Source organism: Eulemur rufifrons, chromosome 30 (assembly GCF_041146395.1).
Source record: "Eulemur rufifrons isolate Redbay chromosome 30, OSU_ERuf_1, whole genome shotgun sequence".
Classification (NCBI taxonomy): Eukaryota; Metazoa; Chordata; class Mammalia; order Primates; family Lemuridae; genus Eulemur; species Eulemur rufifrons.
The window spans coordinates 82,112,713-82,401,070 of record NC_091012.1 but is presented as its reverse complement, the minus strand read 5'-3'; the positions used below and the strand labels follow the sequence as shown (position 1 = coordinate 82,401,070).

General features: G+C 37.1%; 1 protein-coding gene and 1 non-coding gene across 2 annotated transcripts; both read left to right on the top strand.

Moving 5' to 3' along the window:
* Positions 1-163,460: 163,460 nt before the first annotated feature.
* On the top strand, positions 163,461-264,672 carry CYLC1 (cylicin 1). The gene is made up of 8 exons (XM_069464242.1): positions 163,461-163,515; positions 165,766-165,899; positions 172,963-173,069; positions 202,296-202,349; positions 209,622-209,662; positions 211,385-211,499; positions 212,908-214,534; positions 264,553-264,672. The coding sequence occupies exons 1-8, from the start codon at positions 163,461-163,463 to the stop codon at positions 264,670-264,672; spliced, it is 2,253 nt and encodes a 750-aa protein (XP_069320343.1).
* A 17,080-nt stretch (positions 264,673-281,752) lies between these two features.
* Positions 281,753-281,859, top strand: LOC138379287 (U6 spliceosomal RNA). The gene has a single exon (XR_011232064.1). It is a non-coding gene; the product is annotated as a U6 spliceosomal RNA (small nuclear RNA).
* The last annotated feature ends 6,499 nt before the right edge of the window (positions 281,860-288,358 follow it).

Genomic DNA, 288,358 nt, shown 5'->3' with positions numbered 1-288,358 from the left:
CACATGTACTCACCAGCAAATTGGTTTCCCTGATCATCACCTAAGTGCACATTTGGGAATAACACCAATTGGGTATCGGACTGAGGTGGGGGGGGAGAGGGGATGGATGCATAACTACATGATGAGTGCGTTGCGCACCATCTGGGGAATGGTCACGCTTGAATGTTCTGAGTCGGGGGGATGGGGGGTGGGGGGAGGGGATGGGGGCATAACTACATGATGAGTGCAATGTGCACTGTCTGGGGAATGGACATGCTTGAAGTTCTGACTCGGGGGGATGGGTGGGACATGGGCAGTGTATGTGGCCTGAACTTTTGTACCCCCCATGATGATAAGCTGAAATAAAAAAAATAAAAAATTAAAAATTAAAAAAAATTAAAAAAAAGAATAAGCATCTCAGTATTCTCAGGGACTCTCATCTTCTTTGAAGCAACATGTTTTAAAATCATTGATAGTATGGCATACTTTGGTTAAAATGAAATTATGTGATGGAAGCAAACCAATATGTACAGTCCCCTCCCTTTTTTTTCTTCCGAAGTTATAAATCTAGCTGGTCAAGGTTTTTTCTCATATCAGATGGCTGGTCATGGGAAGGTAGTATAGAATGGTGATGAAGAGTTCAGGTGGGCTCTGAAGTCAGATTGCCTGGTTTGAAATCCCAGCTCTGTCACTTCACTGTTATGTGACCTTGGGCAAGTTATGTTGTTTTAAATTGCTTTACATGAATATCCGGAAACATAGGAACTTGGGGAAAACAGAGACTAGTAAAGGCTGGGGTGGTCAGGGAAGGCTTCTCAGAGAAGGTGAGGCTAAAGTATAACCAGTGTTCAGACATATACATCTCTGGGACAAATTAATCAAAACACATCTAGTTTTTTATTTGTTTCATTCTTTTTCTTTCAGTTCCACTAATGGATACACTGCTAAAACTATCATGACAGGTCCTTTGTGATCATTTGCAAAGAGACACTTTTCTGAAATCAATAGATCATATGTATGTCCATATAAAAATGGATGAAAAGTGTACATATGGAAAGACTTTAAGACACCTTTTAATATTTAAGCAAAATATTTTTTCTCAAAGCAAAAGATCTCGTGAGAGATTGGCAGCTGCAACCATGGTATTCAAAACTGCATCAAGGAAAAGGATGTATTACACATGCCTCTGAAAACTAAGCCATCTGATAGCCAAGGGAGAAATAAATAGCAGAGAGGGAAACCCAGTTTCCTTCCTTGGTTTTTCATCATTACAATGGAAATAAAATCAACATAGAGAGGAAAAAGGAAATAGGGAAACAGGTATCAAGAAAAGAAGCTAGAATGTCTTTTTAAAATGATACATCACAGTCACAAAAATCTCTGAATCCTTCTACCTGCCTAGTGAAAGGGTCAGTTACAATGTATCTTTCCCCCACATTGGAAACCTGAACATGTTTTCAGCATCAGGTTTCATCCTCTGCTTGTCCCTAATGAGAAACACCAAGTGCTTGCTGCACTGTGCTAGGTATTTGACCATATATTGTAGGGGACAATTTTATATAAAGAAAAATATCAAAATAAAAAAATAGAAGAAAGTATTAGGAATGGTGATCTTATAGAAAAACAGGATATCATGTTTGAGAGGAATTCTCCTAATGTGAAGCCACTTTCCATTTTCCTTTGTGACTGCCGTGTGGTGATGGCACATAGAAGTGCCTCCAGGAGAGAGAGAGAGAGAGAGAGAGAGAGAGAGAACGTGTGCACATGTGTGCGCTCGAGAAGAGAAACTGTATTTCTTCCTCAGTGCCCTAATCACTGCACTTTATAATAAAACCAATTTCTCCTGACTCTCAGACAGTATTGCAAGATAAAAATATCACTCCCAACTTGTCACTCAAGAAATATTTTAAAATTTCCAAGGCTTTACAACACAGATGGACTTAAAATGAATCTGGCAGGAAGGATAAAGTAGCTAAATGATCAAATATTGGTAAGAGTTTAGAGTAATGCCAGGCCCCAGTAAATTAGGTCCCACCTCCTTTCCTTTCCTGTATCCAGGATATTGGTATGGGGGAATGAGGAGTAATGGGAGTGAAGACATATCTGAAACTAACATTAACACTATTCTTTCCCCACCCTCGCATATGAGATATAAATATACTATGACTTTTCAGAACTGTCAGACCCTCATCTTCAAATCTTTAAAATTCATAAAGAAAAACTTGCATCCATGTTACTTCTGAATGTTTTAAAGTCTTTCATGTATCTAAACCTCTAAATCTTTAAAAAAAAAAGCAACAATAAAAATTTCAGAGAACCAAAAACTCTTTTTAATAGCTGCATTGATGCAAAATCTTTTAAAATATCTATTTGGCATAATTAGCTTTTAAATTTGCTTTGAAGGGAATATTCCTTAATCTGAGACCCTTCCCACCAATTTATAAAACAGGGCATTTTTCTTGGTTCCTTTAAAATAGAGCCTCAGAATTACAAATTTGCACAAGAATTAGCTTCAGTGATTCTGAGTTATTTTCTTAAGTGTGTTACCATAATGACTTACTCTCATGCAACCTTTTAAATTAGAGGGTTTATAAATACATTATGAGAGAGAAAATATATGATTAAAATGTTGTTGATATAAAATAAGACATACAGACAAGGCAATATCCAAATGGTGTCTCCGTTTTCTATATTTTCCCAGCCCATGTGGTGTTTGGGACAGAAGCATATCAGGAAAATATACAGTACATCATCTCATTGAACTTCCACACAGGTAGTGTGCAGTCACACAACAAAACCATGGATTTCTACTTGTTTGAGATGCTGATCCATTGATTTGTGAGCTTCTCTTTTCCACCCACCATGGGAGTGTAGCTGCAGGAGAGATGAAACAGCTGGGAAACCAACAGAGCAGCATGCAGAGCAGGACAAATTGGCAAAATTCTTCAATACTGAAACCCAACCTCACTAACCTCCTGGCAATATTTACAATTAGAAACTATGGAATAAATATTAATTAACAATAATGAACTGTTTGAGACCATAATAATGAAGGTAGAAATATTAGAGAACAGGAACAGGCACAGTTAGGTGTTCCATGTGATCTTGTGATGTATAATTATTGCAGCAATCACATCTGGGTAGTAGTAAGCCGTGGAAGGAGCACTAACCGGGCACTCAAAGGTTTCCCATTGCAAGGGCCTTGCTGAAATTGCAATGGTACATTCCCACTTCACTTTTTGTGCCCCTTTCTCACCTCAGTTTTCCTCAGGTTGTTCTCTGGCTGTCTGAATCCCCTCCCTTTCTGCCCCTCCAACTTACCCTGGTACTTTCTCTCCCTACACACAACTCATTTCTGCTTCAAAAGTCATCTCATGTCCTTCCTCCACTTTCCAAAGCCTCCTCTGCTCCTTGTAAGGCTGGATTTTCCAGGAGAATAGAAATTTGATTAATTCTTTTTAAGGAATATTTTATTAATTTAAAGGGTAACTGACAGATCCAAATGGATTATGCACCACTAGTCTCCAATTGCCTATACAAATTGGTCTTCTGTATTTTATGCCTATTCCACAGTAATCCATCAACCTCATATACCAGAAGAATAGGGCCAAATATATTAGCAACTATTTTTGGAAGGATGTCTTCCTTAGGTCACATATCCACATTCATCTTTTCTTTTTGTAGTTCTGTGTACCAGAACTCTGTTGTATGTATTACTTGCTACCACAGGAAAATTCTATAACCTTACAATAAGATCATTTTTTTTTTGTATTTGGATAAAGTCAGGAAAGACTTGCTTCTTCCTGTAAGACATGCTATTGAGGATCGTGTTATAGCAAAAAAAATTCATCTCTGTTAACGGAAAAAAGAACTTCATTCTAAGGCAAATACACAGCAAGGATGTGAGGAGATTATATACTTCATACATACTTCATAGAATTATGAGCTCTTAGAATAAGAAGGCAAATTAAAAATTATCCAATCCATGCCATCCTAAATACCAGTATGCAGATCAGCTACATCTGAGTCACCTGGAGAATTGATTATAGAGTCTGACTCCTAGGCCCACACACTGGACCTACTGAATCAGAATCTCTGAGGGTGGGGCATGGCAGAATGATTTAAATAGGGTAGGTAACTTGCTCAAGATAAATTAGCAAATAAGGAGTGAAGTCAGAATTCACAACCAGATCTGGTTGATTACAAACTTTATTCTATTAACCTCATTACACATCTGTAGGAATGATTGCTACAGGCTAACTCAAATGGGGTAGCCCTGAATTGAAATGACAGGTAAAAAAATCTGACCTAGCTTCAAATATCACTTCACCACTGGAGGGAGCTGGAAGATATACTGGCAGAAATAAATAATTGGGCTTTTACTTTTTGAGAAAAAAATATGAGTAGCTTATAAATATATGAGGCAGGTTAACCAAATAGAAATTTCATCCATATTGCCACAAAACAAAGGACACTTTATCTGGCTATACTAATTTACAGGGCCCAGTGCAAAATGAAAATGTGAAGCTCCTTGTTCAAAATCCAGGGAAAACAGTGCCATTAAAATAACTAAATATGAAACTTTTCCTTTCTTCTGTGATCTCTCTCTCGATGTGTCATGGTGTTTTTTATTTGCTTTTTATTGTTATAGGTAAAGAAAAATTAAAATTTAATTTACTAACATGAATTTTACCATTCATCTCTGTATTGTGCAATGCCAGTTTTAAATGCAAGTATAAGCATTTAAGTGCAAATATAACTCATGTGAAATCACCTATATTACACAATTCTTATTTTATAGCTTGTATATGCATATGTATTTTGTTTTTACAAGACAAGTGGAAACGCTGCAAAAACCTAATTCAGCTGTTTTTATTACACTGCATGATAGGCACACATTCTACCAACACTCTCTCAGCTCCCTGATGAGTAAGGAAGAAATGAAAGGGAAAGAAATTATGTGTTACCCTATCTTTTCCTTTCCTTTTATGTCATCATTTTTAGGGAAAGCGGTTGGCTAAAAAGAAGAAGTAACATGAGTAAGAAACAATATGACAGGGTTCCTTGGTTGTTCCTGTTTCTTAGAACATCACTGCCTTCTTTTTGCATCTGAAGCAAGTTCTGGAGGGAAAGGAAAGTATGGACCCTAAGCCCTCTCAGTGGCCAGGTTTACGCAGTCATAGTGACTTTGAAGGAGATGCCTTGTATTTGGTTTGAGTCTTACTGACCTCCCATGCATTGTGTGCCCACCAGAATTCTGTGCTCATGAGACATCACGAATGCTGTATGAAAATTGGGTGGCAAGAAATGGTAGACATTAATATTGTGCACATTTCCTCTGCTCACATATATGTTCCATTGTCCAATCAGTCTTCACTTACAAAACTTTGAACATAGTTCAAAGATAAAATTATTAAGAATTTCAAGATACTGACAGCAGAACTTTAAACCAACCATAGGGCCGTTCTGTGCATGCAGCCCTGTGCACATGCACGGGTTGCACACTCATGACACTGACCTCGTGTGTGTATATACAATCATGAAAAGAGCTTTTCCTTAGAAAAGGATCAGGGTTTAGAGCGCTTTGGGGCTATGTCATTGAGAATCACAACTTCTATGGTGGACAAAAGAGACAAGTGTAAACAAAACACACAGTCTAATCACCTTGATACTCAAATTCAGGAAATAAAGTATTTAGCCAATTCTACAAACATTTATACCTACTTTTGTAAGTATTCTCCATGCTAAAAATCACAGGGAGACACAGGGATAAAACATTGTGCCCTCAAGGTATTCATACTTTAATGGGGCTGACAGACTTCTTTAAAGCATCTTAGCTATAAAACAGAATAAATTTAGTGTTATTCTAGAAATACAAACCACTAAAGGGATTACAAGAATAAAGGAATTAATTCCGATTTTGAAGATTGGAAAAGCTTCATAGAGGAGGTGGTAATATTTGAGGTAGGATTAAAGAATGTTACTATGGTTTGAATGCCTGCTCCAAAACTCACTTTGAAATTTAATCACCATTGTGATGGTGTTAAGAGGTGGTACTGTTAAGAGGTGATTAGGCCATGAGGGCTCTGCCCTCATCAATGGATTAATGTCATAATATGGAAGTGGGTTATTATAAAAGGGAGTTCAGTATTTTTTTCTCTCTCTCTACCCGCTCATCAACCTCCCTTGACATCTGCCTTCTGCCGTGGGATAATGCAGCAAGGAGGCCCTTGCTGGATTCTGGTACCTTGATCTTGGACTTTCCAGCCTCCAGAACTGTGAGCCAATAAATCCCTACTCTCTATAAATTACCCAGTCTGTGATATTTTGTTATAGCAGCACAAAACCGTCTAAGACAAATGTATATGATTTGGATAAACTGAGTCAGAGTAGGTCATTTGAGGCTGACCAAAGAGCATGAATAAAGGAACAGCATGTGTTCCTTTTTTTTTTTTGTCTTTTTTTTTTTTTTGAGACAGAGTCTCACTCTGTTGCTCAGGCTAGAGTGCTGTGGAGTCTGCTTAGCTCACAGAAACCTCAAACTCCTGGGCTCAAGCAATCCTCCTGCCTCAGCCTCCCGAGTAGCTGGGACTACAGGCATGCGCCACCATGCCCAGCTAATTTTTTCTCTATATATTTTTAGCTGTCCATATAATTCCTTTCTATTTTTAGTAGAGATGGGGTCTCGCTGTTGCTCAGGCTGGTCTCGAACTCCTGAGCTCAAACAATCTGCCTGCCTCGGCCTCCCAGAGTGCTAGGATTACAGGCGTGAGCCACCACACCTGGTGGGAACAGCATGTGTTAAAGGATGGGACATCAACCCATGTGATTAGAGGTATATGGTGTAAGGGAGTAATTTGGGGAGTGTATTAGATCAGCTGCCACAACAAAATGCCATAGACTAGATGGTTTAAATGGCGGAAATCATTTTCTCACAGTTCTGGAGGCTGGGGAGTTTATGATCAAGGTGCCAGCTGATTCAGTTCCTAGTGGATGCTGTCTTCTTGGCCTGTAGATCTCCGTCTTCTGTGTCCTCACATGGTGGTGGCAGGGGAGAGGCAGGGGGGACAGAGAGAGAGAGAGAGAGAGAGGGAGAGGGAAAGAGGGAGAGTGCACGCGCCAGTGCTCTAGTGACTTTTCTTATAAGGGCACTAATTCCATCACGAAAGCACCATCCTCATGTCCTTATCTAAATCTGGTTACCTCCCAAAGGCCCCATCTCCAAATATCATCACATTAGGGGTTAGGGGTTAACATATGAATTTGTTGAGGGGGTGGCGCAAATATTTGGTTCATAACAGGGAAATACCATGAGAGAAATAAACTGGGTCCAGATTGATGAGAGTTTTGCTTACCCATGCTAAGCATTTGGGTAACTGTTGCTAAATTTTGAGCAGCAGAGCAACATGTTTATATGATTAATTTAGGAAGACAATTCTGATTTCAGTGGGAAGGGTGGATTGTAAGGAGAGGAACAGGGAGCTATTGTGATAGTCTAGGGAAGAGGTAATGAAGATCTGAACCAAGTATAATGGCAGTTGGAATTGAATGCAAAGGGCTGATATAAGAAAATCTAAAGGGACAATTGGCAAGACTACTGGCCTAATTCAATGAGTGAATTGAGAGAAAGAGATGGAAGATATCTTTGAGATTAATTGAAATTGCAGGTAATAGGCTTAACAGAAAGACCATTTGTCTTAATACTTGTTGAAAATCTTTCCAGAATGTATGAGCCCCCTTTACAGCTTCAGTGAATAAAGTCTAATGAATATAATTGACTCTATTTTTGTAATTGAAGATTTACAGGTTTTGGGGGAAGGCATTATTCTGAAAGATTAGTTCATATAGTAGAAGACTATACATGTAAATATGGACAGACAAGATTTGAATATTGTTTGAGCATATACTGAACCCCAAATATACTCAAGGTTTGCATTTCATTTTTTCTACTTATTACTATTAGCTTGTTTTGTTGCTATTTACCTTCCTCCAAAATTTAGTATAGCAAAAATTCACATTTTATTGATAGTACTAGGTCAGTAATTTTTCTGCATCTTGTGCTGTACTTTCACTTTTATTAATTTAATTTTGTAACAGATCATTGCACATTAAAGGTATTTATTTTAATTTTAAATATATTTTGATATAAATTTATCATTTCCCTTAAAGAGAGGAATTTCATTAGATTCTTTGCTGTATCTTAAGAATGATTTTATAAAATCATATATAACCAAAATACATATATATATGATTTTACATACTAGCCTAACTACAAATATCTTCACAATGTAAAATTTATCTAATTTGATATTTAAAGTGAAATGGAAAAGTCCTCACTTTGCAGAATTCCAATATGTAGAAAATTATATTAACACATTTTTCAATTATGTGATTGATCCTATAACTATGATTTTTATTGATTGCTTAAAACTAAATAATAACAACTGGGTACAATGCATTTTTTATAAGTTTTTTGTGGTAAAACGTACATAACATAAAATTGGCCATTTTAACCATATGATTTGGTGGCATTAATTACATTCACAATGTTGTGCAGTCATCATCCATCACTATGTATTTCCAAAGTTTCTCATCACCCCAAATAGAAACACTGTGTCATTAAGCAGTGGCTCCTTATTTACTGCTGCCCCTAGTCACTGGTAACCTCTAATCTAGTTTTTTACTCTATAAATTTGCCTATTCTTGATATTTTATGTAAATTAAATCATAAAATATTTTCCCTTTTGTGTCTGGCTTATTTCACTTAGCATAATGTTGTCAAGGTTCATCAATGTCAGAACGTGTATCATAATTTCATTCCTTTTTATGGCTGAATAATATTCCATTAAAATGCAAATATATTTGTTTATCTACTAATTTGTTAATGAATACTTGGGCTATTTCTGCCTTTTGGCTACTGTGAATAAGGCTACAATGGGCATTGACACACAAGTACCTGTTTGAGTTCCTGTTTTCACTTCCTTTGGGTATATACCTCAGAGAGGAATTGCTGGTTCATACAATAATTCTATGTTTAACTTTTTGAGGAGCTATCAATTGTTTCCATAGCAGTTGCACCATTTTACATTTCCACCAGCAATGTACAAGGGTCCCAATTTCAGCACATCCTCAACAACACTTGTTGTTTTCCTTTTTTTATTATACCCAAATTAATTGATATAAAGTGATTTTTATTTGTATTTTGCTAATTACTACTGATATTGAACATCTTTTTATGTGCTTATTATCCATTTGCATATCTTCCTTGAGGAAATGTATATTTAAGTCCTTTGCACATTTGTTACTTGGGTTATTTGTTTTTATGCTGTTGTTGAATGTAGGAATTCTTTATATATTCTGTATATTAATCCCTTATCAGATATGTAATTTGCAAATATTGTCTCCCACTTTGTAAGTTGTCCTTTCACTTTCTTGATAATGTCCTTTGATAAAGTTTTTTTTAAATTTTGATGAAGTTTAATTTATCTTTTTGCTTTTGTTGCTCACTCTTTTAATGCCATATCTGAGAATCCATTAACATATTTAAGGCCATTGCAATTTACTCCTATGTTTTCTTGTAAGAGATTTTAGGTTTTAGTTCTTATCTTCAGGTCATCCATTGTGAGTTTAGTTTTGTATAGAGTCTAGAGTAGGGGTCCAGCTTCATTCTTTTGCATGTGGAAATTTAGTTGTCCCTGAACCATTCATTGAAGAAATTCTTCTTTACCAATTTGAATGGAATTGGCATCCTTGTCAAAAATTAATTGATTATACCAGGCACAAAAAGACAAATATCACATGTTTTCACTGATATGTCAGAGCCAAAATACTTATCTCAAGGAGACAAAATGGTGGTTACCAGAGGTTAGGAAGGGCAGTGGGGAGGTGAGGATAGAGAAAGGTTGGTTAATGGGTACAAAAATACAGTGAGAAGGAGTAACTTCTAGTATTCAATAGTACAATAGTGCAACTACAATTAACAGTAATTCATTGTATATTTCAAAATTGCTAGAATATTTAGAATGTTCCCAACATAAAGAAATGATAAATGATTGAGGTGATGAATATCATAATTACCTAGGTTTGATCATTACGCATTTGTGCTTATATCAAAATATCTCATGTATCTCATAAATAGGCCCAATTATTATGTATCTACATAATTAAAAACAAAAGAAATCAATTGGCTATAGAAGTACAGGTTGATTTCTGGACTGTTAATTATATTCCCTTTGTCTATATGACTATCCATACTCTTTTGATTCCTGTAGCTTTGTAGTAAGTTTTAAAATTGAGAGGAGTGAGTCCTCCAACTTTATTGTCCTGTATCAAGATGATTTTGGCTATTCAGGTTCCCTTTAAATTCCATATAAATCTGATAATAAGCTTTTTGATTTCTGATAAAAAAGCTATTAAAATTTTGATGGGATTGTATTTAATCTATAGATTGCTTTGAGTAGTATTGACATCTTAAAAATATTAAGTCTTCCAATCCATAAAAATGAGACAGATTTATTTATTTAGGTATTTTTTCAGAAATATTTTATAGTTTTCCAGGTACAAGTCTTTCACCTTCTTGGTAAATTTATTCCTAGGTATTCTATTTTTTTAGATGTTATTGTCAATGGAATTACCCTTTCATTTTATTTTGATTGTTCATTGCTGGTAAATAAAACACAACAGATTGTTGTGTATTGATTCTATAACCTGCAACTTTGCTGAATTTTTTATTAACTCTTGTAGCTTTTTCGTGGATCCTTTGGTACTTTCTCTCTATAGGATTGTTTCATCTGTGAATATAGTTTTACATTTTCTCTTCTAATCTGGAGACATTTTATTTCTTTTTCTTGCCTAATTGTGTTGGTTAAGAGTTTTAGTGTACTATTGGATAGTAATAGTAAAAGTGGGCATTCTCGTCTTGTTCCTGATCTTAGGGGGGAAGTTTTCAGTCTTTCACCATCAAGTATGTTTTTAACCATGAGTTTTTATAAATATCTTTTATCATATTGTAGAAATTTCCTTTTATTTTTAGTTTTCTAGGTGTTTTCATCATGAAAGTGTGTTCGATTTTGTCGAATGCCTTTTCTGCATCAATTGAGATGATCATGTGGATTTTTTTCAATTCTACTAATGTGGTTCATTATATTGATTGATTTTATTATGTTGAACAACCCTTGCATTCTTGGGACAAATCCCACTTGGTAATGGTGTGTAATCCTTTCACTATGCTATTGGATTTGGTTTGCTAGCATTATGTTGAGGAATTTTGTATGTGTGTTCATAAGGAATATCGGTCTGTAAATTTCTTCTCTTGCAATATATTTCCTGACTGTGATATCAGGATAATACAGGCCTTATAGGACGATTTAGGAAGTATTTTCTCCCCTCAGTTTTTTTGGAGATTTTCAGAAGAATTGATGTTAATTCTTCTTTACATGTTTGGTGGAATTCATTAGTGAAGCCCTCTGGCCTTGTACTTTTCTTTTGTTTGGATGTTTTTGATTACTGATTCAATCTCATTCCATGTTATAACTTCATTCAGATTTTCTATTTCTTCTTGGTAATTTGTGTGTTTCTAGAAATTTGTTTATTTTATCTAGGTTATCTGATTTGTCAGTATACAATTTTTTCTAGCATTTTCTCATAATTGTTTTTACTTCTATAAGTTTGCGGGTATTAATGCCCCCAATTTCATTTCTGATTTTAGTTTTTCATGTCTCCTCTCTTTTTTTCTTTGTCAGACTATCTAAAAATTTGTTAATTTTGTCCATCATTCCAAAAGACAAATTTTTGGTTTTGTTGATTCTATTTATCTCTATTCTCTATTTTGAAAAATCTCTGTTCTAATCTTAATTATTCCCTTACTTTTGCTAGTTTTAAGTTTACCTGGCTCTTCTTTTTCTAGTTCTTTCAAGTGTAAAGTTCGGTTACAATTTGAGATTGTTTTTCCCTTTTTTTGGTGTGGGATTTACTGCTATAAATTTGTCTCTATGCATTGCCTTTGCTGCATCTCATAAGTTTTGGTATGTTGTATTTTCATTTTTATTCATCTCAATCTATTTTATAATTTCTCTAGTGATTTTTTTACTTGATTCATTAGTTGTTTAAGTGTCTGTGCTGTTTAATTTCAAAAATTTATTTTTGAATTTTACAGTTTTCTCTCTGTTATTTTCTTCTAGCTTCATTCCATTGTGGTCACAGATGACATTTGTGTGGTATCAATCTTTTAAAAAAGTATCAAGAATTGTTCTGTGTTCTAACATATGGTAAGTCCAGGAGAAAATCCCCTGTGCACTTGAGAAGAGTATGTATTCTGGTATTGCTCATATATATTTAGATATGTTAGGGCTACTTGTTTTATAGTGTTATTCAAGTATTCTGTATCCTGTTTATCTATCTAAATGTTCTACCCATTATTTAAATTATTGTTTTGAAAATCCAGTTGTTTCTGTGGAATTGTCTGCTTCTCCCTTCAATTTTGTCAATGTTTGTTTCAGGTATTTTGGGGGATTCATTGTTTGGTGTATAAATGTTTATAATTGTTTTATCTTATTGATGTGTTTAACATTTACCTTATTGATGATTTTAACATTGTATGTAAATAATGTTCTTCCTTGTCTTTTGAAATAGTTTTTTACTTAAAATCTATTTTTTTTGCTATTTAACATAGCTACCATAACTCTCTTTTGATTACTATTTGTATGTTTCATTCTTTTACTTTATTGTTTTATCCTTTCACTTAGCTAGTTGCATCTTCAGACCTAAATTGGGTCTTGTGTAAGACAGCATATAGCTGGATAATTTTTTTTACAAACTATTAATATTTTTATCAAAATCTGCCCTTTGATTGCAGACATTAATCCATTTGCATTTAAGCTGATTGCTGATAAAGACTTATCTCTGCCATTTCTTTATTTGTTTTTTTAATTTTTAATTTAATTTCAGAATATTATGGGGGTACAAACACTTTAGTTACACACATTGCCTTTGCACTACCCAACTCAGAGCTACAAGTGTGCCCATCCCCCCAAAAATGCACACTGCCCTCAATAGGTGTGAAATTACCCATCCCATTCTCCCCCTTCCCAACTACCTGACACCTGATAAATGTTACTTACATATGTGCACATAAGTTTTCATCAGTTAGTGGCAATTTAATGGTGAGTACATGTGGTGCTTGTTTTTCTATTCTTGTGATACTTCACTTCGAAGGATGGGCTCCAGGTCTATCCAGGCTAATATATGAGGTGCTAGTTCACCATTGTTTTTTGTAGTAGAGTAGTACTCCATTGTATACATAAACCATATTTTATTAATCCACTTATGTATTGATGGACACTTGGGTTGTTTCCACATCTTCACAATTGTGAATTGTGTTGCTATAAACATTTCAGTGCAGTTGTGTTTACTGTAGAATGTCTTTTGTTCTTTTGGGTAGATGCTCAATAATGGGATTGCTGGATCAAATGGTAGGTCTACTTGTATCTGTTTAAGCTATCTCCATATTGCTTTCCACAGAGGTTGCACTACTTTGCAGTCATACCAGCAGTGTATGAGTGTTCCTATCTCTCCACATCCATGCCAACATTTGTTATTTTGTGACTTTTTGACAAAAGCTATTCTCACTGGAGTTAAGTGATATCTCATTGTGGTTTTCATTCACATTTCCTTGATTACTAGGGATGTTGAGCATTTTTCATATGTTTGTTGGCCATTAGTCTGTTGTCTTTTGAAAAGTTTCTCTTCATGTCTTCTGCCAACTTTTTAATGGGGTTTTTTATAAATTTCTTCTTGCTAATTTTCCTCAGTTCTATACAGATTTTAGTTATCAGCCCTTTATCAGATATGTAACATGCAAATATTTTCTCCCATTCTGTAGGTTGTCTGTTTGATCTAGTGACAGTGTCCTTGAATTCAACTGCACACCAAAAAAATAATTCATCATGACCAGGTGGGCTTCATCCCAGAGATGCAAGGATGGTTCAAAATATGCAAAATCTATAAATGTAATTCACCACATAAATAAAAGCAAGAACAAAGACCTTATTATCCTCTCAATAAAGGCAAAAAAAGCATTTGACAAAATTCAGTGCACTTTTATAATAAAAACTCTTAACAAAATAGGCATAGATGGGTCATACCTTCAAATTATTAAAGTTATATATGACAAACCCATGGCCAACATCATACTGAATTGGGAAAAATTGAAACTATTCCTGCTTAAAAATGGAACCAGACAAGGTTGCACACTATCTCCACTTCTATTCAACATACTATTGGAAGTCCTTTCCAGAGCAGTCAGACAGGACAAATAAATCAAGGATATCCAAATCGGGGCCGAAAATGTCAAACTATCACTCTTTGCTGATGATATGATGTTATTTCTAGAAAATCCCAAAGGTTCAACAAAGAGATTCCTGGAATTGATAAATGAATTCAGCAAATGCTTAAGATACAAAATCTTAAGATACGAAATCAATGCACACAATTTAGTAACTTTCATATATGCCAATAACAGTCAAGCTGAGAATCAAATTAAAGGTGTAATACCTTTCACAATAGAATCAAAGAAAATTAAATATTTAGGAATATATTTAACTAAGGAGGTGAGAGAGCTATATAAGGAGAACTATGTAACACTGAGAAAAGAAATTGCAGAGGATGTAAACAGATGGAAAACCAGACCATGCTCATGGATCAGCAGAATCAATATTGTTATAAGCCTGTACTACCCAAAGTGTTCTACAGATTCAATGTAATCCCTATTTAAATACCAATATCATTTTTTTGCAGATCTAGAAAAAATAATCCTACATTTCATATGGAACCAGAAAAGACCTTGTATAGCCAAAGCAACCTTAAGCAACAAGAACATATTAGGAGGCATCAATCTACCAGACTTCAAGCTATACTACAAGGGTATAGTAACCAAAACGGCATGGTACTGGCACAAGAACAAAGACATATACCACTGGAACAGGACTGATAATCCAGTTATAAAACCATCCTCATATTATTATTTGATCTTTAACTAAGCCAACAAAAACATACACTGGGGTAAAGAATCTCTATTCAGTAAGTGGTGCTGGGAAAATTGGATAGTCACATGGAGAAGTCTGAAACAGGATTCGCATCTCTCACCTCTCACAAAAAAATCGACTCATGATGGATAAATGACTTCAACCTAAGGCATGATATCATAAGAATTTTAGAAGAAAATGTTGTTGGAAAAACTCTTATAGACATTGGCCTCAGCAAAGAATTTATGAAGAAGACCCCAAAAGTAATCACAGCAATAATAAAAATAAATAAATGGGACATTTTGCTATTTGTTTTCTCTAAGTATTGTATATTTTTTGTTCTTCATTTTCTTTATTATGATCTTCTTTTGTATTTACTTGAATTTTTGTGTTGAATGATTTTGATTCCTTTCTCATTTCCTTTTATAAAATTTATAAAATTATATAAAATTTTTAGACATTTTCTTTGTGGCTACCCTAGGGATTACATTTAACATCCTAAATTTATAACAACCAAGTTTGATTAGTATTAACTTCAATAGCATTCAAAATCTCTGCTCCCATATAGCTCTATCCTCACTTTGTTATGTTGTTTTGTCACCAAATATGACTTTATACATGATACAGTGCAATTAAGTAGAATAGAATTTCAATGCATAGGAATTCAGGGAGCCATTAACAATATTCCAAGGACATTCATTTTGCTGAGACATGAATGCTATTACTGAGAAGGTAGAAAAAGTCATTACAACATTACTTCGGCCCAGAGTTCATTTGCTCTCTACATACTCCTAGAAAGTTAATAATAATAAGGGTAATATTAATAATGGCAACATAAGACATTATTTAAGACAGTCTAAAATACAAACTGAGATTGGCCAAGATGAAACAGTATAGTACAGTGCTTAGGAAAGATGATTACAGACTCAGACTAAATTTAGCTTCATCATTAGTCACATGATTTCGATGATGTTGTTTAATCTATTTATGCTTCCTTTTCCTCATCTGTAAAATGGGGATAATAGTACCTGCTTCAAGGCTTGTCAGGATACATTATATAAATTAAGTAAACTGCTTACAACATTGCCTGGTCCATTTTTAGAGCCCAATAAAACTAATTATTCTCATTACTAACATACAAACCCTTAATACAGTGAGTACATAACAGCTTTTTTTTGCATAGAACATTTGTTTCTAAATTGCTATTTTATATCAAGTTTTACCTTGGAAGAAGTTGACCTCAGTGAGGATCTGAGTTAATTTACTTCAGATATAAGAAGATTGTGCAAAGCAGTATTTATCAAACTGAGTCTTGAGATCACAGGTGTGCTTTACATTTTTAAGAAATTTTGATATTTTGTTTCAATGACTAGTTAAATAAAACTTTTCTTTTGGAGTGGTGCCTCACTACTGAGGGACAGTTTTGTAAAATATGACTTTCAGAATTTTTAGTTATTAGTAAAATAAGACTTGGATTGGGGGGGCATGGGCAATATATATAACCTGAACTTTTGTACCCCCATAATGAGCTGAAATAAAAAAAAAAATGCCAGGAAAAGTTTTGAGCTACTCGAGTAATAACTAATTGTGGGAGGTAATGAGATTAAGAACAAAGAGGTTTTAACAAATAAATGATGTATTCCCACAAAGTGAGTGTCAATGACCATATGGCAAATGAAGGCTTTAATGTAGTTCAGTTTAAAAAGGTTACAGGATGGCTGAGTAATCTCACAGCATATAGTAATACAGTAATGTCAAACCTAAATTTAGGCAGTTGCATTCACTAACATATACAAATTATATAGTCATCTTTGTATATACAAACCTGCAATTCTTCATTAGCAGTAAGTATTAAGTAACAATTACTCAGTGAATATTTTTTTGTTAAATTATATTTTTATAGTTCTGAGTATTGTATATTAAGATGCTAACAAATTGATTCATCAAATGATGAATTGATTGTAAAAAACAACTTTAGCATTCAGTTTAAGCATATAGCATAATCCATCACAATAAATTAATATTTATCTAATTTATTTTGTAGTTTTATTTTTAAATTTGTTTTGCATTTTTGCAGTAGTTGCATAAAAGTTATAAAAGTAAAGAGTTTACATCTTGTTTATATTTGTATTTAATTAACCACTAATATAAAGATCATTGAAATAAACATTAGGAATAAGTAATATTGGTTTTTGAAGGGAACCATTTCCCAAGTTTCAAAATTTTGGAACAACAGTTAAGACGTAGGGTTCTAGAGTCATATAGGGTTGGGTTCTAATCCTTGTTTTACCACAAGTTAGTTTTGTGCCCTTGAACAAGTTACCCTATCTAACCCTCAGTTTCCTCATCTGTGACCTACGAGGTCAGTAGGGCTGTTGTGAGAATTAGATATCATAATTATGTAAACACTTATCACAGTCATTGGCACATTGTGAACACTCAAAAATGTTATCTATTGATAGTTGTTATTCTGAAAAATAGCAATATTTTCCTCAGTGAACTTCTATTTAGCTTTAAAATCCTCATTAAAATAGTGCTCTGGTTGCCACTGCAAATTTATTTGCCATCCCTACATTAGTTGTCATATCTATGCCATTGAATAAATGATATTAAGAGTCAGTGATTAATGGAGAAAGTCCTACTATGATTCTGGGAGTTATATATTGTAACCTTTATGTTTGCTCTACAGTAATGTGACACTTCCTTGGATTAACATACCAGTACAATGTTGTTATAAACTCTGTTTTGCATTTGGCAAACTTGTTTACTTTTAAATAATAAGCCTATGATTAAGTACACTAAATTTCAGGTAGGCAGGAGGAATAAGTTCAAGACATCTATTGTACAATGCAGTGACTATAATTAATAACAATGTGTTGTATACTTGAAAATTACTAAGAGTAGATTTTAAGTTTTCTCACCACACCAAAAAATATGTGAGGTAATACATATGTTAATTGGCTTCACATAGCTATTCCACAATGTATACATATTTCAAAACATCATGTCATACACCATAAATATATATAACTTTTTATTTGCCAATTCAAAAAATATAAACCTGTTTCCATTTCCAGCAATATAGCAAACTCAACCTGAAAACCTTCCCTCTATCATACATTTAAAAATGTGACCATAATATAAAAATTTACACACAACAGATCATAATAGAATTTTTTATAACTCTACAAGCCCCAAATAGAAAGAAAACTCAAAACCAATGCAACAAATATGAATTAAGCTTCAGCTGCCCTGGGGGGACTTGGCTGGTTTCAGTAATCATAGGAGCAAGAGTTTAACATTATAGGGTTCATACAAAGTGGGTAATTAGAATGAAGATCCTCACCTAAAGTCAGGAATCATTATGGGGTTTCAACCTCAGTGAAAGCATATACTATAAAAACTTCACTTATCAGTATAAGAAAAAAGAAAACAAGGATTTTTGTTTGTTTGTTTCAGCTTCTGCCTTAAGTCACAAATAAAAAGTGTTCTGTAAAAATTGATAACAATAGGTCTGTCTGCACCTGGTTTGGGGATCTGAATTTAGATTATCTGCAAGGTACAATAAATTAATACAAAAGTGTATTTTGTCTGGTAATAGCCCTGTACTGCTTTGCAAAAACAATGTAAACCTCAATGAAGCAACAAACTCCCAGCTAGGGAAGAGGAATCCCTAAAGCTCAATGCTTCTCAATATGTGTTCAGGGGCCAGAAACATGAGCATCACCTGGAACTTGTTACAAGTACACATTCTTGAGCCTCAACCAAGACCTACTGAATCAGAAACTGTGGGTTGGCTTTCAACAATCTGTGTTTCAACAAATCCTCCAGATGATTCTGATATATGCTGAAGTTTGAGAACCACTGCTCTAGATAAAGCCATACAGAAGATGAACCTACAGTTCCAGGTCATAAAATTTTTCAGAAAACAACATATAATAAGCAACTCAACCCCATTAGACCTACAACAGGGTTTGGGACAAGCTTCACAATGTCACACTGTATGGGTTAAGGAATAGGCTTTATTTTATGTATAGGTGAGCCTCCCTAATTCAGACTGAGGGGTGAGACAACTGTTTGAATTAATGAAATTCTGTATTATAAAGCTCTTTAAATGTAATTGCTGTTTTAAAACACCTCGGACTTAGCTTATGAAAGCACAGGATCATTTAAAATGTCCACACTCATCATATGCCAATTAAATTGTTAATCACTTAAGAGTTTAGTCTCTCAAATAAACTGAATATCTACCAAAAGAAAAAAGAAAACTTATATAAACCAAAGAGACTTGCATATACAAGAGAAGAAAAGACACAAGTCCCCTTTTTCCTAGCATTACCTTGAAGGCTTTGCCAGGACCTAGAGCATGTTATCCCATAGAGTTGATCTATGATCCAGTAAAGAGTCTCTTGTAAGTCTATTTATAGGACCAGTGCCAGAAAAGAGTCTTGTCAGTGGATTACTACATATACTGCTAGAACCAGGACATATAGATTTCATAGGCCAAATATATATAAGAATTATTTTGTGATGCTAGCTTCCAAGAATCTTGATAGCTTGGTGTCCATAGGGTCCCTGTTTGGTGGATGGAAACACAGGTCCATGGAAAAGCTAGGCATGGATGCAAACTCCTTTGCTGGGAAATAGGAGAGCCCCTAGTTCCAGTGAGCTCTTTGTCAACTCAGGGTGAACTCCCAGGGTCATTTACAGACAATCCTGTTCCTTGCACCACAATTGCTAAAGAGAAAGTTAGTAATTTGTGAGACAAATGAAAATTATCCATAGTTCAGCACAGAGAAATAAAAGAGCAAATATAAAAGAGAGATTCAGTTACATAGAAAATTGCATCAGAAAGTTCAACATACATGGACTCTGAGTTATAGAGCAGGGAATAGAGGAAAGGCAATATTCAAAGAAAAGAAGGGCTTATAATTTTCCAGAACTAATGAAAGTCACAAATGCTCAGAAACAAAAATTAGAGTTAAGACTGAGAAGGATGAATAAAACTAAATCCAAACCTATCATACTTAAACTGCATACAACAATATCTTAAAAGCAGGTATAGATGAAAGACATTACCTGCAAATAAAATAATGAATAGCAGACACCTCAAAATTAGTAATAGAAATCAAAAGTCAGCAAAATGTCTTCAGTTTTGAAAGAAAATAACTCTACCTAGAATTTTATACCAAGCAAAAATATTATTCAAGAGTAAGGACACAAATTGACTATATTATATATTTTTTAAAAAAAAAAACTGATTATATAACTGATTATATGGTATGAAAACAAGACAAAACTAAATTACTGGAAAATATGGTAAAATGGTAAAGGGTGATTCTAAGGTCTGTATATTATTATTCAGACGCAGAATAAATAATAGAGACATTGATTAACTTTACATACTATTAAATCAAGTAGGTATGCCAATTTTTAAGGGTGATCACAAAAATAATAGAAATAGTCTATATTTCTGAGAAATAAAGACTTTTTCAAATAAGCAAACACTAAGAGAATTTGTCACTACTACACTTGCCCTATAGGAAATGCTCAAAAGTGCATTATTAATGGAAAAGTACAATAGATCACAACCAGTGTAAAAACACCAAGAAGTTAAAGCTCACAACTATTATAAAAAAATAGCACAAGAGGAAAATGAAACAATAAGGTATTATCCAACAAGATGAACACCACAGCATCCCATATATTAATACTAACATTCAATGTGAGTGGCCTGAATGCCACACTTAAAAGACACAGACTAGCTGAATGGATGGAAAAACACAAGCCAAGTATTTGCAGTCATCAGGAAACCCATCTAACCCACAAGGATTCACACAGACTCAGAGTGAAGGGATGGAAAAAAATATTCCACACTAACAGAAACCAAAAAAGAGCAGGTGTAGCTATTTTCATATCAGATAAAATAGATTTTAAATCAACAACGGAAAAAAAGACAAAGATGGTCATTATATAATGGGAAAGGGAACAATTGAACAAGAAGACATAACACCCTAAATATATTCACATAACACAGGAGCTTCCAGATTCATAAAGCAAATCCTACTAGATTTAAGCAAAGAAATAAACAGTAGCAAACAGTAGCATCATATTTGTTGGGAACTATAACCCCCCAGTTATAGAGCTGGACAGATCATCAAAGTAGAAAATCAATAAAGAAACACTGGATTTAAGTGAGGCTCTAGAACAAATGGACCTAATTGACTTTTACATAACATTGTACATCAAAACTACTGAATATACATTCTTCTCATCAGCACATGGGACATTCTCCAAGAGTGACAACATCTTAGGTCACAAAACATATCTCAGTAAATTGAAAAAAATCAAAATCATACCATGCATCTTTCCAGAACATAGTAGAATAAAACTAAAAATTACTTTCAAGAGAAACACTCAAATCTACATAAATTCATGTAAATTAAACAGCCTGCTGCTGATTAATTCTTGGGTCAATGATGAATGTAAGATGAAAAAGAAAAGATTCCTCAAGTTGAATGACAAAAGGGACATATGCTGTCAAAATCTTTGGCATACAACAAAATCAGACCTAAGCAGAAAATTCATAGCCTTAAATGCCTACATCAAAAAGAAAAATCACAAATTAGCCACCTAATGTCACATTTCAAGGAACTACAAAAGGAAGAGCTAACCAAACCCAAAACCAGCAGAAGAAAAGAAATAAAGCACAAAGCAGAATTAAATAAAATGAAAACAAAAAATACAAAGAATCAAAAAAGTTGATTATATGAAAAGATAAATGAAATAGATAGACCTCTAACTAGATTAACCAGAAATAGAAGAGAAAGGACCCAAACAAGCTCCATCAGAAATGAAAAAGGAGACATGATAACTGCTACTACAGAAATACAAAATATCATCTGTGAATACAACAAAAATCTCTGTACACATAACCTATAAAACAGAGGAAATAGATAAATTCCTGGAAACCTCCCAAATATCAACCAAGAAGAAAAAGAAATCCTAAACAGGCAAATAATGAGCAACAAGATTGAAGCAGTAATAATAAAAAAAAAAATTCTCCCAACGACAACAACAAAAAAAAAGCCCTGGCCCAGATGGATTCACAGCCAAATTCCACCAGACCTACAGGAAACAAGATCCTTATTTCTCACCATATACAAAAATTAATTCATGATGTATAAAAGATTTAAATGTAAGGCATGAAACTATAAAAATTCTATAAGAAAACGTAGGATAAATACTTCTAGATATCAGCCTAGGCAAAGAATTTATGACTAAGACCCCAAAGGCAACTACGGCAACAACAAAAATAAATAAATGGGACTTGATTAAATTAAAAAAGCTTTGGCACAGCAAAGAAAATAATCAACAGATTGAACAGATAACCTACAGAATGAGAGAAAATGTTCACAAACTATACATCCAATAAAGGGCTAATATCCAGAATCTATAAAGAACTCAAACAAATCAGCAAGAAAAAAAAATCCCACAAACGTGGGCAAAAGCATGAACAGAAATTTTTCAAAAAGAAATAGACAAATGGCCAAAAAACATATGAAGAAATGCTCAACGTCACTAATCATCGGGGAAATGCAAATTAAAACCACAATGAGATACCATCTTACCCTTGTCAGAATGGCCATTATTAAAAAGTCCAAATACAATAGATTCTGGCATGGATGCAGAGAGAAAGGAATGCTTATGCACTGTTTGTGAGTCTGTAAATTAGTACAACCTCTATGGAAAACAGTGTGGAGATTCCTCAAAGAAATAAATGTAGACTTAACATTCAATCTGGCAATCCCACTACTGGGTATCTATCCAAAGGAAAAGATGTCATTTTATCAAATGGGCACCTACACTCAAATGTTTATTGCAGCACAATTCAGAATTGCAAAGATATGGAATCAACCTAAGTGCCCATCAATTCATGAGTGGATTATGAAAATGTGGTATATGTATACCAGGGAATACTACTCAGCCACAAAAAGGAATGAAATAATGTCTTTTGCGGAAACTTGGATGAAAGCGGAAACCATTATCCTATGTAAAGTATCTCAGGAATGGAATAACTAACACCACGTGTACTCTCTAGTATTTTGGAGCTACACGATGGGCACGTGGGCACAAAGACTTGGAAAGACCATTGGAAATCAAGAAGTGGGGGGAGAGGTAAAAACTTACCTATCTGGTACAATGCACACTATACAAATAATATTCTTATTGTTACAATTAATATTGACAAAATAATTCTTAAAATGTGGATTAAATGAAGTCAATACATTTAATTTTTCATTAAATTTTTCATTAATCAGCAAAGATTATTTTGTTTTCCAAGTTTTTGTTCTATTTTTATAATAAAACACTTTTTCCCCAAGGAAATTATTTTTTTCAAGTGTGGCAGTAAATATGTTAATATTGCCTCCCCTCTCCTCACTCTCAACTGATTAAATGACATCTTATTTTACTGAGAAAATGGAAGTTATCTTAAGAGACCTATCACAAACTCCTGCTAGCACAGTTATCCATCTAATTGTAGCTGCATGAATGTAATTTAATTTACTCCAATTATGATTTTTGTTCCTGCAAATAACTTATTTCTCTCCTATACCATCAATTTATCACTATATACTAGATATTTAACCCACAAACGCATTGAAATAGCTCGCATCTTAAACAATAGCAATATCAACACCACCCAAAACTGTCCTAAACCCCAAATCCCTTATCAGTTACCATTTCTTCACTTCTTGTCTCTGATAACCTTTGTAGAAAACCTCCCTTCTAAAGTGTTATCTACACTTAACTCTCTTTACTTTTCTGTATCTCATTGTTTTCCAAATGCACTTTAATTAGATTTTGTTTTCATGACTTCATTGAAACTTCAGATTGTGCTATCCAGTGACCTCCACATTTTTCAAATCCAGGGTCAATTCTCATTCTCATTTGCTCTTTCAGCAGAAATTGACACAGTTGATCACTTTTCCTGAAGCATTTTATTCATTTGGTTTAATATGGATTGGAACTTTCAGGTGCCTTATATCTGGGGAGCATAGGAAGAATGGATATTGAGTTTAACCATGTGGCCAGTTATTTAGTCAATCATACTTACTTAATGAAATCCTATGTAAAATTCTGGACAATGAAACTCAGGGGAGATTCTTTGTTGAGGAACATATCAATGTAATGGGAAGGTGGCAAACTCTGATTCCATAGGGACAGAAACTTCTGTACTTATAACCCTCCCATATCTTGCCCTATGTGCCTATTTATGTAGTTATTCATTTGTAGTCTTTATAGCACAATGGTCAGCATAAACATAGTGCTTTCTGAGTCCTGTAAATTATTCTAGTGAATTTACAAACTTGAGGGGGTATAGGAAGCCCCAAATTTGTAGTCAGATAGGCAGAAATGAGGGTAACTTGGCAATTCTGCTTATGGCTGGCATCTGAAGTAAAGGCAGTCTTGTTGAGGACCTTGCCCTTTAACTTGTGGGATCTCATGCTAACTTCATGTAGGTAGTGTTGGAAAAATTGAATTGTAGGACATTCAGTTGGAGTCTCAGAATTGGTGTCAGAATGTAATCAACTACCCACAAAATATTTGCTACACAAGCTGGCATCTATTTATTGTAACATAAAAATTGTTGACACCAATTGATTTTGGATATGTGAAGTCCAATTTGCTGTGTTTTTTATTTCATTTCCAATGAATTAACTTAAATTTGATGCTGTGTGGATTCCAATTTGTATAGAAGCAGGCACCATATTAATGTTAAATTAATATTAAATAGCAGCAACATTAAAACCACATAAACCCTGTAAGTAATTTACAAAGCGTTGAGTTACCACCCCTTGATTTAAATGAACTTTAAACATTTTATGTGTTTAAAGGTTTGAGGATTTTTACTATTAACACTTATGGGAATAAGTACTAAGCTTTTAGTTAAAAGATAGTGTTAAATCCCAAGCGGGGAAGAAGAATGAATAGCGTAATACACAAAGAAGGGAATATATTTTAAAATTGTTTTCAATTTTCTCAAGAATTTAAATCTCAAGAGGAAATCAGCATGAAATACCCACTACGTGTTGTTTCAATTAGAATCAACTAAAGACAGATTAGTTGTCTTCATCAGGCATCAAACATTGTATACAAAACTAGTATTTTAATTATAAAATGTTTATTAGTTATATGGTCTTCCATTTAAAGTTGTATATGAAGATCATGCCATATTAGATGCTGCTATTACTCAGAATTAACTGTACAAAAGCAAATTATGTTACAAAAATGTTTGTACCCCCATAATATTCTGAAATTAAAAAAAAGAAGAGAAAAATAAAGTTTGAGTAAATGTGCTTTATTTCAGCAAGGACATTGGCACTCAACAGGCAGGTACTTCTTATATATGCATTAAGCTACCCTTAAATCAAATGCCATGCCCAAAAGAGCTCACTATAATCACAACATGTTTCCTTTATCATGTTTATGCCATATGCTCTATCTTCTGCCCTGCCGTATTTGCCCTTTAGGAGCATAGATTGCTTCTGGACTTAACTTGATGATTTGGCTATATTTCATTTAATTATAAAAGAAGTACATATTCTTTGAGATAAACTAGATCCAGAAAGCACTCTATTGCTGCCATCCAGAAATGGGGTGTTGATATTTATTATATATAAATGAAAGAGGGCACTAGACCTGACGCACGGATGCTCCAGCACTATGCTGTAGTGTGTTCATTTTCTAGGGCTGCTGTAACAAACTGAGTGGCTTAAATAACAGATATTTTTTGTTACACAGTTCTGGAGGCTAGCTGTCTGAGATGAAGGAGTTGGCAGGGCCATGCTTCCTTTGAAGGCACTAGGGAAAGAGTTGTTTTAGTTCTGTCTTCTAGCTTCTTGTAGTTCTTTGGCTTTTGGTAGCATAACTCCAATCTTCACATTTGCATTTTCCCTATATGTGTCCAAATTTTCCCTTCTTATAAGGACAACAGTTATAATGGATAAAGGTCCCAGCCTACCTCAGTATTAACCTTATAATAACTTAACTAATTATATCTGTAATGGTGATATTTCTAAATAAGGCCATATTCTGAGATATTGGGGGTTAGGACTTCAACATATGAATTTTAGGTGACACAATTCAACCAGTGACAGGTACAAATTAATAATGATAGCTACCACTTTGAACATGTACTATGTTCCAGGTCCTACGTTTAGATATGTCTGTGGAGTATCTCATTTAATTCCTACAACCACAACATGATTTACTTATTATTAATTCCCACATCTTATAAATGAGGAACCGAGGCTCAAAGAACCTGAGCCCAAGTTAGCAAGTGACTGAGCCAGGATTGAAACCCAAGTAATCTGTTACTAGAGCATTCACTATTAACCATTATAGATTTCTGAAAGCATACTGGTGTATATTTCATTTGGATTCTGATGCAACACACAGCCCATTCCTTCCCTGAAAAATCCATGCTACTTGGTGCACAACCAGACAATACCTGCACCATCCAAAGATTAAGGATTTTACAGCACATACTCTAAAGAGTGGTAATATTTTGCTTTGTGGCATTTTCTTTTGCATCCTGGGATTATCTAATTTTCCCAACCAGGGTATACACTCCTCTAGGTCAGGGATTATGCCTTCTACTTCTTTTTTTTTTCTATTACACAGAGACTAGCACAGTGTTGACTCTCAATAACTAGTCGTTGGGAGAAAAATATACCAGAAAACAAGCTGTCCTGATAATTTTCACTTTAATGGGTGAAGACTTATTTTTAAAATCTCCATAGAAAAGTAAATCTGTAGCAGCAATGATACTTAATATTTTTTTTCAACAATGGTGCCCTGATGTCAGGCTTTACAATTTATTGAATCTTTGGCCTTAAGCCATGATTTCCCCACTGACCAGTCATGGGGAAATCTACACCGATTAGATTAAAATATTTATCAATAACTCTTTGATTTGATTTTTTTAGAAGGTACATTTCTTCAGGCAAAAAGTCATCATTTTTTTGCAGAATATCAGGTAAATTTCAGAATATCAGGTAAAATTGCTAATTATTATTGTAGCACAATATTACTATAGTATTTATACATATATAATCACACATTATACATAATTATGTATTATATAATGTAATATAATATAATATATATTAATATTATATAATATTACTATAATTAGCAATTTTATCTTTATTTTTATTATTTTTTATTGATACATAATAATTGTACATATTCATGGAGTACATGTTATATTTTTATACAAGCATATAACATATAATGATCAAATCAGGGTAATTGGGACATGATTCACATGAAACATTTATCATTGCTTTATGTTGGGAGCATTTGAAAACTTCTAGCTATTCTGAAATATAATAAATTATTGTTAACTATAGTTGCCCTATTGTACTATTGAACACTAGAACTTTTCCCTTCTATTTAACAGAATTACTCCTTCACCAACATCTCTTCATTACCCTGTCCCACGACCCTTACCAATCTCTAGTAGCCACCATTCTATTCACTACCTCCTTGAGATCCATTTTTTTTAGGTCCCATATATGAGTGTGAAAATGCAATATTTGTCTTTCTGTGCCTGGTTTATTTCACTTAAATTAATGTCCTCCAGATCTATCCATGTTTCTGCAAATGACAAAATTATCTTCTTTTTCATGGCTAAATAATATTCCATTGTGTACATATACCACATCTTCTTCCTCCCTTGATAAACCCTTAAGCTGATTCCACATTTTAGCCATTGTGAATAATGCTGCAATAAACACTGAAGTGCAAATATCTTCTGGTTACATTTTATGTCTTTGCCTCACCCAAGTGAGGTTTAGAGGCATGTCCTTCCCCTCTACAATGCTCACCGTGTCTGTGACCATTAGTTGTGAGTTTGCCCCCCACCAACCCCCTAATCCATGGAGAATATTACTACTGTGTGAGCACCATAGTGTTGATCAGTTAGTATCAATTTGACGGTAAGTATATGTGTAGACTATTCCTCCGACCTTGTGATACCTCACTGAGGATAATGGGCTCAAGCTCAATCCAGGAAAATATAAGGGGTGCTAGATCACTGTCATTTCTTATAATTGAGTAATATTCCATCGTATACATATACCAAATTTTAGTAATCCACTCATGAGTTGATGGGCACTTGGGTTGTTTCCACATCTTTGCAATAGTGAGTTGTGCTGCCATAAACATTCGGGTGCAGATGTCTTTATTATAGAATGTCTTTTGCTCTTTAGGGTAGATGCCCAACAGTGCTATTGCTGGATCGAACAGTATTTCCACTCCAAGCTCTTTGGGGTATCTCCAGATTCTTGTTCACATAGGTTGCAAAAATCTGTAGTCCCACCAGCAGTGTAAGAGTGTTCCCGTCTCTCAACATCCTTGCCAGCATTTGTTGTTTTGGGATCTTTTGATAGAAGCCAATCTAACTGAGGTTAGGAGGGTTAGGTGATATCTCCTTGTGGTTTTGTTTTGCATTTCTCTAATGATTAGAGATGTTGAGGATTTTTTATACGTTTGCTGGCAATTTTACCTTTAAATGAGTGTTATTTACCTCACTACATTTCCATGAAAGTAAAGTTTACCTGAATCAGGTAAAATAAAGGAAAGGCATTACAAATACATTAAATCTCAGCTGGGTTTTAGTGCTGCTGATTAATTTGTCCATTAATTCATTCTGGGTCTACGTAGGTCTTCCTCACATTTTTAGAGCCTCATCTTCTCCACCTGTAAAGAGAGAATGTTACCAATTGCCATGCTTAACTCAAAGGGCTCTGTAAATGATGAAGCATAATGAAGTACACACAGAAGAGATTAACATTATTGCTTCATTGAAACCCATCTCTAATATTTCAAGTCTTTTGAGGAATAATCTTATTTTTAAATTTCAGATATCAGATAAAGAATACTTATGTTTGGAAGAAAAACACTTCAGCCTTGCAAAAAAAAAAAAACAGCAAAATAAAAAGAAATCACACAGAGGCACCTACACAGATTCTTAAAATGTATTTGGGTCACGAAGAGGGAGATGCATACTCTGACTGACTCCATCAAGTTGGAGGCCAGACTCACCTATAATTTGAAGTAAAGGAAAGGGTGTTCAAACAGGTTATGCTTATCATACCATGCAGGGAGACAGAATAAAAGAAAAACAGCAGCTACCACAGATATGAAGTTAAGGACATAGCTCTAAGGTTATTCCTAAACTCAGGAAAATTAATGTCAATACAAAATGAATATATATGTATATTTTAAAATTACATTTTTCCAGTATTACTAAAGCCACTCTGTTGTTTGCTTTTCCCAGAATTTCTACTGGCAGCATACAGATTATTATCCTACATAAAAAATGAGGTAGCTGAAGCGCATATTGAGGAAATTACTTGCAAAAATCAACACTGATAGCTGCTAATGAAAGAACAGATCTAGAACTCTATTCAACTTAGAAGCAGATTTATCTCAATCTCTATTTATAAAGGAGATTTCTAGGGGAATTATAGAGTTGTGGCATTGGGAAAGACTGCAAGGCCTGAACAAGCCCATAAGCCCATACCCCTACTACAATGGCCCCTCAAAGTGTTGGTAGTCTTCTGTTTTTAATTTCTGGAGTCCTCAGGAGGGTTTCAAAAATGTTAAGTATTTTTCTTCTCCTCCACACAGAGCTAGGAGACTAAAAAAAACCCACGAATTTTGTGGTACTTTTGCCAAAGAGGGACCATGTATGTGTACTCTCCTTTATTTCTGCCTCAGTACTCTTTTTCTTACCACAGTCCCTGACTTTCTCTTTATGGTGCTATTATTTTCCCCTAAATTCCTCTCAACAGAGAGGTATTAATAATTTAAATCTTCTTTTGGTTCAGCAGAATAGCCCTTTGTCTCTCATTCCTTTATTCAGCCATTTTAAAATTGAATACAGGAAAAAATAGCAAAGTACTTGTTTTTGGAATATTACTTGCCTGAATGGTTAAATTGAAGATTTTGAATAAATTCCACATTTTAGAAACTTCTCAGGACCTAAAAGAGACCATATTCCTATAGCATATTAATGGAGTAACCACATAGTTCTTAACTAAACTAAAAGGCATTAGAGAATGAAAGAGGGCACAAACCAAACAGGATGCTAAGGCATAAATTAGGACTGTCACCTACATGTAAATGAGTATAAAACTTAAGAAGAACATATTCAGACAGAGTCCCTATAATACATGTTCATCATTGTACTTGAGAATCTGGACCCCTTTAAAGAATTTGAAGAAAACTATGGACCTTCTTCTCAGAAGACTGCAGACAGGCTTATACAGATAGCATTTTAGCATAGGGATCAATAGATTTGGCCCATGGACCAAATCCAGCTCACTGCCTATTTTGGTAAATGAAAGTTTATTGGACATAGTCACACCACTGATTTATGAATTGTTTATGGTTCACTTACACTACAGTGGCAGAGTTGAGTAGTTGCAACAGAGATACAATAGGTGGCAAAGCTGAAAATATTTATTATCTGGCCTTATACAGAAAAAGTTTGCTGACTCTTAGAGAATTATTTATATTATTTATAATAAATACTGGGATAACACTAAAAATATGAAGCCTAATTAAGTGGAAAGTCATACATTTAGGTTAAAAATAATTTCATGAGAACACAATTTAGGAGACTTGTCCTAAAAGCATGCACTGGGGAGTTTAGTTGACAAGATCAATACAAACCAAATAGCATATCATGACTTCCCACAAAGTCCATGCTATCTTTGGCTACACAAACAGACATATAGAGTTAAGATCAAATCTGGAATGTTGAGGCAAACAGAGATAGGAGGCTAGGTTGATAAAATATCTGTCCCTATATTGCACGAGGAACTATGAAAATTGTCTCCCAATATTTGAAAGGGCTGGCATACACATAAATAATTGGAATGGGAATATAAACTAGACTAGATGATGAAAAGCATGTGCCACCAATTTTTCAGTCTGTCTTCTGACTCAAAGAATCTATCATCCCCCATGTTAAGCAAATAGATGATGGGACTGTCTGACATGATGTTTCCTCTTGGAGTTTAGCATATCCAATGAAACAAAGCTATCTTTGTAAATATCCTAAAACAATCCACTTAGTTCTGTGAAATGTAAAATTATTTTCAGTTAAAAGAGTGCAAATGAGAGAAGAGGAGAAGAAAAGAGAGCAATACTTTTATTTTTATTTTTTATGTATGAACCTACTGTCATTCAACAAATGTATAGTACAAGGTGCAGTGGATACAGCAGGATCCCAGATATGGTTCTTGTCCTCTGTGGTGAACAGACTGATGGGAAATATACATATTGAATGAGAAATGACAGAAGTGATGGGAACTACAAATGAGAAATGACAAAAGTGATGGGAAAATAGCATGTGATGGGCCATGTAAGAGGGCCTTAGAAGTGGATGGTGGTGACTGAGGAGACTTATTGAAGAAATGGTACAGCAGAGATCTGAGTTGAGAATGAGAAGGATGAGTATGGGGACAGAGAAGTGTTTCTGGGGAAGACCAAGAAGAGAGATAGCTTGACTTGTCTTGTTCCCAAATGACAGTAGGCTAGTCAATAAACATTAAATCCAATAATACCAACCCAGACTATACCAGTGAAGGGTTTATCGATATTCAGGTAAGAAACACTCATGTTACATAAACATTCAAACAATTCTTTGGAATCACTACTTTAGGGCCGGATATAAACTCCTTTATTTAATTTATTTTTTCCCTGATGATCACTTTGAGTTTTTTTTTTTTCTTTTTCAATCTTTTTTCCCCAAAGTATTACAGGGTACAAAATGGTTTTGGTATTCTGGTTACATGAATCACTTTTATAATGCTTGAGTCATGGTTATAAGAGTACCCATTACCCACATATTATTCATTGTACCCGTTAGATATGTTTTTTCCCATCCCTTCACCCCCCCCCAGGTTAATTTCCGTTGAGTTTTACTTCCCTCTATGTACACATATGCTCATTGGTTAGTTCCAATTTAGTACTGAGTACACGTGGTATTTCTTTTTCCATTCTATTTTAAATATATTAGAGAAATAAAGGGGCTTTAGACTACATCTTTCAACAGATTTCTACGCAGCAATTGAAAAATTGATGGAACATGCTTTTCATCATTATGAACCTATGTTTCATTCAAATCAACTGGATAGGACATCCCCTACCATTTTTTATGTAAGATATATAATAATGAGCTTAGATTAAATTCTATATATGATATTTCAACACAGTCACCATTAACAGAAGAACTGCTAAGGGACTAACGAAAAAAAGCCTGGAAATGTTATTTAGGATCTTATACACAAAAATCCTAATCTAAGAGGAATATATCCATACTGTTTGAAATTAAAAATATTGCAGTTACTTGAAAATTCCAGAGTAAAAATATCTTGCATCGAAAGATCTTGACAGCACCCACTATGGTTGTCTTTTGGTGTCCATGGGAGATTGGTTCCAGAACCTCTCTCAGATACCAAAATCCACAGATGCTCAAGCCTCTGATATAAAATGGCATAGTATTTGCATATCACCTGTGCACATCCTCCTGTGTACTTTAAATCATCTCTAGATTATTTAAAATACCTAATAACATGTAAATGCTATGTAATAAGTTGCTATACTGTATTGTTTAGGGAATAATGGCAAGAAAAATGTCTGTAAATTTTCAGTACAGAGGCATTTTTTTGTAATATATCCAATGAGTGGTTGGTTGAATCCATGATGTGGAAACCATGGATATAGAAGCCTGGCTGTATTTCTTATTGTCCCAAATAGACAGATGAGTAAGAGTATGATTTTGAGTCATGTGTATGTGGATGCAAATCTTAATGTGCTCATATATGCCCTATTGCTTGGAAAAAAATTCCATTTGGTATCAATCATAGTTCAAGCCTCAGAATGTCATGCTCTATCCGGCATGAGGAAAATGAGTCACCCACTACCATCTTTGTGAAGGTGTTTGGCCTGGCCTAGCTCTGCACTTTTAAACTACCACGTTTGTCATGTGTTCAGTACTAAACAGTTCAGTGGTCTCACTTCCTGCCTAGTAGAAGGAAAATTCTAGTGTAGAGAAGGAAAATTTTCTAGTAGAGAATTTCATATTTAAATGACTAGGAAATAAAACAACTCTTCCAAACATAAAGCTATAAAATCCGCAAAGTCAAACAGTATGCATATATTATCTGTTGAAATGTGAATATTTTAAAAAATCAATGTAGATTTTTCACTCCTTCTTACCTCCCACTACAGATTGTGAGCACTGCTGCTTTGTTCATTATTACTGTCTGAACCCTTTTTTACTTTCTCTCTCTCTTTTATTTTTGCTTTTGTTTTCAACCCATTCCTGAATTCAGGGAGTCTTCTGTCCCTAGTACTTTCTCCTTATTTCTGATCTTGACATTGTTCTTCTGAGACTCACCTTGACTCTTTTCCTTGGCTTGGAGTTGAAATATCTCACCAACTATGATTTTAGCTCCTAGGAGTTGCCACTGGTGTCCTACCCTAACAGCAGTTCATGTGGTAAAATGGGGTGTCTCAATAAGCGAATATTAAAAAGAATATATCATGGCTTTGGATTTTGGTTGGTTGACTTGGAGGAGTATCTAAGGTAACAAGGGTTTTCTTTATACTAGATGCTGGTAGAAAGCAGGAGTGAAGGGAAGCTAAGGCTGTTTATCTCAGTAAATCTTTTCTGTAGTGAAGGGAGAAACCAATACAAAGATAAAGCTGTAATTGGTAAAGAAGCAATAGTCACTTATCTTGGCTGAGAAAGAGAGTGCTTGGTTATTTTGTGGATGGCACAGTGAACTTGATTTTGTCTCTGCTTAGACAAAATTATGAAGTGGCCTTACTTTGTCTTATTTAATTGCAGTCTCAAAATAACCTTGTCTGAGTTTGAAATTCTGTTGAAACTGTTTTTATGTCTAATAAAAAATATCCCAGAAAAATATAAACAGTGTGTGATAGGATCAAAGATTATTTTTGCTTTCTTCATTATACCTTAGTACCTTTTCTAATTTTGATTCTTAAAAGTGAGAATGTATTACTTTTATAGTCAGAATGATCATTTTTAAGAACAAAACAAATGTAAAAGTAAAGCAATTGTGAACACAGGGTGATACCATGTAATGAGACATTTTGGATAATTCCCCAACATACTTCATTTAATTTCTTGAGCAGCAAAACTGTGTGAGGTAGAATGAGGTCAGAGCAAGTATAGGCCATGTTTCACAAAATGTTCCTTTGGAGCAAATAGAGCATAATTCCTTATAAATAAAATAATTTTATAATATGTTTTTTTCCTAATAAAAGAAGAGATCATACCAAGGACAGGGATCATGAGGGAAAATGATCATCTATTTCTCTAGTTAGTGATACCAAAGAAACTAGTTATTTTAAAAGGTCAAGACAAAAAGTGACTTACTTATCAAAAATATTTAATTATACAGTAATCATTTACAATTATGTTTCAGTAATAATCATTATTCTCACAAGTGTACCATCCCTATCCCAAAAGCTAAATGTATAAATGAAAAATATTATTAATACCACCTATACCTTTTAATTTTTATGGAACAACATGTCTTAATATTGGAAATTAGAAAAAGAGGAGTGATCTATTTTATTGAAATATTAACATTGAGGGTTCACAAGATGAATAGCTGAAGAGAAAATAGACAACAAGCAACTGTTAGGGTCTGCTGGTTTTCTTACAAGCCATGTGTATAAATGAAGAGGAAAATGAAAAAAATATGGTGGTCACATGCTGGAACTCTAGAGCCTCACTGCACCACACTTCACAAGGTGTCAAAGTATTAAATCTAATTCTGCTTTTATTCATGGAAGCCTTAAAACAGAAGCCTCGATAAATTTAGATTAAAGATATATTCATAGCCACTCCAGAGGCCCCTGAGCTATAACACTATTTCACATTATAACATTTTACAGTTTACAAAGCCACATCCACATATATTCTTCTACACTTTCTGCATATCAACTCTGTAGAGAGGGGGAAAAAGTATTATTCTAATTTCTCAGTAAAGAAACTAATCCTGAAAAAGTCCTTATGGACTTCCCAAGGTGACCCAATTGTTAAGTGCTAGAAAGAAAATTCAGATTCAGGCTTTCTGATAACATGCCTTGGGCTCAATTTACTTCTCTGTAGAATAGGGTGAGTTGCATCTAAGAATCTGCAGATAGATAGTCATAAAATTCATCAAAAGGGGCAGTGTCTACCACCTGGAGATTAAATCCATCTTGAAACAACTTTGATGTTAACTTTTGCTGAGTCAATCTGTTGTGTTTAACCTATTTAGTGGACTTTTCATTAGAATCTAGAATATACTGGTCCTTTTAATTATGATACTTTCCTAGAAAGATTTGGCATAAAGCTATCATGTGTAAGCAAATCTTATGGATGTGGAAAAAAGGAAAAAGTGATCAAATATTTATGCAACATTTACTATTGATACATATCTGGTGAAATACCAGATATGTATTAATAGTATAAATATGTACATTGTACGTATATGTATAATATATTAATCCTCACAAACAGCGATAGGAAATGAGTATTTTTATTATCCCCTTTAATGCAGATGAAGAAATTTAAACCTACAAAAGTTAGGTAATTTTCCCTAGATTATAATGCTAGTAAATGCTAGAGTTAGGATTCAAACATGGATCTTTGTGGCTCCAAAGACCATGCTTTTTCCACTATACAATTCTATATAAACGTAAGAACTTGTGTTTGCAAAGTACTGTTTTATTTTTCAAACTACTTGTATAAAAACAGTGTAATACACACTACTCCTCCAATATTTCTAACAATTTCTTCCTAAACATAGGTTCATAAGGCATTATCCTCATTGACAGACTTGGAACTTAAGAGACAGAGTAGTGACCCACACAAGAACTCACAGACATACACTTGATAGGGCCAAGACTCCATAGGCCCTATTCTGTTCTTTTGGTGTTCTGTTCTTTTGGTATTTAAATCATGCTATGCAAGAGAGAAAGATAATAAATAAAAGAAAATAAGTCAAATGATATAAAATGCCAAAAAGAAAAAAGCAATTTTAAAGATAGAAACACTATGCATGAAATCATCAACAGAAATTAATGAGGGCAATAATTTTTTAAATGATAACATTCAATAAAATATTTAGAAAGAGAAAGAATATATTAATCACATTTTTTATTTCAAAATATTGAGGGGGTACAAATGTTTTTGGTTATATAGATTGCTTTTGTAATGCTTGAGACCCTGTGATGGGTATGCCTGTCACTCAAATAGTGTTCATAGTACCCATTAGATAGGTTCTTGCCCCTCCACTCCTCCCTCCCCAATCTGCTTGATTTCCATTGTGTTTTACTTCCCTTTGTGTACATGTGTGCTCATCAGTTAGTTCCAATTTAATAGTAAGTACATGTGGTGTTTGTTTTGCCATTCTTTAGATACCTCACTTAGTATAATGGTCTCCAGTTTCATTCAAATTGTTGCAAAAGGTATTCATTCATATTTTTTTTTATTTCAGCTTACTATGGGGGTACAAAAGTTCAGGTTATATATATTGCCCATGCCCCCCCCTTCCCCCTGAGTCTGAGCTTCAAGCGTGTCCATTCCCCAGACAGTGCGTACTTGTAGTTCTTTGAGGAATACCCATACTGTTTTCCATAGAGGTTTTAGTAATTTCAATCACACCAACAGTGTGCAACCATTCCTTTTTATATTCGTCCACATCAGCATTTATTGATTTTGGATGTTTTAATAAAAGCTATTCTAACTTGGGTAAGGTGATATCTCATTGTAGCTTTAATTTGCATTTACTTGATGATTACTGATGTTCAGCAGTTTTTCATGTGTCTTGGCCATTTGTCTTTCTTCTTTTGAGAAGCTTCCTTTCATATCTTTTGTATATCTTTTAATAGAGTTGTTTGGTTTTTTCTTGCCGATTTGCTTGAGTGCTTTATAAATTCTGGTTATAAGCCCTTTATTGAATATGTACCTTGAAAATACTTTCTCCTATTCTAGAGGTTGTCTACTTGCTCTGTTGATTGTTTCCTTAGCTGTGCAGGACCTTTTTAGTTTAATCAAATGCAATTTATTATTTTTTTGTTTTTGCCATTATTACCATTGGGGTTTTATTCACAAATTCTTTGCCTAGGCTGATATCTAGAAGAGTTTTTCCTACATTTTCCTCTGGAATTCTTATGGTTTCATGCCTTAGATCTAAGTCTTTTATCCATCTTGAATTAATGTTTATGATAAGTGAGAGGTAGTGGTCCTGTTTCAGTCTTTCACATGTCCAGTATTCCAATTTTCCACACATCCAATTTTCCCAGCACCATTTATTGAATAGGGCTTCTTTTTTCCTGGTATGTGTTGTTGTCTGCTTTGTCAAATGTCAGTTGGCTGGAGGTAGGTGATTTTATATCTGGGTTCTCTATTCTGTTCCATTGGTCTATGTCTCTATTTTTGTACCAAAGCCATGATGTTTTGGTTACTTTAGCAGTGCAGTATTGCTTGAAGTCTGGTAATGTGATGCCTCCAGATTTGTTCTTTTTGCTTAAGAATTCTTTGGCTATTTGTTCTCTTTTCTGGTTCCAAACAAAGCACAGAATTATTTTATCTAGATCTGTGAAGTATGATATTGGTAATTTGATGAGGATTGTATTGAATCTGTAAATCACTTTGGGTATCATGGACAATTTAACTATGTTGATTCTGCCTATCCATGAGCATGATATGTTCTTTCTTTTGTTTGTATCCTTTATAATTTCTTTCTTCAGAGTTTTGTACTTCTTTTGAAGATATCTTTCACCTCCTTAATTAAGTATATTCCTAGGTATTTTATTTTATTTGTAGCTATTGTGAATATTATTGAGTCTTTGATTTGACTCTTGGCTTGAATTCTATTAGTATATAGAAATGCTACTGATTTATGTACATTGATTTTGTATACTGATACTTTGATGAATTTATTTATCAATTACAGGAGACTCTTGGTGGAATCTTTGGGGTTTTCTATAATAGATACAAGATAATATCACTACCAGAGAGTGGTAGTTTGGCCTCCACTTTCCCAATTTGGATACCTTAATATTCTTCTCTTGCCTGATTACTCTGGCTAGGAATTCCAGAACTATGTTGAATAGAAGTGGGGACAGTGAGAATGATTGCCTAGTTCCAATTCTTAGGGCAATGCTTTTTAACTTTTCCCATTCAGTATGATTTTTGGGTGTGGGTTTGTCATATATGGCTATTATAATTTTGAGATATGTTCCTTCCATGCCTAGTTTGTTGAAGGTTTTATCATGAAAGCATGCTGATTTTATCCAATGTTTTTCTGCATCTATTGAGATGATCATATGGACTTTGTTGTGGCTTTCGTTTATGTGCTGAATCATATTTATTGATTTACATATGTTGAACCATCCTTGCATTCCTGGCATGATGCCCTCTTGGTCATGGTGTATTATTTTTTGATGTACTGTTGAATTTGGTTTGCTAGTATTTTGTTGAAGACTTTTGCATGTATGTTCATTAGGGATATTGGTCGCTCATTCTTTTTTTGTTTGTTTAGTTTTTGGTTTGTTTATTTCCTTTCCTGGCTTTGGTATGAAGGTGATATAGCTTTGTAGAATGAGTTGGATGAATGAGTTGGGAATATTGGCTCTTTCTCAATATTGTGGAATAATTTCTGCATTAGGGTTATGAGGTCTTCTTGGTATGTCTAATAGAATTTGACTGTGAATCTATCTTGTCCAGGGCTTTTATTTTTTGGGAGTTGTTACATTACTGTTTCAATCTCACTGTTCATTATTAGTCTATTCAGGACTTCTATTTTTTTCTGAGTGAAGCTGGGGAGGTTGTGTGTATACAAGAACATGTCCATTTACTTTATGTTCTCTAGTTTATGTACATAGAGATTACATAATATTTATGGATGACGTTTTGCATTTCTGTGGTATCAGATGGAATGCCAACTGTTTCTTTTCTCATTGAGCTTATTTGGGTCCTATCTCTTCTCTTCTTGGTTAATCTAGCAAGAGGTCTGTCAATTTTCTTATCTTTTCAAAAAATCAACTTTTTTGTTATGTTAATTCTTTGTACTATTTTTTGTTTTCAAATTCATTTAGTTCTGCACTGACCTTCATATTTCCTTTCTTCTGCTGGCTTTGGGATTGCTTTGTTCTTCCCATTTTTTTCTTAGAATATTATAGGGGCACAAATGATTTGATTACATATATTGCCTTTGCATTGCTTGAGGCAGGGCTGAAAGTATTCCCATCCCCCAGAGAGTGCACGCCACAACCATTAGGTGAGAGTTTATCCATCACCTTCACCTCCCTCCCACCTGCCCAACACCCAATGAACTTTACTTCCATATGTACACATAAGTGTTGATCAATTACTACCAATATAATGGTAAGCACATGTGGCGCATCTTTTTCCATTCTTGTGATGCTTCACTTAGAAAGAGAGGATCCAGCTCTATCCAGGATAATAGAAGAGGTAGGTCACCATTTTATTTTTATGGCTGAGTAGTATGACATGCTTATATATTTTATTAACCCACTCATGTAATGATGGGCATTTGGGTTGTTTCCACATCTTTGCAATTGTGAATTGTGCTGCTATAAACATTCCAGGGAAGATGTCTTTTTTACAGAATGTCTTTTGTTCTTTTGGGTAGATACCCAGTAATGGGATTGCTGGATCAAATGGTAGTTCTACTTGTATCTCTTTGAGGTATCTCCGTGTTGCTTTCCACAGAGGTTGCACTAGTTTGCAGTCCCACTAGCAGTGTATGAGTGTTCCTGTCTCTCCGTATCCATGCCAACATTTGTTGTTATGGAACTTTTTGATAAAGGCCATTCTCACTGGAGTTAAGTGATATCTCAGTGTGGGTTTGATTTGCATTTCCTTGATTATTAGAGATGTTAAGCATTTTTTCAAATGTTTGTTTGGCCATTATTCTGTCTTCTTTCGAAAAGTTTCTGTTCATGTCCTTTGCCCACTTTTTAATGGGGTTGTTTGATTTTTTTCTTGTTGATTTTCCAGAGTTCTATATAGAGTCTAGTTATCAGCACTTTATGGGATGTGTAACATACAAATATTTTCTCCCATTCTGTAGGTTGTCTGCGTGCTCTCATGATAGTTTCCTTGGCTGTGCAGAAGCTTTTTAATTTGATCAGGTCCCATTTATTTTTGTTGTTGCTGTGATTCCTTTTGGGGTATTCTTCTTAAATTCTTTGCCTAGGTCAGTACCTATAACAGTTTTTCTAACATTTTCATCTAGAATGCTTATGATTTCATGTCTTAGGTTTAAGTGTGTTATCCATTGTGAGTTGATTTTTGTGAGAGGTGAAAGGTGCATATCTTGTTTCAGTCTTCTACATGTGGCTATCCTATTTTCCCAACACTATTTATTGAATAGGAATTCTTTCCCCAGTGTATGTTTTTGTCTGCTTTGTCAAATATCAGATGGCTATATGAGGATGGTTTTCTATCTGGGTTCTCAGTTCTGTTTCATTAATCTATGTGTCCGTTCTTGTGCCAGTACTACGCTAACTTGTTTACGATAGCTTTGCAGCATAATTTGAAATCTGGTGGTGCATTCATGCCTCCCAATTTATTCTTTTTGCTAAAGGTTGCATTGGCTATATGGAGTCTTTTCTGGTTCCATATGAGGCATAGAATTATTTTATCTAGATCTTTGAAAATGGTGTTGATATTTTAATAGGGATTGCATTGATTCTGTAGACCACTTTGGGTAGTATAGCCTTATTAACAACATTGATTCTGCTGATCCATGAGCATGTCATGGTTTTCTACCCATTTACATAATTTGCAATTACTTTCTCAGTGTTTAATAGTTCTCTCTATATAGTTCTTCTTAGTTAAATATATTCCTAAGTATTTTGTTTTCTCTAGTGTTATTGTGAAAGGTATTGTGTCTTCAAATTGATTCGCAGCTTGACTGTTTTTGGTGTACAGGAAAAGGACCAACTTGTGTGCATCGATTTTGTAACCTGAGACTGCTGAGTTCATTTATAAATTCCAAGACTTTCTTACCATAATCTTTGGGATTTTCTAGATATAATATTATATCATCAGCAATGAAAGATAGTTTGATCACTTCTTTTCCCATTTGTATACCCTTGATTTTCTTCTCTTGTCTGATTGATCTGGTGAGGACTGCCACCACCTTGTTGGATTGAAGTGATGATAGTGGACAACCTTGTCTGGTTCCAGTTGTAAGTAGAGATGCTTTAAATTTTTCCCTGTTCAACATAATGTTGGCTGTAGATTTGTCATATATGGCCTTAATAATTTTGAGGTGTGTCCAATCTATGCCTATTTTTTTAAGAGTTCTTATTATAAAAGGCTGTTAATTTTGTCAAATGCCTTTTCTGTGTATATTGAGAGGATCATATGGTCTTTGTTTTTGGTTTTATTTATATGGTGAATTACTTCTATAGATTTGCATATGTTGAACCATCCTTGCATGTCTGGGTGAAGCTTATCTGATAATTATGAATTATTTTTTTGATGTGTGTAGAATTTAGCTTGCTAAGTTTTATTGGGAATTTTTTCATGTATATTCATAAGGGATATTGGTCTGTAGTTTTGTTTGTGTGCGTGTGTGCATGTGTGTCCTCTACTGGGTTTCACATAAAGTTCATATTGGCTTTGTAAAATGAGATGAGGAGGATTCCATCCTTCTCAGTGTGTGTAATAATTTCTGCAGTATAGGCACAAGTTCTTCCTTGTGCATTTGGTACCATTTGGGGGTGAACCCATCTGGTCTAGGATTTTTTTTGATAGAAGATATTTTATTGCTGCTTCAATTATGGTGCTTGATATTGGTCTGGTCAGGAAATCTATTTCTTCCTGGTTGACCCTAGAGAGGTTGTGTGTTTCTAAGAATTTGTTCATTTCCTTCATGTTATCAAGTTTTGGGGCATAGAGATTTTTATAGTATTCAAAGATAGATATTTTGTATTTCTCTGATATTGGTTGTGACTTCTTTTTCATTTCTAATTGAGCTTATGAATGTCCTTTGCTTTCTGCTTCTGGTCATTCTGTCAAGAGGTCTGTCAATTTTGTTTATCTTCTCAAAGAACCAACTCTTTGTTTCATTAATCATCTGTAGAGTTCTTTTATTCTTGATTTCATTTAGCTCTGCTCTGATATTGGTTATTTCTTTTCCTCTCTTGGCTTTAGGATTGGTTTGCTCTTCCTTTTCCAGTTCCTTCAGAGTATACATTGGATTGTTGATTTTTGGTCTTTCTGTCTTTTGGATGTGGGCATTTAAGGCTATGAGTTTTCCTCTCAGGACTGCCTTTGCTGTGTGCCACAGATTTTGTTAACTTGTTTTCCCATTATCATTTAGCTTAATAAATCTTTTGATTTCCATCTGAATCTCCTCCTTGACCCAATAATCATACAGCAATAAGTTGTTTAACTTCTATAACTTTTTCTAGAGACGAGTGTTTCTGCTGTAATTGAATTCTAATTTTATTCCACTGTGGTTTGAGAAGATACATGGTATAATTTCTTTTTTTTTTAATTTGTGCCTCAGTATGCGATCAATTTTAGAGAAAGTTCCATGAGCTGAAGAGAACATATATTCAGCATTAGTTGGGTGGAATGTTCTGTAGATGTCTGTTAGACCCAATTTTTCTTGAGTTCTGTATAAGTCCATTATTTCTTTGCTTATTTTGTGTTTGGAGCATCAGTCCATGTCTGTCAGTGGGGTGTTGAAGTCCTCGGATATTATGGCATTGCTGTTTATCATTTTGTTAGATCAAGCAGGATTTGCTTTATGTATCTGGGCACTTCTGTGTTGGGTGCATAAATATTTGGATTGTTAAGTCTTCTTGTTCAATTTTTCCCTCCACTACTATACAGTGGCTATCTTTGTCTTTCTTTACTTATGTTGCTTTAAAGGTTATGTAATCTGATATTAGAATAGCTATACCAGCTTTTTTGGGGTTTCAATTTGCCTGTAATATTGTTTTCCATCTTTTCACCTTGAGTCCGAATGAGTCCTTTTGTGTTAGGTGCATTTCCTGGAGACAACACATAGTTTGCTTTTATTTTTTTTTTTCTTTTATCCATTCAGCTAGCATATATCTCTTCAGTGGGCAGTTCAAGCTATTCACATTTGTTGAGAGAATTGATATTTGTGGTAGATTTGTACTCATACTATTGGGTAAACCTTATTGTTTTGTTTTACCTCTTGTGCCACTGTGGCATCTGGGATCTGCAATTTAACATTTGGGTGATTTTACACTGGTGGGTGTCCATTGTGCTGGTCAGTGTATAATGAAGTTTGAGTACTTCCTGCAGGGTAGGTCTGGTCTTCCAAAATTCCCTCAGTGATTATTTATCTGGAAAAGTCTTTATTTCTCCCTCATATAAGAAGCTTAGCTTTGCAGAGTATAGAATTCTAGGCTGGCCATTATTATGTTTTAGAAGACTGAGTATGGGGCCCCATTCCTTCTGGCTTGTAAGGTTCCAGTTGAGAAGTCTGCAGTTAGTCTGATAGGTTTGCCTTAGTAGGTTACCTATTGTTTTCACCTTACTGCTCAAAGGAGGGCCTCTTTCATGTTCACTTTGGGAGCCTAATAACTATGTTATGTGGTGATTGTCTTTTCATGGTGAATCTCCCAGGATTCCTGTGTGCTTCTTGTACTGGATATTTAGATTTCTATGTAGGCCAAGGAAATTTTCTTCAATTATTCCCTTATTATTGAACTCTTGTGTATTTTCTTCTTCAACCTCAGGGATGCCTATGATTTTTATGACTGGCCTCTTTACATAATGCCACATTTCTTGTATCATTTGTTCATGCCTCTTATTTCTGTGTTCTTTCTCTTCAAGTTATTTGTTTACCTCATTGGTGTTATCTTCAAGCTCTGACATTCTTTCTTCTGCATGATCCAGCCTATTCTTAAGGCTTTCCACTGTGTTTTATAATCCCTTGCGTGCATTTTTTCATTTCTAGAATTTCTGTTTGTTTTTTCCTTAATACTTTGATTACTTTAGATATTTTTCATTCATTTCCTGCATTGCTTTTATGACTTCTTTGTGTTGGATTTCTATTTTCGCTTGCATTCCATTGAGCTTTTTTACAATCCATATTTGAAATTCTTCATCTGTCATTTTAACCATTTTGTTTAACTTGGTATCCATTCCTGAGGAGCTATTTATTTATTTAGGGGGCATCTTTTTGCTCTGATTTTCATGTTTCTAGAGTTCTTTCAATGATTCTTTCTCATCTTGCCTCTTATTCAAGAGCTGGTTGTGCTAGGGCTGGTTTATGGCCCTGTCTGCAAGTTCCAAAAGATTATTGCCTGACCCTGCTGGGGATAGGAGAACTGGTCCTAAATTGCCTGGGGTGTTTTAGAGTGTTTTAGAAGGTTTGATGAACCTTTTGGGTTACCTATGACCTGTTGTCTTCACCTCTTCCCAATTGAGTGTAGTGAGTTTGGTTCCCCAGCTTATGCTCTGAGCTAGTGGACTGTACTTGTGGGTTCGAATCTGTGGCTCCCTAGTAGCCTGAGATAGAAAGCACTATGTTTAGCTATGGGGTTGTTCCTGCTGCCGTTGATTGCAGTTTGCATGGAGGAGCCATTTACTGAAGGAATCTATTGTGTACACTTGGTAGGCTCTGGTCCCCTAGTTGGCACATATGAATGCCCCAATCTTTAGGAGGGGCCTTGTAGCTCCCAGAGGTTTCTTGGACCCTGGTCCCCCTGAGGTGGTGGGAGGAACAAGATCATAGTGGGGGTGCAAGAGCCTGGGTTTGTGAACCCCTATGGGGATTAGAAGAAGTTTATGCAGCTGCAAGGGGAAGCCGCTGATATGGAATTTAGGGCTATCTATCCAAGCCTGGAGGGCTTCTCCTGATGGGAGAGGCCTACTCATGCAATTGGTGAGGCCCCTAGCCAGGCTTTTTCCATCCATGTCCACAAACCCAAGCACTTTCCCCTCTGATAGGTCCACTTGTGTTCCCTCTCCACCCAGGATGGGCTCTTGAGCTTCCCCATGGTTTGTGTGTCTGGCCCACTTGTGTGCATCTCTGTGTGACAATGGTGAATGGGAAAACTCCATTTTTGCACCCATTTTCTACCACTAGACCCCAGGGTGAGGGGGGTGGGTCTCTCTATCTGCAGAAGTCTCCACTAGGGGGACTTCCCCCCCTACCCTCCGGGGACTAGTGGCAGCTCAAGGAACTCTTGGATCAAGTTGAACTCCCTATGGAAGTGTGTGGTGGTGGGGAAGCTGCTCCAATTCAGCTTGGGGCACCCAAGGTATTCAGTTGTCATGGGAAGCAGTACTTATGTATATTCAGTATCCATGTCACAGCCTACTCCAATATGGTGGTTCTTGGGGATGTGGGGTACACTTACAGCCCCCTGCTCTCCTGTACTCCTCCACATCCTCCCAATGGGCAAGGGTCCTCTCTTTTTGCTTGACCCTGTAACTGGTATCTCTCCCTTATGCCTCCCTGCCAAGCCATCTGTGATGTCAGTAGGTGAACATGCCAAATGCCTGTGGGCAAGAAGATCACAAACCATGGCTGCCCCACCAGGTTGGGTTGGAAATGTGCCCCCAGTGCTGAATGTGGGTCACTCAGCACAGAGAACTCTAGTGGCTGCTATGGTGGGAGGAAGGTGTTACAGTCTCCCTGCACCACTCTCAATTTTGGGGTCACTGGGTCCCACCCTCTTCTCTGAGCCAAGACCTCAGCACCAGGACTGCATTCCTCTCTGATCTGTCACCGTGGCACAGGGACCACCCTCCTCTCCAAGCTGCTGCTATGGCTAAACTCTCCAAGTCAGACTTGGCTGGAAAAATGTCCCCATTGGGGGGAGCCAGAGAATCTCAGAGACAACTGCTTTGATAGTTTCTATGGGGCAGGTGCAGCCACATGGCTATGAGTGGCTTGAGCCAAAAGTACTTTCTGGTATGCTAGGAGTAGAGGAGGTGAAGAGCAGGAGGTATCCAGATGTAGGGATGCTGGTTCCCTTGTCCCTCATGGCACTCCCCCACGGGATGAGAGTCCTGTGTCCCACTGCTGGCCTGAGGCACCCAGGTTGGGGAGGTGGAAGACCCCTTACCCTTTCCTTGGGCTCCAGAACTACCTGGATTTGGTTCATTCACAACACCTATTTCTCCCTTCTATCCCCCTCTCTTTCAGCTGGACAGTTCCTTCTGGTGGTGTTCCTGGACTCCACTGCCATCTGTCCCTGTTGTCCAATTCCAAGCAGTAATTACTCTCTGCTCTCCTCAGTCCAACCCTCAACTCTTCTACTAGAATGGTCTGACCACCTGTGTCTCTAGTTGGCCATCTTGGCTGCCTCTATTCTTCTTTCTGCAGGTCCTTGAAATGTGACATAAGTTTATTAATTTGTGATCTTTCTGTCTTTTGATGTAGCCATTTAAGGCTGTGAGTTTTTCCCTGAGCAATGCTTTTGCCATGTCCCATAGATAACGATAGCTTGTGTCTCCTTTGTCATCCAGTTCAAATTATTTTTTGATTTCTATCTTAATTTCATTCTTTACCCAATAATCATTCAACATCTCATTGTTTAATTTCCATAACATTGTGTAGGTTTGAGTGTTTCTCTTGTGATTGATTTCTAGTTTCATTCCACTGTGGTCCTGTTGCAAATGGGCATGCCTGAATATGCTACCCTCAGTTGCTATTATACCACAGGTTGGGATCTTCCCCACTGGAGGACCCACCCTAGTCCAACAGCTTTCCTGTGGAAGGTATGGGTGCTTCCCCAGATCACCCTGCCTCAGACTCCCACAGTATTCTTCTGTCAGTTCTGCCCACGTGGGCTCCATTTCCTCCCAAGTTCAACTACCAAATTTCCCCTTGTGTCCCTTAGCAACCCTCTAGAGTCCAGGAGGCACAGGATCTGACCTGGGTATCTGAAAGGCAGGTGTGCATCTTCAAGAAACTCCAGCAGCCTGGGAGCTCCCAGGTCAGGCATCCCGGATTCACTGCAGGTCCACAAGAGGAAAGATGTGGGCTCCACTCTCTGTGGAACCTCAGACTGAAGGACACACCAGCTGGGGAGGGACAGCCAGTTGCCAAAGTCTCAGCTTAAATTGCTCTCCCAGTTGCAGTGGGTGGGGGAGGGGCAGGAAAGGACAATAGTCTGAATGGAGGAAAGCCAGTTCCCCGGCCTCTTTTGTCACTGTCTTTGGAAGGGACACCACATGCAATGTATAAACTCTGGGATCACACATGTTCTCCCTACAATTCTGTGGTTGCCACAGTGCTTGGGCTCGTGGGAGTGGAAAATCTTCCAAGTAACTTGGTAGCCTGCTGATCACTGAAGGAGTATGGGAGGGGAAAAGGGATTCCCCCTTACCCCTTCACTGGGCTCCCAGCCTTTCTGAGTTTGATCCTCACCAACATCTTTTTTCTGTTATCCTCTTATTTCTCTGCTTCACAATTTTCCTCTGCAAGGTCCCCAGCAGGCTCTGGCACTTTTCTCTCTGACCTACCCCTGAGCTGTGTCCTCTCTCTCCTCTTAATCACAATTTTTTAAAAAATCATAAGGTATTAAAAAACACCAAATTGCAGTACACTTTTGTATTGTAAGAAAGATGGAGAAAAATGGAGATGGGCTGGAAATAGACAGGAGAGGAACAAAAGGTAACAGAGATACAAGGTAAGGATAGAATAAAATGGTTCAATATTTGCCCGTGGACAAAAAAACCAGGGCCAGTTCGTTTAAGTTACTGGCAGAAAGATTGGTTTTCTTCAAGAACTGTATAATTAGTGTTTTAACAATAAAGGAGAAACTCCTAATTGCTTAATTCAATGGCTTCTTTTGCGTCTTCATAGCGCCAAATTTCTCTTCAGTTTTGCTCAATATCCTTGCAATTAAATTTCTACTCTCTAGTTTCTGTGATATAGGACTTTCCTTGTTCTTCTTTTTCTTCAGTGGATCAGAGCTCTAGCTTCAGGTTTAGCAATAACTTATGCCATGACCTTGGACAAGCCATTTCTCTCTGGATTGAATTTCCTCAAAATGAGAATGCTGGGATGCATTATCTTTAAGGTCTTATTCTCTCCTAGAGACCATGATTCTATAATCATTTCCTTTAATGGTGTTTTTCCCCAACCTTAAATTGGCTTTTATTTTAAGCTTTCTTATCTCACACTTCAAGTTCTCATTTGGTAATGAGGAATGACTTTCAAATCTCTTTCACCTTAACTTTTCTCCCAAGTACCAGACTGCCTCATGCAAATGTATCTAACTAATGGCCCACAGACACCTCAATAAACTCAACTTTTCTGTAAACTTACTCTTCTTCCTACATCTCCTCGAGTCATTAGTAATATCAAAATTTTCCACAGGCCAATCCTCTTAAGATCAGTGCCTCAGAGGCATCTTCCACTCTTCCTTCACATTAAGTCCATTAACAATCCTATCACATCTAACAATGAAAGTCTCTTGTATTCACACTGTTACTGTTTTGCCAGTGCCCTGGTGTAGGTACTCATGTTTCTCAGTGTTCAAAACTACTGCAACAGTTATCTAATCTGCTCCCCACCCCTATTTCTAGCACTTTTGTCCAAGTCATGCCTTGTTGATACCAGAGCTAACTTCTTAATGATAGTCAATGAATTACTACTCATGAAATATTTAGAATGGTGCCTGTAGCATACAGAGTGCTACACAAATATTGGATATTATTATTTTGACTCCAATTCACAAAAAAACCCCAGAAAATGTCCCTTTATACACAGAGAAAAGTATATGATTCTTAGGTAAATATTTAAGGACCATTACAATTTATTATCAACCCACTTCTCCAGTTACATTCACCACTATATTTCACTTGACAGGCTAAATCTTCATTTGCCTGATTTTCACACATATCACTTTTAAGGGAGCTTTTCCAGCTCATTAGCCACTGCTTTATTTTGTGCCAAGTGACCCCACCTTCCTCTTCCCTTTCCCACCCTACCATGGCTATGTATACAGGGGTAGGCATCGTGTGATGAGACATCCATTTTGGCCATCAATATATGCCATATGGCCAGTCAGAAAAAGATAAACTTGTCCAAAATCTGATGTTCCTGTTAGCAGTAATAAAGGGAAAAGCCATAATGGAGGAAGAAGTACACAAGAATGAGCATGATGAGCCACATGCAAGATGAAGTTAAGTGTGGGAAGGAAGTAAATGAAAGAAGACTTAGTTGATTGGAATGGAAAACAAAGAAGAGAGCAGTTATGAGAATAAATATCCCATAAAACAGCAGGACCAACTGGCTCCATAGAGAATATGAACAAGTAGCTAGATGTTTAGGGCTGCTTCTGTTCTTATGACTTCTCTATTTGAGTCCTCATGCAAACATCATCCTCTTATTTTATGTTAATTCAAACAAGTCTTTGGTTTTTTTTTTTTTTGTAACAAACACCACACTACATCAATCCTACCCCCTAGAAAAAACTCACCCATATTTCCTTGGTCAGATTTGAACTTCTCCTTTTACAGTGGCTCCACAAAGCACTTTGTTTGTGTTCAAAATATCATTAATTGACTTTTGGATAGTTTGTCTAAGGTAGAGCCCAAAGAATCATCAGAGAGGAGGTGTGAGTGAAATGAATCAGAGACAAGTGGGATGAACTGTTCAGCAGGACTGGGGGTATTTGGGGGAGGCACCCACATATGGGGAAGGGACAGAGAACACCAAGCTTTATGCTTCACCCAAGGACATAGCAACTGGAGTGACAGGAAGGTCCCTCCATTGTAGCAGGTCTCTGGACTGATACAGAGTCCTGACTGGATGTTGTACAGCTGCATTGCTCTGGAGAGAAGGCCCATCTAGCTTGTGAGCCCTGGGTGCTGTAACTGGCACAATTGTGAAAACCCAGCACCAGAGTGATACTTCTACCCAAAGATCAGATCTGTAACTGCTACCTCCCCCTTGCCTCTGAAGGGCAGGGAGGGAACAGGGAGTCCTGGTGATTACGTGTGCCCCATGGGCAGATGATATGCACCCCCACCACTGCCACCAGGGGACATGGGCAGACCAGGAAACCTGGGCCTGTTACTGTGGCCTGAGTGATCCCACTAGACCACACCTCCCATGGGACCCACGCAGAGCATGCACCTGAAGCCCTCAGCACCCACCACCCACTGTTTGGATGTATGGACCAGCACTGCCACTACCTGGGAAGCATTAAGTGTGGCCAAGCAAGTGCAATTGCCAAATTTAGACATGGGTGGACCATCTGCCACAGACCAATGCAGTCCTGTGCAGGTGCCCCATGTGCTGTACTCCACAAACACCCCACCCGATCTCCTTGCCTGGTACCATGGCCACCCTAGCCTTCACATGAGTGTGCCATGGCCCACGTGACTGCTCTGTCCTGTGCAGGTACCCTAGCACATAGGCTGGCTCAACACTGAGGGCCCACTTTGGCCCAAAGGCCCACTCCAATATGTATATGTGCTGTGCCCCACTCATGCCCTACCCTGCCCATACTTCTAGCACCATGCCCACTGCAGCCCACGTATATTTGTGTCACACCCAGTGGGACTGCTCCATCCTATGCACATGCCCCATCCTACAGGACAGACCCTCCACATATGTGAGCCATGCACCATGGGCCAACCCCGCCACAATGGCCTTGTGACTACCATAGGGGAATGGGGAAGATGCAGCAGAACAGCAGTGTTAAAGACTCACAGTGCATCCACCTCTTTCCTGCTCAGTAAAGTTTCCCAAGTAAGACTCAAGTATGCCAACCAGGGACCGTCTCTATCTTTGCTGAACAACAGAAGTCCCAGCAAGGGAGAACAGGTATAATGTATCTGCTATCTGTTTTGAACTGAGAGAAAATGTCCCAGATGAGAAGGAACCAGAATAAACACTCTGCAAATATGAAAAAACAGGCTGTCTTGACACGCCCAAAGGGTCATAATAGCTCTCCAGTAGTGAATTTTAACAAAAAGAAAATAGTTGAAATGACAGATATGGAATATAGATTATGGATGGCAAGTAAGATCAATGATATTTAGAAGGTAGAAAACCATCACAAGGAAACCAAAAATATAATTGAGGACATAAACAAAAATTTCAGTAAAGAGATAGATACTATAAGAAAAGAGATAACAGAAATTAAATAAATGAAAGAATCATTTAAGGAATTTCAAAATACGTGAGAAAGTTTTAAAAAAAGACTAGATCAAGCAGAAGAAAGCATTTCAGAGACTGAATACAAGGCTTTAGAATTAACCCAGTCAGTAAAAAGTTTCAAAAAAAGAATTAAAGAGCTAACAATCACTGCAAGAATTATGTTATTGTGCAAACTGATCTAATATAAGAATCATAAATAGTCCTGAGGAAGGAGGGGAAAAAAAGAAAAAAGTATAGAAAACTTATCTAAGGGAATAATTGAGGAAAACTTCTCGGGTATCACTAGAGATTTATATATTCAGAGAGAAGATGGTCATTGAACAATTAAAAAATTCATAGAAAATAGGACATCACAAAGACACATAGTCATCCACTTTGCCAAAGTCAAAGTGAAGGAGAAAATCCTACAAGCTGCAACATGAAGGAAACAAATAACTTACAAAAGAAAACCCATGAGAATAATAGCAGACTTCTCAGGAGAGACCTTATAAGCCAGAGGGATTGGGTTTCCATTTTTAGCCTTCTTAAATGGAATAACAGCCAGCCAAGAATTATGTATCCTGCAAAACTAAGTTTCATAAATCAAGAAGAAATAAATTATTTCCCAGACGAGAAAACACTAAAGGAATTGTCACCACTAGACTACAGGAAATACTTAAAGGTGCTTTGCACATAAGAGAGAATAATCAATAACCACCAGTATAAAAACACCCAAAAGTTAAACCCACAACTCTTATAAAACAATAATACAAGAGAGAAAACAAGACAATTAGATATCATTAAACATGATGAATAGAACAGTATCTCACATAACAATACTAATGTTGAATGTAAATGGTCTTAGTGCTCCACTTAAAACATATAGACTGGCTAAATTGATGAAAAACACAACCCAACTATATGCTGTCTCCAAGAAATCCATCTAACTCATAAGATTCTCATACACTCAAGGTAAAAAGATGAAAAATTATTCCATGCAAATAGAAATCAAAAGCAAACAAGAGTAGCTATTGTCATATCAGACAAAATAGACTTTAAATCAACAATGGTAAAAATAAAGACAAAGATGGTCATTATACAATGATAATGGGAACAATTCAGCAAGATGATATAACAATCCTATGTATATGTACCTAGCACAGCAGCTCCTAGATTCATATAAGAAATTCTATCAGATTCAGCAAAAAAAAAAAAAAAGAAAAAAAAATCAACAGCAGGATCATAATTGCTAGTGACTTCAACATTCCATTGATAGAACTGGACAGATCATTGAGGAAAAAGATCAACTAAGAAACACTGGACTTAAAGGGAAATCTGGAACAAATGGATCTAACTGATATTTATAGAACATTCTACACAAACTTCAGAATATACATTTTTCTCAGCAGCACATGAGACAATTTACAAGATAGTTTATATGTTGGTCCACAAAAAAGCCTCAACAAATTCAGAAAAATCTAAATTATATCATGTATCTTCTCAGACCACAGTGAAATAAAACTAGAAATCAATTCCAGGAGGAACTTTCAAATCTACACAAAGTCATGGAAATTAAATAAACTCTTGCTGAATGATTTTTGGGTCAGTGATGAAATTAAGGCAGAAATCCAAAGATTTTTCAAACTGAACAACATGTCAAAGGCAACCAAAATATTTGGGATACAGTAACAGCAATGTTAAGGGGGAAATTTATAGCCTTAAATATTTACATGAAAAAGACAGAAAGATCACAATTTAACAACCTAGTGTCACATCTCAAGGAACTAGAAAAAGAAGAACAAGCCAAACCCAAAGCTAGCAGAAGAAAAGACATAACAAAGCTCAGAGCAGGACTAAATAAAATGAAAACAACAACAAGAAATAATAAAAAGGATCAATGAATTAAAGAGCTGATTCTGTGAAAAGATAACCAAAAGCAATAGAACATTAGCTAGGTTAAGCAGAAACAGAAGAGAAAGGATTGATATAAGCTCAACTAGAAATGGAAAAGGAGACATTACAACTAATACCACATAAATACAAAATATCATCCTTGACTACTATGAAAATCTCTTTGCATAAAATCCAGAAAGTCTAGAGGAAATAGGTAAATATTTGGAAACACATGACCACCCAAGTCTGAATCAGGAAGAAATAGAAATCCTAAAAAGACCAATAATTAGAAGTGATATTGAAAGAGTAATAAAAAAATCTCCCAATAAAATAAAGCCCCTGAACAAACAGATTCACAGATGAATTCTACTTGACCTACAAAGAAGAATTTGCACCTACTCTTGAAACTGTTCCATAACACTGAGAAGGAGGGAATCCCCCCAACTCATTCTACAAAGCTAATATCACCCTGATACCAAAGCCAGGAAAGGACACAAAAGGAGAAAGTTACAGGTCAATATCCCTTTTGAATATAGCACAAAAATCCTCAACAATGTACTAGGAAACCTATTTCAACAGCACATCCACAGGGTAATTCACCATAATAAATTGGATCTCCTCACAGGGATGCAAGGATCATTCATTATATGCAAATCAATAAATGTGATTCACCATATAAACACAATTAACAAAAAAATACAATAATCTCAATAGATACAAGTAAAGCATTTGATAAAATCCAGCAACAAACTAGGCATAGAAGGACCATATTCAAAAAAATAAAAGCCATATATGAAAAATCCATAACCTACATAATACTGAATGGGGAAAAGCTGAAAGTATTCCCCTTAAGAAACAGAACAATACAAGTATGTCTACTGTGACCACTTCTATTCAACCTAACACTGGAAGTCCTAGCCAGAGAAGTCATGTAAGATAAAGAAATAAAGGGCATCAAAATCAGGAAAGAGTAGGTCACACTATGTCTGTTTGCTGACAATATAATCCTGAACCTAGAAAATTCTAAAAACTCAACAAAAAGACTCCTAGAATTGATACATAAATTCAGAAAGCCTTAGGTTACAAAACAAATGTTTGTAAAACATTTCTATATGCTAATAACAGTCAAGCTGAGAGTCAAATCAAGAACTCAATACCATTTACAGTAAATACAAGTTCAGTAAACTACCTAGGATTATACTTACTCAAAGAAGTGAAAGATCTCTATGAGAAGAACTACAAAACACTGGTAAAAGAAATCACAGATGACACAAACAAATGGAAAAATATCCCATCCTCATGGATTGGAAGAATTAACATTGTTAAAATGTCCATAGTGCCCAAAGTGATTTACAGATTCAACCCTATTCCCATCAAAATTCCAAGGTCATATTTCATGGATATAGAAAAAAACATCCTAAACTTCATATGGAACCAAAAACTACCCCAAATACCCAAAGCAATCCTAAGGAAAAAGAACAAAACAGGATGTATCACATTACCTGACTTCAAATTATACTACTAAATACAAGGCTATAGTAACCAAAACAACATGGTACTTATATAAAAGTAGACACATAGACCAAAGGAATAGAATAGAGATCCAAGAAATAAAACCACATAACTAAAACCAACTAATTTTCAACAATGAAGACAAAATCATACACTGTGGAAAAGAGTTCAATAAATGGTGGTAGGAAAATGGGATAGCCACAGGCAGAAGAATGAAACAGGATCCATATATCTTGTCATATACAAAAATTTTCTCTAAATGGATTAAAGAATTAAATATAAGACACGAAACCATAAAACTTCTAGAAGAAAATTCAGGAAAAACTCTTCTGAACATTTGCCTAGGAAAAGAATTTATCAGTAACACCCCAAGGCAAATACAGCAATAACAAAAATAAATGGTATTTAACTAAAGTAGAAAAGGTTTCTGTACAACAAAGGAAATAATCAATAGAGAAAATAGACAACCTACAGAATGGGAGAAAATATTCACAAACTATACATCTAACAAAGGGCTAATATCCAGAGTCTACAAAGAACTCAAATAAATCAGCAAAAATACCAAACAACTCCATCAAAATGTGGGCAAAATAGATGAACATATTTTTCTCATAAGATAGACACATGGACAAAAATACGAAAAAATGCTCAACATCACTAAATATCAGGGAAATGTAAATTAAAACCACAATGAGATACCACCCTACCCCTGTCAGAATTCCCATTACCACAAACTCAAAAAACAATAGATGTTGGTGTGGATGCGATGAAATGGGAACATTTATATACTTTTGGTGGGAATGTAAATTAGTACAAACACTATGGAAAGCAGTATGGAGATTCCTCAAAGAACTAAAAGTAGACCTACCATTGAATGTAGCGATTCCACTACTGAGTATGTACCCAAAGAAAAATAAGTCATTATATCAAAAAGAGACCTACACCTGAATGTTTATGACAGCACAACTCACAATTACAAAGATATGGAACCAACCTAAGTGCCCATTAACTGATGAGTGGATAAAGAAAACATTCATGTGTGTGGAGTACTACTCATCCATAAAAATGAATGAAATAATGTCTTTTGTAACAACTTGGGTGGAACTGGAGATCATTATCATAAGTGAAGTATCTCAGGAATGTAAAAACAAATACCACATAATCTCACTCATAAATAGAAGCTAATCAAGGGATATATTTGGTCACAGAGAGGTATAATGTACCTTCATAACTAAGAAGGGGGAAACGTGGGAAGGGTGTGAGTGACAAAAAAATCTACCTATTGGGTATAACATACACTATTTTGGTGAGGGAAACACTGAGAGCCCTGACTTCAGCATGATACAATTCATCCATGTAACAAAAACGCTTTGTGCCTCCTACATTTTTTGAAATAAAAAACCCAAAATATCATTAATGATACTCACCTTTGCATGGAAGTGGCATGTGTGTCAGTCTCCCTGATTAGATTGGGATAGCCTTTTACACACATGGTGCTCTTCAAAGAGCTGACACTCAGTAAATACAGTTAGCCCTCTGTATCCCTATGTCCAGCATTGATGGATTCATCCAATGTCTGATCAAAAATATTCCCAAAAATATTGCATCTGTACTGAACATATACAGACATTTTTCTTGTCATTATTCCCTAAACATTATAGCACATCACCTATTTACATAGCATTTACTTTCTATCAGGTATTATAAGTAACCTAGAGTTGATTTAAAAGTACACAGGAGGAGGTGCATAGGTTATATGAAAATATCACAGCATTTTATATAAGGGACTTGAGCATCCATGAATTTTGGTATTTGAGAAAGATCCTGGAACCAATGGGGGCATGGGTATCCAGGGATGACTTACTTAATTGACTGAAAGTCTTCAATGGACTGAGTTAGGTAACTATGCCTCACTGAGATGCTCAAGCACAGGCCAGAGAGTCTGTAGAGGGTATTTCTGCCTTGGGAGAAAGCATAGACATTGAGACTTATGAATCTTTTTCCACTTAAAAATGTTAGGATTCTATGTCCACTGAAGTAGACTTGTCAGTGTAAGAGCAATTATCACAATGCTTTATGAGGGGACAAGGACTGATAACTACAGTAAGAATCAAATAATATTTATTAAGTTTATGTTTGCACTGGGATAATCAGAGATGAAATATCTTGGGCCATAGATTGATTTATTAGTCAAGGAACCACATCCACAACTTATAATAAATGGAAAACAGCCATTGGCCTTTTCCATATGAAGGGGGAGGGAAAATTTAGGGAAAATATTAAAATCAGAGATTTTTGAAATGTTTAGGCAACATTCTTTATTGTATAATTATGAATAAAACTTGTGTGCAGGGGTGAGAGGAATCATTGAATATTGTTGCATTAGCTATTATCAAACAAAGATCATCCTATAAGCAATAGCCTCCTTTAATTAAAAAAAAAAGCTTAAAGCCTAATACTTTCTGAATACAAAGCAAAGTCACATTCTTTTCTAAGTGGGCAAAAACAAATAGCTCTTGGTTTTCTTCTTTCTTTTCTTTTTCTTTCTTTCTTTTTTTTTTTTAGACAGAGTCTTACTCTGTCACCCTGGGTAGAGCACAGTGGTGTGATTGTAGCTCAATGCAACCTCAAACTCCTTGGCTCAAGCTATTCTATTGCCTCAGCTTCTCAAGTATCTGGGACTACAGTTGTCCCGTGATGCCTGGCTAATTTTTCTGTTTTTAGTAGAGATGGGGTCTTTCTCTTGCTCAGGCTGGTTTCTAACTCCTGAGCTCAAGCAATCCTCCCACGTCGGCCTCCCACAGTGCTAGGGGTACAGGTGTGAGCCACTGTGCCTGGCTAATGGTAGTTTTCTTGTTAATTGTTTTCATTGCAATTTTATTTTTAGTTTTTCTTTATTTACCCAAATGGAACAGGAGTGTTCTATCACCTATGGAACTGGGAAATTTCCCTATAACCTGTGGAAACCATTGCTATAGGAAATTGTTTCTTTCTTCTCAGTGAAAAGCCATAAGGCAGTATCTAGTAGGACACACACACTGTCCAGAGGTGACAATGCCCACATCAGAATGCCAGATGCAGTTGAAGAGGCCATCTGGTGGCAGCTAGAGCCTGTGTCTTGAGGATGCTGGAGCAGGGGAGAAGGTAGCCTGGTGGAGTCGGCCCAAGCCAGGAAGGTGTCAGAGCAGGACAGCAGCCTGGCAAGGGAAGGAGAGAAGCTACATACGGGGGAGTCGAATGAGGACAGCAAAAAATGTACAATGGGAATCACACACATGAACTCTTATGTGTATATATAAACATATACAAATGTATATGTCCTTATATACATGTGCATGATATACACATATACACAGGTATACATAAAGCTACATATATAGTATTAATTGGAAATAAATTTAGCCTGTATGTCATAATATTTGGACCCCTTTTCCTCTTTTTCCTTCCTTCTCCCCTCCTTCTTTCCTTCCTTCTTCCTTCTTTCCTTCCATCATTATGTTTGTTTAGCTTCTCTACTTAGTTCCTTCTATCCTTCCAACATAAAAAAATAAAAAATAAATAAATAAAAAAAGCGTGTTAGATATATGCAAATTAGAATGTGTTCTGCAGGCACACTGGCTAGGATAAAATTACAAGGACTATTAATATTAATCCTCATGTTTTTGGGCATATGCTGATCACCAGCTGAGGTCAGGAAGACATTTTCATTCTTATTATAGTATTTCAGGATTAGTTTCATTGGGGGTGTGGTGAGGTATGATTTTCAGTGAAGTGTCTGATTTTAGCTTCTGTTGGACATAAAGCGAGACTTGATGTCACATTGATTGGATCTTTTCTATTTAGACTAATTAGACTGTACAAATGATATTTTCAAAGAGGTAGAGGTTAAAACTGACAACCAGATTACCATAATTTACTAATAAATCATTGTCTTGCAGTATATAATTATAGAAAGAATGCATAACAATGTGTGGTTAATATTAAAATGGCTGTATAACTATTTGATGTCATTTTTTCACAAGTTCCTTAACAAGATTGCTGTACATCAATTGCCACAGGAAGGTGGTACATGGGCAACGTATGTAACCTGCAATTCTGTATCCCCCATAACAATAAGATGAAATAAAAAAAAATAAAAAAAATAAAAAATACATATTTTTTCTAACTGTCAAGTAAAATAAATAAAATAAGTAAAATGAAAGGCATCTATAATAAAAGTCAAATAAAATATATAAAGTGAAAAAATATGTTTTAAAAAATGAAAGTCAATTAAAAAAATTTGTAGCTGTGAATTGTCACCATCAACTGTCTCTGAATTTAAGACTTCAGTGTTATTTTGATTTACAATTCAGCCCCTAAACTATTCCTACAGAAGTCTGGAAAGCTTGGAGTATATGAATCCTTATTTACAATGAACATATTGAAAAATAATTTTGAATAAAATCAGTAAAGCTGATAATCAGTATGGTTTTGCCCTTCTGTAATTATGTTGCCTTACTCAAACACTTAATATTTTCAAACTTTATTCTCATTTATTTTTCATCACTGTGATGGAAAGATCATTGAATTTGGAGCCAATCAGTAGAGTTTCTTATGTCAATCTCACTGCCAATAAATTTAGGCAAATAATTAACATAATTGGACCTTAATTCTTGGTTTGTGAAATGAAATAATTGGTCTAATATTATAAGAATAAGATTCAGCTCTTTACCTGAAGTACTGTTTGTGTTTTGGCAATGGAAAATAGTTATCAGATAGATGTCCTTCTACCAACCTGAATTTGAGTTCTAACAGCATTTACTAGTTTTCAAATAATAGTTCATCAGAATTATCAGTTATACTTGTTTAATTTTGAGGTTTGTGGACCCAAATCTAGAGATTTTGACTTCTTAAGTCCAGGGTGGGGTCAGGAAGATGCATTATAAACAAGCATTCCAGGTAATGTTTATAGCAGCACAATTCACAATTGCGAAGATGTGGAAACAACCCAAGTGCCCATCAATACATGAGTGGATTAATAAAATGTGGTATATGTATACCATGGAGTACTACTCAGCTATGAGAAACAATGGTGATATAGCACCTCTTGTATTTTCCTGGAAAGAATTGGAACCCCTTCTACTAAGTGAAGTATCCCAAGAATGGAAAAATAAGCACCACATGTACTCATCATCAAATTGGTTTCACTGGTCATCACCTAAGAGCACATTTAGGAATAACATTGATCGGGTGTCAGGAAGATGTGGGTGGGGGAGGGGATGGGTGTATACATACATAATGAGCGTGATGTGCACTGTCTAGGGAATGGACACGTTTGAAGCTCTGACTCGGGGGGGGGGGATGGCAATATATGTAACCTAAACTTTTGTACCCCCACAACATGCTGAAATAAGAATAAAATAAATAAATAAGTAAAAGATCTCTCCAGATACATTCTAAATATATGGATTATGCTCTTGATTGTGTTAGCTAAGAGAAACTAAGTTCAACTGTATCAATAGCTGCTAAATTGTTAAGTGCTATTCTGGCCAAAAGCTAGTTATTCAATGATAACCAACCCACAAAATGCCTTAAAGGTGACATTTTTCACAGTCCAATTGCTGTGGATGATCGAAAGACCTATATATATATATATATATATGTATGTATATATATACATATACACACACACACACACACACACACACACATATGCTCTGGCATGCTAACTCTTGCCTCCAAAAAGATTCCCAATGTAATAAAAATACTTCTAAATTATTAAATCACAAATCCCCAGGATTGTCCTTATAACTAATTTCTAGACTTTCACATCAAGTTTATAATGGACTCCTCCTTGTTCTCCTTGACATTGTTAAAGTATAAAGAGAGAAATATTACAATGATCTTACATTAAAATAGCTCAAGTTTAAAAGAAAATTTCCTAGTGCATTCCAACAAAAGTACATTTCTAAAGAGATCAAGTTATTTGCCCTACCACCCTGAGAAAAGCTTTCTAACCTTTACTGATCATTGACAATTTTGCATGGGGTTTTATTGTGCATTCATAAAAGGGATCTGCCTACATCTCTTGCTGATGAATATTTAACCTTCAGGTGCATTCTCTCTAAACCAAAATGTATTTTTACCACCAGTCTATCTCTGAGAATCCTGTTCCCATCATTAGTTATATTTGTAAATTGGCAGCATGATTCTTTATTGTGAACACGGCTTGCTCTTTCCTCTGATTGATACATGGTTATGAAATCCTTCCCTTGCAGGTTTTTCATATGCCATTAGAAATTGCCACTTGAAGTTCTAGTAGAATATAACTCATTGCTATTTGCATACAATGTCTTCTGACCAACAGGCAGGAAAATTGGAAATGACTTATGACACAGTTTTGGAATGACTACAAACACCTTTTATTTTTTTGAATATCATTGTCTAGGCTCATTTTGGGGGAAATAAAGTAGCTGCCCCTCTGATGTCTTTATTTCTTGGAGACAGCTGATCAGCCTCTTTCTGTACTGCATGTTCCACATTAAGTCATTATCTATGATGTTCACTCCATTAATTCTGCTACTTTTATTAGCAAAGTTTAGGTGCCTGGTCCTGAAGTAGTGACAAGCATTCCTAGAAGCTAATCTGACAGATAATGACTACATTAAGTCTTGAATACTAATTGGTTTACATCAGAGGCTTGAAATTAATAGATGTAAATAAATTAGCACCTGAGCATGTATCACCCCAGCTTTGGATTTTAAAATACCAAGGATTTTTAAAGCTTGTATCTGCAGTAAATGCAATACATAGAAACTTTGTGAATAATTAAATTGTGGCAATGTGTTAGAATATCAAACAAGGAATATAAATTGTTTACACCCATTTCTAGGAAAAGTGCTTTGTGTATAAATGTTTAATAATGATCACATATAAAGGTTAGATTTCAACTACCCTCCAAAAAGCATATTTCTTCACTGCACATGTTCCTGGAATTACTAGCCACCACGTATAAAGTCTTAAAACCTCGAGGAATGTGGCTCACAGAAATAAAAGGGGCCTAATTCTTTGATACTTAATTTGGAAAAACTATCATTTTATTTGACCTCAATGGAAATCAAGTTCAGTTATATTTCCCTTTCACTATTGGCTCTGAATTTCAACCTAATAAGCAATATAAGCAAACATGTTTATAACATAAATCTTAGAAAATATAGAAAAGTGTAAAAACAATTTAAAATTTACCATAAGGCTACCACACAGAGTTAACAATGTTAAGTATTTTCTTTCCACTATCAATGTTTTATGTGGTTAAAAATTCACATTTGCAGCCTTCACAGGATCAACCAGGAAGAAATATAATTGCTGAATAGACCAATATCAAGAAGTGAAATTGAAACAGCAATAAAAAACCTCCCCAAAAACAAAAGCCCTGGACCAGATGGGTTCACACCCGAGTTTTACCACACCTACAACGAAGAACTGGTGCCCATCCTACATAAATTATTCTCCAACAGCGAGAAGGATGGAATTCTCTCCAACACATTTTATCAAGCCAACATAACTTTGATACCAAAACCAGGAAAGGATGCAACAAAGAAAGTAAACTACAGACCAATATCCCTAATGAATCTAGATGCAAAAATTCTCAATAAAATCCTAGCAAATCGAATCCAAGTGCTTATCAAGAAAATAATCCATTACGACGAAGTGGGCTTCATCCCAGAGATCCAGGGACGGTTTATCATTCATAAATCTATAAATGTAATTCACCACATAAATAGAAACAAAAATAAAGATCATATGATCCTCTCAATAGATGCAGAAAAAGCATTTGACAAAATTCAACACCCTTTTATGATAAGAACACTTAACAAAATAGGCATAGATGGGGCCTATCTAAAAATGATACAAGCCATATGTGACAAACCCACAGCCAACATAATACTGAATGGGGAAAAATTGAAAGCATTCCCACTTAGAACTGGAACCAGACAAGGCTGCCCACTGTCCTCATTACTTTTCAACATGGTACTGGAAGTCCTTGAAAGAGCTATCAAGCAAGAGAGCAGAATCAAGCATGTCCAAATGGGGAAAGAAGAGATCAAACTCTCACTCTTTTCTGATGATGTGATATTATATCTAGAAAACCCCAAGATTCAACCAAGAGACTCCTGGAATTGATCAATGAATTCAGTAAAGTCTCAGGATACAAAATCAATACACACAAACCAGAAGAATTCATATATGCCAATAAGAGTCAATCAGAGAACAAAATTAACGATGCAAGACCCTTCAAAATAGCAACAAAGAAAATAAAATACCTAGGAATATATGTAACTAAGGAGGTAAAGAACCCCTATAGGGAGAGCTATGAAACACTGAGGGAGGAAATTGCAGAGCATGTAAATAGGTGGAAAACCATACCATGCTCGTGCATTGGAAGAATCAACATTGTTAAAATGTCTATGCTACCCAAAGTTATCTACAGATTCAATGTAATTCCTACAAAATTACCAACAACATTTTTCACAGATATAGATAAAATAATTTTATGCTTTGTATGGAACCAGAGAAGACCCCATTTAGCAAAAGCAATTTTAGGCAATAAAAACAAAATGGGAGGTATTAATTTACCAGACTTCAAACTATACTACAAGGCTGTGGTTATTAAAACTGCTTGGTAAAGGCACAAGAACACAGACACAGACCAGTGGAACAGAACAGAAAATCCAGATATAAAACTATTCTCATATAGCCATCTAATCTTTGACAAAGCAGACAAAAACATACTCTGGGGGAAAGAATACTTATTCAATAAATGGTGCTGGGAAAACTGGATAGCTACATGTAGAAGACTGAAACAAGACCCACAGCTTTCACCTCTCACAAAAATCAAATCACGGTGGATAATAGACTTAAACCTTAGGTGTGAAACTATTAGAATGATATAAGAAAATGTAAGAACGACTCTTATAGACATTGGCCTAGGCAAAGAATTTATGAATAAGACCCCTAAATCAATAACAGCAACAACAAAAATAAATGAATGGGACCTGATTAAATTAAAAAGCTTCTGCAAGGCCAAAGAAACAGTCACAAGAATAAATAGACAACCTACAGAATGGGAAAAAAAAATTTGCATGCTACACATCTGATAAAGGACTGATAACAAGAATCTATTTAGAACTCAGGAAAATCAGCAAGAAAAAATCAAACAACCCTATCAAAAAGTGGGCAAAGGACATGAATAGAAATTTTTCAAAAGAAGATATAAGAATGGCTAACAAACATATGAAAAAATGCTCAACATCTCTAATCATCAGGTAAATGCAAATCAAAACCACAATGAGATATCACTTAACTCCAGTGAGAATGGCCTTTATCAAAAAGTCCCAAAACAATACATGTTGGCATGGATGCAGAGAGACAGAAACACTCATATACTGCTGGTGGGACTGCAAACTAGTGCAACCTCTGTCGAAAGCAATATGGAGATACCTTAAATGGATTCAAGTAGACCTCCCATTCAATCCAGCAATCCCATTATTGGGCATCTACCCAAAAGAACAAAAGTCATTCTATAAAAAAGACATCTGCACCCGAATGTTTATAGCAGCACAATTCACAATTGCAAAGATGTGGAAATAACCCATATGTCCGTCAATACGTGAGTGGATTAGTAAAATGTGGCATATGTATACCATGGAGTATTACTCAGTTATAAGAAATAACAGTGATATAGAATCTCTTTTGTTCTCCTGGGGAGAGTTGGAACCCATTCTACTACGTGAAGTATCCCAAGAATAGAAAAATAAGCACCATATGTACTCACCATAAAATTGGTTTCCCTGATCATCACCTAATTGCACATTTGGGAATAACATCAATTGGATGTCGGACAGATGTGGGGGGTGAGGGGAAGTGATGTGTGTATACCTACATAATGAGTGTGATGTGCACTGTCTGGGGAATGGACATACTTGAAGCTCTGACTCGGGGGGATGGGAAGGCATGGGCAATATACATAACCTAAACTTTTGTACCCCCATAATAAGCTGAAATAAAAAAAATCACATTTGCAAAGATGTGGAAACAACTCAAGTGCCCATCAATACATGAGTGGATCAATAAAATGTGGTATATGTATAACATGGAATACTACTCAACTACAAAAAACAATGGTGAACTAGCACCTTATATATTATCCTGGATAGAGCTGGAGCCCATCCTTCGAAGTGAAGTATCACAAGAATGGAAAAACAAGTACCACATGTATGTGCCATCAAATTGGTACTAACTGATCAACACTAAGCTGCTCACATGGAAGTAATATTGACTGGGTTCCGGTCAGGTGGGAGGGGGCTGGTGGGGGTGGGTAAACTCACAACTAATGGATGTGGAGTGCATTGTATGGGGGAAGGGCACACTTGTAGCCCTGCCTTGAGTGAAGCAAAGGCATTATATGTAACCAAAATGTTTGTACCCCCATAATATTGTGAAATAAAAAAATAAAAAATAAATATTTCATGTGGTTAAAATCATATTATATATTCAGTTGATATCCTGATATTTCATAAGCATTTCTCCATGTCACTTAAGCCTCTTTATACATACCATTATAATGGGTGTGAATATTTCATCACATATAGAGTTATCCCTCTCTATCCATGGGGGATTGGTTCCAGGACCCCAGTGGATACCAAAATCCACAGATGCTCAAGTCCCTCATATAAAATGCCATATTTGCATATAACCTGTCCATATCCTCCTGTACACTTTAAAACATGTCTAGATTACTTATAATACCTAATATAAAGTAAAAGTCATTTAAGTAGTTATACTATATTTTAAAATTTGCATTATTTTTTGTTGTATTGCTAATATTTTTCTTTATTATTTTTGATAGGAACACAAAAATCAAATCACGGTGGATAACAGACTTAAACCTTAGGCATGACACAATCAGAATTCTAGAAGAAAATGTAGGAAAGACTCTTACAGACATTGGCCTAGGCAAAGAATTTACGAAGAAGACCCCCAAGGCAATCACAGCAGCAACAAAAATAAATGAATGGGACATGATTAAATTAAAAAGCTTCTGCACAGCCAAAGAAACAGTCACGAGAATAAACAGACCACCTACAGAATGGGAAAAAATATTTGCATACTACACATCAGATAAAGGACTGATAACAAGAATCTATTTAGAACTCAGGAAAATCAGCAAGAAAAAATCAACAACCCTATCAAAAAGTGGGCAAATGACATGAATAGAAACTTCTCGAAAGAAGATATAAGAATGGCTAACAAACATATGAAAAAATGCTCAACATCCCTAATCATCAGAGAAATGCAAATCAAAACCACAATGAGATATCACTTAACCCCAATGAGAATGGCCTTTATCAAAAAAACCCAAAACAACACATGTTGGCGTGGGTGTGGAGAGACAGGAACACTCATACACTGCTGGTGGGACTGCAAACTAGTGCAACCCCTGTGGAAAGCATTATGGAGGTATCTTAAACAGATTCAAGTAGACCTGCCATTTGACCCAGCAATCCCATTACTGGGCATATACCCAAAGGAAAAAAGGTCATTCTGTAACAAAGACACAGGTACCCGAATGTTTATAGCAGCACAATTCACAATAGCAAAGATGTGGAAACAACCCAAATGCCCATCAATACATGATTGGATTAGTAAGCTGTGGTATATGTATACCATGGAATATTACTCAGCTATAAGGAATAATGAAGATACGACATCTCTATGGTTCTCCTGGAGAGAGTTGGAACCCATTATATTAAGTGAAGTATCCCAAGAATGGAAAACCAAGCATCACATGTACTCATCAGAAAATTGGTTTCCCTGAACATCACCTAAATACACATCTGGGAACGACACCAATCGGATATCAGACTGAGGTGGGGGGTTGGGGAGGGGATGGGTGTATGCCTACACAATGAGTGCATTGCTCACCGTTTGGGGAATGGTAACGCTTGAAGGTGCTGACTCGGGAAGGGGGGGTGGGGAAGGGAGGGATAGATACCTACATGATGGTGCAACACGCACTACCTGGGGAACAGACACGCCTGGAGCTCTGACTTGGGGGGAAAGGCGGTACATGGGCAACGTATGTAACCTGCAATTCTGTATCCCCCATAACAATAAGATTAAATAAAAAAAAAAAAGACAAATGTTGGTGAGGAATGGAGAAAAAAAAATATTTTTGATAGGAGGTTAGTTGAATCCTCAGATGCAGAACCCATGGATACAGAGGGCTGAACATATGTCACAATTTATTTACATAACCATTTCTTCTCTCATAGGGTATTTGAGTTATTTCTATTTTTTTTTATTTTAAATAATACTGCTAAGAATATTTATACCTTCATTACATTATCATGTTCTTAGGATATATTTCCAGACGTGAAATTACTGTTCAAAGAGCATCCTTTGCCAACTTGTTCTCCAAAATTGTTATTAAGGATTTCCATACAGAAGTGGTAAAATGAAATGAGAGAAAATATCTACTTTCCAATAAATGTTGGCATGGATATGGAGAGATAGGAGCACTCATACACTGCTGGTGGGACTGAAAACTGGTATAACCTCTGTGTAAAGCAACATGGAGATACTTCAAAGAGATACAAGTACATCTACCATTTGATCCAGCAATCTCATTACTGGGAATCTACCCCAAAGAACAAAAGATATTCTATAAAAAAGACATCTGCACTCAAATATTTATAGCAGCACAATTCACAATTGCAAAGATGTGGAAACAACCCAAGCGTCCATAAATACATGAGTGAATTAATAAAATGTGGTATATGTATACCATGGAGTACTATCCAGCTACAAGAAACAGTGGTGATATAGCACCTCTGGTATTTTCCTGGATAGAGCTGGAACCCATGCTACTAAGTGAAGCATACCAGGAATGGAAAAATAAGCACCACATGTACTCACCATCAAATTGGTTTTAACTGATCAACACCTAAGTGCACATATACTAATAACATTCATCAGGTGTCAGGCAGATGGGAGGGGGAGGAGGGGATGGGTATACACATACATAATGAGTGTGATGTACACCGTCTGGGGATGGACATACTTGAAACTCTAACTCAGGGTGGGGGGGAGGCAAGGGCAATATATGTAACCTAAACATTTGTATCCCCATAATATCCTGAAATAAAATAAAATAAAGAACCTGCTTTCCAATATCTAACAAAACTAGTAAAAATATGAAAAATAAATAATAAAAAAATTTAAATTACCAGTAACAAAAAGTTTGTATCTTTATGCCAGAAATATGAAACCTCATGGCAGTTGAAAAAGAAACTAGGTCCTGGCCCACTCTGTCAGTGGAACTCTCTTTTTAGGTAAGGGGAAATTCACGTAACATATCATTAATCACTTTAAAGTGAACAATTCTGTGGCATGTAGTATATTCACAAGGTTGTACTACCACTACCTCTTTCTGGTTTCAAAACTATTTCATCACACAGGAACACCCAGCACTTATAAGTAATCATTCCTCATTCCTCCTTCCTCCCACCCCTAGCAACAAGTAATCTGTTTTCCTATCTTTATGGATTTTCCTATTCAGAATATTGTTTGTAAAAAATATCATATAATATGAGATCCTCTGTTTGTGGCATCTTTCACTTAGCATAAGCTTTCTGAGGTTCATCCAAGTTGTCACATGTACCAGTACTTCATCCTTCTTTATGGCTGAATAATATTTCATTATATGTATATACCACATTTTGTTTATCCAGTCATACACTGATAAACATTTATTTGGGTTATTTACATCTTTTTGCTACAATGAATACACTGCTGTAAACATTTATATGTAAGTTTTTGTGTGAGCACATGTTTTTATTTCCCTTGAACCACTTAGGGGACTTGCTGTGTCATACAGCAATTTTGTTTAACTTTTTTAGGAAAAGCCTAACTGTTTTCCACACAGATGCATCACATTACATTCTCACTAGCAATGTATGAGGGTTCTTATTTCTCCACATTCTTGCTTGTTAATTTCAGGGTTTTTTGTTTTTGCTTTTTATTTTTTGCTTTTTGGTCTTATTATAGCCATAGCAAAGGGTGTGAAGTGATATTTTATTGAGGTTTTGATTTGAATTTCCTTAATGACCAATATTATGAAAGTCTTTTCATGTTCCTACTGAACATTTTAATGTCTTATTTGGAGAAATGTTTATTTAGATAATTTGTCAATTTTTCTTTTTTCTTTTTTTTTATTCAGCTTATTACGGGGGTACAAAAGTTCAGGTTACATACGTTGCCCATGTACCGCCTATCCCCCCGAGTCAGAGCTGCAAGCGTGCCCATTCCCCAGACAGTGTGCATTGCACTCATCATGTAGGTATACACCCATCCCCTCCCCCCACCCCCCCACCTCCCGGAGTCAGCACCTTCAAGCGTGACCATCCCCGAGACAGTGCGCAACGCACTCATCATGTAAGCATACACCCATCCCATCCCCCCACCCCCGCTCAGTCTGATATCCAATTGGTATCATTCCCAAATGTGCATTTAGGTGATGATCAGGGAAACCAATTTTCTTGTGAGTACATGTGATGCTTGTTTTTCCATTCTTGGGATACTTCACTTAATATAATGGGTTCCAACTCTTGCCAGGAGAACCAAAGAGATGTCGTATCACCGTTATTTCTTATAGCTGAGTAATAATCCATGGTATACATATACCACAATTTACTAATCCATTCATAAATTGATGGGCATTTGGGTTGTTTCCACATCGTTGAGACTGTGAATTGTGCTGCTATAAACATTCGGGTACAGGTGTCTTTGTCATAGAATGACTTTTGTTCCTTTGGGTAGATGCCCAATAATGGGATTGCTGGATCAAATGGTAGGTCTACTTGAATCTGTTTAATGTATCTCCATAATGCTTTCCACAGGGATTGCACTAATTTGCAGCCCCACCAGCAGTGTATGAGTGTTCCTTTCTCTCCGCATCCATGCCAACATGTGTTGTTTTGGGGTTTTTTTGATAAAGGCCATTCTCACTGGAGTTAAGTGATATCTCATTGTGGTTTTGATTTGCATTTCCCTGATGATTAGGGATATTGAGCATTTTTTCAAATGTTTGTTAGCCATTCTTATATCTTCTTTTGAAAAATTTCTATTCATGTCCTTTGCCCACTTTTTGATAGGGTTGTTTGATTTTTTTCTTACTGATTTTCCTGAGTTCTAAATAGATTCTTGTTATCCGTCCTTTATGTGATGTGTAGTATGCGAAGATTTCTTCCCATTCTGTAGGTGGTCTGTTTATTCTCGTGACTGTTTCTTTGGCTGTGCAGCAGCTTCTTAATTTAATCAGGTCCCATTCATTTATTTTTGTTGTTGCTGTGATTGCCTTCGGGGTCTTCCTCATAAATTCTTTGCCTAGGCCAATGTCTATAAGAGTCTTTCTTACATTTTCTTATAGAATTCTAATCGTTTCACACCTAAGGTTTAAGTCTATTGTCCACCGTGATTTGATTTTTGTGAGAGGTGAAAGCTGGGGGTCCTGTTTCAGTCTTCTACATGTGGCTATCCAATTTTCCCAGCACCATTTATTGAATAGGGATTCTTGTCCCCAGAGAATGTTTTTGTCTGCTTTGTCAAACATTAGATGTCTATATGAGGATGGTTTTATATTTGGATTTTCTGTTCTGTTCCACCGGTCTGTGTCCCTGCACTTGTGCCAATACCAGGCAGTTTTAAGAACCACAGCCTTGTAGTATAGTTTGAAAGCTGGCAAATTAATACCTCCCATTTTGTCTTGCTTAAAATTGCTTTTGCTATATGGGGTCTTCTCTGATTCCATACAAAGTGTATAATTATTTTTTCTATATCTGTGAAAAATGATGTTGGTAATTTAATAGGGATTGCATTGAATCCATAAATCACTTTGGGTAATATAGACATTTTAACAATGTTGATTCTTCCGATCCACGAGCATGGTATGGTATTCCACCTATTTACATGCTCTGCAATGTCATCCTTAGTGTTTCATAGTTCTCCCTATAGAGGTCCTTTGCCTCTTTAGTTACATATATTCCTAGATATTTTATTTTCTTTGTTGCTATTTTGAAGGGTCTTGAGTCTTTAATTTGGTTCTCCGACTGACTGTTATTGGCAAAATTGAATGCCTCTGATTTGTGTGTATTGATTTTGTATCCTGAGACTTTACTGTGTTCATTAATCAATTCCAGGAGTCTCTTGGTTGAATCCTTGGGGTTTTCCAGAGATAACATTATATCATCAGCAAAGACTGAGAGTTTGATCTCTTCTTTCCCTATTTGGACTCCCTTGATTCTGCTCTCTTGCCTGATAGTTCTCGCAAGGACTTCCAATACTATGTTGAAAAGTAATGGGGACAGTGGGCAGCCTTGTCTAGTTCCAGTTCTAAGTGGGAATGCTTTCAATTTTTCCCCATTCAGTATTATGTTGGCTGTGTGTTTGTCATATATGGCTTGTATCATTTTTAGGTAGGTCCCATCTATGCCTATTTTGTTAAGTGTTCTTATCATAAAAGGGTGTTGAATTTTGTCAAATGCTTTTTCTGCATCTATTGAGAGGATCATATGATCTTTATTTTTGCTTCTATTTTTGTGGTGAATTACATTTATAGATTTACATATGTTGATCCACCCCTGCATCTCTGGGATGAAGCCCACTTGGTTGTGATGGATTATTTTTTTGATAAGCACTTGGATACGATTTGCTAGGATTTTATTGAGAATTTTTGCATCTATATTCATAAGAGATATTGGTCTGTAGATTTCTTTTTTTTTTTTTTTTTTTTGCATCCTTTCCTGGTTTTGGTATCAATGTTATGTTGGCTTGGTAAAACGTGTTGGGGAGAATTCCATCCTTCTCGATATTGGAGAATTGTTTATGTAGGATGGGTACCAGTTCTTTTTTGTAGATGTGGTAAAATTTGGGTGTGAACCCATCTGGTCCAGGGCTTTTCTTTTTGGAAAGGTTTTTTATTGCTGTTTCGATTTCAGTTCTTGATATTGGTCTATTCAAGAATTCTATTTCTCCCTGGTTGAGCCTGGGAAGGCAATGTATTTCTAACAATTTGTACATTTCCTCCACATTTTCCAGTTTGTGTGCGTAAAGATTCTTGTAGAATTCATAGATGATATCGTGTATCTCTGTGGCATCGCTTGTGATTTCTCCTTTCATGTTCCTAATGGAAGTTATTAGAGATTTTTATTTTCTGCACTTGGTTAATCTAGCCAGAGGTGTGCCTATTTTTTTTTTATCTTCTCAAAGAACCAATTTTTTGTTTTATTAATTTCCCTTATGTTTTTTTTTTTTTGTTGTCCCTTTCATTTAATTCTGATTTGACCTTGGTAATTTCTCGTCTTCTGCTGTGTTTGGGGTCAGTCTGTTGTTCTTTCTCCAGCTCTTTGAGTCTATTCATTAGGTTGTCTATTTGTAAGTTTTCTGTCTTTTTGATATAGGCATTTATGGAAATGAATTTTCCTCTCCGGACTGCTTTAGCTGTGTCCCATAGATTTTGATAAGTTGTATCTCCTTTGTCATTTAATTCAAAGAATCTTTTCATTTCCATCTTGATTTCTTCCTTTATAGAATAATCATTCAGGAGAAGGTTGTTTAGCTTCCATGACTTTGAGTAGGAATGAGAGTTTCTGTTAGGGTTCATTATTACTTTTATTCCACTGTGATCTGAGGAGATGCATGGTATATTTTCTATTTTTTTAAATTTTTTAAGACATGCTTTATGACCTAGGATGTGGTCAATCTTAGAGAATGTCCCTGGAGCTGATGAGAAGTATGTATATTCAGTGGACTTTGGGTAGAATGTCCTGTAGATGTCAGTCAGGCCCATTTGTTCTAGCATTCTATTTAAGTCCATTATTTCTTTGTTTATTTTCTGTTTGGAAGATCTATCCTGTACTGTCAATGGGGTGTTAAAGTCTCCAGCTATTACAGTATTGTTATCTATCATTTTGGTTCAGATCAAGTAGGGTTTGCTTTATGAATCTGGGTGCACCTAAGTTGGGTGCATATATATTAAGTATAGTCATGTCTTCTTGTTGACTTGTGCCTTTCACCAGTATATAGTAACCATCTTTGTCTTTTCTTACCTTTGTTGGTTTAAAAACTAAGTTATTGGTGATTAGAACTGCCACACCAGCTTTCTTTTGGCTACCGTTTGCTTGAAATATCGATTTTCATCCTTTTATTTTCATTCTAAATGCATCTTTGCAGGTTAGGTGAGTTTCCTGAGGACAACAGATATTGGTTTGTGTTTTTTTATCCATCGGGCCACTCTATATCTCTTGAGTGGGGAATTGAAGCCATTCACATTTATTGAGAGAACTGATAAGTGGTACAGAATTCTGGTCATCTTGTTGGGTAGAACTCCATTGCTATGTTTTCTCTCTTGAGCCATTGTGGTAGCTGGAATTTGATCTTTAGTTCTTGAGTAGTTTTACATTCGTGGGTCTTTCTTGTGCTGGTCCGTGTGTAACTCTCTTTTGAGTACTTCTTAGAGGGCTGCTCTTGTCTTGGTGAATTCCCTCAGTCCTCGTATATCTGAGAATGTCTTAATTTCTCCTTCATATAGAAAACTTAGCTTAGCTGGGTACAAGATTCTAGGCTGGGCATTATTCTGTTTCAGAAGAGTGAGAATGGGTTCCCAACCTCTTCTTGCTTGTAAGGTTTCAGGTGAGAAATCTGGAGTAATTCTAATGGGCTTTCCTTTGTATGCTACTTGTTTCTTTCTCCTTACAGCTCGAAGAAGGGACTCTTTAGTGGATATTTTGGTCAGTCTGATGACTACGTGGTGTGGTGTTTTCCTATTTGCTATGAATCTGCCAGGGGTTCTTTGAGCTTCTTGAACCTGCGCCAATTTTTAATTAGGTTGTTTGCCTTTTAATGTTCAGTTTTAATTGTTCTTAATATATTCTGGATACTAAATCTTACGATATAAGTCATTTGTAAATATTTTCTTCCATTCTGTAAATTGCCTTTTTACTTTCTTGATAATGTGTTTTGAAGTACAGAAGTTTTATATTTTTATGAAGTCCAATTTATCTTTTTTTTCTTTTGTTGCTCATGTTTTAAGCATGAAATGTATGAATTCATTTTCAAATCCGAAATCATGGTGATTTATCCCTATATTTTTCCTAATAGTTTTATTGTTTAATTCTTACATTTAAGTTGTTACTTCATTTTGAGTTAATCTTTGTATATGGAGTGAAGTAGGGGTCTAAATTTATTCCATTTTTTTTTTTTTTTGAAACAAGGTCTTGCTTTGTTGCCTGGGCTAGAGTGCAGTGGTGTCATCATAACTCACTGTAACCTCAAACTCCTGGGCTCAAGCTGTCCTCTTACCCTAGCCTCCTGAGCAGCTAGGACCACAGGGATGTGCCACCACCTCCTGCTAATTAAAAAAATATACTAGGGACACCGCCAAGATGGCTGACATTCTGACATGATACAGCAGAAGAGTAGAGGGTTGGACTGCAGAGAACAGAGAACAATTACTGCTTAGATGTGGACCACAGGGAGGGAGAGCGGAGGAGTCCTGGGAACCCACCCAGAGCAGCTATGAAGCTGAGAGAGAGGAGGATAGAAAAGAGAGATTAGTGGTACAGACAAAATCCAGGGAGGCCCAGTGCCCAGAGAAAGAGTAAGGGGGCTCCTTTCCCCCACCTGGGTGCCACCAGCCAGCAGCAAGACACAGGGCTGTAATCCCATAGGGGAGTGCCACGAGGGACCAGAGAGTCAGCATTCTTGCATCAGAACATCTCCCCCTCTGCAGATCCTTCATTCCTGGCATCCCAGAAAGTAATTTGGGCTCAATATGGCTTGTACTTGCGCCCTGCCCTCACCCATAGCAACCGCAAAAGTGCTCTGCACTGAGAGGCCTGTCTCTTGGTGATGAGGATACATTCTCAGATGAATCCACCTGGGAGAGCAGAGCTGTTGTGGCAGCACTACATGGGATCGCCTGCTGGTGGCTTGGACAGGAAGACAGGACCTGGTGCCCCCTGGACATGAGAATGGTGTTCAGGGAGACTGCATCCCCTCCCCCACCGTAGTAGCTGCTAGAGTGCCCTGTGCTGAAAAGTCTGCTTCTCACCAATGGAGGAGTGTTCTTGACCGAGTCCACAGGACAGCTGCATTCTGCAATCTTCCTGCCCACAGGCATTAGGTGGACTCACCCGCTGGTGGCTTAGACAGGCAGGTCAAACCTGGTACCCCCCCAGGTCGTGACAGCAGGGTAGGGAGATGTAGGGAAGAGGTCATGGCTCCAGGCTCAAGGGTGAGAGAGTCCCAGTGGCCATATCCAACACGAGGGTGTGGAGTGGCACAGAGGATAAGGGGTCTGTGAGCATGCCCCAACCCCCACTGTGCTGGAGATCTGCCATATCAGAGAAGGCTGGGGCACTTGGACTGAATTAGCTTAGCCCATGGTTCCCATGGCAACCAAATGCCTCTGCATATGGGCTAAACTGGAGTAGTGGCCCATCCCACCCCTCACTGCAATACAGAGTACAGCTTGATCCAAGAGACTCATGAAATGCTGCTTCCCCCACTGTGGGAATATGCCCCTGGTGGAGACCTCTGTGCATAGAGGCCTAGCTCCCTCACCTTGGGATCTGGTAGTGGAACAGGGGTGCACAATTGGAGATCCCCCTGCTCACCAGGAAAATGTGGAGACACATGCCAGAGGGTCAGGTACACAAACTGTGGGGTAACTCAAGAGCCTGTCTTGGGAAGAGAGGGAATGCAAGTGGACTGATCAGAGAGGAGAGTGCTGTGCAGTTCCAGGGAGAAAATAAGGAGGGTGCATGCCCTACCCAGCAGAGAAACCAGGCTGGTGAACAGGGACAGAAAAAGCTTGGCTTGGGACCTTACCAATCATAGAATTAAGCCACTCCCCTTAGGAGAAATTCTCCAGCCTTGGAGAGATTGCCCTGAACGCCATATAAGCTGCTCCCCCTAGTGGCTGAATAAGTAACCCCAGAACCCTGCTGAGGCTTAGGGAAGCTCCTCGGACTGTTGCACTCCAGCCACAATCTGTCTCACTCCACCCCCTCATCTCAGGGGGAGTAGGGACCAAGAAACCCCCTGGGAACTACAGGGTCCCTCCTAAGTTTGGGAAATTTGTGTGCACCACCTGGGAGACTAGAGCCTACCACAGGCACAAAGGATTACTTCAGCAGCTGGCTCCTAAATACAAACTACAATCAATGATGGGGGAACAACTGCATAGGTAAACATAGTGCCTTCAAATTCAAGGAATTAGGGAATGGCAGATTCATAGCCACAAGTATAACCCACCAGCTCAGAGATTGAGCTGGGGGACAAAATTCAATACACTCCATTGGGAAGAGGTGAAGACAACAGGTCAGAGGTAACCCAAGAGGTTCATCAAACCTTCCAACACACACAAAAGGCAACTCTGGACCAGCACTCCTCTCCCTGGCACAGTCAGGAATTGATCTTTGGGGACTCAGAGACAGGGCCAAAAGCCAACCCTAGCATACCTAGACCTCAAATAAGAGGCCACATGAGGAGGAATCAGCAAAAGAACTACAGAAACATGAAATACCAGGGTGAAAGGACAGCCCCCAAAGAAATCAGTAACTCCTTACCAATGGATACCTACATAAATAAAAAGATTAAAATGATAGATGAAGAATTTTGAATATGGATTGCGAGAAAGCTCAATGAAATACAAGAGAAAAGGAAAACTCAACATAAAGAAGCCACAAAAAATACAGAAAATGAATGAAAAGTTTTCTAAAGAAATTGAAGTATTAAAGAAAAACCAAACAGAAATTCTAGAAACAAAAAATTCATTCAAGGAATTACATAATACACTGCAAAGCCTTAAGAATAGGCTAGATCAGGCAGAACAAAGAATCTCAGAGCTTGAGGATAACACCAATGAGCTAAACAAATTAGTTGAAGAAAAAGAAGAGAAGAGAAAAAAGGAAAGCCTACAAGAGCTGTGGGATTATGTAAAGAGGCCAAATATAAGATTCATAGGCATCCCTGAGGGTGAGGAAGAAAATATACAAGGGTTGGATAATTTATTTGAGGGAATAATTGAGGAAAATTTCCCTGACTTTTCTTGAAATTTGGATATCTAGGTACAAGAAGCACACAGGACCCCTGGGAGATTCATTGTAAGAAGGCAATAACCACAACACATAGTCATTAGGATGGCTGAAGTAAACACGGAAGAGGCCTTCCTACAAGCAGTAAGGTGAAAACAGAGGGTAACTTACAAAGGAAAATCTATCAGACTAACTGAAGACTTCTAAACTAAAACCCTACAAATCAGAAGGGATGGAGACCCATCCTCAGTCTTAAAACAGAATAATGGCCAGTCTACAATTTTATATACTGCAAAACTAATTTCTTTTATGAGGGAGAAATAAAGACTTCCTCAGACAAACAATCACTGAGGGAATTTGTGAAGACCACACGTGACCTGTAGGAAGAACTCAGACCTGCATTATACACTGATCAGCACAATATAAAGCCACCAGTGTAAAATCATCTAAAAGCTAAAGTTCAGAGTCCAGGTACCACCATGGCTCAAGAGGTAAAACAAATCAAGAAGGGTCTACCCAACAGGATGAACAGAAATACACCCAACATATCAATTTTTTTCAGTAAGCGCAAATGGTTGAACTCCCCACTCAAGAGACATAGGCTGGCTAAATGGATAAAAAAAAAAAATACTAGCCAAGTATCTATTGTCTCCAGTAAACATAGCTAATCCACAAGATCTTGTTCAGACTCAAAATGCAGGGATGGAAAAGAGTATTCCATGCAAATGGTAATGAAAAGAAAGCTGGTGTAGCCATTGTCATATGAGATAACAGACTGTGAATAAAAAAAAAGTAAAGAAAGACAAAGATAGTCACTATATAATGGTGAAGGGAAAAATTCAAGAAGAAGACTTAACAATACTAAATATTTATGCAACAAACACAGGAGCACCTAGGTTCAAATAGCAAACCCTACTTGATCTACACAAAATGGTATAAAGTAGTGTCTTAATAGCTGGGGACTTCAATATCCCACTGACAGACCTTGACAGATGCTCCAAACAGAAAAGTAAGCAAAGAAATATTGAACTTAAACAGAACTCTCGAACAAACTGGCCCAATAGACATATACAGAACATTTTACTCCAAAACTACTGAATGTATGTTTTCTCATTGGCTCATGGAACATGCTCTAAGATTAATCACATCCTAGGCCACAAAATATGTCTCAAGAAATTAGAAAAACTAGAAATTATACCATGTATCTTTTTAGACCACAGTGGAATAAAATTAGAAATCAAGTCCAACAGAAACACTCGTCTCTACACAAAGGCATGGAAAATAAACAACCTATTGCTTAATGATAGTTGGGTCAAGGAGGAGATAAAGATGGAAATCAAAAAATTTTCAAACTAAATGATAATGGGGACACAAGATATCAAAATATGTGGAATACAGCAAAAGCAGTCCTCAGAGGAAAACTCATAGCTTTAAATGCCCACATCGAAGAGACAGAAAGATCACAAATCAAAAATCTAATGACTTGTCTCATGGGGTGGACAAGGAAGCACAAATCAATCCCAAACCCTGCAGAAGAAAAGAAATAACCAAAATCAGAGCAGAACTAAAGAAATAGAGACAAAAATTATACAGAAGATTAATAAAAAAAAAAAGTTGGTTCTTTGAAAAGATAAACAAAATTGGTAGGCCTCTTTCTAGATTAACCAGACACAAAAAAGAAAGGACTCTAATAAGCTCAATCAGAAGTGAAAAAGGAAATATCACAACTGATATCACAGAAACACAAAACATAATTTCCAAATATTATGAAAATTTCTATGCTCATAAACTTGAAAATGTTGAGGAAATGGAAAAATTCTTAAAAACACACAACCTCCCTAGACTCAGGAAGAAATAGAACTCCTTAAGAGACTAATATAAAGCACCAAAATTGAAGCAGTAATAAAAAAAAATCTTCCAACAAAAAAATGTCCCAGAACAGATGGTTTCATACCCAATTTTTTTTTTACCAAACCTACAAAGAACTGGTACCTATACTGCAGAAATTATTTGATAATATTGAGAAGAAAGGAATCCTCTCCAACACATACTATAAAGTCAGTATCACCTTGATACCAAAGCCAGGAAAGGACTCAACAAAAAAAGAAAACTAAAGACCAATATCCCTTATGAATCTGGATGCAAAAATTCTCCATAAGACATTGGTAACCCGAATTCAGCTGCACATTAAAAAAAGAAAAGAGGCCGGGCGCGGTGGCTCACGCCTGTAATCCTAGCACTCTGGGAGGCCGAGGTGGGCGGATCGTTTGAGCTCAGGAGTTCGAGACCAGCCTGAGCAAGAGCGAGACCCCACCTCTACTAAAAAAAATAGAAAGAAATTATATGGACAGCTAAAAAATATATATAGAGAGAAAAAATTAGCCGGGCATGGTGGTGCATGCCTGTAGTCCCAGCTACTCGGGAGGCTGAGACAGTAGGATCGCTTGAGCTCAGGAGTTTGAGGTTGCTGTGAACTAGGCTGAAGCCACGGCACTCACTCTAGCCTGGGCAACAGAGTGAGACTCTGTCTCAAAAAAAAAAAAAAAAAAAAGAAAGAAAAGAAAAAAAAGAATCCAACAAGACCATGTGGGCTTCATCACAGAGATGCAAGTATAGTTCAAAAAATGTAAATTTATAAATGTAATGCACCACATAAATAGAAGCAAAAACAAAGACCATATGATCCTCTCAATAGATGTAGAAAAAGTATTTGACATAATTCAGAATGCTTTTATGATAAGAACATTTAACAAAATATACATAGATGGTACATACCTCAAAATTATAAAAGCCATATATAACAAAACCACAGACAACATCATACTGAATGGGGAAAATTGAAAGCATTCCCACATAGAACTTGAATCAGACGATGTTGCCCACTATCACCACTTCTATAAAACATTGTGCTGGAATTCCTAGTCAGAAGAATTAGAAAAGGGAAAGAAATCAAGTGTATCCAAATGGGGATAGAAGGGAACAAAGTATTGCTGTTTGCTGACGATATGATTCTATATCTAGAAAACCCTAAGTATTCCATGAAAAGATTCCTGGAATTGATAAATACATTCCGAAAACTCTCAGGTTACAAAATCAGTGTACAGAAATAAGTAGCATTTATTACACCACAACAGTCAAGCTGATAATCAAATAAAAGTTTCAGTAACTCTCACAATAACAAAATGAAAATAAAATACCTAGGAATATATTTAGCTAAAGTGGTGAAAGAAAACTACAAAACACTGAGGAAAAAAAATCACATAGGATATAAACACATGGAAAAACATATCATGCTCATGGATTGGAAGAATCAACATTGTTAAAATGCCTATACAGCCCAAAGTGATTTAGAGATTTAATACAATCTCCATTAAAATACCAATGTCATTTTCTGCAGATTGAGAAAAAATAGTTCTATGCTTTGTATGAAAACAGAAAAGACCCTGAATAGCCAGTGCAACCTAAATAATAAGAACAAATTCACAGGCATCATTTTACCAGTCTTCAGGCTACACTACAAGGCTACAATAACTAACACAGCATGGTAGTGACACAAAAACAGAGACATATATCTAAGGATCAGAACAGAGAACCCAGATATGAAATCATTCTCATATTGCCATCTAATCTTTGACAAAGCATAAAAAAAAGTACACTGGGGAAAAGAAGCTCTATTCAATAAATGGTGCTAGGAAAATTTGATAGCCACATGTAGAAGACTGAATCAAGATATGCACCTGTCAGCAGTCACAAAAATTAATTCACAATTGATAATAGACTTAAACATAAGGCATGAAACTGTAAGGATTCTAGAAGAAAATGTTGAAAAGACTCTTATAGGTATTGACCTAGGCAGAGAATTTATGAAGAAGACCCAAAAAACAATCACAGCCACCACAACAATAAATAAATGTGACATGATAAAATTAAAAAGCATCTGCACAACCAATGACATAATCAATAGAGAAAATAGGCAACCTACAGAATGGGAGAAAATATTTGCATGCTATGCATCTGATATAGCCCTGATAACCAGATTCTACAAAGTGCTCAAGCAAGTGAGCAAGAAAAAATTCCAACAATACCATTAGAATGTGGGCAGTGGGCATGAACAGAAACTTTTCAAATGAAGACAGAATAATGGCCAACAAACACATGAAGAAATGCTCAGCATCTCTAATCATCAGGGAAATGCAAATCAAAACCACAATGAGATATCACTTAACTCCAGTGAGAATGGCCTTTATCAAAAAGTCCCATAACAACAAATGTTGGGGTGGATGCGGAGAGACAGGAACACTCATTGTGGTTTTGATTTGCATTTGTCTGATGATTAGAGATGTTGAGCAATTTTTCATATGTTTGTTGGCCGTTAGTCTGTCTTCTTTTGAAAAGTTTTTTCTTATGTCCTTTGCCCACTTCTGAAGGGGTTGTTTGATTTTTTTGTTGTTGTTGATTTCCCCAAGTTCGATATAGATTATGGTTATCAGCCCATTATCAGATGTGTAGCATGCAAAAATTTTCTCCTATTCCGTAGGTGTTCTATTCAATTTAATGATACTTTCCTGGGCTGTGAAGAAGAAGTGTTTTAATTTGACCAGGTCCCGTTTATTTATTTTTGTTGTTGCTGTGATTGCTTTTGGGGTCTTCTTCATAAATTATTTGCCTAGGCCAATGTCTATAATAGTTTTTCCAACATTTTCTTCTAGAATTTTCATGGCTTCATGTCTTAGGTTTAAGTCTGTTATGCATTGTGTGTTTAATTTTTTGTGAGAGGTGAGAGGTGCAGATCCTGTTTCAATCTTCTACATGTGGATATCAAATTTTCCCATCACTATTTATTGAATAGGGATTCTTTACTCCAGTGTATGATTTTGTCTGCTTTGTCAAAGATCAGATGACAATATGAGGAAGGTTTTATATTTTATTCTCAGTCTTGTTCCATTGGTCTATGTCTCTGTTCTTATGCCATACCATGCTGTTTTGGCTACTATATTGTTGCAGTATAACTTGAAGTCTAGTGGATTGATACCTCCTAATCTGTTCTTTTTGCTTAAGATTCCCTTGGCTATATGGGGTATTTCCTGGTTCCATACGAAGCATAGAATTATTTTTCATAGGACTATGAAAAATGATATTGGTATTTAATAGGGATTGCATTGAATCTGTAGATCACTTTGGGTAGTATAGACATTTTAATGATATTGATTCTGCCAGTCCATGAGTATGGGAGGTTTTTCCATCTGTTGACATCCTCTGCAATTTCTTTTCTCAGTGCTTTGTAATTCTCCCTACATAGATCTCTCACCTCCTTAGTTAAATATATTCCTAAATATTTAATTTTCTTTGATTCGATTTTGAAAGGTATTGAATCTTCAATTTGATTCTCAGCTTTACTGTTATTATCACACATGGAAGCTACTAATTTGTGTGCATTGATTTTGTAACCTGAGACTTTACTGAATTCATTTATCAATACCAGGTGTCTCTTGGTTGAATCTTTGGGTTTTTCTAGATATGCAGTATAATTTAATGTCATCAGCAAAGAGTGATAGTTTGATATCTTCTGCCCCTGATTGGATACCCTTGATTTCCTTCTCTTGTCTGATTGCTCTGGCAAGGACTTCCAGCACTATGTTGAATAGAAGTGGAGATAGTGGGCCACATTTTCTGGTTCCAGTTCTACATGGGAATGCTTTCTATTTTTCCCCATTCAGTGTGATGTTGTCTGTGGTTTTGTCATATATGGCTGTTATAATTTTGAGGTATGACCCATCTCTGCCTATTTTGTTAAGAGTGGTCATCATAAAATTGTGCTGATTTTGTCAAATGCCTTTTCTACATGTATTGAGAGGATCATATGGTCTTTGTTCTTTCTTTTATTTATGTGGTTAATTACATTTTTAGATTTGAGTATGTTGAACCACTCCTGCATCTCTAGTATGAAACCCTCTTGGTTGTGATGAATTATTTTTTTTTAGTGAGCAGCTGAATTCAGTTTGGTAGGATTTTATTGAGAGTTTTTCCATCTATATTCATAAGGGATATTGGTCTGCAGTTTTCTTGTTTGTTGAGTTATTTCCTGGCTTTAGTATCAAGGTGATGTTGGCTTTGTAAAAGCTTTTGGCTACGATCCCTTGCTTCTCAACATTATAGAATAACTTCTACATGATAGATACCAGTTCTTTGTTGGTTCAGTAAAATTCAGGTGTGAAACAATCTGGTCTGGATAATATTTTTTTTGGATTTTTATTGCTGCTTAATTTTACTTGCTTGATATTGTTCTGTTTTGCAATTCTTTTTCTTTCTGATTGAGCCTAGGTAGTCTGTATCTTTCCAAGAATTTGTCCATTTACTTCATGTTTTCCAGTTTATGTGCATATAGATTTTGATACTATTCTGAGATTACATTTTTTATTTCTGTGGTATGAGTTGTAATTTCTCTCTTTTTATTTCTGATTGAGCTTATTACTATCCTTTATTTTCTGTTTCTGTTTAATCTTGCAAAAGGTCCATCAATTTTGTTTATCTTTTCAAAGAACTAACTTTTTATTTCCTTAATCTTCTTTATAGTTCTTTTATTATTGATTTCATGTAGTTCTGCTGTGCTCTTTGTTATTTATTTTCTTCTGCTGGGTTTGGGATTGGTTTGCTAATTCTTTTCGCTTGCTTGAGACGATTCATTAGATTGTTCATTTGTTATCTTTCTGTTTGTTGGAGGTAAGCATTTATGGCTATGAATTTTCCTCTCAGGACTGCTTTAGCTGTATCTCCCAAATTTTGATTTCTTGTGTACCCTTTATCATTTAGTTTGAAGAACCTTTTGCATTTCATCTTACTTTCCTCCTTGACCTAACTATCATTCAGCAGTAGGTTGATTAGTTTCCATGACTTTGAGTAGAGCTCATTGTTTCTGTTGGAGTTGATTTCTAATTTTATTCCATTGTGGCATAAAAAGATGCCAGGTGAAATTTCTGTTTATTAAAAATTTGGGGGATATGTTTTGTGGCTTAGGATGTGATCAATTTTAAAGAATGTTCCATGAGCTGATGAGAAGAACATATAAATCAGTGGTTTTTAGGTAGAATGTTCTGTAACTCTGTTAGGCAAATATCTTCTAGAGTTCTGTTTAAGCCCATTATTTCCTTGTTTATTTTCTGTTTGGAGAATCCATCCCATTCTGTTTGAGGGGTGTTAAAGTCCTCATATAGTATAATGGTGCTGTTTATCATTTTGTTTAGATCAAGTAGGATTTGATTTATGAATCTGGGTGAACCTTTGTCAGTTGTGTAGATATTTAGAATTGTTATGTTTTCTTGTTGAATTTTTCACTTTGCCATTATATAAAACCATCTTTGTCTTTCATCTGATTTGTTTATTTGAAGTCTATGTCATCTGATATGTGAACTGCTGCATAAGCTTTATTTTGGTGTCCATTTGCATGGAATATTGTTTTCCATCCCATCACCCTGAATCTGAATGAGTCCTTGTGGTTTAGATGCATTTCCTTGAAACATCAGATAGTTGGCTTTTGTCTTTTTATCCATTAAGTCAGCCTATGCCTCTTGAGTGAGGAGTTCAAAGCATTCACATTTATTGAAAGAATTGATAGGAGGGGTGGATTTCTGTTCATCCTATTGCATAGAACTTAATTGCTGTGTTTTGACTTTTGAGCCATTGTGTTTTCTAGGCTTTGATTTTTAGCTTTTGTGTGATTTTACACTTGTGCGTGTCTATTGTTCTGATCTGTGTATAATGCATATCCGAGTACTTCCTGAATGGCTGGTCTATTTGTGATAAATTTCCTCCATATTTGCTTGTCTGAGAAAGGACTTAATTTCTCTTTCAAATATGAAATTTCATTTTGCAGGATACACAATTCAAAGCAGACAGTTGTTCTGTTTAAGAAGATTGAAGATGGGGGCCCACTCCCTTCTGACTTATAAGAAGTCTGCTGTTGTTCTGATGGGTTTTCCCTTGTAGGTCAGTTGTTGCTTAAGTCTAGTTGCTTACATAATTTTCTCTTTCATTTTGATTTTAGCCAAGGTGATTACTATACGTCTTGGAGATGTTCTATTTGTTATGAATCTTCCCAGAGTTCCATGATCATCTTGTATCTATATGTCTGGATCTCTGCTGATATTAGGAAATTTTTTCTTGATAATTCCTTCAGATAGATTTTTCATATTTTTAGCACTTTCTCCTTCTCCCTCAGGGATACCTATAATTTGCATGTTTGCTCACTTCATGTAGTTCCACATCTCTCTAAGAGATTGTTCTGCCCTTGATGTTCTCTTTTCTGCCTTTTTAAATGATTGGGTTACCTCGAGAGCCTTGTCTTCAAGCTCTGAGGTTTTTTCTCCTTGGTTTTATCTGTTGCTGAAAGTTTCTGATGTCTTTTGAAAATCTTTGAATGACTCTTTCATTTTTTAAGTTCTATTATATTTTTCCTATCTCTTTAGTGATTTTTTAAATTAGTTTCCTAAAATATTTTTTGGGGGCTTCTTTTTGCTGGTTTTCAACTTTCTCTTCAATTCCATTCCTCTTATTTGCCATCCATATCCTCAATTTGATTTCTGTCATTTTGACAATTTCTTTGTTGATGGAGTTTACTGCTCTACAGGTATTGTGATCTCTTGGGGGTGTTGATATGCTTTGATTTTTCATGTTTCCAGTTTTTTTTTGTTTATTTGTTTTATTCTCATCTGAGACCTCTTTTCTCAACTCAGGGATAATAGGTTTACAGGGCTCCTGGTCCTTGCCGGAAACTCTCCTGCTTGGTTAGAGTAAGGGGAGGTCACCTGAGGGTGCTCTTTTTTCCTATACTCTAGAATGTTGACACGGCAGAGGAGGGGCATGTACACTAGATACCTGTAGTGCAGCCATTCTGATTTGTTCTGTTTTCCTGTGATTACCTCTATTGAAGCCTGTGCTGAATGCTATTTGGCTTGGGTGATTGGTTTCACCAGATAGTTGTAGAATGTTTCAGTCAGGTGCTGGGTGAGACTCTCTTCACTGAGGCTGCTGCTGTGGGGATTGCTCTACCCAGGGTCTCTCCTCAGAGGTAACAGCATCAGCTGGATGCAGTTTTTGTGTGTTCCTGAGCTGTGTCTGTTTGCTTAAACCAGGTCACAGTGTACTGGAGGCTTAAGGCTGGGGTGCCCTAGTGGGGCATTGGTCTTTCAAACAGTTCTTCTGCCCCTGCTGTTGTGGTAGAGGCCCTTGGGTGGGTTCTTGGGGTCCACGTGGAGCACTGGAGACTTGGGGATGGTTTCTTGTGACTGGTGGGGGCACAGAGGCAGAGCTTCACACCCCTGCATGAGGGCCTAAGAGCTGGGGAAAAGCCAGAAGCATAGATTCTGAGCAGGGCCAAGGAGCCAGAAACAGGGCTGTGTGGACTACGGGTCTGATCCAACCTGGAGGCTGGGGTCAAGGCCAAGTAGGCAGGAGGCAGTTGGGGCCTGGAGGTGGAGTCAGGCTGAGCAAGTGGCACAGTATTTCACAGGCTCATGGGCACTGCAGATGCCAAGTAAGGTGGGCAGATATTAGAAGGGGTGTCACAGGGACCATAGAGCCTTCCATTCCCCACCCCAGACCTGCTGAAGTGGTCACCTATGCCTCTTATGTCAGAGCCTGTTGTGCCCTGTTCAGTTCCCATGCTCAGCTCCGCTTGTGCTCTTGAGGAGAAGCACTTGGCTTCAAGTCATCAGGTATTTCTTAGGGAATCCCAAAGTCAGTCCACTCCCTACCCAAGCCAGTTCAGACCTGACATGGTGCACCCAAGAGCTCAGGCTGGCTTTAGCTACTGCCCAATCCCTACCACACCTGTTGTCTCTGCACAAACTCCAGGCAGGTCCCCAGTCTGACCAAGCAGAGGTCTGTGAGGGTTGTGGGAGCCATCTAGCATTTCATTTCACAGTGTGGCAGCAGAATGAGTATGGCATCCAAGTGCTTTATTCTTCTATTGTTCCTTGTGCATTCTGTAATCTTGTTATATGTATCACAGCATCGCCTTTTTCTTTTTCCGCACTCTGGGTGTCCTGTGTTTCTTCTCAGTGATTTCACAATGCTGCTTCAGGGAGGAGTAATCCATATGTAGATAGCTGCCTGCATCTTTCACTTCTTACCGTGGGAACAGTGTGCTGGCAGCCTGCTTCTAGTCCATCATTTCCACCCTCTTAGTTCCAATTTAACAGTGAGTACATGTGGTGTTTGTTTCTCCATTATTGTGATACTTCACTTAGGAAGATGGTCTCCACTTCCATACAGGTTGTTACAAAAGGCATTTGTTCACTATTTCTTTTATGCCTGAGTAATACTCCATGGAATACATATACCACATTTTATTAATCCACTCATATATGAGGGCATTTGGATTGTTTCCACATCTTTGTGATTGTGAATTATGTTGCTATAAATGTTCACATGAAAGTGTCCTTTTAATCAAATGTCTTTTTTTTTTCCTTCGTGTAAATACAAAGTAGTGGGATTGCTGGATCAAATGGTAGGTCTACTTTTAGTTCTTTGAGATATCTCGATACTACTTTTCATAGAGGTTGAACTAATTTGCAGTCTCACCAAGAGTATGTAAGTGTTCCTTTCTCTCTGCATCCATGCCAGTATCTGTTGCTTTGGGACTTTTTGATAAAAGCCATGCTCACTGGAGTTAGGTTATATCACATTATGGTTTTGATTGGCATTTCCCTGACGATTAGAGGTGTTGAGCATTTTCTCATATGTTTATTTGACATTTGTCTATCTTGTTTTGAAAAGCTTATGTTTATGTGTTGTGCCCACTTTTTACGTTTTTTTTTTTTTCTTGATGTTTTCTTGCTCATTTGCTTGAGTTCTTTGTATATTCTGGTTGTTGGCCCTTTATTGAATGTACAGTATGCAAATATTGTCTCCCATTTTGTAGTTTGTTTATTCACTCTATTAATTGCTTCCTTGGCTGTGCAGTTTTTAATTTAGATATGACAAAGAAAGCATTATTTAAAAAAGAAAACAAAAAATGGGCTTCATCCAAATTTAAATATTTTACTTGGCAAAATAAATTTCTGAGAATGAAAATACTAGAAGAAATCATTAAAATTCACATATATGAATAAAGGATTTTTTAACCACAATATACAGTGAACTCTCAAAATTCAATAGTAAGAAAACAAACAAAAACTGGGCAACAATTGTGGACAGATACGTCACCAAAGAAAATAAGTGGAAGGGAAGCTAGTATAAGAAAAGTTTTTCAACATCATTTGTCATTGAGTAAATGCAAGTTAAAGTCTCAAAAAGATATTGCTACACTCTTATTAGAATGGCTAAAATATTGAAAATTAAAAGAAACCTGACAATGACAAATACTGGTTAGAATGCAGAGCAATTATATTTGGGAATGCAAAGTGATATAGCCACTCTGGAACACTGCTTGACAATTTCTTACCTATTAACTCTTACCTTATGACCCAGAAATTTCACTTCTAGCTACATCATCCAAATAATGAATATTCATGGTCAGGCAAAAACCTGTACATGAATGCCAAAGAAGCTTTTTATATTTTTTTAATTTTTGAGCTTACAATCTAGTTTTTTTAATTTTTTTTAATTTCAGCATATTATGGGGTACAAATATTTAGTTTACACATATTGCCTTTGACCCACCTGAGTCAGAGTTTAAAGCTTGTCCATCCCCTAGATGATGCACACTGCATCCATTAGGTGTGAATATACATATCCCTTCCTCCACTCTCCCACCTGCCCGACACCCAATGAATGTTACTGCTATATGTGCACTTAGTTGTTGATCAGTTAAAACCAATTAGATTATGAGTACATGTGGTGCTTGTTTTTCCATTGTTGGAATACTTCACTTAGTACAATTGGCTCCAGCTCTATCCAGAATAATGCAAGGGTGCTAGATCACCATTGTTTCTTATAGCTGAGTAGTACTCCATGGTATACATATACCACATTTTATTAATCCACTCATGTATTGATGGGAACTTGAGTTGTTTCCACATCTTTGCAATTGTGAATTGTGCTGGCTATAAACATTAAAGTGCAGATGTCTTCTTTATAGAATGTATTTTTTTTCCTTTTGCTAGAAGCCCAGTAATGGGATTGCTGTATAAAAAGGTAGTTCTGCTTGTAGCTCTTTGAGGTATCCCATATTGCTTTCCAGAAAGGTTGCACTAGTTTGCAGTCCCACCAGCATTATATGAGTGTTCCTATCTCTCCGCATCCACGCCAACATTTATTGTTTTGGGACTTTTTGATAAAGGCCATTTTCTCTGGAGTTAAGTGATATCTCATTGTCATTTTGATTTGCATTTCCCTGATGATTAGAGACGTTGAGCTCATGGTGGATATCAGGCTTAAACGTAAGGCATGAAACTATAAAAATTCTAGAAGAAAATGTTGGAAAAACTCTTATAGACATTGGCCTAGGCAAATAATTTATGAAAAACACCCAAAGCCAATCACAGTCACAACAAAAATAAATAAATGGGACCTGATCAAATTAAAAAGCTTCTGCACAGCCAAGGAAACTATCAGGAGAGCAAACAGACAACCTACAGAATGGGAGAAAATTTTCACGTGCTACAAATCTGATAAAGGGCTGATAACTTGAATCTATACAGAACTCAGGAAAATCAGCAGGAAAAAAAAATCAAACAATCCTATCAAAAAGTTGGCAAAGGACATGGACAGAAACTTTTCAAAAGAAGATAGACTAATGGTGGCCAGCAAACATATTAAGAAGCTTTAGTCATACTTGCCAAACACTAGATAAATCTCAATTGTCCCTTCAATGGATGAATGAAAAACTAAATTGAAAGAAATTCACTGTGCATACCCAGAGAAATATGGATGAATTTCAAAGGCATTATGATGAATGTAAAAGAGAGATCCAAAAGGCCACATCCTCCACTTCCATGTTCATAGAGCTCTGTTCACAATAGCCAAGATACGGAAACAACCTAAATGTCCATAGGTGGATGAATATATAAAGACAATGTGGTATATATATGTATATGTGTATATATATATATATATATATATATATGTAATATTTTTCCTCCTTGAAAAAGGAAGATATCCCACAAATATATAACAGCATGCATAGGTGAACAATGAGAACATCATATTAAGTGAAATCAGCCAGTCACAGAAGGATGAATACTACGTAATTCCACTTATAAGATGTATGAGAAATAGTCAAACTCATACAAGCAGAAAGCAGAATGATGGTTGCCATGGGCAGGGGGTGGGAAAATTAAGAGTTTTTAATTAACAGGTATAATTTTTCAGTAATGCTAGATAAATATTTTCAAGTTATCTGCTGTACAACTTTGTAGCTACAATTAACAATATTGCATTCTACACTTAAAAATCTGTTAGGAGGTTAAATATCAGGTTAAGTTTTCTTACTGCAATAAAATAAAAAAAATAATTTTTAAAAGTTAAATTTTGTATGGTTCCAAATATATGACATTCTGGAAAAGGAATTCGGGAAATAAACTTAAAACCTTAAAGAGATACCACTAGCATGGCTAAAATTAAAGACTGATCATATCAAATGTTGACAATGATGTGAAAAAACTGGAACTCTCGTATACCGCTGGTGGGAATGCAAACTGGTACAGAAATTTTGGAAAATATTATGGCAGTTTCTTATACACTTAAAATTTCCTTTACCATATGACCCAACAAACCTATTCCTACTGATATACTCATGAGATATTAAAATGGATATGTTCACACAAATCCTCTTACCAGAAGGTCTGAGCAGCTATATATAATAGTCAATAATTGAAAACAATTTCAGTTGTCTATCAGTATGAAAGGATAAAATGTTTTTGGTAAACCCACATGGGGGATTGTCACTCAACATTAAAAGGAATAAACCAGGCACAGAAAGACAAATTTTGCATTTTCACACTCATAATGGGACCTAAAAAAAATTGATCTCAAGGAGGTAGTGAATAGAATGGTGGCTACTAGAGATTGGTAAGGGTGATAGGAAGGGGTAATGAAGAGGTGTTGGTGAAGGAGTAATTCTGTCAGATAGAAGGAAAAAGTTCTAGTGTTCAATAGTGCAATAGGGCAACTATAGTTAACAATAATTTATTATATTTCAGAATAGCTAGAAGTTTTCAAATGCTCCCAACATAAAGCAATGATAAATGTTTCAGGTGAATCATGTCCCAATTACCCTGATTTGATCATTATATGTTATATGCTTGTATCAAAATAGAACATGTACTCCATGAATAGGTACAATTATTATGTATGGATAAAAAAATTTAAAAAAAGAATAAAAAAAGAAGTACTGAAAAACATGATTCCATCTCAAAACATTATGCTAATTGAAAGTAGCCAGATACAACAGGCTATGTACTACATAATTCCATTTACATGAAATTCTAAAAAAGTCAAAATTGTAGAGACAAAAATTGGCTTAGTCTTTCCCAGAGATTTGGTTTTGAGAGAAGCGTTTGACTTCAAAGAGTCACCAGGAAATTTTTTACATGATGGAAATGTTTTGTATCAGAGTTCAGCAAACTTTTTCTGTAAGGGATCAGACAGTAAATATTTTAGGTTCCAAGGCCCATAGTGTCTTTTTTTCAACTATTCAAATTGGTAATTGTAGCACAAAAGCAGCCATAGACAACAAGTAAATAAATGGGCATGATTATGTTTCAATAAAACTTTATTTATAAACTTAGGCATGGGGGGGCAAGATGGCTGAGTAGGAGAAGCAGCCCACACACACTGCTCACAAGGAGGGGATTGAAAATTGAAAGCAGATGTTTACCTGCAGATGGACTGTATCAGAGAGATCATTGTGAATCCTCAGAAAAGTGACTGGAAACACCAAAGTGAAGGAGAGGGAGGCAGAGTGATCCACTGTGCAATATTGGAAGTTACTTGCGGGAAGTGTTGAAAGATGTGGAAGGGTTAGAGGAGAGAACCCCTGGATTCCATTCTGCTTGAGTAGACACTGCAACCCAAGCTACAAGGGGCCCCTTCCACCAAAACAGACCTATGAACTATTCAGGGAGCTGCCTGGAGACTATGCACAGCAGTGACTCACTGGCTTCTGTTGCTGGGTTGCTGAAACTGATACCACTCTGAGCTCTGAAGCACAGAGTGTCCAGTACACACAGAGATTGTCATCATTGCAGTTTCTCCACATCACTGCTGCCAGACTGGGGAGGGAGTGGGGAGGGCAAACGCTTTCACATGGTCCGTGACTGGGAGCCAGGTGTGCTTCCCCCTGACCACCAGTGGATTCAAGCAGATCATACACTCACTGCCCTCGGCATCCACAAACACCTCCTGAGAGGTGCTGCAGCTTCAGTCACAGCCAGACATGCATGGGGAGACAGCCCAAGCCACCAGTGCCCTAGTCCCACAGACCACTGTGCCAACCATCACCCCTACCCTGTGGACTCATACACCACCTTGTGGTGCCACCCGTGGACCTGGTAGCTCTGATCTGCCCCCTGCTGTGTGCTGCTACTGCCCCTGAACCAGGTTGGAGCAAATGGCCACAGCCCTGACTCCTGTAGCCAGTGTCTAGATAGCCTAGCCCAGCTGCCACTGCCATGACTGCAAGGAGACCTGGGAAGAGCAATCTTACACACCACTGACCTCCATGAAGAGAGACTTACCCTACCCCCTGCCCAAGCTTTCCTCATAGGTCTGGGAGAACAACTTACCACTCTGTACAGATATCCACCAGCACTGGTTGGACAAAGGCAATCACAGGGGAATGGGATGACACAGGAGAACACTTTTCTTACAAGCTCTCAGTGCATCCACCCTTTTCCTGCCAGGTAAGTCCACCAGAGCAGGTGCACCCTACAGGGATGCACCCTCCTTCTTTCCATAAGTAGGAAATCTCCCAGCAAAGGAAAGCAGGTACACCACAAATTTAACTGTCCTGAGCCAACAGCAGAGGTTTCAGATGAGAAGAAACCAGTATAAAATATCTGGCAACATGACAAAAAAGCTAGTTCAACATCCCTAAGGGATCACAATATATTTCCAGTAACAGACTCTAAACAAAAGGAAATTCTCAAAAGGTTAGATATAGAATTCACATTATGGATGGCAGATAAGATTAATAGGATTTATGATAAAGTTGAAAACCAATACAAATAAGCCAAAAAAATTCAGAACATGAATGAAAAATTATCTAAAAAGATATACAACACAAGAAAATATTCAACAGATCTTAAAGAAACAAAAGAGTCATTTAGGGAATTTCAAAATGCAGCAAAAACTTTAACAACAGACTAGACTAAATAGAAGAAAGAATTTCAAAGCTCGAAGAAAAGGCTTTCAAATTGACACAGTAAACCAAAAATACAGAAAAAGAATAAAATAGAATGAACAATCATTCAGAGAAATGTAGAAGTACATAAAGTGAGCCAATATGAGTCATAGGTATCCCTGAGGGAGAAGGAGAAAAAAATCAAAAAGCGTTGAAGACTTACTTGAGGGAATAATTGAGGAGAACTTTCTTGGATATTGCCAGAGATTCAGATATCCAGATAAAAGATGGTCATCAAACACTTGGAAGATACATAGCAAATAGGACATCACCAAGACACAGTCATCAAACTGGACAAAGTCAAAGTGAAGGAGAAAAATCCTACAAGCTTCAAGATGAAACCAACAACTAAGTTACAGAGGACAGCCCATCAGAATAACACCAGACTTCTCAGGAGAGACCTTACAAGTCAGAAGGCACTGGGGCCCCATTTTTAGTCTTCTTAAACCAAATAACTGCTAGACAAGAATTTTGCATGCTGAAAAACTAAATTTCATAAATGAAGGAGAAATAGTCTTTCTCAGACAAGCAAACACTAAGGGAATTTGTCACTAGTAGACCTGCCTTACAGGAAATGCTCAAAAGTGCACAAAACATAGAACAGAACAATAGATACCCACCAGTGTGAAAACACCTGAAAGCTAAAGCTCACATCTCTTATAAAGTGGTAGCACAGGAGGAAAACAAAACAACAATATTATACTCACTATGATGGACAGAATTGTATCCCACATATCAATATGAACAGTGAATTTAAATTATGTTATTGCTCCTCTTAAAATATATAGACTGGCTGAATGGATGAAAAAACACAATCCAGGCCAGGCTCAGTGGCTCATGCCTGTAATCCTAGCACTCTGGGAAGCCAAGGTGGGAGGATTGCTTGAGGTCAGGAGTTCGAGACCAGCCTGAGCAAGACCGTGACCCCATCTTTACTAAAAATAGAAAGAAATTAGCCAGACAAATAAAAATATATAGAAAAAATTAGCCAGGCATGGCAGTACATAGATATAGTCCCAGCTACTCAGGAAGCTGAGGCAGAAGAATTGCTTGAGCCTAGGAGTTTGAGGTTGCTGTGAGTTAGGCTGACACCATGATACTCTAGCCCAGGCAAAAGAGTGAGACTCTGTCTCAAAAAAAAAAAAAAAAGGAAAGAAAGAAAGAAAGAAAGAAAGAAAGAAAGAAAGAAAGAACACAATCCAAATACATGCTGTCTCAAAGAAAAACATCTAACCCACAAAGACTCTCATAAACTAAAGGTAACAGGATAGAAAAAATAACCCTCACAAATGGAAACCAAAAGCTAGCAGGTACAGCTATTCTCAAATTGGATAAAATAGACAACAGTGGAAAAAAACACAAAAATATGGTCATTATATAATGATAAAAGGAGCAATTCAGAAAGAAGATGTAATAATCCTGTTACTGGAAATATATCATGATCCCTTAGGGATGCTGAACTAGCTTTTGTCATGTTGCCAGAGATTTTATGCTGGTTCCTTCTCATCTGAAATGTGATGGATGGACATAACACAGGAACCCCCAGATTCATAAAACAAATTCTTCTGGATCTAAGCAAAGAAATAAAGAGTAGCATCATAATTGCTGGGGATTTCAACACCCCTCTGACAGAACTGCAGAGACCGATCAACGAAACATAAAATCAACAAAGAAACACTGAATTTACAAGGGACTCTAGAACAAATGGACCTATGAGACATGTATAGAATATTCTATCCCCAAACTACAAAATATACATTCTTCTCAACACCATATGGGACATTTCCCAAGACCGATCATATGTTAAGCCACAAAACTAGTCTTATGAATTTAGAAAAGTCAAAACAAGGTGAAATAAAACTAGAAATAAATTGCAAGATAAACACTTAAATCCACAGAAAGTCATGGAAATTAAACAACCTGCTGTTGAAAAATCCTTGGGTTGATGACAAAATTAAGATAGAAATCAAAGGATTCTTTAAATTGAATGACAAAGAGGACATAAGTTTCCAAAAATCTATGGGATACATTGAAAGCAGTACTAAAGCGGAAGTACGGAGCCTTAAATGCTAACATAACAAAGACAGAAAAGTGACAAATTAACAATCTATTGTCACATCTCAAGAAACTACAGGAAAAAAAAAGAAGAAATCACACCCAAAGCCAGCAAAGAAAAGAAATATTAGATCATTAAGCATGAAATGTGTTATTTCAAATCAAAAATTTAGTTTATCATATCTCAAAGAAGAAGCAGTACAATTAATCAAAGTATGCACCTAAACTATTGACACAGCTTTGCCATCTTAATGGTAGCTTGTTTACACCAGCAGCAAAGAAGCCTGGAGAGCAAGTGGCGATGAAATCATGAAAAGGCATTTTCCACAGCCTTGTTGAGAATTGAATATATTTCCTTGCAAGAAGTTCTCTAAAGCCTGGAAGAAGTGTTAGTCAGTTGGTGCAAGGTCTGGTGAATACGATGGATGACAGAGAGTTTCCAAGTCCAACTGCTGTAGTTTGAACACTATTGTTTGTGTGACATATGGCGGAGTATTGTCTTGCAAGAGGAATAGCCTGTCCCTATTGACAAATCTTAGCTACTTAACTGCAAGCATCTTCATCATTTCATCCAATTGGTTGCAATAGATATTCGCTGTAATCAATTGACCAGGTTTCATGAAGCCGTACTGGATAATACCAGCACTGGACCACCAAACAGACACCATTGGTTTTTTTGAATGTTCAGTTTTGGACTGTGTTTTGTCACTATGTCTTTATCCAACCATTGTGTCCAATACTTCTGGTGTAAAAACAATCCATTTTTCAGCACACATAACAATAGTTTAGAAATGGCTCGCCTTTATGTTGTGACAGCAAAGAAAGGCAAGCTTTGAGACAATTTCTCTTCTGATGCTCATTTGATCCATGAGGTACTCATCTATCCAGCTTCTTTACCTTATGAATTTGTTTCAAATGGTCCAAAATTGTAGGAATAGTATCATCAAACCTCACTGCTAACTCATGCATAATTTGAGATGGATTCGCTTCCACTTTAGCTTTCAGCTCATCATTATCCACCCTGGTCTCAGGTCACCCACGTGGCTCATTTTTAAGATTAAAATCACCAGAATGGAACTTCTCAAACCATCCATGTACTGTGCGTTCATTAGCCACATCCTTTCCAAACAGTTTGTTGATATTTCGAGTTGCCTGCACAACATTGTTTCCATGACAGAACTCATATTCAAAAATAACATGAATTTTTGATTTATCCATGGTTTCACAAAAATTGCACTAAAAAATTTGAAAGATCTACCGATTTGAAAGAATAAGGATGCACCTTCACAATAACAATAATACAAGAAGTGTCAATGTGAAATCTCAGAGATATCAACTATCAAACTTAGTACTTAATGAAATCAGACATTTTATAGTTAATAGCCTAATAACAATGCTCAGAGGAGAGTTAAATAAAATGGAACCCCCCAAAATCATACAAAGCATCAATGAAACAAAATGTTGGTTCTTTGAAAAGAAAAAAAGTCAATATACCTTTAGCCAGATTAACCAGAAATAGGAGGGAAAGGATAAAAATGACCTCAATCAGAAATGAAAAAGGAGACATTACAACTGATACAACAGAAATACAAAATATCATCATGAATACTAAAAAATCTCTATACATATAAACTAGAAAACCTAGAGTAAATGAATAAATTTCTGGAAATACACAACTTCCCAATCTTGAATCAAGAAGAAATAGAAATCCTGATCAGAAAAATGAAGAGCAGCAAGATTGAACTAGGAATAAAAAAATCTCCCAAGAAAAGAAAGCCCTGAACCAGACAGATTCACAGCCATATTCTATCAGAATTCCCAACTGATACCTATCCTTATGAAACTGTTCCATAATTAGAGGAAGGAGTGAATCCTCCCTAACTCATCCTAGAAAGCCAGTATCACCTTGATATCAAAGCCAGGAAAAGGACACAACAAAAAAAGAAAACCAGAGACCAATATCCCTTATGAACATAGATTCAAACTTCCTAAACAAAATACTAGCAAAACAAATTCAATAGCAAATCAAAAATATAGTTTACCATTACGAAGTGGGTTTAATCCCAGGGATGCAAGGATGATTCAGTATACACAAATTAATAAATGTAATTTGCCACACAAACAGAATTAAAAACAAAGACCATATGATCATCTCAGTGATGCAGAAAAACATTCAATAAAATCCAGGACCACTTCATGATAAAAATCTTCAAAATTTAGGCATAGAAGCAACATATTTCAAATTATAAGAGTCATATATGGGCATCTACCCAAAAGAACAAAAGACATTCTATAACAAATATACCTGCACCCGAATGTTTATAGCAGCACAATTCACAATTGCGAAGATGTGGAAACAACCCAAGTGCCCATCAATACATGAGTGGATTAATAAAATGTGGTATATGTATACCATGGAGTACTACTCAGCTATAAGAAACAATGGTGATATAGCACCTCTTGTATTTCCCTGGAAAGAGTTGGAACCCATTCTACTAAGTGAAGTATCCCAAGAATGGAAAAAATAAGCACCACATGTACTCACCATCAAATTGGTTTCACTGATCATCACCTAAGAGCACATTTAGGAATAACATTGATCAGGTGTCGGGCAGATGTGGGTGGGGGAGGGGATGATGGGTGTATACATACATAATGAGTGCAATGCGCACTGTCTAGGGGATGGACACGTTTGAAGCTCTGACTCAGGGGGTGGGGAGGCAAGGGCAATATACATAACCTAAACATTTGTACCCCCACAATATGCTGAAATAAGAATAAATAAAAAAGAGTCATATATGACAATTCCACAGCCAACATCATCCTGAATGGAGAAAAATTAAAAGCATTCACCCTAAGAATAGGACCAAGACAAGGGTGACCACTGTCACCACTTCTATTCAACATAGTACTGAAAGTCCTAGCCAGAGCAATCAGGCAAAAGAAAAAAATAAAGTGCATCCAGATTGGGAAAGAGGAGGTCAAACTATCCGTGTTTGCCAGTGATATGATCTTGTATCTAGAAAACCCTATAGACTCTACTGAAAGACTCCTAGAAATGTTAAGTAACTTGAGCAAAGTCTGAGGTTACAAAATTAATGTACACAAATCAGTGGCATTTATATATACTAATAACAGTCAAACTGAGAGTCAAATCAAGAGCTCAATACTACTTGCTGGTAAGACAATGAAATGCCTAGGGATATACTTAAACAAGGAATTGAAAGATGTCTACAAGGAGAACTACAAAGCACTGATAATAGAAATCATACATTATGTGAATATATGGAAGAAAATTCCAGGCTCATGGATTTCTAGTATCAATATCATTAAAATGTCCATATTGCCCGATGTAATTTATGGATTCAATGTTGTTACCATCAAATTACCAATGTCATATTTCACAGATCTAGAAAAAATAATTCTAAGCTCCATATGGAACCATAAAGAAAAGCACAAATAGCCAAATCAATCTTAAGCAAAATGAACAAGTCAGGGGGCTACACATTATCTGACTTCAAATTATATGACCAGGCTATAGTAAGCAAAACAGTATGATGCATGCATAAGAGTAGATACATAGACCAATGGAATAGAATAAAGAATCCCCAAATAAAACCATATAGCTACAACCAACTCATTTTTGACAAAGCAGACAAAAACATACACTGGGGAAAGGATACCCTATTCAGTTAATTGTGCTGGGAAAATTGGACAGCCACATGTAGAAGAATGAAACAGGATTCCTATCTCTCACTATATACAAACATTAATTCAAGATGAATTAAAGATTTAAATCTATGACATGACACCATAAAAATTCTAGGGAAAACCATAGGAAAAACTCTTTTAGACATAGGCCTAGGCAAAGAATTTATGATAAAGACTCCAAAGGCAAATGCAGCAATAAATAAATAAATAAATGGGACTTAATTAAATTAAAAAGCTTCTGCACAGCAAAGGAAATAATCCACAGAGTAAATGGAAAACCTACAGAATTAGAGAAAATATTTCCAAACAATACATCCAACAAAGAAGAATGGAAAATCTACAAACAAAACAAAGAAATCAGCAAGAAAAAAATAAATAAGCGTATCAAAATTGGGCAAAAGATATGAACAGAATTTTTTTTCAAAAGAAGAGAAAGAAATGACCAAAATCCATGAAAAAATTCTCAACACCCATAATCATCAGGGAAATGCAAATTAGAACTACAGTGAGATACCACTTTACTCCTATCAGAAAGGCCATTATGAAAAATCAAACAACAATAGATGTTGGTATTGGTGTGGTTAAAAAGGAACACTTATACACTGTTTTGGGGACTGAAACTTAGTACAACCTCTATGTAAAACAGTATGAAGATTCCTCAAAGAAAGAAGTAGACATACCATTCGATTCAGTCATCCTACTACTGGGTATTTACCCAAAGCAAAGCAAATGAGATCATTTTATAAAAAGGATACCTGCAAGCAAAAGTTCATCATAGCACAATTCACAATTGCAAAGATATGGAAACAACCTAAGTGCCCATCAATTGATGAATGGATAAAGAAAGTGAGGTGCACTCGACCGCACACGCGTCTCTGCGTGTATAAAATGGAGTACTACTCAGCCATAAAAAGGAATGAAATAATGTCATTTATAGCAACTTGGATGGAACTGGAGACCATTATGCTAAGTGAAGGATCTCAGGAATGGGAGAAAAAAACCAAAAAACACCACATGTTCTCACTACTAAGCGGGAGCTAATCAATGGATACATACAGGCACAAAGATTTGTTAAGGGTATTTGAAACCAAGAAGTGGGGGGAAGGTTGGGAGTGGCATGAGGGATAAAATATTACCTATTGAATAAAATGAACACTATTCTGGTGACCAGCACACTAAAATCCCTGACTTCAGCATTATAAAATTCACTTGTAGCAAAAACACTTGTACCCCATTAATATTCAAAATTAAAAAAAGCCCACAAAAAAATAGTAGGCTGTATTTGGCACATGGACCACAGTGTGCCAACCCCTGTTCTACATCATCAGTGTGATAGTTGTTATATGAGTATATACTTTTGTTAAGATGAATCAACTTATGCACTCAAAATTGGTGATTTTTAACAATAATTGATGTAAATTATATCTTAACCAAACTGATTTAAATAATTTAAAAAGATCAGAGGGAAAATTTTCATTATCCTTCATGCTTGCACAATACTTTGTAGTTTACTGAGAATTTTTACTTGCATGATCTCACTTTGCCTTAAACAGGCAGGCTCTAAGAAGCATATTTAGACAAATTTATGAAACATATGCAGGGCTTTTGAAATATTTCACCAAGTTTTCTTTTGATTTGAGTTCCAAATTTCTAGAATATATAAAGCCAAAGTGATTCTCACTGGGTCATTCAGTATCTTAGTACAAAATAAATGGCATATTCAAAAAGACTTAAGAGACTTAGTGAAGGTACACTTTACAGAGGTATGAGCAGGATTAATGGACCAATAAAGATGATGAGATATCTAGAGTCTAGCAACAGATATAAGTCTTTATTATCAGTGATCCTGAAGATACCAGAGAAAAAACTGCGTAACTAGAGTCTGGCAGGAGCTAGAGTTATAGGAGAGGGGCTGCCAAACAGGATCTCTGGTCACTTAGCAGTTACAGAGAGAGGGAAATATGTATGATGACCTCTCTCCTCCTGTCCCCTAATCTCTTGTCTCCTATTGCTGAATCCAACTGGAAATAACAGGGAAAGGGAATCTTCACAAAGAGCAGGACAAAGGAGGGTAGAGAGTAGATCTTGGGGAATGTAAAATCAATGGAAAATATACAAAATACCATTTTGTGAAGGGATTTTCCCCATAAATAATGCCTTTATTTTACATAATCTAGCAAGATGAAGAGTAACCCACCTAAGTGATATGACTGAGGATACTGTGAGAAGGCCTCCAAAATTTTATTATATAAGAGTCTTCTTTTGGATTTTAAGATAATTTTTCATTGGCAAGAAACTTTTCTTTCTTTTATATTTCATTATATTTTGGGGGTACAAATGTCTAGGTTATGTATATTGTCCTTGCCCCACCCGGGTCAGGGCTTCAAGCATGTCCATCCCCAAGACAGTGCACATTGCACTCATTATGTATGTATATATCCATCCCCTCCTACCCCTTCCATCTGCCCAACACCAGATGAATGTTATTACTATATGTGCATTTAAGTGTTGATCAGTTAAAACCAATTTAATGGTGAGTACATGTGGTGCTTGTTTTTCCATTCTTGGGATACTTCACTTACTAGAATGAGTTCCAGCTCTATCCAGGATAATACAAGCGGTGCTAGATCACCATTGTTTTTTGTGGCTAAGTGGAACTCCACGGTATATACATACCATATTTTATTACTGCACTCATGTATTGTTGGGCACTTGGGTTGTTTCCACATCTTTGCAATTGTGAATTGTTCGAGTGCAGATGTCTTTTTTATAGAATGTCTTTTGTTCTTTTGTGTATATGCCCAATAATGGGATTGCTGTATGAAATGGTAGTCTACTTGTAGTTCTTTGAGGTTTCTCCATATTGCTTTCCACAGAGGTTGTACTACTTTTCAGTCCCACCAGCAGTGTATGAGTGTTCCTATCTCTCTGCAACCATGCCAACATTTATTGTTTTAGGACTTTTTGATAAAGGCCATTCTCACTGGAGATAAGTGATATCTCATTGTGGTTTTGATTTGCATTTCCTGGACAATTAGAGATGTTGAGGATTTTTCATGTTTGTTGGCTATTAGTCTATCTTGTTTTGAAAAGTTTCTGTTCATGTCTTTTGCTCACTTTTTGATAGGAATACATTTAACTAAGGAGATAAGGGACCTTTACAAGCAGAACTATGAAACACTGAGGAAGGAAATCGCAGAGAATGTAAACAGGTGGAAAACCATACCATGCTCATGCGTCAGGAGAGTCAACACTGTTAAAATGTCTATACTACCCAAAGTTCTCTACAGACTCAAAGCAATTCCTATTAAATACTAACATCATTTTTACCAGATCTAGAAAAAATAATTCTACTCTTTGCATGGAACCAGAGAAGACCCCGTATAGCAAAAGCAATGTTAAGCAAAAGGAGCAAATTGAGAGGCATCAATTTACCAGACTTCAAGCTATACTGCAAGACCATAGTAACAAAACATCCTGCTACTGGCACAAGAATATAGACATAGACCAATGGAATAAAACTGAGAACTCAGATATAAAACCATCCTCATATAACCATCTAATCTTTAACAAAGCAGACAAAAATACACTGAGGAAAAGAATCCTTATTCAATAAATGGTGTTGGGAAAATTATTTTGGTATTTTTTGAAAAAAGTCATACTTACTGGAGTTAGGTGATATCACATTGTGGTTTTGATTGGCATTTCCCTGATAATTAGAGATGTTGAACATTTTTTCATGTTTGTTTATTGGCCATTAGTCTATCTTCTTTGAAAAGCTTCTGTTCATTTCTTTTGACCACTTTCTAATACGGTTGTTTGATGTTTTCTTACTGATTTGCTTGAGTTCTTTGTAGATTCTGGTGATTGGACCTAGACCAATGGATAAGAACAGAGAACCCAGATATAAAACCATCCTCATATTTCCATCTAATCTTTGACAAAGCAGACAAAAACATACACTGGGTAAAAGAATCCCTATTCAATAAATAGTGCTGGGAAAATTGGATAGCCACATGTAGAAGACTGAAACAGGATCTGAAGCTCTCACCACTCACAAAAATTAATTCATGATGGATAACAGATCTAAATATGAAACTATAAGAATTCTAGAAAAAGAGGTTGGAAAAACTCTTATAAATATTGGTCTAGGCAAAGAATTTATTTGCTTTGATATTTTGTGAAATTATAGCCATAGTTGCTTTTAGCTTGAAAATAAAATGGGAATGTTAATTTTTGAAAATACACAAGTGAGTTCTGCCTTAAAATTCTTCAAGCTATGTGAGTGTGGATGTGCATACTTGCATACACACATGTTGTGTGTACACTTCTTAACAGGTTGGATACTTAGGCTTCCACAAACAGTCATGCACCATTTAATGAAATGTTATATTCTGAGAAATGTGTTGTTAGGTGATTTAATTGTTGTGAAAACATCATAGAATGTACTTACACAGATCTAAATAGTACAGCCTCCTATACACCTAGACTGTATGGTATAGCCTATTGCTTCTAGGCTACAAACCTGTACAACATGTTACTCTATTGAATACTGCAGGCAATTGTAACACGATGATAAGTATTGGTGTATCTAAACATATCTAAATATTGGAAAAAATAAAGTAAAAATTTTGTATATAAGATAAAAAAATGGTACATTTATGTAGGGCACTTACCATGAATGGAGGTTGGAGGACTGGAAGTTGCTCTGGGTGAGTTAATGAGTAAATATGAAGGCCAAGGACATTACTTACACTACTGTGGAGTTTATAAACACTGTACAGTTATACTAAACCAAATTTACCACAAAATTTTCTTTCTTCAGTAGTAAATTAATCCTAGTTTATTACTTTATAAACTTTTTAATTTTTTAAAACTTTTTGATACTTTTGTGATAATACTTAGCTTAAAATGTAAACACATTGGCAGTGTAATAGTATTTTTCTTTATATCCTTATTCTATTTTTAATTTTTTATATTTTGTTTTACTTTTTAAACTTTTTGTTAAAAACTAAGACACAAACACATATATTAGGCTGGGTATACACAGGTTACGATTTTCAGTATCACTGTCTTCCACCTACATATCCCTTTCCACTGGAAGGACTTCAGGGGAAATAACACACATGGAGCTGTCATCTCCTGTGATAACAATGCTTTCTGGAATACCTTCTGAAGGACCTTCCTGAAGCTGTTTTACAGTTAACTTTTGTTTTTATAAGCAGAAAGAGTATAATCTAAAATGATGATAAAATGTACAGAACAATAAATATAAAACCAGTAACATATTTATTATTATCAAGTCTTACGTGCTGTACATAATTGTGTGTTCTATATTGGACTTTTATAATGACTAGCAATGCAGTAGGTTTGTTCACACCAGCATCACCACAAACATGTGAGTAATGTGCTGTGCTACAATATTAAGATGGCTATGAAGTTACTAGGCAATAGGAATTTTTCAACTCCTGTATACCTGGTCTGTTGTTAGCCAAAATGTTATTATGTAACACATGACTGTAATTATGAACTGTTTTTTTTAATCAGGAATTATGGGAGTACACACACTTTGGTTACATGTAATGCATTTTCCCCACCCATGCCAGGACTGTAAGTGTGTCCCTCCCCCATAGAGTGTGTTCCGCCTCCATTAGTTGTGGGTTTACCCCCTGCAACCTGACTGGTACCCAATGAGTATTACTACCATGTGAACATCTTAGTCTTGGCCAGTTAGTACCAATTTGATGGCAAACACATGTGGTGCATGTTTTTCCATCCTTGTGATACCTCACTTCGAAGGATGGGCTAAATCTCTATTCAGGATAATATAAGAGGAGCTAGATCACCATTGTTTTTTGTAGTTGAGTAGTATTCCATGGTATACATATAGTACATTTTGTTAATCCACTCATGTATTGATGGGCACTTGGGTTGTTTCCACAGCTTTGCAATTGTGAATTGTGCTGCTATAAACATTCTAGTGCAGATGACTTTATTATAGAATTTCTTCTTTTACTTTGGATAGATGCCTAGTAGTGAGATTGCTGGATCAAATGATATTTCTATTTTTAGCTCTTTGAGGTACGTCCAAATTCCTTTCCACAGGGGTTGTACTAATTTGAAGTTCCACCAGTAGTGTAAGAGTGTTCCAATCTCTCCACAATGAAATAGCACTTATCTTCAGTGAGCATGGACTTTATCAAAAAGTCCTAAAACAATAAATGTTGGTGTGGATGCAGAGAGAAACACATAGACTGCTGGTAGGACTGAAAACTAGCACAACCTCTGAGGAAGGTAATATGGAGATACCTCAAAGAGCTACAAGTAGAACTACCACTTGACCCAGCAATCCCATTACTAGGCATCTACCCAAAAGAACAAAACACATTCTGTAAAAAAGACATTTGTGCTCAAATATTTATAGCAGCACACTTCACAATTGTAAAGATGTGGAATCAACCTAAGTGTCCATCAGTACATGAGTGGATTAATAAAATGTGATTTATGTTATATCATGGAGTTCTACTCAGCCACAAAAAAATAATGGTAATGTAGCACCTTTTGTATTATCCTGGATAGAGAGTGAGCCTATCCTTCAAAGTGAGTTATCACAAGAATGGAAAAACAAGAACCACATGTACTCACCATCAAATTGGTTTTAACTGATCAACACTTAAATGCACATATAGTAATAACATTCATCAGGTGGTGGGCAGATGTGGGGCGAGGGGATTGGTATATACACATCTCATGGGTGTGGTGTGCACTGAGGGTTGGGCAGACTTGAAGCTCTGACTTGGGTGGGGCAAAGCAATATACATAACCTAAATATTTGTACCCCCATAATATGCTGAAATAAAAGAAAAAAGAAAAATGAAAAATAAATAAATACATCATCCCATTCTCTCTTGGCCTAGATGGTTTCTGCTGAGAAATACATTGTTTGTCTGATGGGGATTCACTTATATGTGACTTGACATTTTTCTCTTACTCTTATTACAATTTTCTCCTTGTCTTTGACTTTTGATAATTTGACTATAATGTGCATATGAGATCTTTTTGAGTTGAATCTATTTTGGGATTTTGAACTTCCTGTATCAGTATTTATATATGTCTTGCAAGAATTGGAAACTTTTCAGCTATTTGTTTATTTAGCTTTTCTTTGCCTTTGTACATGATGTTTTCTCCTTCAGGAACTTCCAAAATTTAAAAATTGTATCACTTTATCACATCATGTAGATTATCTTTTTTCTCTTTTATTATTTATTTATTTATTGTGACTGGTATTTCAAAAGACCTGTCTTGAAATTCATAAATTCTTTCTTCTGATTATTCTAATCTATTGTTGAAGCTCTCACTTGTATTTTCTTATTTCATTCATTGAGTTCTTCAATTTCAGGATTTCTGGATTTTCTTAATTATATCTAACCCTGTGTTTATTTTCTCATTCAGATCATGAATTATTTTACTATTTTTTATGTTTTTTCTGTGTTCTCTTGTATCTCACTGGGTTTCTTTAATACTGTTGTTTTGAATTCTTTTCAAGGCATTTCATGTTTTTTATTGGGATCTATTACTAGAGAATTACTATACTCCTTTGGATGTGTCATGTTCCCTTGTTTTTTCATGTTTCTTTTGTCTTCAAATTGATATCTGTACATCTGGTATAACAATCTCTTCTTCAAGTTTTATGGATTGTCCTTTGTAGCAAGATACTTTTTCCTATAGATATATCTATAGTGTTGGATAGAGTGCTTTGGCTTTAATTCTGGTTGGGAACAGTAGTGTAGTACCTATATGACGTCTTCAGCTGTCATCAGCATTAGTGTTTTCTGTGAGTTCTTCAGTGGCTTAGGCTGTGGTTGTTATGAAGACTGTTGCAAAGCTTTGCTGTTGATGGGGCACCAGTTGGGCTGGTTCTCAGGTACCAGTCATAGCAGCAGTGGTCCAAGCATGTTTATCTTCAGGCCCCTGGATGTTGTGCATGGTGCCAGCAACTGAAGTAGTGGCAGCAGGCCAGCCCTTGGTCTCCTGAGTGACAAATACAAGTATCAGGGGTGGCAACAGCAGTAAGAGTGGGCTGGTTGACAGTGCCCTGTGATGCATGCCACGGGTGGCTGAGGATAGTGTGGGCTTTTTGTTTTGCCCCATGACAGTGAACGTGAACCGGTGGAAGTGGAGAGGGAAGTCCTACCCTCAGGTGCCCAGACCACATGCACAGACAGCAACAGTGGCTGGGGCAGGTAGGTCCTCAGGCAGCTGTAAGTCATGCATAGTTGCCAGCAGTGGCGGGTGGGACAGGTCAATCCTCAGGCCCCAGGCAACATGCATAGGTGCTGGCAATGATAGTGGTGGGTACAGTGGGCTTGTATTCATGCTTCTGAATGATGTGCATGAGCATTGGCAGGTGGAGGGAGAATGGGTCAATCCCCAGTCCCCCAATGGATTTTCTTGGAACCACAGGTAGTGGCATTGAGCAGGGTAGGCCTGTTCTCAGTTATCCTTGGATTTCTTGCTTTTGCTCAGGGGAAATATCTGGCCAAATATATATTTTATATATATATATATATATATATATGTATATATTATAACCTTATCCATGTACTGAACACTCAAATGCTTCAGCCACTGTAGTTACTTTTTTAAAAAAAATAAGCATGCCTCAGCCAGTATAGTTTCTTTTTTTAAAATAATTACTCTTATACCACTGATTATCAACATCTGATTTCAGACTATTCAAAGCTTTCCATAGCTGCAACCGTTGGTCTACCTTTCATAACGTATATGCATATGTTTTCTGACCAGTAAACATAATATATACCCTGGATTTCTGAAAGACTATTTCCCTTTTACACATAGTAAAGATAGCACAACTGTTAAGCTTATTTACTATTACAGAATTCACACACACACACACACACACACACAATAATTCACCAAATTCTTCTACCCCAGCAATGCCATTTTGCAGTATCTTGGACTTCTATTCCAACACCTAATGAGACAAGAAATGTAAAAAGCTTATATTTGACCAAACAGTGGGCACCAGATGACACAATATGAATTGGAAACCATTTGCCTCTCCTCCTAAGGTAGCCATATAACCTATTCCTGTTGAAACCTTGACTATTATCTCCTAAGACTGTTAAAGTCAAGGAATGGTAAGGGATTGAATGTAGTTAGAGTATAGGTGGTGAAAGATAAATTTGCAGGAAATGAGTGTTGAAAAATACACTAAATCAGATTGTAAAATGCTTTGTTAAGAAGTTGATATTTTACACTGTTGGCAGAAGAGTAGTCTGGAGTAGTTCAAATATGTTTGTAGAAGAATAAAAAGGGGGAATGATTATTCTTTGCTCATTGTTTTATATGCAAAATCTGTACAATGCCTGACACATTGTAGATCCTCATAAATGCTGTCTGAATGGATGAATGCATGAATGAATGAATAAGTGAAAGAGAGTGAGGGCAATTAATGGAGAAAGGACCCAAAGGAAATGAGAAGGGATTAGATTAAGAGCTATAAGGCTTTTAGCCATGAGTAAAAGGAGATACTTCTTTCAGAGACAAGAAGAAAAGCAGAAGGAAATATTTAGTGAAGATACAGATATAATTTAAGGCAGAGAGGAAGTTGAATGATGATATTTTTAGTAAGGTAGGACACAGAAGGCACTAATAACTGAAAAATATTCAAGGATATTCCTTTCCACTAAAATTGGATAGAATCTACTGAGAAGGGAACTAATTCTTACGAAGCTTTATATTTATTAGGAATAAATAAACCCAAAATGAAATCTATGTATTTTTTTTACTATAGTCAAATACACATAATACAGAATGTACCATTTCAACCCTTTCTGAGTGTACAATTCAGTGGGATAAATACATAAACATTGCTGTAAGACTGTCACGACTGTTCATCTCCAGAAAGTTTCTATCATCCTAAACTTAAATTCTGTACCCACTAACCAATAACTTCTCAATGACCTCCCACTAGGCTCTGGTAGCCACTGTCCTACATTCTTTCTTATAAATTTGTCTATTCTAGATACCTCCTATAAGTGGAATCATACATTATTTGTCCTTTTTTGTCTGGCTTATTTCACTTAGCATAATACTTTTGAACTTCATCTATTTTATAGTATGTATCAGAATTTCATTGCTTATTAAGGCTGAATAATATTCTGTTATATCTCATATTTTGCTTATCTATTCATCCATTGATTGATATTGGGTTTGTTTACACTTTTGGGCTGTTGTAAATAATAAGGCTATGTTCAAATTCCTGCTTTCAATTGTTTTAAGTATATATCTAGAAGTGAAATTGCTAGGCTATATAGTAATTCTGTGTTTGATTTTTTTTTATTTTTTTATTTTTTATTTTTTTATTTCAGCATATTATGGAGGTACAAAAGTTTAGGTTACGTGTATTGCCCTTGCGCCCCTGCCCCCCGAATCAGAGCTTCAAGTGTGTCCATCCCCTAGACTGTGCACATCACACTCATTATGTATGCATACACCCATCCCCTCCCCCCACCACATTTGCCCAACACCCACCAAACTGTCTTCTACAATTGCTATGCCAATTAACATTCCCTCCAGCAATGTAAATGAGTTTCAATTTCTACACATTCTCAAACACATTTTGTGAATTTCTGATTTTTTTATGCTAGCCATTCTAATAGATGTGAAGCAGTATCTCATTTTGCTTTTTATTTACATTTTGATAATGATTAATAAAGTTGAGCAACTTTTTTTGTGCTTATTAACCATTTTAATATCTTCTTTGGAGAAATGTATATTCAAGTCCTTTGCCGACTTTTTTTTTTTTTTTTTTTTTTTTTGAGACAGAGTCTCACTTTGTTGCCCAGGCTAGAGTGAGTGCCATGGCGTCAGCCTAGCTCACAGCAACCTCAAACTCCTGGGCTCAAGCGATCCTACTGCCTCAGCCTCCCGAGTAGCTAGGACTACAGGCATGTGCCACCATGCCCGGATAATTTTTTTCTACATATATTTTAGTTGTCCATATAATTTCTTTCTATTTTTAGTAGAGACGGGGTCTCACTCTTGCTCAGGCTGGTATCGAACTCCTGACCTTGAGCGATCCACCCGCCTCGGCCTCCCAGAGTGCTAGGATTACAGGCGTGAGCCACCGCGCCCGGCCCCTTTGCCGACTTTTTAATTGGGTTATTTAATTTTTGTGGTTGAGTTGTAAATAATTTTTCTATATTCTGGATACTAACTCCTTATAGGATCACATATAGGCTTTGCAAATATTTTCTCCCATTCTTCAAGTTGCCTTTTCACTCTTTTGGTAATGTCCTTGAATGCACAAGAGTTTTAACTTTGATAAAGTTTAATTTATATATTTTTGTTTTTTTCTGCATTTTTGATGTCATATCCAAGAAATAATTGCCAAATCCAATATTATGAAGCATTTTCCCTATGTTCTCTTTTAACAGTTTTATAGTTTCACAGGCATACCTCAGAAATATAGCAGGTTTGATTCCATACCACCACAATAAATCAAATATTGCAGTAAAGCAATTCACAAAAACTTTTCGGTGTCTAAGTGTGTGTAAAAGTTTTGTTTACACTATGCTGTAGTGCATTATGTTTAAAAAACCGTGTATAAACCTTAATGAAAAAAAATGCTTCATTTCTAAAAAAATGCTAATGATCATTTGAACCTTCAGAAAGTTGTAATCTGTTCCTGGTGGAGAATCTTCACTCACTGTTGACTGTGGCTGAGAAATCACAATGATAGCAGCTGAGCGGTGGCAGTGATGATTTCTTAAAATAAGGCAACAGGAAATTTTACTGCATTGATTGACTTTTCCTTTCATGATAGATTTCTATGTAACATGCAATGCTGCTTGATAGCATCTTACCTACAATAGAACTTGTTTCAAAATTGGAGTCAATTTTCTCAAACTCTGTCCATGCTTTATCAAAAAAGTTTATTAATAATACTCTACATTGTTTGTTGTCATTTTAACGATGCTTACAGCATCTTCACCAGAAGAGATTCTGTCTTAAAAAAAAAAAAACACACATTTTCTTTTCATCTATTAAGAAGCAACTCAATCTAGCCAAGATTTATCATGAGATTGCAGCAATTCAGTGACATCTTCAGCCACGACATTGTATTACAGTTCTATTACTATTTCCACCACATCTGGACTAACTTCCTCCACTAAAGCCCTGAATTCCTCAAGAGGTTTGAAATCAATTTATTCCAAACTCCTGTTAATGTTGGTATTTTGACCTACTTCCATGAATCATGAATATTCTTAATGACATTTAGAATGATGAATCCTCTCCAGAAAGCTTTCCATTATCTTTGCCCAGATCCATCAAAGGAGTCACTATCTACAGAAGCTATAGTTTTAAAAATAGTATTTCTTAAATGATAAGACTTGAGAGTCAAAATTCCTCCTTGATTCGTGAGCTGAAGAATAAATCAATGTTGTGTTAGCAGGCATGGAAGCAGTGTGAATCTCCTTGGACATCTCCAACAGAGCTCTTGGGTGCACTGATAATGAGTAGAAATATTTTAAAGGAATTTATATTTTTTTCTGAGCAGCATGACTCAACAGTGGGCTTAAAATAATCAGTAATCCGTATTGTAAACAAATGTGCTGTCATCTAGATTTTATTTTTCCATTTATAGAGCATAAGTATAGTATATTTCTAGAAGAAAATGTAGGAAAGACTCTTACAGACATTGGCCTAGGCAAAGAATTTATGAAGAAGACCCCCAAGGCAATCACAGCAGCAACAAAAATAAATGAATGGGACATGATTAAATTAAAAAGCTTCTGCACAGTCAAAGAAACAGTCAAGAGAATAAACAGACCACCTACAGAATGGGAAAAAATTTTTGCATACTACACATCAGATAAAGGACTGATAACAAGAATCTATTTAGAACTCAGGAAAATCAGCAAGAAAAAATCAAACAACCCTATCAAAAAGTGGGCAAATGACATGAATAGAAACTTCTCGAGAGAAGATATAAGAATGGCTAACAAACATATGAAAAAATGCTCAACATCCCTAATCATCAGAGAAATGCAAATCAAAACCACAATGAGATATCACTTAACTCCAATGAGAATGGCCTTTATCAAAAAAAACCCAAAACAACACATGTTGGCGTGGGTATGGAGAGACAGGAACACTCATACACTGCTGGTGGGACTGCAAACTAGTGCAACCCCTGTGGAAAGCATTATGGAGGTATCTTAAACAGATTCAAGTAGACCTGCCATTTGACCCAGCAATCCCATTATTGGGCATATACCCAAAGGAAAAAAGGTCATTCTGTAACAAAGACACATGTACCCGAATGTTTATAGCAGCACAATTCACAATCGCAAAGATGTGGAAACAACCCAAATGCCCATCAATACATGATTGGATTAGTAAGCTGTGGTATATGTATACCATGGAATATTAGTCAGCTATAAGGAATGATGAAGATACGACATCTCTATGGTTCTCTTGGAGAGAGTTGGAACCCATTATATTAAGTGAAGTATCCCAAGAATGGAAAAACAAGCATCACATGTACTCACCAGAAAATTGGTTTCCCTGATCATCACCTAAATACAAATCTGGGAACGACACCAATTGGATATCAGACTGAGGTGGGGGGTGGGGGAGGGGATGGGGGTATGCCTACACAATGAGTGCATTGCGCACCGTTTGGGGAGTGGTAACACTTGAAGGTGCTGACTTGGGAAGGGGGGTGGGGAAGGGAGGGATATATACCTACATGATGGGTGCAACGCGCACGACCTGGGGAACAGACATGCCTGGAGCTCTGACTTGGGGGGAAAGGCGGTACAGGAGCAACGTATGTAACCTGCAATTCTGTATCCCTCATAACAAGATGAAATAAAAAAAAAAGTATAGTAGATTTAGCATAATTCTTAAGGGCCATAGGATTTTCAGAATGGTAAACAAGCATTGGCTTCAACTTAAAGTCACCAACTGCATTAGCCCCAAACAAGAGATTCATCCTATTTTTTTTTGAAGCCCTTGAATCCAGGCATTGAATAATTCTCTCTATCTGTGAAAGTCCTTGATAGCATCTTCCTCCAATAGATCATTTAATCTACATTAAAAATCCGTTGTTTAGTGTAGCCACACTATATTCATCAATTATCTTGACTAGATCTCCTGAATAACTTGCAGCTTCTACTTGAGCAGTTGCTTCTCCTAGCATAGTTTTGTTATGGTTTGAGCTTCTTTCCTTAAAGCTCGTTAACCAACCTGTGATAGCTTCAAACTTTTCTTTTGCCACTTTCTTACTTCTCTCACCATTGGTAGAAGGGAAGAACATTAGGGCCTTGCTCTGGATTAGGCTTTGGCTTATGGGATTATTGTGGTTTATTTGATCTTCTATCCAGACCACTAAAACTTTCTCCACATTAGCAAAAAGGGTGTTTTCCTTTCTTATCATTTGTGTATTCACTGAAGTAGCAGTTTTAATTTTCTTCAAGAACTTTTCCTTTATGTTCACAACTTGGTGAACTGTTTGGTATAAAAGGCCTACCTTTTGTTGCATATCAGCTTTTGACATGTTTTCCTCACTAAGCTTAATAATTTGTAGCTTTTCAATATTCTTGTGTCTCAGAAAATAAGGAATCCCAAGGAGAGGGAGAGAGAAGGGGGAACAATCAGTTAGTGGAGCAGAAAGAACACACAATATTTATAAATGAAGTTCACTGTCTTCTATCAGTACAGATCATGATGTATTCCCCAAATTACAGTTGTAACATCAAAGTTCACTGATTACAGATCACCATAACAGATATAATAATAATGAAAAAGTTTAAAATATTGCACAAAATACTTATATGTGACACAAAGATTCAGAGTGAGCATAGCTGTCAGGAAATATGGTTCTGATAGACTTTCAGGACACAGGATTGCCACGAACATTCAAATTGTAAAAAATACAATGACTGCAAAGTGCAATAAAACAAGGTATGCCTGTATCTCATGTGTTTAGGTCTTTGGTCCTTTTAATGAAAATTTTTGTATATGGCGTAATGGATGGGGTCGACTTTATTTTTTGCATGTAAATATCCAGTTTCTCCAACTCTATTTGTCAAAGAGACTGTCTTTTTCTCATTGAATGGCCTTGCCAACCTTGTGAAAAATTATTGGACTATAATATGAGGGATTATGCCTGGGTTCTCTATTGCACTCATTTGATCTACATGTCTGTCTTTATGCCAACACCACACCACTTTGAATATGGTAGCTTTGTAGTAAGTTTTTAAATCAGAAATTGTGAAATTTCAATTTTTATTCTTTTCAAGACTGGTATGGCTATTCAGGGTCCTCTGAGCCTTAGCATGAATCTTAGAATGGATTTTTCTATTTTTTAAAAAAGGCATCAGATTTTTATAGGGATTATGTTGAATCTGTAGACTAATTTGTGTAATACTGACATCTTAATGGTATTAAATCTTCCAATTATGAACACAGGATGTCTTTCCATTTATTATATTCTTCAATTAATTTTAGCAATATATTTTTCATTGTATAAGTCTATCACCTCATTAGTTATGTTTATTTCTAAGTATTTTATTCTTTTTGATACTATAGATAATGGAATTGTTTTCTTAATTATTTTTTGGATTTTTTCATTGTAAGTATAAACAAATTTAAATGACTTTTATGTTGATTTAGTATCATGACATTTTGCTAAATTTGTTTTATTTTTAGGCTATTTTTATTACAAAATATTAATTAAGGGGGTACATGTGTTTTTCATTACATGGATAACTTGTATAATGCTTAAATCAGGGCTTTGGTGTGCCCATCATCAGAATAGTGTGCATTATACCCAATAGGTAAGTTTGTTTTATTTCAGTATATTAAGGTAGTGCAAATATTTTTGTTACATTGATAGCTTTTGTAGTGCTTAAGTCAGAGCTCTTAGTGTGCCCATCATATAAATAGTGTTCATTGTACCTGTTAAAGAGGATTTTACCTCTCTCTTCCACCCCACTCCTCCCTTCTTGATTTCCAATGACTTTTACTTCTCTCTGTGCCCACGTGTGCCCATTAATTAATTCCAATTTAAATTTATTAGAGAGTACATGTGGTGTTTGTTTTTCCATTCCTGAGATACTTCACTTAGGATAATGGTCTCTAATTCCCTCTATATTGCTGCAGATAATATTAATTCATTTAATTTTATGATTGAGTAGTAATTGATAGTATACATATACCAGATTTTGTTAATCCACTCATAAATTGAGGGCTCTTAGGTTGATTCCACATCTTGAATTGTGCTGCAATAAACATTCAAGTCCAAGCATTTTGTTTTGTTTTTCTTTGTATAAAATGACTTCTTAACCTTTGGGTAGATACCCAGTAGTGGGATTTCTAGGTAAAATGGTATGTCTATTTTTATTTCTTTGAAGAATTTCTGTACTGTTTTTAACAGAGGTTGCACTAATTTGCAGTCCCACCAACAGTGTACAAGCATTCTTTTCTCTGTGTATCCATGCCAGCCTCTGTTGTTTTTGACTTTGTATTAATAGTCATTCTGAGAGGGGTATGGTGATATCTCCTTGTGGTTTCAATTTGCACATATGGGACACCCACAGTATTCTCCTGTCAAGTCCACCCACATAGGCCCCTTGCCTCTTGAGTCCAACACCCTTTGTGTCCCCCAGCAACCTGCTCGAGTCCTGGGAACATGGGATCTGGCCTGTATGTCTGAACCACTGGTGTGAGTCTTCAAGAAATGCTGGTGGGCAGGAAGCTGCCAAATCAGGTACCTGGGGTCTACTGCAGTTCCTCATGGGGAAAAGCATGGGCCCCACTCTCTTTCGAAATCTCCACCTGGAGGACACACCAGCTGGGGAGAAGTAGCCACTCACCATATTCTTGACTGAAACTGCTCTCCCAGTTGTAGTGGGTGGGGGAAGGGTGGGGAAAGCTAAGAGTCTGAAGGAAAGAAAGCCAGCTTTCTGTCCTCTCGGGTCATTCTCCTTGGAGGGGAACTCTGCATGCAATGTCCAAGCTCTGGGACCATGCATGCTCTCCCCACAGTTTTATGGTTGCTGCGATGTTTTGGCTAGTGGGAATGGAAAAGCTTCCAAATAACTTGGTAGCCTGCTAATCACTGAAGGAGTGTGGGAGGGAGAAAGGGATACTCCCTTACCCCTACACTGCGCTCCAAGACTCTCTAGGTTTGAACCTTGCCAATTTTTTTTTCTTATCCTCTTATTTCTCTGCTTTGCAACTTTCCTCCATGAGGTCACCAGCAGGTTCCAGCACTTCTCTCTATGACCTACACCTGAGATGCATCCTGTCACCCTTCTCCTTTATCTGATGAGATCTACTGATTTTTGTTTATCTACTTAAAGAACCATCTTTTGGATTCTTTGATACTTTGTGCTATTTTTGTTAGTTTGTTTTCCATTTTGTTTAATTCTGCTCTGAATTTTGTTATGTCTTTTCTTCTCCTGGATATGGGTTTGGTTTTTTCTTCCTTTTCTAATTCCTTGAGATGTGACATTGGGTTGTTATGTTTTGATCTTTCTATCTTTTAGATGTAGGCATTTAAGGATATGAATTTTCCCCTGATGAATGTTTTTGCTGGATTCCATAGATTTTGATAGTTTCTGTCCCCTTTGTTGTTCAAGGAATCTTTTGATTTTCATCTTAATTTCATTCTTAATTCAATAATTGTTTGGCAGTAGGTTGTTCAATTTCCATGACTTTTTGTAGATTTAATATTTCTTTTGTTATTGATTTCTAGTTTTATTCCACCGTGGTATGAGAAGATACATAGTATGGTTTTGATATTTTTTAAATTTGTTGAGACCTATTTTGTGGCCTAATATACGATTGGTCCTGGAGAATGTTCCATGTGCTGATGAGAAGAATGTATATTTAGTAGTTTTGGGTAGAATGCTCTGCAAATGTCTGTTAGGTCCATTTGATTTAAAGTCCAGTTTAAGTCCAGTGTTTTCTATTATTTATTTTCTGCTTTGATGATTTGTCCAACTCTGACAGTGGGATGATTAAATCTCCAGCAACTAAAATGCTACTATTTTATTTTCCTCAGCTCTAGTAGAATTTGCTTTATATATCTGGGAGCTCCTGTGTTAGGTTAGGTGCTTACATATATATATGTGTGTATATATATATATATATATATATGTATATATATATATATTTATGATTGTTATGTATTCTCATTAAATTGCTCCCTTTATCATGATATAATGACCATACTTCTCCTTCTTTACCTTTGGGATTTTTTTTTTTTTGAAACAGAGTCTCATTCTGTTGCCCTGAGTAGAGTGTCATGGCATCAGCCTAGCTGAGAGCAACCTCAATCTGCTGGGCTTAAGTAATCCTCCTGCCTCAGCCTCCCAAGTAGCTGGGACTACAGGAACACACCATGATCACGTGGCTAATTTTTCTATTTTTAATAGAGACGGGGTCTTGCTCTTGCTCAGGCTGGTCTCAAACTCCTGAGCTCAAGTGATCCTCCTGCCTCAGTCTCTCAGAATGCTGATATTACAGACATGAGCCACCACACTTGGCCCTACCTTTGTTGATTTGAAGCCAATTTTATCTGATATGACAATAGCTACACCTGATCTCTTTTCATTACCATTTGCATGGAATATATTTTTCCATACTTTCACATTGAGTTTGTGTGCATCCTTGTGGTTTAGATGTGTTTCCTGGAGACAGAAGATACTTGGATTGTGTTTTTTCATGCATTCAGCTAGCCTGTGTATTTTGAGTGGAGCATTCAGACTGTTACGGTTGAGTGATGGGATTGATATGTGCGATGCCAATCTGTTCATCATGTTGGGTCATACCTTCTGCTTGTTTTTTTCTTTTTTTTTTTTTTCTTTTTTTTTTTTTTGTTGAGACAGAGTCTCACTTTGTTGCCCAGGCTAGAGTGAGTGCCGTGGCGTCAGCTTAGCTCACAGCAACCTCAGACTCCTCGGCTTAAGCGATCCTACTGCCTCAGCCTCCCGAGTAGCTGGGACTACAGGCATGCGCCACTATGCCCGGCTAATTTTTTCTATATAGATTTTTAGTTGTCCATATAATGTCTTTCCATTTTTAGTAGAGACGGGGTCTCGCTCAGGCTGGTCTCGAACTCCTGACCTTGAGCAATCCACCCGCCTCGGCCTCCCAGAGTGCTAGGATTACAGGCGTGAGCCACCGCGCCCGGCCTTGTTTTTTTCTGTTGTGCCATTGTTTTATAATAGTTGGGAGTCTTACTGGGGTTTTTGGATGATTTTACACTGGTGGGTATCTATTTTGCTGATTCATATATAATGCAATTCTGAATATTTCCTGCAGGGCAGATCTGGTCATGACAAATTCCCTCAGTGTTTGCTTAAATCTTAGTTCTACAGGATGCAAAATTCTAGGCTGGCAGTTCTGTTTAAAAAGACTGAAGATAGGGCCCCACTCCCTTCTGGTTTGTAAGGTTTCCAGTGAGAAATCTGCTGTTAGCCTGATGAGTTTACAGTTGTAGGTCAGTTATTTCTTACATCTAGCTGCTTGTAGAAGCTTTTCCTTCATTTTCACTACTTTTCCAGGTTGATTACTATGTGTTTTGGATACGTCCTATTTGCTATGTATCTTCCCAGTGTTCAATGACCATCTTGATCTCTGGTGATACCAGGAAAGTTTTCTTCAATAATCCCTTCAAATATGTTTTCCATGTGTTTAGCTCTTTCTTCTCTTCCCTAAGTGATACCTATGATTCATAGGTTAGTTTGTTTTGCATAGTCTCATAACACTCTGTGTGATTGCCATACCTTTTTTTTTTTTTTTGGTTTCTCTTCTTTGCCTCTGCAATTGACTAGGTTAGCTCAAGAGTCTTGTCTTCAAGCTCTGAGATTCTTTCTTCTCCTTGGTTTAGTCTGTTGCTGAAGCTTCTGCTGTATTTTGAAATTTCCAAAATGACTTTTTTTTTCAAATTCTATTATATTCTTGCTTATGTTGTTTAGCTGTTTATTGACTTTTTAGATTAATTTTTGGCTTCTTTTGTTAGTTTTCAACTTTCACTTCAATTTCATTCACCTTATTTGGCATCTATATTCTGAATTCCATTTCTGTCATTTCAGCAATTTTCTTGTGGTTGCATTCCACTACTGTAGCTCCACTGTAATCCCTTGGTGGCATCAATATGTTTTTTTCTTTCATATTGCCAATGTTCTTTCGCTGGTTAATTCTCATCTGATTCCTCTTCTCTCAGCTCTGGGCTAGTAGGATTGCAGGACACCTCTGTGCCTTTGCTGGGAACTCTCCTGTTTAGTTAGGAGAAGGGGAGGACCCTAGATAGAGGTTTGGGGTTCTACTCTGGAGTGTTGAACCATCAAGGGAGGGTTGGGTGAACTGAGAGCCTGTAGAACAGCTGTTTTGTTTTGACATGTTACCCTGTGAATTCCTCAGTTTAAGCCAGTTCTGGATGATCTTTATGTGGGGTGATGTGTTGCTCCCCAGCTTATTGTTTGAAGATTTCATTTTGGGTGCATGTGAACCTCTCCACAGAAGCTATTTTTGTGACAGATTGCTCTGATCACCATATGGACGTGGCAGTGCCAGCTGGGTGTGTCTATCTAGCCAGTGTTTATGGGTGACTGGGTTGTGGACATTTGCGTAAACCAGGTCCAGGAGTAATGGCTGCTAATGGCTGGGGGGGTCCTGGTGAAATGTTGGATCTTGGGTGGTTCTGCATGCCCAGTGACAGTGGTGGAGACTTTGGGGTCTAGGAGCCCAGACACAACTCTGCAATCTCAGGGGTGGTGTCACAGGCCCAGCAGGGGCCTGCAGCCACAAGGGTAAAGCCTTATGCTCAGGCACAGCAAGAGCCTCAGAGTTGGATGTGGGTATTATGGGGTTACAGCCACACAGATAGGGGGCTGTTCTGCTAGTGCAGAGACTGCTAAAGCCCAGTTGTGCAGGCAGGGGTTCCTGCCAGTGGCCCAGGGACCTCGGAGGTGGGCCAAAGCTATTGGTTGCCTGAGGTTTCCTCCCCACATAGGTCCTGTTGAGGCAGTTGCCCAAGGCTTTCCAGGTGGTGCCTGTGGCATCTCAGGCACCTCCTTTTCTCAGGTCTCCTGTGGGGGTGAGGAGCACTTGACTCCCAGTCACAGGGCATGGCACAGGGGAGCATCTGTTCTGTCTCTTCCCTCCTTGTCCCGGGGTGGGGGGAGGTGGGACAAGGCTATGGGTGGAAACCTGAGTCCCAAGCAGACCTGGCTTCATGCACCTAAGCATTCAGAATGTAATAAACTGCAGGAACCCATGATCAGCAGCCACCAGGATTCTGCTGCACCTACTCTCCACTGCAACATCTCTGACCTGACTCTGAGCAGCTCCCCATTCAGCCCCAGAGGTCTGCAGCGGTGGAAGGAGTCCCCACACAGCTTGAGCTGTCTGCAATTTTCATTCATCTCCTTAAAGGCAGCATCCCCTGGGATGTTTCTATTTGGCCCCAGCAGTGTTAATTATATTGGGACACCTAGCTTAATCTCTGAGATGATAGGTGGTGCTTGTGAGGAAGAATCATCCATGCCCTGTTTGATTGAGTTAGTAGATGCCATATTGGGCCACACGAGTTGTTCTCCCCATCAGTGTTTGGCGCTTGCAGCAAAAAACCAGCTGCAGTGTTGTTATGTGGGGCCTGTGACATTCTGTAGCCCCTCAGGAGAAACACTTGAATGCCCCATGTACTGGAAGGAGCTCCCAGTGTACTCCTAGTTCTCCACCACAGCAGAGGTGGGTGGAAGAGTGAGGCTGGTTGGGACTGGGTCAGGTAAGCCTGCCTTCAGACTCTTCAGAGGTAGACCCTAGAACTGTCTCTACAAGGATCAAAGGTTGGATCCCAGGCTGCTGGGGAAAGCAGCTGGGAAGGGGCTGAAACAGCCACAACAAATTGGAAAGTCTGCTTATGGGGAAGGGGCCATCTGGGTTTCACAGACTGGCTGTCAGTATTTGGATTTGCTCTTCTCCCTGCTCTCCTGCCCTGCCAGTCTCCTTCAAGCGTCTGGTTGCAAACAGGCACCAGAACCCACTGAGATCACCAGCAGAGGCAGAGTGGGTTGGGAAATTTTCTGTCTGAGGTCCCATCCCAGTCTCAAAGTGTGGCTTTCCTCTATGGGAAGGGGTGGCCTACCAGATCACTGTAGCATGGACTCATTCCACACTTTTCTGTCAGTTTCATTTGGGTTCCCTTGCCTACCAAGTTTAGTTTTCAAATCTTTCCTCTGTGAACCTAAGAAACCTGATTAAGTCCTGGGGGTACAGTACCCTATTTGTGTGCCTATACCAGTGGTGGGCATATCTGGGTATTGCCAGCAGGCAGCGAAGTCCCACACAGAGCACCCCTTGGTCCACTGCATGTCCTCAAAGGAAAAGGTGCAGGCCCCACTTTCTGTGGAAACCTGAGACTCATGGGTGTACCAACATATGGGAGATAGCTGCTTTTGAGAGTCTAGGCTTAGTTGTCCTTCTTGGCTGCAGTGGGCAAGGGGAGGGCAGGGAAGGAAGAGTCTGAATGCAGGAGAACCAGCACTCTAGCCCTGCTGGTCCCTCTCCCTGGAAAGAAGCCAACATAAAGTGTCCAATTCTGGGATAACATGAATTCTCTGGGGACCACTATAGTCTGGGCCAGAGTTGGGAACTATCTGTGTGGGAACAGGTGATGTGAAAACTAAAGGGCTGGATCTCCCTGAAGTGGACAAAGGGAAGCCATGGGTAGAGAAGTATATGGCACCCACTGTCTCAGCTCTGGACCATGGATATGACGAGTGAGCACAAGGGGCTGGAAGTTCAAAACATTATTTTCAAGAACCTCCTACTTCAGTAGTTGCAGCAGCCCTTGGGCTCATGAGGGTGATGAAGCTCCCAGGCAGCTTGGAGGCTTGCTGACTACTGGAGGTATGATGAAAAGAGAACTAAACCCCCCCTCTGCCAATATCTTTTTCTTCCAGCTCTGCTCAGCAACTTCTTTCCATGAAATTCTGGCAGGCTCTGGAACCTTTCTCCCTGAACTACACCTGAGCTGTGCACTTTCTTTCCTCTCCTCTACCTTAAACCCTTCATTAACTCCATAATGAACTGGAAGCTGATATCTCTAGTCAGCCATCTTCCCTCCAAATAGACCTTCCTTTCCCCAGTGTATGTTCTTCTCTACTTTGTTGAAGATCAATTGGTTGTTGATAGCTGGTTTTATAACTACATGCTCTGTTCTGTTCCTTTGGTGTATGTCTGTATTTTTGTACCAATACCATGCTGTTTTGGTTACTATAGCCTTGTAGTAAAGTTTGGAGTTTCATGATGTGATGCCTCTATGTTTGTTCTTTTTACATAAGATTGCTGTGGCTATCTGAGATCTTTTTTTGGTTAGAGATGAAGCATAGAATTATTTTTTCCTAGATCTGTGGAATATGATGTTGGTATTTTGGTAGGCATTGCATTGAATCTGTAAATTACTTTTGGTAATATGGACATTTTAACAATCTATGAGCATAAGATGTTTTTCCATTTGTGTCATCTGGGATTACCTTCATCATTGTTGAGTAGTTCTCCTTGTAGTGACTTTTTATCTCCTTGGTTAGTATATTATTAAGTATTTTATTTTCTTTGTAGCTATTTGAATGATACTGAGTCTTTTATTTGATTCTCAGCTTGAATGTTATTGGTATATAGAAATGATACTGATTTGAGTACATGGACATTGTAACCTGAGACTTCACTAAATTTATTTATCAATTCTAGGAATCTCTTGGTGGAGTCTTTGGTATTTTCTAGATACAGGATCATATCATCAGCAAAAAGTGATAGTTTGATCTCCTCTTTCCCAATTTGCATACCATTTGTTTCATTCTCTTGTCTGACTCTTCTGGCTAGGACTTCTGGTACTATCTTGAATAGAAGTAGTGACAGTGGGCACTATTGTCTTGTTCCAGTTCTTAGGGTGATGCTTTCAACTTTTCATCATTCAGTATAGTGTTGGCTGTCACCTTATCCTATAGGGCTTTTATAAGTTTGAAATATATTCCTTCTATGCCTAGTTTGTTTAGGGTTTAATCATGAAAGTATTTTGTCAAATTATTTTTTATGCATTTCCTGAGATGGTCATATGATGTTTGTACTTGCTTCTGTTTATGTGGTGGATCACATTTATTGATTGAAATATGTTGAACCATCCTTGCATGACTGAAATGAAGCCCATGTGGTCATGGTGGATTATTTTTGATGTGCTGTTGAAATCAGTTGCCAGTATTTTATTGAGGATTTTTGCATCTATAATCATAAGGGATATTGGTCTGTAGTTTTCTTTATTGTGTGTGTTTCTTCTTGGCTTTCATATTACGGTAATACTGGCTTCAAAGAATGAGTTGGGGAGGATTTTTTCTTCTCAATGTTGTGGAATATTTTCTGCAGTATGAGTAACAGCTCTTTTTTGTAGGTCTGTTAGAATTCAGCTATGAATCCATCAGGTCCAGGGTTTATTTTTTTGGAAGATTTTGTATTACTGTTTTGATTTCACTGCTCATTGTTGCTGTTCTGGAGTTCTATTTCATCCTGATTGAGTATTGGGAGGTTGTGTATTTCCAGATACTTGTCCATTTCTTCTACATTTTCTCATTTATGTGCATGGAGATTTTTCCGTATTCTCTGATGATATTTTGTATTTCTGTGTTATACAGTGTCATGTCTCCTTTTTCATTTGTTTTTTATTTCAAAATATTAAGGGGGTATTAATGTTTCTGATACAGAACTTGAGTACTGGTTATAAATGTGCACATCCCCTGACCAGTGTTCATTGTACTGGTTAGGTGGGTTTTTACCCCTTTCCTCTCCCCACTTTACGTCCATTGATTTCCACATTCCTCTATACACTTGTGTGCCCATCAGTCTCTTCCAATTTATTAGAGAGTACATGTGGTGTTTGTTTTTCCATTCTTGACATACTTTGCTTAGGATAATAGTCTCCATTTCTTACATATTGGTGCAAAATATATTAACTTTTCCTTTTTTATGGCTGATTAGTACTCCATGGTATACATATACCATATTTTGTCAATCTACTCATGAATTTATGGGCACTTGGGTTGATTCCACATCTTTGCAGTTCTGAATTGTGTTGCAATAAACATTTGAGTGCAGGTGTCTATTTGATAAAATGATTTTTTTCCTTTGGATATGTAGCCAGAAGTGCGGTTTCTGGATTGAATGGTATGTATATTTATAGTTCTTTGAGAAAACTCCATACTATTTTCAATAGGGGCTGTACTAATTCACAGTCCCGCCAACAGTGTATAAGCGTTATTTTCTCTCTGCATCCACACTAGCATCCATTGTTTCTAGACTTTTTAATAAAAACCATTCTAACAGGAGTAAGGTGATAACTCATGGTTATTTTAATTTCATTTTCCTGTTCATAAGTGATGTTAAGCATTTGCTCATATGTTTGTTGGCCATTTGTCTATCTTCCTTTGAAAATGTTCTATTCATGTCTTTTATCCACTTTTTATTTTTTTTTATTTTTTTTTATTTTTTTTATTTTTTATATATTTTTTATCCACTTTTTAATGGGGTTGTTGTTTTTTTCTTGCTGACTTGTTTGAGTTCTTTGTAGATTCTCATTATCAGGGTATATTTCTCCATTTGTGTCATCTGGAATTTCTTTCATCAGTATTTCATAGTTATACTTGTAGAGATCTTTCACCTCCTTTGTTTTACTTTCTTTTAGCTATTGAGAATGGCAATGAGTCTTTAAGTCGACTGTAAGCTTTGGCATTATCAGTATATAGAAATGTTACTGATTTGGGTACATTGATTTCACATACTGCAATATTACCAAATTCATTTATCATTTCCAGAAATATCTTGGTAGTATTTTGGAGTTTAATAGATACAAGATCATATCATCAGCAAAAAGTGATAGCTTGACCTCCTCCTTCCTGATTTGGATACTCTTTATTTTTTTCTCTTGCTTGATTGCTCTGGCTAGGAATTCCAGCACAATGTTGAATAGAAGTGGTGACAGTGGGAATCTGTCCCTTGTTCCTGTTCTTAGTGGGGATGCTTTTAAGTTGTCCCCATTCAGTATGATGTTAGCTGTGCATTTGTCATATATGGCTTTTATAATTTTGAGCTATACTCCTTCTATGCTTAGTTTGTTGAGGGTTTTTATTATGAAAGTGTGCTGAATTTTGTCAAATGCTTTTTCTGAATCTATTGAGATGGTCATATGGTCCTTGTGTTTCCTTCTGTTTATATGGTGAACCACATTTATTAATTTATTTATGTTGAATCATCCTTGCATCCCTGGGATGGAACCCACTTGGTGCTGGTGGATTATTCTTTTGATGTGTTGTGGAATTCAGTTTGCTAGTGTTTTATTGAGGATTTTTGCATTTATATTTGTAAGAGGTATTGGTCTGCAGTTTTTTGTTGTTGTTGTTGTTGTTGTTGTGTCCTTTCCTGGCTTTGGTATCAAGGTGACAGTGGCTTCATAGAATTAATTGGGGAAGATTCCCTCATCCTCAATATTATGGAATAATTTCTGCAGTGTGGGAACCACATTTTTGTGGGTGTTGTAGAATTTGGCTATGAATCCATCTGGTCAAGGGCATTTTTTGTTGGAAAATATTTTATTACTGTTTCAATCTCACTGCTTGTTATCGGTTTGTTCACAAGTTCTGTTTTTTTCTGAGTGAGTCTTGAAAAGTTGTATTTTTTCCAGGAATGTGTCAATTTCATCTACATTTTCTAGTTTATATGCATAGAGATATTTACAGTATTCACAGATGATTTTTTTTTAATTCTGTGCTATCAGTTCTAATATCTCTTTTTTCATTACTGATTGAGTTTATTTGGGTTATTTCTCTTCTATTTCTAGTTAATCTAGCAGGAGTTCTATCAATTTTGTTTATCTCTTCAAAGAACCAACTTTGTGTTTCACTGCACTTTAGTAATTTTTTTGTTTGTTTTCCATTTCATTTTAGTTTGTCTCTGGTCTTTGTTATTTGTTTTCTTCTGCTGGCTTTGGGTTTGGTTTGCCCTTCTTTTTCTGGTTTCTTGAGATAGAACATTAGGTTATTAATTTGTGAACTTTCTGAGTTTTCAATGTGGGCATTTAAGGCTATGAATTTTCCCCTTAGGTACACTTTTGTTGAGTTCTGTATCTTTTGATAGCTTATGCCCCATTTATCTTTCAGTTCATGGAATCCTTTGATTTCCATCTTAATTTCATTATTGACCCAATAATTGCTCAGTAGTATGTTGTTTAATTTCCATTACTTTGTGTAGAATTGAGTGTTATTCTTTTTTTTTTTTTTTTTTTGAGACAGAGTCTCACTCTGTTGCCCAGGCTAGAGTGAGTGCCGTGGCGTTAACCTAGCTCAGAGCAACCTCAAACTCCTGAGCTCAAGCGATCCTCCTGTCTCAGCCTCCTGAGTAGCTGGGACTACAGGCATGCACCACCATGCCCGGCTAATTTTTTCTATATATATATTTTTAGCTGTCCATATAATTTTTTTCTATTTTTAGTAGAGATGAGGTCTTGCTCTTGCTCAGGCTGGTCTCGAACTCCTGAGCTCAAACGATCCGCCCACCTCGGCCTCCCAGAGTGCTAGGATTACAGGCGTGAGCCACCGCGCCCGGCCTGTGGTCTGAGAAAATACATGGTATAATTTATGTATTTTTTAAATTTGTCAAGCCATGTTTTATGGCCTTAGATACTGCCAGAAACATTCTTGGAAAATGTCCCATGTGCTGATGAGAAGAATATATAATCAGTAGTTTTGGGGTAGAATGTTCTGTAAATATATGCTAGGTCCCTTTGTTCTAGGGTTCCATTTAAGTTCATTGTTTCCTTATTTATTTTCTGTTTTCATGATCTGTCCAGATTTGATAGATGGTTGTTGAAGTCCCTAGCAATTTTGATGCTATTATTTATTTCCTGGCTTAGCTCTAGTAGAATTTGTTTTATGTATGTGGGAGCTCTTGTCTTCAGTTCATATATATTTAGGATTGTTATATCCTTTTCTTAAATTTATTTCTTTACCATTATATAATGACTATCTTTGTCTTTCTTTACAATTGTTGATTTAAAGTGTTTTTATATATAAGAATGGTTACACCTATATTCTTTTGGTTTCCATTTGTGTGAAATACTTTTTTCCCATCTATTCACATTGGGCCTATGTGTATCTTTGAAGTTTAGATGTGTCTTTTGGAGACAGCAGATTTTTGGGTTGTGTTTTTTCATCCATTCAGCCAGTCTATATATTTTGAGTGGCACATATAAATGGTTAATGTTAAGAAATGGAATTGATATGAAGAATGCTGTTCTGTTCATCATATTGGGTAGTACATTATTATGTTGCTTTTATATATGTGCTATTGTTATATATGAGTTGTGAGCTTTAGGTTTTTTTCTTTTTTGATGGTCTTAAACTGGCGGTTATTTATTGTGCTAATTTGTGTATGATACTGTTCTTAGTATTTCCTGCAGGGTAGGTCTCATCATGACAAATTCCTTCAGTGTTTGTTTTGCTGGAAAATACTTAATTTCTGCAGCAATTGTGAAACTGAATTTTAAAGATTACAATATTCTAGGCTGGAAGTTTTTCTGTTTAATAAGATTGAAGATGGGGACCCGCTCCCTTCTGCCTTGTAAGGTTTCTGCTGAGAAGTCTGCTGTTGGCCTGATGGGTTTTCCATTATAGGTCAGTTGTTACTTATGTCTAGCTACTTATTGAATTTTTTCCTTTGTTTTAACTGTGGCCAGTTTGATTACTGTGTCTTGGAAATGTACTATTTGCTATGTATCTTCCTGATGTTCAATGACCATCTTCTATCTACATTTCTGGGTCTCTGGTGATACCAGGGAGTTTTTTCTCTATAATTTCCTTGAATTGTTTTTCTTGCTTTTAGCTCATTCTTTTTCTCCCTCATGCTTACCTATAATTTATACATTAGATCACTTTGCATAGTCCCATATGTCTCTAAGTGATTACGCTACCTTTGCTCTGCGTCTTTAAATGACTGGGTTAGCTCAAAAGCCTTGTCTTCAAGTTCTGAGACTCTTTCTTCTCCTCAGTTTAATCTGTTTCTAACCTTTTGGCTGTGTTTTGAAATTACCTGAATGACTCTTTCATTTGTTTAAGTTCCATTATATTCTTCCTTATGTTGTCTAGCTCTTTAGTAACTTTTTCATTAATTTCCTGAAATATTTTTTGACTTCTTTTTGTTGGTTTTCAACTTTCTCTTGAATTCCATTCATCTTATTTGCCACCCATATTCTGAATTCCATTTCTATAATTTTGACAATTTCTTTGTAGTTGGAGTTAACTACTCTAGCTCCATTGTGGTGAGAATACTGATGTGTTTTGATTTTTCATGCTGCCATATTTCTTTTACTTTTTTTTTTTCTCATCTGAAAACTCTTTTCTTGACTCAGGGCTAATGAGTTTGCAGGGCACCTGTTCTTTGCTGGCAACCCTCCTGCTTAATTAGAAGTAGGGGAGGTCCCTAGTGGTGCTTATTTTCCCCCTAGTTTTCAATGTTGACATGGCAGTGAAGTGGTGCGTGCACTAGAAAACTGTAATGCAGCTGTTCTAATTTCTTCTGTTCACCTGTGACTGCCTCTATTCAAGCCTGTGCTGGATGCTGTTTATGCTGAGTGTTGAGTAGTTCACCAGATAGTGGTAGGATGCTTGAGTTAGGAGCTGGGAGAGAACCACTTCACTCAGGCTGGTATTGTGAGTATTGCTCTGCCCAGGGTCTCCCTGCAGATGTAGTAGTGGCAGCTGTGTGGGGCTGTCTAGTCAGTGTCTGTGGGTTCCCTGGCTGTGTATGTTTAATTGAACCAGGTCCAAGCATACTGGTGGCTCAAGACTTGGGGGTCCTTGGTAGGGCTTTGGACTTTGGAGCAGCTTCACCAGCCCTGTGGCAGTGGTAGAGGGTTCAGTGTTGTGTCTTGGGGCCCAGGTGCAGTGTTGGAATCTCAGGGCAGTGTCTAGGCCCTGGTGGGAAGTCTAGAAACACAGAGGTAAAGCCTCTGGCTCTGGTTTGAGAGCCTCAAAGCCAGGACTGGGGAGGAGCCAGAGGCAGTTCTCCTGAGCAGGGCCTCAGATCTGAAAGCAGAGCTGTACAAATGGTAGGGCTGATCCAACATGGAAGTGGGGTTAGGGCCAAGTAGGCCACAGGCAGTTGGAACCTGGACACCTGGATAGTGGAATTGGGACTGAGAAGGTGTTGGGCATGGATGCAAAGTAACATGGTCAGAGGTTAGTTCCTGCAGCTCAGAGACCATGGAATTCTCACTGCCCCCTCACCCCAGGACCTACCAAAGCCGTTAACCAAATCCTCCCAGGTCAGAGCCTGCAGTGCCCATGTGAATTACTGTGATCAGATTCTGTTGTGATGTAGGGGAGGGTCGCTTGGATTCCAATCACTGGGCATGACTTAGAGGAGCCTCAAGTTAGTCAGCTCCCTCCTCAACCTGGTGGGGGCAAATTGAAGGCTCCCCTGCAGAGTTGAGTCTTGTGCTGACCTGGCGCCAAGCACTGAAGAGCTCTGGATGGCTTTAGCTGCTTCCCAGTTCTCACTGTGCCTGTTGTCTTGTGCAATGACTCTGCACAGACTCCAGGCCGTTCCCTGGACTGTCCAGGTAGAGGTCTGTGGTGGTGGAGGTAGCCCTCTCATAACTTGGCCACAGTGCTTGAGGGGTCACTGTGGCATCCCAGCACTCTATCCTCCTGTTCTTCAGCATGCATATTTTGACCTTGCCGAATATATCACTGACCACATTTATTTTGTTCCCCACTAACTTTCCCTAGTTTCTTCTCTTTGATTTCACAAAGTTCCTTCTGAGAAGAGCTGTTGGTAGGTGTGCAACAGCTTGCAGTTTACACTTCTTTCCTGAAAAGCTCTTGGTTCACGGGCTGCTTTGAGTCCAACATCCTTTTCCCTCCTTTTTCATTTTTAACTGCTGTTATTTGAGTCTTTTCTATCCTATTTTGGTTAATCTGGCTAGAGTGTTATTCATTTTATTTATCGTTTCAAAGAACCAACATTTTGTTTAATTGATCCATTATTTTTTATTTGTTGTTGTTGCTGCTGTTGTTTCCATTTTGTTTAATTATGCCATGATCTGTGTTATTTCTTTCTTGTCCTGGCTTTGCATTTGTTTTTTTTTTTTTTGTTTGTTTGTTTGTTTGTTTTGTTTGTTTTTTCTTTTTCTAGTTCCACAAGATGTGATATTAGGTTGTTAATTTTTGACTTTCCTGTTTTAGATGTAGAAGTTAGGGCTACAAAATTTCCCCTTAGGGTTGCTGTATCCAATAGATTTTGACATCTTATATCTCATTTGTCATTCATTTCAAGGAATATTTTTATTTTCATCTTAATTTCATAATTGACCCAAGAGTCATACAGCAACAGGTTCTTTCATTTATGTGACTTTGTATAGCTTTGAGTATTTATCTTGGAATTGATTTCTAGCTTTATTCCATTGTATCTGAGAAGATTCATGGTATTATTACATTTTTAAAATTTATTTTTTAATATTTATTTATTTATATTTCAGAGTATTACGGGGTACAAATGCTTTGTTACATAAATTGCTTTTACACTGACTGACTCAAAGCTACAAGTGTGCCCCACTCCCAGACCTTGGACACCACACCGGTTAGGTGTGGGTTTACCTATCCTCTCCTGCCCCCTGCCACCTGACTGACACCATATGTACATTACTTCCATATGTGCACATAAGTTTTGACCAAATAGAATGAATTCAATGGTGAATATATGTGGTGCTTATTTTTCCAATCCTGTGATACTTCACTTAGAAGAATGGGCTCAAGCTCCATCCAGGATAATATAAGAAGTATTAGTTCACCATTTTTTATGGCTGAGTAGTACTTCATAGTATACATATGCCACCTTTTATTAATTCGCTCATGTATTGATGGACACTTGGGTTGTTTCCACATCTTTGCACTTTTGAATTGCAATGCTATAAACATTTGAATGCAGATGGCCTTTTTATAGAATGTTTTTCTTTCCTTTGGGTAAATATCCATTAGTTTGATAGCTGGATCAAACAGTAGTTTTAAATTTGCTTCATTGTGGTATCTCCATACTTCTTTTCATAGGGGTTGTACTAGTTTGCAGTCCCACCAGCAGTGTATGAGTGTTCCTATCTCTCCACATCCATGCCAGCATTTGATGTTTTGGAGCTTTTTAATAAAAGCCATTCTCACTGGAGTTAAGTGATATCTCATTGTGTTTTTGATTTGCATTTGTCTGATGATTAGAGATGTTGAGCATTTTTCTGATATGGTTTTTGGCCATTTTTTGAAAATTGTCTGTTCATGTCATTTGCTCACTTTTTAATGGAGTTGTTTGATTTTTTTCTTGATAATTTTCCTGAGTTCTATGTATATTCTGGTTATCAGTCCATTAGCAGATGGATAGCATGCAAATAGTTTCTTCCATTCTGTAGATTGTTTATTCAATCTAATGATACTTTTTTTTGGCTGTGCAGAAGCTTTTTAATTTGATCATGTCCCATTTATTTATTTTTGTTGTTGCTGTGATTGCTTTCTTGGTATTCTTCATAATATCTTTCCCTAGGTCAATGTCTATAAGAATTTTTCCAACATTTTCCTCCAGAATTCTTGTGGTTTCATGACTTAGGTTTTAAGTCTGTTATCCACTGTGAGTTGATTTTTGTGAGAGGTGAGAGGTGTGAATCCCGTTTCAGTCTTCTACATGTGGCTATTCAATTTTCTTAGCACCATTTGTTGAATAGGGATTCTTTTCCCCAGTGTATGTTTTTGTCTGCTTTGTCAACGATCAGATGGAAATATGAAGATGGTTTTATATTTGGGCTGTCAGTCGTGTTCCATTAGTCTATGTCTCTTTTCTTGTGCCAGTACCATGCTGTTTTGATTACAATAACCTTGTGCTGTAGCTTGAAGCCTGGTAAATTGATACTTCCCAATTTGTTCTTTTTGCTTAAGGTTTCTATGTCTATGTGCAGTTTTCTCATGTTCCATGCAAAATGTAGAATTATTTTTTCTAGATCTGCAAAAAATGATGTTATTTTAACAGGTATTTCATTGAATCTTTAGATCATTTTGGGTGGTATAGACATTGTAACAATGTTTATTCTGCCAATCCACGAGCATTGTATGGTTTTCCATCTGTTTACGTCCTGTGCTATTTCCTTCCTCAGTGTTTTGCTTTTCTGAGGTCTTTCACCTACTCAGTTAAATAAGTTCCTAGGTATATTATATTCTCCTTTGCTATTCTAAACGTTATTGAGTCTTTCATTTGGTTCTCAGTTTTGTGTTTGTTTTTATATATGAATGCTATTGATTTGTGTACATTGATATTGTAGCTGGAGACTTTGCTGAATTATTTATGAATTCCAGTAGTCTTCTTGCCAGAATTTTTGATATTTTCTATATAGAAGACTATATAATTAGCAAATAAGATAGTTTGTCCACTTCTGCCCCCATTTGGATGCCATTGATTTACTTCTCTTGTCTTATTCCAGCAGTATATTGAATAGAAGTGGTGATAGATGGCAACCTTGTTTGCTTTCAGTTCTAAGCAGGAATGCTTTCAATTTTTTTCCCTTTCAGTATGATGATGACTGTACTTTGTTCTATATGCTTTTATCATTTTGAGATAAGTCCCATCTATGTGTATTTTATTAAGCATTATTATCAGAAAAGCTTCCTGAATTTTGTCAAATGCTTTTTCTGTGTCTATTCAGATAGTATGCTGTTTGTTTTTACTTCTGTTTATGTGGTGAATTACATTTATAGATTTGTGTATGTTGAATGATCCCTTCATTTCTGGGATGAAGCCCACTTGGTCATGATGGCTCACTTTTTTGAAGAGCAGCTGAATTCCGTTTGCTTGGATTTTATTGATAATTTTTGTATCTATATTCAGAAGTGATATTGGTTCTGTAGTTTTCTTTTTGGCTGAGTCCTTTCCTGGCTTTGGTATTAAGGGTGATATGGGGTTCATAAAACATGTTGGGGAGGATTCCTTCCTTCTAGATGTTGTGTAATAATTTCTGCAAGATATTCACCAGTTCTTCATTGTACGTTTGGTAAAATTCAGATGTGAGACCATCTGGTCAGGGATTTTTTTTAGGAAGGTTATTTTTTGCTGCTTCAATTTTGATACTTGATATTTGTCTTTTCAGGAATAATATTTCTTTCTTATTGACCCAAGGGAGGCTCAGTGAGTCTAAGAATTTTTCCATTTCCTCCATGTTTTTGAGTTTAAGTGCAAAGATATTTTTATAGTTTTCAGAGGTAATTTTTTTTTCCTATGGTATTCATTGTAGTCTCTCCTTTTCCAATCCTGATTGAGCTCATTAGGGTATTTTTTTTCCTGCTTCAGGTTAACCTAGTGAGAGACATATCACTTTTGTTTATATTTTCACAGACCCAACTGTTTGTTTCCTTATTCATCTGTATAGTTTTTTCTGTTATCAATATCATTTAGTTCTCCTCTGATTATAGTTATTTCTTTTCCTCTGCTGGGTTTGGGATTGTTGTGGTCATCCTTTTCCAGTTCCTTGAAATGATTTATTTGATTATTGATTTGTGATCTTTCTTTTGAATGTAGGACTTTATGACGATGAATTTTTTTCTCAGGACTGCTCTAGCTGTATCCCGCAGATTTTGATAACTTGTGTCCCGTTTATCATTTAAGTAAAGGATATATTATACCTATTTTAATTTTCTTCTTGACATGAATATTGTTCAGCTGTAGGTTATGTTTCCATGATTTTTTGTAGAGATGAGTGTTTCTGATGGAGTTGATTTCTAATTTTATTCCCCTATGAACTCAGAAGATGCATGGTCTAACTTCTATTTTTTTTTTTTATTTGTTGAGACATGTTTTGTGGCCTAGTATGTCAGGAGTATTAGAGAATGTTACATGAGCTGATGAGAGGAAGATATATTCAGTGGTTTGTTGGTAGAATGTTCTGTAAATGTCTTTTAGGCCCATTTGTTCTAGAGTTCCGTTTAAGTCCATTATATATTTTTGGTTTGTTTATTTCTTGTTTGGAGGGTCTGTCCTGTTTTGTTAGAGGAGTTTTGAAGTCCCTGGATCTTATGGTGTTGCTGTTTATTATTTTGCTTAGATCAAGTAGAATTTGATTTATGAATCTGGGCACACCTGTGTTGGGTGCATAAATATTTAGGATTATTATATATTCTTGTTGAATTATTACCTTATACCATTATATAATGACCATCTCTGTCTTTCATTAATTTTGTTAATTTGAAGACTATATTATCTGATATGAGAACTGCTACACCAGCTTTCTTTTTGTTTCCATTTGTGTAGAATGTTGTTTTCCATATCTTCACCTTGAGTCTGAATGAGTCCTTGTGAGTTAGATGTGTTTCCTGGGGATAGGAGGTATTTGGCTTTCATATATTTATCTATTCCACCAGCCTATGTCTCTTCAGTAGGTAGCTTCAGCCACTCACATTATTGAAAGCATTGATAAGTGGGGTGAATTTCTGTTCATTCTGTTGAATAGGACTTTGTTGCATTGTTTTTTCTGTGGAATAATTGTGATATGTGGGCTTTATCCTTTAGCTTTTGGGTTATTTTACAGTGGTTGGTGTCTATTGTGCTGATCCATGTTTAATTCAGTTCTGAGTACTTCCTGCAGGGAAAGTCTTTTCTTGATAAATTTCCTCAGTGTTTGCTTGTCTGAGGAAGTATTTATTTCCCCCTCATATATAAAACTTAGTTTTTCAGGATCAAAATATTTCAGCTGGCCATTATTCTGTTTGCAAGACTGAGAATAGAGCCCCAATTCCTTCTGGCATGTAAGATCTCAGCTGAGAAGTCTACAGTTAGTCTGATGGATGTTCCTTTGTAAGTTATCTGTTGCTTTTAACTTATGGCTCATAGGAGCATCTCTCTGGTGTTTATTTTGGCCGGTCCGATGACTATGTGGTGTGGTGTTTGTCTCTTTGCAATGAGTCTCCCAGGAGTCCTTTGATCTTCTTGTACCTGGGTATCTAGATTTATAGCAAGGCCAAGAAAATTTTTCTCAATTATTCCCTCACATTGGTTTTCCCACCCTTGTGTATTTTCTTCTTCACCCTCAGGGATGCATATGATTTTTATGTTAGCCCTCTTTACATAATCTCATATTTCTTGTAGGCTTTGTTTGTTCTTCCAATTTCTCTGCTATGACTCTGTGACTGACTTGTTTAAGTAAGAGGTGTTGTCTTCAAGCTCTGAGACTCTTTCTTCTGCCTGATATAACCTATTTTTTAGGTTTTCCTCCGTGTTTTATAATTCCTTGAATGAATTTTTCATTTCCAGTAGTTCTGTTTAATTTTTTCTTAAATAATTCAATTTGTTTAGTGAATTTTTCAATAATTTTCTACATTGTTGTTCTAGTTTTGGTGTATTGTGTATACATTTTATTTTGCATTTCACTGAGCTTCCTTACAATCCATGTTTGAAATTTTTCATCTGTCTTTTCAATATTCTGATTTTGGTTATTATCCATTGCTAGAGAGCTGGTGTACTCTTCTTGGGGGTGTCCTTTTGCTTTGATTCCTCATATTTCCAGAGTGCTTTTACTGATTCCTTCTCATAAGAAGCAGCTGTTGCTTCTTCTTTTTGGGTTTTCTTTTGTCGAGATAATGACACTCTGGGTGGAGGAAGCTCTGTGCCTAGCAAGTGCTCCAGTGCAGGCTTTTAAAATTGGAAGAAATGGTGAGTGGCAGCAGACAGTTGAGACATACTCTTTATTGTTGGGGGGATACAGCAATGGCAAAAAAAGCATGGCTGAGAACATTGTGAGTGCTTATATATGGCTCTGAACAATAGTAGCGACATGCCATGGGAAAGTGTGATCACATGGGTTCACATAGGAGATAACACCTTGATTACATAAGTGTGCTGACTCATGCCTCTCTGGAAGACCAGCTAGCCAGGGGGCTGGGCCAGAAAAAACACTGCAGCAGTCATCTTAGTTTGGCCTAAGAAACCTATTGCCTATATAAATGCATTTTCCCTTACATTCCACCCTCTAGGTAAGAGGTTTTGTGGCCAACACATGGGCCCATAGGGAGGCCCCCTGGGTGCAAATGCCACAACAACAATACAGGGAACAACATAGTATCACCAGGCCACAGCAAGCAGCTCCTAACACTAAAAAGGTCCAATGCCAAGCAGACAAGAGACGTTCCCACCATTGCTGTAATGGGTCTCCAATTTACTGCTGGATGGCCTGTACCTTGCCATCAACTTCCTTTGATGCAGAGGAAATATCCTCCTGGTGATAAGGCATATATACACAACATTCAGTATGTATAACTGCACATGTGCCTCCTTGAGCTTCAGCGAAGCGATCAAGGGCCATGCATTTTTCAAAACTACCGTTCTCATCTGGGTGACCTCATCCATCAGGAGGGCTCAGGCCTGCCTGGTTTGATTCAGGGCCCAAGAAGTATGCTTTGATAGGGCATTCATTTCTATTTCTACTTTAATGGCTCCACCCCCAGGAAAAAGGATGGCTATCAGGTAAAACCATCATGGAGTCCATTTCACCCAATGCCAATGGGAGAACACAGCATCCCAGTTATGTGGCTTCTCAGTAAAGGTGAGGAGGACCCTCCCTGGGATGTACTGCTGTCCCCATGTGCATCTTTCCGTCCAAAGAGTGGGAAGATAAAGCCACCCACGTCTTCCACATACCCACAAAAATCCTGGGGGCACTCTGTCGATGGGGACCATCCCCACCAAAGGTTTTTCATTCCAGTAGTGGGTGTCATTGTTATTCTGAGTAATGTTTACCTGAAACTTTCCCATAGTGCAGTTTCTCAATCCCATTCCCTGTTCTATACATAGAGGGGCCACTTGGCGCAGTTCTACTTGTTCCCCTAATAGCCAACTCCAACCATCTGAAACGGTGTATCCCAAAGTGGAATGTGGGCATGGAGTCTGTTGCAGGTGTTTCCCAACTAACCTGTGAATGGGGTCATAGTCAGCATCCCTGGGGCCCCCACATAGTTAGGAAAGTCCAGTATTGCAGATAAGCACAGGTGATGCTCCAGGGCAGACTGCTGGAGGTTTCCACTGGGAATTCCATGCAGACACAGAAGTGAGAAATGTTCATGACTTGAGGATAAGTGTGAGCCCAGGAGGTGATGCTGTTAGCTGGATTACCCTGGTTGGTAAGAAAGAGAAGACAGGGGGACCACTAAGGGTAACTCATTCCCTTCAGGCAGCACACAGGCTACCCATCCATCCTGAGACAAGGTTGTGGCTGGAATTGCCTTTTGTAGGGTGATGGTACCACACAGTCTCACCTATAATAGGTTTGGCTGTTTCAGGTGCCAAGACAAGTGGAACCTGGGAAATTACCCAAAGGGCAAGAACTAAGGTACCCGTAAGGAGGGTGCCCTTTCCGTGTTGGCCCACCATGACTGTCACTGATTACTGCTCAGGGGTGAACATGGTGGGTAACACATTGGAAAGGTACTGTAACCCATTCCCACACAGGGCTAGTAGACCAATCCACTGGGGTTCGGGGCCTATTATACTCTATGACCATGTACAGGTCTTTGTCTCTCCTTCCTTGAGGGGAGTTGGGGCCAGAAGCAGAACAGTCCTGTCCTGAGTTGCCTGGGGTCGCATCAATGAGTCCTTGGTGACATCTGTCAATGGGAGGGGAGTGGTCTGCTTGTAGGTTAAATAATCTCAGGGGTCAGGCCCACACTTTATGGACTGCTCATTTAGCACCTGAATGGCCTCATCCAACCTCCGTGTCCAGTGCCAGAGAGTTGGGGGGAAATTTTCACATTTCAGCTTCCCCTTCAACAAACCATTGTATCACTCTATCATGCCAGCAGCCTGAGGCCAGTATGGCACATGGGCTTTGGCACCCCCACTGTTGGACTTCATGTCCCATAAAATGACTACTCTGATCACTTTCTATAGTGAAGGGTCAACCATATAGAGCAGATAAATGTTCCAATGCCTTAATGGTAGATGTTTGGTCAGACTGGGCCACCTGGTGGACAAAAAAAGAAGGCCAGTAGAGGTATCAACCACTGTGAAGGCATACACCACCATCTTAGACTGAGGCAGGGGACCGACATAGTCAACCTGCCATCTCTCCAAAGTATAATCTCCGCCTCAGACATGTCCAGAAATGGTGGGGAGGTGCTTACGATGTGGATACTGTTGGACACATACCTCACATTGGTGACAAGCCATCCATAAATCTGCCATAGGTATGTTTAGATTCTACCTCTGGTTCACTTGAGCCATAGTCTTTACACTGGCATGGCCCAGACAACAGTGTAACTACAGGTCTTTCTCAGTGGCAAGGGTGACCTGATCCACTGCACCCTTGCCAGGGTGCTGGCTTCATCATTGGCGGGGCTGACTAGAGGTCTATGTCTTGAAACATGATACACCCAGAACTCTTTCTGGTGTCCTTGCTCTAGAAAGTCCTCCCACATTATCTGTCCCTACTGGGTGGTGCCCTAATAGCCAACCTTGGGCTTTCCATGTAGGTAACCAGACAGTGAATTCCTTAAACATGGCCCAGCTATCAGTGCAGACATTTGAAGGAGATTGCTCATGCACAGCTACAATCCACACGCCATGCAATTCATCCCACTGGCTGCTTTGCCCCTGCCCCGTTTCAAATAAAATTTCATCATGATCTAACTGCCATTCATTGAGCTAAGGGACCATGACTGGATCCATAGGCATACTATGCCTCCACTGGAGGGGGACCTCATCCTTCAAGGTACAGGCTCTCTTCCCTAGGTATTATGGTGTTCTGAGGGTCAGCATCAGACACAAATTCAACCAGACTGAGCACTGTCTGCAACTCTGCAGTCAAAGGGCTGGAGCTGAACTCTGCTCATTGCTCCAAGTAAGCTCCCCACTTCACCAGAGTGAGTGTCTGGGCTACCCTGATCATGAGCTGGTTATCCGTGACCTCACCCATTCTGTTATGGGGTATGTGGTGCACATCACCACATTAGACTGCCCAGTTATAGCTTCATAGGCCTGAAGGGTGGTATACATGGCTGCCAGATACTTTTCCATCAAGGAATAGTGCTCTTTGGGGGCCTTCTAAGTTTGGGACCAAAACTCAGTAGGAACTCACTGCTATTTTTGCTGACATTGCCACAAACCCCACCCCATCCCACCTGAGTCAGCTGTCACATTGAGGTCAAATAGCTCTGAGCAGTCTACTGCTTGTAGCATCTGGGCCTATGCAACAACCCTCTTGGCTACCACAAAGGAGGCCTCTGCCTCCAGGGACCAGTCCCACTGTGCTCCCTTTTTACACAATGAATGCAGTGACTGTAACAGTTGGGCCAAGTGGGGAATGAATATACGCCAATATCCCAAGAGCCCGACAAACACTTGTAACTGTTTTACTGTAGTGGGTCGGGGGAAGGCTTGAATTTTATCTATAACTTCCTTGGGGATTGCTTTTGTCTTATCCGACCAGACAGCACCCAAGAATTGGACTGACAAGCCAGGTCTCTGTACCTTGGAGTCATTCACTGCCCAACCTCATTGGAACAATGAGGTTTGAAAACTGGCAGCTTCTTCTAGATCTGTAAGTGAATCAGAAGTTAACATTATATCATCAATTTAACAGAACAAAAACACTGAGGCTGGCCAACTCCATGTGATGAAATGATGTGCCACCAAACCATGACATATGGTTGGGCTGTGGAGATAACCTTGTGGTAACACCACAAACGTCCATTGTCATCCTTCTCACGTGAAGACAAACTTGTCTTGACTGTCCATAGCTATGTTTATGGAGAAAAAGGCATTGGGCAGGTCCACTACATAGTGGTGCTGTCCAAGCACCAAAGTCAATTGATCCATCAGATCCAGTATAGATGGCACTGCCACTTGCAATGGGAGAGTCACTTTATTCAGCTCCCAGTAGTTTACAGTCATTCTCCAAGTTCATCTGGTTTCCTAATGGCCAAACAGAAGAGTTGTGTGGACTGTGAACAGGGCATATTAAGCCAGCCTTTTCTAGCTGGAATATGGTTTGTGAAATTTCTTCATGCCCCTGGGCAAATTATACTGTTGAGTGTGTACCACACGACGAGGTATGGGTAAAACCTGCAGTGGGTGATGGGGGTGGCCATGCATCACTGGCTTTGTAACCCTAACTCAGAGGTGAAACTCACCCACAGAGGTGGTTAGAGTTAAGCCACACAAAATGTCAACACCAAGAATATATTCTTTCATGGGGGACACATACAGAGTGTAAGGCCTAAGGACCAAACACCTTATCCCCAGTGGAATAGTCACTTCTTAACTTCAACAGTTTGCCCACCATAGCCATCTATGTAGGCTGTCTGTTCAGCAAACCGCTCAGGGCTTCCATAAATTAGGGAGCAGTCAGCTCCTGTGTCCACTAAGGCCAAAACCTGCTGCACGTTCATAGGGGAAAAATGAATAGCAAGTTCCACAGGTGGCCTTCAGTCATCCGGGGTCCCCTCTAAAAGGGTCCCTCAGCCTAACCTCTAGTCTATATCAAAGAGGAGGGTTTCAACTGCAAAATCTTGCAGCCACATATTGCAGGTCTCTCTGGGGGGCCTCTCAGCTCCCCACCTCTTGGGTGCTTTCATGAATCGCTGGTTGGGAGCCAGCTGATTCCACAAAACCAGCAATACCTCATTAGGCTGTTTATTTATTTTTTCTTGTTACTCCTACTAGTAGGAGGTCTAGCCACATGTTTGTTCAAGACACTTTCTGGGCCCCTTGTACTGCCTTCTTCTGCAGGGGGCCCTGAGCTCGCAGGCCCTTCTTGGGTCCTTATGTCATACACACTTGTTCCTTCTCCCCTTTCCACTCTTCAGCATCTCCCAGAGCTGCCATAGCAGTGATGACCTCATGTATCCACTTCCCCACATAGGAAGTGAGCACAGCTGCCAACCGGCCAAATGAATCAGTGGGAGCTGTGGCTAAGATTAGGTCACGCATGCGTGTAGCAAAGTGCTCCTCATCAGGCCCCTGCTATTTATCTACTGTAAAAATGGCTTGGCGCATTCCCAACTCCCGAAGAATCTGAATTAAGTCTGTGTATGAAGTCCACTTACTTACCGTTTTGGGTAGTTCTCCAATGTCATCTCATACTGTGTGGGCTGCAGCCATAAGCCATTCAAGCAAGAAGTGGTCGCCCTTGCCACAGCGAGCACTTGTTTGTAGCCTCTGCCTCAGGGAAGGATGTATAATTATGGATGCCAATTGCTCCATCTCCCTTGGAGAGCATAGGATGCTGTCCATCCCTTCATCCCATAAGTGGAACAACCAGGTAGGCATGGTCTCCCTAGGACTCTGTCTGCACTGTTTCCCTGGCTCCCACAGCTCTGTGGGGATGTAGGCAGAGTAAGAGATATGCTCTGTTACTGTAGGCATGCACTGCACCACCCCCTTGGGCTCCATAGGATGTGCATGCTCCATTCTCTGTTTTACAATTGGGTGGACTCTCAACAGAGAAGGGGCCCCAGCCTCAGTCTTTTGCATACTTGCAGTTTCATCAGCGTACAAGGTTGCAATGCTTGTTAACTCTTTCTCCAACTCCTGCACTCGGGCTTCTAAATCTTCCTCTGTCTCTTCTAATTCCCTAACCTGGGCTTCCCACTGCAGGGTGTTCTAATGCTTCTCCCAGAGGGCTGTTAGGAAGCTCACTCCCTACACTGCAGCAACTCCTCCAAGGCCTTCAAGGCCTTTTCCAGGGTGGCAGGCATACATTTTACCTGCTCCCACTCTGCGGCAGGGGTCCACGATATGAGAACTGCTGCCACAAGCCCATAGGAGGCCACATGTCCTTCCTTTCTGGGGTGGAGGGGACACTTACCCCTCTGAATCCTGTCAGACTCTGCCAAGTGTGAGGAGGAAGCTTTGTGGCTAGAAAGCTCATGTGTTAGGTGTATATATATTTTGGATTGTTACGTCATCTTGTTTAATTGCTCCCTTTACTGTTACATAATAACCATCTTTGTCTTTTTACTATTGTTAATGTGCAGTCTATTTTATCTATTATGTGAATGGCTGGACATAAGAATTGGTTTCCATTTGTATGTAATATTTTTTTTCCATCCCTCCACCTTGAGTCTGTATGGGTCTTTGTGGGTTATATATGTTTCCTGCAGATCCATACACTTGGGGGTTTTTTGGTCCATTCTGCCAGTCTGTATCATTTAAGAGGGGCATATAGACTGTTCACCTTGAGTATTTGTGTTAATTTGTGAGATACCATTCTTTCATCATGTTGGATGACATCTTATTGTTTTGTTTACCCACTTGTGATGTTATATTATGAGAGCTGTGAAAGCTATAACTTTTTTATGTTTTTACACTGGTTGGTGTCTATTGTGCTCTTGCGTGCATGATGCATTTTTGAACATTTCCTATAGGGCGAGTCTGGTTGTGACAAATATGCTTAGTGTTTGTTTATCTGTGAAAGACTTTATCCTTTATTTATAAAACTTAATTTGCATGATACATAATTCTTGACTGGAGGTTATTCTGTTTAAGAAGACTAAGATAGTGCCCCATTGTTTTCTGGCTTGAATGGTTTCTCTTGAGAAGACTGATGTCAGCCTAATGGGTTTTCCTTTTATGTTACTTGATGTTTTCCCCTCATGGCTTGTAAGAATTCCTCATTCGCATTGTCTTTAGCCAGTCTGATGGCTATATGCCTGGATCATTCCCTTTTTGCAATGCAACTCCCAGGTGTTCATTGAGCTTCTTGTATGTGGATGTCTAAATCTCTAGCAAGACCAGGGAAGTTTTCCATAATTATTCCCTCAAACAGGCTTTCCAAGCATTGTGCTTTTTCTTTGTCATCCTCAGGGATGCCAATGATTCTTATGTTTGACCATTTTATGCAATCCCATATTTCTTGTAGACTTTTTTCTTTGCTCTTCTTCTTCTTTGTTTTTTTTTTTTTTTTTTAATTTTGACTGGGTTAATTAAAGAGAGTTATCTTCAAGCTATGAAATTCTTTCTTCTGCTTGGTCTATTTTTAAAACTTTCCACTGAATATATTCCTATTTTTTTATTTTCAAAAGATCAATTTCATCTCTAAATACACACACATACACACACGCACACTACATACATATCTTTAGTAAATTTTTCATTCATTTACTGAATTGTTTTTTTCTGGTTCATTTGAGCTGATTTTCCATTTTATCTTGGATCTCATTAAGCTTCCTTATAATCCATACTTGCAATACTTTGTCATTTAAGTATTTTCATTTTGGTTGGGATCCCCTGATGCAGAGCTGGTGTCATTCTTTGATGTGTTCTTTCACTCTAATTTTTATACTTCCAGAATTCTGGCACTGGTTCCTTCTCATCTACTTCAGCTGTCAATTCTTGTTTGGGGATTTTTTTTTTTTTTTTTTTGCATAGATGGGGTGTTTTTCCATCTCACTCTTAAGGTGTGTCTGTAGGATATATTGTAAGAAACTTTGGCTTTCCTTGTAGGTGTTTTCATGGCCATCTAGGTTCTGGATGGATGCCTTGGTTATGGATATCCTTAGTGTGGTGGTTTTCCCAACTGTTAGTTATTTGTAGACTGTATCATTGGTGTACTAGGTGTGTGGGCAGATTCCTTTCTCTTGTTGACAAGAAAAGATGGAGGTCTTTGGAATCCATTCTCTTTTCCAAGCCCTATGATATTCTTAACAGTGTGAATTATATTGGGACACCCAGTTTAATCTCTGAGACAGTAGGTGGTGCTTATGGGTAAGAGTCGGCAACATCCTGTATGATTGAGTCAGTAAATGATATCATGGGCTTTACAAGTTATCTTCCCTGCCAGTACATGACACCTGAAGGAAAGATTCAGCTTCAGTGTTATTTTTTGGGACCTGTGACCTGCTCTATTCCCTCAGGATAAGCACTCTAATACTCTAGGTAGTGGGTAGAACCTGGAGCTCCCAGGGGACTCCTTATACTCCACCACAGCAGAGGTGGGTGGAGGAGTGAGGTTGGGTGATCTGGATAAGACAAACTTGTGTTCAGTTTCCACAGTGGTGGGCACAAGAGCTGTCTCAGCAGGAGTCGAGGGTCAAATCACAGGAAAAGCAGCCAGGGAGGGGATGAAGGGACCCCACCAAGCTGAAACATCTGCTCATGCTGGAGTGGCCATCTGGGATTCACAAACTTATTGTTGGGAGTGGGTTTCACTTTTGTCCCTCCTCCTCTGCCCTGAGGTCTCTCTCTGGAAAGCAGCAGCCCAAACTAGCTAAGCTCATCAGAAATGGTGCCAAGGGCTGGGAACTTCCCTGCCCAAGATCCCACCCTAGACAGAAAATGTGGCTTTCCTGTGGGAGTCAAGATGCTCCACAAGTAAGTTGTGGCTCAGACCCACACTGCATTTTCCTTTCAGTTCTGCCCACATGGGCTCCCTCATCTGCCTCCCAAAATTAGTTCACAAATATCCCCTCTGTGTCCCCAAGCAATATATTCAAATCCTGGGGGTATGGGATTCAGCCTGCTGGCCTGTCTCCTCATCCCCTCAATTCAATCCCTGACCATGCCAGTGAGAAGCCTTCTGGTCCCAAGTTGCCTGTGGAGTGCTCAAGCAGGCTCAATGTCTTTCTCCTTTGCAGTATGCCTTGCTCTGCTGGAGCAGCCAGGTGAGCAGCATCTGGGAGGGCTGACAGGCAAAGAGTTCATAGTCCAAGCACTACCTTGGTTCCACTTCAGGTCTTTAATAGGGAATGTATATGCCCCACTCTCTCTAGGAGCATCAGTGTAGTGGATACACCAACACGGAGGAAGCAACTCCTTTTGAGTGTCTTGGCTCAATTGTCCCTTGGGGCACCCATGCCACTTGGCAGCAGCAGGTGCGGGAGGTGAGGGGGAGGAAAAGTGTCTGAATAGAGGATAGCTGGCACTATGTCTCTTTGTCCACTTTGTCTCACTCCACAGAAGGCAGCCCACCCAGAATGTCCAACCTCTGGGACCACACAGTTCCCCTAGGTCCCATCAGCCCTCAAGGCCACCACAGTCTGGGCAGGAGTTTGAAAATGTATGAGGACCAATGACACAAAAACTGAAGGGCTGAAGGTCTGTATAGAGAAAAATGGCACACAATGGAGGGAGAAGCAGTCTGTCACCTGCCATCTTGGCTCAGGTCTGTGATGATGAAGAGCAGCCCCAAGGGTTTTGGGAATCTGATGTTTTGTTTTCAAGAAGCTCCAAGTTCACTGGTGGCAGCAGCTTTTGGGCTCATGAGGGTTTAAAAGCTCTCCAGAAGCTTGAAGTGTAAAGGAAGGAGAAACAAAACCCACACCTACCCTTTCCATGGGACTCCAGGTTTCACGGGGGTTAAGCTCTGCCAACATCTTGCTAATTCTTGTTCTGCTCCACAATGTCTTCCCATGGAATCTCCAGTAACTTCTGGCACTTTCCTCTCAGAATTACACCTGAGCTACGCTTTTTTTTTTAATCTAAAACTTTTCTTTCTTTCTGGGACAATCTGCTGACCAATGATTCTAGTCATCCATCTTGCTCCACTACCCCTAAATTTGTTCCTTAATTACGTTTTTGTGAAACTAATAGAATTTTCTACATGTAAGATTATGTCTTCTGTGAACACAGATAACTTTGTTCTCCCTGACCAGTTTAGATACCTTTTATTAATTTTGCTTCACTAATTACTCTGAATACAACTTCCAAAGGTACTTTGAATAACACCAGCAAAAGTAGTTATCCTTGTCTTTCTCCTAATATTATGGCTGAGTAGTACTCCATGGAATACATATATCATGTTTTATTAATCCACTCATGAATTGATGGGCACTTGGTTTGATTCCAGATCTTTGCAATAGTGAATTGTGCTGCAATAAACATCCAAGTATAAGTGTATTTCTGATAAAATATCTTTTTTTCCATTGGGTACATATCCACTAGTGGGATTGCTGGATCCAGTGATAGGTCCACTTCTAGTTCTTGGAGGAATCTCCATACTATTTTCTATACAGGTTGAACCAGAATACATTCCTCTCAACAGTGTATAAGTGTTCATTTTTTTCGGCATTCACACAAGCAACTGTTGTTTTGGGACTTTTTGAAAAAAAACATTCTAATTGGAGTTAGGTCATATCTAACTGTGGTTTTGATTTCCATTTCCCTAATAATTAGAGACATTGAGAATTTCTTCATATGTTTATAAGTCATTAGTCTATCTTCTTTTGAAAAGCTTCTTTTAATGTCTTTTTCCCAGTTTTTAATGGGGTTATTTGATTTTTTCTTGCTGATATGCTTGAGTTCTTTGTAGATTCTGGTTATCAGCTCTTTAGTGGATGGATAGAAAGCAAATATTTTCTCCCATTCTGTAGGTTGTCTATTTTCTCTGTTGATTGTTTCCATGGATGTGAAGAAGGTTTTTAATTTAAACAAGTCCCATTTATCAATTTTTGTTGTTGCTGTGATTGTCATTCAAGTGTTCTTCATAAATTCTTTGCCTAGGCCAATATTTAGAAGAGTTTTACCAATATTTTCATGTGGAATTCTTATAACTTCATGTCTTATGTTTAAGTGTGTTATAAATCTTTAATTAATTTTTCTGAGTGGTGAGAGGTAAGAATCCTGGTTTTTTTATACAAATATTTTTATTTATTTTTTTATTCTTATTTCAGTATATTGTGGGGGTACAAAAGTTTAGGTTACATATATTGCCTTTGCCCCGCCACCCCCCAAGTCAGAGCTTCAAACGTGTCCATCCCCTAGACAGTGCACATCGCACTCATTACATATGTATGCACCCATCCCCTCCGCCACCCACATCTGCCCGACACCCGATCAATGTTATTCCTAAATGTGCTCTTAGGTGATGATCAGTGAAACCAATTTGATGGTGAGTACATGTGGTGCTTATTTTTCCATTCTTGGGATACTTCACATAGTAGAATGGGTTCCAGCTCTATCCAGGGAAATATAAGAGATGCTATATCACCATTGTTTCTTATAGCTGAGTAGTACTCCATGGTATACATATACCACATTTTATTAATCCACTCATGTATTGATGGGCACTTGGGTTGTTTCCACATCTTCGCAATTGTGAATTGTGCTGCCATAAACATTCAGGTGCAGATATCTTTGTTATAGAATGTCTTTTGTTCTTTTGGGTATATGCCCAATAATGGGATTGCTGGGTGAAATGGTAGGTCTACTTGTGTCTGTTTAAGGTATCTCCATATTGCTTTCCACAGGGGTTACACTAATTTGCAGTCCCACCAGCAGTGTATGAGTGTTCCCGTCTCTCCACATCCACACCAACATTTGTTGTCATGGGAATTTTAGATAAAGGCCATTCTCACTGGAGTTAAGTGATATCTCATTGTGGTTTTGATTTGCATTTCCCTGATGATTAGAGATGTTGAGTGCTTTTTTCATATGTTTGCTGGCCATTCTTCCGTCTTCTTTTCAAAAATTTCTATTCATGTCCTTTGCCCACTTTTTGAAAGGGTTGTTTGATATTTTTTCTTGCTAATTTTCCTGAGTTTCAAATAGATTCTAGTTATCAGTCCTTTATTGGATGTGACGCATGCAAAGATTATTTCTCACTCTGTAGGTTCTCTATTTACTCTCGTGACAGTTTCTTTGGCTGTGCAGAAGCTTTTTAATTTAATCAGGTTCCATTCATTTATTTTTGTTGTTGCTGTGATTGCCTTTGTGGTCTTCTTCATAAATTCTTTGCCTGGGCCAATGTCTATAACAGTCTTTCCCACATTTTCTTCTAGAATTCTCATAGTTTCACTCCTAAGATTTAAGTCTGTTATCCGCCATGATTTGTGAGAGGTGAAAGGTGTGGGTCCTGTTTCAATCTTCTACATGTAGCTATCCAGTTTTCCCAACACCATTTAGTGAATAAGGATTCTTTCCCCCAGAGTATGTTTTTGTCTTCTTTGTCAAGGATTAGATGGCTATATGAGGATGGTTTTATACCTGGATTCTCAATTATGTTCCACTGGTCTGTGTCTGTGTTCTTGTGCCAATACCAAGCTGTTTTAATAACCACAGCCTTGTAGTATAGTTTGAAGTCTGGTAAATTAATACCACCAATTTTGTTCTTATTGCTTAAAATTGCTGTCACTAAATGGGGTCTTCTCTGGTTCCATACAAAGTGTAAAATTATTTTTTCTATATCTGTGAAAAATGATGTTGGTAATTAAATAGGTATTGCATTGAATCTGTAGATCACGTTGGGCAGTATGGACATTTTAACAATGTTGATTCTTATGATCCATGAGCATGGTATGGTTTTCCACCTGTTTATGTGCTCTGCAATTTCCTTCCTCAGTGTTTTGTAGTTCTCCCTGTAGAGGTCTTTTACTTCCTTAGTTAAATGTATTCCTAGGTAATTTATTTTCTTTGTTGCTATGGTGAAGGGTATTGAGTCTTTGATTTGGTTCTCAGTTTGACTGTTATTTGCATATATGAATGCCTCTGACTTTTGAGTATTGATTTTGTATCCTGAGACACTACTGAATTCATTTATCAGTTCCAGGAGTCTCTTGGTTGAATCCTTGGGGCTTTCTAGATATAATACAATATCATCAGCAAAGAGCAAAAGTTTGATCTCTTCTGTCCCCATGTGGACACCCTTGATTCTGCTCTCTTGCCTGATTGCTCTCACAAGGACCTCCAGCACTATGTTGAATAGCAGTGGGGACAATGGGCAACTTTGTCTGGTTCCAGTTCTAAGTGGGAAGGCTTTCAATTTTTCCCCATTCAGAATGACGTTGGCTGTGGGTTTGTCATATATGACTTGTATCATTTTTAGGTAGGCCCAGTCTATTCCTATTTTTTAAGTGTTGTTATCATAAAAGGGTACTGAATTTTGTCAAATGCTTTTTTTGCGTCTATTGAAAGGATCATATGGTCTTTGTTTTTGCTTCTATTTATGTGGTGTATTAGATTCATAGATTTGCGTATGGTGAACCATCCCTGCATCTCTGGGAACCCTGGGAGATTCATTGCAAATAGGAAGACACCACGTCATGCCGTCATCATACTCACCAAAATATCCACTAAAGAGGTACTTCTTTGAGGTGTAAGGTGAAAGAAACAAGTAACATACAAAGGAAAGCCCATCCAAATAATGCCAGATTTCTCAAACGAAACCTTACAAGCAAGAAGAGACTGGGGCCCCATCCTGACACTTCTGAAACAGAATAATGCCCAGCCTAGAATCTTGTACCCTGCTAAGCTACATTTTGTATACGAATGAGAAATTAAGACATTCTCAGATAAACAAGGACTGAAGGAATTCACCAAGACAAGACCATCCATCCAAGAAGTACTCAAAGCAGAGTTTCACATGGACCAGCACAAGAAACACTCATGAATGTAAAACTACTCAAAAGCTAAATACAAAGGCCAGATACCACAACAGTCCAAGAGAAAAAACATAGTAATGAAGTTCTACCCAACAGGATGAACACAAATCTATCCCACCTATCAGTTCTCTCAATAAATGTGAATGGCTTGAACTCCCCACTCAAGAGACATAGGCTGATCCAATGGATAAAAAAAAATGCAAGCCAAATATCTGCTATCTCCATGAAAAATATATAACCTGCAAGGATGCATTTAGACTGAAAATAAAGGGGTGGAAATAGATATTTCAAGCAAACAGAAGCCAAAAGAAGGCTGGCATTGTGGTTTTAATTTCAGATAACTTAGCTTTTAAATCAACAAAAGTAATGAGAGACAAAAATGGTCACTATATAATGGTGAAAGGTACAGTTCAACAAGAAGACATAACTATACTTAATATGTATGCACCCAACTGAAATGCACCCAGATTCATAAAGCAAACCCTACTTGAACTTAACCAAATGATAAACAGCAACACCATAATAGCCGGAGATTTCAACACCCTGCTGACAGCACAGGACAGATCCTCCAAACAGAAAATAAATAAGGAAATAATGGACTTAAACAGAACACTGGAACAAATGGGCCTGACTGACATTTACAGGACATTCTATCAAAAATCCACTGAATATAGCTTCTTCTCATCAGCTCATGGGACATTCTCTAAGATTGACCATATCCTAGGACACAAAACATGTCTTAAAAAAATTTTAAAAATAGAAATTATGCCATGCAGCTTCTCAGATGACAGTGGAGTAAAAGTAGAAATCAACCCTAACAGAAATTCTCATTTCTACTCAAAGTCATGGAAGCTGAACAACCTTCTCCTGAATGATCATTTCACAAATGAGGAAATCAAGATGGAAATCAAAAGATTCTTTGAACTAAATGACAAAGGAGACACGAGTTATCAAAATCTGTGAGACACAGCTAAAGCGGTCCTGAGAGGAAAGTTTATTTCCGTAAATGCCTATATGAAAAAGACATAAAATTTACAAATAGACAACCTAATGAATAGACTCAAGGAGCTGGAGAAAGAAGAACAGACCGATCCCAAACCCAGCAGAAAGAGTGAAATTAATAAGGTCAAGTCAGAACTAAATGAAGTGGACAACAGGAAAACTATACGGGAGATTAATAAAACAAAAAGTTGATTCTTTGAAAAGATAAACAAAATTGACATGCCTTTGGCTAGACTAAGACCAGAAAAGAAAAATCTCTAATTACCTCCATCAGGAACATGAAAGGAGAAATTACAACTGATGCCACAGAGATACAAGACATCATCTATGAATTCTACAAAAACCTTTATGCACACAAACTGGAAAATGTGGAAGAAATGCACAAATTTTTAGAAACACACAACCTCCCTAGGCTCAACCAGGAAGAAATAGATTTCCCGAATGTACCAATATCAAGAACTGAATTCTAAACAGCAATAAAAAAAACCTCCCCCAAATAAATGCCCTGGACAGATGGCTTCACACTCTAATTTTACCACACCTACAAAGAAGAACAGATGCCTGTCCTACAAAAGTTATTCCACAACATCAAGAAATATGGAATCCTCTTCAATACATTTTATGAAGCCAACATAACTCTAATACCAAAACCAGGAAAGGACACCACAAAAATAGAAAACTATAGACCAATATCCCTCATGAATATAGATGCAAAAATTCTCAATAAAATCCTAGCAAGAATCCTGTTTTAATCTTCTACATGTGGCTATCCATTTTCCCAGCATCATTTATTGAATAGGGATTCTTTTCCCTGTTGTCTATTGTCTGCTTTGTCAAAGATCAGACAGCAATACGTGTGTGGTTTTATATCTGGGTTCTCAGTTCTGTTCCCTTGGTTTATAACTCTATTTTTGTGCCAGTGCCCTGCTGTTTTGCTTACTATACCCTTTTAGTATAGTTTGAAATCTAGAATAGTGACACCTCCTGATTTGTTACTTTTCCTTAAGATCGCTTTGGCCATTTGGCCTCTTTCTGGTTCCATATGAAGTGTAGAATTATTTTTTCTATATGTGCAAAAAAGGGCATTGGTATTTTCATAGAGATTACATTTAATCTGTAAATCACTTTTTGTAGTATGGACATTTTAACAATGTTGATTCTGCTGATCCACGAGCATGATATATTTTTCATTTATTTACATCTTCTGTAATTTCCTTCCTCAGTGATTCCCAGTTATTCTTGTAGAGATCTGTTTTCTCCATGGTTAAATGCATTTCTAGGTATTTCATTTTCTTTGTTACTATTGTGAATTTTATTGAGTCTTTCAGTTGATTCTCAGCTTGACTGTTGTTGATGTATATGAATGCTAGTGATTTTTGTACATTAATTTAGTAATCTGAGACTTTGCTGAATTCATTTATCAATGACACTGATCTCTTTGAAGAATATTTGGAGTTTTCTAGATATCAGATTATACCATTAGCAAAGAGCAATAGTTTGACCTCCTCATTCCCTATTTGGATATCCTTTATGTACTTGTCTTACCTGATTGGCCTGGCTAGGACTTTCAACACTATGTTGAATAAAAGTGGTGACAGTGGGCATACTTGTCTTGTTTCAGTTATTGGGGGGAATGATTTCAACTTTTCTCCATTGAGTATGATGTTTGCTGTGTGTTTGTCATATATGGATTTTACCATTTTGAGATATGTTCCATTATTCCTACTGTGTGAAGAGTTTTTATCATAAAAGCATGCTGAATTTTCTTGAATGCTTTTTCTACATCTATTGAGGTGATTATATAATCATTGTTATTGCTTCAGTTTATTTGGTAAATCACATTTATAGATTCAAGACTGTTGGACCATCCTTGCATCTTTGGGATGAAGCCCACATGTTCATGGTGGATTATCATTATTATTATTATTTTTTGATGTGCTACTTAATTCAGTTTGCTAGAATTTTACTGGGAATTTTTACATATATATTCATGATGGATATTGGTCTATAGTTTTATTTTTAGTTGTGTTATTTCCTGGATTTTGTAAAAAGAAGATATTGGCTTTGTAGAATGAATTGGGAAGAATTTCTTCCTTCTAGATGTTATGAGATAATTCATGTAGCATGGATATAAATTCTTCTTTGTAGGCTTGATAAAATTCAACTTTTTGTTGGAAGATATTTTGTTGCTGATTCAATTTTGTTGCTCATTATTTCTTTTTTTTTTTTTTTTTTTTTTTGAGACAGAGTCTCACTCTGTTGCCCAGGCTAGAGTGAGTGCCATGGCGTTAGCCTAGCTCACAGCAACCTCAAACTCCTGAGCTCAAGCGATCCTCCTGTCTCAGCCTCCCGAGTAGCTGGGACTACAGGCATGCGCCACCATGCCCGGCTAATTTTTTTTCTATATATATTTTTAGCTGTCCGTATAATTTCTTTCTATTTTTAGTAGAGATGGGGTCTCGCTCTTGCTCAGGCTGGTCTCGAACTCCTGAGCTCAAACGATCCGCCCACCTCGGCCTCCCAGAGTGCTAGGATTACAGGCGTGAGCCACCGCGCCCGGCCTGTTGCTCATTATTTCTATGTTCAGGAGGTCAATTTCTTCCTGACTGAGTCTTAGGAGGTTGTGCATTTCTAGGAATTTGTCCATTTCCTCTACATTTTCAAGTATATGTCTGTAGACATTTTTACAATATTCAGAGATGATATTTTGTATTTCTGTGATATCAGTTGTAATATATATTTTTTACTTCTAATTGAGCTTATTTGGGTCCTTTTTCTTTTTCTGGTCAATCTAGAGAAAGATCAATGAATTTTGTTTATCTTCTCAAAGAACCAACTTTTTAAAAATTAATCTTCTGTATAATTCTTTTGTTTTCAATTTCATTTAGTTCTGGTCTCACCTTAGTTATTTCTTTTCTTCTGCTGGATTTGAGTTTGGTTTGCTCTTCCTTTTCTAATTCCTTGAGACCATTCATTAGATTGTTGATTTGTGATCTTTCTGTCTTTTTGTTATAGGCATTTAAGGTTATGAATTTCCCCTTAGTACTGCTTTTGCTGAATCCAACAGATTGTAATAACTTGTATCCCTTTGTCATTCAGTTCAAAAAGTCTTCTGATTTACATCTTAATTTCTTCCTTGAACCAATAATTGTTTAGCAGTAGATTGTTTAATTTCTATGACTTTGTAGAATTGAATGTTTCTCTTGGAGTTGATTTCTAATTTTACACCCTTGCAGTCTGAGAAGATACATGGTATAATTTTTATGTTTTTCATTTGTTGAGGCCTGTTTTGTGGCCTAAGATATAATCAATCTTAGAGAATGTTTCATGTGCTGAGAACAGTGTATATTCAGTAGTTTGGGGGCCAAATGTTCTATAAATCTCTGTTAGGCCCATTTGTTCTAGACTCCAACTTAATTGCAGTGTTTCCTTATTTATATTGTGCATGGAGGATCTGTCCAGTTCTGTCAGTGGGGTGTTGAAGTCCCCAGCTATTATGATGCTGCTATTTATCACTTTGTTTACATCTAGTAGAGTTTGCTTTATGAATCTGGGTGCACCTGTGTTAGTTGCATAAATATTTAGTATTGTTATGTCTTCTTGTTGAATTGCTCCCTTTTACCATTATATAATTACCATCTTTTTCTTTCTATTGTTGACTTGAAGTCTGTTATCTGATTTGAGAATGGCTATGCCAGCTTTCTTTAGATTTTCATTTGCATAGAATATTTTTTTCCATCACTTCATCTTTAGTTTGAATAAGTCCTTATGGGTTAGATGTGTTTCCAGGAGACAACAGACACTTGGCTTGTATTTTTTATCCATTCAACCAGCCTATGTCTCTTGAGTGGGAAATTCAAGCTATTGATATTTATTGAAACAATTAATAAGTAAGATGCATTTCTGTTAATCGTGTTGAGTAGAACATTATTGTTTTGTTTTACCTCTTAAGCCATTGTGGTATATGGGCTCCGAGCTTTAGCTTTTGGTGGATTTTATATTAGTCAATGTCCATTGTGCTGATCAATGTATAAGGCAAATCCTAATATTTTCTGCAGGTCAGGTATTATCTTGATAAATTCTCTCAGTGTTTGCTTGTATGAGAAAGTCTATATTTCTCCCTCCTATAAGAAATTGAGTTTTACAGGATACAAAATTGTAGGCTGGTCATTATTCTGCTTCAGGAGACTGAGAATGGGGCTCCAATCCCTTCTGGCTTGTAAGGTCTCAGTTGAGAATTCTTCAGTTAGTATGATGGGTTTTCCTTTGTAAGTTACCTGATGTTTTTACCTTAGGGCTTGCTGGAGTTCCATTTTCATACTTTTGCCAGTCTAAACAGTATGTGTTATGGTGACTGCCTCTTTGAGGTGAATCTCCCAGGTGTTGGTGGACTTTCTTGGACCTGGATATCTACATTTCTGGCAAGACCACAGAAATTTTCCTCAATTATTCCCTCAAGTATGTTTTCCAAACCTTGTGTATTTTCTTCTTTACCTTCAGAGATAGCTATGATTCTTATGTTTGGCCTCTTTTCATAAACCCATATTTCTTCTAGGCTTCGTTTGTTCTTATTTCTCTGTTCTTTTTCTTTGACTGACTTACTTAATTTGAAAGTGTTGTCTTAAAGATCTGAGATTCTTTCTTCTGCCTAATCTAGTCTATTCTTAAAACTTTCCACTATTCTTTGTATTTCCTTAGTGAAATTTTTATTTCTAGAAGTTCAATTTGATTTTTTTAATAATTCAATTTCTTTAGTGAATTTTTCATTTATTTCCTGTATTTTTGGTTTGTTTATGTTTGTTTTCCAGTTTCTCTTGTATTTCATTGAGCTTCCTTATAATCTATATTCTCAATATTTAACCTGTCATTTCAATATTTTTGATTTGGTGGGTATCCATTGGTAAGAAATTATTGTTTTCTTCTGGGGGTGTCTTTTCAGTCTACTTTTTCATATTTCTGGAGTTCTTTGCTGATTTCTTCTCATCTGGCCTCTCAATTGAGTCCTGGGTGTACTAGACCTAGCTTGTGGGCCTCTCTCTGGGTCCCCAATGATCCACCCCTGACTGTGCCAGGGCAGGAGTGATTGTTCTGATTTGCTTATGGGCTGTTCAAGAAGGTTTGATGATTCTCTCAGATTGCCTCTGACCCGCTGTGTTCCCCTCTTCCCAGCAGTGTGAATTGTGTTGGGTCCCCTAGCTTAATCTCCTAGATGGTTGGTGGTACTTGTGAGTACGAATTAGCCACACCCTGTTTCTTTGAGTTAGATGGTGCTATTCTGAGCTATAGAGTTTTTCCCCCTGTCGTTGATATTTGTGTGGAATAGCCATCTGCCAAGATGTTCTTTTGTGTCTATAGTAAGCTATGGCTCCCCAGGTTGGGAACTCATGTGCCCTGAGCTTTAGGAGGGACCCTATAGCTTCCAGGGAGTTGCTTGATCTTTACTCCCACTGAGGTGGGGTGGGGGAAGAAAGGCTGATCTGGCTAGATTGTGAGAGCCTGAAAGGTTTGGCAAAGACTTAGCAGGGCTCAGAATTTACTTTTCTGGCCATTAGGGGGAGCCACTGATAGGAGATTCAGGACATGGTCTCCAAAATGGGAGAGTTCCCATAGGCAGAGGCTAAATGCTTGAGTGCTAAGGCCCTGGGCCGGGATCTTTCAGCCCTGGTCCACTAGCACAGTTTCTTTGTGAGGATGGGTGAGCACCCTCCATAATTGCCACTCTCTACAACCCCACAGTACACTCCTGTCAGTTTAGTCCATGTGCGTTTCCTCACCACTCAAGTCCGGCTCTCAAACCTCCCTCCGTCTGTGTGTGTCTGTGAAACGCTGTTGGGCAGGGAGATCCCCAATTTTGCATCCCTGTTCCGCCACAAGTCCCCAGAGGAAAAGGAGTGGGCCCCTCTATCCATTAGGACTTCAGCTAGGAGCATGCTCCCACCAGAAAGATGCACCTGCTTGTGACCTTCTTTGCTCAAGTTGAATTCCCTGTTGTAATGAGTCGGTATAGGGGCCACAGCTCCTGTTAAGTTGTTGCACCTGAGTGCCACGCATGTTTTTTCCATGAGATATGTCCATGAGGTCTTCCTCACCACCCTAGTTCAGCTTCTAGACTTCTCCCCTTCATTTCCCTGTACCCCTTTTGAGTCTAGGGGGAACCTGGTCTATCCCACCTACCTGAGCTACTGGTGAATGATCTCACAAAATGCCAGCTGGAAGGTACCTCCCAAATTGTGCCCTCTTGTTCCACCACAAGTCCCCAAGGGAAGAGCGGTGGGCCCCACTCTCCATGGAGAACTAAGCCTGGAACACGCACTCTCCCTAGACAAGTAGGCTTCTTGGCTGAAACTATTCCCGTAGTTGCAATGGGTAGGGGAGAGGCTGTCGATTCCACTCAGCCTGAGCTCAAAATGCTTTCACAGATGTCATGGTTATGGGAGGTGCATGGGGGGAAGTATATAAGTGTAAGAAAGCTGGCACTCCGGCCTCTCATGGCACTCTCCCGTGGGGTGTCCCTTAAGAATGCCCAAACTTCTGGAGCTTGCTAGTTCACTCCACTATTTCTAATTAGCCACTGTGCCTGGGCGGCTCATGGAGGGTGGAAAAGCCTTCAATAAACTTAATACTCAAATGTTCACAGAAAGCATGTAGGAGGGGAGGGGAAATCCCCCTTACCTTTTCATGGGGCTCTGAGCCTCTCTGGGTTTAATCGATCCTGATATCTTCTGCTTTATATACTGTTCTGTTTCAGCTTCTCAGTTTTTCTCCACAGGGTCTCTAGTTGTCTCTGTTGTTACTCTCTGTGATCCACACCAGAGCTAGTGACTCCTCTCTGCTTTCCTCAGTCCAATATCCTACCTTCCAGCCAGGGAGGTCCAACAAGAGATGTCTCTAGTTGGCCATCCTGAAACAACCGACTGTAGTATTATTTTATTTTTACTTAAAATCTATTTTGTTTAATATGAGTATCATCATTCCATCTCTCTTTTCTTTACTATTTGCATGGAATATTTTATTCCTTACTTTCACTTTCAACCTATTTGTGCCCTTATGTTTAAAGTGAGTCTCTTGTAGAGAGCATATGATTGGATGCTTGTTTTTACTTTTTATTTTATTTTTCCTATTCTACCAATCTATGTATCTCAACTAGGGAATTTAATCAATTTAAATGAAAAGTAATTTATGATAGAACAACACTTATTTTTACCATTTTGTTATTTTTTTCTGTGTGTTTCTAGCTTTTCATCTATTTCCTGCATTACTACTTTCGTTTGTGTCTTGTTAATTTTTAAAATTCATTTCTTATAGAGTTTATTTTCTTGTTATTTTCCCCATATTTATTGAGGTATAATTGACAAATAAAAATGGATATACTTAATGTATACACCTGATGTTTTGATATACATATACACTTTATTATTTTTTTTTCAGCTCATTATGGGGGTACAAAAGTTCAGGTTATATATATTGCCCATGCCTCCCCATCCCCCCGAGTCTGAGCTTCAAGTGTGTCCATTCCCTAGACAGTGCACATCGCACTCATCATGTAAGTATGCACCCATCACCTTCCCCCATCCCATCCCCCCCAGTCAGAACTTCAAGCGTGTCCATTCCCCAGGCAGTGCGCATCGCACACATTAAGTAGGTATACACCCATCCCTTCCCCCCAGCCCCCACCTCTGTCCGATACCCAGTTGGTGTTATTCCCAAATGTGCACTCAGGGAAATCAGTTTGCTGGTGAGTACATGTGGTGCTTATTTTTCCACTCTTGGGATACGTCACTTAATAGAATGGGTTCCAACTCTCTCCAGGAGAACCAAAGAGATGCCATATCGCCATTATTTCTAATAGCTGAGTAATATTCCATGGTATACATATACTACATTTTGCTAATCCATTCATGAATTGATGGGCACTGGGGTTGTTTCCACATCTTTGCGATGGTGAATTGTGCTGCTATAAATATTCGGATGCAGGTGTCTTTTTTATAGAATGACTTCTACTTCTGGGTAGATGCCCAGTAATGGGATTGCTGGATCGAATGGTAGATCTACTTGAATCTGTTTAAGGTATCTCCACATTGCTTTCCACAGGGGTTGCACTAGTATACAGTCCCACCAGCAGTGTGTGAGTGTACCTGTCTCTCTGCATCCACGCCAGCATGTATTATTTGGGGACTTTTTGATAAAGGCCATTCTCACTGGAGTTAAGTGATATCTCATTGTGGTTTTGATTTGCATTTCCCTGATGATTAGAGATGTTGAACACTTGTTCATATGTTTGTTAGCCATTTTTATATCTTCTTTTGAAAAATTTCTATTCATGCCCTTGCCCAATTTTTGAGAGGGTTGTTCGATTTTTTCTTACTGATTTTCCTGAGTTCTAAATAGATTCTTGTTATCAGTCCTTTATCTGATGTGTAGTATGCGAAGATTTCTTCCCATTCTTTAGGTTGTCTGTTTACTCTCGTGATTGTTTCTTTGGCTGTGCAGAAGCTTTTTAATTTGATCAGGTCGCATTTATTTATTTTTGTTGTTGCTGTGGTTGCCTTAGGGGTCTTCTTCATAAATTCTTTGCCTAGGCCAATGTCTGTAAGAGTCTTTCCTACATTTTCTTCTAGAATTCTAATAGTTTCCGACCTAAGGTTTAAGTCTGTTATCCACTGTGATTTGATTTTTATGAGAGGTGAAAGCTGTGTGTCCTGTTTTAGTCTTCTACATGTGGCTATCCAGTTTTCCCAGCACCATTTATTGAATAAGGAATCTTTTCCACAGAGTATGTCTTTGTCTGCTTTGTCAAAGATTAGATGGCCATATGAGGACGGTTTTATATTTGGATTTTCTGTTGTGTTCCACTGGTCTGTGTCCCTGCACTTGTGCCAATACCAGGCAGTTTTAAGAACCACAAATAAATAAATAAATAAATAAAAGAACCACAGCCTTGTAGTATAGTTTGAAGTCTGGCAAATTAATACCTCCATTTTGTTTTTTTGCTTAAAATTGTTTTGCTAAACTGGGTCTTCTCTGGTTCCATACAAAGCATAAAATTATTTTTTCTATATCTTTGAAAAATGATGTTGGTAATTTAATAGAGATTTAATTGAATCTGTAGGTAACTTTGGGTAGTATAGACATTTTAACAATGTTGATTTACTCATCCATGAGCATGATATGGTTTTCCACCTATTTACATGCTCTGTGATTTCCTTCCTCAGTGTTTAATAGTCCTCCCTATAGAGGTCCTTTACCTCCTTAGTTAAATATATTCCTAGGTATTTTATTTTCTTTGTTGCTATTTTGAACGGTCTTGAGTCCTTAATTTGGTTCTTTGTTTGACTGTTATTGGCATATATGAATGCCTCTGATTTGTGTGTATTGATTTTGTATCCTGAGACTTTACTGAATTCATTGATCAATTCCAGGAGTCTCTTGGTTGAATCCTTGGAGTTTTCTAGATAGAATATCATATCATCAGCAAAGAGTGAGAGTTTGATCTCTTCTGTCCCTATTTGGACTCCCTTGATTCTGCTCTCTTGCCTCATAGCTCTCGCAAGGACTTCTAATACTATATTGAAAAGTAATGGGGACAGTAGGCAGCCTTGTCTGGTTCTAGTTCGAAATGGGAATGCTTTCAGTTTTTCCCCATTCAGTATGATGTTGGCTGTGGGTTTGTCATATATGGCTTGTATCATTTTTAGATAAGCCCCGTCTATGCCTATTTTGTTAAGTGTTCTTATCATAAAAGGGTGTTGAATTTTGTCAAATGCGTTTTCTGCATCTATTGAGAGGATCATATGGTCTTTATTTTTGCTTCTATTTATGTGGTGAATTACATTTATAGATTTGCGTATGTTAAACCATCCCTGCATCTCTGGCATGAAGCCCACTTGGTCGTGATGGATTATTTTTTTGATAAGCACTTGGATTCGATTTGGTAGGATTTTATTGAGAATTTTTGCATCTATATTCATAAGAGAAATTGATCTGTAGTTCTCTGTTTTTGTTGCATCCTTTCCTGGTTTTGGCATCAGGATTATGTTGGCTTGGTAAAATGTGTTGAGGAGAATCCCATCCTTCTCGATATTGGAGAATAGTTTATGTAGGATGGGCACCAATTCTTCTTTGTAGGTATGGTAAAATTCAGGTGTGAATCCATCTGGTCCAGGGCTTTTCTTTTTGGGAAGGTTTTTTATTGCTGTTTTGATTTCAGATCTAGCTATCAGTCTATTCAGGAATTCTAATTCTTCCTGGTTGAACCTGGGAAGGCTGTGTGTTTCTAAGAATTTGTCCCTTCCTCCACATTTTCCAGTTTGTGTGCATAAAGAGTCTTGTAGAATTCATAGATGATATCGTGTATCTCTGTGGCATCAGTCGTGATTTCTCCTTTCATGTTCCTGATGGAGGTTATAAGAGTTTTTTTCTTTTCTGCTCTTGGTTAGTCTAGCCAGAGGTGTGTCAATTTTGTTTATTTTTTTCAAAGAACCAACTTTTTGTTTTATTAATCTCCCTTATGGTTTGATTGTTTTCCTTTTCATTTAGTTCTGATTTAATCTTAATAATTTTTCTCCTTCTGCTGGGTTTGGGATTGGTCTGTTCTTCCTTCTCCAGCTCTTTGAGTCTATTCATTAGATTGTCTACTTGTAAGATTTCTGTCTTTTTGGTATAGGCATTTATGGAAATGAATTTTCCTCTTAGTACTCCTTTAGCTGTGTCTCACAGATTTTGATAAGTTGTGTCTCCTTTGTCATTTAATTAAAAGAATCTTTTGATTTATGTCTTGATTTCTTCATTTATAAAATGATCATCCAGGAGAAGGTTGTTTAGCTTCCATGACTTTGAGTAGAAATGAGAATTTCTGTTAGGGTTCATTGTTACTTTTATTCCACTGTGATCTGAGAAGATGCATGGTATAATTTCTATATTTTTAAATATTTTAAGACATGCTTTATGTCCTAGGATATGGTCAATCTTGGAGAATGTCCCATGAGCTGATGAGAAGAAAGTATATTCAGTGGTTTTTGGGTAGAATGTCCTGTAGATGTCAGTCAGGCCCATTTGTTCTAGCATTCTATTTAAGTCCATTATTTCTTTGTTTATTTTTTGTTTGGAGGATCTGTCTTGTACTGTCAGCGGCTTGTTAAAGTCTCCAGCTACTAAAGTGTTGTTATCTGTCTTTTGGTTCAGATCAAGTAGGGTTTGCTTTATGAATCTGGGTGCACCTAAGTTGGGTGCATATATATTAAGTATAGTTATGTCTTCTTGTTGAATTGTACCCTTCACCAGTATATAGTAACCATCTTTGTCTTTCATTACTTTTATTGATTTAAAAACTAAGTTATCAGAGATTAAAACCGCCATGCCAGCTTTCTTTTGGGTTCCATTTGCTTGAAATATTGATTTCCATCTTTTTTTTTTCAGTATAAATGCATCCTTGCAGGTTAGATGAGTTTCCTGAAGACAGCAGATACTTGGCTTATATTTTTTTATCCATTGTGCCAGTCTATGTCTCTTGAGTGGGGAATTCAATCCATTCACATTTAATGAGAGAACTGATAAGTGAGACAGATTTCTGTTCCTCATGTTGGGTTGAATTTCATTGATCTGTTTTCTCTCTTGATCCATTGTGATAACTGGGTTTTTATCTTTATCTCTTGATTAGTTTTACATTCGTGGGTCTTTCTTGGGCTGTAATATGTGTAACTCTGTTTTGAGTACTTCTTGGAGAGCTAGTCTTGTCTTGGTGAATTCTCTGAGTTTTTGTTTATCTGAGAATGTCTTAATTTCACTTTCATATATAAAAGTGAGCTTAGCTGGGTACAGGATTATAGGCTGGGCATTATTCTGTTTCAGAAGAGTGAGAATGGGGCCCCAATCTCTTCTTGCTTGTAAGGTTTCAGTTGAGAAATCTGGCATGATTCGGATGGACTTTCCTTTGTATGTTACTTGTTTCATTCTCCTTACAGCTCGAAGAAGGGCCTCTTTAGTGGATATTTTGGTCAGTCTGATAACTGCATGACATGGTGTCCTCCTATTTGGTATGAATCTCCCAGGGGTTCTTTGAGCTTCTTGAACCTGTATATCTAGAGATTTGGCAAGGCCTGGGAAATTTTCCTCAATTATATCTTCAAATAGTTTATCCAACCCTTGTTTATTATCTTCTTCACCCTCAGGAATGCCGATGACTTTCACATTAGGCTTCTTCACATAATCCCACATTTCTTGTAGACTCTGGTCTTCTCTCTTGTTTGTTTGCTCTATCTCTGTGACTGACTTATTTAACTGGAAAGTGTTATCTTCAGTCTCTGAGATTCTTTCTTCTGTTTGATCTACCCTACTCTTGAGACTTTCCACTGTGTTTTGTAGCTCCCTGAATAAATTCTTCATTTCCTGGAGTTCAGTTTGATTTTTCTTCACTATTTCAATTTCTTTAGTGAATTTTTCTTCCAAGTCCTGGATCTTTTTTGTGGTTTCTTTGTGTTGGTTATCCATTTTTTTCTTGCATAATGTTCAGCTTATTTATGATCCATGTTTGAAATTCTTCCTGTGACATGTTACTATTTTGAATCTGGTTTGTGTCAATTGGTGGAGAACTAGTAATGCTCTTTGAGGGCAAGGTTTCAGCTTGATTCTTTATACTCCCAGAGTTCTTTCGCTGAGCCCTTCCCATCTGGATGAATCGTTAAGATCCCTCCTTTCAGCTTTAGTCTGGATAGAGGCACGCAGTGTGTGCCAGGTAAGCTGCCTCCTCTGTCCCTAGGGGGAGCCCTTTCCATGTTTTTCAGGATTTTGCTACCTCCGCTGGGGGGCCTGCTCCTCTTCCTCTCCCAAGGTGGTTTCCGCCTCTCTCTGTGCAAAAGACAGTGGCTAGGGGTAGGGGGGCGGCACCCTCGTTCGCCCTGCGCCCCAGCCACTGCAGTTCCCGCGGGCAATGGTCCACCACACCCTAATGTCCGCAAGGTCCATGCTCCACTCTCTCGCGACTGGGGAAGCACTCAGTGTTCACACAAAGGCAGACCTCCTAGTGGGGGTCCACGGACTGGGGGGGAAGCCGCCCAGGGAGCCGCCCAGCACCCAATCACTCCGCAGCATTTAGGCTGTGGATCCTGACAATGGTGGCCGCCCGTTGGCAGATCACTGGTGCTGGGGTTGAATGCTCAGGTTCCGGTAGGGGCCGGAGGAGCCGGGGACCGAGGGAGTCCAGTCGCCCGCATATAGGAGACAGTTTAGTGTCTGCTAGAGCCGGGACTGAGGCAGCCCAGCTGCACGTGTATAGGAGACAGTCGGCGTCTTACATATACACTTTAAAGCAATTAGTACAATCAAGCTAATTAACACATCAGTCACTTCATATAATTACCTATTTTTAAGATCATATCATCTTCAAACAGAGATAGTTTTACTTCTTTCCAATTCGAATGGCTATTTTTTCTTGCCTAATTGCCCTGACTAGAACTTCTAGAATGATTTTGAATAGAAGTGGTAAAAGTGGGAATCTTATTTATTTATTTATTTATTTGCTCCTATTCATAGAGAAAGTGTTTTCAGCTTTTCACCATTAAATATTATGTTATCTGTGGGCTTGTCATATTTGGTCTTTTTTACGTTCAAGCGCATTTCTTCTATACCTAAATTGATGAGAGTTTTTATCATGAAAAGATGTAGAATTTTGTAAAATGCTTTTTCATATCATTTTTATCCTTTATTCTGTTAATGTGGTATATCACATTTATTGATTTGTGTAGGTTGAACCATCTTCATATCTTAGGGCTAAATCTCACTTGGTCATGGATTATAATCTTTTTAATAGGCCATTGAATTCAGTCTGCTAGTATATTGTTGAACATTTTTGCATCCATGTACATCTAGTATATTGAACTGTAATTTTCCTGTATTGTGTTACACCACTCTCCACTTGTGAGCTCTGAGTTATGAAAAACAGATGCCAGTCCTTCAGGCATCCCCAGACAAGTTAGAATTTTGAAAATAAGTTCTACCATAATTTTTCAAGTTCATAGGAATGAATATGGAACCAGAAAGCTTCCTTCACCGAGCCAAGACCATGCTATACTGGTGGGAGATGGAGCAAAGGCAAATTCAATAAAATTTCCTACAGTTTTGAATGTGGCTCTTTCTTGATTGAGAATTCACTTGGTTGCTCTAGATCTTTGGCTGACTTTCAGAGATCCTGTGAAATTATTTTAGATAATCTGCAGTTTTTTTGATGTTTCAGTGGGGCTCTAGGGGCCTAGAACTTCCTTGTCTATTTTTCTGATGTCCTACATAAGTTTTAGAGAAAAATTTCCTTTTACTCTAACATTAATGACCATGAAGTCTTGTAGGGATTCTTTAAAAATTTCATGCCTGTTTTCATCAAAATATAAGACTAAATTTTTCACATTAATATCTTCCATAAGAAACTTATGAGATTCTGTTGTAGTATCTTGAAGAAGAAATTAATTTTGGAGTCAGATTCATTGACCTGGGTTATGTCCTGGTACTATCTTTTACTAAACAATAATTTTACTGTTATTAAATCTCTTCTTTCATGTCTCAATTTCCTTATTTTCAAAATAATTGAATAATAATTTAGCTCTTGTTTTATAAGATTTATGGCGGGATTAAGTTAGGTAATATATTTTGGATGTTCAGCACACAGCCTGATACATAATGAGTGAATAAATAATCACTAATATTAAAAAATCATGTTATATCACTGACTGATCTATTTTCATCCTTATTCTTAGAAAAAAGTACATATCAGAGAGGAAGCCATGGATCTCGGCCTGCCACAACACTAGAGGATCACTCCTCCACAAGAACAGTGGTGTGAATCTACGGAGAATCAGCATGGGACACAGACAGCAAGAAAAGACTGAGCAAGAAAAGAAATAAGATCACGAAAATCTGGAGAGTGCGGATGGACAATAGAAAGCAGAGTGCGGGATGGCTGTACTCGCTTCACCGGCGAGTTAGGTGGGTTCAGCCCCACAGGAACGTGGCTTGTTCTCCCCACTGACCTCCACACCCACTCAATTGGGGATCTGCCTGAAGTCGGTGCAGAATCACCATGGGAGACGTGGGGCTCTGTGGAGAGGAGACATCAATGGGAAACAGCTTAGACCCTAGGGGATCTGCGCCGGGACGGCACTTAGAGGGGGAGGGGCGGAGCTGCGCTAAGGCGAAAGGCAGGGAAGGGACGCTGAATTACAGATTTTATTTGGCAGCCCTCTAGCCAGGGAGCTACTGTGGGCTTCTGAGCTCGCCAGGCCCCCAGCTCTGGTGCCTGCTGGACCCTGAACATTCACCCCCAGCGCCGGTGATCTGCAGGTGGGTAGTTGCCATCTTGGGGTCCACAGCCTAGCTGCTGTGAGCCATAGGGTGCTGTATGACTCCCTGGGTGGCTCCCTCCCCTAGTCTGTGAACCCACGCTAAGAGCTCTGGCTTTGTATGAACTCTGTGGACAGGAGACATCAATGGGAAACAGCTTGGACTCTAGGGGTTCTGCGCCAGGACAGCGCTTGGAGGCAGAGGGGCGAAGCTGTGCTAAGGTGAAAGGCAGTGAAGGGATGCTGAATTACAGATTTTATTCGGTGGCCCTCTAGCCGGGGAGCTACTGTGGGCTTCTGAGCTTGCCAGGCCCCCGGCTCTGGTGCCTGCCGGACCCTGAACATTCACCCCCAGTGCCGGTGATCTGCGGGTGGGCAGTCGCCATCTTGGAATCCACAGCCTAGCCGTTGCGGAGCCATAGGATGCTGGGCAGCTCCCTGGGTGGCTCCCCCACCTAGTCCATGGACCCTCTCTAGGAGCTCCACCTTTGTGTGAACACTGAGTGCTTCCTCAGTCTCAAGAGTGTGGAGCCTGGACGTTGGGAACATTGGGGGGGGCAGAACTTTGTCCACGGGAGCTGCAGCAGCTGGGGTGCTGGGTGAGCAAGGGCACCGCTCCCTCCCCCCCAGCCAGTGTCTTTCCAGCAGAAAGAGGCAGAAACGACCCCTGGAATGAGAGGAAGAGCCCCCCCCCAAAAGAGGGAGACTTTATGCCTGCAACTAGTGTGAATCCTGGCTGCTAACTGAAAGTCCACAACACAATGACTTAACTCATCAAACCGGTCTTAGGTCAAACCAATCCTCTGGGGCTGGACCCATCAGGAGCAGCCCCCCAACTGAGGTAGAAAAAACTGTAAACAATACACAACAGGCTCCCCCTAGTGACAAGGGAAGCAACAGACCTAGATTACTTCACAGCCTAAGAACAGAGTACAAGGCGTGCTGCTATCTAGTCTAGAGCAGTAAGAAGAGATCTAACGATTGCTCCAGATCAGAAGGGCTCAGTGAAAGAACACAGGGAGTATAAAGAATCAAATGGAAATCTGCCCCCCAAAGAGGAATACCAGCTCTCTACCAATTGACACAAACCAGATTCAAAATACCAACATGTCACAGGGAGAATTTCAATTATGGATTACAAACAAGCTGAATAATATACAAGAAAAAATGGATAACCAACACAAAGAAACCACCAAAAAAATCCAGGATTTGGAAGAAAAATTCACTAAAGAAATCGAAATATTGAAGAAAAACCAAACTGAACTCCGGGAAATGAAGAATTTATTCAGGGAGCTGAAAAACACAGTGGAAAGTCTCAAGAGCAGGGTAGATCAAACAGAAGAAAGAATCTCAGAGATTGAAGATAACACTTTCCAATTAAATAAGTCAGTCACAGAGATAGAAAAAAGAAATAAGAGAAAATGTCAGAGTCTACAAGAAATGTGAGATTATGTGAAGAAGACTAACGTGAGAGTTATCGGTATTCCTGAGGGTGAAGAAGATAATAAACAAGGGTTGGATAAGCTATTTGTAGACATAATTGAAGAAAATTTCCCAGGCCTTACGAAAACTCTAGATATACAGGTTCAAGAAGCTCAAAGAACCCCAGGGAGATTCATACCTAATAGGAAGACACCATGTCATGCAGTTATCAGACTGACCAAAATATCCACTAAAGAGGCCCTTCTTCGAGCTGTAAGGAGAAAGAAACAAGTAACATACAAAGGAAAGTCCATCCGAATCATGCCAGATTTCTCAACTGAAACCTTACAAGCAAGAAGAGATTGGGGCCCCATTCCTACTCTTCTGAAACAGAATAATGCCCAGCCTAGAATCTTGTACCCAGATAAGCTAAGTTTTCTATACGAAGGAGAAATTAAGACATTCTCAGATATACAAGGTTTGAGGGAATTCACCAAGACAAGACTAGCCCTCCAAGAAGTACTCAAAAAAGTGTTACACACAGAGCAGCACAAGACCCACAAACGTAAAACTACTCAAGAACTAAAGATCAAATCCCAGCTACCACAATGGCTGAAGTGAGAAAACATAGCAATGGAGTTCTACCCAACAAGGTGAACAGAATTCTGTCCCACTTATCAGTTCTCTCAATAAATGTGAATGGCTCGAATTCCTTGCTCAAGAGACATAGACTGGACAATGGATAAAAAAAACACAAAACAATTATCTGCTGTATTCAGGAAACTCACCTAACCTGCAAAGATGCATTAAGACTGAAAATAAAAGGATGTAAATTGATATTTCAAGCAAACGGTAGCCAAAAGAAAGCTGGTGTGGCAGTCTTAATTTCCAATAACTTAGTTTTTAAACCAACAAAGGTAAGAAAAGACAAAGATGGTTACTATATACTGGTTAAAGGCACAATTCAAGAAGAACACATAACTATACTTAATATATATGCACCCAACTTAGGTGCACCCAGATTCATAAAGCGAACCGTGCTTGATCTGAACCAAATGACAGATAACAATACTGCACAAGCTGGAGAATTTAACACGCCACTGACAGTACAGGACAGATCCTCCAAACAGAAAATAAACAAAGAAATAATGGACTTAAACAGAATGCTAGAACAAATGGGCCTGACTGACATCTACAGGACATTCTACCCAAAATCCACTGAATATATCTTCTTCTCATCAGCTCATGGGACATTCTCTAAGATTGACCATATCCTAGGACATAAAGCATTCCTTAAAAAATTTTTAAAAATAGAAATTATACCATGCATCTTCTCAGATCACAGCAGAATAAAAGTAGAAATTAACTCTAACAAAAATTCTCATTCCTACTCAAAGTCATGGAAGTTAAACAACCTTATCCTGAACGATTATTTTATAAATGAAGAAATCAAGATGGAAATCAAAAGATTCTTTGAATTAAACGACAAAGGAGACACAACTTATCGAAATCTGTGGGACACAGCTAAAGCAGTCCTGAGAGGAAAATTCATTTCCATAAATGCCTATATCAAAAAGACAGAAAGCTTAGAAATAGACAACCTAATGAATAGACTCAAAGAGCTGGAGAAAGAACAACAGACCAACGCCAAACCCAGCAGAAGGCGAGAAATTATTAAGATCAAATCAGAACTAAACGAAAAGGACAACAAAAAAACATAAGGGAAACTAATAAAACAAAAACGTTGTTTCTTTGAAAAGATAAAAAAAAAAAAAATAGACACAACTCTGGCTAGACTAACCAAGAGCAGAAAAGAAAAATCTCTGATAACCTCCATTAGGAACATGAAAGGAGAAATCACAATCGATGCCACACAGATACACGATATCATCTATGAATTCTACAAGACTCTTTATGCACACAAACTGGAAAATGTAGAGGAAATGGACAAATTGTTAGAAACACATAGCCTTCCCAGGCTCAACCAGGAAGAAATAGAATTCCTGAATAGACCAATATCAAGAACTGAAATCGAAACAGCAATAAAAAACCTTCCCAAAAAGAAAAGCCCTGGGCCAGATGGGTTCACACCTGAATTTTACCACATCTACAAAAAAGAACTGGTGCCCATCCTACATAAACTATTCTCCAATATCGAGAAGGATGGACTTCTCCCCAACACGTTTTACCAAGCCAACATAACATTGATACCAAAACCAGGAAAGGATGCAACAAAAACAGAGAACTACAGACCAATATCTCTTATGAATATAGATGTAAAAATTCTCAATAAAATCCTACCAAATCGAATCCAAGTGCTTATCAAAAAAATAATCCATCACGACCAAGTGGGCTTCATGCCAGAGATGCAGGTATGGTTTAACATACGCAAATCTATAAATGTAATTCACCACATAAATAGAAGCAAAAATAAAGACCATATGATCCTCTCAATAGATGCAGAAAAAGCATTTGACAAAATTCAACACCTTTTTATGATAAGAACGCTTAACAAAATAGGCATAGACGGGACCTACCTAAAAACGATACAAGCCATATATGACAAACCCACAGCCAACATCATACTGATTGGGGAAAAATTGAAAGCATTCCCATTTAGAACTGGAACCAGACAAGGCTGCCTACTGTCCCCATTACTTTTCAACATAGCATTGGAAGTCCTTGCGAGAGCTATGAGGCAAGAGAGCAGAATCAAGGGAGTCCAAATAGGGACAGAAGAGATCAAACTCTCACTCTTTGCTGATGATATGATGTTATCTCTGGAAAATCCCAAGGATTCAACCAAGAGACTCCTGGAATTGATCAATGAATTCAGTAAAGTCTCTGGTTACAAAATCAATGCACACAAATCAGAGGCATTCATATATGCCAATAACAGTCAAACGGAGAACCCCATTAAGGACTTAAGACCCTTCAAAATAGCAACAAAGAAAATAAAATATCTAGGAATATATATAACCAAGGAGGTAAAGGACCTCTATAGGGAGAACTATGAAACACTGAGGAAGGAAATTGCAGAGCATGTAAATAGGTGGAAAACCATACCATGGTTGTGGATCAGAAGAATCAACATTGTTAAAATGTCTATGCTACCCAAAGTGATCTACAGATTCAATGCAATACCTATTAAATTACCAACATCATTTTTCACAGATATAGAAAAAATAATTACACAGTTTGTATGGAATCAGAGAAGACCCTGTATAGCAAACGCAATTTTAAGCAATAAAAACAAAATGGGAGGTATTAATTTGCCAGACTTCAAACTATACTACAAGGCTGTGATTCTTAAAACTGCTTGGTATCGGCACAAGTTCAGAGACACAGATCAGTGGAACAGAACAGAAAATCCAAACATAAAAGCATCCTCATATAGCCATCTAATCTTTGACAAAGCAAACAAAAACATACTCTGGGCCGGGCGTGGTGGCTCACGCCTGTAATCCTAGCACTCTGGGAGGCCGAGGTGGACGGATCGTTTGAGCTCAGGAGTTCGAGACCAGCCTGAGCAAGAGCGAGACCCCATCTCTAATAAAAATAGAAAGAAATTATATGGACAGCTAAAAATATATATAGAAAAAATTAGCCGGGCATGGTGGTGCATGCCTGTAGTCCCAGCTACTCGGGAGGCTGAGGCAGTAGGATTGCTTGAGCCCAGGAGTTTGAGGTTGCTGTGAGCTAGGCTGACGCCATGGCACTCACTCTAGCCTGGGCAACAAAGTGAGACTCTGTTTCAAAAAAAAAAAAAAAACATACTCTGGGGACAAGAACCCTTATTCAATAAATGGTGCTGGGAAAATTGGATAGCCACATGTAGAAGACTGGAACAGGACCCACAGCTTTCACCTCTCACAAAAATCAATTCACGGTGGATAACAGACTTAAACCTTAGGTGTGAAATGATTAGAATTATAGAAGAGAATGTAGGAAATACTCTTATAGACATTTGCCTAGGTAAAGAATTTATGAAGAAGTCCCCTAAGGCAATCACAGCAACAACAAAAATAAATGAATGGAACCTGATTAAATTAAAAAGCTTCTGCACAGCCAAAGAAACAGTCATGAGAATAAACAGACAACCTACAGAATGGGAAGAAATCTTCGCATACGACACATCAGATAAAGGACTGATAACAAGAATCTATTTAGAACTCAGGAAATTCAGTAAGAAAAAATCGAACAACCCTATCAAAAAGTGGGCAAATGACATTAATAGAAATTTTTCTAAAGAAATATAAGAATGGCTAACAAACATATGAAAAAATGCTCAGCATCCCTAATCATCAGGGAAATGCAAATCAAAACCACCATGAGATATCACTTAACTCCAGTGAGAATGGCCTTTATCAAAAGTCCCAAAACAACACATGTTGGCGTGGATGTGGAGAGACAGGAACACTCGTACACTGCTGGTGGGACTGCAAACTAGTGCAACCCCTATGGAAAGCATTATGCAGATACCTTAAGCAGATTAAAGTAGACCTACCATTCGATCCAGCAATCCCATTATTTGGCATCTACCCAGAGGAACAAACATCCTTCTATAAAAAAGACACCTGTACCCAAATGTTTATAGCAGCACAATTCACCATTGCAAAGATGTGGAAACAACCCAAATGCCCATCAATTCATGAGTGCATTAGTAAATTGTGGTATATGTATACCATGGAGTATTACTTAGCTTTAAGAAATAATGGTGATATGGAGTCCCTTTTGTTCTCCTGGATAGAGTTGGAACCCATTCTATTAAGTGAAGTATCCCAAGAACGGAAAAACAAGCACCACATGTACTCACCAGAAATTGGTTTCCCTGATCATCACCTAAGTGCACATTCAGGAATAACACCAATTGGGTATCGGACTGAGGTGGGGGGTGGGGAGAGGGGATGGGTGCGTAAATACATGATGAGTGCATTGTGCACCGTCCAGGGAATGGTCACGCTTGAATGTTCTGACTCGGGGGGATGGGGGCTGGGGGGAGGGGATGGGGGTATAACTACATGATGAGTGCAATGCGCACTATCTGGGGAATGGACACTCTTGAAGTTCTGACTCAGGGGGATAGGCGGGACATGGGCAGTGTATGTGGCCTCAACTTTTGTACCCCCCATGATGATAAGCTGAAATATAAAATAAATAAAAAATAAAAAATAAAAGCAGGTTTACATTAAAAAGAAAAGAAACAAAGAAAAAAGTACATATGGGTCAAATTATACCATCTCAGAATAGATTCAAGGCTGTTGATTTTTTTAGAATCATTTTCACAATACTATAACTATAATAAAGCTAGATAGAAAGGTAATTCCAATCCTATCAATATTAGCTAAGGTTGCATCATGTCATACTTTCTTTTCAGTCTTTAATAATTTTATACAGACAAGTTCCATTTCCTTTACTAGAAGCCATCATAGTATATTTGAAATTGTTGATCAGTTAATGCCAGAAAAGAACTAACTAAAATGATTTTTTTAACTTCATAGGTGTTTACTAACATTTATGTGATCAATCTTGAATAACCCCATTCAACATGTCAAAACCTTTACCTACTTGGAGGTACATTTTGAAATTATCTCATTGTTGTCTCCTTATAAAAATACTTTCATTTCTCATAGAATATTGTTGTAAAAATCTTCATTTCTTTGCTGTTATGATTTAAATATTCCCACCAAAATCCATGTGTTGGAAACTTAATCCCCAATGCAACAGTGTTGATAGGTGATTAGGTCATGAGAGCTTTGCATTCATGAATAAATTAATATCATCATCACGGGAATGGGTTAATTATAGAGGGAGGGAGTTTCTGATAAAAAGATGAATTTAGCCCATTTTCCTCCACTTTCAGGCACGTGTGCTCCCTTGCTCTTCCACCATTCATCATGAAATGATGCAGCAAGAAGACCGTTACAAGATACAAGCTCCTCAACCTAAGACTTCCCAGCCTCCAGAACTGTAAGAAATAAATCTCTGCTCTTTATAAATTATTGAGTCTCAGGTATTCTGTTATAGGAGCACAAAACAGGCTAAGACACTTGCTTATTGAAAATATAATCAAAATTATTGCCCATTATGCTATCTAATGTCCCAAATATGTTTCCTTTAGTCATATAATTTAAAACAATGTAATTGAATATATTTCCTTTTTGCCTTGCATTTTTGGAGACTGATGCACTGTGAATTTGAGTTTTCAAATAGGAAATTAGCTCACTGTATGGAGAGAAAGAGAGCAAAGGCTTGCTAATGATGTAGCTTATTAGTAGAGTCATAACCAATAATGGGCCAGCCACACTATTATATCAAACATGTTCTTAACACATTAACTGCCATGAGAGTTGTATTTAATTCGCTCTATTTTTGAGCCTGGGGCCAACTGAAGCATGTATAAAATCTTACTTGTTAATGTTCTTATTGTTACAAATAATATTGACAATTTAATTCTAAAAATGTGGATTAAACAAATAGAAGTCAATAAATTTCATTTTTCTATTTATGCTTACATTTAAATTATACTCAAAGTTTTTATTCTATTTTCATAATAAAACATTGTATCCTCATAATATCCTGAAATAAAAAAAGAAAAGAAAAGAAAAAACAGAAACCATCTACTATCCTACCCCAAAGATTAGGAATAGTAACAGGAACAGGGCTCAAGGGAGCTTTCTGGGGAACTGGAACTGTTGTATTGTTTGACTGGGGTACTGGTTACATAAAATGTGTTCACTTGGTGAAAATTCATCCAGCTGTATGCTTTGTTATATTTCAATGAAAAATTAAAAATATACATTACTCATAAAAGAAGAACACTGTGGCCCCAAGGAAAAGTTTCTGGGTTTTTTGTGTGGCAGTCAATGTGTTAATTAAGATTTATTCTAATGTCATTTATTATTCATGAATTGATTTTTTTGTATCACATGCTCTGATGTCTTTTATTTTTAATAACTGCTTTCCTTACCCTCAGATGTTCACTTATGAAAATAAGGTTACATTCACAGAAACTTTTAGAAGCAGAGAATTATTGTGCAGCTCTGGGATCACGAGAATCTGGCTAAGACAGCATTTGTAATTCCAGTTAAAGCTCCCTGAGGGGAAAAAGCCAGAAACCTGGTAATTCTGGGAGAAACAAGGCACTTTTCATGACTAGCTCTATTCTTTCTGTGCCAATGAGATATTATCACTAACGAGTTGGGGAGAATCCTGACCAGTGTACTTTCTTTAGTATGTAAGACAATCCTATGAACATAATTAGAGAAGAAATACAAGTGGAGATTTTAGGCAGTAGAAGAGGATCCAAGTTTCTCTTCGTGTTTACTCTGAATAAAAAGACATCTCCACTACTAGCTATACACTGTTTCAAACAAGCTTCTTTAGAAAAGTTAATCCCATCCCCCATCCACCCAAAAATCTATTAACTAGAAACTTTTCAAATTATGAATGGAAGATACTCATTTCAATTATTTCACTTAAAGTAGGATGGAAGAAAAAAATGGCTTTGTTTTTCCCTTTTCCCAAGATATTCAAATGTTGTTTGGCTAATAAAAATGACAAGTCTAAACTTATGAATGAGAATCTTCATGAAAAGGACATTTTGAATACTTATTATCTGGAGGTTAGGGGTAAGCGTGCCCCCTTCTTTGTGAACATAGGCCAATGTTTTTTAAATTATGCATTAGGAATAATCTCTAAGACACCGTTTCACAATATTTTGCATTCATTTTAAAGTGAAGTGTATTTTATTTGTCTCCTTGCCAACATTTTGAAGTCTCCCTCCCAGGCTCTGTGTTTTTTAAGAGCCCCTTAGGACTGCTTTGATGCTCCTTAAATGAAAGATTCTACACCCCAGAACACATGAGATTGTCGGAATTGGATTCTTTCCCAGGATGAAGGAGATTGTTGGAGGAAGAACAATTTAAATAGAAATATATCCACCCCATCCTGAGCTGGCATTTCCTATTGTCAATATTTTTAAAAAAGTGCTGGCAAGGACACTATTTGCAGTACCAAGCCTGAATTACTAAAACAAGCATCATAACTTCCTGCAATAAAAATATCATCCTTTCTTTTTAACAATTTTTCTTTCCTAGTGACACACTTTGCTCTGATAATTTGTGAGTAAATGTGCAGTGTTCCATATTATAATTAGAGAACAAAATGACCCAGAATCACAACTAAAATGCCACCTTTATTTATTTAGTCCATTGGTGATATTAATAATAACAAAAATACCTACAGACCTTTCCTTATGTACAATTTCTCCCTAATTTCAGATAATACTTAGATCACTGACCAAAACTATTAAAGAAAAATTGATGGTTGTATTTTTTATTGAGTGGGACTTGTTGTCATTCTCAATGAGGGTGTGTATAATGACAAATAGTTGAAAGCTGTTTTTAGGACTTTCTTAAACAGGCAAAATGTTTTAATTTTTTATTAAACTAAGGGAGGTAGCAGGTATAGTACAAATGGTAATGGTCACTGGACTAACAATATTATGTTCTAAATTTGTCTTAGCCTTGTAACTTACTGGCTTTTTAACTTTAGGCAAGCAACTTTTCCTATCTGAATTTTAGTTTACCAGTCTATAAAATAAGGATACTAATATGTTCAGTGTCTATCATATGAGTTTGCTGTGTAAGGTAGCTCATGTGGAAACACATACGTTTATGCAAGCAATTATTATTTATAGAAGAAACAAATGGTTTGATTTATAAGGAGTCTTTAGTTGTGTTCAGATGCTATGACAAAATAAACTGAAATAGGGGAAATGTCTTCAATCTCCTTAAAATCAAATATATTTTTACCAAAATCAGCTTTTGTATCTTGCCTTAGACTTACTGTATAAGTGTCAATGACTCATTGTCTCACTCTATATCCACTTCTTCACCCTTAAAATAGGACTAACGTTTATCAACTTAGTCACTATAAAATAGATTTTGCAATTGGATCTCAGAGAGTAGATTACATGCTACCAAAGGATTGGTCTGAAAAGTCATAATTCTAAGCCAACCAACCAAAGTTTTTGTCAATATGACCAGTAACAACAGTTTTCTAAAATAATTTGACAAAATTACTATATGTGAACTTAAGTGTTGATCAGTTAATACCAATTTGATGGTGAGTACATGTGGTGCTTGTTTTCCCATTCTTGTGATACTTCACTTAGTAGAATGGGTTCCAGATCTATCCAGGATAACATATACTAATAACATTCATTGGGTGTCAGGCAGATGGGAAGGGGGAGGTGGGGATGGGAATATACACACCTAATGGGTGCGGTGAGCACCATCTGGGGGATGAACACCCTTGAAGCTCTGACTCAGGTGGGGCCAAGGCAATATATGTAACCTAAACATTTGTACCCCCATAATATGCTGAAATAAAAAAAAAATAAAAAATGATTTGGCAAAATTAATTGTTTTGGCTATCTGTAGAGCAACCACAGTGATATTTATAAAGTGTTAATGTTTAAAATTAATAAGTTCATGTTTTAGTTTCTTATCTCCAATAGCAAGTGTCAGACTGCCCTCTGCAGTTCTCAGAGCAGGATCACTGCTGTTTTTGGAAACTGAATTGTGAATTGGGATACTAGGGAATTTCATTTTAACTCACATTTTCAGCTTTATTTTTTTTTTTTACCAACATTCTCCTCACACACTTGAAATTCCTTGGTACCCTGAATGTTTCCAGCATTATCTGTTATCTGTTCATTTTATTCCTTCTGCTGGTAGTTCTTTCCTCACTGACTGATCCTGTCCCTGCTTCCAGACATTACCTGTCAAACTTCTATCCATACTTTAAGATCCAGTTCTAATCTCACATTCTCCATCATGCCTTTCCATATCTTGCCAGTCGCTAGTCTTTTTATTTCCTATAATTCCATAGAACTTCTTTTTTTAATAAAATACTGTCTTAATTATTCTAGTCCAAATCGTACTATTTATATACATAAATGCCTGTCCCCTACTGCTAAACCATAAGCCCCTAGATAGAAGGGATACCAAAATACTTCTATCTGTAACCTTCATAGTATCTCACATAATAGGGGTTCAATAAATATGTGTTGAATTAAATTAAGCTCATTATTGGATAAGGTAACCAGGTAAGTTTCCCTATCATTTTTATTTAAATGAGAGTTTATTTTTGTGTGTAATATAGCATGACACATATGATATGACCTTTTATTATTTTGCCCCAATCACATCTTTCCTCTTCTAAGCCAACAATATGACCAGAGCAGTGATGAGATTTCCCCCTGCTAGTGCATAAATTCACCAGGTTGCTTCCCTTGCTTAATTGATATTACCTTTAAATTTATATGTTTACAGTATTCTTTACAGCCTTATATCAATGTCCCATTATCAAGAATTACTTAGAATCATTACTCTTCCAAATGGAAACAACCTTGAATAACTGATTCATTCTAGTCTCTGTCTTCAAGGATATAAGTTTTATTATATCAATTTTACAGAAAAAGCAATTAAGGCCTAGAGATGTTAAGTTATTCGAGATTACACTGCTAGTCAGTAGCATATCCAATCTCAGAATTCATAATCAAAAATTCTTTCCTTTATAACACTTTGCCACCCTGTTGGATTAACTCTTTTGGGACAACAGAAAAACATTATTAGCATTTACATTTTAATGTACCAAATGGTAGAGTTATGGTCTGCTAGAGTGATCGAGGTGTGTAAAATGGCACAATGGTTTATTGAAAAAAAGAGCTACTTAGTGTTAGGGTATATTTGCTAAAAAAATAATAAACACAAGGCAGTTGAATTATGAAAAGAAAACCTAGTTGTTAGGTTTCTATCATTTACTATAAAGGCAAGTTAACATGTAACAAGTTCTTAAATTGTCATTTTATTGCTATTAAGCAATAAGTAAAATGTTTGAATTTCATTCATTTGTTAATCATTCAACATATATGCATATAGTCTGTACAAGCCATGAAACTGAATGAGGAAGTTTGAGGAGGTATGACTAAAGGGACTCATATATCAGATGAAACTGGACTGCATTTCTTGATAAGGTCCTTTTTAACCCTGAAAGTCTATGAGTTTATACATCTATGAACTCATATCTGCCTTTCTTCTGTCTCTCTCCTTTTTTTGCTCTCTCTTTCAATTTTGCCTGCTTAAATCCACCTTCCTGCATTTGTCAGCTTCCCAAGTTCTAGTCTTTTCAAACACCTGATTGTTCAGTTTTTGACATTTATCTAACTGATCAATTAAATCTAGCCTCATGGAATCTCAGGTAATAACTCAACCATGCTGAGTAACTACTCTGATTCAAATATCACAAGTCATGTCAGAAAGACATTATCTCTTCTCTCAAGGACATACTCCAATTGGGTGAATAAAATGCATAGATACATAATTATAAGAGTGAATGTTAGAAATCACTTAAAGGGTGTAAGCTAAATGTTAGAGAAATTCAGAGAATATAAAGGATGTCTTAGTGTTGAGGATCACAAAGATGGTATTTGGACTGGTCCTAAAATCAATGGGAAAGTACATTCTGGCCACAGGTGTGGTGATGGGAAAGTGTGATGTGTCTTTCAGAAAAATACCAAAGAGAACATATAGAAGAGCAAAAAGACAAAAAAGGCTAGATAAAGGTAGGCTGGAGCCCAAATGTGGAGATTTTTAAATGACTGGCAAGAAATTTAGACCTAATTTTGTAGAAGATGAGAAACCACTAAAGATTGTAAAAGAGAGAAATTATTTTAGTCAAGGTTGTATTTTACCAAAAATATTTTGTTGCTGTTGGGGAGAGATTGTAGAAAAGAAGACTATGGCATGAGGTTTGGAGGCTAATGCAGTAGTCTATGGGAGAGGAAATGAATTGCTAGTCTAAGATGATGGCAGTAGAAATGAAAAGGAAGAGATGGATTTGATGGATATAGACTAACTCAACAAATAATCTACTAATTCTAAAAACATTGCCTTGCTGGGGAGAGATTAAAGAAAATATGTCTTTTCTGCAAATTAAAAATTTTGATCATGTGCATGCTTATTGGATCAACCTGAATGGTAGGTGGAACAGGAAAACTTATTAGAGGTGATGGCTACCTGTGATGTGTTAAAAAGTCCCCTCACTGTCTTCCCCATTCAGGTCTCACAATATCATAGGTTCTACAATTAGAGATTAATATCTTTTATGTAAACCTTTCCATTTTCATGCCTCCTTTTGAAAATAAAACTAAAAAAGTATCACTTATATTTTCTAATGACTTAAAGGAAATGAATTTTTCAGATGCTTTCTCCCTGCTTGATGAGGCAAGTCAGGCTGATAAAAAGTAACAGCTAACATTTATTAAATATTTTTATGTACCACTTACTGTACTCAATACATTACATACAGTCTTATGCCATTCTTATAGCAACATTATGAGGCATATGCTATTATATCCACATTTATAGATGAGGAAACTGAGGTACAGAGGAATGAATATCTTGCTTAAGGTACTTCAGCTAGTAACTAGCATAACCAGAATTTTAAACAAGGTCTGTTGGACACAAGGAGCACACTACTAACCATCTCTTTATAATGTGCAGTAGAGTCCTGCATTGAATCCTTGTTGGTAGGTAAGAGAGGGTAGCCAGCAAATGGGGAAAATACTGTGGCAAAAAATTCAAAACCAAATTATCCAATTGAGGAGTTGGCCAAAGGTCCATATAGACCTCACTGAGAACTAGGGACACCCATCAGGTCAGTGGAAGGCTGGAGTACATGTTGCCCTATTTATAATCCTTAGAACCTGTGAATATGTTATTGTACATGGCAAAAAGAAAAAAAAAAGGACTGCAGATTGAAATGTATACGTGTAATTCACCACCTAAATAGAAGTAAATACAAAGACCATATTATCCTCTCAATAGATTCAGAAAAAGTGTGTAATAAAATTCCACACCCTTTTATGATAAGAATGCTTAACACAATAGGCATAGAAGGAATTTACCTCCAAATGATAAAAGCCATATATGACAAACCCACAGCTAACATCAGAGTGAATGGGGGAAAAACAAAAGCATTCCCATTTAGAAATGGACCCAGACAAGTTTTACCTCTACCAAAATTTCTATTCAACAGAGTGCTGGAATTTCTAGCCAGAGTAAACACAAAAGAGAAGGAAATTAAGGGTATAGAAATGCGGCAGAAGAGGTAAAACTGTCCCTCTTTTCTGTTGATATAACTTTATATCTAGAAAACCCCAAAGAAACTGCCAAAAGACTCCTGAAATTGATAAATAAATTTAACACATGACGTGGATATGGAGAGATAGGAACACTCACAAGCTGCTGGTGGGACTGCAAACTAGTGCAAACTCTGTGGAAAGCAATATGGAGATATCTTAAACAGATACAAGTATACCTACCATTTGATCCAGCAATCCCATTCTTGGGCATCTATGCAAAAGAACAAAAGACATTCTATAAAAAAGACATCTGCTCTCCAATGTTTATAGCAGCAGAATTCACAATTGCAAAGATGTGGAAACAACCCAAGTACCCATCAATATGTGAGTGGATTAACAAAATGTGGTACCATGGAGTACTGCTCAGCCACACAAAAAAATGGTGATCTAGCACCTCTTCTATTTTCCTGGATAGAGCTGGAACCCATTCTACTATGTGAAGTATCCCAAGAATGGAAAAATAAGCACCACATGTACTCACCATCAAATTGGTTTCACTGATCATCACCTAAGAGCACATTTAGGGATAACATTAATTGTGTGTCGGGTAGATGTGGGGTGGGGGAGGAGATGGGTGTATACATACGTAATGAGTGTGATGCACACCGTCTAGGGGATGGACATGCTTGAAGCTCTGATTCGGGGGGGAGGGGGGCAAGGGCAATATACGTAACCTAAACTTTTGTACCCCCACAGTATGCTGAAATAAAAATAAATAAATAAATTTAGCACATCTCATATTACAAAATCAATGTACATAAATCAGTAGTGTTCATATACACAACAACAGTCAACTGAGAACAAAATCAAAAGCTCAATAACTTCACAATAGCAACAAAGAAAATACAATACTTAGGAAAATCATTAACTAAGTAGGTGAATGACCTTTACAGGGAGAACTATGAAATACTGAAGAAGGAAATAGCAGAGGTTAAAAACACATGGGAAAACTTACCATGCCTATGGATTGGTAGAATCAGCACTGTTAAAATATCTACACTACCCAAAGTGATCCACAGATTTAATGCAATCCCTATTAAAATACCAACATACTTTTTCACAGATATAGAAAAAAACTATTATACCTTTGTATGGAAACAGAAGATCCCATATAGCAAAAGCAACCCTAAGCAAAAAGAACAAATTAGCCGGGCATGGTGGCTCCAGGTCAGCCCAAGTGCCTGAATGCACCACACCTGGTTGCTATGGCTCCTGGTTTGGGCCCTTTCTCTCTGGAGGATCCAACCTAATCCAACAAAGTTGTTTTCCTGCAGGGGATATGGGTGCTCTCCCAGATTGCCACGACTTGTAATGCCAGAATGCCAGAATATTCTCCCATAACATCTTTCTATGTGGGCTCCCTCACCACCTAAGTTTAGCTCCCAGACCTCCCCCATGTGCCCCCCAGCAACCTGCTCAAGACCAGAGGGCATGGGGTCAGGCCTACTTGTCACCCCCACTGGCATGTGCACCGTCTTTCACCAATTCCAATAGGGAAAGAAGTTTGAGCAGAGAATTTGGCGAGTGGCTACCTCTCTCCAGTGGGTACATTCTCCAGGCTGAGGGCTCCACAGAGAGTGGGGTCCACACCTCTTCCCTTGAAAATTTTTAGTGGACCTGGGGTGCCCAGATTGGGAGCTCCGTACCCACCAGCATTTCACAGAGATACATGCCAGTCGGTCAGACATACAGGCTGGGGGGGGGGCGGGGGGTTAGAGAGCTGGACAGCCAGACTGTAAATCTCAGATGGCCCTATATCCACAATCAGGCTTTATGCTTTAGTCAGGCCCTTTCAGCCCCTCCCTAGAAGCTTTCCCAAGAAGCTGGGGGCAGACATTTGAAACCTGCTGAAAAAAATACCTTAACAGTGCTGTAGAGCCTGAGGTCAAGATCACTCATTCCAGCCCCACCCAGCATTACTCCCCTACCCACCTCCACTGTGGGAGAGAATAAGGACTCACCTGGAAGTTCCAGGGTGCCACCAAAAACCTGAGGCATCTGAATGCTCCACCTGAGGAACTAGAACAGGTCACAGATCTAAGAAAAAACAAAACAAAACACTGCAGCATGTTCCTTCTGCCAAGCACCACCTACTGACAGGGAAGCCAATTTGCACAGCCATTTAAAGCTGTAACTGACTCAATGATACAGGTTGAAATCAATTTTCACCCTTTTCACCCACAAGCGCCACCTACTGTCTTGAAGATTACTGGGCATGCCAATACAATTCAAATTGCTAAGAAGACCACAGGACTGGGGAAAGAAAAAAGGATTTCAAAGACCTCAATCCTCTATCATCAAAGTGAGACAAGTAATCTGCCCACACACATAGCTTACCACTGCTACAGACTACAAACAACTAGCAACATAGGAAAGCACCACACTAAGGATATCTATAACCAAAGCATCTATCCAGAACCTAGATTGCCATCAAAGTACATGCAAAAAAAGCTAAAGTTTCTTACCCAACATATACTATGAACACATCTGTATGAGTGACAGGGGGAAGGCCCCATCTAAACGAAAGAAAATACAAAAGTAAGAATCAGTAGCTGCTCCAGAAGAAAAGGATTCAGGAAAAGAACACCAGAAATGTAAAAAATAAGACTGAAAGGACACCCTCAAAAGGGAACACCAGCTCACTAGCAATGGATACCAAACAAAATGAAAATATTGAAATAATAGGTAAGGAATTCCAAGTATGGATTATAAGGAAGCTCAACAAAATTGAAGAGAAAATGGAAAACTAACTCAAAGAATCCACAAAAACAATACAGGAAATGAATGAAAAAATTCACAAAAGATATGGAAATATTAAAGAAAAAACAAGTAGAACTTCTGGAAATGAAAAATTCCCTTAAGGAAATACAAAACACAGTGGAAATGTTTTTTTTTTTTTTTTTTTTTTTTTATTTCAGCATATTATGGGGATACAAATGTTTAGGTTATGTATATTGCCCTTGTCACACCTTAGTAAGAACTTCAAGCATGTCCATCCCCCAGATGGTGCACACCAGACCTGTTAGGTGTGTATATACACATCCCCTCTTATTCCCTCCTATCTGCCTGACACCCAGTGAATGTTATCAATTTATGTGTACTTAAGTGTTGATCAGTTAAAACCACTTTGATGGTGAGTACATATGGTGCTTGTTTTTCCATTCTTGGACTATTTCACTTATTAGAATGGTTTCAGCTCTATCCAGGATAATACATGCAGTGCTAGATCACCATTGTTTTTTGTGGCTGAGTAGTAGTAGAAGCATCTGAATTGAAGAAAACCAGCTCTTTGGCCTCTTCTGACACTCTCCTTGGAGGGGGCTCCCACATTAAATGACCACCCCTCCCCCAACCACTGCAACTGGGAGTGCTGTTTGAGATGAGAATTTGGCCAGTGGCCACCTATTCCCAGAGAGTGCACACTACAGGCAGAGCTTTCCATTCAGAGTGGGTCCCACGCCTTTACAATTGGGGGCCTGCAGTAGACCCAGGGTGCCTGATTTGGGAGCTCCCTGCTCACCGGTGTTTTGTGGAGTCCCACAACAGTGAGACAGACAGGTGGGCTGGATCCAGTGCCCTCCAGACTCGAGCAGGTTACTAAGGACACAAGGGGGAGTTCTGGAAACTGGATTAGGGTGGCAAGGAAGCCCACGTGAACAGAACTGATGGGAGAACACTGCAGGGTTCCGAGATGCAAAGAGCTGGGATAGACCCATACCCCCATGCAGGAAAACTGCCCTATTGGATTAGGGTGGATTATATGGACAGGAATAGTATAGCCCCAGGAGCCATAGCAACCCAGCACAGCACATTCAGGCACTTGGGGCGATAGGGATCTGTGGCCTCTCCCCAACCTATTCCAACCAGGAGAGCAGTTAGAGCCAAGAATTTGATGACAGGCTGCCTCTCCTCAGTGGGCACAGAGAGTGGAACCCACACCTTTTCCCATGGGGACCTGCAGTGGACCAGGGGTGCCTGAGTTGGGAGATCCCTGCCTATTGGTGTTTCACAGAGTCACATGCCTACAACAAGCTGTTTCCCCACTTAGAGAACAGGTGGTTAGTCTGAGAAAACATATGACACTGCATTGTGGGAAGACCTGGCAGTTTTGTGTAACTCCACATTTGTATAACGAAACAAAATTTCCTTGGAAGGACATTAAAAAACATTTACCAAATCAAGGAAAACTGTCAAGTAAAATTGGAAATTTACAGCAGGAAATTATCAATACTTTCAGTCAAAAACTTGATCTGCTGTCAGAAATCAATGTAATTGATGGTATCACCTCTGGAATAAATAGTTTAAACCCGTTACCACATTTACCTATAATTGGAGGCTCAACAATAGTACTTTAAATACTTATATTAATTGCTACAATTTGCTTGCTCATAGTCTGGAAGCAGCTATGAAGACAACAAGGAAACCAAGACCAAAGGGTGGCAGTGATGGCAGTGCAGCTTCATGAACTTGCAGCAAAGAAAAAAGGGGGAAATGATGGGGATAAGACCACCTGAGGCTTAGGGACCCCATTTCTGAGGTTGTGGGAGGAGAGAAGGTGAAGGAATGCTGCTTGAGCAGGAGCCAGAGATAAAGAGCAGAAGTTAACTGCCTACTTGGGGGACATTCCAGCGATCAAGGAGTACAGCAAAACAGACTTCCACCTTGAAGCCTGAGGGGCCTCATGCCTAAAAATCCACTGTGCAGCTTGACATGAAAGCCATCCATGGCTGTAAAGGAAGATTGCAAAATGTCAGTCCAGGAAAAGGAACCCAGGCTCCAATTCTTAAAAACACCAGGTTGAGCTCCTTCCCTCCTCTTTCTCAGTAGAATGCCTCAGTTAATGGGGAGCTAACCTCCCAATAAGAAGTACTAACCTCTTTTTTCCTCAATCGAATGGGCCACAGCTGCTGAGGTCAGAGATACTATCTGTACATACCTTAAGACGTAATTGTGCTTAGTAACGAGCTATATGTTCCCATTTCTATAGATAAAAGAGTAATTAGCTAAGACATCTTGTGACTGTTAGGGGAGACGTGAAACTTCTACACATTGTAAACCACGAGCTTTTCGCATGAAATCATTGTAATCTATAGCATGAAAAAGAGAATAAAAATGGGTGCTAATTTTCGGTCAGTGCCACCTTGCTCACGGAAATGCTGGTGGTCCCCTGATCATCCCCACACCACACCCTTTCACCTTACTTTTTGTGTCCATGCCACTGTCTGGGGACCAGGTTATATTGGGGGTATTGCAAACCCCCAATAATTTCCTGTTATTTAAATATTTGTTACAGATAGACAGGGTAAAGACTGTGGACTAGAAGTAGCCTATGCACACCACTCTCATGGAGAGGATTGAATAGGGCAAGAGATATTCACCTTTGGATTGATTGTCTAAGAGAGACCATTGGGAATCAACAAAAAGGAAACAGGAGTCTCCAAAAGTGAAGAAAGAGTTGTCTTCAAGCTCTGGTATTCTTTCTTCTGTCTGGTCCAGTCTATTCTTAAAACTTTCCACTGTGTTTTAGATAACTTACTGAATAGGAGAAAGGTAAAGATGATCATTATATAATGGTTAAGGGAACAATTCAATAAAAAGACCAAAGAATTCTATATATTTATACACGTAACACATATGCACCCAGATTTGTAAAGCAAGATCTACTTGATATAAACAAAATAGTAAACAGCAGCATCATAATAGCTGGGGACTTCAACACACCACTGAAAGAATGGAACAGATCCCCAAACAGAAAGCAAACAAAGAAACAATGGACATAAATGGGACTTTAGAACAAATGTTACCAACTGACATCTACAAACATTCAGCTCCCAAACTACTAAATATATGTCCTTCTCATCTGGTCACAGAATATTCTCTAGGACTAATCACATCCTAGGCAACAAAGCATATCTCAATAAATTAAAAAAAATGGAAATTATACCATGTATCTTCTCAGACCACAGTGGAATAAAATTAATAATCAATTCCAACAGCAACACTCAACTCTACCCAAAGTCATGAAAATTACACAATCTAATGCTAAATAGATATTGGGGTCAAGGAGGAAATTAAGATGGAAATCAAAATATTTTTTGAACTAAATGACAAAAGGGACACACGTTACCAAAATCTGTGGGATTCTGCAAAACCATCCTAAGAGGAAGATTCATATCCTTACATGTCTTCATCCAAAAAACACAAATATCACAAATCAACCATCTAATGAATCATCTCAAGGAATTGGAAAAGGAAGAACAAATCAATCACAAACTCAGCAGAAAGAAAGAAATAACTAAGGTCAGAACAGAGCTAATAAATTTGGTTCCAAAAGAATTATGAGGATTATAATTATATATTATATATAATATATATAAATACATAAAGCACTAAAAAAAACTGGTTCTTAAAAAAGATAAAAAAATCAACAGGACTCTCACTATGGTAACCAGAAACAGAAAAGAAAGGAAACTAAAAAACTAAACCAGAAAGGAAAAAGGAGATATTACAACTGATATAATTGAATATAAAATATAATCTCTGAGTATTACAAAAATCCTTGTGCACATAAACTTGAAAATGTTGAGAAAATTGGCAGATTCTTGGAAAAATACAACCTCTCAAGGCTCAAACAGGAAAAAATAGAACTCCTGAACAGACCAATATCTAGTAAAGAAATTGAAACAGCAATAAAATCTCTTCCAACAACAACAAAAAATCTCCTGGACCAATGGTTTTGCAGCCAAAATTTACCAGACACACGAAGAAGAACTAGCAAATGTACTGCAGAAATTATTTCATGACATAGGGAAGGAAGAAATCCTCCTCAATAGGTTCTATGAAGCCAATATCACCTTGATACAAAATCCAGGAAAGGACACAACAAAAAAGAAAAATACAGACCAATATCCCTTATGAATATAGATGCAAAAATTCTCATTAAAATCCTAGCAAACCAAATTCAGGTTCACATCAAAAAAAAAAAAAAAAAAAAAAGAAGAAGAAGAAAAAAGAAAAATCCATCATGACCAAGTGGCCTTCATCCCAGAGATACAAGGATGGTTAAACATATGCAAATCTGGCCGGGCGCGGTGGCTCACGCCTGTAATCCTAGCACTCTGGGAGGCCGAGGTGGGCGGATCGTTTGAGCTCAGGAGTTCGAGACCAGCCTGAGCAAGAGCGAGACCCCATCTCTACTAAAAATAGAAAGAAATTATATGGACAGCTAAAAATATATATAGAAAAAATTAGCCGGGCATGGTGGTGCATGCCTGTAGTCCCAGCTACTCGGGAGGCTGAGACAGGAGGATCACTTGAGCTCAGGAGTTTGAGGTTGCTGTGAGCTAGGCTGATGCCACGGCACTCACTCTAGCCTGGGCAACAGAGTGAGACTCTGTCTCAAAAAAAAAAAATAATAAAAAATAAACATATGCAAATCTATAAATTTGATTCACCATATAAATAGAAGCAAAATAAAAAGACCATAATATCCTCTCTATAGACACAGAAAAAGCACTTGACAATATTCAACATCCCTTTATGATGAGAATTCTTATCAAAATAGCCATACATGGAACATACCTCAACATTATAAAAGCCGTATGTAACAAACCCACAGACACATCAAACTGAACAGGGAAAAATTGGGAGCATTCCTGCTTAGAATTGGAATCAGATAATGTTGCCCACTGTCACCACTTCTGTTCAACATAGGGCTGGAAGTCCTAGGCAGAGTAATCACTCAAAACAAGGAAACCCAGGGAATCCAAATGGGTATAGAAGAATTCAAAATACCACTTCTTGTTGATGATACAGTATTATGTCTAGAAAACCCAAAATATTCTGCCAAGAGTTTCCTGGAATTGATAAATGAATTCAGCATAGTCTCACGTTACAAAATCAATGTACACAAATCTGTACCATTCCTATACACCAACACCAGTCAAGGTGAGGGTCAAAACAAAGACTGAATACCTTTCACAATAGCAACAAAGAAAATAAAATACCTAGGGATATATTAACCAAAGAGGGAAGAGATCTCTACAGGATGAACTACAAAACACTGTGGATGGAAATCACAGAGAAAGTAAACCAATGGAAAAACATATCATGCTCATTGATCAACAGAATTAATATTGTTAAAATGCCTATACTACGCAAGGTGATTTACAGATTCAATGCAATCCACATTAAAATACCAACGTCATTTTTCACAGATAGTCATTTTTTTGAAGATAAAGAAAAAAATATTTCTATACTCTTTATGGAATCAGAAAAGACCCTGAATAGACAAGGAATCCTTAAGCAAAAAGAAAATATTAAAAAGTATTACTTTACCAGACTTTAAGCTATACTACAGGGCTATAGAAACTAAAACAACACTGTACTGGCACAAGAACAGAAACATAGACCAACAGATTAGAACAGAGGAACCAAGTATAAAACCATCCTCATACTGCCATGTGATTTTTGGCAAAGCAGGCAAAAATGTACACTGGGGAAAAGAATCCCCATTCAATAAATGGTGTAGGTAAAATTGGATAGCTACATGTAGAAGGCTAAAACAATTTCCACACTGCTCACCACTTAGAAAAATTAATTCACAGTGAATAACAGACTTAAACTTAAGGCATGCAACTAAAAGAATTCTTGAAGAAGAAGTTGGAAAAACTCTCATAGATATTGGCTCACACAAGAAATTTATGAAGAATACCCCAAAGGCAATCACAGCAACAATAACAGCAACAAAAAATGAATGGACCTGATTAAATTAAAAAGCTTCTGCACAGCCAAGGAAACAATCAATAGAGAGAATAGATAACCTACAGAATGGGAGAAAATATTTGCATGCTATACATCTGATAAAGGGCTAATAATCAGAATCTACAAGTAACTCAAGAAAATCAGGAAGAAAGCATCAAACAACCCCATTAAAAAGTGGGCAAAATATATGGACAGAAACTTTTCAAAAGAAGATGGACTACTGGCCAATAAACATATGAAATAATGCTCAATGTCTCTAATCATCAGGGAAATGCAAGTCAAAACCACAATGAGATATAACCTAACTCTACTGATAATGTCTTTCATCAAAAATCCCATAATAACATATGCTGGCATAGATGTGGATAGGAAGGAACACTTATACACTGTTGGTAGGACTGAAAACTAGTACGACCTCTATCAAAACTAGTATGGAGATACCAAAAAGAATTAAAAGTGTACCTACAATTTGATCTAGCAATCCCACCACTAACTATTTACTTAAAAGAGAAAAAGACATTGTATAAAAAAGACACTTGCACTTGAATGTTCATAGAACTGCAATTCATAATTACATACATGTGGAAACATCACAAATGCCCATCATTACATGAGTGACTTAATAATAGCCACTCATGTATTGATGGTATATGTATACCATGATATATGTATACCATGGAGTACTACTCAGCCATAAAAAGAATGGTGAACTGATACTTTTTGTAACAATATTGATGGAACTGGAGACCATTCTTCTAAGTGAACTATTGTGAGAATGGAAAAACAAACACCACAAGTACTCATTATTAAATTGGAACTAATGGATCCACACTTATGTGCACATATGGAAATAAAACTTAACAGAAATCAGGCAGGCCAGAGGGCAGAGTAGGGGATGGGTAAAGTCACAACTACCGGGTATGATGCACACTATCTGGGTGATAACACACTCATAACTTAAACTGTACAAAAGCTAGTTATGTAACCAAAACCCTTGTACCCCTATAATATTCTGAAATAAAAAATTAAAAAGACAGAAAAGTCACAAATTAAAAGCATAATCTTACATCTCAAGGAACTAGAAAAATAAGAAAAATCTAAACTCAATGCTAGCAATATAAATGAAATTACAAAGATTAGAACTGAACTAAATAAAATGCAAGCCAAAGGACAAACAATACCTAGGATCAATGAAACAAATAATGATTCTTTGAAAACAAACAAAATTGATAGAGCACTAGCCAGATTAGCCAGATATTGAGCAGAAAGGACTGAAATAAGCTCATTCAGAAATCAAAAGGGAGACATTACAACTGATACCACAAAAATACAAAATATCACCCATGACTAATAAGAAATCCTTAATGCACACAAACTATAAAATCTAGAGGAAACAAACAAAGTTTTGGAAACACAAAACCTATCACTTTTGAATCAGGAAGAAACAGAAATCCTGAGTAGAACAATGATGAGTAGCAAGTTTCAAACAGTGATTTAAAAAAAAAAAAATCTCTCAACCAAAACAAAAAGCGCCAAATCAGAAGTAATTAGGGCCAAATTCTACTGGACCTATATAGATGAACTGACATCTGTCCTATTTAAATCGTTGTATAATGTCAAGAAGGAGGGAGTCCTCCCTAAGTCACTCTATGAAGCCAATATTACCCTAATAAAAAAGCCAGGAAGGAACACAACAATAAATAAAACTTACAGACCAATATTTCTCAAGAACTCAGTTGCTAAAATCATCAACAAATACTAGCAAAGTGAATCCAATAGCACATCTCAAGGATAATTCACCATGTCTGAGTGGCTTTCATCCCAAGTGTGCAAGAATGGTTCAACATATGCAAGTCAATAAATATGATTCACCATGCAAATAGAATTAAAACAAAGAAACATATGATGACCTTGAGATGCAGTAAAAGCATTCAATGAAATCCAGCACCCTTTCATGGTAAAATCCCTCAAAATCTGGGTGTAGAAGGAACATACCTCAAAATAATAAAAGTCGTATATGATACACCCACAGCCAACATAACACTGAATGGAAAATAATTTAAAAGCATTCCCCCTAAGAATTGGAAGAATACAAGAGTGGCCACTGTTACCATTTCTATTCAATATAGTGCTGGAAGCCCTAGCCAGAGAAATCAGGCAAGAGAAAGAAATAAAGTGCATCCATACCAGGTCAGAGGAGGTCAAACTCTCCCTGTTTGTCATTGATTTGATCTTATATCTAGAAAACTGTAAAGATTCCAACAGAAAGACTCCTAGAATTCATAAAAAATTCAGTTATGTCTCAGGTTAAAAAATTAATGTACTCAAATTATTAGCATTTCCATATACTAATAACAGTCAAGCTGAGATTCAAATCTAGAACTCAATACCACTTGTAATAACTGTAATGAAAATAAAAAACCTAATACTAAACCAAGGAGATGAAAGGTCTCTATAAGGAGAACTACAAAATACTGATGAAAGAAAACTAAAGAGTGATACATACCTTCATAAAATGGTGTAATGGACATTGAAAGCCAAGAAGAGGGGAGGATGGGAGGGAATGAGGCATAAAAATCTACCTATCATGTACAGTACACACTATTCTGGTGATGGGTACACTGGAAGCCATGTTTTCAGCATTACACAATTCATCCATGCAACAAAAATACTTGCACCTCCTATATCCTTTGAAATTAAAAAAAAATATATAGATATAAATATTTGTTAGAATTCAGCAGTAAAGCCAGCAGGTGTTGGGATTTTCTTTGATGGGAGACATTTCACTACTGATTCAATCTTCTCATTTGCATTGCTATGTTAATATTTTCTATTTTTTCATGATTTAGTTTTGATATGTTGTATGTTTCTAGTCATTTATTCATCTCTTTTAGGTTATCCTATTTTTTAGCATATACTAATTCATAAAGATTTCTTTTCTTTTGCATTTCTGAGGTATCACTTTTATGTCCCTCACTCATTTATAATTTTATTTGAGTCTTTTCTCTTTTTTGTTTAATGTAGTTAAAAGTTTGTTGATTTTGTTTACCTTTCAAACAAACCACTTATAGTTTTGTTGACATTTTGGATTTTTTCTAGTCTTTATATCTTTTATTTCTGCTCTAATATTTATGATATATTTTATTCTGCTAACTGTGGGATAAATTTGTGGGGGGTTTTTACTTCCTGTAGGTGTAACATTAAGTATTTATGGTCTTTCTTATTTTTCAATGTAGTCATTTATTACTACTTATTCTATATGTTTGGATATATTGTGTTTCCACTTTCGTTTTTCTTGACATTTTAAAAATTTCCTTTTTAATTTCTTAATGGACCCATCGGTTGTTCAGCACCATGTTGTTTAATTTCCCTGTGTTTGTGAACATTCCAAGATTCCTTCAGGTATTTGTTTCTAGTCTTATACAATCATGGTCAGAAAAGGTATTTGATATAATTTCAATCTTCTTAAATTTGTTACATACCACCACTACAATCCTAGAGAATTTTGAATATGGCTTCATATTACCTTTTCCATTGACTTTTGTGCTTTTGTATATTTTATGGTATTAGCTAGCAGCGTTTTTTTTTTTTTTATTTTAAGTATTTTCTTAAGCAATTCCTGTATAGCAGGCCTAGTGGTGATAAACTATCTTGGGTTTTGTTGGGGAAGTTTTTATTTCTTCCTTATTTCTGGAAAAAAAAAACAGATTTACTAAGCATAATATTCTTGGTTAGCAGGTTTTTTTTTTTCCTTTAGTACTTTGAATATATCATTTCACTCATCCATTATATTTTAAAATATGTTATCTGATCCATTTTCTCTTTCTTCTACTTCGTGAGTTTCTATTTTGTCTCTTGGTAGTGTCCCACAATTCCTATAGGCTTTCTTCATTCTTTAAATTCTTTTTTTCCTCCTTTTGGCTCTTTTGATTGAGTAATATTAAATGTTCTGTCTTTGTGCTCATTGATTCTTTCTTCAGGTTGATCAAGCTGGCTATAGAAGCTTTCTAATTAGTTTTTTTTTTGTTTTTGTTTTTTTTGGTTTTGTCATTGTATTCTTCATCTTCGGGTTTTTATTTTCTTTATTATTTCTATGTCTTTGTTAACCTCGTTTTTTCATGTTTCATTTTCCAAATTGTATTAATTTTATTATTCATATATTTTTGAAGTTTACTGAACTTTTTAAAGGGAATTATTCTGAATTCTTTTTCTGACATGTAATAGAGCTTCTCTTTTTTAGGGTCTATTTTTGAAGCTTTGTTAGTTTCTTTTGGAGGTGTCATGATTTCCTGAGTCTTTTTAGTCCTTGTGTCCTTGTATTGGTATTTGTGTATTTGCAGAAATAGCCACCTTTTCTGAGTTTTACAGGTGTTCCTTGGCAGAAATAGAACTTCACTATTTAGCCCATGATTCTAGGTGGGCCAGCTTGTATTAATAATTACCCTGAGCAGAGAGAGTTCACTTTCAGGGTCTCTAGATGGGTGGGCTGCAGTCTTTGCTCTAAGTTCTGGTGGTGCAGCTGGCTAGGCTTCACTATACAGCAAAGAAACTAGGTGAACTCTGAAATCAGGTTAAGCTGCTGGATGGAAACTGTAATCACTTCTGATCTGGCTGGGTCACAGCATATATTCTTTGGCCGGAAACTACTGTTGTTTGAATTCAGTAGTTGCACAGCATTGCAGCAGTGGCCCTGAGGTTAAGTAGATTAAAATAGATGGACCAACTGCTATACTTATTAGAAATGCACAGTTCAGATTTGCCTCCCATCCTGGTTTGGATCTTGGGGTGGGTTTTAAGGCTGTTAGGAGCACTGATTAAACTTTTGAGTTTGGCAGAACTAGTGCCGACATTTGCTGTGGTGCTCATTTACCCCTCTGGGCAGGGACCTAGGGCAGGGTCTGAGAATGGGCCTGAAAGCTGGTCATTGAGTTATTCAAGCCAGATAGCACTTCCGACCTCTTCTGGGAGTGACCTTCTTGGTTTTGTGGGTGAGTTATGTTGCTATTTCACAACTCTGATAGGGCACCATTGGTGGCAGGTACACTGAGCTATCACTCAAGTCTGTGTACTGGTCTCTGTGGTCTCTGCCTCCTTGCTTTGTACCTGACCCCAAGTGGTCTACCCCTGTAGGCTCTCCCTATATTCGCCATTCCCCATGAGGTGAGAACTGAGTGAGCTTCCTGAGAAATGTCTCAGAATGCTAGTGAAGCTGGATATCTGCATCCCCTGTTCTCTCTTCCCACTATAGAAACTCTGGTCTCTGATGAATCTTCTCTGTGTGGTGCTGTGCTGAGTTGGGGGAATGAGAAGGTTGATTCAGTCAAAGCAAACCCATTTATTCTACCATTTAAATGCAAAATTTTGTTAACAAATTCACAAGGGGTGTTCAATGTTGCCTGCCACACAGAAAGCCAATTTCTGAGACAGCAGGATTGTTAAGGAGGAAAGGATTTCATTCAGTGGACATGTCAACTGGGAGGCACAGGTTATGAACTGCTCAAATCCACCTACCTGACCAACAGGGTCAGGGGTTTTTCTGCAGGCAAAATGAATAATGCATGAGGGGTGTGAGCATCATTGGGTATTTGGGGTAGAGTACAGGGCATGGAAGTGCAGTGAGAAATAATGTTAGTACATACATCCCATGATCAACTAATGATGGATAAGTCCCTCCCAGGGTGGGGATTTAAGTATTTTAATGAGCTGAGGGTTAAGATTGGTCATTCTTTCAGCCTTGTGTGCAGGCTCAGTGGGTGTTTAGGCCAGGTCTGTGGTGGAATATCACTTACCTTATCTTCTCCAGAAAAAGAATGGTGTGAGGCTTTGTAGGAGGTTCTGCCATTCCTGGGAAAGAAACTCAAAAGAGAATGCATCAGCATAACAGAAAGTTACAAAGTTCTCGTTATCAAATCTTACTTAGAATTCTTTGTTTTCTGCCCATTTTGAGACTGTGGCTGCTAAGCTACCAGGGCTGAGATAAATCTCACTGTCAAGGTTACTTAGAGCTGCCATCCCTAGCCATAATGTGAACATTGAAAACTCACTTGAAATATGAGGGAACTGAAAATATTATTGAGAAAACATTTTATTGCTTATGGAGCTGGTAAGAATTTTATTCATTTCTAAGGAACATGCAGGTGACTCGGGCTTATTCCTACATCTGTGCATTATCACTAAGATGTTTTTGTCTATGGATGGTTGCTAATTGATCTTTCTGTGGTAGGGAGTGAAGTCTGACATAGCCTATTCTGCCATCTTGCTTATGTCACTCCATTTGAGAAATTTTTAAATGTAAAACATTATATGCAGAAAATAATATTATGTATAGTATCATATTAGTATTTTGATGCTATTGCATCCATTATTTTCACAATAAACATATTTGCTTTATATAGCAGATATCAAACTGTATGTAGAGTTTTATGTTCCTTTTTTTATGTAAATACTAGGGAGATAGTGATGAGCAAAATGGACATGATCCTTGCATTCATGGAGATTTAGTCTAGTGATTTACCATTCCTCGATCTTGAACATTTAGAGCATTTCCAGATTTTAATGTTTTATGTAAAACTTTAATGAATATCTTTGTGCTAAAATAATAATTTACTTAGGAGGCATGCTTAGTAGTGGAATTACTAGATCAGAGTTTAATTACATTTTTATGGCTTTTTATACATAGTTGATATTTTTTGAGATGTATAATTGAGGTCAAATTTTGAGTCAGAAATTGAATGGCTTTATATTATTTTCCTTCAGAAGGCAATGCTATTTGATGAGTTTGTGATTTTAGTTTGGCCAGTGGGTTATGAGATATCACACTGCATTGTGCTGCTCAGTTGAAAACTATTCTGAATTTTGAATCTAGATTCCTTCCATTTTATAAAATAAAATGTGATCAGCATTATATAAAATTATAAAATTTTAAGAATCAAATGAAGAAAAATTAAATGACAAAAAGTCATTTTAAAACAGAAATATCTGATGAATTGCTTCTTCTTCTGGGGCAAGAAAGATGCTCACTGTTATGTAGAATATATAAATACAATCTCCCCAAGCACATTTCTACCTGCCCAAAGAGGTTTTATTTCTATAATGAAAACCTCATATTTCCTAATTTTCTACCAAGTAGCAGTTGATAACTTGTTCTAATACAAATCTGTATGTAACAACAGTTGTTTACAGATTTGGGAAGAAAAAATATTTTTCAGACTTGTCAATATCATTTTAACAGATATTTTACCTTTGGTAAATTTACATACCTAAGAATAGCCACTTTCAAATTATTTGTTGGAATTATCACTGTAAATGTATGTAAAGTGTTTAGGGGGAAAAGCCTGAATGTGTAGAAAATGTATTAAATTACAGCTGTTCTTTGTAGAGGAATGTTTCTATTAAATCTATACATCTCTTTCACTCATACACATATACACACATACCTACACCTGTGTGCACATACCTAGACTCAAAACCACTGTTAAAATAGGCTGATATCAAATAATTAGATATTTATTAAATCAACCAGGTAGATTATATCACTGATTCTCTTGGTTCAATCTTTAAAAAGTTGTGTGTGAGCACACCAACACTTTGAAAATGAATTTCAGAAGCACCCATGCACTTTAAAATATGACTACTATGTCTTTTCCCTTTAAATTTCTGTTGTTTACAGTCTCTTTATGATGTCATCACTCAACATCACCAGTTTGAACTTACAATGCTAAAGTCCAGGCAAGATATAGGCAGGGGAAATGTCTCTTCCACAGTCGTGAGTCCTCTTTTTAAATTTTTTTAGTATTTTTGATGACTAACATGTTCAATTTGGTTACATGTTTATATATTTAAGCATAAAGAATGTTTCTTTCATAGTCATTTTGTTTATAGATTAAAATTTGTATTTTAAACAGAGGTATAAAATTCCCACCATCTTAGGTATTTTGCTTTGAAATTTAGCTAGTTCAGGTTTTTTTTTTGTTTGTTTGTTTTTGTTTTCACAAGACAGCTTCATGGTCTTGATCATTTTACCTTGCCGTGTCTCAGTTTCTTATAATTACATCTTCTTTTAGGGAGAATAGAAGGAATTAATTTCTGTGAAGGCACTGTGAGATTTAAAGCAGGATATAATGTAATGGGGTTTTATTATACTAGCTTTGTATACTTCATGTTATACATAAGAAAAATCAGACCATTCTATTCTTCTGATAAAAAAGAAGACATTATTATGTCCAATAAGGAAAAGTGTAGTGAGTTTATTTTTTTAAAGGAGTCATTAAGTGGAAGATAAAGCATTATCCATATGGAATTAAACAACAGGATTTCTGCAGTCTTTAGGAGCTACATCTTTCAGTAGTGGTATTTATTTTAAAAGCCAATTTCTTCTTTAAAAATATTATAAAAGTAATAGAAAAATTAAGGTAATATAGGTTATGTTGTCTTGCAGCTACAAGCTAATATTCACATGTATTAAGTTGAACCATATGAGATTGCCAATATTCAACCATTCTGACCTAAAAACATGGAAATTTCTCATGATAAAACCTAATATAAAAATCTTACAAAATCAATAAGAAAAATATAATTACTGGGGAATAAAAATAGTTGGGTTATATGGACTTGTAATTTATAGAAAAAATGTTCAAAACTAGTAAATATGAAAAGGCACACAGCATCAATAATTAGAAAATTTAGAAAATTTTTGACTTAGAAATTAAAATTCTGGAAAATTATTCCACAGAAAGAATTACAAGGATTTTCCCTTTTTAAATGACACATTTCTGTAATGTTCATTTTTTCCAATGTGTATTACTTTTAGAAAAAGAGTATTCAATACAGTTTGAAAGAAAGAAAAAATATGATTTGATCTAGTAATTAAAATTGAGCTCCCCAATGAGCTTCTCAGATCACTAATGCTTTTATAAAGACATTTCTAGTTTGATGCTGTCTACATATGATATTCCCTCTTAAATCACAGAGGCCTCAGGATTATGTCACCATTGAACATTATCTCTTTGAAATTTGCTGTTATCAGCAAAACCCTCCGTCCTCTTCTGCCTCCTATCTGAATGATAACTTTATCTTCTTGTTTTACCTGAAACTTGACTCTCTCAAATTCACTGCTTTTTCTAAAGCCTTCTAGAATAGGTGATGTATTTCTTCCCAGATCCTCTCCTACCACTGAACCTAGAAGTGCAGGAGATGTCTGCTTTTTTCCTCAATCCCATTTCTAGGTTGTTCTCCTTCCCTAGTTCTGAAAATAGCCAACTTTGAATCTTATGTATTCAGATTATATCACCTGCTACCATTTTTTCTTATATTCATCACCTGACTCCCAGTTCACTCTCCTTCATTTTGCAAGGATTTTCTGTTTGACTCATTATTGTTTTTCTCCAACAGTACTCTTGTCTTAATATAATTTCTAGTGACTTTACTATGCAGTTGATCTTTTTTATACCTAACATTTCAATTCTTTGACCTTCTCTTCTCTGGTTATCTTGTCTGACATCTTACTTTAATGACTTACTCCAATATGAATCCCTCCAAAACCTCAATTTTAAACATTTCACTCTCCAACTGCTACCTCAAACAACTGTTTTACAGTTCAAAATCAATTTCACTAGGCTAAAATCAAGGTGCCAACAGGGATGGTTCTTTCTAGAGACTCTGAGAGAAGAATCTGTTTTCTTGTCCTTTTTAATTTTTAGTGGTCACCTGTATTCTTTGGTTTTTGCCCCCTTCCTCTTCCTCCAAAGTTCATCACTTTAATCTCTGTTTTCACAATCACTTCGCCTTCTCCTTTTCTGGTCCTTCTTTTCTCTCTCACAAAAACTCTGGTGATTACATTTTGTGCCCTCTTAGACCACCCAGAATAATTTTTCAATCTCAACATTCTAATTTAATCACATATGCAAAGTCCCTTTTGCCATGTAAGATAACATGCACAGATTCCAGAAATTAAAATATGGATATTTGGGGGGTATTCATAATTCTGTCTTCAAAAGTGCTTAATATTTATTACTTGAATGAATAAATTAGTGAAAACTACATCGTAATTGCTCATTCAAGTTTGAGGAATTAACTCATTCAATTACCAGGGAATACAATTTCAAATAAAGTAATGAATAAAACAAAGTATAGCAAAAACAACAGGACAAGAAGGAAATCATGTATATAGATAGTAGATTTGGAGTAGGGGATGCATAAACTGAAAAGGAATAAAGGATTTTTGGAGCAGGATTTCACTCCAGAGCAAATAAAACAAAGTAGAATTATTCAATTATAGTAAATATTATAATATATTTGAAAGTGCATTTTAAACAGGAAAACACTATAACATCAAAATCAAAATATTAGATACTATTGTTACTATGGTCATGATCATACTATTTCTCTGAAGAGTCTTTGTTATAACGTTCAAAAATAAATGGTTTTTTTATTCATTTTCATTATTGGAGAAGGAAGGAGTGTTACGGTGTATAATAATTGGATAAAAGAAGCTCAATATGTAATTCCATGCCTTTATAGTTATAGATTTTTATGTCCAGTTTAAGAAATATTTATCTGCTCTACTATCATTAAAATATTCTCTTTCACTTCCTAGAAACTTTCTTGTTTTACCTTTCAGCTTTAGGTCTACAATCCAACTGGAATTTATTTTGGTGTGTCATGTGACACAGGGATCAAGAGTCACATTTTTCTCCTTATAGATTCACACTTGACTAATACCATTTATTGAAAATGCTATTTTTCCCAAGTTCATAACAACTTAGGGATAATTCATGTGACTGTATCTATATAGGTCTCTCTTTTATTTTTCTCTCTCTATTATAGTCCATTGTTGTCTTTGTATCAATATTACATTGTCTTAAATGCTATCATTTTAAAATAAGTTGATGTATTAATATTTGATATTATATACTTTCACATTTATTGTTTGTATTCCAAATTGTCTTGTGTACTCTTAGCTCTTTCATTTCCATATATAATTTAGAATCAACTAGTCAGTTATTATTTAAAAAGCCAAAAAATTTTATTGGGATTACATTGAATCAGTAGATCAATTTGAGGAGACTTAATATATTTTATATTACTGAGGCTTCCAAATTTTGAATATGATACATATTTCCATTTATTTATGTTTTTATTTATTTTTTTATTATTTCAGCATATTATGGGGGCACAAAAGTTTAGGTTACGTATATTGTCCTTGCCACCCACCTCCCCGAGTCAGAGTTTCAAGCGAGTCCGTCCTCTAGACAGTGCGCATCGCACTCATTATGTATGAATACACCCATACCCTCCGCCCACTACATCTGCCTGATACCCAATTAATGTTATTCCTAAATGTGCTCTTAGGTGATGATCAGTGAAACCAATTTGATGATGAGTACATGTGGTGCTTATTTTTCCATTCTTGGGATACTGCACTTAGTAGAACGGGTTCCAACTCTATTCAGGAGACTATAAGAGATTCTATATCCACATTATTTCTTGTAGCTGAGTAATACTCCATGGTATACATATACCACATTTTATTAATCCACTCATGTATTGATGGGCACTTGGGTTGTTTCCACATCTTTCCAATTGTGAATTGTGCCATTATAAACATTTGGGTGCAGATGTCTTTTTTGTAGAATGTCTTTTGTTCTTTTGGGTAGATGCCCAATAATGGGATTGCTGGATCGAATGGTAGGTCTACTTGTTTCTGTTTAAGGTATCTCCATATTGCTTTCCACAGAGGTTGCACTAGTTTACAGTCCCACCAGCAGTGTATGAGTGTTCCCGTCTCTCCGCCTCCATGCCAACATTTGTTGTTATGGGACTTTTTGATAAAGGGCATTCTCACTGGAGTTAAGTGATATCTCATTGTGGGTTTGATTTGCATTTCCCTGATGATCAGAGATGTTGAGTGCTTTTTCATATGTTTGTTGGCCATTTTTCTGTCTTCTTTTGAAAAGTTTCTATTCATGTCCTTTGCCCACTTTTTGATAGGGTTGTTTGATTTTTTTCAATATATATTAATAATGTTTTCTACTTTTCAATGTAAAGATACTGCACATATATATTTTAGATTTATTCCTAGGTATTTGGTATTTTTATTAGACTATATAAATGGTATTATTAAAATATTTTCCAATTACTTTGTCACTGATATATAGATATACAATTGATTTTAACATTAACAGTCTTACTTGGTTTACTCATTACTTCTTTTTTTTTATTTCATCTTATTATGGAGGATACAGAATTTCAGGTTACATACGTTGCCCATGTACTGCCTGTCCCCCCAAGTCAAAGCTCCAGGCGTGTCCGTTCCCCAGACAGTGTGCATTGCACCCATCATGTAGGTATATATCCATCCCCTCCCCACTCCCCTCCCCGAGTCAGCACCTTCAAGCGTGACCATTCCCCAAACGGTGCGCAATGCACTCATTCTGTAGGCATACACCCATCCCCTCCCCCCACCTCCCACCTCAGTCTGATATACGATTGGTATCGTTCCCAGATGTGTATTTAGGTGATGATCAGGGAAACCAATTTTCTGGTGAGTACATGTGATGCTTCTAACAGTGTATCTTCAAATATGTTTTTTTTTTTATGTAAATAGTCATGCTGCCTGTAAATAATGACATTTTATTTCTTCCTTTTCTTCTCTTACATTTTTAACTTATTTCTTTCTTGCCTTATCGTGCTTTCTTCTTATTGCACTGGTTAAGACCTCCAGTGCAGTATTAAATTGGAACTGTATTAGTGAACATTCTTGTCTTGGTACTGAGTTCAAGGAAAAGTCTCCAAATTTTCATCATTGAGTATTACATTTCAAATGTTTTCAGATTACTTTTATTATAATAAGGTAGTTCTTTTCTATTACTTGTTGGCTAAAAATTTCATCATGAGTAAGTGTTGGAGTTTATAAAATAATTTTTCTACATATTGATATGATCATATGATTTTCCCTTCTTTATTTGAATGTTCTGATGTGGTAAATTTCAAATGTTAAATCAATCTGAAATAAGCTCCATTTGGTATAATACATTCTATATCTATTGAAATTACTAAAAATGTTTAAAGACTTTGACATTAATGTTTATTAAAAATGTAGACCTCTAATTTTACTTTCTATTAATGTCCTTTTTAGATTTTGGTGTCAATGTTGTGCTCTACTCACAGAAAAAAAATTTTTATTCTTTGTAAGAGTTTGTGAACAACCATTTCTTTTTTAGGTGTTTGGAAGAACTGATCAATGAAGACATCCAGACCTGGGGTTCTCTATTTCAGTAAGCTTTTAATTTTTGATTAAAAGTCCTTAGTGTATGTACAATAATTCATATCTTACTTTTCCTTTTATTTCCCTTTCATATGCATTGTTTTCAAAGGAATTTGTCTATTTTATCTAAATTTTAAAATTCACTGGCATAAAGCTTTTTTTTTTCTCTTTCATTTTTACTGTTCCCTTTATGTTGTATTTCTCCTACATATTTTATTTATTTATTTATTTATTACATTTCTTTTTTTTATTTCAGCATATTACGGGGGTAAAAATATTTAGGTTATGTATATTTCCCTTGCCCCACCGCAAATCAGACCATGAAGTGTGTCCATGCCCCAGACAGTGTGCATCACTCTCATTATGTAGGTATATACCCATCCCCTCCTCTCCTCTCTCATCTGCCTGACGCTCGATAAATGTTATTCCTATATATGCACATAGGTGCTGATCAGTGAAAATAATTTCATGGTGAGTCCATGTGGTACATATTTTTCCATTCTTGGGACACTTCACTTAGTAGAATGGGCAGCAGCTCTATCCAGGAAAATACAAGAGGTGCTATATCACCATTGTTTCAATAGCTGAATAGTGCTCCATGGTATACATATACCACATTTTATAAATCCATTCATGTGTTGATGAGCACCTGGGTTGTTTCCACATCTTTGCAATTGTGAATTGTGCTGCTATAAACATTCGAGTGCAGGTGTCTTTTTTATAGAATGTCTTCTGTTTTATGGGGGAGTAGATGCCCAGTAATGGGATTGCTGGATCAAATGGTAGATACACTTGTATCTCTTTAAGGTATCTGCATATTGCTTTCCACAGGGGTTGCACTAGTTTGCAGTCCCACCAGCAGTGTATGAGTGTCCCTATTTCTCTGCATACACGCGAACATTTGTTATTTTGAGACTTTTTGATAAAGGCCATTCTCACTGGAGATAAGTGATATCTCATTGTGGTTTTGATTTGCATTTCCCTGATGATTAGAGATGTTGAGCATTTTTTCATATGTTTGTTGGCTATTCTTCTGTCTTCTTTGGAAAAGTTTCTATTCATGTCCTTTGCCCACTTTTTGATAGGGTTGTTTGATTTTTTCTTGCTGATTTTCCCGAGTTCTAAATATATTCTTGTTTTCAGCCCTTTATCGGATGTGTAACATGTGAAAATTTTTTTCCATTCTGTAGGTTGTCTGTTTGCTCTCGTCACAGTTTCTTTGGCTGTGTAGAAGCTTTTTTTTTTTTTTTTCATTGCTCACCTTCCTTTATGCTTTTTTCATTTATTTATTTTTCTCTTATTTTTAATTTAAGAATATTATGTGGGAATAAAAGTTTAGGTTATGTATATTGCCCATGCCCCCCCCCCACTAGCACCAAATCAGAGCTTTAAGCTTGTCCATTTCCCAGAGAGTGCACATCGCATTCATTATGTAGGTATACACCAATCCCCTCCCCCCGCACATCTGCCTGACACCCAAATGGTGTTATTCCCAAATGTGGACTTAAGCGATGATCAGGGAAACCAATTTGTTGGTGAGTAAACATGGTACTTATTTTTCCATTCTTGGGACACTTCACTTAGTAGAATGGGTTCCAACTCTATTCAGGAGAAGTTTTTTAATTTGGTCAGGTCCCATTTATTTATTTTTGTTGTTGTTGTGATTGCCTTTGGGGTCTTCTTCATAAATTCTTTGCCTAGGCCAATTTCTGGAAGAGTTTTTTCCACATTTTCTTCGAGAATTCTAATAGTTTCACACCTTAGGTTTAAGTCTGTTATACACCGTGATTTGATTTTTGTGAGAGGTGAAAGGTGTGGGTCCTGTTTCAATCTTCTACATGAGGCTATCCAATTTTCCCAGCACCATTTGTTGAATAAGGATTCTTTTCCCCAGAGTATGTTTTTGTCTACTTTTTCAAAGATTAGGTGGCTATATGAGGATTGTTTTATATTGGGATTTTCTGTTCTGTTCCACTCGTCTGTGTCCCGGTTTTTATGCCAATGCCAAGCTGTTTTAAAAACCACAGCCTTGTAGTATAGTTTGAAGTCTGGAAATTAGTGCCTCCCATTTTGTTTTTATTGCCTATATTTGCTTTTGCTAAATGGGGACTTCTCTAGTTCCATAAAAAGCGTAATATTACTTTTTCTATATCTGTGAAAAATGATATTGGTAATTTAATAGGGATTGCATTGAATCTTTAGATCACTTTGGGTAGTATAGACATTTTAACAATGTTGATTCTTCCGATCCATGAGCATGGTATGGTTTTCCACCTGTTTACATGCTCTGCAGTTTCCTTCCTCAGTGTTTCATAGTTCTCCCTATAGAGGTCCTTTACCTCCTTAGTTAAATATATTCCTAGGTACTTTATGTTCTTAGTTGCAGTTGTGAAGTGTAATGAGTCCTTAATTTGGTTCTCCATTTGACTGTTACTGGCATATATGAATGCCTCTGATTTGTGTGTATTGATTTTGTATCCTGAGACTCTACTGAATTCATTGATCAATTCCAGGAGTCTCTTGGTTGAATCGTTGGGGTTTTCTAGATATAATATCATATCATCAGCAAAGAGTGAGTGTTTTATCTCTTCTGCCCCATTTGGACACCGTTGATTCTGCTCTCTTGCCTGATAGCTCTCGCAAGGACTTCCAATACTATGTTGGAAAGCAGTGCGGAGAGTGGGCAACATTGTCTGGTTCCAGTTCTAAGTGGGAATGCTTTCAATTTTTCCCCATTCAGTATGATGTTGGCTGTGCATTTGTCATATATGGCTTGTATCATTTTTAGGTAGGTCCTATCTATGCCTATTTTGTTAAATGTTCTTATCATAAAAGGGTGTTGAATTTTGTCAAATACTTTTTCTGCATCTATTGAGAGGATCATATGGTCTTTATTTTTGCTTCTATTTATGTGGTGAATTACATTTATAGATTTACGTATGTTGAACCACCCCTGCTTCTCTGGGATGAAGCCCACTTTGTCGTGATGGATTATTTTTTTGATAAGCACTTAGATTCGATTTGCTAGGATTTTATTGATAATTTTTGCATCTATATACATAAGGGATACTGGTCTGTAGTTTTCTTTTCTTTTTTTGTTGCTTCCTTTCCTGGTTTTGGTATCAATGTTATGTTGGCTTGGTAAAATGTGTTGGGGAGAATTCCATCCTTCTCAATGTTGGAGAATAGTTTATGTAGGATAGGCACCAATTCTTCTTTGTAGGTGTGGTAAAATTTGGATGTGTAACCATCTGGTCTGGGGATTTTCTTTTTGAAAAGGTTTTATATTGCTGTTTTGATTTCAGTTCATGATACTGGTCTTTTCAGGACTTCTATTTCTTCCTGGTAGAGCCTACGGGAGGCTGTGTGTTTCTAAAAATTTGTCCATTTCCTCCACATTTTGCAGTTTGTGTGCATAAAGGTTTTTGTGGAATTCCTGGGTGATATCTTGTTTCTCTGTGGCATCAGTTGTAATTTCTCCTTTTATGTTCCTGATGGAGATTCTTAGAGATTTTTCTTTTCTGATCTTAGTCTAGCCAAAGGTGTGTCAATTTTGTTTATCTTTTCAAAAAACAACATTTTTAAATTAATCTCACACATAGTGTTCCTGTTGTCAATTTCATTTAGTTCTGATTTGATCTTAATAAATGCTCTCTTTCTGCTGGGTTTGGGGTCGGTCTGTTCTTCTTTCTCCAGCTCTTTGAATCTGTTCATTAGGTTGTCTAATTTTGAATTTTCTGTCTATTGGATATAGGCATTTATGGAAATAAGTTTTCCTCTCAGGACTGCTTTAGCTGTGTCCCAGAGATTTTGATAACTTATGTCTCCTTTGTCATTTAGTTCAAAGAACCTTTTGATTTCTGTCCTGATTTCTTCATTTATAAAATAATCGTTCAGGAGTAGGTTGTTTAGCTTCAATAACTTTAAGTAGAAATGGGAATTTCTGTTAGGGTTGATTTCTACTTTTACTCCTCTCTGATCTGAGAGGATACATTGTATAATATCATTTTTTTTATTTTTTAAGACATACTTTGTGTCCTAGGATATGGTCAGTCTTAGAGAATGTCCCATGAGCTAATGAGTAGAACGTCTATTCAGTGGATTTTGGATAGAATGTCCTGTAAATGTCAGTCAGGCCTATTTTTTCTAATGTTCTGCTTAAGTACATTATTTCTTAGTTTATTTTCTGTTTGGAGTATCTGTCCTGTGCTGTCAGCAGGGTGTTGAAGTATCCAGCTATTATGGTGTTGCTGTTTATCATTTGGTTTAGATCAAGTAGAATTTGCTTTTGAATCTGGGTGCACCTAAGTTGGGTGCATACATATATAGTATTGTCATGCCTTCTTGTTGAACTGTAACCTTCAGTATTATATAGTGACCATCTTTGTCTTTCATTACTTTTGTTGATTTAAAAACTAAGTTATCTGAAGCTAAAACCACCATGCCAGCCTTCTTTTGGCTTCCATTTGCTTGAAATATCTATTTCCACCCCTTTATTTTCAGTCTAAATGCATCCTTGCCGGTCATATGTGTTTCATGGAGACAGCAGATACTTGGCTTGTATTTTTTTTTTTTTATCCATTGGGACAGCCTATGTCTCTTGAGTGGGGAGTTCAAGCCATTCACATTTATTGAGAGTACTGACAGGTGGGGCAAATTTCTGTTCATCCTGTTGGGTAGAACTTCATTGCTATGTTTTCTCTCTTGTGCCATTGTTGTATCTGGCCTTTGATCTTTAGCTTTTGAGTAGTTTTACCTTCGTGAATGTTTCTTGTGCTGGTCTGTGTGCAACACTGTTTTGAGTACTTCTTGGATGGCTGGTTTTGTCTTGGTGAAGTCCCTCAGTCTTTATTTATCTGATAATGTCTTAATTTCTCCTTCATCTACAAGACTTAGCTTTGCTGAGTACAAGATTTTAAGCTGGACATTATTCTGTTTCAGAAGAGTGATAATGGGGCCCCAGTCTCTTCCTGATTGTAAGGTTTCAGTTGAGAAATCTGGCATTATTCAAATGGGCTTTCCTTTGTATGTTACTTGTTTCTTTCACCTTACAGCTTGAAGAAGGTCCTCTTTAGTGGATATTTTTGGCAGTCTGATGACTGCATGATGTGGTGCCTTCCTATTTGCATTGAATCTCCCAGGGGGCCTTTTGGCTTCTTGTACCTGGATATCTAGATTTTTAGTAAGGCCTGGGAAATTTTCCTCTTTTATATCTTCAAATAGCTTATCCAGCCCTTGCGTATTATCTTCTTCACCCTCAGGAATGCCCCCAACTCTCACATTAGGCTTCTCCAAAGAATCCCACATTTCTTGCAAGCTGTGGTCTTTTCTCTTATTTCTTTGCTCTATCTCTGTGACTGATTATTTAATTGGAAGGTGTTGGTTTCAATATCTGAAATTGAAAGAGATTCTTTCTTCTGTTTGATCTACCCTGTTCTTGAGGCTTTCCACTGTGTTTTGTAGTTCCCTGAATGAATTCTTCATTTCCAAGAGTGAAGTTTGATTTTTCTTTCATATTTCCATTTCTTTAGTGCATTTTTCTTCCAAGTCCATGATTTTTTTTTGTTTCTTTGTGTTGGTTATCCATTTTTTCTTGCATATCATTGAGTTTTCTTACAATCCATGTTTGAAATTCTTCTTCTCTCATTTTGGTGTTCTGAATTTGATTAATGTCCATTGCTAGAGACCTGGTGTTCCTCTTTGGGGGTGTGTTTTCCCTTTGATTCTTCATATTTCCAGAGTTCTTTCACTGAGCCCTTCCCATCTGGATCAATGCTTGCTTCCCACTTTTCAATTTTCATTTGGAAAGTAACATGCCATTTGCAGGCTCTCTTTCAGTAGATGCTGTAGGGACCAGGTAGTTCATAGCCTGGATGTGTACGCTTCTATGCTGAGTTCTCAAAGTGTTTCTATTGAAGCCTTACTCATAATAATAAGAAGAAGAATAACATTATTATCCATAGTAGAAATTAAATTAAACATTTTCTTTTTTATAGACAAGAAGTAAACATGAGCACATATGAAAATTCCATATTCCATAAAGCCAGTATTCTAAACTATTACATTTCCAGGGATGCAGGTCATAATATCTTTAGCTACTACTGTATTGAATTATGTAGTTTCACCACAGATTAATTTGTCATTGATCAATTTCCTATGGAAAAGCCAAAAATACAAACTTGCACTATTTCAGAAATCTGTGAAGTTTTCTTTCTCAAGATTATTCACAGTAGTGGTTCTTAATTGGACCTTAGTATCAAAGTCACATGAGGGAGTTTTAACATGCAGATTTGATTAATCCAACCCAAGACTCTGGGAGTTCTCACATGTGTTTGTTTTTAAAAGTTTCAAATTAATTCTTATGATTACCTGCAATTGAGCACAACTGAACTAGATATTTTACTGCTCATTGTCTCCAAAGTCTTTCCTAATTAATTCACTAGTGACTTAGTGATGAGTAGGTGCCAAGCTTTGTACTAGACACTAGAGCTTTAGTTTAAAAAATGAAAATAGATTTGTCTTAAATATAAATACATTTCATCATTTGACTTATTTTGTGTGTGTGTGTGTGTGTGTGTGTGTGTGTGTGTGTTTTAAAACCTGATAATTTATGTCAGTCAAAAAAGAAGTCAAATTCTAGGGTATATGTTTATGTAAGTACAACCTCAGACTTAGCAATGGTCACAACTCACTGCCCCAGATAACTAATAAGGAAGTAATATTTTCAGAACAAAATTATACTATGTTTATCTTTGGTAGACAATATTGATTAGAAACAAATTAAATGGGCACCTTTCAAATGGAAAATATTATCAACCAATTTTCCCTGTGTGGAGGGACAATTGAAAATTGAGGTTAACACTTATATGTACCCCCTCCCACACCATTAGTGATTTAAGTTCTGAAAACATTAATAATTTGTAAGTGTTTTTCATACCTTATTTGGTGAATTAAGCAAATGCTGGTTAAGACTTTTTTTATTAGAGAATTTTTTAAGGGGTAACTGGGTCAATTTATCTTATTACTTTAATATTTGTCAAGTTAGTGGTTTTATTTCAGATTTTTGTTCATGGTATATTTTTGTTTAAGTCTCTGGTAAAAATAGTCTCTAAAGTGGAACTGTAATATTTAACTGTAATTAAGGGTAGACATTCTTAGAGATCAGTAAATGCATGAGTTCTCAAAGTGTTTCTATTGAAGCCTTACTCATTATAGTAATAAGAAGAAGAATAAAATAATGATCCATAGTAGAAATTCAATTAAAGCATTTTCTTTTTTATAGACAAGAAGTAAACATGAGAACATATGAAAATTCCATTCCAAGTAAGGATTTAGTCCTTGAAATTAAATATTTTTTAGATTTGAAAATAACTTTGGAACTAATGACTAGTATCCTCCACTAAATGTGATAAAGCAGAAACTGCACTGAATTCCTTTATAGTATTGTTTTACTTCACTGTATGTTTGAAATTATATAAAAATTCTAAGTTCTAAAAATAAGATTGTAGAATGAGTATGTATGTTTCAACAAAACCATTAAGAACTAAATTTTTATCAGTTGAAATCTTACATAATTAAATTAACAATATTTTACAGTATTTTTGAAATTGTAAATAATAAGTAAAAAAAAATAATACAAGTATCTATGTTTGCATACACATATCTGTATGTTGGGTGTGTGTGTGTGTGTATGTGTGTGTGTTCAATATATTTCTGGCCTTGATGTGAGTTTGTATTAGCTGGTTTAAAATGAAAGATTTATTTAGTTTGTTCTTTTTGATAATACACACCAACCTTACTTGCATAAGGTTCCCTTGTGTTTAAAAGTCACAATTACAAAACTCAAAGTATAGAAGGCAAATATAGTCAGAGAGATGAAAGTGGATAGTGAACAGTCCATTTGTTGAACATATGCAACTTTGGGAAAATGGGCCATGGTATATTGAGCTGAAATCTGCCTGCAGTGCTATAAATGTTACCCATTGGTTCTAGCCTTTCCCTAAGGCAACATGGGCTCTGGGGTTAAACCATCTGTGTTTGAATCTTAACTCTGCTACTTATTAGTTTTATGATTTGTGGAAAATAATTTAATCTATCTGTCTCTGTGTTTCATTTTTCACATTTGTAAAATGGAGGCAATTATATTATTTAATTCCAAGTGTTGTTGTATGGAGTAAATGAGTTGACTAAAGTGCTTAAAGCACAGTCTGGCACATAGTAAACACTACATGAGTGTTAGCAGTTTGCAGCTATGCTATTATTATTATCACTACTACTATCCCATATAGTAGTTCTTTAATATCTAAATTTAATTATCCCACCTATCATTAGTGTACTCATTTCCAGGAGAGCTGTTTCCTCACCACTTCCTCTTTTGACATAGTTCTCAGATAGTTTGATCTTCCTGATTACTCTATTCTGGATGTCCTCAAGTGTACATATGCCCTTCTTTAAATAGAGTTCCCAGAACTGAATGCAGTATTTCGGTCTGGGGCCCTAATTTCTGTGGCTTAGGATGCCACTGACGTCAGAAGGGTGCTAAAATAAACACTCATTTAATCAATCAAGACTTTCACCGACTACTTAATACTCACTGTTGTGCTAGTTATTATGGGGACTATGGAAGGAGAAGTCACATTGTCTGCAATCTAAAAAAAATTACATTAAGAAAAGAAACCAATATACAAGAGATTATGGAGATGTTTGAAAGGAAATAGTAAAGTTTTCTCTATTTTCCATTCCTACTGTTTGATTATATTATTTTACCAGCATGATTTAAGTAACTATCTGTGAAAATTGACTTAATCTAGAAAATAAAATTACAAATGTCAATTAAAACATAATTCAATGCAAAATGAGGAAATCAGCTTATATTTTCCATAATTGCTGTGCCAAAAAACCCCTACAAACTCTAAGGGGAAAATATATATTTTGAGTTATAACTTAGTTTAATTTAAATGATATGTTTCTTACTTGGAAATATTTGAGTGCTCATGAAAGTCTAGCTCCTAACTCCAAGTTGTTTATTGTCTTCTCTCATTTTAGTCAGTGAATCAAGCAGAAAATCATGGAATCAAGAACACTTTGCTTTGACATTTCCCAAACCACCCCAGCCAGGTAGAAAAAAGAGATCAAGACCTTCAGAGTCACAAGTCACAGTTCCTGTAAGTATTGAAAAGATCATTTTGAAAACTAAATCTACATTGGCACAACATATATAAATATAAATAAGGCATATTTAATTTGGATTTTACCACCTTTTGGAAGCAGATTTTTTTAAATTTATAATTCTCTGTACAACAGATTGCCCTCACCTATTTCGGATAAACTTTTATTTGTATGTGATTCTCCACATCAAAGGCATGTAATAGCTAATAGTCTATGAAAGCTGAAGAATCCAATGCTACAACTGGTGGGGTCTATCAGGAAATGTTTATCAGCTGTAAAAGCATCTAAACTTTGAATTGTATAGCAGGAACTGATTTTGATCAGGTTTCAGGGCCTCCTCATTTTTTTAAGTCTGAAATTCAGAATACTTGTTACCAGGAGATTAAAGTTTTCTACTGCTTCTATAAAGTAGAGTTATCCTATCAATTAGCAAAAAGATAAATCAACATACATGGATTACCCATTGTGATATCAAAATATTTTTAAAGCATCTCCCAAAACAAAGTTATATTCAATGCATTTATTCAAGGGCCATTCATTATATCTATAGTGATCAAATGTTCATTCATCTCTTCAGTGTTGTATTTTAATTCCATGCTATAATTGATTATTGTCACCTCTACTGAATAGTTAAATGAATTTAAGAAGTCTAAAATCAGTCACTGTGGCTACTTATGAAAACCAGAGTTGACAAATGTTTGTGTGGGAGTTGAAAATAAATTACATATCTGCTATGCAAATTAATGTGGATCAAACATTTGATTGTTTCATTTGAAACAACTTTCACTATTGGTTTAAGTCAGAATCCAAGAAAACAATGTAACAAGTGTTCTTGATTCCATGATTTTCTGCTTGATTCACTAAAATGATAGACAATAAACAATTTGGAGTTAATAGCAAGATTTTCAATTTTTTGTCTTTGATTTTTTCAATACAGTGGGGTATCAGGCTCTCAATTTGACCAGAAATCTTGAAAGCAGGATTAGCAATTTGGTTAGGGCTGAAAGCTATAATTATCACAAAATTGTCATGGTGAATTTCAAGGGGATAAACTTATTTCTGAGCTAATTTGAGGATGAAGGGTGTTTGTCCCAAAAATCTCTCCAAAACAAGCTTCTAAAAGGAACCCCCTACTTATTGTGAGAGCAAGTTCTGGAATGTCATGGATTATTGTGGACCTGCTCCAATCCCAATATGAATCATTAAAGGAATCCTAAAATTTCCCCTAAAGTCATTTCCATTTATTTCCAAAGTAGAGTTCTCTCTCTCTCTCTCAGACACAATAACCTTGAAAGAGAGAAAAAAAATTCTAATTTTAAATAGTCAAGGAAAAGAAAAACTATTTTATGTTGCAATATAAAAAGTTATAACTCATTCACAAATGCTTACCATTAATGTAATCAATCTTTTCAGAGGCATGATGAAAGAAAATTACAGGAAGGTCAGAAGCCAGCTCATATATGGATAAGGCATTCTTTAAGAAAATTTTTCCAAAGGCCTTCTATTTACTTAGCTGTCAGGAGACAGGCTCCATACAGGCATCCTTATACTCCCAAAACCCATCTTAAAAAAACAGAATCTAAAATGTCCAAAGATGAAGAAAAAGGCATGGTTTTGAATAAAGAATCTAAGAAAAAAACAGGCCCACATGCAGCAAATCTAGACTTGAGTAAAACAGGAAAAGATGAGGAAGAAGAGAAACCTAAAAGATGTAAATCAGGTAAAACTCAATCAAAATCATCACATGAAAGTGAACTATATAAGAAGTCAAAGTCAAAATCAGAAACAAATCCAGAATCCAAAGATTCTAGGGTAGTCTCAAAAGAGCATTCAAAAAAAGATAAGAAAGATTCGAATAATTCCAAGGAGACAGACACTGAATCCATATTTACAAAGAACAATCTAGAGAATGATTCTAAGAAGAGCTCAAAGAGTAATCGTGATGCTAAATCAGAGTCTTGCTCAAAAAATAGTTCAAATGTGGATTTAATGATGTATTTAGAACAGGCTGGTGCTGAATCCATGGATTTTGATGCATGGGTAAATAATTACTCCCAGAATAATTCAAAGAAACCTGCAAAGAAGGACACAAAGAAAGATGCAAAGAGCTCTGATGCTGAATCTGGAGACTCGAAGGATGCAAAGAAAGATTCAAAGAAGGACAAGAAAAATGGAAAGAAAGATGACAAGAAAAAGGATGCAAAGAAGGACACAGAGTCTACTGATGCTGAATCTGGAGACTCACAGGGTGCAAAGAAAGAGTCAAAGAAGGATAAAAAAAATGAAAAGAAAGATGACAAGAAAAAGGATGCAAAGAAGGACACAATTTCTACTGATTCTGAATCTGAATTGGAGGCAAAGAAGGGTAAAAATGATGAAAAAAAGGAAAAGAAATATTCAAAGAAAGATGACAAAAAGAAGTCTGTCAAGAAGGATGCAGGATCTACTGATGCCGATTCTGAATCTGAAGGAGATGCAAAAAAAGGTAAAAAATATGAAAAGAAGCAGAAGAAAGATTCAAATAAAGATGCTAAAAAGGGTGCAGAATCTACTGATACTGAATCTGATGTGGAGTTAAAGAAGGACAAGAAAGATCCAAAGAAGGAAAAGAAAGGATCAAAGAAAGACTCCAAGAAAGATGCAAGGAAGGACACAGAGTCTAGTGATGTTGAATCTGACGCATCTTCCAAGGCAGGCTTTAAAAAGGGCACAAAGTTCACAGATTCAGATGCTGAATCTGAAGAGTCACTATATACACCTGGCACTAAGAAGAGAGTTGATGAATCAGATGGCACATCTGCAGATTCAAAGAAAGAAGGTCCTGAACTAAAGAGAGGATTAAGAATGTCATCTAAAAAGACAACATTCAAAGAAAAAGGAAAAAAAACAACTACAGGTAGAGTTCCTCCATCAAGAGAAAGACCACCACTCCCACCTTGTGAGCCTTTACTACCATCACCTAAGGTCAAACGTCTCTGTCGGTGCAGGATGCCTCCTCCACCTCCAAAACCAAGATATGCTCCTTTGGTATGTTTACTATTTTATTTTTAGGCCAAAATAGATTTAAAATGAAAGAGGTTTTAAAAGTTTAAATTGATATTTTCTCTAAAGAATAGTTCTCTTTTACTGGAATATTGACAAATTGGGGACTTAAAGGTAAAAAAAAAATAAAGAGTACTTCAAAAGGTTCAAAAGGACTCTAAAGAGTTGTGAAACATAATACTTTCCACAGAGGTTGTACTAGTTTGCAGTCCCACCAGCAGTGTATGAGTATGAGTGTTCCTATCTCTCCACATCTCTGCCAATATTTATTGTTTTGGGAATTTTTGATAAAAGCTATTCTCACTGTAGGTTTCATTTTTTGTTTCTCTTTTCCTGGCTTTGGTATCAAAGTGATAAAGGCTTCATAGAAAGAGTTAAGGGGCATTATTTCCTTCTTGATGTTATGGACAAATTTCAGTAGACTTTGTTTCAATTGTTCTTTATAGGTCTGGTAGAATTTGGCTGTAGATCTATCTAGGCTAGGTTTTTTTGTTGATTTTGTTGGGAAATTTTTTTTATTACTGCTTCAATCTCAGTATTCATTATGGGTCTTTTCATGATTTCTATTTCTTCCATATTCAGGCTTGGGAGGTTTTGTGTTTCCTCAAATTTATCCATTTTTTCTAATTTTTCTAGTTCACGTGTGTAGAAGTTTACATAGTAGTCATGGATAATATTTTGTACTTCTGTGTTATCAGTTGTAATGTCTCCCTTTTTCATTTCTGCTTGAGCTTATTTGAAGCCTTTCTCTTCTATTTCTCATTAATATAGCTAGTTGTCTATCAATTTTCTTTCGGTTTTCAAAGAACCAACTTTTTGTTTTGTTGATTCTTTATATTGTGTTTTTGGTTTCCATTTCATTTAGTTGTTCTCTGCGTTTTGGTGAGTCTTTTCTTCTGCTAGCTTTGGACACGGTTTCTTTTTTTTTTTTTTTTTTCATTCCAGGATATTATGGGAGTACAAACATTTTGGTTACATGGTATGACTTTGCCTCACCCAAGCCAGGATTGTAGGCGTGCCCTTTCCCCCATACAATGCTCACCACATCCATTAGTTGTGAGTTTACCCACCCCATCCCCCAACCCCCAGTGAATATTACTACCATGTGAGTCGCCTAGTGTTGATCAGTTAGTGCCAATTTGATGGCGAGTACATGTGATGCTTATTCTTCCATTCTTGTGATACCTCACTTCGGAGGATGGGCTCAAGCTCTATCCAGGAAAATATAAGAGGTGCTAGATCACCATTGTTTTTGTAATTGAGTAGCATTCCATTGTATACATATACCATATTTTATTAATCAATTCATGGATTGATGGGCACCCCTTCCTGTGCTCCACCACAGCTGAGGCAGATGAGGGAGTGAGACTGGGTGGAGCTGGGGCTGGTGAGCCTGTGTTCAGGCTCCACAATGCTGACACAAGAGCTGTCTAAGCAAGGGTCTAGGGTCAACTCCCAGGCCACTGGGGAAAGCCACCAGAGAGGGGCTGTAGATACTCCCCCAAGCCAAAAAGTCAGCTCATGGGGGAGAGGCAGTCTGTCATTCACAGCCTGTCCGACAGGAGTGGGTTTCATTTTTCTCCCTCTTCCCTTGCCTCACAGAACTCCTTCCAGCATCTGGCCACAACCAGCAGGCCAAACTAGCTGAGCTTACCAGCAGCACTGCCTCAGGATAGGAAATTTCCTGTCCAGGATTCCACCCCAGACTGAATGTGTGGGTTTCCTGTGAGGGAAAGAGTGCTCTACAAGTATGCTGTGGCTTGTACTGACAATGTATGCTCATTTTAGATCAGCCTGTGTGGGCTCCCTAACCTCCCAAGGTTAGTTCACAAATCTCCTCCCTGTTCACTTGGGCAACACGATCAAGTCCTAGAGGCATGGAATCCAGGCTATTGGCCTGTTCTCTGATCCCACAAGTTCAATCTCTAACCATGCAAGGGAGAAGCAGGCTGGTCTTGAGTTTCCTGTGGAATGCTCAAGCAGGCTTAATTTCCCTCTGCTTTGGGATATGCCCTACTCTGCCAGAGCATCCAGACAGGCAGTACCAGGGAGAGCCAGTGGGCAGGTAGCTCACAGTATGAGCTCCTCTTGACCAACTGCAGATCTTTAAGAGGAAATGAATGAGCTCCACTCTCTGTGGAAGCTTGGGTGTTGTGGGTGCACCAACAGAGTGGCAACAGCCACTACTGAGAGCCCAGCTCAATTGTCCCTTGATACACCCATGCCAAGCCTGGTGTACCACTTGGGAACTCACCCAGTGCAGCTGTGGGTGAGGGAGAGGAGGAGGAGGAGAAGAGTCTGAATGGAGGAGATCTGGCACTCTGGTCTCCTTTGCCTCAAGGGGCTCCCCTGGCTTGGTGCACTCTCCTCTTCCTAGAAGGCAGCCCACCCTGAATGTCCAAGCTCTGAAATCACACAGTTCCCCCAGGGCCCACTGATCCCCTGTGACCACTGCGGTCTAGGCAGATGTTGGGATATATTTGTGTGGGGTCCAGTGCCATGAAAACTAAAGGGAGGAAACTCCCTGGGCAGGACAAGGGCACACAATGTGTGGAACAGTAGTATGGCACCCACCACCTTGGCTTGGATCTGTGGCGGTGGGGCAACCCTGATGTTGCTGGAAGAACAGTTCTCTGTTCTCAAGAAGCTCCCAGTTCACTGGAAGTGGCATCTTTGGGCTTGTGGGGGTAGAGAAGCTCTCCAACAGTTTGGAAGCCTGTAGTCTGTCAGAGGTGTTGGGAGAGAAGAAAAAAATAAAACACCTATCTTTTCCATGGGACTTCAAATTCCTTAGAGGTTGATGTCTGCTGAAATCTTGCTCCTTCATGTTCTGCTCTGCAACTTCTTCCCATGGAATCTCTGTTAGTTTGTGGCACTTTTACCTCCCAATTACAACTGGGATATATATTTTTTCTCATCTAAAGCCTTTCCTTCTTTCTGGGATGTTTTTTCAACTGATGTCACTACTCAGGCATCTTGCCTCCTTTTCCCATAGTGTAGTTGTTAACAAGGGCTAAAACAAACAAAAACTAATCCTTAATAAATAATAAACTGGCCTATTCATTATTCCTATTCAAGGAAAGTAGATGTTGTTTCTATAAAGCTAGAGAGCACTTCAAAGTACTTATTCTATGTGATATCATCCAAAACACAGATTGAAGATAAATACATAAGAACTCTGGGGCCTGGTTCAATTTATACTTTTCTTTCCTGAGACATGTGTTACTTCATGATAAAACAAGGCAAGTAAATCCCTTCCCTATTCTGGGTCTGATTTGTCATCTCTAAAATAAGAAATTGAACTAGATGAGGTGTTAATGCAAACTTGTGTTACTACCATGGTAGGAAATTTTCTAGTTATGCCTGAGAGAGAGAGGTCACATATATGCCAGTATTTGTGAAGGAATACCTGTAATGAGGTTAATGAGATAACAGAAATGAATGAATCACTAGAACGCAAAAAATAATGATGACATTTAATTGAAATTATTAGCACATGGGATTCTTCTTAGGAAAATACAAGAATTATTGAGTATAACTCTGATTTCTAGAGTTTTTTGAGAGATTTTACAGATGCTTGTACAATATGTAGTCATGACTTGGGAGATCATGTATTTCTGACACTGTTGTTACCTGATTTAATTAAAAAAAACTAGAGTTGCTCTGCTTTGAAACCATCTCACTATATTTGATGAAGTGATATTCAAGTACCAGTGTAATTTAATGGCCCAGAGAAAAATACACAGGTGCATATCAATATGTTTCTGCTTTTATTTCTTTTTCTAGTTACTTTTATATCTCTAAATAATATCTTTATATGGCTACCTCAATTTTACACATTTTCTATTGGTTTTCTGCCATAATAGATCAAGATTTAGGTCATGTGCATCATCCCACCTCCTCTCTTTATAATATGATTCTACTTTTGTTTTTAATTATTTTATTAATTACTTTTGTAACTTTAAATGTCATATTGGTAGCATTTTCCTTAGTGCCACCACTCTTGTCTTCAATTCTCCTTTCCTGTCCCTTTTCTCCAGTTCTTTCAAAAGTACTCTTTGAATGGTCCACTGTAATGACCTTTCAACAAATCCTATGTCCTTGACCCTGTCTAAATTCCCTTGTGACCTCTTGCTTTTATCAGAAATGTGTCACCTCCGTTAACTTCCTTGAACTTTTAACTATTATGGTTTTTATTCTTCCTGTCTTTGTAATACTTCTCTCTCTTCGTTTCTGGCACTTCTTCCTCCTATGTCTAACTCAAAGTTATATTATATGGGTTTGTTCTTGGACCTCCACTCTTCTCTACATTCTCTATTTGGGAGCATTCGTATATTGTTTTGACTTCCATTTTCACTTCTTTATAGGTATTTCCAAATCTATATCCTTACAATATTTTCTCATCCAAACTCTTGTCTGTTGTCCCCTATATTCAACTAATCAACTTCTAAGTTGTAGATGGTCAGGAAAATGAATTTGAGATTTAAATCCACTATTATCTAGTTTTGGGAGCTTTTCTTGTGATTTGGGTTGAGTCATCTGCAAGTGAGGACAATAATACCTAACTTGCTCATTATAACTAATTGTTCTTAGATTAAAATATGAACTAAGGATATAAAAGTGTTTTATAAATACCAAATCATTATACAAATATAAGACTTTATTACTATGATTACTACCTATATTCTTTCATTTATATTACTCCCCATTTTTCTGCAATTGGTTTCCCCTTCCTCTGAAATTATCTTCTTCAAAGGTCAACTTCCCCTCAAAATACTATAACACAATTTTTTCTATTTGTTGGGTTGATATTAATATTGTCTTCCAATCCTTCATACTCATCATAGCACCAGCAGAATTATTTGGCATATACATGATTAATAAATATTTGTTGACTGAGGTTTGGGCAGAGCAAGCCCTAATTTGTTTTTATTTTATAAGTTGAAAGTTTATATTTGGAATTTTTTGGTATTAAGTAGAATCATCAATCTTTATTTTTCTGTTTTATCTGTCTACAAATATTTCTTGAGCAAATATTCTGTGTCAGGCACTATAGAAAACAGTGGAAATATACAGACACATGCCTGTTTTTTTTTTTTCAAAGAAATTAAAGTCTTGCCCTAGGAAATAAAAATACCCACAGCTTGGTTTTTGGCTGCCCTCTCTCAAGAAACTAATCTTCCCTGAAAATAGGAACACTCAAAACTAGAAAGGTGAAATAGGCTTTCAGAACAGATATTTTATATATCAATGAAGGGACACATGGGATGTTGGGGGAGTGATTGAAATGTTCTAAATCTTGATTGTGGCAGAAGTTTGAAAAGTGTATTATCTATCAAAATTCACTGACTTATACAGCTTACATGGATATAGTTCACTGTATTTAGAATCAATGGAATTAAACCTAAGGGAAACAAACTAACTTACAAAAAAATCCTTGCAGTGCCTCGCTATTTCATTCAGAATAAATGTCAAAATGCTTATAATTGCCAATAATATCCAAGATAATCTGATTCATTTCTATCTGATCTCATTTTCTTTTTTTATTTCAGCATATTATGGGGGTACAAAACTTTAGGTTACATATATTGCCCTTGCCCCCCTGAGTCAGAGCTTCAAGGATGTCCATCCCCCAGACAGTGTGCATCACACTCATTATGAATGTATACACTCATCCCCTCCCCCTCCATCTTCCCGACACCCAATTAATGTTATTCTTATATTTGCTCTTAGTTGTTAATCTGTGAAACCCATTTGATAGTGAGTACATGTGGTGCTTGTTTTCCCATTCTTGGGATACTTCACTTAGTAGAATGGGTTCCAGCTCTATCCAGGAAAATACAAGAGGTGCTGTATCACCATTGTTTCTTATAGCTGAGTAGTATTACTCCATGGTATACATATACCACATTTTATTAATCCATTCATATATTGATGGGCTCTTGGATTGTTTCCACCTCTTTGCACTTGTGAATTGTGCTGCTATAAACATTCAAGTGCAGGTGTCTTTTTTATAGAATGTCCTTTTTTCTTTTGGGTAAATTCCCAGTAATAGGATTGCTGGATGAAATGGTAGATATACTTGTATCTCTTTAAGGTATCTCCATGTTGGTTTCCACAGAGGTTGCACTAGTTTGTAGTCCCACCAGCAGTGTATGAGTGTTCCTATCTCTCCGCATCCACGCCAACATTTATTATTTTGGGATTTTTTGATAAAAGCCATTCTCACTGGAGTTAAGTGATATCTCATTGTGGTTTTGATTTGCATTTCTCTGATGATTAGAGATGTTGAGCATTTTTTCATATGTTTCTTGGCCATTGCTCTATCTTCTTTTGAAAAGTTTCTTTTCATGTCCTTTGCCCACTTTTTGATAGGGTTGTTTGATTTTTCCTTACTGATCTTCCTGAGCTCTAAATAGATTCTAGTTATCATCCCTTTATTGGATGTGTAGCATGTGAAAATTTTTTCCCATTCTGTAGGTTTTCTGTTTGCTCTTGTGACAGTTTCTTTGGCTGTGCAGAAGCTTTTTAACTTTATCTCATTTTCTTTTGTTCTTCATCAATCTGATTTAGCCACATTGGCTTCCTTGCTGTTCCGCAAATATCCCAGGAATATTACTTAGGGCTCTTTCACTGGTCATGTCCCCTGCCTAAAACATTCTTTCCTCATAGTCCTACATGGTTAACTCTCTCACTCCTTCAAATATTTGCTCAAATGTCAACTTCTTAATGAGGCAACTCTGACCACATGACTTAATATTGCAATTCCAATCCCCCTACACTCTCATTCTTATCCCATCTATATTTTTTCATGGAATTTGCTACCTTCTACTATATAATTTACTTTTTTAATTATGATAATGGTGTATTGTGTGTGTATATCTTCTGCTAGAAAGTAAGGTGCATGAGGACAAAACTGTTTGATTTTGTTCACTAATATATTTGAAATGCCCAAGAGAGTGGCTTAAACTCAAAATTTATTGAATAAGTAAATGCAACACTTATTAGAGAACTAGTAAGAGATGAATGAAAGAATTGTTGGGCAGTTGTATGAACACAGATGATGCTAGATACTATGAATTTTTAGAGTGTTCAGTTCATGAATTTATTTATTCATTCAACAAGGATAAAGAAAGTGATATTTGAGCTTGACCATGAAAGATGAGCAAGATTTAGACAGGCAGAGCCAATGGGGAAGTTTCCATCCAAGAACACCCGACTAGTTAATAGCAGAGCCAGGCTGTAAAATTGTGTCACGAGATGTAAGGTTAGAGGATAATGCTTAAAAATAATGTTAACTGAGGGAGGAAACAGAATTTACAGACTAGAAACCAGACAAAGTGGATGGTGGGACACAGGGTTGACAACTGGCATAGTAGGCATGATGAAAGGCTAAGGGACACAAAAGCAGCAGTAAAATATTGTCATGCCTCTCCTCAACAAATTTTATTTTTTTTAAATACTAAGTTTTAAAGTAGGTCAAGGGAAGATGAAAGAAGTTCTGGTTTGTAACATGGTGACATTTTTGATGCATACTTTTAAATTGTGTAATTTCCAAAGAATTTTTTGCCTATTTTATAATTATGCTCCTCTGTTGCTACTTTGCTGTGACCTAAGCATGCAAGTGATTAGTGTACCCCTTCCACATAACCCACCATGAGATTTGAAGTCTTCTTTTTGACCTCTGACTGTCAAGAATACATTCTAATTCCAGAATTTGCCTTCCTTAGATAATGTCCCATTTTCTGTACATTTCCAATACTCTTTCCTATATGGAAAGAAATAATCTTACCACCTACTACCAATCCCTAAGCTGTCAAGCTAATTCTTCACTAAGGTATTAATTTAATTTTGGTTACTCTTCCAATAATAATTACAGTTTAATTTAAGCCTTTAAAGATCTTAAAACCAATATCTAAATGAATGAATTTCAAAAGCCTGGATTTGGGGTAATAGAAATGGTTTAGAATGCAGCACTTCTACTGCCTGTCCCAAATCACAATATATAGGTAAAAGTTATTCCACCTTATTTAAAGTTAGAACTAGCCAACAATTTGTCCTAATTATTTGGGAGGCATAAAGATATATAAAAAATGCTAAACTATAAATAATAGTTCTATGATGAGTCACATTTCTGAGAGTAAAACCAAGAATCCTTATAATAAAAGGTCAAGAAATAAGAACAGATAATTCAAATAGGAGGAAACAAATATAACAAGCAAAATCATGAAAAAATATCAACCATGTTAAGCAATCAAAGCAACACTGTGAGATCATTTTTGTATCTAATATTGTAGCAAAATATATTATACATATGAATCTTATCTATAATTATATAAATACATAAAATATAATTTTATATGTACTATCTATGTAAGATATATTTTACAACTGCTGAGGCTTCAGTGACAGTGGTATATTTATTCACTGCTGACTGCAGAAAGGGACCAGTCTCAACTGGCTCAACCTTCCTCTGGGCCTGTATGGGAATATGTAGAAAGAGTTATAAAGAGGACAATACTATTTGATCCAGTAATCCCACTCCAAAAATGTATTGTACTTTTGGGTAGATGCCCAATAATGGGATTGCTGGATCAAATGGTAGGTCTACTTGTATCTGTTTAAGGTATCTCCAAATTTCTTTCCACAGGGGTTGCACTAGTTTGCAGTCCCACCAGCAGTGTATGAGTATTCCTGTCTCTCCACATCCACACCAACATGTATTGTTTTGGGACTTTTGGATAAAGGCCATTCTCACTGGAGTTAAGTGACGTCTCATTGTGGTTTTGATTTGCATTTCCCTGATGATTAGAGATGTTGAGCATTTTTTCATATGTTTTTTAGCCATTCTTGTATCTTCTTTTGAAAAATTTCTATTCATGTCCTTTGTGCACTTTTTGATAGAGTTGTTTGATTTTTTTCTTACTGATTTTCCTGAGTTCTAAATAGATTCTTGTTATCAATCCTTTATCAGATGTATAGCATGTGAAAATGTTTTCCCATTCTGTAGGTTGTCTGTTTGCTCTTGTGACTGTTTCTTTGGCTGTGCAGAAGCTTTTTAATTTAATCAGGTCCCATTTATTTGTTTTTGTTGTTGCTGTGATTGCTTTAGACATTCTATAAAAAAAGACATCTGCACCCGAATGTTTATAGCAGCACAATTCACAATTGTAAAGATGTGGAAACAACCCAAATGCCCATCAATACATGAGTGGATTAGTAAAATGTGGTATATGTATACCATGGAGTATTACTCAGCTATAAGAAATAACGGTGATATAGAATCTCTTTTGTTCTCCTGGAGAGAGTTGGAACCCATTCTACTAAGAGAAGTATCTCAAGAATGGAAAAATAAGCACCACATGTGCTCACCAGCAAATTGGTTTCCCTGATCATCACCTAAGTGCACATTTGGGAATAACACCAATTGTGTGTCGGACAGATGTAGGGGGTGGGGGGAGGGGGATGGGTGTATACCTACATAATGAGTGCGATGTGCACTGTCTGGGGAATGGACACGCTTGAAGCTCTGACTTGAGGGGGTGGGGGGTATGGGAAATATACATAACCTAAACTTTTGTAGCCCCATAATAAGCTGAAATAAAAAAAAGAAAATAGAAAAAGAAGATCCTAAAAAAATATATTGTAATAAAAAACTGAGCAGAAGAAAAAACAAACTCTATGCACAAAGATGGTGATTGTGATACTGTCTATAAGAGAAAAATACTGGAATTAAACTAAATATGTGAAATTATAGGAAGGGTTTAGTAAAATCTCAAACGGATTATTATACATTAATTGAAATTATAATGATTAAGCCTAGAGAATTAGAAGGAAAAGTTCATACTATAAGAGAAGGAAGCAGGGAAAAAATACCATGGGGTTGCAAGTAAGCAAAAATCCACATTTGTGGACAAAGATTACACAGTAGTATGCAAATGTGAAAATATTTGTGTTACTGTGGTATGACTATCAGTTACTTGTAATGTATTTTTATGTTTCTAAATGATATTTTCAATTTTAAAAGTTCTCATTTGTTAATAAAGTTGTGAGAGCTTAGACTAATGATGTAACATTGGTGGGCTTCAGTTCCTGTACATACACTGGTTATTGGACTAGCATTCAGTACTTCTCGCCCTTAAGTGGCCATTAAGATCACACAGGGAGCTTGTCGAATGTGAACATTGCTGTATTCCACTTCAGAGACTTTGAGGTCATAGGTCTGGGGTGGAGTCCAGGGACCTGCATTTTTAACAAGAAATAATAATCATATCTAAGTTCCCTTCCATCTGTGACATTTTGTGCTTTGGTTTTGTCCTTAACACAACAGGGATTCTCTATAATTAATATACAAATAAACTTTTACTTTTATTTTCATTTTTCTACTTTATTCTACAGCCTGAAGCACAGTGGATTCATAAGCTGCTTTAAAGAACAACTGAGCGCTTGGTTTCACAGAATGGCCTTACCACAGTAAGCACCAGTTATTCTCAAATGAGCATTTCTACTTCTGTGGAACTGTAATAAATAAAAACAAGTCTTCCATGAGTATCAGGAGCTGAGTTTTTGCATATAATTTATAGAGGTGATATATATATGTATATATAAAAATGTATTCATTATGTATTCAATGTCTGACCTATTCAGACCAAAATAGTGTAGCATTTTACCCCAGGTTCTACAGCTTCAGTGTAGAAACTGTTCCTGAGTCTGGGTTAAAATGTAGTAACTTTCCTTTGGATGGCCTTATCATGTTTCCTTAAACTTCTTTTTAATTTAGCATTCAAAAAAAGTAAACAGAAAGTGGAAGGAAGGAACCAGATCTTCCGCAACCTTAAAAGACGCGGTGGGGCAAGGGTAATATACATAACCTAAACATTTGTATCCCCATAATATGCTGAAATAAAAAAGAAAAAAATGGAGAACTGTGTGTAGAAAGTAACCTCTGACACAGATTCTTTGCTCCACCAAACATTAATCAATTTCCCCATCTTTCTCCTAGGCCTATCTGGGTACTTCCTGGTAAAATCAGGTTTTAGCAAAAACCCTACCAAGTCAGTGAAGCAAGAATCTCCTACCCTCGATATCTGATCACCCTTGATACATGTTCAGATTCCTCAGCCTCTACCAGCCCCCAGGGGATGTTTGATCACCCTAGAATCCTATTAGGTCAATATAGCCAGAATCCTCCCTTACCACTGATCTTATCTCTCAGTAGTTTTCCATCCACTGACTCCAACCCTGCTTCTTGGCATAAATTCACACTTGCCCATGCTGTATTCAGAGTTGAGCCCAATCTCTCTTCTCTACTACAAGACCCCATTCTTGTGGCCCCTATCCCTATTGTAATAGTCCCACCCTTGAATAAAATCTGCTTATCATCTTCAACAAGTGCCAGTGAATATTTTTTTCTCTAACATCCCATCCCTACCCATATATAGAGAGATATAAACCTAATCATTTACCTTTACACTTTTTTCCTTTAGTTTAATTCTTTATATACTAATAAACTGTGAATGTCCATGAGAGAATTACACACATATCTCAATCATTTTACATATTTCAATGAATATGCTTGTCACATTCTTTTCTGAGAGCAGGAAGGGGTGGGAGAAGAGAGAGAGAAAGATGAGAGAGAGAGAGAGAGAGAGAGAGAGAGAACAAACACTATGGAGACCTCCTTCACTTCACCCAGTCTACTTTCTGCTTTGTTATTATAATCTTGACTTCAGTTTGCTCTCAGAAATGACTAGATTTCTGATCCAATTCTTAAAGAGGTGTTATTTTTCTAAGCTAATTGGTAACCTGACATATGCATAAATGACACATATATAATAAAAGGTTTTATATTGCAGCATTGTAAATAGGAAAGTTTAGAAACAATCTAATTATTCATTAATAAGCCATTTGTTGAATATAAATAAATGACAGTACTGCAACACAATGGAATGTCATGTGAATGTGAAAAAGAATACAGAAGCTCTTTGTGTACTGACATGAAAAGATCTCCAATATAAATTTAAGTGAAAAAAAGTCAAGGTACATAAAAAAGAATATGCTATATTATCTATAGTGTTTGTACTTGCAAAAAGAAACTTTGAAAGGATATAAAATAAAATAATAAAAATGATTACCAATATAGGATGAGTGTGTTTAGAGAAATGTATAGGTGAGGAAAAGAGCAGAAGTTTAGACCTAATACTGATATTTACCCAATACACACTGAATGAGCCATAATGATTGATAAAGTACTGCAATATTTCTAGAACAGTTGGTAAATGGCTGTTATGCTGCTCACCCCTTACCTTGAATGCTGCCTCAGAATTCTTCCCAGGGAGCCTCCAAAGAAAGCTATAAGAAACAATGGTGAAATAGCACCTCTTGTATTTTCCTGGAAAGAGTTGGAACCCATTCTACTAAGTGAAGTATCCCAAGAATGGAAAACTAAGCACCACATGTACTCAGCATCAAATTGGTTTCACTGATCATCACCTAAGAGCACATTTAGGAATAACATTGATCGGGTGTCGGGCAGATGTGGGGGGGAGGGGATGGGTGTATACATACATAATAAGTGCGATGCGCACTGTCTAGGGGATAGACACATTTGAAACTCTGACTTGGGGGGGGGCAAGGGCAATATATGTAACCTAAACTTTTGTACCCCCACAATATGCTGAAAAAAGAATAAAAAAAGAAAACTAAAAAAAAAAAATAAAAAAGCCAAGACATAATTACAAGTATTAATATAAAAGACTTATTCAGAGAAACATTTGTGAGGAGTAAAAGGAGGGGGAGCAGGAGTAAGTAATAAGAATCTTTAGACTCTCATGCAGGTTGGACACATGTAAAAGGAGAAAAGGAACAAAGGAAAACTGGGTTGGAAGACCCTCAGCTGCATTGCACTGCAGCTCAGAGAAAGTCTCAGTCAGGTCATTGGGGTGCTCAGAGCACGCTGTTCTTTAGAGAAGTCTGTGTTGTACAGGAATACCCCAGCCTTAATACCCACCATGATGCTCAGTCATTGGCAAGAGCAGTCCTGTGAGAGCATGGCCCCAATTTGAACACTGGGGATCTCTAATGAGCAGCAGCTAGAAACTGTCAGCTGATTATATTAGGAGTATACAAAGAAGGATCTCTCTTTAAGTGAGATTTGAGCAGCAATATCCCATGACTATCACAGCACAAATCCACTTCTCTATCCAGATTCATTCTTTTAAAGTTTTATGGAATTCTTATCCTTAGGGAAAACTTAAAAGAGGAAGGATAGCAGAGAAACTACAGCCCTTATCCCTCCAGGTGATTTTAGGGGCACACTTGGTCTGCCTCCTACTACACTATCCATTCTAAATTCCCTTCATCCTCAGCTACCACTTTGACAGGTCTTGATGTCTTACCTGGTGGTACAATCCCAAACTTCATTCCTGAGGTGTCTGAACTCCTAGTAATAATACCCTGTCAAATTACATTCACAGTTACAGTTGGGCAAGGGAGTATTAGGAGATGCCTAAGTGGATCATGTGGCTTCCTTCCCACATTGCAAAAGGCAGCTCTACCTCCTCCTGCTGATCAGATTAAAGTACCTTCTTAAAGATGGTGACTCTTCTCATCAACAACCGGTCTTATGTATAAGGAGTCCAAAGTGCCCTAGCAGCAGCCATAACTTGTACTTCAATGGGAGTCTCGCTATGTCCCTTGATAAGTATATGCCCCCTTTTGGGAATCAGGACCTATAACTCTACAGAGCCCAGAGCTGCTGTGAGAAGAAGCACATGGGCCTCCAATCAGTTACTATCAGTGATGGCAAGCAGGCCCATTTGTGATTCTATCTTCTGGGGAATATGTGTTCCTCCTACTGAGGATAGAACACCATACAGAAATCTTGGATTTTATGCATATACTGCATCTTACAGGGTAGCACTAAATCTCACAGTCTTGCATAGTTGTGCCTTCACTAGGTTACTCAAGCTCTCTGTGAGGCCAGCTGCTTCTGGATGGTATAGGATATAATGTGACCAATGGAGCTCATGATTGTGGGCCTACTCCCACACCTCCTTTACTGTTAAGTGGGTACCCTGGTCAGATGCTATACTTCTTCAAGGCCACCTGTGACTGTGGCTGTAATATAAGTGCCATTTATTTTCAGCTTGAACCCACATACTGGGCTGACCTATTTATAAACCAAACTCAGATTTCCCCCCACTTCAGATGGCCATAGAAGCAAGCTGAAGTAGGCTACCAGTGTAAGTATGGTGGATGATGTGGAGGTCTTTGCTACCTGATCATGCGGCTTACTCTTACCCTCTGTTTCTGCTTGAACCTGGTCTCAGAATGACTGTATCCACTTTATAATGGACAGCTGCTGGGCTTGTCTGACATCTCTGACTTGGTGAGTCCACTAGAACCTGACTTAAAATTGGAAGTTCTGGATGCATGGCCATTTGGTCCCCTATGGAATTACATTTTTGTCTCTTATGGTCCAATATGATGCCAGGAGCTGTGTCACAAAGGGCATATAATTCTCTGCTATGGAGAGTTTTGCTTCAAAATCCCAGGGACCTGCATTAAGATTCTCACACTGGATATTGCCATAAGCTCCACCCTGCATCTTTTCCCACCACTGATACCTCCAATACCATGGTGTCTGCATGATTATGTGGCACAAGCAGCAGATCTGCTGATACCACAACATGGACTTTCTTCACCATCCTTTTCTGTTCCAGGCCTAATTGAAATCTGGCAGCCTCTAGTGTCACCCAGTCAATGAAATGAAACAGTATTCTTAGGTGTGGCATGTGTTGTTCTCGAATCAAAGAGGTTCGTTCACCAGGCATTGCTTTTCCCTCTATGTAATATTGAATGCAAGATGCAGTAAATTTTCTTTTTCTGTGGAAGGAGTAATGAGTCAGCATGCTCTTGACCACCAGATTCCTAGAATCTTTACTGAAGTTGCAGCTTCCTGAATCATTTTAAGATTTATAATCCACTCTCTGGAATGTGCGTGCCTTAATAAGGCCTTCCAGTATATTAGTCACCTTTTGATTACCCTGCCTTATCAGTGTAATGTAATTGGTGAAACAGATCAGTGTCATATTCTCTGGGGTGTTTAGGAATTGCAGGTCTTTTTGGACTATATTATGAGAGTGGAAAAATTAACATAGTCCTGAGAAAAACTGTCAATTAATATTTGTCTTCTGCTGCACGTAAATGTGAACTGTTTCTGTTCCTGTTTTCTCATTGAAACAGAAAAGAATGCATTGCCCAAATCAGTGTTCCTTAGGTCTTATTAAGCTGATATAGCAATGCTAACATGTCCAGCACAGCAGCTGCAACTGGGTCACCAGCTAGGTGACCTTGTGGTGCTCTACACTCCATTATCCAGGATACATCTAGTTTCTGTGGTGGCCAGGCTGGCAAATTAAAGAGAGATATGAGTGGGACTGTCACCTCTACATCCTTTAGATCTTTAAGATACAAATCATTGTCATCTAGCACCAGGGATGCCACATTATTTCTTATTAATCTCTTAGAGGGGAAAGGGGAAGTTTCAGAGGTTCCCACTTGAACTTCTCTACTATATCAACTCCTACCCTACAGTCCCCAGACACCATAGAGGGTTAATCCAACTAACAAGTGTGTCATTTGCACTTACACATTCATGGGTTGAGGAAATGACCACTGAGTGAGTTTGCAGACCCATTAGATCCACTGTAAGCTTAACTATAGCCAGTAATCTCTTTATTACCTATCCACCTTTATTAGTTTTCTAGGGATGTCTAACAAGGTGGCAGGTGCCTAAGTCACCACAAGCTGCATGGCTTAAACAACAGAAATTTATCCTCTCAGTTCTGAAGACTAAAAGTCTGAAATCAGTGTTGGCAGGATTGCTTTGTTCTGGGGGATGTGAGAGAAGCTAACTATTCCAGGCCTCTCTCCTTGACTTGCAGATGGCCATCTTGATGTTCACATAGTGTCCTCCCTTTATATGTGTGTGTCTCCATGTCAGAATTTCCCCTTTTTATAAAGACACCAGTCATACTGGATTAGGGCCTACCCTAATGACCTAATTCTAACTTGATTATCTCTGAAAAGACCCTATTTCCAAATGAGGTCACATCATGAAATACTGGCAGTTAGGACTTCAACATATAAATTCTGGGGGGAGACACAATTCCACCCATAACATGCCCCGTTGTTCTTATTAAGAAGGATACCATGATGATTATGCTTCAATTCTCTGGATATCAACATTAAGTCAGATCTTGCATCCAATAGTCTTCAAAATTTCTGGTTACTCCTACTTTCCCATTGCATAGTTATCCAACTAAATGGCTGTAGGTCCCATTGAGAAAGGACTGGAGGAATCTTTACAGTATATACTTAATGCAGAGTTGCAAGGTCCTTCCTCATAGGTACCTGGCTGTGTCTTCAGTTAACAGGTTCTGGATTTGAAAATTGGCTCATATCAAGCTACTGTGCAAGGCAGCATAACTTTCTATGGTAGCAACTGTCCTCATCCTCCTTCTCACCCATTCTTGCCTTTATTCTGATTATAGATGTTAGGTATCACCCACATATTTTTCCCCTAAGATTACTATGTTTTATTAACCATCTCCACAATTCCTTATGACAGAAGACTTTTTGGGTCCCTTCAACATTATTGACCATTACAGTAATCATAAATTCCTAGCTTCTGGCAGTTAAGTGTCACCAGTTGGCCTCTATTAATTTAGGGCCCCACCATCCACAATAGGTCATTAAATATGACATATCTGATTTCAAATCAAAAGTGTAGTTTATTATATCTCAAACAAGAAGCAGTACAATTAATCAAAGTATGCATCTAAACTATCGGCACAGTTTTGTCATCTTAATGGTGGCATGTTTGTGCCAGCAGCAAAGAAGTCTGGAGAAAGAGTGGCAGTGAAATCATAAAAATAGTTTTCCACAGCTTGTTGAGAATTGAATATTTTTCCTTGCAAGAAGCAGTCCAAAGCTTGGAATAAGTGGCAGCCAGTTGGTGCAAGGTCTGGTAAATACAGTGGATGACAGAGAGTTTCCAAGTCCAGCCTTTGTAGTTTGAACAGCATTGTTTGTGAGACATGTGGTTGAGCATTGTCTTGCAGGAGGATTAGCTTGTCTCTATTGACCAATCTCAGCTGCTTAATCACAAGTATCCTCATTATTTCATCCAATTGTTTGCAGTAGACATCCACTGTAATGAATTGACCAGGTTTTATAAAGCTGTTGTGCATAATACCAGCACTGGACCACCAAACAAACAACATTAGCTTTTTTTTTTAATAAATATTCAGTTTTGGACTGTGTTTTGTCACTTCATCTTTATCCAGCCATTGTGCTAAATGCTTGTGATTGTCAAAAAGAATCCATTTTTCATCCATGTAACAGTACGGTGTAGAAATGGTTCACTTTTATGTTGTGACAGCAAACAAAGGCAATCTTCAAGACAATTCCTGCACTGCCACTTGTTTAATTCATAGTGGAACCCATCTATCCAGCTTCTTTACCTTGATGATTTGTTTCCAATGGTCCAATATTGTTGGAGTAGTAATGTCAAACCTTGTTGGTAATTTGCTCATAGGTTGAGATGGATTTGCTTCCACTACAGCTTTCAGCTCATGATTATCCATCTTCGTCTCAGGTCTCCTACATGGGTCAGTTTCAAGATTAAAATCACCAGACAGAACTTCTCAAATCTTCAATGTACTGTGCATTCATTAGTCACATCCTTCCCAAACACTTTGTTGATATGTTGAGCTGTCTGTGCTGCATTTGTTCCACGACAGAACTCATATTCTAAAATAACACAAATTTTTGACTTATCCAGGGTTTCACAAAAACTACTCTAAAAATATGAAAGATAATCACAAGCCAAACTGTGTTTTTGAAAGACTATGTACCCTCACAATAAAAATAAAACAAGAAGCATCAAACTGAAATGTCAGAGATATCAACTGTCAAACTTAGTACTTACGGAAATCAGATATTTCACACTAACAACCTATATCAAGCTTAGATCTGTGGTGGCCCCTCCTACCATCCCTGACCTGTAAAAAGAGCCATTACTGAACTCTTCTTAGTGATGCCAGTGCCTCTCTCACTAGTACATTCCTGACAGTCCTGGTAAGTGGTCTGTTCCTTGGGCCCTCCTGTAGAACACTATCCTGTGGTAAATTATCCACATAATATATCCATTTCACCATACTCACTTCCCTCAGAAACTTTATTCTTGTCTCTACCATCTACCATAGCAACTCAGGCATTTCAACCTTACTCTGTGGGTCACCATTTTCTCCAGGCTTCTAAAACTACCCTAGTCTTATTCCCTGGGTCCTTGCTAGAATTTTCTGTTCTGCTGCCTAATAAAGTACTCCAAACTCAATAATTTTTTGCTTATTTGGTCTTATGTCCAGCTTCTCTTAACAGACACCTTCAAAATCCAGTCTCAATAGTATGCTCATGACTCATGCTTGTACATGCTATGCATCTAATTCGTGTGAGTCCTTTGGTATATAGTCTTTTTTCTTCCTTATTTGGATCAGTGTGTTCCCAGTTGAATTATTGCCAGAGTTTAAACTAGTTATCATCTGGCAACCAATAGAGGAGTTGGAGAAATTCCTGAAAGAACACCCATTTCTCTGTAGAGGAGAAGCCCCTGCAATATTTTTTCAACATGACGGAAATACTGGTTCTTACTGAGGGGCAGGCCAATTCTGCAAACTCATTAGGTTCCATAGAGGCTACAGATCCATGATCCTCAGAAGCATCAATTCAGATATCACCACGTCATCTTTTAGAGTCCCAAGGTTTTTTAACCAGGACTCTGACATTAGCAAAAGATATGTACCTTGAATGAATATTTTAAATGTCTCTTGATCTCCATTACTCTATGATGGAGTTTACTCCTCAGCTGAGTCTGCTCTTCCACTGCAGGAGATAATGGCCTCTTTGTAGGCTACAAAGGAAGATCTCTAGCTCTCACACCTAGCCCTTAACTGTTTATTGATTATCCTTTGCAGGGAGTCAAAACAACTTAGTTATAAACAACCAAATCCACTGTCCTCATGTTCAGTGTTCCCCTATATACTTCAAGGGTATGAATCATTACACTGGCTAGGATGTTAAATTCTAATAAAACATTTTCCAAGATAATCACAAGGGAAAGTTTTAGCATCTGGGCCATCATATTGTGCCTGCTCAGGATGGAGATTCTCCTTTTTAGTTGAGCAGGGACTGATCCATCACTAAAATACTACCATACTGCCTGCTTTCTCAGACCACTTATAGTGAAAATTGTGTTGATTCAGGCATTCCAGGAAGTAGATTACCACGACAGAACTAAAAGTGCAAGATATTTATTAGAAGAAAGGTCTATGAAGGATAAAGTAGAGAAGGAGCAAGAGTAGTCAGGGAGTATTTTCAGACAATGAAACAGGTATGGCACATGCAAAAAGAAAAGGAAAAAAAAAAGAAGATTGGGTAGGAAGAGCCTTGAACTGCAGTGAATCTAAGAGAAAGTATTAGTCAGTCAATAGAGAGTACCAAAGATTAGAGCAGTCACTCACTGGGCTAGAATGACCTAGCTCAGTCATTGACTGGAAACAGCCCTGTGAGAGCATGTTTCTCAGCATAAATGCTGTGGTGGATTCCAAAGGAGTGGCAGCAGAAAGTTGTCACTCAACTACACATCTCACCACCCCACAATCCAGTGACCTGATGGTTAGGTAGGTGATTTTGTTGAACTCAGTTTTCCACAGCTACTGTTCATTCCAGTTATTTATTTTTAATGATAGTTGTTAAATACTTTGTCTATCACTTTTGTGCAGGAACTCTGCAAGTCTTTCAGGTTTTTATAAAACCATAGGGAGAGGGAGAAAGCCCCAATAATCAATGAACCAAGCTTGAACTAGGGTGAAGCAAATGTGGTGCCTAGGGCACAAAATTTAAAGAGGCACTTACTGTCATGTTTATGGAAGTGTAGGATCAGCATTTGAACAAGCATGAGAGTGAGTGCCTCTTTAAATTTTGTGCCACATGTGACTCTCTTGATTCACCCAAGTTCAGGCCCTCTGACTGAGACTGACTTTTCTGCTAGAATAGAGGTTTGGCACACACATTCTGGTTTAAGTTTATTTAGAGAAAATGAACTCATATTATGTCTTAAATAGCTGAGGTTATAAATCAAGGTACATATCTACTATAGGCACAAGCCTTGTTGGGGGAATATGGTAAATATGTAGTAACAGATGTTAATTATCCATGAATTTTTGTCAACACGTTTTCTTATAAGAACTAGACAAGAGCATTATAAAGTTCATATAAAATTCAAGTACTATAATAGTATTGAAAAAATAGAAAAAAAGAGCAATGAGGGAAGACTAACTTGATTTAACATTAAAATATAAGCCCTTAAGAACTAAAAACAGTATGGTAAAGGTGCATGAATAGACAGAAAAATTAACAGCACACAATATGTCACCTAAAGGTGGATCTAACTACATTATTTTAGCCTAAGATAAAGGTGGTATCTCAAATTATTGAAAGAAAGATAAGCTATTCAAAAAATTGTATTGAGTAATATGGTTAGGAATTTGGGAAAAAATGATACTTAAACCTGGATGATTCCAAATGGATCAAATATTTGAATAAAGAAAATAAAAAATTCTAACTGGGGTAAGGTGGTATCTCATTTTAAATCTAATAAAGAATGTACAAGATCTCTACAAAAAAATAAAACAAGAATTAAATTAGTAGCATGAGAATATATAAGGGATTTCCTTTATATCTTAATATGGATAAGGATTTTCTAACTATAATTTGAAATCTCTAACCCATCAAAGGAAAATGGATGAATTTGCCAACATTAAAAATAATTTCAACTTCTGGAAAGATGGAGTAAGCACACTTGTCCCTCCCTATTTCTAAGTACAGCTGAAATCCCTAAACATGATATATAAAACAGACCTAAGTTTTATCTGAAAGGTGAGATTAAAAAAAAACTATACTGGCTAGAAGCCCTGGGACTCAAAGCATGACATGGTGGTGAGGTCCCTGGGTTTCTTTTTTTCTTCATATATCTTGGACTGAGTGCTGGAGAAGATGGCAACCTGAAAACACCAATGGATACAGAAGAAGCAGCTTCAAGAAAAGCCTTCTCTCTTTCCAGCCAAAGGACCAGGAAAGCAAGCACTTTCTAAAATGGAAAACTTTTAAACAGTAATCACTTTACTCCAGGCAAACACCACAGAAAAAAGGAGAATTCCTTCCCCACTTTTGTCAGAGGATGAGTGAGGAGCCTAGAGTTCCATGCTCACCAGGCTATAACCAGGTTCCCCAACACTTCTGCTGGGGTGATGTAATAAAAGGCAGTGTGGATCCTGGACTTTCACTCCCACCTGGCAATGACAATGAGCTCCTTCCAGTGGGGAAGATGAGGAGGGAGTCAGAGAAGGCCTGATGAAGATGCAAGATTTTCAGCACTGACGAGCAGTAACCAGGCCACCACCTACCAGTGTTAGCAGAGACAATGTAGGAAGCAGTAATTTTGTACCACTGCCCTTCCCAGCCAGGTTGATATCAGTGAAGGCCTAATGAAGAAACTGAACTGTCACCCTTGCCCAGCATTAAAGAGGATCCATTACACAAATCTACACATGTGAGAAAATGACATAGAACTATACATACACATTATGTCAAAGTCAAATTCCTGATTTTGATATTGTACTATAGTTAAATAAGATGTAATTATTGGTTGAACTTGGGGGAGATGAGTACATGAGACCTCTTTATTTTTTGCAACTAGTATTTTTGCAATTATTTTCAAAATTATTTTCAAAATAAAAGTAAAAGAAATAAAAAAAAACAAAGGAAAACTTCTTCATGGTCAAATACCATAAATAGAGTTAAAGAACAATTGCAACATTGTGAAAAGATAATTGTCACTCAACACATCAAAGAAAAGCTAATCTATATAATAGGGAGCTCTCAAGTATGGTAATTTGAAAAGGTTAAAACCACAATGTATTGTCCTATGTAATAACATAATGCATAGGATATGAAAAGATAGTCCACAAAGATGAAATATGAATGTCCCTATAATATGTGAAAAGATGTTACTCATGAGACAAGTGTAAATTAAAATTATAACAAAGTACCATTTTAAAAACTATCACTTTTATTAAAATCATAAGTTTGACAACACACCTTATTGGTAAGGTTGTGAGGAAACAGGTACTCTTATATGCTGCTGATGGATATATAATTTGGCATAACCCCAAAAAAGGACAGTTTGTCACCATCCATTGAAATTATACATGCATGTGTCCTTTATCTCAGCAAGGCTACTTCTGATATTTATCCCACAGATAAACTCACAGGTAAAATGACAAAAATACAAATGTATTAGTTGAAATGTCATCAGAAATAAATCAGAAACAATACAAATGACCACCAATATGGGACTAGTTAAAAAAGTATGGTACACAAAGTCAACAAAGTACAATGCAGCCATACAAAGAATAAATAAATTATGTGCTAACATGGAAAAGTTAAGAACAGTAAGGGCAGAACAGTATGTATAATTTTTGTAGGTTTGCATTAAACAAATGAGAGAATTAGGAATATGCATTCATATGTATCTGTAGTTGTAAACCAAACTCTAGAAAGGGTATACAAGAATCTAATAAAGAAAATCAGGAGCAGAGCAAGATGGACCAACAGAAACTTCCAACAATCATCCCTCCCTGTGAACACCAAATTCAACAATTATCCAAGCAAGCAATCACCTTCAGAAGAACCAAAAATCAGGTGAGCAATCATACTACCTGGTTTTAACATTATATCAAGGAAAGAGGTACAGAAGAGGGCAGAAAAGATAATCTTGCACTGCCTACACTACCCATCTCCCATTCTCCAGCAGTGCTGCAGCAGCATGCCAAGTGGAGAGAGAATCTATGTGCCCAACTGAGGGAGAATGAAGTGAATTTGGGGCTTTCCATTGAAACTCTGGGATACTCTGGCACAGGGGAGCACAGCACAGAGCAGAACTCTACCAGTGCCCATGGAGGGAGCATTTAGACCAACCCAGACAAGGGAAAATCCTTCACTCTGATACCCAAGTTCTGGGTAATCCAATCACTGGATGACAAAAGGAGGCCAGGAGCCTGGAATAAATTTGTTATGCAGTCGAACCACAAAGACTGCACTCCTTGGGCAATTACCATGGCTATGCTGGCTCAGATGCGGTGAAATGTAGGATACACATGACCTAGTGAAACACCAGCATCTGCTGGGCTGAGCCAGTGCCTGTGTCACCCCTCCACCAACTTCAGGTAGTGTGGTTCAGGGAGAGATTTCTTCCACTTGGAGAAACAAAAAGGTAGAACTCCCAGGACTTTGTTTTGTGACTTGGGTACCAGCTCAGAAACACAGTAAAATAAAATACCAAACGTACTCCTGAAGTGCCTGAGTCTAGGCCTTTGTTCTTGGATGGCATTTATGGATCCTCCCTGGGCCTGAAGAAAACATGCTGCCCTGAAGGAAATGGCCCAATACTGGCAGGATTCACCACTGGTGGCCATGAGAAAGAGACTACATCACTCCTCCCCCAACTACAGTAGCCTATAACAAAGAGTGAGGAAAGGAAGTGAGAGAGGATGCCTGGTAACCCAGAGAATTCTCTAGTATCTTACACAAGTCCACCAAGATGGTACCACCAGAAGTCTGCAAGAGTCACAGAATTACTGGGCTTGGGACACTGTTTATGCTGATACAGCTGCAGTTACCAAAGACTTAGATCACAACACCCAATTTTCTTTAAATATCTGTAAAGCCTTCTCTAGAAGGATGGGTCCAAACAAGCCCAGACTGAAAATTAAATACCTAACTCTTCAATGCCCAGATATCAACGAACATCCACAAGCATAAAGAACACCCAGAAAGACATAGCCTCACCAAGTTAATTAAATAAAATATCAGTGACCAATCATGGAGTAATGGAGATAAGTGAACTTTCAGACAAAAAAAAATTCAAAATACCTGTCCTGAAGAAGCTCAGTGAACTTCGAGACAACACAAAGAAGGAATTCAGAAGCCTATCAGAGAAATTTAACAAAGAGATTAAAATAATAGAAAAAAAAACAAGTAGAAATTTTGGATATGACAAATGTAAATTATAAACAGAAATATATCAGATTCTCTCAACAGCACATTGACCAGGCAGAAGAAAGAATTAGTGAGCTTGAAGATAGGCTATTTGAAAATAGGCAATCAATAGAGAAAAAATAATTTAAAAGAATGAAGGTTGCCTATAAGTTCTAGAAAATAGCCTCCGATAGGAAATTCTAAGAGTTATTGGCCTTAAAGTTGAGGTAGATAAAGAGATTAGGGGAAAAAACTTTATTCTAAGAATAATAACAAAGATTTTTTCCAAACCTGGAGAAAGATATCAATATTCAAGTACAAGAAGATTGTAGAACACTAAGCAGATTTAACCCACACATGGCTATCTCAAGGCATTTAATGATCAAGCTCTCAAAGACCACGGATTAAAGAAAAGTTGCTAAGGGAAGCAAGAAAAAATAAATAAATAATATATAAAGGAGTTCCAATCCATCTGGCAGCAGCTTCTTGATGGAAATCTTATAAGCCAGGAGAGAGTGGCATGACATATTCAAAGTGCTGGAGGAATAAAACTTTAACCCTAGAATATTATACCACACAAAAATATCCTTCAAACATGAAGGAGAAATAATTTCCTGGATAAACAAGAGCTGAGGGATTTCATCAACACTAGACCTGTCCTACTAGAAATGCTACTAGGAGTACTTCAATCTGAAAGAAAAGGACAGAAAAGGACATTAATGAACAATAAGAAATAATATGAATGTATACAACTCTCTGGTAACATTAAGTACATAAATGCAGAATACTCTATTGCTCTAATTGTGGTGTATAAACCACTTATATATTTTTTATTCTTTTTTATTTCAGGATATTATGGGGGTACAAACATTTTGGTTACATGGTATGACTTGCCATACCAAAACCATGATTTAAGGTATGCCCTTTCCTCCTACAATGCTCACCACATCCATTAGTTGTGAGTTTACTCACCCACAATCCCTGAAGAATATTACTACCATGTGAGCACCTTAGTGTTGATCAGTTAGTGCCAATCTGATGGCGAGTACATGTGGTTCCTATTCGTCCATTCTTTTGATACCTCACTTTGGAGGATGGGCTCAAGCTCTATCCAGGAAAATATAAGAGGTGCTAGATCACTGTCGTTTCTTACAATTGAGTAATATTACACACACACACACACACACACACACACCAAATTTTAATAATCCACTCATGGATTGACAGGCCAAAGCAACAAATGCTAGCGAGGGTGTGGAGAGATAGAAACACTCTTACACTGCTGGTGAGAATGCAAATTAGTGAAACCTCTGTGGAAAAGAATCTGGAGATACCTCAAAGAGCTAAAAATAGAAATACCATTTGATTCAGCAATAGCACTATTAGGCATCTACCCAAAGGAAGAAAAGACATTTTATAATAAAGACATCTACACCCAAATGTTTATGGCAGCACAATTCACTATTGCAAGGATGTAGAAACAACCCAAGTGCCTGTCAATTCATGAGTGGATTATTAAAATTTGGTACATGTATACAATGGAATATTACTCAATTATAAGAAACAACAGTTATCTAGCACCTCATATATTTTCCTGGATAGAGCTTGAGCCCATCCTCCAAAGTGAGGTATCACAAGAACGGAAGAATAAGCTCCACATGTAGTCACCATCAAATTGGCACTAACTGATCAACACTATGGTACTCACACAGTAGTAATAGTCTGCAGGGATTAGGTGGTTGGGGGGATAAACTCATAACTAATGGACATGTGAGCATTGTAGAGGGGAAGGGCATGCCTCTAATCCCCACTTGGGTGAGGCAGCATAAAATGTAACCAAAATGTTTGTACCCTCATAATATCCTGAAATAAAAATAAATAAATGAATAAAAAATAAAAAATGTAAAAATGAAAAGAAAAAGACTGTAAGGATCAGAAACTCGAGTTAAAAGGGAACGAGGAGGAGAGAATTGTAAGAATGTAGACATTTAATGACATCTACAAATAGAATACAAAGTTTAGTTGGCCCTTATGTTAACTTCAAGTGGAAAGCTCCATAAGGAATGGAGAGAAATTAGTTAATGGGTATAAAAATACAATTAGAGAGAAGGAAAAGTATCTAGTGTTTGATGGTACAGGAGGGTGACTATATGTAGCAATAATATATAGTTCAAAATAGGTAGAAGATTTGGAATGCTCCCAACATAAAGGAAAGATAAATATTTGGGGTGATGGATAGCCGAATTACCCTGAGTTGATCATTATACATTGTATACATGCATCAAAATATCATATGGACCCCCAAACTATGTACAACTATTATATATTTAAAAAGCTAAAAAAAACCACATTTTTTTAAATAATCAAAGCTGCTATCTTCTCCCTGGGGCCTCATGATATCTCCTATCTCTGTTGACCAGGCCAATCTATTTACTCTCTAGGTTGCATATGAGCCAATGCAGACACCGACATCAAGGATTGGACATTTTATATCCTTTTTCCACCTGGGAAATCCATATGGATTCCAAACTCCAAGGAAGGAAATACACATGGTGCAGATCTTTTTTCCTTGGCAGGCTGCTGGATATCACATGGATGGGATTCCTGAGATTGAAACACCTCTGGTTCCATTAGCTGTGTCTCCAGCAGAGCTATGGGAGGGACAGGATTGGATGAATGCAAGGGCAGTGCCCACATTAAGGAGCTGTGACTAGACAAACACAATGATTGACATTTTTGGTATAATATCCATAAACTCTTATTAAAAAGAGAAAGTGCTATGAAATATTTTAAATATAGAGGAAAGTAAATCATGTACTTGTCATTCACATTTAACTAATATTCACACTTTTAATCATTTGATTCAAATTTTGATGGAAATAAATTAATATAAATGTAATTAAATCTTCATATGCCCCCTTCCTGATTTTATTCTGCTTTATTATTCTCCAACAAAAAATACGATCCTGTGTGTATATCCATGTTTTCCTCTATCAGTGAGCAATATCCACCATTGCTTCATAATTTTTTAAGTTTTCATAAGTGATATCAAACCATATGTACCATCCTGCATTTTTTTTTCAGTCAACATTGTTTTTTTTTTTAATTTCAGCTTATCATGGGGGTACAAAAGTTCAGGTTATATATATTGCCCATGTCCCGCCCATCCCCCCGAGTCAGAACTTCAAGCGTGTCCATTCCCCAGACAGTGTGCATTGCACTCATCATGTAGGTATACACCCATCCCCTACCCATACCCTCCATATCAGTCAAAAACCCAATCGGTGTTATTCCCAAATGTGCACTTAGGTGATGATCAGTGAAACCAATTTGCTGGTGAGTACATATGGTGCTTATTTTTCCATTCTTGGGATATTTCACTTAATAGAATGGGTTTCAACTCTCTCCAAGAGAACAAAAGAGATTCTATATCACCATTATTTCTTATAGCTGAGTAATATTCCATGCTATACATTAATCACATTTTACTAATGCACTCATGAATTGATGGGCATTTGGGTTGTTTCCACATCTTTGCAATTGTGAATTGTGCTGCTATAAACAATCAGGTACAGGTGTCTTTTTTATAGAACGACTTTTGTTCTTTTGGGTAGATGCCCAATAATGGCATTGCTGGATCGAATGGTAGGTCTACTTTAATCTGTTTAAAGTATCTCCATAATGCTTTCCATAGGGGTTGCACTAGTTTGCAGTGCCACCAGCAGCGTATGAGTGTTCCTGTCCCTCCGCATCCACGCAAACATGTATTGTTTTGGGACAATTTGATAAAGGCCATTCTCACTGGACTTAAGTGACATCTCATTGTGGTTTTGATTTGCATTTCCCTGATGATTAGAGATGTTGAGAATTTTTTCATATGTTTGTTAGCCATTCTTATATCTTCTTTTGAGAAATTTCTATTCATGTCCTTTGCCCACTTTTTGATAGGGTTGTTCAATTTTATCTTACTGATTTTCCTGAGTTATAAATAGATTCTTGTTATTAGTCCTTTATCCGATGTGTAGTGTGCAAAATTTTTTTCCCATTCTGTAGGTTGTCTGTTTGTTCTTGTGACTGTTTCTTTGGCTGTGCAGAAGCTTTTTAATTTAATCAGGTCCCATTTATTTATTTTCATTGTTGCTGTGATTGCCTTTGGGGTCTTCCTCATAAATTCTTTGCCTAGGCCAATGTCTGTTAGAGTCCTTCCTACATTTTCTTCTAGAATTCTAATAGTTTCGTACCTAAGGTTTAAGTCTGTTATCCACTGTGATTTGATTTTTGTGAGAGATGAAAGCTTTGGGTCCTATTACAGTCTTCTACATGTGGCTATCCAGTTTTCCCAGCACCATTTATTGAATAAGGATTCTTTTCCCCAGAGTATATTTTTTGTCTGCTTTGTCAAAGATTAGATGGCTCTATGAGGATGGTTTTATATCTGGATTCTCAATTCTGTTCTACTGGTCTATATCCCTGCACTTGTGCCAATAGCAAGCAATTTTAATAAGCACAGTCTTGTAGTATAGTTTTAAGTCTGGCAAATTAATACCTTCCATTTTGTTTTTATTGCTTAAAATTGCTTTTCCTATATGGGGTCTTTACTGGTTCCATACAAAGTGTAAAATTATTTTTTGATATTTATCCAAATGGATAAGTGGCTATGATTTGCTGTTTTGACTCTAGATAATATTCCATTACACGAATATACTACAATCTATTTATTCATTCTATTGGTAAGCAATTAGGTTATAGTCGATTTTTGCTATAGAAAACAATGCTGCGATGATTATCCTTATAGCCTTATGCACCCGGGCAAAATTTTCTCCAGGTTACCTAGATGTGAAATTGTTGGGGTATAAGATATATATGGCATGAATATTATTTAATACTGCCAAATCGCTCTCCTAATGGTTGACCAGTTTACATTTCCTTGAGCAGAGCACGTAAGTTTTTGTTTCCCTAAATCTTTGCCAACACAGGTTATTTTCAGACCTCAAAATTTTTTTTCAATATCATGGGGATAAAATGGTGTCTCATTGTTCTAGGTTTCAATTCCCTAATTTCTAGTGAAGTTGAGCATCTTTTCATATGTTTGTTAGTCTTTCAGTTTTCTTTTGTGATGGCCTATTCAGATCTGCTAACTGTTTTTAAATCAGTTACTACTCTATTTTTATGGATTTGTACAAGTTAAATTATCTATTCTGTTTAGTAATCTATTGTCTGTTATATGCAAATGTCTTTTAAACCCAGTTGTGGACCTGTCTTTTTACTTTTTGTAATTTTTATTATGATGACTTTTACATTTTAATGTAATCTAAATTTTTTAGCTTTTCATTTAGCAGTTGTTTTTTATTTCTTACTTTGTTGTCATAGATATATTCTTCTGTACATTATTTTAAAAGTTTAAAAGTTTTGATTTCACATTTGTGTTTTGTATTAATTTGAAATTTATATTTTGTGTGGTGTGAAGTAGGGATCTAACTTTATATTTTTATTATGGAAAACCAATTGACCCAGCATGATTAAAAAATAAGCAGTTCATGATTTCCTCATTGAAAAAAATGGTCATAGACCATTTTCAAGGATACGCCACTTGTTATGTCACAAAACGAGTCTTAGAATATTCAAAAAAAATTGAAATTATAACAAGTATTTTCTTTGACTATAATGTAATAAAACAGGAAATTAATTACAAGAGAAACACTGGAAAATATGCAAACATTTAGAAATAAATTAAACAACATGCTTCTGAATGACCAGGAGGTCAATGATTAGATAAAGCATGAAATTAAAAAATTTATCAAAACAAGCAAAAATGGAAAAACAATATATCAAATCCTATGAGATATAGCAAAACAGTAATTGTGGGAAAGTTTATAGCAATAGTGCCTACCTCAAAAAGTGGAAAAGCTTCAAATAAAAAACCCAATGATGCATCTCAAAGAACTAGAAAAAGAAAAGCAAACCAAAGCCAATTTTAGTAAAAGAAAAGAAATAATTAAGATCAGAGCAGAAATAAAGGAAATTGAAACAAAAAAATACAAAAGATCACCATGAAAATGTTGATTTTTTACAAAGATATATAAAATTGACACATCTTAAGCCAGACTAAGAAAAAAAGAGAGAAAACCCAAATAAATAAAATAGAGATAAAAAGGAGACATTACAACTCCTATTACAAAAATCCAAAGGATCATTGTTGACAACCATATGCCAATATATTACAAAACCGAGAAGAAATGGATAAATTCCTAGACACATACAATATACCAAGATTGAACCAGGAGGAAATCCAAAACCTGAAGAAACCAATAACAAGTAATGAGATAGAAGGAGTAACAAAAAGTCTCTGATCAAAGAAAAGCCCAGAACTCGATGACTTCATTGAAGAATTCCACCAAGCATTAAAATAATAAGTAATAACAATAATACTTAAATTATTCCAAAAATCAAGGAGAAGGGGATATGACCAAACTCATTCTACAAGGGCAATATCACCCTGATACCCAATCCAGACAAAGACACACACACACAAAAATATATATAAAATTATAGGTGAATATCTCTGATGAGCATAGATGAAATAATCCTCAACAATATACTAGCAAATGAAGTTCAACAATGCATTAAAAGATTATTCCTGGCCGGGTGCGGTGGCTCACGCCTGTAATCCTAGCACTCTGGGAGGCCGAGGCGGGTGGATCGCTCGAGGTCAGGAGTTCGAGACCAGCCTGAGCAAGAGCGAGACCCCATCTCTACTAAAAATAGAAAGACATTATATGGACAACTAAAAAATCTATATAGAAAAAACTAGCCGGGCATAGTGGTGCATGCCTGTAGTCCCAGCTACTCGGGAGGCTGAGGCAGTAGGATAGCTTAAGCCGAGGAGTCTGAGGTTGCTGTGAGCTAAGCTGATGCCACGGCACTCACTCTAGCCTGGGCAACAAAGTGAGACTCTGTCTCAACCAAAAAAAAAAAAAAAAAAAAAAAGATTATTCCTTATGATCAAGTAGAATTCATCCCAGGGATATGAGGATAATTCAACATACACAAATCAATGTGTTACGTCATATCAACAGAATGAAGAATTAAAACCATATGATAATTTCAATTGTTCCTATAAAATCTTTATAAAATTCAACATCTCTTCATGATACGAAATCTCAAAAAAACTAGGTATAGAAGGAACTTACTTCAACATAACAAAAATCATATATTACTGACCCATAGCTACTATTATACTGAATGTGATATGAAAGTCTTTCCTCTAAGATCTGGACCAAGACACAATTGTCTAACTTTCACCATGTTATTCAATATAGTACTGGAAGATGTAGCTAGAGCAATCAGACAAGGGAAATAAATAAAGACATCCAAATTGGAAAGGAAGAAATCAAATTATTCTTGTTTGCAGATGACATGATTTTATATCTAGAGAAACCTAAAGACTCCACAAAAAAATTATTAGGAATGATAAACAAATTCATTAAAGTTGCAGGATGCAAAATCAACATACAAAATTCAGTAGCATTTCTATATGTCAAGAGTACACAGTCTTCCTTTCCTGGTTTTGGTATCAGGATTATGTTGGCTTGGTAAAAAGTGTTGGGGAGAATCCCATCCTTCTCTATATTGGAGAATAGTTTATGTAGGATGGGCACCAGTTCTTCTTTGTAGGTATGGTAGAATTCAGGTGTGAACCCATCTGGTCCAGGGCTTTTCTTTTTGGGAAGGTTTTTTATTGCTGTTTCGATTTCAGATCTAGATATCGGTCTATTTAGGAATTCTACTTCTTCCTGGTTGAGCCTGGGAAGGCTGTGTGTTTCTAGGAATTTGTCCATTTCCTCCAGGTTTTCTAATTTGTGTGCATAAAGATTTTTGTAGAATTCATATATGGTATCATGTATCTCTGTGGCATCAGTCGTGATTACTCCTTTCGTGTTCCTGATGGAGGTTATAAGAGATTTTTCTTTTCTGTTCTTGGTTAGTCTAGCCAGAGGTGTGTCAATTTTGTTTATTTTTTCAAAGAACCAACTTTTTGTTTTATTAATCTCCCTTATGGTTTGATTGTTGTCCTTTTCATTTAGTTCTGATTTAATCTTAATAATTTCTCTCCTTCTGCTGGGTTTGGGATCGGTCTGTTCTTCCTTCTCCAGCACTTTGAGTCTATTCATTAGATTGTCTAATTGTAAGTTTTCTGTCTTTTTGGTATAAGCATTTATGGAAATAAATTTTCCTCTCAGGACTGCTTTAGCTGTGTCCCACAGATTTTGATAGGTTGTATCTCCTTTGTCATTTAATTCAAAAAATCTTTTGATTTCCGACTTGATTTCTTCATTTATAAAATGATTGTTCAGGAGAAGGTTATTTAGCTTCCATGACTTTGAGTAGAAGTGAGGATTTCTGTTAGGGTTCATTGTTACTTTTATTCCACTGTGATCTGAGAAGATGCATGGTATAATTTCTATATTTTTAAATTTTTTAAGGCATGCTTTATGTCCTAAGATATGGTCAATCTTGGAGAATGTCCCATGAGCTGATGAGAAGAAAGTATATTCAGTGGTTTTTGGGTAGAATGTCCTGTAGATGTCAGTCAGGCCCATTTGATCGAGCGTTGTATTTAAGTCCACTATTTCTTTGTTTATTTTTTGCTTGGAGGATCTGTCCTGAACTGTCAGTGGCGTGTTAAAATCTCCGGCTACTAACGTGTTGTTATCTATCATTTGGTTGAGATCAAGTAGGGTTTGCTTTATGAATCTGGGTGCACCTAGGTTGGGTGCATATATATTAAGTATAGTTATATCTTCTTGTTGAATTGTACCCTTCACCAGTATATAGTAACCATCTTTGTCTTTCTTTACTTTTGTTGATTTAAAAACTATGTTATCGGAGATTAGAACCGCCACACCAGCTTTCTTTTGGGTTCCATTTGCTTGGAATATTGATTTCCATCCTTTTATCTTCAGCCTAAATGCATCCTTGCAGGTTAGATGAGTTTCCTGAAGACAGCAGATACTTGGCTTATATTTTTTTATCCATTGGGCCAGTCTATGTCTCTTGAGTGGGGAATTCAATCCATTCACATTTAATGAGAGAACTGATAAGTGAGACAGATTGCTTTTCCTCAAGTTGGGTTGAATTTCATTGATCTGTTTTCTCTCTTGAGCCATTATGATAACTGGGTTTTTATATTTATCTCTTGATTAGTGTTACATTCAAGGGTCCTTCTTGTGCTGGACCATGTGTAACTCTGTTTTGAGTACTTCTTGGAGAGCTGGTCTTGTCTTGGTGAATTCCCTGAGTTTTTGTTTATCTGAGAATGTCTTAATTTCACCTTCATATATAAAACTGAGCTTAGCTGGATACAGGATTCTAGGCTGGGCATTATTCTGTTTCAGAAGAGTGAGAATGGGGCCCCAATCTCTTCTTGCTTGTAAGGTTTCAGTTGAGAAATCTGGCGTGATTCGGATGGACTTTCCTTTGTATGTTACTTGATTCTTTCTCCTTACAGCTCGAAGAAGGGCCTCTTTAGTGGATATTTTGGTCAGTCTAATGACTACATGACGTGGTGTCTTCCTATTTGGTATGAATCTCCCAGGGGTTCTTTGAGCTTCTTGAACCTGTATATCTAGAGATTTGGCTAGGGCTGGGAAATTTTCCTCAATTATATCTTCAAATAGTTTATTCAACCCTTGCTTATTGTCTTCTTCACCCTCAGGAATGCCGATAACTCTGACGTTAGGCTTCTTCATATAATCCCACATTTCTTGTAGACTGTGGTTATTTCTTATTTTTTTTGTTGTAACTCCGTAACTGACTTATTTAATTGGAAAGTGTTATCTTCGATCTCTGAGATTCTTTCTTCTGTTTGATCTACTCTGCTCTTGAGACTTTCCACTGTGTTTTGTAGCTCCTTGAATAAATTCTTCATTTCCAGGAGTTCAGTTTGATTTTTCTTCAGTATTTCAATTTCTTTGGTGAATTTTTCTTCCAAGTCCTGGATCTTTTTTGTGGTTTCTTTATGTTGATTATCCATTTTTACTTGCATGCTGTTCAGCGTGTTTATGATCCATGTTTGAAATTCTTCCTGTGACATGTTGCTATTTGGAATCTGGTTTGTGTTAATTGGTGGTGAACTAGTAATCCTCTTTGAGGGTGAAGTTTCAGCTTGATTCTTTATACTTCCAGAGTTCTTTCGCTGAGCCCTTCCCATCTGGATGAATCCTTAAGATTCCTTCTTTCAGCTTTAGTCTGGAAAGGGGTAGGCCGTGAGCGCCAGGTAAGCTGCCTCCTCTGTCGCTAGGGGGAGCCCTTCGCGTGTTGTTCAGGGTTTTGCTACCTCCGCTGGGGGGGCTGCTCCTCTTCCTCTCCCAAGGTGGTTTCCGTCTCTCTCTGCGAGAAAGACAGTGGATAGGGGGAGGGGAGCGGCGCCCTCGTTCGCCCAGCGCCCCACCTGCTGCAGTTCCCGTGGGCGATGGTCCTCCCCGCCCCAATGTCCGCAAGGTCCACGCTCGACTCTCTCGTGACTGGGGAACCACTCAGTGTTCACACAAAGGCTAAAACAGAGAACTATAGACCAATTTCTCTTATGAATATAGATGCAAAAATTCTCAATAAAATTCTAGCAAATCGAATCCAAGTGCTTATCAAAAAAATAATCCATCACGACCAAGTGGGCTTCATCCCAGAGATGCAGGGATGGTTTAACATACGGAAATCTATAAATGTAATTCATCACATAAATAGAAGCAAAAATAAAGATCATATGATACTCTCAATAGATGCAGAAAAAGCATTCGACAAAATTCAACACCCTTTTATGATAAGAACACTCAAAAAAATAGGCATAGACGGGGCCTATCTAAAAATGATACAAGCCATATATGACAAACCCACAGCCAACATCATACTGAATGGGGAAAAACTGAAAGCATTCCCACTTCGAACTGGAACCAGACAAGGCTGCCCACTGTCCCCATTACTTTTCAACATAGTATTGGAAGTTCTTGCAAGAGCTATCAGGCAAGAGAGCAGAATCAAGGGAGTCCAAATAGGGACAGAAGAGATCAAACTCTCACTCTTTGCTGATGATATGATGTTATATCTAGAAAACCCCAAGATTTCAACCAAGAGACTCCTGGAATTGATTAATGAATTCAGCAAAGTCTCAGGATACAAAATCAATACACACAAATCAGAGGCATTGATATACGCCAATAACAGTCAAACGGAGAACCAAATTAAGGACTCAATACCCTTCAAAATAGCAACAAAGAAAATAAAATATCTAGGAATATATCTAACTAAGGAAGTAAAGGACCTCTATAGGGAGAACTATGAAACTCTGAGGAAGGAAATCGCAGAACATGTAAATAGGTGGAAAACCATACCATGCTCATGGATCGGTAGAATCAACATTGTTAAAATGTCTATACTGCCCAAAGTTATCTACAGATTCAATGCAATCCCTATTAAATTACCAACATCTTTTTTCACAGACATAGAAAAAATAATTTTACGCTTTGTATGGAACCAGAGAAGACCCCGTTTAGCAAAAGCAATATTAAACAACAAAAACAAATTGGGAGGTATTAATTTGCCAGACTTCAAACTTTACTACAAGGCTGTGGTTCTAAAAACAGCCTGGTACTGGCACAAGTGCCGAGACACAGACCAGTGGAACAGAATAGAAAATCCAAATATAAAATCATCCTCATATAGCCATCTAATCTTTGACAAAGCAGAAAAAAACATACTCTGGGGAAAAGATTCCTTATTTAGTAAATGGTGCTGGGAAAGCTGGATATTCACATGTAGAAGACTAAAACAGGACACACAGCTCTCACCCCTCACAAAAATCAAATCACGGTGGTTAACAGACTTAAACTTTAGGTCAGAAACTATTAGAATTCTAGAAGAAAACGTAGGTAAGACTATTACAGACATTGGCCTAGGCAAAGAATTTATGAGGAATACCCCTAAGGCTATCACAGCAGCAACAAAAATAAATAAATGGGACCTGATCAAATTAAAAAGCTTCTGCACAGCCAAAGAAACAGTCACAAGAGTAAATAGACAACCTACAGAATGGGAAAAAATTTTCGCATACTACACATCAGATAAAGGACTGATAACAAGAATCTATTTAGAACTCAGGAAAATCAGTAAGAAAAAATCGAACAACCCTATCAAAAAGTGGGCAAAGGACATGAATAGAAATTTTTCAAAAGAAGATATAAAAATGGCTAACAAACATATGAAAAAGTGTTCAACATCTCTAATCATCAGGGAAATGCAAATCAAAACCACAATGAGATATCACTTAACTCCAGTGAGAACGGCCTTTATCAAAAAGTCTCAAAACTATACATGTTGGGGTGGGTGTGGAGAGACAGGTACTCTCATACACTGCTGGTGGGACTGTAAACTAGTGCAGCCCCTGTGGAAAGCAATGTGGAGATATCTTAAACAGATTCAAGTAGACCTACCATTCGATCCAGCAATCCCATTACTGGGCATCTACCCAGAAGAACAAAAGTCATTCTATAAAAAAGACACCTGCACCCGAATGTTTATAGCAGCACAATTCACAATCGCAAAGATGTGGAAACAACCCAAATGCCCATCGATTCATGAATGGATTAGCAAAATGTGGCATATGTATACTATGGAATATTACTCAGCTATTAGAAATGATGGCGATATGGCATCTCTTTGGCTCTCCTGGAGTGAGCTGGAACCCATTCTATTAAGTGAAATATCCCAAGAATGGAAAAACAAGCACCACATGTACTCACCAGCAAACTGGTTTCCCTGAGTGCACATTTGGGATTCACACCAATTGGGTATTGGACAGAGGTCGGGGCTGGGTGGAAGGGATGGGTGTATACCTACTTGATGAGTGCGTTGCGCACTGCCTGGGGAATGGACACGTTTGAAGTTCTCTCTGGGGGGGATGGGGTGGGGGAGGGGAGGAGTGCACTCCTATATGATGAGAGTGATGTGCACTGTCTAGGAAATGGACATAACTAAAGCTCAGACTCGGGGGGATGGGGAGGCATGGGCAATGTATATAGCCTGATCTTTTGTACCCCCTTAATGAGCTGAAAAACAAACAAAAAATAAAAAAAAAAAAGAAAAATAAAGAGTACACAGTCTTAAAAACAAATAAGGATGTAATCCCATTTGCAATAGCTACACATAAAATAAAATGCATGGGTATAAAGTTCATGAAATGAATGGAAATATTTCTACAATTAAATCTATAAAATATTGATGAAAGAATTTAAAGAGGACACAAAAAATGAAAAGATATTCCATGCTCATAGATTGGAAAAATAAATATTGTTAAAGTTCATACTTCCTGAACCAATATACAGGTTCAATGCAATCTCTCTCAAAATATCAATGAAAATCTTCACAGAAATAGCAAAATGATTCTAAAATTTACATGGAACCACAAAAGACCCAGAATATCCAAAGCCATCTTGAGCAAAAAGAACAAAATTGGAGGAATCACATTACCTGACTTCCAATTATACCACAGAGCTGTAGTAAGCAAAATAACATGATACTGGCATTAAAAAAAAAATGATGTGGAAATAACAAAAATGCCCATCAATATATGAGTGGATTAATAAAATGTGGTTTATGCATACCATGGAATACTACTCAACTACAAAAAAAAATGGTGATCTAGCACCTCTTATCCTGGATAGAGGTTGAGCCCATCCTTCGAAGAAAGGTATCACAAGGATGAAAAAACATGCACCACATGTACTCACCATCAAATTGGAACTAACTGATCAACACTAAGGTGCTCACATGGTAGTAATACTCGTTGGGTGCTGGTCAGGTGGAGGGGTGGGGGGTGGGGGGATGGAGGGGGTGAGGGGGTAAACCCACAGACAATGGAAACAGGGCACACTGTATGGGGGAAGGACACACTTGTAGCCCTACCTTGGGCGAGGCAAATGCATTTCATGTAACCAAAATATTTGTACCCCCATAATATCCTAAATTTAAAAAAAACATATACATAGACCATTGGAACAAAATACAGAACCCAGAAATATATTCACAAATCTATCATGAGCTTATATTCCACAAGGTTGCCAGAAACATAGAGTTGGGAAAAGACAGTCTCTTCAATAAATGGTACTAGGACAAATGGAAATCCATATGCAAAAAATAAAAAAAATCTAGACCCTTATCTTTTGCCATGTACAAAAATCAAATCAAAATGAATTAAACATTTAAATCTAAGACCTCTAACTCTGGAACTACTAAAATAAAACATTGTGGAAATGCTTCAGGATATTCATCTGGGCAAGGACTTCTAGAGTAATATCCCCAAAGCACAGTCAACCAAAGCAAAATTGGACAAATGGGATCACATCAAGCTAAAAATCTTCTGTACAGTAAAAGAAATAATCAGAAAAGTGAAATATGAGGATGGTTTTATATTTGGATTTTCTGTTTTGTTCCACTGGTCTGTGTCCCTGCACTTATGCCAGTACCAAGCAGTTTTAATAACCACAGACGTGCAGTATAGTTTGAAGTCTGGCAAATTAATACCTCCCATTTTGTTTTTATTGCTTAAAATTGCTTTTGCTATATGGGGTCTTCTCTGATTCCATACAAAGTGTATAGTTATTTTTTCTATATCTGTGAAAAATGATGTTGGTAATTTAATAGGTATTGCATTGAATCTGTAGATCACTTTGGGCAGTATAGACATTTTAACAATGTTGATTCTTCCGATCCACAAGCATGGTATGGTTTTCCACCGATTTATATGCTCTGCAATTTCCTTCCTCAGTGTTTCATAGTTCTCCCTATAGAGGTCCTTTACTTCCTCAGTTAAATATATTCCTAGGTATTTTATTTTCTTTGTTGCTATTTTGAAGGGTCTTGAGTCCTTAATTGGGTTCCCCGTTTGACTGTTATTGGCATATATGAATGCCTCTGATTTGTGTGTATTGATTTTGTATCCAGAGACTTTACTGAATTCATTGATCAATTCCAGGAGTCTCTTGGTTGAATCCTGGGGGTTTTCTAGATATAACATCATATCATCTGCAAAGAGTGAGAGTTTGATCTCTTCTGTCCCTATTTGGACTCCCTTTATTCTGCTCTCTTGCCTGATAGCTCTCTCAAGGACTTCCAATATTATGTTGACAAGTAATGGTGACAGTGGGCAGCCTTGTATGGTTCCAGTTCTAAGTGGGAAGGCGTTCAATTTACCCCATTGAGTATGATGTTGGCTGTGGGTTTGTCATATATGGCTTGTATCATTTTTAAGTAGACTCTTATTTTGTTAAGCATTCTTATCATAAAAGGGTGTTGAATTTTGTCAAATGCTTTTTGTGCATCTATTGAGAGGATCATATGGTCTTTATTTTTTGCTTCTATTTATGTGGTGAATTACATTTATAGATTTGCGTATGTTAAATCATCCCTGCATCTCTGTGATGAAGCCCACTTGGGCATAATGGATTATTTTTTTGTTAAGCACTTGAATTCGATTTGCTAGGATTTTATTGAGGATTTTTGCATCTAGATTCATAAGGGATATTTGTCTGTAGTTTTCTTTTTTTGTTGCATCCTTTCCTAGTTTTGGTATCAATGTTATGTTGGCTTGGTAAAATGTGTTGGGGAGAATTCCATCCTTCTTGATGTTGGAGAATAATTTACGTAGGATGGGCACCAGTTCTTCTTTGTAGGTGTGGTAAAATTCGGGTGTGTAACCATCTGGTCCAGGGCTTTTCGTTTTGGGAAGGTTTTTTATTGCTGTTTCGATTTCAGTTCTTGATATTGGTCTATTCTGGAATTCTATTTCTTCATGGTTGAGCCTGGGAAGGCTGTGTGTTTCTAAAAATTTGTCCATTTCCTCCACATTTTCCAGTTTGTGTGCATAAAGGTTTCTGTAGAATTCATAGATGATATCATGTATCTCTATGGCATCGGTTGTGATTTCTCTTTTCATGTTCCTGATGGAGGCTATTAGAGATTTTTCTTTTCTGCCCTTGGTTAGTCTAGCCAGAGGTGTGTCTATTTTGTTTATCTTTTGAAAGAACCAACTTTTTGTTTTATTAATCTCTCTTATGTTTTTTATTGTCCTTTTCAATTAGTTCTGATTTGATCTTAATAATTGCTCTCCTTCTGCTGGTTTTGGGGTTGGTCTGTTCTTCTTTCTTCAGCTCATTGAGACTCTTCATTAGGTTGTCTATTTGTAAATTTTCTGTCTTTTGTTTTTTCACCTTATTGTTATGGGGATACAGAATTGCAGGTTACATACGTTGCCCATGTTCCACCTTTCCCCCCAAGTCAGAGCTCCAGGTGTGTCTGTTCCCCAGATAGTGCACGTTGCACCCATCATGTAGGTGTATATATCCCTCCCTTCCCCACTCCCCCCATCCCGAGTCAGCACCTTCAAGCGTTACCATTCCCCAAACGGTGCGCAATGCACTCATTGTGTAGGCATACACCCATCCCCTCTCCCACCCCCCACCTCAGTCTGATATCCGATTGGTGTCGTTCCCAGATGTGTATTTAGGTGATGTTCAGGGAAACCAATTTTCTGGTGAGTACATGTGGTGCTTGTTTTTCCATTCTTGGGATACTTCACTTAATAGAATGGGTTCCAACTCTCTCCAGGAGAACCATAGAGATGTCATATCTTCATTATTCCTTATAGCTGAGTAATATTCCATGGTATACATATACCACAGCTTACTAATCCAATCATGTATTGATGGGCATTTGGGTTGTTTCCACATCTTTGCGATTGTGAATTGTGCTGCTATAAACATTCGGGTACATGTGTCTTTGTTACAGAATGACCTTTTTTCCTTTGGGTATATGCCCAATAATGGGATTGCTGGATCAAATGGCAGGTCGACTTGAATCTGTTTAAGATACCTCCATAATGCTTTCCACAGGGGTTGCACTAGTTTGCAGTCCCACCAGCAGTGTATGAGTGTTTCTGTCTCTCCACATTCACGCCAACATGTGTTGTTTTGGGATTTTTTGATAAAGGCCATTCTCACTGGGGTTAAGTGATATCTCATTGTGATTTTGATTTGCATTTCTCTGATGATTAGGGATGTTGAGCATTTTTTCATATGTTTGTTAGCCATTCTTATATCTTCTTTTGAGAAATTTCTATTCATGTCATTTGTCCATTTTTGATAGGGTTGCTTGATTTTTTCTTGCTGATTTTCCTGAGTTCTAAATAGATTCTTGTTATTAGTCCTTTATCTGATGTGTAGTATGCAAAATTTTTTTCCCATTCTGTAAATGGTCTGTTTATTCTCTGGACTGTTTCTTTGGCTGTGCAGAAGCTTTTTAATTTAATCATGTCCCATTCATTTATTTTTGTTGCTGCTGTGATTGCCTTGGGGGTCTTCTTCATAAATTCTTTGCCTAGGCCAATGTCTGTAAGAGTCTTTCCTACATTTTCTTCTAGAATTCTGATTGTATCACGCCTAAGGTTTAAGTCTGTTATCCACCGTGATTTGATTTTTGTGAGAGGTGAAAGCTGTGGGTCCTGTTTCAGTCTTCTACAAGTGGCTAACCAATTCTCCCAGCACCATTTATTGAACAGGGATTCTTGTCCCCAGAGTATATTCTTTCCTGCTTTGTCAAAAATTAGGTGACTATATGAGGATGGTTCTATATTTGGATTTTCTGTTGTGTTCCACTGGTCTGTGTCCCTGTACTTGTGCCAATACCAGGCTGTTTTAAGAACCACGGCCTTGTAGTATAGTTTGAGGTCTGGCAAATTAATACCTCCCATTTTGTTTTTGTTGCTTAAAATTGCTTTGGCTATACGGGGTCTTCTCTGATTCCATACAAAGTGTATAATTATTTTCTCTACATCTGTGAAGAATGATGTTGGTAATTTAATAGGGATTGCATTGAATCTGTAGATCACTTTGGGTAGTATAGACATTTTAACAATGTTGATTCTTCCGATCCACGAGCATGGTATAGTTTTCCATCTATTTGCAAGTTCTGCTATTTCTTTTCTCAGTGTTTCATAGTTTTCCTTATAGAGGTCCTTTACCTCTTTAGTTAGATATATACCTAGATATTTTATTTTCTTTGTTGCTATTTTGAAGGGTATTGAGTCTTTAATTTGGTTTTCCGATTGACTGTTATTGGCATATATAAATGCCTCTGATTTGTGTATGTTAATTTTGTAGCCTGAGACTTTGCTGTATTCGTTAATCAATTCCAGGAGTCTCTTGGTTGAATCCTGGGGGTTTTCCAGATATAACATCATATCATCAGCAAAAAGTAAGAGTTTGATCTCTTCCTTCCCTATTTGGACTCCCTTGTTTTTGCTCTCTTGCCTGATAGATCTAGCAAGGACTTCCAATACTATGTTGAAAAGTAATGGGGACAGTGGGCAGCCCTGTCTGGTTCCAGTTCTAAGTGGGAGTGCTTTCAATTTTTCCCCGTTCAGAATGATGTTGGCTGTGGGTTTGTTATATATGGCTCGTATCATTTTTAGGTAGGTTCCATCTACGCCTATTTTATTAAGCGTTTTTATCATAAAACGGTGTTGAATTTTGTCAAATGCTTTTTCTGCATCTAATGAGAGTATCATATAGTTTTTGTTTTTGCTTCTATTTATGTGGTGAATTACATTTATAGATTTACATATATTGAACCACTCCTGCATCTCTGGGATGAAGCCCACTTGGTCGTGGTGGATTATTTTTTTGATAAGTACTTGGATTCGATTTGCTAGTATTTTATTGAGAATTTTTGCATCTATATTCATGAGAGAAATTGGTCTGTAGTTCTTTATTTTTGTTGCGTCTTTTCCTGGTTTTGGTATCAATGTTATATTGGCTTGGTAGAACATATTGGGGAGTATTCCATCCTTCTCAATATTGGAGAATAGTTTATGTAGTATGGGCACCAGTTCTTCTTTGTATATATGGTAAAATTCAGGTGTGAACCCATCTGGACCAGGGCTTTTCTTTTTGGGAAGGTTTTTTATTGCTGTTTCGATTTCAGTTCTTGATATTGGTCTGTTCAGGTACTCTATTTCTTCCTGGTTGAGCCTGGGAAGACTATGTGTTTCTAAAAATTTGTCCATTTCCTCCGCATTCTCCAGTTTGTGTGCATAAAGATTTTTGTAGAATTCATAGATGATATCTTGTATCTCTGTAGCATCGGTTGTGATTTCTCCTTTCATGTTCCTAATGGAGGTTATTAGAGATTTTAGTTTTGTGCTCTTGGTTAGTCTAGCCAGAGGTGTGTCTATTTTGTTTATCTTTTCAAAGAACCAACTTTTTGTTTTTGTTAATTTTCCTTATAGTTTCTTTGTTGTCCTTTTCATTTAATTCTGATTTGATTTTAGTTATTTCTCACCTTCTGCTGGGTTTGGTGTTGTTCTATTCTTCTTTCTCCAGTTCTTTGAGTCTATTCATAAGGTTGTCTATTTGCAGGTTTTCTGTCTTTTTGATATAGGCATTTATGGATATGAATTTTCCTCTCAGGACTGCTTTAGCTGCGTCCCATAGATTTTGATAAGTTGTATCTCCTTTGTCATTTAATTCAAAGAATCTTTTGATTTTCATCTTGATTTCTTCATTTATAAAATAATCATTCAGGAGAAGGTTGTTTAGCTTCCATGACTTTGAGTAGAAATGAGAATTTCTGTTAGGATTAATTTCTACTTTTATTTCGTTGTGATCTGAGAAGATGCATGGTATAATTTCTATTTCTTTAAAATTTTTGAAGACATACTTTATGTCTTCGGATATGGTCAATCTTAGAGAATGCCCCATGATCTGATGAGAAGAACGTATATTCAGTGGATTTTGGGTAGAATGTCCTGTAGATGTCAGTCAGGCCCATTTGTTCTAGCATTCTATTTAAGTCCCTCATTGCTTTGTTCATTTTCTGTTTGGAGGAATCCATAATCAATAAATGGTGCTGAGAAAACTGGATACCACGTGTAGAAGACTGAAACAGGACCCACACCTTTAACCTCTCACAAAAATCAAATCACAGTGCACAATGAGATCACTTAACTCCAGTGAGAATGGCCTTTATCAAAAAAACCCAAAACAACACATGTTGGCCTGGATGTGGAGAGACAGGAACACTCATACACTGCTGGTGGGACTGCAAACTAGTGCAACCCCTGTGGAAAGCATTATGGAGGTATCTTAAACAGATTCAAGTCGACCTGCCATTTGATCCAGCAATCCCATTATTGGGCATATACCCAAAGGAAAAAAGGTCATTCTGTAACAAAGACACATGTACCCGAATGTTTATAGCAGCACAATTCACAATCGCAAAGATGTGGAAACAACCCAAATGCCCATCAATACATGATTGGATTAGTAAGCTGTGGTATATGTATACCATGGAATATTACTCAGCTATAAGGAATAATGAAGATACGACATCTCTATGGTTCTCCTGGAGAGAGTTGGAACCCATTCTATTAAGTGAAGTATCCCAAGAATGGAAAAACAAGCATCACATGTACTCACCAGAAAATTGGTTTCCCTGAACATCACCTAAATACACATCTGGGAACAACACCGATTGGATATCGGACTGAGGTGGGGGGTGGGGGAGGGGATGGGTGTATGCCTACCAATGAGTGCGTTGCGTACCCTTTGGGGAATGGTAACACTTGAAGGTGCTGACTCGGGAAGGGGGGGGTGGGGAAGGGAGGGATATATACCTACATGATGGGTGCAACGCGCACTGTCTGGGGAAACGACACGCCTGGAGCTCTGACTTGGGGTGAAAGGCGGTACATGTGCAACGTATGTAACCTGCAATTCTGTATCCCCTATAACAATAAGATGAAAAAATAAATAAATAAATAAATAAAAAATCAAATCACAGTGGATAACAGACTTAAACCTTAGGTGTGAAACTATTAGAATTATAGAAGAAAATATAGGAAAGACTCTTACAGACATTGATCTAGGCAAAGAATTTATGAAGAAGACCCCTAAGGGAATCACAGCAACAATAAAGATAAATAAATGGGACCTGATTAAATTAAAAAGCTTCTGCACAGCCAAAGAAACAGTCATGAGAGCAAACAGACAACCTACAGAATGGGAAAAAATTTTTCATGCTACACATCAGATAAAGGACTGATAACAAGAATATATTTAGAACTCAGGAAAATCAGTAATAAAAAATCAAACAACTCTATCAAAAAGTGGGCAAAGGACATGAATATAAACTTTTCAAAAGAAGATATAAGATTGGCTAACAAACATATGAAAAAATGCTCAACATCTCTAATCATCAGGGAAATGCAAATCAAAACCACAATGAGATATCACCTAACTCCAAGGAGAATTGCCTTTATCCAAAAGTCCCCAAACAATACATGTTTGTCTGGATGCGGAGAGACAAGAACACTCATACACTGCTGGTGGGACTGCAAACTGGTGCAACCCCCGTAGAAAGCAATATGGAGATACCTTAAACAGATTCAAGTAGACTTATCATTTAATGCAGCGATCCCATTATTGGGCATCTACCCAAAAGAACAAAAGTCATTCTATAAAAAAGACACCTGTACCCGAATGTTTATAGCAGCACAATTCTCAATTGCAAAGATGTGGAAACAACCCAAATGCTCATCAATACATGAGTGGATTAGTAAAATATGGTGTATGTATACCATGGAGTATTACTCAGCTATAAGAGGTAATGGTGATATAGAATCTCTTTTGTTGTCTTGGAGAGAGTTGGAACCCATTCTACTAAGTGAAGTATCCCAAGAATGGAAAAAATAAGCACCACATGTACTCACCAGTATATGGTTTCCCTGATCATCACCTAAGTGCACATTTGGGAATAACACAAATTGTGTGTCGGACAGATGTGGGGGGTGGGTGGAGGGGATGGATGTGTACCTAAATAATGAGTGCGATGCACACTGTCTGGGGAATGGACACACTTGAAGCTCTGACTCGGGGGGATGGGAGGGCATGGGCAATATACTTAACCTGAACTTTTGTACTCCCATTATAAGCTGAAATTTAAAAAAAAAAATCAGCAAAGTGAAGAAACAATGCACATAATGGGAGGAAATATTTGCATACTAACCATCTGACAAGGGATTAATAACTATAAAATTCAAGGAGCTCTCACAACTCAATAGAAAAAAATCAAATAATCTGATTAAAAATTGCAAAGTATCTGAACAGACATTTCTCTAAAGAAGACATACAAATGGCCAACAAGTACATGACAAAATGCTCAACATCATTAGTCATCAGAGAAATACAAATCAAAACTGCAAGGAGATAGCATCTCAGCACAGTTAAAATGGCTTTTATCAAATAACAGGCAATAATGAATGCTGTCAAGGATGTGGAGAAAAGCGAATCCTCGTACATTGTTGGTGGAAATGTAAATTAATGCAACCATTTTGGAGAACAGTATGGAGGTTCCTCAAAAAAACTATGACGAGAACTGTTATTTAACTCAGCAATCCTACTGCTGGTTATATATCTAAAGGAGGGTAATTCAGTATTTTGAAAAGATATCTGTACTCAGGTGTACATATATTGAAGCAGTATTCACAATTTTCAAGATATGGAATACACAAAATTATCCATCAATGGATAAATGGATAAAGAGATTGTGGTCCCTATACACAATGGATATTATATAGCCACAAAAAAGAATAAAATCCTGCCATTTGCTACAACATGGATAGAACTGGTTAATATTGTTATGTGAAATAAGCCAAGCACAGAAAGATAAATCTTGTATGTCCTTACTCATATGTGGTAGCTAAATATTAAAACAATTCATTTCATGGAGACAGTAGAATTACAGTTACCAGGGTCTGGGAATGGTAGCGGGGAAAGGGGGATGGTTAATAGGTATAAAAGTATAGTTAGACAGTTAGATAGAATTAGCCATATTTGATAGCACAACAAAGTGACCATAATCAACAATAAGTTAGGGTATGCTTTAAAATAACTATAAGGAAGGAATTGGAACGTACCTAACACTAATAACTGATAAATGCCTGGGGAGATGGATACTACAATTACCCTTATTTGATTAATTCCCATTTATGCCTGTATCAAAACATCACATGTACCCTATAAAGATATACAACTATTATGTACTCATAATAATTAAAAATTTAAAAACATTAAAAAAAGAATCTAATAAAATTGATTGTATTATTCAAGGCTCTTCAGAGAAACCAAACCTATATATAATGATGTATACACATATACATCATATATATTATATATAATTGATATATAATTACTATTTATGGTTAAATAGATATATATGATATACAATAGAGAGACAGAGAGAATTATGAGTAATTCATTCAACAGATTATGGAAGCTAAAAAGTCCTGTGATTTGCTGTCTATAAGCTGGAGACTGAGTCCAAAGTCCTCAGATCCAGGAGAGCTAATGATATAAATCCGACTCCAAGATCAGGAGAAGAGGAAATGAAATGTATCAGCTCAAGTGATGAGGCAGGAAAAAAAAAAAAAAAAAAAGGACAAATTCCTTCTTCCTTTGCCTTGTGTACTATTCAGGTCCTCAGTGGATTGAATGATGCCCAGCCACACTGAGGAGGGCAATTTACTTTACTGAATACACCAATTCAAATGCTAATTCCATCCAGAAATACCCTCACAAACACAAGCAGAAACAATGTTTAATCTGGGCAATCTGGAGTCCACACAATTTGACACATAAAACTAACCATCACAAGTTCAACTCTTGTTATCTTGGCACCCATACCCATTTCCATAAACCATACTTAATCTCTAAGTAAAGACAGTAACAAGGTTATAATTCTTCCTAACATGATATAACCATCCTGCATACAACCCAAATTGCACTAATTCAAGCGTCAGAAAAAAATGAATTCCTGGAGTGATTCTTACTCTTTTTATATTCCATAACTGAAATACTATAATGTAACATTAATAATATTTCATATCATATATAAAATCAATGCATCTCACATTACATGGTAAAGGAATAAGAGAGGGTAAGGGGATAAGAAAACAAAGATACACACACAAATGTATTCATAGCAAAATAAGGAGAAAATACTCATGACAATTACAGCACTCATTTCTCTAACTGGTCACATGGTCATTACTGGTATTCATAACTACCTTCCTCCACTCCTCATTCTGCATTCCCTTTGCCTTCAGCAAGGACCTCAGATGGTCATGGTTATGCGTCTGGTGGGAAGATCAAAATCTTGATTTCTTTAGGGTCTAGGTCATTAGTAGTCCTGTCTGGACTGGGTAGTTTTTGCTTTTCATTGACTTAATTACAAGGCATAGTGATTAAGAGATGCCCTAAGGGTTTTCCTATATTCCAGACATACTCTTCCTTACTTCCATTGTAAAGTGGTAGTCCAATTTCTTCTTAGCAATCAGGCCCAGTTACTCCAGTGAACACTGGAACTCCCTTCTTTACCTGTTGATTCAGAAGCATGAGAAAGCCAAAGTGGTCAATTGATAACCTTAACTTCTAGTTCAAAGGAATCATTTTATGTCTCCTGGTGGAAGCATTCCTCCCTCTGACACTGAGATTTATAACCCAATGGAGCATAAAGTCATAGAAATGGGAATGCAAAAAAAAAATGTTAATGAATTACTAGGAGGAATAGTGAGTGGAGACATTCCCATGTTCACCCCTTGATTCCTAGACTCATTACTACTAACTATTGGACAAACAGTACCATGCAGTGAATACTGATTCAGAGCATATACAGCCTTCTGGAAAAATCATATCTCATCCCTGCAAGGTGTTTTCTCCTAGCTGGCATTGTAAATGAGTCTTCAAAAGGTCATTTTACGTTCTATCAAGCCAGCTGATTCAGGATGGTGTGGGACATGGTAAGACCAGTAAATTCCATGATAATGAGCCTATTGCTGTACATCTTTGGCTTTGAAATTAGTTCCTTGATCAGAAGCAATACTGTGTGGAATACTATGACAGTGGATAAGTCCATGATAGCAGTTTTGGCAGAAGCATTGCATGCAAGAACATCAAATCTGTATCCAGAGTAAATATCTATTCCAGTTAGAAAAAAAAAAATACTGCACTATCCATGATGAAAGGGGTCCAATGTAATCAAAATACCACCAGAAGCGGGCTGATTATTCCGGGAAATGGTGCCACACAGGGGACTCAGTTTGGTCTCTGTTACTGGCAGATTGGACACTCAGTGATGGTTACAGCCATGTCAGCTTTAGGGAGTGTAAATCCATGTTTCTGAGCCCGGGGCATAACCTCCATCCCTGACACCATGGCCATTACGTTCATGAGCCCATTGGACAATGACAGTAGTAGATGGGAGAAGAGACTAAGTAGTATCCACAGAATGAGTTGTGTTATGTACTTAATTATTAAAATTCTCTTCTCCTGAGGTCACCCATTGGTGAGCATTCACATGGAACACTAATATGTTCATATTTTGTGCCCATTTAGTGAGATCTATCTATATACCTCTACCCCAAATGTCTTTGTCGCCAACTTTCCAATCATGTTCCTTCCAAGTTCTTGATCAAACCATGTTCTTGATCAAATTCACCTCATGAATTGGTATATAATTTCACATCTGGCCATCTCTCCTTCTAAGAAAAGTGAATAACCAAGTGAATTGCTCAAAGTTCTGCCCTCTGGGAAGATTTCCCTTCATCACTGTCCTTCAAGAATGTACCAGAACAGAGCTATAGTTCCGCATCTTCCCACTTCCTGGTGATGCCTGCATATCACAGAGAACCATGGGTAAACTAGGCCCACGTTTTTTCTTCTTTTGTCAATTGATTGTAGGGAACTCTCCATGAGGCCATAGGTGCAGGCTGCAAGAGAGAAGGCAGTGTAGCAGGAGTGGAGATCATGGGCATGAGCACTTCTTCACGTAACTTCCTTGTGCCTTCAGGGCCTGCTTGAGCCTTATCAAATATATACCATTTCCATTTGATGATGTAGTGTTGCTGGGTATACCCAACTTTATGGCTTAGTGGGAAATAAAACACCCAGTTGTGATTGCTGCTCATGTTCCTTGGTGGCATGGTGACCTGTGGTTAAATTTCAGTTTCTGCTGAAGCCAAGTAGCAGGCCAACAGCTATTTTTCAAAAGGAAAGTAGTTATTTGAAGATGATGGCAGGGCCTTGCTCCAAAAATCCTAGAGTCCTGTGCTGTTATTCACTGATAAGTACGGACCTGCCAAAACCTCCAAACAGCATTTCTATCTGACACTGTCACTTCAAGCACCATTGGATCTGCCTGATCATATGAGCCAAGTGGCAGAAAAGCTTGCACAGATGGCTTGACCTGTTGTTGTAGAGCCTTCTCTTGGTCTGGGACACACTTTAACTAAGAGTATTTGGGGTCACTCCATAAGTAGGTAGGTATATGTGAACTATGTTACCTCTAAAATCCAAAGAGACCCATTAGGAAGGGCCATATGCAACAACTTATACTTTTCTTCACCTTAGAAGGGATGTCTCCACATGTTCAACACCCCTGGACTTCTAGAAATTTCACTGAGGTAGAAGGTCCCTGAATTTTAGTCAGATTTATTTCCCACCCTCTGAAACATAAATGTCTTACAAATAAGTCTAGAATAGTTGTTAATTCTTGCTCCTAGGTCTAATCAGCATAATGTCAATGTAATGGACCAGTGTATGATATCTTGGGGAAGGCAAAGATAATCAAGTTCCCTAAAAATCAAATTATAACATTAGCTGGAGAATTGATATGTCCCTAAGGGTATATCAATACAGTGAAGGTCTATTGCTTGCCTTTCCAGCTAGAGGCAAACTGTTTCTGGGTAGCCTTATGGATAGGTATGGGAAAAAAGGCATTTGCCAGATTAATAGCTGCAAACCTAGTGCCAGGAGATGTGTTAATTTGCTCAAGCAACAAAACTATTTTTGGTACAGCAGCTGAATTTGGAGTTACCACCTGGTTAAGCTTATGATAATCCACTGTTATTCTCCAAGATCCATCTACCTTCTGCACAAACCAAATAGGAAAGTTGAATGGAGATGTGGTGGAAATCATTACTCTTGCATATTCCAAGTCCTTGATGGTGGCACTAATGTCTAAAATCCCTCCAGAGATGTAGCATTGCTTTTGGTTTACTATTTTTCCAAGTGGAGGGATACCAATGGCTTCCACTTGGCTACTCCCACCATAATAGCCCTCACTCCACAGATCATGGAACCAATGGGGGAATTCGGCCAGCTGCTAAGTATGTCTATTTCAGTTATGCATTACAGAACTGAAAGAACCACAGGATGAGTTCAGACCCCCACTGGGACCACCATGAGATGAACCTGAGCTAAAACTCCATTGATCACCTGACTTCCATAAACCCCAACTTTAACCGATGAGCCACAGTGATGTTTTGGGTCTCCTGGAATTAGTGTCAGTCCAGAGCCAGTATCCACTAGTCCTCAAAAAGTCCGATCATTTCTTTTTCTCCAATGTACAATTACCCTGGTAAAAGTCAATAGGCCCCTTTCAGGAAGGCCTGGAGAAAGATTAACTACATAAATTTTCAGTGAGGTATCAAGGTCTTGCCTCAAGGTGACCCAGCATCCCCATAAGATTATAATGGAGCTGAAAAATTTCTATGGTATAATGACATCATAGCTGCCATAATATCATAGCACAACACATTATTCACCACATGTTTTTGGTGATGCTGGTGTAAATGAACCTACTGCACTACCAGTCATATAAAAGTATAGCACATAATTATGAATAATATTAGATAATGACAATAAACAACTATGTTACTGGTTTATGTGTTTACTACACTATATTTTTGTCATTATTTTAGAGTCTACTCCTTCTACTTATTAAAGAAAAGCTAACTGTTAAACAGCCTCAGGCGGGTCCTTCAGGAGGTATTGCAGAAGAAGTCAATGTTATCATAGGAAATGGAAGTTCCATGTGTGTTATAGTCCCTGAAGGCCTTCCAGTGGGATAAGATGTGGAGGTGGAAGACAGTGATATTGACGATCCTGACACTGCAGGCCTAGGCTTCTGTGTGTGTGTTTGTGTCTTAATTTTTAATAAAAAAGTTTAAAACGTAAAAAATAAAATATAGAATTTTAAAATGAAAAGCTTATAGAATAAGGATGTAAAGAAACAACATATTTTGTACAGCTATACTATGTGTTTGTGTTTTAAGCTAACTGTTACTACAAGAGTCAAAAAAATTTTTTTTTTCATTTTTTTTATTTGAGCATATTATGGGGGTACAAATGTTTAGATTACATATATTGCTCCTGCCCCCCCCAAGACAGAGCTTCAAGCATGTCCATCCCCCAGACGGTGTGCATCGCACTCATTATGTAGGTATATACCCATCAAGCTCTGCCCTTAGATGACCTGTGATCAACTAGCCAGGCCCATGTTGATGGGTGAATTCTGAGTGCTTCTTATTGGGTATGATCTGAAAAGTACAAGCAACAAAAATGCAAATAGGCAAATGAAATTACATAAAACTAAAAAGCTTCTGAACAGCAAAGAAAATAATCATCACAGTGAAGAGACAACATGTAGAATAAGAGAATATTATTGTAAACCATAAATATGATAAGGTGTTAATATCCAAATTATATGAGAAACTCAACTCAATGGTAAGAAAGCAACCCGATTAATCAAATGGGCAAGGGGCCTGAATAGACATTACTCAAAAGACAACATTCTAATGGTTTGTGAGTAAACTAAAAATGCTCAACCACACTAATCATCAGGGAAATGCAAATTGAAACCACAGTGAGACATTTTCTTTTTTCTTTTTATTTATTTATTTATTTATTTGTGTGAGACAGTCTCACTCTGTCACCCAGACTAGAGTGCCATGGCATCAGCCTAGCTCACTGCAACCTCAAAGTGCTGAGCTCAAGCGATCCTCCTGTCTCAGCCTCTCGAGTGGCTGGACTACAGGCATGCACCACCATGCCCGGCTATTTTTTTCTATTTTTTTTTAGTAAACATGGGGTCTCACTCTTGCACAGGCTGGTCTCGAACTCCTGACCTCAAGTGATCCTCCCACCTCAGCCTCCCAAAGTGAGCCACCACACCTGGCCAGTGAGATGTTTTCTTAATAGCTGTTAGAATGGCTATTATCAAAAACACTAAAGATAACACGTGTTGGTGAGGTTATGGGGAAAAGAGAACCCTTGGACATTGTTTGTGTGAATGTAAATTAGTATAGCAATTATGGAGAACTATATAGAGGTTCCTCAAAAAATTAAAAATAGAACTACCAAGTGATCTAGCAATCCCACTCCTGGGTATACATCCATAAGATTGGAAAGCAGTAAGTCAAAAAGATGTCTGTACTCCCATGTTTATTGCAGCATTATTTATAATAGCCAAGATATGAAATCAATCTATGTGTCCATCAAAGGAAAAATGAATGAAAAAATATAGTACATATACACCATGGGTTACTATTCAGCCTTAAAGAAGCAGAAAATCCTGTCATTTACACAATATGGATGAACTTGGAGGACAGTATGGCAAAGAAACTACAACAGGCACAATAAAACAAATATCACATGACCTCACTTATATATGAGAACAATAAAGTTGAACTCATAGAAACAAAAGACAATGGTGGTTACCAGAGGTTGGGGATGAGGGGACTGGGGAGCCATTGGTCAAAGCACAAAATTTTAGTTTGAAGAGAGGAATAGAGTTGAGAGATCTATTGCACATCATGGTGACTACAGTCAATAACAATACATTGTATACTTGAAAATTGCCATATGAATAGATGTTAAGTGTTCTTGCTACCAAAATGATAATTATTTAAGGTAACTCATATGTTAAATATTTTGATTTAGCCATTCCATATGTATACATATATTAAAACATCATGCTGTACTATGTAAATATACATAATTTTTACTTGTCAATTAAAAAATAAGTTAAATTTTAATATTTTTAAAAAAATACATAGGATACATCAAACAAAAATACTTCTGCACACCAAGGGAAGAAAATCTACAAAATGAAAAAGCAAAGTAATCTACAGAATAAGAGAAAATGTTTTCATGTAATATGTTTGACAAAAAGTTAAAAACATGTAAGGAACTCATACAACTCAATAGCAAAAACAAACAATCTGATTTAAACATAGGCAAAGGACCTAAATAGACGTTTTTAAAAAGAAGACAAACAAATGGTCAACGTGCATATGAAAAGGCGCTCAATATCACTAACCCTATGAAAATTGTAAATTAAAACCACAATATCACTTCATACCTATTAGGATGGCTATTATCAAAAAGACATGAGACACCAAGTGCTGACGAGGATGTGAAGTAAAAGGAAGCCTTGTGTACTACTGATGGGAATGAAAATTGATACAACCATTATGGAAAGCAGTATGAAATTTCCTCAAAAAATTAAAAATAGAACTACCATATGATCCAGCAATCATACTTCTGGGTATATGTCCAAAGGATTTGAAATCAGTATATCATAGAGACATGTACACTCCTATGGTATTTGAAGCATTATTCACAATAACCAAGACACAGAAACAGCCTATGTGTTCATTTATAGATGAACATCAATGCATAATTCATAAAAATGCATAAAATGAAATGCATAAAAATTGTGATATATATGTATATGTTGTTCTCCTGGTATGTTTGTGTGCACATATATAATTATATATTATTAAGTCATAAAAAGAAGGAAATCCTGTCATTTGCAATGTGAATGAAGCTTGAGAGCATTATGCTATGTGAAATAAGTCAGACAGAAAGATGACTTATTTTTGTCTGACATATTTCTCATTTTAGATCTTCATATTTCACTATGTGGAATCTAAAAGGTCAAACTCAGAGAATACAATGGTGGTTGCCAGGGTCCCTGGGGAGGAGAGGAAAGGGAATGGGAAAATATTGGTCAAAGTGTACCAACTTTTAGTTATAAGATAAATAATTTCTGGGGATCTAAAGTCCATCATGGTAACATAGGTAACAACACTGTACTGTATGCTTCAAATTTTCTAAGTGAGTAGATCTTTAATGCTCTTACCACCAAATAAATAAATAAATAAATAAAGGCAACTAAGCGAAGTCATACATGTGTTAACTAACTTTATTGAGATAATCATTTCACAAATTACCAACATCATTTTTAAAGATATAGAAAAAATAATTTTATGCTTTATGTGGAACTAGAGAAAACCCCGTTTAGCAAAAGCATTTTTAGGAAAAAAGAACAAAATGGGAGGTATTAATTTATCAGACTTAAAACTATACTACAAGGCTGTGGTTATTAAAACAGCTTGGTATTGGCACAAGAACAGGGACACAGACCAGTGGAACACAACTGAGAATCCAGATATAAAACCATCCTCATATAGCCATCTAATCTTTGACAAAGAAGACAAAAACATACATGGGGAAAAGAATTCTTATTCAATAAATGGTGCTGGGAAAACTGGATAGCCACATGTAGAAGACTGAAACAAGACCCACACCTTTCACCTCTCACAAAAATCAAATCATGGTGGATAACAGACTTAAACCTAAGGTATGAAACTATTACAATTCTAGAAGAAAATGTGGGAAAAACTCCTACAGACATTGACCTAGGCAAAGAATTTATGGAGAAGACCCCAAAGGCAATCACAGCAACAACAAAAATAAATAAATGGGACCTGATTAAATTAAAAAGCTACTGCACAGCCAAAGAAACTGTCACGAGAGCAAACAAACAACCTACAGAATGGGAAAAAAATTTTGCATGCTGCAAATCCGATAAAGGATTGATAATTAGAATCTATTTAGAACTCAGGAGAATCAGCAAGAAAAAAATCAAACAACCCTATCAAAAAGTGGGCAAACTCCTACACATCCTAAACCTCTACCAAGGTACAGAGCATCTCCTTCACCTCACATCTCCCTCAAGTCTCTCAATCTTTGTCCCTGCCCAGCCAGAGACAGCCACCATGCTCATTTTCACCATAGGTTAGTTATTCCTGTGCCAGAACTTCATATAAATGGAATCATACAAAATCTACTCTTTTGTGTTAGGCTTTTACAGAGCTTTTTGGATTGCCCCCAAGTTATTGTGTGTTAGTAGTTTCTTCATTTTTAATTGTAGTTAGTGTTCATTTTTTTTAATAAATATACCACAGCTTGTTTATCCATTCCATTGATGGATGCTTGGCATGTATTGATGGATACGTGGTTATCATGAATAAAGCTATTATGAGCATTCTTGTAAAAGTACTTTGTGGGAGTAGAAACGCTAGGGTAGGTGTATGTCAAAACTCATAGAATAGTAGACTTAAGATTTGTCTATTTCATTGTGTGTAAATTTTATCTTAAAAATAAAAAGCTGAAAACAAAACAAAAAAAAAGTGGGCAAAGACATATGTAATTTGCAATTCTGTATCCCCCATAACAATAAGATGATATAAAATAATAATAAAAAAGACATTGATATAATAAAAAAAAGAAATGTGCGAAATAAAACAATAAGATGCCAATTAAAAAAAAAGTGGGCAAAGGACGTGAACAGATATTTTTCAAAAGAAGACAGAAGAATGGCCAACAAACATATGAAAAAATGCTCAACATCTCTAATCATCAGGGAAATGCAAATCAAAACCACAATGAGATATCACTTAACTCCACTGAGAATGGCCTTTATCCAAAAGTCCCATAACAATAAATGTTGGTGTGGATGCGGAGAGACAGGAACACTCATACACTGCTGGTGGGACTGCAAACTGGTGCAACCTCTGTGGAAAGCAATATGGAGATACCTTAAACAGATACAAGTAGACCTACCATTTGATCCAGCAATCCCATTATTGGGCATCTACCCAAAAGAACAAAAGTCATTCTATAAAAAAGACATCTACACCCAAATGTTTATAGCAGCACAATTCACCATTGCAAAGATGTGGAAACAACCCAAATGCCCATCAATACATGAGTGGATTAATAAAATGTTGTATATGTATACCATGGAGTACTACTCAGCTTTAAGAAACAATGATGATACAGCACCTATTGTATTTTCCTGGATAGAGCTGGAATTCATTCTACTAAGTGAAGTATCCCAAGAATGGAAAAATAAGCTCCACATGTACTCACCATAAAATTGGTTTCACTGATCATCACCTAAGAGCACATTTAGGAATAACATTAATCGCGTGTCAGGCAGACGTGGGGGGAAGGGGATGGCTGTATACATACATAATGAGGGTGATGCACACCATCTAGGGGATGGACACGCTTGAAGCTCTGACTCAGGGTGGGGGGCAAGGACAATATACGTAACCTAAACTTTTGTACCCTCATAATTTGCTGAAATAAAAAAAAAGAATCTCAAGTCATCACATTGTACACCGTAAATTTATGTAATTTTATTTGTCAATTATACTTAAATAAAGCTGTAAAAATACATTTTTATAACTTGCTTTAAAAATTAGCAGTTAGTCAGGTAATTTAATAAACTTGATTGAGCCTTTTCTATGTAACACATCAATATGTGCTTGTAGACATACATAAGCTGAAAGGGAAAGGAAGAGGTATATAATTATTATTTTTTTTGTGGGTGTATTTGATTTACATTTATCTTTTTTTTTATTTCATCTTATTGTTATGGGGGATACAGAATTGCAGGTTACATACGTTGCCCATGTACTGCCTTTCCCCCGAAATCAGAGCTCCAGGTGTGTCTGTTCCCCAGGTAGTGCGCGTTGCACCCATCATGTAGGTATATGTCCCTCCCCCCACCCCCCTTCCCGAGTCAGCACCTTCAAGTGTTACCATTCCCCAAACGGTGTACAATGCACTCATTGTGTAGGCATACACCCATCCCCTCCCCAACCCCCCACCTCAGTCTGATATCCGGTTGGTGTCGTTCCTAGATGTGTATTTAGGTGATGTTCAGGGAAACCAATTTTCTGGTGAGTACATGTGATGCTTGTTTTTCCATTCTTGGGATACTTCACTTAATAGAATGGGTTCCAACTCTCTCCAGGAGAACCATAGAGATGTCGTATCTTCATTATTCCTTATAGCTGAGTAATATTCCATGGTATATATATGCCACAGCTTACTAATCCAATCATGTATTGATGGGCATTTGGGTTGTTTCCACATCTTTGCGATTGTGAATTGTGCTGCTATAAACATTCGGGTACATGTGTCTTTCTTACAGAATGACCTTTTTTCCTTTGGGTAAATGCCGAGTAATCGGATTGCTGGGTCAAATGGCAGGTCGACTTGAATCTGTTTAAGATACCTCCATAATGCTTTCCACAGGGGTTGCACTAGTTTGCAGTCCCACTAGCAGTGTATTAGTGTTCTTGTCTCTCCACACCCACGCCAACATGTGTTGTTTTGGTTTTTTTTTTTTTGATAAAGGCCATTCTCACTGGGGTTAAGTGATATCTCATTGTGGTTTTGATTTGCATTTCTCTGATGATTAGGGATGTTGAGCATTTTTTCATATGTTGGTTAGCCATTCTTATATCTTCTTTCGAGAAGTTTCTATTCATGTCATTTGCCCACTTTTTGATAGGGTTGCTTGATTTTTTCTTGCTGATTTTCCTGAGTTCTAAATAGATTCTTGTTATCAGTCCTTTATCTGATGTGTAGTATGCAAAAATTTTTTCCCATTCTGTAGGTGGTCTGTTTATTCTCTGGACTGTTTCTTTGGCTGTGCAGAAGCTTCTTAATTTAATCATATCCCATTCATTTATTTTTGTTGCTGCTGTGATTGCCTTGGGGGTCTTCTTCATAAATTCTTTGCCTAGGCCAATGTCTGTAAGAGTCTTTCCTACATTTTCTTCTAGAATTCTGATTGTATCACGCCTAAGGTTTAAGTCTGTTATCCACCGTGATTTGATTTTTGTGAGAGGTGAAAGCTGTGGGTCCTGTTTCAGTCTTCTACAAGTGGCTAACCAATTCTCACAGCACCATTTATTGAATAGGGATTCTTGTCCCCAGAGTATATTCTTTCCTGCTTTGTCAAAAATTAGGTGACTATAGGAGGATGGTTCTATATTTGGATTTTCTGTTGTGTTCCAGTGGTCTGTGTCCCTGCACTTGTGCCAATACCAGGCTGTTTTAAGAACCACGGCCTTGTAGTGTAGTTTGAGGTCTGGCAAATTAATACCTTCCATTTTGTTTTTGTTGCTTAAAATTGCTTTTGCTATACGGGGTCTTCTTTGATTCCATACAAAGTGTATAATTATTTTCTCTACGTCTGTGAAGAATGACGTTGGTAATTTAACAGGGATTGCATTGAATCTGTAAATCACTTTGGGTAGTATAGACATTTTAACAATGTTGATTCTTCCGATCCATGAGCATGGTATATTTTTCCATCTATTTGCAAGTTCTGCTATTTCTTTTCTCAGTGTTTCATAGTTTTCCTTATAGAGGTCCTTTACCTCTTTAGTTAGGTATATACCTAGATCTTTTATTTTCTTTGTTGCTATTTTGAAGGGTATTGAGTCTTTAATTTGGTTTTCCGATTGACTGTTATTGGCATATATAAATGCCTCTGATTTGTGTATATTAATTTTGTAGCCAGAGACTTTGCTATATTCGTTAATCAATTCCAGGAGTCTCTTGGTTGAATCCTGGGGGTTTTCCAGATATAACATCAATCATCAGCAAAAAGTGAGAGTTTGATCTCTTCCTTCCCTATTTGGACTCCCTTGATTCTGCTCTCTTGCCTGATAGCTCTCGCAAGGACTTCCAATACTATGTTGAAAAGTAATGGGGACAGTGGGCAGCCCTGTCTGGTTCCAGTTCTAAGTGGGAATGCTTTCAATTTTTCCCCATTCAGAATGATGTTGGCTGTGGGTTTGTCATATATAGCTCGTATCATTTTTAGGTAGGTTCCATCAATGCCTATTTTGTTAAGTGTTTTTATCATAAAAGGGTGTTGAATTTTGTCAAATGCAGAATTAAATGAAAAGGACAACAAAGAAACTATAAGGGAAATTAATAAAACAAAAAGTTGGTTCTTTGAAAAGATAAACAAAATAGACACACCTCTGGCTAGACTAACCAAGAGCACAAAAGTAAAATCTCTAATAACCTCCATTAGGAACATGAAAGGAGAAATCACAACTGATGCTACAGAGATACAAGATATCATCTATGAATTCTACAAAAATCTTTATGCACACAAACTGGAGAATGTGGAGGAAATGGACAAATTTTTAGAAACACATAGTCTTCCCAGGCTCAATCAGGAAGAAATAGAGTACCTGAACAGACCAATATCAAGAACTGAAATCGAAACAGCAATAAAAAACCTTCCCAAAAAGAAAAGCCCTGGTCCAGATGGGTTCACACCTGAATTTTACCATACATACAAAGAAGAACTGGTGCCCATACTACATAAACTATTCTCCAATATTGAGAAGGATGGAATTCTCCCCAACATGTTCTACCAAGCCAATATAACATTGATACCAAAACCAGGAAAAGACGCAACAAAAATAGAGAACTACAGACCAATTTCTCTCATGAATATAGATGCAAAAATTTTCAATAAAATACTAGCAAATCGAATCCAAGTACTTATCAAAAAAATAATCCACCACGACCAAGTGGGCTTCATCCCAGAGATGCAGGGGTGGTTCAACATATGTAAATCTATAAATGTAATTCACCACATAAATAGAAGCAAAAACAAAAACCATATGATACTCTCATTAGAGGTATATAATTATTAAACCCTTTAGACTTCCTGCCTTTTATTACTGGTCTTTGAAGCAGTGTGATTTAGAATTTTTGCTGAAGTAAGAGGGATGAATGAAATGGACCATCCAGTCTTAAAAGAAGAAAATGGGGAAAATGCCAGGTTGTCGTAAATGTTATATAAGAATGCAGGAAAACAGACACATAGAATGCCAAAGTAACCATCATTTGTTCTCTCCCTTTTAGCAGCAATTTTCCTTAAAATGTAGTGTCTATTTCTTAATTTTTTATTGAAAAGTAGGTTACCATGGGCCTAGTAGTTATCTGCCTTCCCTTGACACTTTAAGTCAAATCAACTCACTGAGGTACCATATAATATCTGGTACATAAGAGCAAGTGATAAATACCAAGTGGTTCATGCAATTTTTTTCAGTCCCATGTCTACCCCTAAAAAAGAGCCCTACCACCCTGAGAGAGTGTAAGTCTTGTGAGGAACCCATTCAGCTCAATAACATTTTCTTCCACTTGACACTTAGCAATGGGCCTACTACCCCTAGTTCCCTACTGTGGCAGTAAAGCCCACCTTTAGCACAAACTTGCTGAAAGTGGGAGAACTAGCCTACATTCATTATCTACCTTCATTGCTCTAGAACTCTCAGTTGCAGAATATTGCAGCCAGACATCCTGAATTCAAAGATAACTAAATGTAACAAATATCTGTATTGAAATCTAAACCTTAATAGATTCAGGGGCATTGAGTCATTTTATGTGCAGGGCCTTGGTCCAGTATTCCCACTGATCTATCCAGCCTGTGTTTGCTCCCACTTACAATGTAATCTCCATGAAGTCATAACTTTATCTTGTTTATGGTTTAATCCATGTCATTTAGAAGATTTCCTAGAATAAAGTAGATTCTAGACAAAACGCTGAGGCTGCCAAGAACAAGTCTGTGAGGGATCTGGTCATCTTGTTTTACAAAACTGCACTCCTGTCTTCTGGCTTCAGTCTGGAAGATCCCCAGACACATGCTAACAGGATCTACAGGATGATCAAAGTTGGTCTGGGTATTGATAAAGATGACCCTACTGCTGACGATACCAATGCTGCTATAACTGAAGAGATGCCACCTCTTGAAGGAGATGATGACACATCACACATGGAAGAAGTAGAATAAGCTCTCCCTGAAGAATGACTTGTATACATGTTCAATACTTTATTCCCTCTGATAATATATCTTCAAGGACTTTTTTCTTTATCTTTTAACATTTAAAAAATCTGTATGGCATGACAATAACTGCTTTAAGGGGAACATAAGATTTCTTTCTACTTCTAAGTGTGATACTGTGATACTTTAGGCACTAAAGCAGAGTGTAATGCTTTTCTGGTTTCACATTGGCTTATTTTAACAGATCGAGGTAAAAAGTGTTGTGAGATGTATCTAACCTATGCTAACTTGTGGCCTAGAATGTTTAGCTATCAAGCCAGATTCCTTAGTAGACCAAATCTTCTGTCATTGAGCATTCCAAGATATATCTTGATATTTAGAAGAAAAGTATTTGTTAAAATGACTTTAGTTCATCTTCCAGAACGTACTTTTTACAGTTTTCATCCCCTTGTAGTTTCTCTACATGGGCATGTACTAGTCCTCTATAAACAAGTACGTATAAAGTGAATCAACTTGATGAAATTCTACACAGGGCTTGTTTGCCAAAGAAAAAGTATTGTTTAGAGGAGCAAAATTATAAGCCCTACCCATACATTTTGTAAAGCTGTTTTGAAAAGTGAGGCTTGTGAATGGAAATGTAGTGCCTGAGTCACAATCCACTTAAAACTTGTAACAAATACAGATAAGTTAAAAAGTTGAAAAAATTTTTTTTAAAAAGTGCATTCTCAATAGACTCTCTTTAGAAGGAATGTTAAAATGTTATAATCAACTAAATAGCTCCCATTGAACTGGGTGTGACTATCTAGCCCTCTCCAATATGTACTCTCATAGTTCCTCTGTGGATCCCAGCCCTATTTCCTTGAAATTCACACTTTACACTTTCCCTTGAACTACTATCACCAGTACTGTGTACAGACCTAAACAAGTCTCTACTTTAGTTTTTTTTTTTTTTTTTTTTTGAGACAGAGTCTCACTCTGTTGCCCAGGCTAGAGTGAGTGCCGTGGTGTTAGCCTAGCTCACAGCAACCTCAAACTCCTGGGCTCCAGCAATCCTCCTGTCTCAGCCTCCCGAGTAGCTGGGACTACAGGCATGCACCACCATGCCCGGCTAATTTTTTCTATATTTTTAGCTGTCCATATAATTTCTTTCTATTTTTAGTAGAGATGGGGTCTCGCTCTTGCTCAGGCTGGTCTTGAACTCCTGAGCTCAAACGATCCGCCCACCTCGGCCTCCCAGAGTGCTAGGATTACAGGCGTGAGCCACCGCGCCCGGCCTCTACTTTAGTTTTTATTCCCTTTCTTTCTCTTTTTAGTGTTTAAATTCTGAACAAATATGAGCTTATTATATAATTTTGTTTTAGACCAGGAAAAGAAGCCATTACCCTATGTCATGAGTGTGAATATATAGTAAACTTTGCATTCAGGACATGTGAAACTAGCAAAGGGTGCAGACTTAAAGTTCAAAACTAAAGTTTCCAGAGTTCTGTGAATACAAACACATAATATGATCTGATTCATTAGCCTACTCATCTTGTGGCTCTCTATTACCCCTAAAGGACACTGGACATCTGCATCTCTCTACTCTGTATTACTGTAGATTAAATCCAGTCACTTTTTAGAATTTTTAAGATTACTGCCTTCTCTTGTTTATACCCAATGAATTCTATATGTCCCCGTATTCTTAAAAAAAAAACAATGAAGACACCTATAAATCTTGCAGATTCTAAATACAAAATAATAATGTTACTATTTATTATTATATAAAGATGACTAAAATTGATTACGCCTTAACTATGTGCTGGGAACTCTTCTGAGCCCTTTATATGAAGTATCTTTTTTAAAATTTTTTAAAATTGTGGCAAAATATGCATAACAAAAAATTACCATTTTATACCTGTAGATCATTTTAAAGATACAGGTCAAAGGGTACAAAATTGTAGTTATGTAGGATGAATAAGTTTAGAGATCTAATGTACAGCATAAGGACTATAGTTAATAATATTGTATACTGATTTGCTAAGAAGGTAGATTTTAGGTGCTCTTGCCACCCACACACAGAAAAAGATACAATTATCATATGCACAACCAAAAATACACTAACCCCTTCATTAGGAGAAAATGCAAAGTCCTTGAGTGACATTCTCAATCTTCTCATTGATAGCCTTTACCTTAAATACTATGATATAAAGTTAACTTTACAGCAAAAGAAGTGTGGCAATGGGACCATGCTCATGGCATCCAGTGGTCTTATCATGTTCTCCACTACCCTGAATCAGCTGGCTTGATAGAATGATTAAATGGCCTTTTGAAGACTCAGTTATAGTGAAAGCTAAGTGACAATACCTTGCAGATTTCTACCCATTCTGCTTTTGTATTATGTTAGTTGTTAGCATAACCTTGTTATTGTCTTTATTTGAGATTAATTATGGTTTAATAAGATGTATATGAGTACTAAGTTGACAAGGAATGGACCTATGATTGTATCCATCATTTTTTTGATCATGGGCATATGTACTAGCATGATTTCTCACTGCACTTGCATGCTCTGCACTTCACCCCAAACATGTAAATGATGCTCACTCCCCTTGTGCGTTATTCATTTTTCCTCCAGAAAAACCCTCTGACCCTATTGGTTGGGGAGGCAGATTTGGGGCAGTTCATACCTACCCCTCCCAGCAGACATGTCTACTGTAATAAATCCTTTCTTCCTTGACAATCCTGATTGTCTCAATAATTGGCTTTCTGTGTAGTGAGCAACCCTGAACCCCCTTGTGGGTTCGTTAATAGGATGGCTGATTTTATGTGTCACTTTGGCTATGCAACAGCATCCAGGTATTTGTTCAAACATGTCTGGATATTGCTTTGAAGGTATATGTTTATTTTTATTGTGTATATTTAAGGCGCACATCATGAAGTTTTGAAATACATATACATAGTGAAATGATTACTAAAGTCTTACAAATTAACATATGCATTATCTCTCACAGTTATCTTTTGTGTGTGTGTGATAAATTTACATGGGAAAAAAATATCTTTACATTTTTACCCATGCACGGAGGTCTATCCACATATCTCTTCCCCAGAACTCTTTGTCATCATTTTTCCAATCATGTTCCCTCCAAGTCTCTGACCACCCAGACAAACCATTGGACATCAGTATATAATTGCACATCTGACCTTCTCTCCTTCCAAGCAAAATAAACAATCAGGTGCACTGCTAAAAGTTCTACCCACTTGGAAAATTTCCGTTCACTACTGTCCTTCAGGAATGTACCTGAAAAGGGCTGTAGTGCTGCATCTGTCATCTTCCTGGTGGTGCCTGTATATCACAGAGAACAATCTGTAAAACAGGCCCAAGTTTTGTCTTCTTCTGCCAACCTATGGTAGAAAACTCCCCATGAGGCTATATGCGCAGTCTGGGAGAAAGATTACAGTATAGCTGTAGTGGGGACTATGGGCATTTGAATTACTTCTTCACGTAACTTACTTATACCTAAAGGGTCTTCCCAGCCCAATCTTGTTTATAACACTTCAATTTGATGATGGGGTGCTACTTTGCATAGTTGACATTATGGTTTGGTGGGTAGGCAACACCCCATTCATGTTGGGCAGTTCAGTCCACATGGAAACTTGGTGACCCATGGCTGATCATTTACTCTCTACTAAGGCCATGTAGCAGGTCAAAAACAGTTTCTCAAAAGGAGTATAGTTATCTGAAGAAGATTTCAGCTCTTTGCTCCAAAATACTAAGGGCTTGTGCTGTGATTCATCTTTTTAATACTGCCAAAGGCTTGAAACAGCTTCTCTATCTGCCCCTGAAACTTCAAGCACCATTGGATCTGCTGGTTCATATGGCCCAATACAGAAAAATTTAAATGATAGTAGCCTTGACCTTTTGCAGAACCCCCTCAAAACTAGAAGCTTTTGGGGTTATTTGGTAAATGGTAAGATTAGAAACCCCACCAAAAAAATCTTTCCTCAAAACCTCAAAGAATCCCCCTAAGCACTTTGCCTTTCTTTTGATTGTAGGAGGGGATAAATGAAACAACTTGTCCCTTACATTAGAAGGGATATTTCAACAAACTTTCAACCACTGGACCCCTAGAAATTTCACTAAAGTAGAATGCCCTGAATCTTTTTTAGCTTTATTTCCCACCCTCTGACATGCAAATGTATTACCAATAAGTCTATAGTAGTTGCTACTTCTTGCTCACTAGGTCCAATTAGCATAATGTCATCAATGTAACGAATCCATGTGATTTCTTGTGGAAGAAAAAGGTGAACAAGTTCCTTGCAAACTAAATAATGACCTAAGATTGAAGGGTTGATAAACTCCTGAGATAGAACAGTGAAAGTGTATTGCTGGCCTTGCTAGCTGAAAATAAACTGCTTCTGGCAGTCTTTACCAACAGGTATGAATAGAAAAGCATTCATCAGATCAATAGCTATATACCAGGTATGAGGGGATGTGTTAACTTGCTCAAGCAATTAAACTATATCTGGTACATCAGCAGTACTTAGAGTCACCACCTGGTTAAGCTTACAATATTCTGCTGTCATTCTCCAAGATCCATCTGTCTACTGCATAAGCCAAATGGGAAAGTTGAATAGGGATGTGGTAGAAATCACCACACCTGCATCCTTCAAGATCTTGATGGTGGGAATAATCTCATCAGTCCCTTCAGGAATGCAAAACTGTTTATGGCTTACTATTTATGCAAGGTAGAGGCATTTACAGTGGCTTCCACGTGGCCTTTCTCACAATAATAGCCCTCACTCCACAGGTCAGGGAGCCAATGTAGGGATATGCTCCTCATTTTATGATGGGGCTGCAGCTTGAAAAACCCATCATAAGTTGACAATATCATAAGCTGAAAATGTAATTAATAAACCTAACCTACCAAACATCATAGCTTAGCCTAGCCTACCTTAAACATGCACACATTTACCTTAGCCTACAGTTCAGTAAAATGATCTAACACAAAGCTGATTTTATAATAAAGTGTCAACTATCTCATGTAATGTATTGAATACTATACAGGAAATTAAAAAACAGATTGGTTGTACAGATACTTGAAGTATAGTTTCTACTGAAGGCATATCACTTTTTCATCAGTGTAAAGTCAGGAAATTGTAAGCCATGTGCTCACTTTGACAACACATATACTAAAATTAGAATAATACAGAGAATATTAGCATGACCTTTGCAAAAAGATGACACACAAATTCGTGGAGCAATCCATATTTTTAGGAAAACACGTCAGGCTAACTGTAGACTTCTCAGCAGAGACCTTACAAGCCAGAAGGGATTGGAGCCCAATCTTTAATCTTCCTAAAGAGAACAGCTTCCAGCCTAGAATTTTGTATCCTGCAAAACTAAGTTTCATAATTTGTGGAGAAATAAAATCTTTTCCAGACAAGCAAACACTGAAGAAATTTGTTATGACCAGACCTCCCCTGCAGGAAATACTCAAATCTGCATTATACATGAATAAGCACAATAGATACCCACCAGTGTAAAATAATCCAACAAAGCTAAAGCTCACAGCTCAAATAAAACAACAGCACAAGAGGGAAAACAAAGCCATAAGGTAACACCCAACATGACGAAGAGAACAGCATCCCTCATATCAATTCTATAATTCAATGTTAATGATCTAAATGCTCCTCTCAAAAGATATAGACTGGCTGAATGGATGAACAAGCAAAACCCAAGTTTCTGCTATCTCCAGGAAACACATCTTAACTGCAAGAATGCACATAGACTCAATGTGAAAATATGGGGAAAAATATACCATGCAAATGGAAACAAAAAGCAAGCAGGTGTAGCTATACTCATATCAGATAAAATCGACTTTATATCAATGGTAAAGACAAAGATGGTCATTACATAATGATAAAGGGATCAATTCAACAAGAAGACATAACTATCCTAAATGTATACGCACCTAACACAGGAGTTCCCAGATATGTGGAGAAAATTCTACTAGAACTAAGCAAAGAAATAAATGGCAGCATTGTAATTGCCAGGGACTTCAACACCCCACTATCATAGATGGACAAATCATCAGAGAAAAAATAAATAAACAGTGGACTTAAATGGAATTCCAAAACAAATGGAGCTAACAGACATTTACAGAACATTGTACTCAAAAACTACTGAATATACATTCTTCTCATCAGCACATGGGAGATTCTCCATGATTGATCATATATTAGGACACAAAACATGTCTCAACAAATTCAAAAACATTCAAATCACACCAAGTATCTTATCAGGGCACAGGGAAATAAAAGTAGAAATTAATTCCGAGAGAAACACTCAAATTTACACAAAGTCATGAAAATTAAACAATCTGCTGCTAAAGGATTATTGGGTCAATAATGAAATTAAGATGGAAATCAAAAGATTTCCTTTTTTTTTTTTTTTTTTTGAGACAGAGTCTCACTCTGTTGCCCAGGCTAGAGTGAGTGCCGTGGCGTCAGCCTAGCTCACAGCAACCTCAAACTCCTGAGCTCAAGCGATCCTCCTGTCTCAGCCTCCCGAGTAGCTGGGACTACAGGCATGCACCACCATGCCCAGCTAATTTTTTCTATATATATTTTTAGCTGTCCATATAATTTCTTTCTATTTTTTTTAGTAGAGGTGGGGTCTCGCTCTTGCTCAGGCTGGTCTCGAACTCCTGAGCTCAAACGATCCGCCCACCTCGGCCTCCCAGAGTGCTAGGATTACAGGCGTGAGCCACCGCGCCCGGCCAAAAAAGATTTCTTGAACTTAACAACAAAGGGGACACAAGCTATCAAAATCTTTTGGATTCAGCAAAAGCAGTCATAAGGGGAAAATTCATAGCCTTAAATGACCACACCAAAAAGACAGAAATACCATAAATTAATGACCTAATGTCACATCTCAATGAAGTAGAAAAAGAAGAGCAAACCAAACCCAAGGCCAGCAGAAAAAAGAAATAACAAAGGCAACAGCAGAAATAAATGAAATGGAAAACAACTAAACAAAAATACAAAGGATCAATGAAACAAAATGTTGATTCTTTTCAAAAATTAAAAAAATTGATAGACCTCTTGCTAGATTAACCAGAAATAGAAGAAAAGGGACCCAAATAAGCTCAGTCAAAAATGAAAAAGGAGATACTACAACTGATACCACAAAAATAAAAAAGTCATTGGGGAATACTATGAAAATCCCTATACACATAAACTAGAAAATGCAGAGGAAATGGACAAATTCCTGAAAACATACAACCTCCCAAGACTCAACCAGGAAGAAATAGAATTCCTGAACAGTCCAATAATGAGCATCAAGATTGAAGTAGTAATAAAAAATCTTCCAAAAACAAATTCCCAGACTATAGGGATTTACAGCTGAATAACACCAGACCTATAAATAAGATCTGGTACCCATATCACAGAAATTATAACATAACATCGAGGAGGGACTTCTCCCCAACTCATTCTGTGAAGCCAGTATCACCTTGATACTAAAACCAGAAAATGACACAACAAAAAAAGAAAACTATAGACCAATAACCTTTATGAATATAGATTCAAAAATCCTCCGTAAATCAATAAAAAGCTAGCCAATTTAATATAGAAAGCACATCAAAAAAAAAAAATTCACCGTGACCAAGTGGGCTTCATCCCAGGGATGCAAGGATGGTTCATATGTAAATCAATAGATGTGATTCACCACATAAACAGAAGCAAAAAAAAAAAAAAAAGGTTATATGATCTCAATAAATGAGGGGAAAGCATTCAACAAAATCCAGCCCTCTTTCACGATAAAATCCCTCAGCAAACTAGACACAGAAGGAACGTACCTAAAAATGATTAGAGCCACATATATGACAAACCCACAGCCCACATCCTACTTAATGATAAAAAGTTGAAAGCATTTCACCTAAGAACTGGAATAAAACAAGGGTTCTCACTGTCATCACCTCTAATTAACATAGTACTGGAAGTCATAGCCAGAACAATCAGGCAAGAGAAAGAAATAAATATATCCAAATCAGGAGAGAGGAGGTAAAAATATCACTTTCCACTGATGATATCATTTTGTATCTAAAACTTCCCAAAGACTCCACCGAGAGACTCCTGGAATTAACAAATAAATTCAGCAAAGTCTTAGGTTACAAAATCAAGGTACACAAATCAGTAGCAATTCTATAGATCAATAACAGTAAACCTGAGAACCAAATCAAGGCTAAATACTATTCACAATAGCTACAAAGTAAATAAAATACTTATGAATATATTTAACCAAGGAGGTGAAAGGTCTCTACAAGAAGAACTATAAAACACTGAGGAAAGAAATCACAGATGACACAAAAAAATAAAAAATATATCATGCTTATGGATTGGTAGAATCAACAATGTTAAAATGTCCATACTGCCCAAAATTATTTATAAATTCAACACAATCCCCATCAAAATAATAATTTCATATTTCACAGATAAAGAAAAAATAATTCTATGGTTCATTTGAAACCAAAAAAGAGTACAGATAGCCAAGCAATCTTAAGCAAAAAGAACAAATCTGGAGGCATCACATTACTATATTTCAAACTACACTACAAGGATATAGTAACCAAAACAGCATGATATTGGTACAAAAATAGAGACATAGACCCATGGAACAGAACTGAGAACCCAGATATAAAATCATCTACCTTTCTGTGCCTGGTTTATTTCACTTAAAATAATGTCCTCCAGATCCATACATGTTTCTGCAAATAACAAAATTTCCTTCTTTCTCATGGCTATTGTGTACATACACCACATCTTTTTTTATCCATTTGTCCCTTGATAAACACTAAAGCTGATTCCACATTTTAGCCATTGTGAATAATGCTGCAATAAACACTGAAGTGCAAATATCTTCTGGTTACATTTTATGTCTTTGCCTCACCCAAGCGAGGTTTAGAGGCATGCCCTTCCCCTCCACAATGCTCACCATGTCTGTGACCATTAGTTGTGAGCTTACCTCCCCCAACCCCCTAATCCCTGGAGAATATTACTACCGTGTGAGCATCATAGTGTTGATCGGTTAGTACCAATTTGATGACAAGTACATGTGGAAGCTATTCCTCCAATCTTGTGATACCCCACTGTGGATAATGGGCTCAAGCTCAATCTAGGAAAATATAAGAGGTGCTAGATCACTGTCATTTCTTATAATTGAGTAATATTCCATCGTATACATATACCAAATTTTAGTAATCCACTCATGAATTGATGGGCACTTGGGTTGTTTCCACACCCTTGCGATAGTGAATTGTGCTGCCATAAACATTCGGGTGCAGATGTCTTTATTATAGAATGTTTCATATATGGGACCTAAAAAAAAATGATCTCAAGGAGGTAGTGAATATAATATTGGCTACTAGAGTTTGGTAAGGGTGGTGGGAAGGGGTAATGAAGAGGTGTTGGTGAAGGGGTAATTCTGTTAAATAGAAGGAAATAGTTCTAGTGTTCAATAGTGCAATAGGGCAACTATAGTTAACGATAATTTATTATATTTCAGAATAGCTAGAAGTTTTCAAATGTTCCCAACATAAAGCAATGATAAATGTTTCAGGTGAATCATGTCCCAAGTACTATGATTTGATCATTATATGTTATATGCTTGTATCAAAATATAACATGTACTCCACGAATATGTACAATTATTATGTATCAATAAAAAATTTTAAAAAATAAAAGATAAATAAAATCATCTACCCACAATCAACTGATCTTTGACAGAGAAGACAAGAACCTACAGTGAGGAAAAGAATCCCTATTCAATAAATAGTGCTGGGAAAATTGGATAGCCACCTGCAAAAGAATGAGAGAGGACCCCTATCTCACAACTTACAAAAATTAATTCAAGATGAATAAAATAGACTTAAATTTAAGGCATGAAATCATAAAAATTCTAGAAGAAAATACAGAATAAACTCTTCTAAATATTGGCCTAGCCAAAGAATGTACGACTAATACCCCAAAAGCAATTACTGAAACAACAAAAATTTAAAAAATAAATGGGACATGATTAAATTAAAAAAGCAGCCCAAATGCCCATCAATTCATGATTGGATTAGTAAATTGTGGTATATGTATACCATGGAGTATTATTCAGCTATAAGAAATAATGGTAATATGGCATCTCTTTTGTTCTCCTGGAGAGAGTTGGAACCCATTCTATTAAGTGAAGTATCCCAAGAATGGAAAAACAAGCACCACATGTACTCACCAGCAAATTGGTTTCCCTGATCATCACCTAAATGCACATTTGGGAATGACACCAATTGGGTATCAGACTGAGGTGGGGGTTGGGGGAGGGGATGGGTGTATACTTACATGATGAGTGTGTTGCGCACCGTCTGGGGAATGGTCACGCTTGAATGTGCTGACTCGGGGAGATGGGGGTGGGGGGAGGGGATGGGGGTATAACTACATGATGAGTGCATTGCGCACTGTCTGGGGAATGGACACGCTTGAATGTTCTGACTCGGGGGGGATGGGGTGGGGGAGGGGATGGGGTATAACTACATGATGAGTGCAATGCGCACTGTCTGGGGAATGGACGCGCTTGAAGCTCTGACTCGGGGGGATGGGCGGTACATGGGCAATATATATAACCTAAACTTTTGTACCCCCATAATAAGCTGAAATTTAAAAAAAAAAAAAGGCTTCTGCACAGCAAGGGAAATAAACAACAGAGGGAATGGACAACCTACAAAATGGGGGGGAATATTTGTAAACTATACATGTGATAAAGGGCTAATATCCATAATCTACAATGAGCTCAAACACATCAGCAAGAAAAAAACTCCATTAAAAAACTGGGCAAAAGATATGAATAGAAGCTTTTGAAAAGAATATAGACAAATAGCCAAGAAAAATTTGAAAAAAAATGCTCAATATTAGTAATCATTAGGGAAATCCAAATTAAAACTACAATGAAATATCAACTTGCCCCTATAAGAATGTCTCTTATTTTAAAGTCCAAACACAGCAGATGCTGGCATGGATTCAGAAAGAAAGAAACACTTATATGCTGTTTATTGAACTGCAAATTAGTATAACTCTATGGAAAACAGTATGGAGATTTCTCCATGAATGAAAAGTAGACCTATCTGCTGACTCGGGAAGAGGGGGTGGGGAAGGGAGGGATAGATACCTACATGATGGTGCAACACGCACTACCTGGGGAACAGACACGCCTGGAGCTCTGACTTGGGGGGAAAGGTGGTACATGGGCAACGTATGTAACCTGCAATTCTGTATCCCCCATAACAATAAGATGAAATAAAAAAAAAGAAAGAAAAGTAGACCTATCATTTGGTCCAGGAATCCCACTACTGGATATCTATCCAGTGGAAAAAAAAAGTCATTTTATCAAAAAACACCTGCACACAAATGTTTACTGCAGCTCATTTAATAATTGCAAAGCTGTGGAGTCAACTCAAGTGCCCATCAATTCATGAGCTGATTAATAAAATGTGGTATCTACATACCATGTAGTACTACTCAGCCATAAAAGAGAATGAATTAATATATTTTGCAACAATTTGGGTGGAACTGGAGACCATTATCCTTTTTCAATAATGGAAAAACAAGCCTCCCAAGTACTCTCTAATAATTTGGAACTAATTGATGAGTGCACATGGGCATAAAAGGAAGTAAAAAATTGTTGGAAATCAAGAAAGGAGAGGGGAGAAAGGCAGAGGCAAAAAGCTACCTAAC

What these genes read in the sequence shown, in the direction of transcription:
- CYLC1 (XM_069464242.1), top strand. Translation starts at nt 163,461, where the DNA reads ATGGTGGCCGCCCGTTGGCAGATCACTGGTGCTGGGGTTGAATGCTCA. An exon ending in TCAGAGTCACAAGTCACAGT is followed by an intron (nt 211,500 to 212,907) that starts TCCTGTAAGTAT and finishes CCATTAATGTAA; the next exon opens with TCAATCTTTTCAGAGGCATG. An exon ending in AACCAAGATATGCTCCTTTG is followed by an intron (nt 214,535 to 264,552) that starts GTATGTTTACTA and finishes AATTGATTGTAG; the next exon opens with GGAACTCTCCATGAGGCCAT.